We start from the raw sequence: 288,358 nt of genomic DNA, 5'->3' as shown, positions 1-288,358 counted from the left end.
TAAGCATATGCCTAGGAGAGGAATTGCTGGGTCATGATGTTAACTCTGTGTTTACACCTTTTTGGGGAACCGCAGAATCGTTGCACCATTTTACCTTCCTACCAGCAGTGTATGAGACTTCTAGTTTTCCCACATCCTCAGCAACACTTGTTATTGTCTGCCTTTTTGGTTTTAGTCATCCTAGTGGGTGTGAAGTGGTGTCTCATTATAGTTTTGATTTGCATTTCACTACCTGGCCAATGATGTTGACCATTTTTGCCCATTTTTAAGTTTTTTTTTAAAAATTATTATTGTTTAATTTAAAGAGTTCTGGATACAGGTCCTTTATCAGATATATGATTTGCAAATATTTTCTCCCCTCCTGTGGGTTGTCTTTTCACTTTCTTGACAGTATCCTTTGAAGCACAAAAGTTTTAAATTTTGATGAAGTTCAGTTTACCTAATTTTTCTTCTGTTGCTTGGGTTTTGGGCTTCATATTGAGTTATTTTTAATATAATCTGAGTTACAGAAAAATTTAAGAAGCAGTTGTCCTTAAGGTCTGGTGGATAGCAGTATTTGATGAAACTTTAAAAGAAAATCATTTCTATTTCATTTCAATTAAGGCATTCAGTCAAGCTAGGCTTTAAGTGAAAATGAAGCTTTAAAAAATACTTTTGAGTCTGCCAACCCCTGCCCAAATTGCAGATTCAAGAGCAAAATAAATTATTTTGGTTGCTTTAAAAAATACACATTTGACATTAAAAAAAGCAGTATGAATTTGCAACCAAATCAGGACTTTGAAGACTGAACTCGGGATTGATTATTCGAGGTTTTCTTGCAGACTTTCATGTTAACCTGTGAGCTTTTACATGGTGTCATCACGGTGTGCACGTTCTTCAAGTTCATCACTTAACAATGTATTTCTACAGACCCGAGTCTCCATGTCTCCTCAAGGGCGGCAGACGATCCCCAATTATGCATTTAGGTCATTTCCATTTGCCCCACTGGGAAAGTCCTTCCTTCCTTCCTTCCTTTCCCTCCCTTCCTTTCTTTCAAGATGGTTTTAGAATGGTATGGGTATGTATTTTTTGGTAGAGTCTAGAAAACTGACAACTCAGGGAAAAGTCTGGGCATTTTTGTCATGGTATAATACATTTCCATTAATTGAATCTTTTTAGAGAGCTTGTTTCATTATAAAAATGAAATTGCCATGGGACTTCCCTGGTGGTGCAGTGGATAGGACTCCGTGCTCCCAATGCAGGGGGCCCAGGTTTGATCCCTGGTCAGGGAACTAGATCCCACATGCATGCCGCAATTAAGAGTTCGCGTGCCACAACTAAGGAGCCCGCGTGCCGCAACGAAGGAGCCCACGTGCTGCAACCAAGACCGCACGCATGCAAATAACTATTTAAAAAAATGAAATTGCCATGATAGGCATGCTGATTTCAGTATTGTCTCTGCACATAGAGGTATGTTTAGGGTGTGCTAGGAGCGCAGGGGAAGGGCTTCACGGGGAGACGAGGTCTAGCTGCATCTCCAAGGGTGAGCAGGAGTTCGCCGCCCACCAGAGAGCAGGAGGAAGGGTTTGTAGTGAATATCCTACTGCAGTCTCAAGTACGAGGCCCAACCACCGCAGTTTTCAACCCCAGAGCTCGCTGATACCATTGGTATTGACAGTTGAGAGGGATCCATCGCAGCTCTACCCGAGGCCTCCCTCCTGCCCTCGCCACAGTCTGCTCTTGATCGCAGCCAGCTACCTTTCTGGACTCCGCATCTGTTCAGGTTGTGGGCTGCAGAAGCCATTTCAGGGCTCCGCTCACTCCGAGGGTGTCAGCAGAAATCCTTCCGTGGCTGCTGAGGCCCTGCCCCTCCAGTCCCGTCGTCACAGCTTGCTCCGCTCTCCGCGGCTCCAGGTGTTTGGCCCACCCTGGGCTCTCCCAGGACGTGGGGGGTGCCTTGGCAGGGCCTTCGAACCACTGGTCCCGCTTCCTGGTTCTGGCCCCTCCCCCTTCTCACAGGTTCCTCCTCCTGCTGCTGAGCTTTGTCGGTGGTCAGACCAAATCCCCCAGCAGTGGACTCAGCCTTTGGGGAGGCTGGTCCTAAGGACAGCGTGTGCCTGACATGGTCATGGAGACGCTGCTTTTGAACAGCCCACGCTGGAGACTGGTGCATAGTCTCGCGCTAACGCAGGTGAACACTGCCGGTGGTCCTCTGGCCTTGGAAGTTACCACTTTCTTTAACTGAGCGGCAGGTGAAGTAGCTCTCTGTGTTACAGGATCGTGTTGGATGAAAATGTAATTCCCTTGATAGCTGGAATCACGCAGCTCCGTGAGATGCTCACACCTGGGGCCTGGTCTGACCTAGGGAGCCGCAGGGGCAGAATCCCTGCACTGTTTAAGCTGTTGTTTGGGTTTTGGTTGGGTGTTGTACTCTATAGCACGTACCTCTCATCTGTAAGACTTGCATCAGTTGTAACACAAGAGGGTTTGTGCCCGGATTGTCAGCTCCCCCAACTACTAGCCCCACCTGCCAGGGCCTGAGTGTGGCCTGCATCCTGAGTGCCTGGGCCGGGGAGGCACGCACTGAGGACTCCTGCAGAACTGCTTTCCCACCTGCTCCACGCGCTTCTGGGAGGCGCCGCAGGGTTCTGCAGATGTGTGATTGCAATTGCATTTAAAACATGTTCAAACTGTGGAAACTCTAATAGAACTCAGATGTGCTTTATCTATGTGTCAGTGGATTGAATACTAGTAGTTCTGTCAGATTAACTTGTTTTTGTGCAGGTCTCGAAATAAAGCAAGCAAGTGGAAGACGCTTGCCATTGCTACCCCTTCTTTTCATTGTACGTACGAGAGTAACAGGAGAACCCTCTGAAATAAATGCAAAGGCAGCCGAGACTGCCGCGCCTGTGGGTTAACTACTGCGCTTTGGAGTCGGTCGCATTCCGATCTCACTCCCCCCGTGCCCCCCCCACTAGCTGTGTGAGCTCAAGCAAGGACCGTAACGTCTCTGAGTCAGTCTTCATCCATAGGGTAGGGATAATGAGAGGCTTGTGAGGAGTGAACACAGTGAAGCAGAGTCAGTGGCTTGCAGGGCTCAGTCAGTGTTAGCGTGGTGATGGTGGTGATTTTATCCTTAACCCCCAAATATCAAGATTCTGAAGGGTAGCATTTTTTTCATCGATTGAATTTATAAGTTGAAGGCTGCTTTATGTAAGTCCCACAAAAATGCCCTTTGCTTTTAAAAAAGGGAGGGACAGGGGTTTGGAACTGTGGGTTTAGACCGAAAGAGGCTAGTACTTCAGCACAGCTCTGCCTACTCGGCACAGGAAACCTTCACCCTGAATTTGGTCTGTAGGACTGGGATCCTTTGGCTTCCTAATGTCTGCCTGCATTGCCCTCTCGTTTGTTCTGCCTATGACTCTTCTGAAATTTGACTGAAGAAATGGCCATAAAAGAAATCTACCTAGTTTCTGTAAAACTCCCAGTAAAGACTTCTTCATGCGTCCATTCCACAGAAACTCCCTGCACTCCTATAATGAGCCTGGCACAGTGGTGAACCGCTTTCCCTGTTGTCCATGTCCAAGTGGATCTCCCCGACAGCCCTAGAGGTAGGTACTGCTGTCACCAGAGTCCCCAGAGCTGCGGGATGTCAAATAGCTTGTCCACAAGTCTGTGCTCTTGGCCTTTGGCACAGGGAACCAGTTCTCCTTTCTGACGGTGGGCCTCCATTCGCTCACAAAGTTTCCTGTCTGCCTTGGCTGCCCAGAAAGAAGCTTCACGAAATTCTGCACTGCCTTTAGTCTTTGCCTGACGTTTCCTGTGTCACATTGGGTGCCTCTCCCTTGAGTGGTCCTTCTTTTTTCCTTCTTTGTGTTAGCTTTATTCTGTGGAATATGGTTGTTCTGAACCACTCAAAATTTGGGCAGATTTTGAATAATTTATATTTTACATTTCATCTTAACCAAATTTTACAGCTGTCTAAATGGGATACTTAGAAAGGTAGGATGGGTGGGGGCAGGTGAAAAACTTGTTGGAAAACAACAATGGTTAAAGTATAGTATTTGATTCTAGGGCTATTTTTAGGCTGAGAAAGGTCATGGGCAGCTTTCAGGTGTAGTTTTCCTTTTAAATTAAGAATCTAGCTACTAATGGAAGTCAGACATTTCTTTTGCATTTTAATTCTTGTGTTTACTCTTAAAGTTATGAAAACAGATTGAATGTACATTGCTAAGGTGTGCTTTATGATTTTTTCTTTGCAGATGATGATGTTTGAACTGAACAATTAAGGTAAGATTATGGCTTATGTGACATGCTTTTCTTATGCATATTTCTTTGTAGGGTTTAGCTGATTGCTAAAGTCATGTTTTAGCTTGGGTGAAGAATATTGCCTTTGGGCAGTCCTTCTAAACTGGAGTATAAAAGGCCTTCATATTACATTTTAAGGTAAGTTTTGAAAAGAACGTATCAGGATACCTTTATTCATTCAGCTTATACTAAAGAAGTTTCAAAGCATTTTACTGTTTTCAGAGAAGAAAAAGGGAACATTTTTAATGTTCATAAACTCATTATGTTAATGTAGAGATTGCATGAAGCTAGCTTTTGTTAGATGTCAGTGGGAAATAAGATAGTTTGTATAATTATCTATATCACCATGCATGTTTATATTCAATGCTGCAGTTAGACTCGGAGAGCTGTTTGTGTCTGCATTAGTTGTTTGAGCAAATGCCAACGTACCCCCAAATAGGATATCTGGGAGGCCCCAAACTATAGATGAGAAATGTAAAAAATTGTACCCTATTTCCTGGTGTGTGGGTCTAGCATATCCCAAATTTGTTTGCTCAGAATAAGGGCACAAACTAGGAAATCCCACATTATTATGAAAAAAGAAAAGAACTATGGAAGTGTCCTGATAGAGTTAATGAATTACAAATCTCAAGGAATTTCTAAGACTTAATTTGGTAGATGTATGTAACCACACATCTGGGTGGAGGTTGTCAGATTGCACAGTCTGGTTTATAATTTGATGTACAGATCCTAACAAGTTGATGCTGTACAATGAAACTTTGTGTCCAGTGAGGCAGTTAGAGACTTATTAAAATCCTGAGATAAATGATAGACTAGAATTCAACACATCTGTTACACCCTTGTAACACAATGTGGAACGTCTGTGTTTATGTATCTTCAAAATCATGGGAAAGGAACAATCTTGGGATGGGGGGCTGCTGGGGGAGGTTCCCAGTGTGGGGGATGACTGTGCTGAGCGGTTCTGAGGGCCCCGTGGTTAGTTCGTGAAGCGGGGCTGGGTTCGCCAGCAGAGCGAGCAGCACGTGTCGGGACGAAGGCAAGGGCGAGCGTGAGGGCTGAGCCTGTGGATCTGAGTTTCACTTCCCTGTAACAGTGCGTTTCTGAATGGCTGATGCCAGGAATGGGGAGCAGGGTCAGGTGTCTTGCCTTAGAAGTTGGCCTTAGAACTGAATCTCTGGAGAAGCACTGAAGAATGTTAAGGAGGGAGCATTAGATGCTTTCCTTATGTCAGAATAGTTGGTGTGCTGTTTTGGTTTTGCTACTCTTTTTTTCTAAGTTGAAGTCGTGTAATCAAGATTCCAAAGAATTAAACAAAGGAACCGATTTAGTGCACTGTTACTATGTCAGGAAATTAAAGGGCTTGAGATAGTTTGAGTTTCCTCCCTAACATTAATTTAGCCGGGGCATTGGGCAGAGCCATCCACTGAAGTCGAAAAGTCTCCAAGTAGTACGCACTTTAACTGCCTCACACTTTTGTTGGCCAGTTTAAATTGTATTAATTATAGTAGTAATTACTGTAGTAATTTAAAAACACCAATAAGAGTTAGGGACGAGTTGCCACATATTTATAAGAATAGTGTGTAGCATGTAGTAGGAAATGCAGAATTCTTGCACGTTATGGGAATTGTTCAGTTACATTATACTGGGTCATACTTGCATATAACCAGGCGATTGCCAGATAATGTTTGTTTACTGCAGTGATTTTGCAAATTCATCCTAGTCAATACAACAATTATTGTTCATGCCTTTATTACCTTCCCATTGAGGGATTCACAATATCTACTTTCATGTGAAAGTTAATTACCAATTTTGCTCTAGGGCTGTGCTGTCCAATACAGCTGTTGGCTCTTTAAATGTGACTATTCAAATTAGTGAAAATAATATAAAATATTATTTTATATAAATTCATTTATATATATGTATATAATTATATAAAATATAATTTTATATAAATTCATTTTCATTTTATATAAATTCATTTCCTAGCTCCCACTAGCCACTTGTGGGTAGTGGCTGACAGTCCAGATGGAGGACATCTCCATCATTGCAGAAAATTCTGTTAGTGCTACTCTAAAGGTTGTCTTCCTTTACAAATATCTTAAAAGCCATTTAATACTGAAATATTTACAGTTTAAATGATATAATTTGATTCAGAATAATTGGGCAGAAGGAGAATGGGACGCTGTGGAGGAAACAAGATTTGCTGTAAGTTGATAATTGGTGAAGCTAGGTTTAGGGTCTGTGAGGTGTCATCATATTATTCTCATTATTCAGAAATTGTGTATGTTTGAAAATTTTCATAATAAAGAATTAAAACAGAAGCCTTAAATAGGAACAGTGCTCCCACCAGCCTACAAAAGGGCGTCTGAATCTCCGTACCCCCCCAGCCCCCCCCAGGGGACTGGTGGTGGGGAGGGGGAGTTAGTCCTGCCCCAGGGCTTCCCCTAAAGGGTACGCATGGTACCACAATTTTGTTTAATGTTCATTTTATTCCCCCTCGAAACACACGAGTAACAGCCCAGGCTCACATTTGTTCAGAAGAGTTGGAGCTGCCCAAATGAATCTTGTGGGTAGAATGTGCTAGGTTATAATATTATATCAAAAATTCGAGTGGTGCTGACATTAATGTTAGCCAACTCAAAATAGTGTTCCTAATGAAAAGAATAGAGTCCTTTACTCGGTGGTTGGCTTCGGTCTGTTCACAGCCAGATCAGTCAGTTCTGTCTCTGGTTTCCTGCTTACCAGCTCCTATGGTGATGGCGCTGGGAGAGAGAAAGAGGGGGTTGTCTAGAAACCCGCTGGCCTGAGAGGAAAGCCATCAGTGAACACTGTCACCATGCCACCAGAGGGCTGTTTGCAGTTGCTACAGAAACGTGCCCACTTCGGTGTCCTACTGCATCTCTAACAGATGGTGGCAGGTCTTATTGTGAGCCAAGAGGAACGGTTGAGAGGACAGTCTTTGGGGTCAGACTTGGCCTTGAGTGCTAGCCTCAGTCAACGGTGGCCCGAAGAAGGGGAAGAATGAGCCCTCAGCAGCTGTCAGAGAGAGTGACGGTCAGGTGGTGCCTGGCACGAGGTGGAGGGCTCAGTAGGTGACATCTCTTGCCGTCCGGTATTCCCTGTGCAGAAAGGAATTGGGGCTCTGTGTTTTATTTCCCTTAGACACTGACATTCATAGAGGCATGTAGAACCATGTACAGGTCTAAAGGAATGTAATGGTACCCTTTTATTTTACAGGGTTCCGAAATCAGAGATCTTGAGATTAAAAATGGCAGGAAAATCATCGCTTTTTAAAGTAATTCTCCTTGGAGATGGTGGAGTTGGGAAGAGTTCTCTAATGAACAGATATGTGACTAATAAGTTTGATGCCCAACTCTTCCATACAATAGGTGTGGAATTTTTAAATAAAGATTTGGAGGTGGATGGACATTTTGTTACCATGCAGATTTGGGACACCGCCGGTCAAGAGCGGTTCAGAAGCCTGAGGACGCCATTTTACAGAGGTTCTGACTGTTGCCTGCTTACATTTAGCGTCGATGATTCTCAAAGCTTCCAGAATTTGAGTAACTGGAAGAAAGAATTCATATATTATGCGGATGTGAAAGAGCCCGAAAGTTTTCCTTTTGTGATTTTGGGTAACAAGGTTGACATCAGCGAGCGGCAGGTGTCTGCAGAAGAAGCTCAAGCCTGGTGCAGGGACAACGGCGACTATCCTTACTTTGAAACAAGTGCAAAAGATGCCACGAATGTTGCAGCGGCCTTTGAGGAAGCAGTTCGAAGAGTGCTTGCTACCGAGGATAGGTCAGATCACTTGATTCAGACAGACACGGTCAGTCTGCACCGAAAGCCCAAGCCCAGCTCATCTTGCTGTTGAAGTTCGAGAGGTTGCCCTTGCGATCTAACCAGGTCACACACATGCACAGATAAGCACAGGGTGGAGACAAGAATTCGTGTTTGCAGCAATGGATCGTGTACTCATAAAATTAAACTAACCATATTGCTGCCTTGTTAGTGGGTGGGAGAAGGGACACATCCACTCACAGGAGAATCTCTTTACTCAGTAATGGCACCTTACCTTTATAAGTTGTAACGGTTGTCTAATAATGTTTAATTTAAATATGTATGTCACAGAGCTAATAAATGAGATGACCAAGACTTTATAATTAAAACAAAACACTTGAGTATTCTAGAAGTTACTGTTTTTTCCCCGGGAAAATGGAGAACTACTTTTTCTATGTGTATATTTTTATGTAATTAGCACTCTGTTCCTGGTTCAGGGAAAACATGTCCTAAAGCAATAATGTTAGATATTAAAGATTAAAATCCAGTGCATTTGCCGTGTAGTCATGTGATTTGAGGATGTGTTCATTCGGTTTAGAATTATGTGCGTGTTCGCTTTTTCATTCTACGTATCAGGATTGATCTCACTTGTAATCACTTGTCGTTTGTGTGCCCCCCTCAACCCCCAACACAGAAGCCGGCTTTATCACTCTTGGAGGAGGTACTGCTTCTGGATTGTACTGTGTGTGCGGGTAAATGAAGACATCTTTATTTGGTCATGTATTTATTCTGTGTCTTCTACGTCACTGAGCTTTGTTTAGTGATTTGGTCTCAAGGAGATTTTTCGTCATTCTGCTGCAATGAGCAGCCTTATTGATAGAGCAAGTTGTGGTCTTTCATGGGTAAAGTGCACCCACTGCGCCATTCATGGCGATCCCATCCCGCAGAGGCACACCAATGCCAGGCGCACGTGTTAGAGAGGACAGGACCCTTGGCTGTGGAGCGGTGGGTTATCAAGCGACAAGCTTTGGGGGGGCTGTCCTGTGCGGGGGAGTACATTTCGGAACAGCTAGGTTGGGAGATTTCTCTCCCTGGCCCCGCTCCTTGGAACCACTTGACACAGAACGCCAATACAGTAAGCTCAGCTTTTGAAAATCTAATTTCCTAACACAACAGATTTGGCTCTAAGTAAAACATTTTCACATTTTAAATCTGGGGAAATTAAATCTCCTTATAGTCTCAGGTTAGAGAGAGCTGTAGTTTTTATTATTTATAATCAATTCCGCCCCGCCCCACCAAACTATAATCCTCCATTCAGAAAACAAAATAGGAATCCACCATTAAGAAACGAGTGTGTATTATATATTCCCTTTGTTTTTTTCTCTAGGGGCCATGCTTTGTTATTTTAAATCATGTGTACTCATTGTTTTGTGACTTGCCCTTTTCTCTCAATCTGTCTGGGTATATGTCCATTATATAGTAGATCTACCTCATTTATCTGCTGCATGGATGTCTAACAGTTTATTCAAACCGTTCTCTGCTGATAGCTAGCTAGCAGTAGTATATTAAAGTTTCCCACACCTTGCTCACCAATGGATGTTAGGAGTACTTTTTTTATCATTTGAATAGATGATAGAGTCACACGGTTGAACATTATAAGGCACAAGGGACAAATATCTACCCTTGCCACCGAGTTCCTGCACGTGGAGGCAGCCGTGTGTCAGTTTCTTGGGTATCCGTCTAGATTTTTAGTATGTAAGGGAAGCATATTGTGTTAGTTCACTACTGCTGCCATAACATGCATACCCGGTGATTTAAACAATAGGGATTTCTTTTCTCACAGTTGTGGAGGCTAGAGGTCCAAGATCAAGGTGTTGATAGGTTTAGTTTTTCCTGAGTCCTCTCTCCATGGCTCGCAGGGGATCTTACACACACACACACACACACACACACACACACAGACACACACACACAGACACACAGACACACACACACACACACCGTCTCTCTCTCTGTGTCCAGATTTCCTCCTCTTATAAGAACACCAGTGAGACTGGATTAAGGGACCACCCTAATGGGCTCAATTGAACTCACATTAACTCCTTAAACTCCTTAAAGGGCCTGTCTCCAAATACAGTTACGTTCTGAGGGACTGGAGGCTAGGTCTGTTGATTATGAATTTTGGGTGGGGGGGGACACAGTTCAGCTCATTACACGTCTGTGTGTGTGTGTGTGTAGGTATTTACAAAATGTATAATTTTGATACTTGTGTAGATTTAACTAGTACCTTAGTGGTTTTTCTAAACTTTGAAGCATCTTTTCAATAACCTCTTTTTCAGCTAAATATTCAGGGATTAGATTAGTTGGCATTCCAGAGGTCTAGAGCTGGGCAGCGAAAAAGGATCAAAGGACCGAATCCTCGTGTGTGTAGACAGGCTGACGGAAGGGAGAGTAATGGAGCTTCACAGCGTGACTTAAAGGGACCCAGTGAACAGAGGCTGACCAAACCCAGTACTGAAATGGGACGAGAGGAGGAGGAACAGGACCTGACTGACTAGCTTCCTCCTTCACAGCAACGACAACTCGTTCACCTGACGGAGGAGCTCTTCAGACAGCAGCAGAAGGTAGCTGAAAATCTGAATCTTTTAAGACAGTAACACGGGCTTTGCCTGGCTGGTGTTACTTACACAAAGATGAGAACTAGGGAAAAAGTGAGAGCTGGGGAGCAAAGCAGGCGACTGCGGTGGCGGCAAGAGGGGCGGAGCAGCTGCGGAGCAGGCGGGAGGGAAGGACTGCGGAGCGCGCTGTCCCGTTCAGGGCCGGGCCCCAGTGTTAGGGGCCGGCGACTGCCGCCGTGATGACAGGTGCTTTCGTGCTGTCTGCGCATGTAAAGCCTTGGAGACAGTTCAGGGTTAAGAAAAAGGCAAACTACTGAACTTGGGAGGATGGACAGATGTACACTTGCCAGTCGATGTAGCAATTACAATGTGCCGCGTGGAAGATGGAAAAGTGCACATTCCTCAGTGAATTACTGCTTTTGTGACCTTCTTCCCCCTTGGGGAAAACTCCCTAGTTGAAGTTAAAACATCCTAGATGGTCCTCATGTTAAAACCTGGCGTTTTACATTTCTATAAAACCTTGTGTAAGCTTTCACTTCAATAGCATGACCCTGTGATGCCAGTTCCATCCACAGTGCCAGCGGCTTGTGGGGCAAGGAAGCGTTAGGTAGAAAAGAGGATCTTTGTAGTCAGTGGATTCTGAGAAGTTACCACCGTGGACTGTCAACCAGGAAGTGCTGTCGTGACCATAAAATGAAAGGACACGGGTGTAGCAGGGTGGAGGAGAGACCAAAGGTCTCTACATACATGGAGAACGTGGGCACCACCAAAGCATCCTAGGCAATGGAAGAGGACCAAACCCGATTTGTGCATTCTATTTGGATCACTTCGGGAGTGCTAACGTAGATTACAGGTTTAATACTGACTTGCGTGTGCTCAGTGGAGCCTGATGCCCTGGGTGCTACTGATGTCCCCCAGTTGGTCTTGTGTTCCAGAGCTTTAAGTGACGGTCACCTACTACCAGATCTGAGTTTTGCCGGCTCTTTTGCCGTTTTTTTGTTTTGTTTTGTTTTGTTTTTTGCGGTACGCGGGCCTCCCACTGTTGGGGCCTCTCCCGTTGCGGAGCACAGGCTCCGGACGCGCAGGCCCAGTGGCCATGGCTCACGGGCCCAGCCGCTCCGCGGCATGTGGGATCTTCCCGGACCGGGGCACGAACCCATGTCCCCTGCATCGGCAGGCGGACTCTCAACCACTGCGCCACCAGGGAAGCCCTTCTTTTGCTTTTTTAATGGTCAGCGCCTGGTTTTCCCCTTGTACCAGCCCTGGTTCCATCCTTTGGGCTGTCCTATCCGTGTGCCCACAGGCTTTCCCAGCACGGCCCTCCTTTGAGGTCCTACCCACTCCTACGCTCATCACTGAATCTGCCTTCATGCTCCTTCAGAGGCAGTCATACGTGAAATCTGACACTTAACTACACTGATCTACTCCCATGGGGCCTGTGTTATTCGTTCCCATCTCACCATCACAAGCCTGGTGCCAAGGCTGTTTGCAGGGCACTGCTGTTGTGTGGCTGAGCTGGGATCCAAACCATCTGCATGCTACAGCCTCCTGAAGCACCACGCCACTACTCCTCACTGGAGCATTGCCACCCTCTGCACTACATGCTCATTGAGGGCAGAGCAAACTGTATACAGTAAGTACATGTGTGGGTCTCTCCAATTAGAATGGCGGACATCACTCCTGGATTTCTAGCTGAGTATCTCTTATTCTGCTCCGGCACCTAAGTTTGAGGCGATTTGAATCCTGTAAAATGAGTTGCAATATATGTTAATATGCAGACTTTCATTAGGGGAAACAGGACTAAAATGGTAGTAGTAGTGGTGGGGTGAGTAGCACTTAAAAAATTCAATATTGGGACTCCCCTGGCGGTCCAGTGGTTAGGGCTCGGCGTTTTCACTGCCCGGGCCCGTGTTTGATCCCTGGTCAGGGAACTAAGATCCTGCAAGCCGCGCGGGGTGGCCAAAAAAAAAAGAATAAAAAAAATCGATATTAAACTTTCATAATCTTGGACAAACATCTTTATTTAGGAAATCAAATAAATATGGTAAAAAATTATGCTAGCAACTTCACGCAAAGATACAGGACCAAACTTAGAATTACTTGCTCAGGTTATTCAGAATGGAACAAAATTCTTCAGGTGCTCACTATTAGCACAGAAAATAACGCGGTTATATTACTTGCTTTTCAATGGACATTTACTGGTTTACTGTAAGATCCCACGCTCTTACAGTACAAAAGAGAGGCCACTCCTGCCCCCTCCGGTATACAGCCTAAGTGGCCAAGATGGCCAAGAGCGCAAGTGTTAATGTGATGCAAGCTTTTCTTTGTTTACAATTCTAAAACTGCCTTACAGCTGTTTACTAGTACAGCTATCAACGGGTTCACTTAATCTTTAGTTTACTGTCTGAGGGAAAGGAAACATAAGAACATAACCTGTCACTTTGGTCCTAGCCTCCCACTTGACAAACATGGATCCAGGATTCTAGGATTACAGCAGGATCACTGTTCCCAGTCTCCGACAGGGGCAGACCTGTGGCACTTGGCACTGCAAAGCTGTCTGCTCTGGCTTCTTGGCTTCTTAGTGTACATATACTACTTCTGTGTATACTACCTATACCTTTTCATAACATCTCTAGATGTATAGATGAACCCATGTATGTGCTATCAACTTCATTCCCTACTGCAGAAGCTTTTGGGTTTAAATCTGCCTCTACCAAATCTTGACCATGACATTCGGTTCAGGATTGTTACAACAAGATCAAGCTAACTGAATAAGGAAAGTCAAAAGCTTATTCTCAATTTTTAAAATAAAAATACTTCAAGCTTACTGATAAAGAGCTCTTCATAAATAACACTGTTCACAAGCAAATAACAATCTGTTGATAATCATAAGAAACTGAATATGCTATTTTTAAATATAAAAGCAATTTCATTAGGTTTAGATAAATTGAGACTACAACTAAAATTTTTCCATGCTGTTTAATCAAGTTACTTACAATGTACACATTCCTGAGTACACCCCATTGTAGTGACACTGTTTACTTCTGAATTTTTTGCATTCAGCTTAAAAGGTGTTTCTTCCCAAGAAACTGAACTTTTCTGTCAAATGCGCTTGATCGAATAGGAGAATTGGGTTCATAAAATGGATTCATTGCAAACTAGAAGAGAAGAAAGTATTAAGGTGAGCTTGTCAAAGTAAAAAGGCTGACATCATTAAGTCTCTAAAAGGAAAATCTTTTAAAGTTTTAAATTAAGTCATTAAAGACATTCAAAGCAAAAGTCTGAAGACCACATTTTTAAGTTTTAATGAAGATGTTCCACTGTTAAATATTAACAGCCCCTTAAGGAAATTTCTGTCTTGGTGTTTAAGGGAAGTACCTGTGGCAAAACCCATGGTGGCACGTATGGTAAGTGCTGCCTGTGTGAGCAAAACCAACTCCCGGGATCCACCGTGTGTGTGAAATACAACTAGATTCAACGTTCATTATCAAGATGTGGATTCATCCGGTAGGCCCTTTGGCTATATGAAACACACTAAAAATCTGATATGCTCAGAGTGGAGGAAGAGTTATACCACACTGCTTTTAAAAGTTACTCTTGTGCGGTAGTTTTTAACAATCAGGTTTTTAATACTCTCCTTTAACACAAGGTAAGCGATCAGTTTCTCAGATAATGTAATGAGTATATCATAATATGTGTGAGGGAAAATTAGTACTGGATGGAATCACAAATGAGGAAAGGAGTTACCAACTTTTACACCTTAATCACTTGATGTTGTCCATCTTGATAAGATGGCTAAATATTCTTATTTGGTACTTCTGACTAGGAATATTGATTGTTAACTGTGCTGATATGCAAAAAATCTTGTCCAAATAGAGAATGTTTAAATTATTAAGAATATACTGTCAGCACTGCAGTTTAACCACTCATATCTTATTACTATTTCATTTTTTCCAAATGAGTATCAAGAAACGCGTGTGGCCCCTTTCTCCTTGAGTGACTTTGATAATACATGAATCACTTCCTGTTTATGATCTACATTCATTGCACTGTAACTTGTTAAGTAGATGGAAAACATTTTACATTAAAATTATGAAGCAACTTCCCTTATACAGACTGCTTCTGTCTCTCGCTTTAGGGTTCCCTCATAAAATCAACTATATGCACCAAAAGGGGGAGAATGAAACCGATTTAAAAATAACTACAAGTTGTTGTCCTGCATACGTGTTAAGCTGGTGGTAAAGACCTGCCTGGTGAGGGAGCTGTCGGAATGGTCCTGCTGGAGGAGAGCTCTGCTGAGAGGAGAGCTGTGCGGTCTAAGGGGGCTGCCTCAACAGGCCAGTGTCCTGCCAAAGTTGGAATCTCTTTTATAACCAGAGTTTACAAGGTACAGAACATACCATACCTTTATATATAAATCATAGACATCAGTAAAGAAGTTCTTTATCCCGTCTTCTTGCCTGATGTCATGCAGCATAATAAATCTCATATGTGAAATAATTAAGGTATAATCTTTAGAAATGAAAACTGAAAAGCGATCAGTCACAATATTCTTCAAATGAGTCACATGCAGTGTATTTTGCGATGGAAAAGGTGAATCCGTAAACTGGGTTCAAAGTTAGGTTAGTTTTATCTTGAAGAGAACATAATCTTTTTAAGTTAGAAAATAACTACAAAATAAAATCACCATTGATATGGTTCAGATAAACCTTAACTTTATATATGAAACTTGGTTTTAAAATTATCTGTTAAACAAAAGGTGTTCTTTCCCCCTAAAAAAAATAAAAGCCCCGTAAGTGGCAATGTTTACCTAATATTTTGCAGTCCACAGACTCAGAACCTGGCATCTAGGTCCCATGTTGGTCTAGTCTGTTACCCCAACCCTGTGTTAGAGCACTTTATTAAACAGGTAAGGATATGACCCGCAGTGACGAATGCTGAAACAAACCACTCATTGAACTTGTCCACCGTCTTCAAGTACATGTTGTTTGACAGCCACATGTTCTCATCTACGAGGTCGAGAGCCGCGTGAGCTATGAACTGGTTCAGATGGCGGTGATCGTCCTAGGTGGCAGCGAGCAGCACCAGATTAACATTTCCTTACAGCGCCAAGACAGCCAGACTTCACTCTGCAAACACTAGACACAGCTCTCTGGGGTGCGGGGGGAAGCTTTCTGCTTTTACTTCGATTATTGTCATGAGACAGAGGTCTTCAGTGCTTTCACATTATTTTCTATTTTCTAATCTGGTATCGAAAACTCAATAAATAGAAACAGCCAATTAGTAATTGAAATGTGTCCAAGAAACTATATTTTTAAAATTTTGCAAGAAGGAAGTTACCAAGTTCTGTAACCATTTAAGCATGTGAAAAAAGGATATACTACATTAAAAGAAAAAAGTAGATCCTGCTTTTTTGTTTGTTTTTCTCCCCCTCCCCATTCCTCCCCTCCCCTCAGCTCAGATCCTGCTTTCAAGAAGCTCGCATCTTTTTAGAGGAGGAAGACAGGAAAAAAACAAGGTAGGCTGGGGCTAAACAGGTGGTGAGTACAGGCCTCGGGTGGGGCTGGGGGTAGGAGACGGGGCTTCGTGTGCGGTGACACCCGGTGAGCAGTGGAGACAGCCTGGCACAGGCCGTCTTGAGGTACAGGGAGCTCACGTGGCAGGGCACCCGGGAGTGGCAGGCGGCCAGGCTCAGCCCCAGCTGCGTACAGTCCCTTGTGCCGACAGCGCCAGGTGGTCCTGTCAAAGCCGCGGGTGTTCTTTTCATGGACTGTAAAGGCCTAACTGAAGAAGGAGGGGCTGTCCCAGCAAAATGTGCAGAAGGAATTCATAACCTGGAATGCAGTCTCACTCCTGTGGAATTCTTACTTTCAAAATGCATTTTTCAAAGAACACCTCTGTTACAGGTTGAATTTGTGTCCCCTCCCCCAATCCCTATGTTGCAGTCCTAACCCTCGGTACCTTAGAATGTGGCCGTATTTGGAAAGAGGGTCATTGCAGATGTAATTAGTTACCATGAGGTCATGCTACGGTTGAATGGGTCCCTAATACAATGACTGATGTATTTATAAAAGGGGGGGATCTGGAGACAGTCGCACACCCAGGGAGATTGGCATGTGAGGACTGCAGTTCTCCTGCCACAAGCCGAGAACTGCCGGAAGCTGGGAGAAAGGCCTGGAACAGACCTTCCCTAGCGCCTCTGGACGGGCATGGCCCTGCTGACAGCTTGATCTCAGACTCAGGCCTCCCCAACTGAGACAAGACGTTTCTGTTCTAAGGCACACCGTTTCTGGTACTCTGTGACACCGGCCCTGGGAAACGAACATAAATAACTTCCTTGCTGAGGAGGCTGTTCCCGTGACTGGGCGGCCATGTTGCCCTGGAATCCCTCGCGTAGGTAAAGCATGTTTATACTTCACTCACGGCACCGTGACGAAGCTAATTTAATCCTCAGGGAAATGGATGTGTTTTGTCTGGCTCACAGTAGTGTCTTCCTTTACACTGATGATCAATCTTGAGACATTAGAAGAAAACTGTAGAAATGGTTTACGAAGGTAAGCGGTAGCAGGAGAAAGATCAAGTCACGTGACGCTAGTTTTACACGCACTGTTTTGCCTACCGCGAGGCCGCTGGAGTGAGAGAAACTGCCAGTAGCCGTATACCTAGGCTGCAGGGATGCCTCACATTCAAGTTTTAACGAGCAATGTGCTCATGTGAATGTGGGAAAATAATGTAGCAACACCTGCTAGGATAATACCTTGGATTTCTATCATACTTAGTGGCAAGATCTGAATAGTTGAAAAGCGTCTTGCACTGGACATTACACGTCACAACTAATTTCAAACATCAGTTCCTGTCTTAAGGGACTTTCAAGCCTATTTTTGGAGGTTGGGAGAAACATAGCATAACCTGTCGGCAATTTATTTGGAATGTGCACTTGTACAGGGAGATGGAAGGCACCAGCTATGCTCATCCCAAGACTCTATGGCTCTGTTTACTCTCAGTGGCAACATGTTCCTGAAGCTTGTTTTTCGGGAACCACTCTTGACAGCAAGAAGGTTGGGTGGCGTCACGGGAGAGGAGAGCACGAGGGCACCACGCGGCCAGTGGGTGCCACGTGGGGGTCGCCGAAAAAGGCCGCCGTCTCAGGGGCAGTAGAAGGACGTGTAAGTCGGGGTCTCTTTTAACCCTCCTGGGGTAGTGGATCTAGCATGTATGTCCTGCTGAAAAAGGTGATTCACGGGGACAGAAGGGACTTCCCTGGCATTTCAGGGCAGCACCACCTGCTCCTGCAGAGCCACTGCAGGTGAGCTATGTTTCTATGTGCTCAAGGAGCCACCTTCACAGGAGGTGAAAGAGGGAACTGATGACCAGGGAGAGGAGACCCAGGGCATCTGCTAGTGCGTGCTATGTGTGTGCTGAATTAGAGCACGAACAAACAATTCAGAGGATGCTCCTGGCTGGCTTCTATCAACCTGTGGGACTGCAGAGCAAGCCTCATTTGTGCTGGGTTTGTAGTTACCTCATCTGTCCAGATCTCTTGCAGTTCTAAAATCACATCACACCATTATCGTTACAACAACAGAACAATTGTTATGGAATTTGTTAACGTTCCATACGCACTTTGGATTCTGCTTTTCCAGCTGGCAAAAACTCCATTTCAAAAACTGGATTATCATGGTGACCAACAATGACAAAGTAGAAGCTTCCAGACATTGTCTTCAATATATAGCTCCTAGTTAAATGAAAATAACACATATTTTTAGTACTCAATACTGAAAACCAAAAACCAGGAACTGGTTTTTGCCGAACTCCATTTTTTTTTTTTTAACTTAAACCTGAATTGCAGAGGAGGTGGCCCCTAAGCTCGGCATGCTTTCCAGTATGCCACCATAGATACATGGCTTTTGGATGATACAAATTCTTTATCTGTGATATGTCCTGGAGAATCCACTACTACATTTTCATAGGGAAACTGGAAGACCTCTAATATGAAATCATAAGAACAACATTCTCATGATCTGAAAGTGTGGAACATTTAGGGTAAGCTGGCTTAAACTTGGACTAGATCAGTCAGCATTGGCACTAACACCTGGGTGCTGATGAGGAAATAACTGACTTGCCTTAGAAATTTTCAGGAAGGATGCTTCCAAAGAAGCTAAGAACCACTCTAGCGCGTGTCCTTTACAGAAAGGAGAGCTCCTAGAGCGGTCAGCTACAGACTGTGTGGTACTTGTATTCCTACCTGAAGGGTCTATGCTATGAATGTAACTCTGCACATAAAAGAGCCTGTTATATGCCTCTTCAAACACCATTTATGAGAGAGGAAGAAACAGTTTTGTACTCTAGAAGAGATGGAAGAAGTCATAATCCAAAAGGAAGACATTCTGAGTCATTAAGAGGTCTTGGAACGAGGATTAATAGGTTTGCTACAGGAATAAAACAGAGAAAGGGGGGGTGGGGGAGAAATCAGTGATTCTGGGGCATTTAGCACAATCGAAATCTGGATGGATGGACGGACAGATGGGCGGATGCATTTATGTATGCATTTTTCATACAAGATCTTTGGAATCAGACCAAGCTAGGTTCACGTCTAGCTCTAGCGACATGAGCGCAGGCACGTGGAGACGTGGGGCCTAGGAAGGCCCCCTCATGGGGCGGGGATCTGCTTCACTGGGAGCGTACGGTAAGGTGTGTCTGAACCCAGGGCCCATCGAGCCTCACTGGGACTTCCATGCGACGACATCCGAAGACTTCGGAAATGTATTTCCTGATGAGTACAACATTTTGTAGAGGAAATCACGGCACGGCTAGCCCCTTTCACTCTGGAATTGGAAGCCCGTGACTGGAAGAAAAGGAAGATAGGAGACCTGTGGCATGATGAAGTGAGTCAGATTTAAAAGGTTATTTGGGGCAGCGGTTGGCACACTACGGCCTGCAGGCCCTATCTGGCCTGGTCCGTCCTCTTACTACCGTCTAAGGCTGCTCTTGCCCTACAATGGCAGCATGGGGTGGTCGCCACAGAAACCATCTGGCCCTTTACAGAAAGAGGGGAAAGATGAGAAAAAGACCCAAACAGTAAAACTGGACAACAAAGACGGGCAGGAATGATACAAAAACTCTGCAAAACTAGGAGAATTGGCAGTAATTCTCAAGCACAAGTGAGGGGAAGAGGGATGGGAGCCTGAAATTTTAACCAAGTAAACAATGACATCATTCATTCTTGCCGGAATAGGTTTCATAGCTGGAGTTTGCCAAGGGAAGGGCTTACTTTCTTCAGCACAAACATTTAAGCAGCAGCAGGGGAAAAAAAATACTGTAAGGAAGATGCTTCTCCCCCTGCACACATTTAGAAGCAGCAAGAGACAATGTATGTATAAGGAAGATTACCCTCCTCCCCGCCTTCCCCCAAACCCACTCAACCCTATACGGAGACCTGGGTCTGGGAGACAAGCACATCCTAAGAACAGCGTGAGGATAAACAGAAAGGCAACTGCAGGAAATACCGCATAAACGGTCGATCACAAACTGCTCAGCTACGCAGAACCAGAGCTGCCAATCGTGTGATTTCACACACAGCTGAAGAAGGTATGCAGCTCTCGATTCCATTCTGACAAGGAAAAGCTGAAAGGTGTAGTGGAAGAAAAGGAAGCCGCAGGAGAACATAACCGTTTTGTCTCAGGAAGGGAATGTCCACAGTCATTTAATACTTGGGGCTTCTCTGCCTAGGTAGTGAGCAGAGGTGAGACACGCTCTAGAATTCCGTGCTGTCTGATAAGGGAACTTTCCGCGAGGATGGAGATGATCTACACCTGCTCAATTTTTCCATCACCTAAAATAGGGGCCCTTCAAGTGTCTCCAAGGGCTTGAGGTTATGGAGGCAGTCACACAGAGCTTGGCAATAGATTAAACTGGGGAGCTGCGGGACGAATCTAGCATGTTTCCAAAATGTCTGGCTGAGGTGATCAAGCAGAATATCAAGATGATGAACCTATTCACTGAGAACAGAAATAAGAAAGAGAGGAAAGAGGGATGGAAATGAACAGGTCAGTTTTGAACGTGTGGTGGTAGCCAGAATAGCTCCCCCGAGCCCCACCAAGATGTCCACATCCTAATCTCGGAAACCTGTGAATGTTAACGTATTCAATACATGGCAAAGGGCATTAAGGCTGCAGATGGAACTAAGGCTGCTCATCAGCTGATCTTCAGATAGGGCGAGAATCCTGGGCTACTCAGGTGGGCCCAATGTAATTACAAGGGCCTTTAAAAGTGGAAGAGGGCAGGCCCAGAGCATAGTCAGGGGGAAGCGTGGCTGTGGAAGGATCGCCACGGAGCTACAACGTTGCTGGCTTTGAAGATGGAGGAGGGCGTCATGCGCCGAGGAATGCGAGCAGCCTCTAGAAGCTGGAAAGGACAAAGAAACAGATTCTTTTTTTTTTTTTGCGGTACGCGGGCCTCTCACTGTTGCGGCGTCTCCCGTTGCGGAGCACAGGCTCTGGATGCGCAGGCTCAGCGGTCATGGCTCACGGGCCCAGCCGCTCCGCGGCATGTGGGATCCTCCCGGACCGGGGCACGAGCCCACGCCCCCTGCATCGGCAGGAAGACTCTCAACCACTGCGCCACCAGGGAAGCCCAAGAAACAGATTCTTCCCGAGAGCCTCCAGAGGGGATTTCAGCCCAGTGAGACCCATGTTGGACGTGTATGCTACAGAACTGTAAGATGGTAAATTTGTGTCGTTTTAAGCCAGTAAATCTGTGGTAATGTGTTATGGGCACAGTAGGAAACTAACACGTCAAAGTGAAAAAACCTGCAGGTATAAGAAAAAAGGAAATACTCCCGTAAGTGTCAGCAATAAAGGTAGAAGGTGCATTCTATAGAGACTGGGGACAAAATGAGTTTATTTTCCATGGGACGCGGGTTTCAGAGCCCTATGGCAAGCGGGGGGGAGGGCGGGCCATGGTGCATCGAGGAGAAGCCCCTGGGAGCAGTAGGGGGATGAGAGTATGGAAGAGAACAGCGGCTGGGGCTGGGTTTTTCCAGCAAGTATCCCCTACAGCTAACACAGCCTTTCCGCCCCCCTTGCCGAAAGGACCTGTGAGGAGGGGGCCGTCGCTTGGGCAGAGTGTGTGTGGGGCGCGAGGGACGGTGCTGGAATATAGGAGAGGGAATGCAGGAAAGAGAGGCGTTGTGGGGATTAACTCTCCTCAACAAGGACGAGAACCTTCTGAAAGTTCCAGTGCTGAGGCCCTCGGGGCCTGACTGATGAATGCTGTGTCTGGGTTGATGACCAGCACGTTTGTGAGAAGTTGCCATAGTTGTTAAAGTACCAATGAAGAAATCCTCCTTTATAAGGGCAGGACTTGTTGGCTGAAGGGAGGGGAGCCAGGACTCCCATTTGTGGTGAAAACAGCTGTCTGTGGTGGCTAGAGTGTCTTGAGCTGCTTTTGAGAGAGGTAACTAAAGAAATGCAGAAGGAGCTCTGGATTTCCCTGAAAAGACCGTGTACAGGATGTAAGAAGGAGGGCACTAACTAGTAATGAACATAAAAATGGGACCAGAAACCTGTGAGGCTAGCATCAGAAGGGCAAAAGCCCAAAACAAGCTGAAATGTGTGGAAGGCTTTCAGGCTACCACAAGGAAAAGCAAGGGAGAAAGGTCAATTAGTTGAGGCACCTGGTACATAAATAACACGGGACACAGGTGTGCTGAACTTGGGTTTTCTCAAAGAATGATTTCACACGGCAAGTGTGGAAGCAGTTAGGTTAGGCAGGCTGTGAACCCCAAGACATATGTTAAAGAAACAGTTGGGTTGACAGCTGACGGTGTAACTACTGGTCAGTGACGTTTGAGAAATCACAGGAACAGAAAAGAGCCAGTAACTGTCATTCCAACTCTGAGAAACAAAGAGGCTTGCCTCCTGGTCTGAGTACTTCCGAAGAGATTAAAACACCAACAGAAATAGGTATTAAATGCCTGTCGTCAGTCAGACACCATGCTGGGGGCTTTTATGACAAACTAAGTCATTTAATGTGAATCCCTAGACAAAAAGAGTGGGTTACGACTCACTCACTTGTTCTAGGAGAACAAGTTATGTCAGACCTACACTCGCTGTTGAGGAAGGGAAATACGGAGACGGTGAGTCACTTTCTGAAGTCCTGTAGTTATCTACCTAAGAGACCTGTAGCCTGGATGACAGCCTGTGGTACCCCCAGAGCCACAGCAGTGCTGGGGCCCGGGAAGTGCTCGTTCTCTGCTGAAGGAGGGACGGTGCAGGGCTGACTGGAATGTCAAAGTGCTCCACATCAGTCGACAGCATGGGGTCTCTAGGGAGCCTTTGAGGTTGACCTTAACCTAGTCCAGCCCAAGGTTTGCATCAGTAACTGAGATGAAGCCAATTTACCACACCCAAAGATAACAAGTTAAGGGCACCTAATTTATTAGAAGGCTAAAGTTAGGATTCCAAAGATCTCCACGGCTAGGAGAAATAGGTGACGTGAACAGGATGGAATCTAAAAGGATTTGAAATAAAGTCCCGTACTTGGGCTTAAATCAACCGCACGACAATAGGATGCGGGAAACCTAGTATAAGAGCAGCTAGCTCATCTATGAGAACCGGTTTTCATTTATTGCCAGCTAAATCGCAGGTGGCAATCTGATACAGTGGCCGAAAAAGCGAATGCAATTCTAGGCTGCATTAAGAGAAGATGATATCCTCATCACTAATAATACTATCTCTGCGGGACATGCTCAGTTCTGGGAATCACATTTTAAAATCATTAACTCTGAACTGTGTGTGCTGGGAGGAGGGAGGCATCTAGGCTAGGGAATGCTCTGGAAACAAGACAAAAGCTACTGAAGGAACTGAGGATGTTTAAACCGGGGGCGGGGGGAGACGTTTTTTGCGGGGACAGTGGGCTATGGTGCAGTCTTTAAATACGATGCTGTCTAATGGGAAGGGATTTGACTAGGGATGGCAAATGGGTTTTTTCCCATGAGCCCATTCTAATCAACTAGCAGTGAAGGCCAGGAACTGGTGCTGAGAAAGATTCTGAGACTAACGGTGGTCCGGGGGAAAGGCTGCTGTGATCAGTTACCCGCATCTGCTACGGGTTTGGGAGAGGGCAGTGCCTATGGGAGCGCCAAGTATTTGCTAGCTCTGAACTAGACAGACTTACTCCAAACTGTTACAGAGGCCAAGCCTAGGGCTGCTCCTTTGAGGTTACATGGAAAGACATTTGGGTCAATATAATTGAGAACTTTGTAATAATTAAAGAACTATCAGACTGCCTTGTGAAGTGACTCACCACCCCCCCACCCCGATCACTAGAAGTGTGATAAGGGGAAGCTGGAAGACCACTAGTAGTGCCAGAGTGGGAGGATGAACCCAATGAACTTAGAAGGCCCCTCCGAGACAACTCATGGATGCCAGTTCCAAAACCACCCATTTTTACAGCAAACCTCTTTACAGCCTCTATAGGGAAACTTCTGGAAAACTTCCCTATGCTCCCAACAGCAGTGGCTTCACTAGTTCCACAGACCTGGAGCTGGAAGACTAACCTAGTGTGGCACAAGACATGTCCACTGCAATAAGCAGGATGAATACCGTTGATCTCTAATAGGGTTATTTTTCCTATTAATATTAAAAGCAATTCCTCTACCTCACCATAAGTGAGGTTATGCTGGCTTTTGGACATTTAATCTAAATCTATTCAATTTGGGCACCAAAGGTTGGGGGTAAGAGGGTCTTCGGGCACAGATGTTTCTATTTAACAGTACTTGCAACATATTAACATTGTCTTAGAACATTTTTCATCATCTCACTATTTGCTCAAAAGCCTTAATGTTTCTCATCTACAGGGATCAAGTACCAGTATCAAAAATGTATCCCATGTTGCTCTGTAGAGCTTTTCTCAGCCTCATTGCTCTACCTTGGCTACAGTGGACTGGTATACTTTTTTTCTCCCCAACTGATCGTGTCCACTCCAGATTTATTTCTCTCTCCATGCCTGGAATACTCTCCCTGATTCCATGTGTAAACCTCACCCGTCTTTCAAAGCCCACCCAAATTCCTCCTTCTCCAAGTATTTCCGAACACCAACCTACACGCTCTCTACCTCTTATGGAAGCCCTGTCACTCTTGATGCCTCTTAAATTCTCTAAGTCTTTCACCGCCAGGGGTGAAAATTCATTGTACTCATCAGTGCTGTTCACAAAACCATCACTGGCCCAATTTTGTCCTCATGGGGCTTAGATACCTTATACCCACAGCATGGGACTCTGGAGCCAGGCCAGATGCCTCACTGCTCTTGAAAGGGTCCTGATTTTTTTTATTAACTTTTCAGAGATGTGCCCACTCATGTCCATCTCCAACCACTTTTTCTAAAATCTTTACCCAGTCTACAATGCATCTTAGCTCTTAGTCAATTCTCTGGCTGTAATGTTTTCATTATTGCTTCTCGAGAGACTGGTTCCTTTCCTTTCTAATTAGATTTAAGTATATGGGGGACCCGGCTCACCTATCTTCACAGCACGTACAACGATGGGTACTCAAAGTTTACCTCACTGGTTTTCAACCACGGGTAATTTTGCCTCCCAGAGTACACATGGCAGTGTCCGGAGACATTCACGGTTCTCCGAACCGGGGGCAGGGGAGTGCAGGTGCTACTGGCATCTATTGGGTAGAAACCAGGGATGCTTGCTCAACATCCTGCAGTACACAGGACAGCCCCACAACGGAGCATTTTCCGGCTCCAAACGGCAATAATGCCGCGGTCAAAAACCCGGGGTGAGCTGAATGACCCAGTGAAAGGTACAAGAAGCAAAGCCCCCGAGCAGGTGGACGTTTGCAGGTTGAATCGCGCTGTGGACTGGCCCGGTGGGTTGTGAAGAGCTCAGCCGGCCCCGGGGCAGAGGGGAGAGACAGGGCCAACACTCGCATCCCGTGGGGCCGCGGACATCCCCCAGAGTCCCGGAGCGCCAGCCCCCCACTCGCTCCATTCCCTACCTGCGGCGAGACGCCGGGAACGGAAACGCCCAGTCAGTTCCCGCGGCCGAGACCCGCGTTCCGCAGCTTCCGTAGGGACTCCTCAAGCAGCCCTCGCGAGACTCTGCCGTTGCGCTCTCGCGATAGTGGGCAGAGCTTCCAGTCGCAGCGCGGCGGCGCAGCTCCGGGCTTGCGCTGTAATGCTCCAGAGTAGGGCGGCTGGGCTCGGAGGACCTCGGGGAGGGGTGGACTCAGGTCAGAGCGGTTCGAACTCCGGCTAGTGCCGCGCCTTCTCTGGCCTTCTGTCTCCTGTCTCAGCCTTCCAGGCGCCAGTGAGAGTTCCGCGTGGGCCACAACCACGCCCACCTGTCAGAACCGCGGAGAAAGGAAGTGCGTGTCTCTGCCTGAGTTCTTAGTTCGGAGTTCTGCTTGTTCCTCCCGTTTTTCTGGAACAGCGGCAGGGCTCTCCGGCCAGGGATTCCCTTAGGCCTGGGCTTGCACCCCGGTCTCGGGGTCCAACTCCGGGCACAGTGGGGAGGGCTCGAGAGGAAGCTGACACCTGATATCTCAGGTAGATACATCTGCCCCCTCCTCGGGGCGGGCGGAAGTGAATCCTTTGTTTCCGTTAAACCGCCTTTGGCTTCCTTGGAGGCCACCGATCCGTCTTCAGAAATTCACGTCCCTCTGCCCGCCAGCTAACCCGTAACCGTTTTATCTTCTAGTCCACCATGCTCCCCAAATCTGACGTGTTGAGTCAAGATGAACTGCGCAAAAAGCTGTACCAGACGTTTAAGGATCGGGGTATACTGGACTCACTGAAGGTATCACTTTTAGGCATATCTCTTACATAAATTTTACAAGGGTAACCTGTAACAGGTAGTCCACATGTAAAGACATCCATGTCTTGGGTTTTAAAAATAGCATGATACACAGATTGTATTGGTGAATTACACTGCTCTGTTCCTGTGTAATTGTTAAATCGTAAAACAAACACATTTTAGTAAGGTTAGTAAGTGGTTTTGTAATACTCATATTTGAACAGAGGATATTGTCACCATATAGAAAACATTAAGGGACTGCTTACTGTAGGAAAGTTGGGGGAATGAGGAATTTCTTCTTTAAAAAATATTGAAATGTATAAATACTTGAGCAGCAAATATTTCTTAGTACACTTTCATGTATGAATTAACAGCAAGGAGTAGGATTAGCTGAAATGTGTTTTCATTACTGTATACATTTCAAAAGACCATTTTACACTTAAAATGGGAAAATTAAGGACTTTTTTTCTTGTCTCCTCCATTGTTTTTGTAACTTAAAAATACTTCAGACTCATCCGAAAAATACTTCAGACTCATCTGAAATATAGAAAAGCATACAAGAGAAGTCATCTCTAATACAAGTACTAATTGGCATAATGTTGTGTGTATTTGTGTATCCTCTTTAGTATTATATGGTGAGCATTTTCCTGTGTCCTTAAATGTGTCTTGAAATCCTCATTTTCATTGGCACCAGGCTCATCTTTGGATCTTTGGACATATGGGTAATTTATGCAGCATTCCCCTGTTATTGAACATTTAGGTTATACCCAGGTTTACACATTCCTTCAATTGCATCTCTCACTTTTTGCCTAGGATAGATGAAGTGGTATTAATGAATCAAAGGGCGTGAACATTTGTAAGGTTCTTGGTGTACACGTCTTGTTTTAGAAAGGTTGTAATACAACTGACCCTTGAACAACACGGGTTTGAACTGCTCAGGTCCACTTATTTGTGGACTTTTTTCAATAAATACCTAGTATAATACTACACTGTCTGTGGTTGGTTGAATCTGCTGATGCAAAACTGGCGATATGGAGGGAGCTCCTAACCCCCGGTGGTTCGAGGGTCAACTTCAGTTTATATTCCACCAGCAGTTTGAGAATGCACGTCTCTCTCCAGTAGTATGATCGTGACGTGTTTTAAACCAATCTAAGACTGAGAAACTCTATTTTAACATCCTTTCTTTTATCAGTGAGGTTGCATATATTTTCTGGCCATTTGTATGCTTTCCATGGATTGGTGCTTCATGTTCCCCTTGTCCGTTTTTTTCCCCTAGGGTGCTAGTGTTTTCTTATTGATACAAGTCCTTTTAATGGAAACTTAATCTTTTTTTCTATTTTTGTGACAATACTATCTGTCTTCAATTTTAATTTGGCTCTAAAAATACTGAAGTTACATTTTTATGTGGTCAGGTCTATTGTTTACTTTTTTTGTGCTGATTATTCTCAGTCATTTTCCACTGGCAATGAATATTCACTTTTTTTAAGTTTTTAAAAAGGCTGTTTTTTTTTTTTTTTTTACAGTTAATTCCTTAACCCACCTGAAATTAATTGTACATCACGCATTAGTCCACTTTCTTAGGCGGAATGGTTCTTGCCTCTGGGCATGGTGTTTGTTCTCTTACTGTCCTTTGGGTTTGGTTTGGTAGGGTTTTACTTCATGTCTATAGTCCAGTTGATAATGACCTATCATTATCCATTTGGAGCTATTCTTGTTAGGCTTTGGTATCAGGATTATTGCTAGCCTTGTTCATTTTACAGCTGCAGCCTATCCTAAGGAGAAATACTGTTTCTTGTTTGCAGCTGGCCATTCCGTTTGTTATTCTAGCGTGATCAATGGCAGGGGGGATTTTGGCAGGGGAGATTTTTACTTTCTCAGTCTGAACTAATTTACTTTGTCAGTTTAATGACCTGAGTGAGTTCTAATTTTTACAGTTGAAGTTTTGAGTGGCCTAATTCACTTTCTCTTTGGGTGTTTGGAAAGAATTTGTATTTATGATTAAGTACAGAGTCATATGGGTATCTGGTAAATGAAGTTTATGAAAAATCTTCTTTTTCCTTATTTTGAGTCTACTCTGTCAATTGCTGAGAGATGTGCTGAGGGTTCTGGGTCCCTAAGTCTTGTCTCTCCTACTTCCCCTTCCCCCACAATAATTGGCCTTCTTTCTTTCTTTCTCTTTTTCTTTTTTTTTTGAGCAGAGAAAGGTTTATTGCAGGGCCAAGCAAGGAAAACAGGTGGCTCATGCTCAAACCCGAACTCCCCTATGGTTTTTTGGGGAGAGGTTTTCATAGGCACAATTTGGGGTGAGGGCTCTGTCCTTATTTCTGTCTTAGGGACGTTGCAAGCTTTAATTCTGAATAGATTTCCCTCTTGGCACTGGCTGCTGGAAAGCCCCCGGCCAGTTTTTGGATTCCTTCCAGCAAGTGCTAGATGGCATGCTTTTTGGGCGTGTCAAGATGGAAATTCATCTGTAATGTCATTCCACTGTTTGCTACTCTTCCTTTTACCCTGCTTAAATCCCTCATTTAGTTCTTAGCCATTTCAATACTTGTTTGCAAGACACCCTAAATCCTTTTGTTAATTAAGATGAATCTAAGTATATTTCTTCATTACTATGTTACAAATTTAATTAAACCACTAAAGTTTACTGGTGGAGGAGGCTTTAGTTTTCTCTTTTCAGTTACTTAACTGTATCAGATGAGGCGAAGCATATATATTCTGTTTAGTGTAAATGTGTTTTTTTACTATAGGATTTTATTTTATTTTTATTTTTGAATTTTTGAATCTTAGTTTTTTATACAGCAGGTTCTTATTAGTCATCTGTTTTATCCATATTAGTGTATCCATGTCAATCCCAATCTCCCAGTTCATCCCACCACCACCCCACCCCCTGCCACTTTCCCCCCTTGGTGTCCATATGTTTTTTCTCTACATCTGTGTCTATTTCTGCCCTGCAAACCAGTTCATCTGTATCATTTTTCTAGGTTCCACATATATGCGTTAATATACGATATTTGTTTTTCTCTTTCTGACTTGCTTCACTCTGTATGACAGTCTCTAGATACATCCACGTCTCTACAGATGACCCAGTTTCGTTCCTTTTTATGACTGAGTAATATTCCATTGTATATATGTGCCACATCTTCTTTATCCTTTCATCTGTTGATGGGCATTTAGGTTGCTTCCATGACCTGGCTATTGTAAATAGTGCTGCAGTGAACATTGGGGTGCATGTGTCTTTTTTGAATTATGGTTTTCTCTGGGTATATGCCCAGTACTATAGGATTTTAGATACACATATAAGTTCTGTTCTGTACTGCTAATATAGAACTATATATAGAACTAATATATTTTCTTTAGCTAAAGGATAGAAGAAAGAGATGTAACGAGAACTTCATTTGTTTCTTGTTTGTATTCTATTAATAACAATTCCTTAGATGTTATTTACTGCTGAACCCCATGAATCTAGGCAGTGTACTCTTAAGCTCCGCCCAATTGTATGTTTCAGATTATGTGCAAAATAAATTAGAACAAATATCCAGCAGTCTGATTAGGGGATTTTTTTTAAAAACCAAAATGAATAATAACAGTGGTATTGTAACTTTGAGAAAATTAGCCACCTTGAGCCTAAATTCCTCATTTATAAAATAGGGGAAAATTATTATATTTCATAACATATAGAATTGTAAGTAGTCCACGTGAAAGTGAATCTTAATAAGCCTTTTTTGGGTTTACTGATTTTTCTCTTGTGTATACTATTTCCCTTTTGGGAACCTAATTTTATTTTGATCAATATACTTGAATATATTTAACCCAGTATTATTTTCGTATCCTCCAACAATTTGCAGAGAGGTGAGGAAGTAGCAGAGTTTTCTCCTGTATTTGGTACCCCAGTGAAAAGTTGCTGAACTGGGCTCGTAGGGAAGTGAAGTTAGTCTCACCATGTTCCGGCTCACCACCAGCTCACTAGGAAGCTGGTGAAAGCAAGCTACTCTTTCTAGAACCCACTGGGCTGCTTGTCTCACAGGGTAAGACAGAGTGTCCAGGGGAAGGTTCCTAACTTGTGGCCATGGATTTAGAACCATTCTGGAAACTAAAGGAAGGATTCTAATTCATGTGACAAGTCTGTGTCCCGCCAGTGGAAAAAATCCTGCTGAAAATTTTTTTCCCCTCTTGTTTCATTTTGTATTTGATCTAGACGCAACTCCGAAACCAGCTAATTCACGAACTGATGCACCCTGTACTGAGTGGCGAAGTGCAGTCCCTGTCCATCTCAGTGGAAGGGAGCTCCCTCTTAATAGGAGCTTCCAACTCTCTAGTGGCAGATCACTTACAGAGATGTGGCTATGAATGTTCACTTTCTGTCTTCTTTCCCGAAAGTGGTTTGGCAAAAGAAAAGGTAACATCTTTGCTTTTCTCTGAATTTTCTGTTAACAGCTTCTCCCTCAGATAATAGCTAAGTGCTCCTTGGCTAGCTGGGTCCCTTTCTTGTTTATCTTTGAAATTACATCATGTGTTTGTTATAATGTGACCAAGGAGTATGAAATCTGACATTGTTACCAATTCCTTGGTATCTTAATTTGTCTTTATAAAATTGTAATGTTTTGGAGCTAGAAGTGATCTGACACTCCATGTAGTCTGAGGACACAAAACTGCCATTTGTGTTGAATGTCTGTTGTGAGGCTGGCACTGCTGGTCACTCTGCAGGTGGTACATGTATTACAGATGAGGATCCAGAGTCTGGAGAGGTGGGGTGATTTGCTCAAGGTCACATGATTTGGAAGTGGCAATGCAGGGCAGTAAATCTAGATCTACAGTGTGCCGTCTTCAGTATGCTACAGTCTCTTCAGATATTTGTCGTCTTTGTGATGACATAAGAGAAGTGAGGGATAAGTAACTTTTGAACACCTGTGGAGTTCTTAAATATTAGAACACCTTTTACCACTTTCCTAATTATTGTAACTATCTTTCCACCAACCACTGAACATACTAGTCACACTTGGTTATTTTAAAGGCAGATACAGCAAACTTTCCCTATTTTTTTTAATAGACGTAATTTTTTAGAGCAGTTTCGGTTCACAGCGAAAATGTGCAGAAAGGGAGATTGCCCATCTGCTCCCTAATCCCACATGGGCAGGCCTCCCCTGCTCTCAACATTTTTTTTTTTTTTTTTTTTTTGCGGTACACAGGCCTCTCACTGTTGTGGCCTCTCCCGTTGCAGAGCACAGGCTCTGGACGCGCAGGCTCAACGGCCGTGGCTCACGGGCCCAGCCGCTCAGTGGCATGTGGGATCTTCCCAGACTGGGGCACGAACCCGTGTCCCCTGCATCGGCAGGCAGACTCTCAACCACTGCGCCACCAGGGAAGCCCAACATTTTTTACTCTACATTTTTACGTTCAGTGAACCTACATTGGCACATCATTATCACCTGAAGTCCATAGTTTACATTAGGGTTGAGTCTTGGGGTTGTGCCTATGTTTTTACTCTTTATCTTGGCCATAATTGTCCAGAAGTGTGGTATTCAGCTGTTTTAAGAGAACAGCAGTGTTATTATTGGAAAAACTTAAAATTTAAATATGCTGTATTTATTCATTAACAATCAGATTTTACCAGCATTAGGAATTCTTTGTTGATCCTTCTAACTTTCTAATTACATTTCACAATTTTGCTTCTAGAATGAATAATGTGTCAATTATATTGTTATAGCAGTGATTATCTAGTTCCCACACTTAAAGGTTTCTATACGCTAAAATACTGTGCAGAATATTCTTTAATGGAAAACTAATTGTAGATGGTATCAATGTTCTCAGAGTAGACACAGCATGTATTTCTATAGTATGTATTGTTTACTAAGAATACTCAAACTCTTTGACCACATGTATATGTAAAATAGTTTTAAACATTTTGTAGTTGTAAAGATAGTACAAACTTAGTTTATTTACATTTTGAAGCAATAGTAATTTAAAAATGTCATTGCAATTGAAAGACCCTGGAATGCACTCATATATTCATTGGTGCCTCAGATGTTTGAGTGTTTCTTATCTGTAAGACATTAACCATTTCTGTTTTTTCTGTTAGGCACATCATTTTTGCTGTGAATTATTTGGAGGTTAATTACGTGATCAAAAGAAAAATTTTATCCTTTTGACTTCAGCGTTTATTGTAACTTAATATAAGAAAGCTTACGTGTTACATTATTAGCATAGTTATAATCTTATTTAGTCTGAACCATGATTTTTAGTCTTAAATTGGGATGTTTCTGAATATATCACTTACACATTGATGTTAAAATCTGTGTACTTTTTTTTTTTAAGGTATTTACTATGCAGGATCTATTACAACTCATTAAAATCAACCCTGAATCCAGTCTCTATAAATCACTGGTAGGATTGTTTCGTTTTTATAACCTGCTTTGGTTTGTTAATAATACCTGAATAGTTGAATAAAGGTAAAATATTTTCTTTTAACAGATTTCAGGATTTGATAAAGAAAACCATAAAGGTAGGAGCCTTCATCTTTGTAGAGAATAGGAACATTTTTGTTATGTATTGTTTTGTATAAAAGTATGAAACTAATAATTTTCAGGTGGAAGAATAGGGAATTTGAATTGAATCATTTGACTTTTTTCCTTGCTGACAATACCTTTTTAAATAGAACAATTCATCTGTTTTACAAATGTGGATCCTTTCCCCAAAATTTTAACATTTTAAAATCGCTATTACTCAAATGAGAAAACTAGAGACAGCATCAAGAGCCCTACGAATGGACTGAAAGCTGGTCTTTGTAGAGATACCCACTGTTTGGAACATTTGCAAAACAAAAACAAATAACATTTAGGCCACTATCTTTGTATCCTAGATAGGCCCCTAAGTACAATATATAGAGTATTGTATTAATATTGGCTTAAAGAATGAAATATCTGTTCAGTAATGTGCTTGTTTTTGTTGTTTATATAGGCCTGATAAATTGCATTAATATTGGCCTTGATAATAACCTTCAAAGAGTCCATAACTACTCTGAGATAATAGACAATGTATATATTGGTCTCTGCCCCCAGTTCCTGGTACACAGCTCCCAAAATCCTTGTAATTTCCTAAGTGATAAGAACACAAGGAGCATATCTTGTTCTAGTATTGGTCTTTGACCTCCATTCTTGACACAGGTCTCCTGAAACCCTTGTAATTTCCTGGGTGACAGGAGTGTCTTGTGTTCAAATGAGCCAACACTACGTGGGTCCCTGGATGGCTCCTGGGTGAGGGCTGGTCACTGGAAAGACCAAGCCATGATTAGAAGCTTGAGGTTTTCAGCTTTGCTCCCCATTCTATTGAAGGGAGGAGGACTGAAAATGAATAATCAGTCATTTTTGTGAATAATCGATCATGAATGTGTGATGAAGCCTCCATAAATCCCCAAAGTATGGGGTTCAGAGAGCTTCCAGGTTGGTGAACACATGGAGGTGCTAAGAGATTGGCACACCTGGAGACGGCATAGAAGCTCTGGGCTCCTTCCCACATGTACCTCGCCCTGTGTGTCTCTTCTATTTAGCTGTTCAACTATGTCCTTTATCATATCCCTTTTTTTATATATAAGTGTATTTATTTTATTTATTTATTTTTGGCTGCATTGGGTCTTCGCTGCTGCACGTGGGCTTTCTCTAGTTGCGGTGAGCGGGGGCTACTCTTTGTTGCAGTGCACGGGCTTCTCGTTGTGGTGGCTTCTCATTGCGGAGCACGGGCTCTAGGCATGCGGGCTTCAGTAGTTGTGGCACATGGACTCAGTAGTTGTGGCTCACGGGCTCTAGAGCACAGGCTCAGTAGTTGTGGCACACGGGCTTAGTTGCTCCGCGGCATGTGGGATCTTTCTGGACCAGGGCTTGAACCCATGTCCCCTGCATTGGCAGGTGGATTCTCAACCACTGCGCCACCAGGGAAGCCGCTTATCATATCCTTGAATAAACTGGTAAACGTAAGAAAGTGTTTCCCTGAGTTTTTTGAGCTGTTCTGGTACGTTAATGAAGCCCAAGGAGGAGGTTGTGGGAACCTCCTACGTATAGCCAGTTGCTCAGAAGCACAGGTGACAACGTGGGCATGTGACTGGCACCTGAAGAATGTATAGGTATGGTGGCAGGGGGTGGTCGGTGTGGGACTGAGGCCCTTAACCCATGGGGTCGGATGCTGCCTCCAGGTGGACAGTGTCAGAATAGAGTTCAAGTGTAGGCCATCCATCCGGTGTCGCAGAGAATGGCTTGGTGTGAGGAAAAGCCCCACACACTGGGTGACTAGGAGAGTCGGAAGTAAGTGTTGTGAAGTGTTCTGTATAAAAGTCAAGGGGCTCACAGGGAGGGGAGAGATGGGAGGGAAGAGGTGGTTTTTTCCGTACACAGAAGGAGGGAAGCTGAGGGTTTTTTCCTTTACAACTGCTGTGGGTGACAGGCCACAGGCTGGACTTGATGACGGACTTGGTAGTATGAACATACACGTTACAGGCAAGTTACCAGCTTACTTGTTACTTAGATCTTTTCCAAAAAATCTGTAACATCATGTAATGGCCTTTTTGTGTTAGTGTGCTCCTTGATTTTGTCTGTTGCCAGAATTGCTACCATCCCTGCTGGGACATTAATTCAGGACTTGCCATTTGGCAGACACTTGAGTACCTACTTGCTGCCAGTCATTATTCTGTGACTTAACTGCCTGGTCTCCTGGGAGTAATGTAAGTAGAGGATAAGTAAATTGGATCAAAAGACATTCTGTTTTTATTTTACTGTATTATTGAAGTATAGTTGACCTACAATGTTGTTAATTTCTGCTGTACAGCTAAGTGATTCCGTTATACATACATGTACATTCTTTTTCATATTCTTTTCCGTTACGGTTTATCACAGGATATTGGATATAGTTCCCTGTGCTCTATAGTAGGACCTTGTTGTTTTCCATCCAATGTATAATATTTGGATCACAAGACATTCTAGATCACCTGCAAAGTAGGTCATCCTTACTGAAGTTGAGGATGCTATGTGATCCTAGGTTGTAGATTCTATGGCCGTGCTGTTTAGTGTAACTCTGAGATGGGAATGTCTGTATGTGTGTTGCCTGATACGGTAGCCGCTAGCCACATGGGGCTATTGAGCATTTGAAATGTGGGTAGTGTGACTGAGGAACTGAGATTTTAATTTAAGTAGCTACACGTGACTAGTGGCTGTCACGTTGGACAGCACAGTTCTAAGTAAATAGCTGCTGTCTGTAGTGTAACTATTTCAGAAAGGAATTTAGAGCTTGAAGGTATATTAAGAAATAATTCATTTATTTATAGGTATTTATACTATTAAAAATAGCTTTTCACCTTTAAGCACTCTTTAAATCTTTCTAGTTCAGAAAGACATCTGGCTAACATTTCTTACCAGGTTTGCCCAGCATCCTAGTAAAATTTCTGAAACTCAGAAAAACTGAGTTGCAGACATGTCATGCATCCTAATGACATAATTTGGATAGAATTCTTGGCTAACAGTAAAGCAGCTACTTTTAAAATGAAATGATTTAGAAACTGGTGGCTCCCCATTAAGAGACTGAGACCATCAGAAAACATGTAAGAAGATGTTTTGTACCTAACTGTTGTGTATTCCCTGACAGAGATCTTTGGTCTTACCTTACTGTGTCTATACTTTGAGGGTGCTGATCTGTTACATGGTTACAGTACTTTTCCCCTAGATTCCACTCACACATCCTTCCCACCCCTAATTTTTCCTTTCAAAGATAATGATACCCAGAAAATAGCTGGCCAGAGGATTTGGGCACTGGCTCTTTTCTTTCTGGAAGTTAAAATCCTTGCCTGTGATTGGCAAAAGAATAGATAGATATAGATAGATCAGTGGGAAAGAATAGAGAGCCCAGAAATAGGTCTACACAAACATAGTCAACTAGCCTTTAACACAGGCAATTCAATGGAGGACATATAGTCTTGTCAACAAGTGGTGCTGGAACAGTTGGACATTCATATGCACAGATATGAACCTGGACGCAGACCTTACACAAAAATTAACTGAAAACGAATCATATATCTAAATGTAAAACACAAAACTATAAAACTTCTGGAAGAAAACATAGAAAATCTTTGTGACCTGCTGTTTGGCGATGAGATATAATACCAAAAGCATGATACATGAAAGAAAAAATAGACCAGTTAGACTTTATTAAAATTTAAAAACGTCTGCTCTATGAAAGAGTGAAAAGACAAATTACAGACTGGGAGAGGGTATTGGCAAAAGACATCCAATAAAGGACTTGCATCAAAAATACACAAAGAACTCTGAAAACTCAACACTAAAGGGACAAGTCAGTTAAAAAATGGGCAAAGGATCTGAACAGATAGCTCTCCAAAGAAGATATACAGGTGGCAAATAAGCATGAAAAGATGCTGCATGTTATTTGTTAGAGACATGCAAATTAAAACAAAAATGAGATAACATGGCCAAAATCCAGAACACCTTCAGCACTAAATGCTGGTAAGGATGTGAAGCGATATGAACTGTCACTCATTGCTGGTGGGAATACAAAATGGTACAGCCACCTGGGGAGATAGCTTGGTGGTTTCTTTTTTTTTAAAATAAATTTATTTATTTTTGGCTGCATTGGGTCTTCGTTGCTGCGCGTGGGCTTTCTCTAGTTGCAGTGAGCGGGGGCCACTCTTCGTTGAGGTGCGCGGGCTTCTCACTGCGGTGGCTTCTCTTGTTGCGGAGCACGGACTCTAGGCGCGCAGGCTTCAGCAGTTGCGACACACAGGCTCAGTAGTTGTGGCTCGTGGGCTTAGTTGCTCCGCGGCATGTGGGATCCTCCCAGACCAGGGCTCGAACCCATGTCCCCTGCATTGGCGGGCAGATTCTTAACCACTGTGCCACCAGGGAAGCCCAGTTTGGTGGTTTCTTACAAAACTAAACATACTCTTACCCTACAATCCAACAGTCATTGTCTTAGGTATGTACCCAAGTGACTTGACAGCTTAAGTCCACACAGACACCTGCACGTGAATGTTTGTAGCAACTTTATTCATAATTGTCAGAAATTGGGAACAACCAAGATGTTATTTGGTAGCTGAACGGATAAACAAGCTGTGGTACTTCCAGACAGGGAAATACTATTCAGCAAAGAGGAATGAGCTACCAAGCCATGCAAAGAGATGAATGAGTCGCAAATGTGTACTGTTAATGTAAGAAGCCTGCCTGAAAAGGCTACGTGCTATGTGATTCCGTTTATGTGACATTCTGGAAAAGGCGAAGCTATAGTGATAGTAAACACATCAGTGGTTGCTAGGGGTTTGGAGGGAAGGGGTAGGAGGTTGAAGAGGTGAAGCACAGGATTTTTTTTAGGGTGGTGAAAGTATTCTTCCGATACCTGTAATGGTATGATACATGGCACCAGACATTTGCCTAAAACCTGTAGAACTTTACAAAGAACAAGCCTTCATGTATGCAAATTTAGGAGGTCAGGTGATGTCAGGATGGGATGCGGACTGTGACAAAACAATCTAACTGTAGTAACCTCACTGAAGGGGGTGGGGATAAAATATGCTGAGCTATCTAACTTGGGAAAGGAATGAAGACTAAGACAAAAGACAGAAGCAACTGTACATAAGCTGTGTATTCAAGGTGAGAGTTATTTCTCATGGGAGTGCTGGTTAACAGTTCTGAAACCATGATACACGTATGCTGGAATTGAACAATTAAGTAAGTGGATAGAAGATGGCGGGAGCCAGGTGTTCACTGCTGGAGCGGGACTTTACAGATAAACAAGGGGAGGAGACTGGGATGATCCATACGGTAATGGCTTAGTTGGAGACATTAGTATGAACTCATGTTTAGCTTAATATAGATACAGATGATACATAGAGATATTTATAGATATGTTTGTGTACACAGGTTAGTGTACGTTCATATTTCCTTGCTGTCTCGGCTGAGGGGCTGGAAGCAGTGACACCCCAGTTGTAATGAGCACACCTCGAGCCCAGTTTGCAGTACTAAGATTCGGTTTCTAATACCATTCCATAATAATAGGAACCAGGGCTCCTTGGAGCAGTGGTTGATTGCAGGAGTGGAACAGAGACTATACAAGATGAGCTTGGAGCCCCTTACAGTGCTAGAACCTAAGGAAGTGCTTAAGACAAAAACCCATGATGAAAGTGCTCCCAGAGGCCAAAGCTGGAACAATTGGAGCAACAAAATAAAAGAGTGGGTTTTATCAGTGAGTTGTAGAATTACACGTGAATTATAATTACCAAGGTATAAAACAGGAGTCTATACGGATATAAATAAATGACTGGATAAAGGAGGAGACTAGACGTATCCTTCTTGGGTGAGGGTGTGGAGGGGAGAGAGGGGAAGTGGAACTAATTAGGGGCCTGCGGAAAGCACTGCAGAACTGGGAAAAGGCACCAGCGTTAGAAATGCTGAGGTGGAAGAGCACACCGCCAAAGATGACCTCCTGCAGGATCTTGAAGATTTCTGTCAAACGTTGACCTTTGTCCATAGAGGGAGCCAAGATCTGCCCTCAGCATGACAGCAGGAAGGGGTGAGGTGAGAACAGGCTGATAGGAAATGGTCAGAAGAAGAGGGTGGACGAGACAGAAGAGTTGCAAGGCAATGAATATGAAAGAACAGAGTTTATATCTACAGTGGGGAAGTAAAAGAGAGTGTGTTGTATGATATCACTTATAGGTTCATTTGTGTCATACTTTAGATTCCACATATCTATGAAACAGACTCACAGACATAGGGAACAGACTTGTGGTGGCCAAGGGAGAGAGGGGATGGGAGAGGGATGGAGTGGGAGGCTGGGGTGAGCAGATGTGAGCTATTATATATGGAGTGGATAAATAACAAGGCCCTACTGTACAGCACTATATTCAGTATCCTATGATAAACCATAATGGAAAAGAATATGAAAAAGTGTATATATGTATAACTGAATCACTTTGCTGTATAGCAGAAATTAACACAACATTGTCAATCAACTATACTTCAATTTAAGGAAACAGTATATTGTATCTTCAGTAGAAAAGAAAAATAAGCCCTTAACTTGGCTGATGCAGAAGTCCATTCATCTCTTCCAAGAAAGTGAAAACTTCTAAAATTTATACTCATGACTTAAAAAAAAAAAGTTTCAGGGAATTTCCTGGCAGTCCAGTGGTTAGGACTCTGTGCTTCCACTCCCAGGGCCCTGGGTTTGATCCCTGGTCTGGGAACTAACATCTCACAAGCTGCACGGCGTGGCCAAAAAGAAAAACAAATTTTGAACTATTCAGAAGGGTATGAAGTTAAAGAAGAGTAGGAATTTCTGTTCATATTCTCTAATTTCACTTTTTGCTGATAACTAGAATGAAGAGTGTCTTGTTTATCCTACCAGAAGTTAGTTCACAGGTGTCAAAGTCTATATGTAATCAAAACATACACTCATACATGGAATCATATTATAGATACTGTTGGGCAATTTGCTTTCTTTATCCACCAATATATCTTTCTCTAGCCGTGTACTTGGACTAATTCTTTTTTAGAATGTATTTAATTAACCCCCTGTTGATGGAGATTTTATTGTTTCATCGCTTGGTTTTTGCCATTAGAAGCATGCAGTGTGCAGTGCTACACCCTTTTGGGAAAGTATAGCTGTGTAAATTCAGAGAGGTGGAATGACTAGGTGAAAGGGCACTTGCATTTTGAATATCCATAAACACTGACAGATTTCCCTCCCAAGTGAAAGAGCACGCCTGCTTCCCCGCTCCCTTGCTGACACTTAGAGCGCTAAGATTAAAATTTTGGTAATACGTTTATCGGGAAAATACGATCTTTCTGTTGTAGTGTTAATTTGCATTTATTTATAATTTTGTTCATGTTTATTCAACATTGAAAATTTTTTCTGTGAACTTTGTCCATGTCTTGCCCTATTTTTCTGTTTTCTTACTGATTTGTTAAAAACTCTTTGATGTTTATGAAGATTAGTTCTCTGTCTCTGTATTATGCCAAATAGCTGTTTCCAGTGTATCACTTGTCTTTTGACTTTGCTATTTCACGCCACATATAAGTTCTTAATTTGTACGTTTGATGAATATTTCTCCTTATTGCTTGTAGGTTTCTGTATCATGCTTGGAAACGCCTTTCCTCAGAAATTATTCTTAAAATATACATGATGTAAAAAAGATAATGTTATAAAACCAAGATTGCATAAACAGTGATTGAGCAACAGTTGAATGAAAGAAAGTTGTAAAACGAAACTATACACGTTGTGTCGTTTAGGTTTTCTCATGGAGTTTCTGAAAGAATTGGCAGAATATCATCAGGCTAAAGAGAGTTGCAGTATGGGAACTCAGACAAGTTCAACATTTCCCGTCAAAGACTCCCTTGGTAATTATGGTCTTCCATAGTTTCACTTCTTCCGTTTTCTCTTTTGAATGAAGGAGATGACCTGATGTACCGTATTATGTATTTGTTGCTTGACTGGGAGGGATGCAGGCTGCTGCCGGTAGGGGCGCCCATTTTTTCTGGGATCACTGCTGGGAGGGACCAGGAACTGCTCTCCAGGGCTGCTCCTCCCTTCATGGCCGCCAAGGCTATGCTTTCCAAATCTCGTGGGGATCCAAAGGCCCACTTCCTTGTCTGTTGGGTTGAACCTCTCTTGACTGGGAGGTTCTTCCCTGTGTCTCATCTAACTTTATAGCCACTAAAGTGAGAAGATCTTAGACTATTTGCATTGCAGAGAACTAGAGAAGTGAGTGGGCCATCCCTTCATTTTATAAGTTGAGAAAACTGAAGTCACCAGAGGAAGAGCAACTTGGCAATGCCGAGTCTCGGTCAGAACTGATATGAGTCCAAGTTTTCTGGTCAGTGATCCAGAGCCTTTTCTGCTGTGCAGGCTTTCTGTAATACCATCCTGCCCTTGAGTTGTGTGCTCAGGAGAGAAGGGAAACAGCTGGCTAATAGGATATGGTTAATCGATTTCTTGGCCCTTCCTTACTCTTAAACTGCACTAGTGCCTTTAACTTGTAAAAACATAAGTTCGTAACTTGTAAAGACCATATTGTATGACTGTGCCTTTCATTTATTTAGGTGTAGGTTTTATTCCATTAGAAACATAGAACATGCTTATTCTACAGCAGTTCTGTTCAATAATATGAGCCACATGTGTAATAAAAATTTTCTAGTAGCCAAAGTAGAAAAGGTAAGAAGAAACAGGTGAAATTTGTTTTGGTAATATATTTTATATAACTTCGTATGTCTAAGATATTATTCCAATAGGAAATCAATATGAAAAATATTAATGAGGTATTTTACGTTTATTTTTTTGTACTCGGTCCTTGATATCTGGTGTGTCTTTTACACTTAGAGTACATCTCATTTTGAACTGGTCACATTCCATGTACTCAGTATGGCCAAATGTGGCTAGCGGCCTGCATTGGACAGTCCAGAGCATTTGGAAAATCCAGAAAAGTAGATGGAAATTGTTGCCGACGAGAGACATACCGCCAATATTTTAATCTGCTTCTGCCAGCCTTTTCTTCCTATGCCTGCTTTTTGGTGGTATTGGTGTTACACATGATTGAGATTGTATGCGAGGGCCAGGTTTGCAGTGTGCTACGTGGTTGGTTTCAAATCCACAGTTGGTTTGAGGGCTGCAGGTCTGCCGGAAAGAGTGCCAGAATGCGAGGCAGTCATAGACCTGGCTTTAGCCCCGCTGACGCCATTATAGAGTTGCTTAGCCCTCTGGACGTCACTTCAACTGTATGGGCGTCTGTTTCCTCTTCTGTGGAGAGGAGGAGTTGAAACACATGATCTTTGATTCATCTTAAGGTCAGTGTTTTGAAAGTGAGTCAGCTTTAACCAAAGTCCAATGAAGAGCTCTCTCCCATGGCATTTAGACACTAGAAAGAGATGCCCGTGTTTTCTGACTTGAACTGTACTTTTTTTCTTTTCCCCTGACATTTTATGATGAGGATTCTCAGACATTCAGAAAAGTTGACACAGTTTTACAGCACACACTTGTATACCTCAAGTCTGCCATGAAATTTGCATTATACTTGCTTGATCACTTACCTGTCCATCCATTAAGTTCTCTCACTTTTTTGATGCATTACCAAGTAAATTGCAGACATCCTTACACTTTCCCTTAAGTACACTCTTTGTGTTTGAACAGAGCTCTGGCCTCTTGCTCACCTGCCCACGTTTCTCTAACCTTTCCTGTGTTGTTTTTTGATAGCTGAGAAGCTTCAGCTTATTGACGACGAGTTTGCAGGTGCTTACCCTCAGCATCCAAAGTTAGAATCTTTAGAAATCAAGTTAAACGAATATAAGAGAGAAATTGAACAGCAGCTACGGGCAGAAATGAGTCAAAAGGTAAGATTTATCATGTTATAACCGAGGGTGATGTTTTTGCTTGTCTTTTAATGTCTTCATCTTAGGTATATGGGGAAATAACTAGAATCTTTACTAATGAATGTGATACTATACTGTTGTGCATGTTATTTCTCTTTCCAGATGATGTCATTTCTTTATGACTTTTGAACGCACCCTATAAGTACAGTGAATGAGATGAAACAAAGACGAATTAAAACTAAATATATCTAGACAGCATTAACGTTAAACCTAACAGTGAAGAGAGAATGTTACTGTTTCTTTAGTATAGTTATTGGCATTTACAATTATTTGTCATCAATTGGCAGTTGAAGTATTTTAAAGATACTGAAATAGCGAAAATTAAAACGGAAGAGAAAAGAAAGTGTGAGAAGGAGTTAGCTGAGTTGCGGAATGGATTTGAGAGAGCTTGTCAAGCAAAATCTGAAGCCCTGATTTCTCAGCAAAAGATGACCCTTAAGAGAATTCAAAAGCACCAGGAGGTAATATTCTAAAATCATTTACCGGGTGGCTATTTCCGGGCCGTTTCCCAAGTAGGGACTGGGGTCAATAACACAAGTAGAAGCATGGGGCTTGGAAAGGATGTGCAGACACCCTTCCTCTGAGATGGCTGGAGGGAAAGGACCGGGGACGGGACCATCCATGCTGGCAGTGGGAGAAACTCGTACCAGAGAGGCGGCAGATTTGAGGCTTCGGTAGCAGCCTGGGGGAGAGGATCAGAGGTGTGGAATGGCTGCTTGCAGTAAAGGAAGTGCAGCCCTGGGAAGCAGATGGGGCTGCCTGAGCTATGTTGAGGCCCCAGCCGAGGTGGGCAGCCTGGAATGGCAGTAGACCAAATCCAGTGCTTACAGGCGATGGCTCTGGTGCAGCTCTCAGGACGATGTGTAGTGTTGGTGAGGGCAGAAGGATAGAGGTGCTTGGGGAGAGGAGCTCGAGAGCACCGAGTTTCTTTGGCTTTGGAAAGGCAGCCCGTTCCGTGGAAGACGTGGGGGTTGGGTGGGGTGAGGAAGGCAGCCCAAGAGGAGGCTAATATAGGGCAGCAGGGAGGGTGACGGGGCCGTCTGGAAGACATCGAGAAGCAGGTCTGAGGATTCCTATGGGTGGAAGAAGGACGGGCCAAGAGGACAGAGTTGCAGGTGGAAGTTTCAGGTCAAGTCTGGAAACAAAGCACAGTGTGCTGCCATGGGGGCAGAGGTGAGGTCCCCGGAGTGGAGGCGTCCAGGGCTGCCGGGGTCATCCATGTGGCCATTTGATCTTGTCCCCCAGGAAGGTGGCTGGACGGGAGGTGGAGAGGTTGCCAAGTGGCGGGAGGGCGTGTCGAGAGGGATTGGATCCATTGCTTTGGGAAAAACAGGTTCCTTTGCCAAGGGCATGTCTTAGACCAGGCTGGATCTGAGGCCTTGTTTCCTATGGACAGCAGGAGCTTCTATCAGGAAGTTCTGTTAAAAGTAGCAGGCTTCCTCCCAGCGTCCACCCTTGCTTAGAGCTTCTCAATAAGACCCAGTTATTTAATGGTAATTGTACCCCCTCTACAAGTTGTATATAGCAGTTCTGGGAATTGGGCTTGCTTAGCTATAAAATAAATGTTGGAGGCACAGGTGTTTGAGAAGCTTGGATTATGTTTATACTAACAGCGTCATCTTCAAGATAGGTGATTGACTAAGTCAGAAAGAAAGACAAATAGCATATGATATCACTCATATGAGGAATCTAAAATATGACACAAATGAACCTATCTATGAAACAGAAACAAAATCAGGGACATAGAGAATAGATTGGTGGTCCCCGAGGGGGATGGGGGAGGGGGGATGGAGTGGGAGTTTGGGATTAGCAGAGGCAAACTATTACAGAATGGATAAACAACAAGGTCCTGCTCTAGAGCACAGGGAACTGTATTCATTATCCCTGTGATAAAGCATAATGGAAAAGAATATGAAAAAGAATATGTATTTGTATGACTGAGTCACTTTGCTGTACAGCGAAATTAACACAGCATTGTAAATCAACTATACGTCAATAAAATTAAAAGATAGATGACTGACTAGATCAGATCAACCAGTTAACAGACTCAAACCCTCGTTTAGTCACCTGATTCTCTGAAGGCACTAGAGAAGGTTGCCATCCTTATGAAGAGCACCGTGGCTTTATTCCACCACCTGGAATGCCTCTCCCCTTCTCTGCCTGATAAAAGCATCCAGTCCTTCAAAATCCAGCCGGAATGTCACGTCCTCATGACGCCTTTCCTGACCCCCACTGATGGAGTCCTTTGGGCTTTGTTCGTGCTGTCGAGTGTTGATGTACTTTGGTTGTGAAATCATCACACCGTAGTGTGACTGTTGGTTTGTCTCTCTCTCCCTGACTAAACTGTGAGTCTTTTAAAGGTTGGGGACTGTCCTATATCTGTCCATCATTGTGTATCCAGCTCCCAGTGTGCCCTTGGACATGTGACAGGTGTTCAGGAAACCCTTGCTGAGGGAACACATACATGGAAGTGTGGCCATTCATTCAGGACATCAGGCGAGCTTGCTGACTGAGCCAGAATGACCTCTGAATTGAAACTTTCAGACAGCGATGGAACTATGGGGATTCTTTTAAGATTTATTGCTGAATACGCATTTGTTTCATTTTTTCTTGCTGAAGAACTTAGCGAAATTTTGTAAGTGTCTGAGAGATGTTAATTATGTAATAAAATAACAAGACAAGGGATGTTAGGAATATAGGGTAATGTGGCTTAACAGCCCTCCTTAACAGGAGGAGGGAATAAATTTTTGTGGAAAAAAAGGCAGAACATATACCTCGCATTGGAACCTCTTGAAAGTGAAATTGTTCCTCTAAGTGTCCGTACTTTGCTTTCTGGAATTTAGGAAACAGGGTATTAGTTCAAATCTCTTTTGTTTTCTTTAGCTTGCTTGCTAAAAATTAATACTTTCCTCTACAGGATGAAACAAAAGAAATATATACTCAAAGGCAGCTTCTCCTAAAAGATATGGATTTTCTGAGAGACAGAGAAGCTGAGCTGAAGCAAAGAATTGAAGCTTTTGAATTGTAAGTAATGTGTATTCATTTTGGACATTCAGAATGAATGAAATGCAAAAAAGAACTACTAAAATGTCTACATAGTCTAATGTTAGCTGTAAAATAGAGTTCTTGGTTGTAAAGGTGATAGCACCTAACTTTCAAAAGGCACAAGTTAAGAGAAACAGGGACGAGGGTTTCACTTTTGAAATATTAGACACTGGGAAGAAAGCAGAAGGAGACACCATCGTCAGGCTTCAGTGAGACCAGACAAATGATACGCAGAAGCGAATAACGCTTTAACAGATCATACGTTTCGCATTTATGTTCAACCATTCAAATCTCAGTTTCATGTGCGTGTAGTAACTGAATTCCAGAGAGTCAGACCTGCCACACTGACCTGCTCTGCTGGCGAAAAAGGGAAATACGGTGGCTCTGAGTTGACTTGTACTAGGTGAAAGTATTTCTTGTGATGTGTGTGTTGCTTTTTCCAAGTGCTCACCAACGTTTCATTCTTCACTTCTTACCTGGGATTCATAGCAAGCTCAGCAGTTTTATAGTTTATGGAGTAAGCCTTCTTTCCCATTTGGTGTGTGCCATTAATTGGCACTCACAGATCCAGGAGCCTTCTTTCATTAAAGGATTTGTCTTCATCTTCATTGATGTGGTTTTCTCATTTATATAAGCTCGGTTTGTTTGATTTCTTCTCTCTGCCAACCTTACTCTCTTTCTGGCAACACCGAAGAGGTAAATTGATCATAAGAGAGAGAAGGAACACAATTTGGGTAGAGATAGTTCATGATTATGTAATCACTTATTTACCTCCGCTTCCCCTCCTCCTTCTCCCTTCTAAGCATAGTATATAAGCTAAATAAATGTACTGGTTTACTGCTCCTTTGTGGACAGATTAACCAGCAGAGGGAGCAAACACACAGAGCTTTTATCCTTTGCTTGGAATAGTCTGGGTTCCCTAGCACTTCTCATTATGGCTTGATCTAAGTCCCTGTGAACCCAGTTCCTTGGCTCTGGAATTGATCTTGTGCTTGATTTCAGGTCTCACCAGGAAGATCATTCCTTTCTTCGGTGTTGGGACTTTCTGATTGATCCATCGATCTTTTGCTCTCTTTTCAGTATTTACTTTTCCGTATTGAATTAGTAGCCTGTGAAATGCCAGAATGAATCTTCTGTCTTTAATAGCTATGGGCTAGTCAATTAAATCTTACAGTTAGAAACACTATTATAGAAGAAACAAGCACTTAAGTGCGCTAGCTGAAGTTTGGTTTGTAGCTTTGTAACAAAAAACATCATTCTTTCACCCCTGAATTGATTATGGCTACTTTCCACTTATGACCTTTTTTTTTTTTTTTTTTAAGTCCGAACCATCTCCTGTGAGAAACCACTTTGGTTTTGGCACTTTCCCACTCCCGCCAGCCAGATGCCACCGTAGAGCTCCATTTGCTAGTTCAGATCCATCGTCACTAGGTCAGCTCATTATAAAAGAGGTGGGAGACTTCTGGCTCTTCGTTCGCATTTACTCCCCACAGCCGTGACAGGCACAGAACAGTTGAGTCTGTGGAGCTAGAAACACATGGTATCTTTTTCCCCTAAATTCTTCAAGTATTAAAGTTTGCTGATTTGCCTTATCTGTTTTTGCTAATTTCAGGGCCCAGAAGCTACAAGAAGAAAAAAACAGAAGCATGACTGACGGGCTTAGGAGGCGGGAGCTGAATATAAAGCGTATTGAGGAGGCCTATGACCAAAAGCTCGAGAATGAACTTCTAAAGTAATTCTTTGGCATCTTTAAAAAAAGTATCATGTTTGAATTAAGTTGATGGAAACACAGCAACACTAGTGAACTAGATAAGACTAATATTTTATGGCAAAATCCAGTATTTAAAAAAAATACGTGTTTTCATTGGCAGTCAAGCCTTTCCCATGAGTATTTGAGTTAAGATGGTTTTAAAAAGATACAGTACAGAGAATAGCATCCTCTGTTCACTCTTGTCTCTCCTCTGGTATTTATTGAGGGCCTGTGATTTGCTTGAATTTCTTAGGGCACCTTGTAACTTGCTGAAAAGCTATAAAATGGGAATTATCGTCACTTTTATCTTTTCCTCTACCCCACTCATAGTGCCATTAAGATGGGGATGTCTAATAATTTATGAATTATTCTGCTTATTGGTTAAAGTATTTGTCGATCTGTATTCCTTCAAGATTCTGCAAAGCCGGAATCGAAAGAAACTAGAATTAACTATATAAAGGAAAAAATGATAGAGGAAAAGGAAAATACGGACAACTCTGATACTATGGCTTTGCTCTAGTCTGAGTTTTGCTGTGTTCGGGTGAATAGTCTGAGTTTTGCTGTGTTCTGGTGAATAGTATCTTAGTGCAGAGCCATTAAGCCCATATATGGTAACTTTTCTCTCCAGTGCTCAGCAGCTCTGGGTATTTCTTAATCATCGGCCTCTCTACTGCTTTGTCCATAATTTGGCATTGATAGTCCATTATGTAGTACCTTCAAAGGTTTTTTGAGGTTTTTCTTTAAAATAATTCTAATAAAAAATATAGCACTTCTCCGTGTATCAGTTTTGACATGATATAGATTTTATCCTCATATTTTACGTCCGCTCCTCTAGTACAGCAGTAAGCTCTGAAGAATCTGTAGTTGTTAAACTTCCAGGAATAAATCAATAAAAATGTGTATGTTAGCTTGACATAGCCATGGAGTAGGGAACTGTTAGGTATTGATGTCTTTGTCTGGCCGTGGGTGTCCTCAGTATGACTTTGGCAATTGTTGGGTTTCGGAGGATATTCACCACAGGAGTGCTTCTTTCCTTTCTCTCATCTCTGAACCAGAAAGTCAGCTGGTAATAGCTGGTGGAGATAGTAAAATTCCATGAAAACGTGCCTTTCGGTATCGCCAATCCGTATATAATTCTGTTGGCAGTGGCTCTCAGTACTGTGCTCAGTTCCTGAGGGGGAAAGTTCTTATCCTGCTTGGGGGTGGGGAGGCAGGATAGGTGGATTGGAAGCGACTGGCTTGTTATCCTTTGGGATTTAAAGTCTGTTGTGTACAGTGTAAAAGTAACTAAATTTACTTTCTTGCGTCAGCGGACACCAACTGAGAAACAGTGCCCTCTGTAACCTCAATAACATGACCCTTCATTTTGTGCTTGAGTTTACAGGATTGCAGCAGGATTTTACTGGACCTTTTATAGCCAGGATTCGGATCCCTGGCCTTAGTACTGAGTGACCTTGAAGTTCATGCATTGTCCTGTTCAGTGCCCTTCGGTGCCCTGGTGCCATAGATAAGCTCAGGTACTGATAGCAGTCTGTCTAGGAAGGTGACCAGGAACTCATTTTCCATCCTTCTATTTCTCAGGTATCAACTTGAACTGAAGGAGGACTGCATCGCTAGAACTAATAGATTGATTGAAGGTAAGAGGAAGAATAAAGGTGACCCTTGGTGGGAAAAAAAGCTGTACTTCTCAGTTTCGATGGAGGTTATCAGCTTCCTAAGTTGGGTCTGTTCTGTAATCCAAAATATATGTACCTTCCACTTCATTGTTGCTATAAACTGACACATTTTTTGTCCTTTTAATTTTACAAAATGAAAAAAATAATCACCGTCTTTCACTGTGTTTTTGCAAACCTTCATGTTTAACCTTTTGTATATTCTCAAAGATCAGTAATTTATCGGTAGAATTTTATTCAATTTTATTTCAGTATATTTTGATGAATAAATCTGTGATGGCAGGAAGGCGGCAGCAACTTATTTCCCTCGGTTAATATTACTCTAAGCCATGAGAGATTTCATTTTTTACTTTGGGAAAATTTTAACTTCTCTGTCCTCTGTGACCTGGTTTCTTATTTCTCTTACTTCTAATATATATTTATGCTTCATGATATTTAAACTTGACATATAACCTCCTAAACTCATATGTATTACCCCAAGACTAGGAAAGTTGGGTAATTTTTCGATCTTTCAGACATTTTACATTTCAGTATATTTCTAGGAACCAACCTGTAACAAGGACTTTTGGTGGGCATTTCAAATGGATTCTTGGGAGTGAACCAGGGCTGGGTGCTTGATACCCATCAGAAGGTCACCCAGTGTGTATGGCTGCTCCTTTGCTGAGACTAATACCTCTTGAGGAATTAGTACCGTCCTGTAGTCAGCATGTGATTTTTTTTTTTTTTTTTTTGCGGAACGTGGGCCTCTCACTGTTGTGGCCTCCCCCATTGCGGAGCACAGGCTCCGGACGCGCAGGCTCAGTGGCCATGGCTCACGGGCCCAGCCGCTCCGCGGCATGTGGGTTCTTCCCGGACCGGGGCACGAACCCGTGTCCCCTGCATCGGCAGGCGGACTCTCAACCACTGCGCCACCAGGGAAGCCCAGCATGTGATTTTTTTGATGATATATGTATAGAGTCTTGTGTTAGATGAAGTGAAAATGACAAAATAATAACTACAAATAACTACAGTCTTACAGAGCAGTCTTTGTCTTAAGGAAGTTCAGAGCCGTCGGCATGAGGGCCCCGCACTATCTGCTATTTTACGTGTGTGTGTGTGTGTGTGTGTGTGTGTGTGTGTGTGTTTTACCATGCAACGCAGCTTGCTGGATCTTACTTCCCCAACCAAGGATCAAACCCGCACCCTCGGCAGTAAAAACGTAGAGTCCTGACCTCTGGGCTGCCAGGGAATTCCCTCTGCTATTTTAGATGATGAAATAATGGTCATTAGATCTGACATACTGGCTATAAATGATTAAATGAGTTTTGTATTCACTGGGAAAACTTTATGATGTTTAGTTGGTTGGCTCTGTCTTTCAGAAAAAGCTCTGCATTTCCAAGAGGAGTTTGCAACTCTTAATTTTAAAAAGGAAGAACTGGATCGTTCTGTAAATCGTGTGAAAGAACTTGAGGTAATTGTTAAGCCTATTGGTTTTTTTGAAATAGTTATTCGACAACACAGGAAATTTTAACTTCAGTCATACATAATTTATCTCGAGTTATCCTCTTGGTATGTTTGGACTGTTTATTATATGACTCAGAGGGTGACGGTTGAACTTAATTCAGTAGTTACTTATTTCAATCCTAGTCTCCTAGAGAAGCATAGAAAGAGCATGTCGTTTGCGGCCCAGAGTCGTCCTTGAATCCTTTGTGTCTCCCTCACTGCTTGTGTGCCTCTGGGCAAGATCTGTGACCTCAGATCCTTTCTCCGAAAACTCTGGGGTATTGCCCACATCCCATGGTTGATGAGGGACTTCAGTGAGCTGGTTTACTGTGCCTGGCCCATAGCAGGTGGCTGGTGTATACTATTATCTACTCAGCCTCTTCTCCCTTCGCCTCAGCAACAGGTGAAAATTCGTATCACTACATCAGGATCTCACAAATTAAAGCAAAATGAGAGGCATTTTTCACATGATACTGTTACTTTTTTTCTGTCCATGTGTGTGCTTGCTATCCAAAGGACAGGACTGGAACTTCAGGAACTTAAAATATGTCCTGTATATAAAATTTATTTTTGCAACTATGATGACTTGTTTGAGAACTTTATAGGCTCCGGTCTCCAAACGAGCTATATTAGACTAAGAAAAGGAAAGCACCTCACAGCATGTTATTGGTATCGGTCTTACCTTTTCATATTAAAAAATAGACATATTATTAACTCTGTGATGGCTTTTTGGTCCTTAGTTGCATCTGGAAAATGGGGTGATAATCCGAAAGACTTGCTTTGTAGGACAGGGTTCTGCATAAATTGAGTTGGATGAACTTGCCCCATCCCCAGCTCCAGGGCAGAAGTTGTAGTTAGGGTTGTCTTGTTGAAGAAAACGACACTTCAGTCAAGTGACCGAAATTAAATTATGCTGCCCAGCTGAGAGCAGCCCACCAGCATCTACCTGTGCAGTCCTGTAAAGTCACTGTTCAAGTACAAGTTTTCCTTTTCCAATTCTAGCTTGAGTTGGAGTCCGTCAGAGCTCAGTGTTTTTCATTAACAAAGCAAAACCATATGCTGAGCAAGAAGGTTAAAGAGATGAGCAACTATTCACTACTGAAAGAAGGGAACCTGGAGCTTGAGGCGCAAAATAAACTACTTAAACGACAACTGGAAGACGTGAAAAGTGAAAACTTGAATCTCCTAAACCGTAAGTCTTTTTTTTTTTCTGATTTGCCTGTGTTTGTAATGCATGTTACGTTCATATTAGGAAACTCCTCTAAGCGAGGCTTCAATTGGGAAGATTTTATAAAGTTAAGATTCTGAGATTGAAATTCCTTTCTTTTTGCTTGCTATTCCATAATTTGTAGCGTAAGAAGAAACATTTTTTTAAATTTAATGTTTATTTTTTATTAGAATATAGTTGATTTACAATGTGTAGTTGATTTACAGTGTTTTGTTAGTTTCAGGTATACAGCAAAGGGATTCAGTTATATGTATACACATATCCATTCTTTTTCAGATTTTTTTTCCCGTATAGCTTATTACAGATCATTGAGCAGAGTTCCCTATGCTATACAGTGTGTCCTTGTTGATTATCTATTTTACATATGGTAGTGTGCGTATGTTAATCCCAAACTCCTAATTTTATCCCTCCCCCCGACTTTCCCCTTTGATAAGTTTGTTTTCGAACTCTGTCTGTTTCTGTTTTGTAAATAAGTTCATTTGTATCGTTTTTTTTAGATTCCACATATAAGTGACATCATAAGATATTTGTCTTTTCTGTCTGACTTATTCCACTTAGTTATGATATTCCCTAGTTGCATCCATGTTGTTGCAAATGGCATTATTTTGTTCTTTTTATGTCTGAGTAATATTCCATTGTATATATGTAACACATCTTCTTTATCCATTCCTCTGTTGATGGACATTTCAGTCACTTCCATGTCTTGGCTACTGTAAATAGTGCTGCAGTGAACACTGAGGTGCATATATCTTTTGGATTTATGGTTTTCTCTGGATGTATGCCCAGGAGTGTGGTTGCTGGATCATATGGTAGTTTTGTTTTTAGTTTTTGAAGGAACCTCCACACTGTTCTCCATAGTGGTTGAACCAATTTACATTCCCACCAACAGTGTAGGCGGGTTCCCTTTTCTCCACACACTCTCTAGCATTGATTGTTTATAGACAGTTTTTTTAAAGGAATTTTTTCTTTTTTTTTTTAAACTTATTATTTATTTTATTTTTGGCTGAGTTGGGTCTTTGTTGCTCCACGTGGGCTTTCTTTAGTTGCAGAGAGCGGGGGCTCCTCTTCATTGTGGTGCACAGGCTTCTCATTGCAGTGGCTTCTCTTGTTGTGGATCATGGCCTCTAGGTGTGCGGGCTTCAGTAGTTGTGGCTCGTGGGTTCTAGAGCACAGACTCAGTAGTTGTGGCACGTGGGCTTAGTTGCTCCGCAGCATGTGGGCTCTTCCCGGACCAGGGCTCGAACCCGTGTCCCCTGCATTGGCAGGCGGATTCTTAACCACCGCGCCACCAGGGAAGCCCTGTTTATAGACATTTTGATGATGGCCATTATGACTGGTGTGAGGTGATATCTCATTGTAGTTTTGATTTGCATTTCTCTAAAAACTAGCAAAGTTGAGCATCTTTTCATGTGCCTGTTGGCCATCTGTATGTCTTTGGAGAAGTGTCTATTTAAATATTTTTCCCATTTTTTGATTGGGTTGTTTGAGCTGCACAAGCTGTTTGTATATGTTGGAGATTAATCCCTTGTCGGTTGCTTCATTCGCAAACGTTTTCTCCCATTCTGTGGGTTGTCTTTTCATTTTGTTTATGGTTTCCTTTGCTGTGCAAAACCTTTTAAGTTTAATTAGGTCCCATTTGTTTTTTCTGTTTTTTTTAATTTTCATTACTGTAGGAGGTGGATCCAAAAAGATACTACTGCAGTTTATGTCAGAGTGTTCTGCCTATGTTTTTCTCTAAGAGTTTTATAATATCTGGCCTTACATTTAGGTCTTCAATCCATTTTGAGTTTATTTTTGTGTACGGTGTTAGAGAATGTTTTAATCTCATTCGTTTACATGTAACTGTCCACTTTTCCCAGCACCACTTGGTGAAAAGACTGTCTTTTCTCCATTGTATATTCTTGTTCCTTTGTTGTAGATTAATTGACCATAGGGTCATGGGTTTATTTCTGGGCTTTCCTGTTCATTGAGCTATATTTCTGTTTTTGTGCCAGTACCATACTGTTTTGATTATTGTAGCTTTGTAGTATAGTCTGAAGTCAGGGAGTCTGACTGCTCCAGTTCCGTTTTTCTTTTTCTTTCTTTTTTTTTTTAAATTTTTTTAGTTTAATTAAGTTATTTATTTGGCTGCGTTTGGTCTTCGTTGCAGTGAGCGGGCTTTCTCTAATTGTGGCGAGTGGGGGCTACTCTTTGTTGTGATGCATGGGCTTCTCATTGTGGTGGCTTCTCTTGTTGTGGAGCACGGACTCTAGGCGCACAGGTTTCGGTAGTTGTGGCTCGTGGGCTCTAGAGTGCAGGCTCAGTAGTTGTGGCACATAGGCTTAGTTGCTCCGCGGCATGTGGGATTTTCCTGGAGCAGGGCTTGAACCTGTGTCCCCTGCATTGGCAGGCGGATTCTTAACCACTGCACCACCAGGGAAGTCCCTTCAGTTGCGTTTTTCTTGCTCAGGTTTGCTTTGGCTATTCGGGGTCTTTTGTATTTCTGTACAAATGAAAATTTTTTTTCTTCTAGTTCTGTGAAAAATGCCATTGGTAATTTGATAGGGATTGCATTGAATCTGTAGATTTCCTTGGGTAGTATAGTCATTTTGACAATATTGATTCTTCCAATCCAAAAACATGGTATATCTTTCCATCTGTTTATGTCATCTTCAGTTTCTTTTATCAGCATCTTATAGTTTTCAGAGTACAGGTCCTTTGCCTCCTTAGGTAGGTTTATTCCTAGGTATTTTATTCTTTTTGATGTAATGGTAAATGGGATTGTTTCAGTAAAGGTGCACCTTTACTGAATTCATGGTTGAGCTCTAGTAAGTTTTCTGGTAGCATCTTAAGGATTTTCTACGTCTAGTATCATGTCATCTGCAAACAGTGACAGTTTTACTTCTTTTCCAGTTTGGATTCCTTTTATATCTTTCTCTTCTCTGATAGTTTTGGAAGTCCTATGCACAGCAATGTTGTTTCAAAGTGGTGAGAGTGCATATCCTTGTCTTGTTCCTGATCTAAGAGGTAATGCTTTCAGCTTTTCACTGTTCAGTATGATGTTAGCTGTGGGTTTGTCATAGATGGCCTTTATTATGTTGAGGTAGGTTCCCTCTATACCCACTTTCTGTAGAGTTTTTATCATAAATGGGTGTTGAATTTTGTCAAAAGCTTTCTCTACATCTATTGAGATGATCATATAGTATTTGTTCGTCACTGATCGATTTATGGATATTGAAAAATCCTTGCAACCCTGAGATAAATCCCACTTGATCGTGGTGTATGGTCCATTTAATGTATTGTTGGATTGATTCAGTTTGCTAGTATTTTGTTGAGGATTTTCGCATCTATGCTCATCAGTGATATTGGCCTGTACTTTTCTTGTGGTATCCTTGTCTGGTTTTGGTGTGAGGGTGATGATGGCCTCATGAAATGAGTTTGCGAGTGTTCCTTCTGCAGTTTTTTGGAATAGTCTCAGAATGATAGGTGTGTTAACTCTTCTCTAAATGTTTCATAGAATTTGCCTGTGAAGCCATCTAGTCCTGGATTTTGTTTGTTGTTAGTTTTTGTGTGTGTGTGTGTCTTATTTTTTATTGAAGTATAGTTGAATTACAATGTTGCATTAATTACTGCTGTATAGCAAAGTGACTCAATTCTAGATATATATACATTCTTTTTAGTATTCCTTTCCATCATGGTTCATCACAGGATATTGAATATAGTTCCCTGTGCTATACAGTAGGATCTTGTCGTTTATCCATTCTATATATACCAGTTTGCATCTGCTAATCCCAAAGTCCCACTCCTACCCTCTCCCACCCCCCCTCACCCCCTTGGCAACCACCAGTCTATTCTCTATGTCCCTGATTTTGTTCCTCTTTCATAGATAAGTGTCATATTTCATTTTATTTTTTACTTCTTTCAAGTCACTTAACCTTTTATTTTAGTTTTTTTAATTAATTTTTGGGCTTCACTGGTGGTGCAGTGGTTGAGAGTCCGCCTGCCGATGCAGGGGACATGGGTTCGTGCCCCAGTCCAGGAAGATCCCACATGCCGTGGAGCGGCTGGGCCCGTGAGCCATGGCCGCTGAGCCTGTGCGTCTGGAGCCTGCACGTCCGGAGCCTGTGTTCCACAACGGGAGAGGCCACAACAGTGAGAGGCCCGCGTACCGCAAAAACAAACAAACAAAATTTTTATTGGAGTATAGTTGCTTTACATGTCATATTTTATATTGCACATATAAGTGATATCATATGGTATTTGTTTTTCTCTTTCAGACTTACTTCACTTAGTATGATAATCTCTAGTTGCATCTGTGTTGTTGCAAATGGCATTATTTCGTTCTTTTTCATGGCTGAGTAATATTCCATTGTATATATGTACCACATCATCTCTTATCCATTCATCTCTTGATGGATATTTAGGTTGTTTCCATGTCTTGGCTATTGTGAATAGTGCTGCTATGAACATAAGGGTGCATGTATCTTTTTTAATTAGAGTTTTCTCCAGATATATGCCCAGGAGTGGGATTGCTGGATCATATGGTAATTCTATTTTTAGTTTTCTGAGAAACCTCCATACTGTTTTCCACAGTGGCTGCACCGACTTACATTCCCACCAACAGTGTAGGAGGGTTCCGTTTTCTCCACATCCTCTCCAGCAATTTGTCATTTGTAGACTTTTTAATAATGGCCATTCTGACCACTGTGCGATGGTACCTCATTGTGGTTTTGATTTGCATTTCTCTAATAGTCAGCCATATTGAGCATCTTTTCATGTGCCTATTGGCCCCCTCTATTTATTTTTTGGAGAAATGTCTACTTCAGTCTTCTGCCAATTTTTCGGTTCCATTGTTTGTTCTTTTGTTGTCGAGCTGTGTGAGCTGTTTGTATATTTTGGAAATTAAGCCCTTGACAGTCGCATCATTTGCAAATATTTTCTCCCATTCTGTACGTTGTCTTTTTGTTTTGTTTACAGTTTCCTTTGCTGTGCAGAAGCTTGTAAGTTTGATTAGGTCCCATTTGTTTATTTTTGCTTTTATTTCTATTGCCTTGGGAGACTGACCTAAGAAAACGTTGGTACGATTTATGTCAGAATGTTTTGCCCCTGTTGTCTTCTAGACATTTTATGGTGTCATAGCCTATGTTTAAGTCTTTAAGCCATTTTGAGTTTATTTTTGTGTATGGTGAGAGGTCGTGTTGTAACTTCATTGATTTACATGCAGCTGTCCAACTTCCCCAACACCAGTTGCTGAAGAGTCTGTCTTTTTTCCGTTGTATATTCTTGCCTCCTCTGGCGAAGATTAATTGACCATAGGTGTGTGGGTTTATTTTGGGGCTCTCTGTTCTGTTCCATTGATCCATATGTTTGTTTTTGTGCCAATGCCATGCTGTTTTGATTACTGTAGCTTTGTAGTATTGTCTGAAGTTTGGGATGGTTATGCTCTTCAAGTCTTTTAATCACAGTTTCAATTTCAATACTTGTGATTGGTCTGTTCTTACTTTCTATTTCTTCCTGGTTCAGTCTTGGAAGATTTCACCTTTCTAAGAATTTGTCTATTTATTCTAGTTGTCCATTTTATTGGTAGATAGTTGGTTGTAGTAGTCTCTTATGATCCTTTGTATTTCTGTGGTGTCAGTTGTAACTTCTTTTTTGTTTCTAATTTTATTGATTTGAGCCCTCCCTTTTTTTCTTGATGAGTCTGGCTAAAAGTTTATCAATTTTCTTTATCTTTTCAAAGAACCGTCCTTCAGTTTCATTGATCTCTTCTATTGTTTCCTTCATCTCTCTTTCATTTATTTCTGCTCTCATCTTTATGATTTCTTTCCTTCTACTAACTTTGTGTTTTGTTTGTTCTTTCTCTAGTGGCTTTAGGTGTAAGTAACCTTAGGTTGTTTGAGATTTTTCTTGTTTCTTGAGGTAAGATTGTATTGCTATAAACTTCCCTCTTAGAACTCCTTTTGTTGCATCTCATAACTTTTGGATTGTCATGTTTTCGTTTTCATTTGTCTCTAGGTATTTTTTGATTTCCTCTTTGATTTCTTCAGTGATCCATTGGTTGTTTAGTAACATATTGTTTAGCCTCCATGTGTTTGTGTTTTTTCGTTGTTTTGTTGTAGTCGATTTTTAATCTCATAGTGTTGTGGTAGGAGAAGATGCTTGATATGATTTCACTTTTCTTAAATTTACTGAGGCTTGCTTTGTGACCAAGCATGTGGTCTATCCTGGAGAATGTTCCATGTGCACTTGAGAAAAATGTGTACTCTGCTGCTTTCAGATGGAACGTTCTATAAATATCAGTTAAATCCATCTGGTCTCATGTGTCACATAAGGCCTGTGTTTCCTTATTGATCTTCTGCCTGTATGATCCGTCCATTGATGAAAGTGGGGTGTTAAAGTCCCCCACTACTACTGTGTTACTGTCGATTTCTCCTTTTATGGCTGTGAGCATTTGCCTTCTATATTGCTCCTGTGTTGGGTGCATAAATACTTAAAATTGTTATATCTTCTTCTTGGATTGATCCCTTGATCATTATGTACTGTCCTTTTTTGTCTCTTGTAATAGTCTTTATTTTACAGTCTATATTGTCTGATATGACTATTGCTACTCCAGCTTTCTTTTGATTTCCATTTGCATGGAATACATTTTACCATCCCCTCACTTTCAGTCTGTATGTGTCCCTAGATCTGAAGTGGGGTTCTTGTAGACAGCATATATACAGGTCTTGTGTTTGTATCCATTCAGCCGGTCTATCTTTTGGTTGGAGCATTTAATCCATTTACATTTAAGGTAATTACTGATATGTACTTACTGACGTTTTGTTAATTGTTTTGGCTTTGTTTTTGAAGGTCTTTTTTCTTCCCTTCCTCTTTTGTTCTCTTGTGACTTGATGTCTGTCTTTAGTGTTGTGTTTGGATTGCTTGTTCTTTTTTGTATGTGTATCTATTGTACATCTTTGGTTTGTGGTTCCCATGAGGTTTTGATATAGCAGTCTGTATATGTACAAGATTGCTTTAAGTTGCTGGTCTCTTAATTTCCAGTGCATTTCCAATATCCTGCATTTGTATTCTCCTCTTCCCATGATTGCTGGTTTTGATAACATATTTGTGTGGGGGTGATTTCCTACCTTTGTTTTATGTTTGCCTTTACCGATGAGCTTTCCCATTCATAATTTTCTGGATTCTAGTTGTGGCCTTTTCTGCCTAGAGAAGTTCCTTTAGGATTTGTTGTAAAAGCTGGTTTGGTGATGCTGAATTCTCTTAGCTTTTGCTTGTCTGTAAAGCTTTTGATTTCTCCATTGAATCTGAATGAGAGCCTTGCTGGGTAGAGTATTCTTGGTTGTAGGTTTTTCTCCTTCATCACTTTAAATATATCTTGCCATTTCCTTCTGGCCTGCAGAGTTTCTGCTGAAAAATCAGTTGATAACCTTATGGGAATTTCCTTGTATGTTATTTGTTTCTTTTCTCTGTTCTTTGTAATATTTTATCTTTGTCTTAATTTTTTGGTCAGTTTCATTAATATGTGTCTTGGCGTGTTCCTCCTTGGGTTTATCCTGTATGGTGCTCTCTGAGCCTCCTGGACTTGAGTGTTTCCTTTCCCATGTTAGGGAAGCTTTTGGCTGTTAGCTCTTCAAATATTTTCTCAGCCCCTTTCTCTCTCCTCTCCTTCTGGGACCCCTTTAATGCCAATGTTGTGGATTTAATGTTGTCCTAGAAGTCTCTTAGACTGGCCTCATTTCTTTTCATTCTTCTGTCTTTATTCTGTTCCTCGGCAGTGATTTCCACCAATTTGTTTTCCAGCTCACTTACTCGTTCTACTGCCCCATTTATTCTGCTATTGATTCCTTCTAGTGTGTTTTTCATTTCAGTTATTGTATTGTTCATCTCTGTTCATTAAAGCTTCTAACTCTTTATTAAACATTTCTTGTATCCTCTTGGTCTGTGTCTCCATTGTTTTTCTTCTTGGTCTTGGATCATCTTTACTATCATTACTCTGAAATCTTTTTCAGGTAGGTTGCGTATCTCCGCTTCACTTAGTTGTTCTTCTGGGGTTTTATCTTGTTCCTTAGTCTGGAAGATATTTCTCCACTGTCTGGTATTGTCTCACTTGCTGTGTTTTTGTGGTCTCCATTCCTCAGGCCGTAGGATTATAATTCTTCTTGGTTCCGGTGTCTGTCCCCTGGTGGGTGAGGTTGGTCCAGGGGCTTGTGCAGGCTTTCTGGTGGGAGGAACTGGTGCCTGCACACTGGTGGGTGGAGCTGTGTCATGTCCCCCTGGTGGGCAGGGCCATGTCAAGGGGTATGTTTATAGGTGGCTCTTGGCTCAGGACAACTTTAGACAGCCTGTCTCCTGATGGGTGGGGCTGTGTTCCTACCCTGTTCATTGTTTGGCCTGAGGCGTCCCAGGACTGGAGCCTGCAGGCTGTTGGGTGGGGCTGATCATTGGTGCCAAAATGGAGACACCCCCCCCACCCCCACCCCCGGGAGAGCTCACGCCCAAGAGTTTTCCTTTGGGCCCCACGGTGAGCCACAGCCGACCCCCGACTCTGCCAGAGACCCTACAGTACCCGCAGGTAGGTCTGGCCCAGGCTCTTACGAAGTCAGTGCTTTGCCCTGGGTCCCAGTGCACATGAAACCTTGTGTGTGGCCTCCAAGAGGGCCATCTGTTTTCCTCAGTCCTGAGGAGCTCCTGCACTCGAGCCCTGCTGGCCTTCAAAGCCAAATGCTCTGGGGGGCTCCTCCTCCTGATGCCAGGCCCCCAGGCTGGGGAGCCTGACGTGGGGCTCCAGACTCACTCATGTGGGAGAACCTCTGTGATAGAATTACTTTCCAGTTTGTGGATCGCCCACCTGGAAGGTATGGGATTTGATCATAATGCAAAAGTGAACTTCCTAATGTCTCACTGTGGCTTCTTCTTGGTCTTTGGATGTAGAATATCTTTTTTGGAAGGTTCAAGTCTTTTTTGTCAGTGGTTGTTTAGCAGTTAGTTGTGATTTTGGTGTTTTCATAAGGGGAGGTGAGCTGAAGTCCTTTTACTCCACCATCTTGTCTCTCCCGCCAGTCCTGAAGAAACATTTTAAAACTGTCCGAATTTGCCCCTCCAGATGGTACCGGGCTTCCCTTGCCCTCTGACTGCTGGTCAGGTGTGCCGAGTGCCCGCAAGCACTGGGAGGGAGGGAGGAGAGAGGTCAAGGTTGTTTGCCCTCCTGCCACCTCCATATACAGCGTCCCTGGGCTGGCCCTGCGCCTTTCAGCCATGCAAGGTCCGAGTGTTTGTGGGATGGCCTCTCTAGCATTCTGCAGCAGCTCGCTCTCTCCAGTTCTGGGAGGTCCTGCCTCCCCGGCCCTCTAGGCCCAAGGGCTACAAACAGCATGGCTCTGCTAGTAGCCTAGGGAACTATGCCATCCTTTGTGGCTACGGACCCAGCCTAAGTCAGTCTGTATTGAAGGGTTCTCCGATGACCTGAATTGGGCATGCCGTCTGTTTTCTGCCTGGACCCTGAGAGCCCCTGACAGATGCACAGATAGAATTGGACCTCAGGGCAGTCATTGACAGGTTTTGGTAGAGCACTCCTTATCTGCCTCTGTAGGGAGAAGAGGCGGGCTTTCAACTTAATTTGAGGATTTGAAAGAATTGTATTACATGGAGAAGGATGTGAGAATAGTAAAATTTGCATTTATGTGCATTAAATTATTTTGTTTTGAAATTTGTGAGTCAGAATTGCCTGTAGTCCATTTGATAGAATTAATACAATATTGTATGCATACAAAAAAAAGAAGAACAATTTGAAACTTGTTTGGCTGCTTTTAAAAGTCAAGCGACGGAAGTCAGAAAGAGAAAGACATATAATATTGCTTATGTGAAATCTAGAAAAATGGTACAGATGTGACCTTATTTGCAAAGCAGAAATAGAGACACAGATGTAGAAAACAAACTTATGATTACCAAGGGGGAAAGGGGGTGTGGGATGAATTGGGAGATTGGGATTGACATATATACACTACTATGTATAAAATAGGTAACTAATGAGAACTGACTGTATAGCACAGGGAACTCAGTGCTCTGTAGTGACCTAAATGGGAAGGAAATCTAAAAAAGAGTGGGTATATGTATAACTGACTCACTTCGTTGTACAGCAGAAACTAATACAACATTGTAAAGCAGCTGTACCCCAATTTAAAAAAAAATAGGTAAACAATAAGGACTACTGTATACCACAGGAAAGAATACTCAATATCTTGTGATAACCTATAATGAAAAAGGATCTGAAAAAGAATATATAGGGCTTCCCTGGTGGCGCAGTGGTTGAGGGTCCACCTGCTGATGCAGGGGACGCGGGTTCGTGACCCGGTCCGGGAGGGTCCCACATGCCGTGGAGCGGTTGGGCCCGTGAGCCGTGGCCGCTGGGCCTGCGCGTCCGGAGCCTGTGCTCCGCAACGGGAGAGGCCACAACAGTGAGAGGCCCCCGTACCGCAAAAAACGAAAAAAAAAAAAGAATATATATTATGTATATGTATAACTTAGTCACTTTGGTGTACACTTGGAACTAGCACAACATTGTAAATTAACTAAACTTAAATTAAAAAAAAAAGTCAAGGGCTTCCCTGGTGGCGCAGTGGTTGAGAGTCCGCCTGCCGATGCAGGGGACACGGGTTCGTGCCCTGGTCCAGGAAGATCCCACATGCCGCGGAGCGGCTGGGCCCGTGAGCCATGGCCGCTGAGCCTGCGCATGCGGAGTCTGTGCTCCACAACGGGAGAGGCCACAGCAGTGAGAGGCCCGCGTACCGCAAAAAAAAAAAAAAAAAAAAAAAAGTCAAGCGAAATGAAAACACTTCAGGTTGGTAACGACCAGGCTCTTCTACTTTCTTAGGCATAGCTCAGCCATCTCCTAAACTGCTGATTTTTCAGAAAGAATTACAGAAAGCAGAAAATGCTATCACCTCGGAGCATAAGGAGTTTGCAACCCAGAAACAAGCTCTGCAACAACAACTACAAAGTGAAGTGAGTATTTCTCCTTGAGCACCCAGGGATCAGGCCAGTCCACTGCATAGACGTGTGAACTTGGCACATGCCACACTGGTGTGAGTGGGATTTATTTTAACATCAGATATCCCTTAAGGTGCTAAAGGGTGTCCTTTCTCCTCTGAGAGAAACTGTCCAGTGGTCATGTGACTCTATATTCATAATAGTCACAAAATCCAGAGGCAAGCAAACTCACACACAAAATTTTCCAAGTCCTGATGGTGCCCACAGTGGAAGTGTCTCGATGCTCACCCTGTGACTTGGAAATACTGCTGCCCTCTCTCTGGTGTCTTCCCATGCCCTGGAGTAGCTGCTCTGACGTGCATGTAAGAAGAAATGGAAACTTGCATCATCGGTCGTCATTTTAAAGGGACCCTGTGGTTTACGGGTATAAAGCTGCTCAGAATTGGCAAAACAAAAAGAGAGAATAAGCCCAATGAGAGAATTGTTCCCTTTGAAGTGAGCTGTGATTTGTTTTATGTTGATTTTTTTTTCTTCTCTAATTCTCTGCAGATTGAGCACTGTGCCCAGCTGAAGGCCCGGATATTAGAATACGATGCTTCTGTCAAGAGGTTAACTGTGCAGGTTACCGATTTAAAATTGCAACTGAAACAAACTCAGATAGGTTAGAGACATTTTTAACCTGTGTGTGTGTGTGTGTGTGTGTGTGTGTGTGTGTGTGTGTGTGTGTATGTGTGTGTGTGTGTAAAACTTCTGACATTTGTGGAAATGTAATAATTGTTACTCATTGAATTTTCAGTAATTCTCATAGTAGAGGTAAAGCCATAGAGCCGTGGGCCATCTTAGAAGTCAAACTCCCTGTCCATTTCACGGATACCAGCCAGGTCATCAGCTGAAGTGACTTGCTTTCACAGGTGCCCCATGCTTGGGGGAGCCTCATGCCCCAGATAGGAAAGGTGTGGTAGTGATGCAGAGGCCCCCAAATTCTTCCTGGACCTAGGTTTTCCTGTTTTATTTGCTACCCTGATAATAAGAGCAGTCTACTCTTCAGTGGTTTTATATACTCCTTGCCAGGTGTATATACCTGTGGGAGAAGCAGAGTGCCCTGGCAAAAAGAGGGCTGCCGCTGGAATCAGAAAATTTGTTTTGTACCCCAATTTTGAAGTTAGTTGTTTGGCCTTGGACATGTTGCTTTTAACTTCCTTGGGCCTCAGTTGCCCCCTTTGTAATGAGGATAATAATACCTTCTGTGCCATGGAGGACGAAGGGGAAAGGTGATTGGCTCCAGTACAGTGCCTGGGGCATATGAAACACTGGGGAGATGGCCAGTGCTACCATCTGATTACTATGTCTTCCTGTGGATGCGTGACATCTGCCCCTCCTCCTTCATAACAAGTGTTCCGAGGCTGAGACACTTCCTTTAGCTGCTTCCAAGCTCAGTGGAAGTTCCTGAGTGTTCGTGATTTTGAGCCTTCTTCAGTTCCTTCTTCCCACTTAGGCCCTTGGCCCCTTCTCCCCACGCCACTTTTATTGTGGTCTCTTTACTCATCTCTACTCTTTCCCGTTCCTCATTTTCTCTCCACAATTCTGCCTTTGCCAAACTGCCCACAGCTGAAGCCTGTACCAAGCTCCTGTCATTAGAAATAGTTTAATGAGGTTGGAAGCTTCTGGAACATGGGCATCACAAGCATCTGTCCCGTGGCATCATCAAGGTGGCTTTGCAGGAGAGGAGTGATCACATTTACTGGCTTTGCATTAGGCCAGCACAGTGGCTCGATGCCTCGCTAACTGGGGGATTCAGCCGCAGTCCCCCATCCGTGGCATGGGAGCCGTGAGAGTTCTGGGCCCACAGTGGTGTCCTGACCGCATGTCCTCCTTATCTGAGACTCAGGCCGTATGCAGTGGATTTTGCCGCAGCCCTGGGAGTTCGGGGGCAGCATCCTGTAGTGCGACGCGTTCATTATTTTGAAGTCAAATGTGTGAACATTCATGCTGGGTGAAATAATTAAAGATTATAAATGGGTTTATATCAGCTCAGGTCAGATTTTTCAACCACATGAGTTCAAGTCTGGTTAGGCTTTGTCCCCTAATACATTGTAAATACCTTTTCAGTTCTCAAAGCTTTTAGATTTCAAGGTCGTGCATAATGGATTGTGAAATAATAACATGCGTTACGAATGAAGGCATATGAAGCAGTAGCTGGTACACATGAGCTCTCAAGTAAATGTTAATAATTACTGTTATGACCGTGCTTTCACAAACTATTTTATTTTTTTATTTTTATTTATTGAAGTATAGTTGATTAACAATGTTAATTTCTGCTGTACAGCAGACTGATTCAGTTACACGTATATATATATTCTTTTTGATACTCTTTTCCATTATGGTTTATCATAGGATACTGAATATAGTTTCCTGTGCTATACAGTAGGACCTTGTTGTTTATCCATTCTATATATAATAGCTTACATCTGCTAACCCCAACCTCCCATTCCATCCCTCCCCCAACCCCCTCCCTCTTGGCAACCACAAGTCTGTTCTCTTTGTCCATGAGTCTTTCTGTTTCGTAAATGTGACACAATTGAACACATCTTAGATTCCACATGTGGTATCACATGGTATTTGTTTTCTCTTTCTGACTTACTTCACTTGGTGTGATATTCTCTGGTTGCATCCATGTTGCTGCAAGTGGCATTATTGTCTTCTTTTTTTTTTTTTACAGCTGAGTGATATTCCATTGTGTGTGTGTGTGTGTGTGTGTGTACCACATCTTCTTTATCCATCCATCTGTTGATGGACATTTAGGTTTCCATGTCTTAGTTCTTGTAAATAGTGCTGCTATGAACTTATGGGTGCATATATCTTTTTGGATTAGAGTTTTGTCTGTATACGTGCCCAGGAGTGGGATTGCTGGATCATATGGTAATTCTATTTTTACTTTACTGAGGAACCTCCATACTGTTTTCCATAATGGCTGTACCAATATACATTCCCACCAACAGTGTAGGAGGGTTCCCTTTTCTCCACACCCTCTCCAGCATTTGTTATTTGTAGATTTTTTAATGATGGCTATTCTGACTGGTGTGTGGTGGTACCTCATTGTAGTTTTGATTTGAATTTCTCTAATGATTAGAGATGTTGAGTGTCTTTTCATGTGCCTATTGGCCATTTGTATTTCTTCTTTGGAGAAATGTCTACATAGGTCTTCTGACAATTTTTTGATTCCGTTGTTTGTTTTTTTGTTGTTGAACTGTATGAGCTCTGTGTATATTTTGGAAATTAAGCCCTTGTTGGTCACATCGTTATCAAATATTTTCTCCCGTTCTGTGGGTTGGCTTTTGTTTCATGGTTTCCTTTGCTGTGCAGAAGCTTGTAAGTTTGATTAGGTTCTGTTTGTTTATTTTTGCTCTTATTTCTATTGCCTTGGGAGACTGACCTAAGAAAACATTGGTACGATTTATGTCAGAGAATGGTTTGCCTGTGTTCTCTTCTACATATTTTATGGTGTCATGTCTTATGTTTAAGTCTTTAAGCCATTTTGAGTTTATTTTTGTGTATCGTGAGAGGGTGTGTTCTGACTTCATTGATTTATATGTAGCTGTCCAACTTTCCCAACACCACTTGCTGAAGAGTCTGTCCTTTTTCCATTGTATAAGTATATTCTTGCCTTTTTTGTTGAAGATTAATTGACCATAGGTGTGTGAGTTTATTTCTGGGCTCTTTATTCTGTTCCATTGATCCATATGTCTGTTTTTGTCCCAATACCATGCCGTTTTGATTACTGTAGCTTTGTAGTATTGTCTGAAGTCTGGGAGGGTAATGCCTCCTGCTTTGTGTTTTTGCCTTAGGATTGCTTTGGCAATTCTGGGTCTTTTATGGTTCTATATAAATTTTAGGATTATTTGTTCTAGTTCTGTGAAAAATGTCATGGGTCGTTTGATAGGGATCGCATTAAATCTGTAGATTGCTTTGGGTAGTATGGCCATTTTAACAACATTCTTCCAATCCAAGAGCATGGGCTATCATTTCTATTTCTTTGAGTCATCTTCAGTTTCCTTTACTAATGTTTCATAATTCTCAGCGTATAAGTCTTCCACCTCCTTGGTCAGGTTCATTCCTAAGTATTTTATTTTTTGAGGTGTGATTTTGAAAGGTATTGTTTTTTTACATTCCCTTCTGTTATTTCTTTGTTAGTGTAAAGAAATGCAACAGATTTCTGTATGTTAATCTTGTATCCTGCTACCTTGCTGAATTCGTTTATCGGTTCTGGTAGTTTTTGTGTGGCGTCTTTAGGGTTTTCTGTATATGGTATCATGTCACCTGCATATAGTGACCATTTTACCTCTTCCCTTTCAATTTGGATACCTTTTATTTCTTTGTCTTGTCTGATTGCTGTGGCTAGGACTTTCAGTACTATGTTGAATAGAAGGGGTGAGGGTGGGCATCCTTGAGTTGTTCCAGATTTTAGCAGGAAGGCTTTCAGCTTTTCACTGTTGAGTATTACATTGGCTGTGGGTTTGTCATAAGTAGCTTTTATTATGTTGAGACATGCTCCCTCTATACCCACTTTGGTGAGAGTTCTTATCATGAATGGATGTTGAATTTTGTCAGATGCTTTTTCTGCATCTATTGAGATGACCATGTGGTTTTTGTCTTTTCTTTTGTTGATATGGTATATCACATTGATTGATTTGCATATGTTGAACCATCCTTGTGAAGTTGGGATGAATCCCACTTGGTCGTGGTGTATGATCTTTGTATGTGTTGTTGGATTCGGTTTGCTAATAGTTTGTTGAGGATTTTTGAATCTATAGTCATCAGAGATATTGGCCTGAAGTTTTCTTTTTTGGCGGTGTCTTTGTCTGGTTTTGGTATCAGGGTGATGGTGGCTTCATAGAATGTGTTTGGGAGTGTTTCCTCCTCCTCAAATTTTTGGAAGAGTCTGAGAAGGATCAGTATAAGTTCTTTTTTGTATGTTTGGTAGAATTTGGGTGTGAAGCCATCTGGTCCTGGGCTTCTGTTTGTAGGGAGTTTGTTGACTACAGATTCTCTTTCACTTCTAATATCCGTCTGTTGAAATTCTTTATTTCTTCTTGATTCCATTTTGGTGGGCTATATGTTTCTAGAAAGTTGTCCAGTTCTTCTAGGTTGTCAAATTTGTTAGCATATAATTGTTCATAGTATTCCCTTAGGGTTTTTTGTATTTCTGTGGTATTGGTCGTTATATCTCCTTTTTCCTTTCTTTATTTTGTTTCGTTGGGTTCTCTGTCTTCTTGGTGAGCCTGGCCAGAGGTTTGTCAATCTTGTTTACCCTTTCATAGAACCAGTTCTTGGTTTTATTGGCCTTTTCTATTTTTTTAATCTCTATTTTCTCTCTCATCTTTATTATTCCTTCCTTCTGGTGACTTTAGGTTTTGTTTGTTCTTCTTTTTCTAATTTTTTTAAGTGGTAGGTTAGGTTTTTTGTTTGACACTTTTCTCATTTTTTTTGTTTTTTTGTTTTTTTTGAGGAAGGCCTGTATCACTATGAACTTCCCTCTAAGAACTGCTTTTGCTATGTCCCATAGATTTTTTATGGTTCTGTTTTCATTGTCATTTGTCTCGAGGTATTTTTTAATTTCCTCTTTGATTTCATCACTGATCCATTGCTTTTTTTTTTTTTTTTGGCGGTATGTGAGCCTCTCACTGTTGTGGCCTCTCCCGTTTGCGGAGCACAGGCTCCGGACGCGCAGGCCCAGTGGCCATGGCTCACGGGCCCAGCCGCTCCACAGCACATGGGGTCCTGCCAGACCGGGGCACGAACCCGCGTCCCCTGCATTGGCAGGCGGACTCTCAACCACTGCGCCACCAGGGAAGCCCGATCCGTTGCTTTTTTAGTAGCATGTTGTTTAGTCTCCATGTAATCGTTTTTTCTCATTTCTTTTTCTGTGGTTGATTTCTAGTTTCATGCCACTGTAGTCAGAAAAGATGCTTGAGATAATCTCTGTACTCTTAAATTTGTTGAGGCTTTTTTTGTGCCCTAGTATGTGGTCAATCCTAGAGAATGTTCCATGTGCACTTGTGAAGCATGTGTATTCTGGTTTTCTTTTTGTTTTGTTTTGCATGTAGTGTTCTGAAACTATCAGTTAAGTCTAACTGTAGTGTTGTTTAGTATCTCTGTTGCCTTACTGATTTTTTTTTTTTTTTTTTTTTTTGTCTACAAGATCCATCCATTGATGTGAGTGGGATGTTTAAGTTTCCTACTATTATTCTTGTCAGTTTCTCCCTTATGTCTGTTAGTATTTGTTTTATGTATTTGGGTCCTCCTGTATTAGGTGCATATATGTTGATGTCTGTAAAATCCTCTTCTTGTATTGATCCTTTTATCATTGTATAGTGTCCTCCTTTATCTTTCTTTATGGCCTTTGTTTTAAAGTCTATTTTGTCTGATGTGAGTATTGCAACCCCTGCTTTCTTGTCATTTCCGTTTGAATGAAATATCTTTTTACATACCCTCACTTTCAATCTATGTGTGTCCTTTGCCCTAAAGTGGGTCTCTTGTAGTCAGCCTATTGTAGGCTCTTGTTTTCTTTTTAATCCAATCTGCCACTTTGTGTCTTTTGATTGGAGCATTCAGTCTGTTTACACTTAAGATGATTATTGATAGATACGTATTTATTGCAGTTTTAAGCCTTGTTTTCCCATTGATTTTATATTTGTCCATTTGTTTTTGTTTTTCCTTGGGTGGTTTGATGATTTTCTTTTGTATTATGCTTACGTTCTCTTGTTTTTGTTTTTTTGTGAATCTGTTGTATGTTTTTGATTTGTGGTTACCCTGTTTTCAAGTATATTAACCCCATTCTGTATCTACTTGCCTTAGACTGGTAGCCATATAGCCTGAAACGCATTCTAGGAAATGAAAAAATAATCTACGTTTTCTTAATCTCCTCCCCCACATTTTAAGATTTTGATGTCCCCTTTTACATCTTTATATTCATTCTTTTGCTGTTCATTGTGGTTATCGTCATTTCACAGAAATTTTTTGATTCTTTTTTAATCTGTGTACTGGCTTATTTAGTCGATTTGCTTTTTCCTCTTTTCTATTTAGAGAAGACCTTTCAATGTTTCCTTTAGGATAGGTTTAGTGTTGCTGTATTCTTTTAGTTTTCACTTGTCTGAGAAATTCTTAATCTCTCCTTGTATTCTAAATGATAATTTTGCTGGGTAGAGTATCCTAGGTTGCAGATTTTTCCCTTTCAGGACTTTGAATCAATCCCTCGCCACTCCCTTCTGGCCTGCAGTGTTTGTGTAAAGAAGTCAGCTGATAGCTTTATGGGGGTTCCCTTGTAATTAACTCCTTGTTTTTCTCTTGCTGCTGTTAGCATCTTCTCTTTAACTTTTACCATTTTTATTATAATATGTCTTGCTATAGGTCTCTTTGGGTTTACATTGTTTGGGACCCTCTGTGCCTCCTGCACTTGGATATCTGTTTACTTCTTGAGGTTTGAGAAGTTTTCAGCCATAGTTTCTTCAAATACATTTTCGATCCCCTTTTCTCTTTCTTCCACTTCTGGAATCCCTATTATGCATAGATTGGCACACTTTATATTGTCCCATAGTTCTCTTATATTGGTTTCATTTTTTTTTTCATTTTGCTTTCTGTCTGCTGTCCTGATTGGGTGATTTCCATTATTCTATCTTCCAGATGATTTATTCGTTCTTCTGCATTATTTGTTTTGTTGTGGCCATGCTGCACAGCTTGCGGGATCTTAGTTTCCTGACCAGGGATTGAACCTGCACCCTCGGCAGTGAAAGCGCAGAGTCCTAACCACTGGACCACCAGGGAATTGCCTGTTCTTTTGCATTATTCATTCTACTATTCTTTGCCTTTAGTTCAGTTTTCGTCTCGGCAAATGAGTTTTCTAATTTTTCTTGGTTCCTCTTTATAGTTTCTAGTTCCTTTTTACAGTATTCTGCATTTTTGTTGATATCCTTTCTTAATTCCTTCAGTATTTTCCTCATCTCCTTTTTGAAATTGGTGTCTAATAAACTGAAGAGATCTGTTTCATTGTTTGTTCTTTTAGGGGAATTTTCTTGGTCTTTTAACTGGGAGTGGTTCCTCTGCTTCTTCATTTTACTTATATTTCTCTTATTCTGTGAGTTTAGGAGAATCAGTTATCTACTGTGGTCTTAGAGGGCTATTTATATGTGGCATCATCCCTGTGTAGCGTCTGTGGATTTCATATTTTTTGGCATGAGAGCCGTTTTTAGTATGGATGCCTGTCGCCTCTTTCCTCAACGTGTGCTGGTCGTTATCCCCTTGATCGAGGGGGTGTGCAGACGCGGCAGCTGCTGCCCAGTCCTGGAGTTCTCGGCAGCGGTGGGGTCTCGTGCACCCCTGGAGCACACAGTGGGAGCAGAGGCAGCTTGCAACTGCTCCTGGGGCCTGGGAAGGCAGCTGTGGTGGCTTGCAACCACTCCTGGAGTCTGGGAGGGCAGTGGTGGTGGCAGTGGTGGTGGAGACTGCTCCTGTAGCTCCTGTAGGTGGTGTCCTGCTGCCTTAGAGCGTGCACAGCGAAAAAGGCTGCAGTGGTGGGCCCCACCCCTCCCCTCCCCTCGCTCACCCCCCAAACAGTGGCACCTGGCTTCCTCTGCCTACACCCTCAGGTGTGGTTGCATCAGACTTCAGCTCCTTCAGGCTGTTTCCACGCAGCCCACCCCAGTCCTCTCCCTGGGTCTGATCTCTGAAGCGTGAGCTTCAGCACCCAGCCCCGGCCCACACTGGCGGACGCGCATCTCAGGCTGGGGAGTACAGGGCGGTGGCACAGACCTTTTGTGCAGGTCTCTCTCCATCCTAGCTGCTGCAGACTGGTTGCTGCGTTCTCCTCCAAAGCTCTGTGTCTGTCCCGGCTGATCTCCATGCCGATGAAGGGACTTCCTGGGGTGCAGGAACCTGGCCTCTTTAACAGCTCCCTCCCAGGGTGCAGGTCCTGTCCTGATTCCTTTCTCACTTTTTCTTTTGTTTCTTTTTTCTTTTGTCCTACCTGGTTGCATGGAGATTTTCTTGCTCTTTCAGATGTCTGAGGTCTTCTGCTAGCGTTCCGTAGATATTCTGTGAGAATCATTACACATGTAGATATATTTTTGATGTATTTATGGGAGGAGGTGAGCTCCATGTCCTGCTCTTCCGCCATCTTGATTGCTCCCTCCACAAACTGTTTAATGTGCCAGTTTGCCCTTATTACTTTGATTTTTCAGAAAAGAAATTCTCAGTAAATTTTAATTTGATTCTCCACCTTTTCCCTTCCTGTCTCACACTGTCTGTCTGTTTGTAACCCGTAGCTCTGGAGAATGAACTGTACCGCAACACGAAGCAGTCTTTGTTACATCACTCCATCAGTGGGTTAATGAGTGGCAAGGAGGGACCTTGTGATGACGACATAAGCGGGGATTTCTTGAAAAATCCTCTGAGACAAGATGAACTGATGGCGGGCCCAGTTATACCACAGATCCCCAGTTACCCAAATGCCAGCACGGAGAGTAGTTCCCCCGATTCCGACCTTGAGTTTGTAGCCAATACCATGGCAAGGGTGAGAGAGCTGGAGCAAGAGGCCGAGCGCTTGGAAAAAGCTTTCCAAAACTACCATCGAAGGGTCAGTCGGTGCCCCGCCAAGAGCCCATCGGCAAACAGGAGCCTGCCCACCCTGCATCTGCTGAGAGCTCTCAAGAACGTCCCTGCAGGTGCTCCTGAGAGGTGTGTGTTTGCAGAGAACAGAGTTGCCTCTCAGCAGCCTCTGTTGAATGCGCATAGAGGGGATGAGAGTGAGGTATCTGACATGCCAGGCAGCACAGCCTCAAGGTCACACAAGGATACGGCCTCCAGACGCCTCTCCTCCACTCCCGTCCCCAAAGCAAGGAGAAGCCTTGATAGTGAGATGTACCTGGAAGGTAAGCTACTGCCACGGGTTGGGGATGCTCTGGATGTGGGTGGGTTGGTCCTCATCGGCCCAGGATGAGGACCGCAGGAGCGCAGCCAGCGCAGCAGCAGGTCGTGGGAGCCGGGCCCAGGAGAGCCCTGCCTTTGAACCGCGGGCTCCTGGGGAACCATGGCGTCTGCCCTGAGCCGCAGTTGTTGTGGGAGGCCGTGGGACAGAGCGTCAAGTGCCAGCGTATTGCTCGGCACGGAAAGGTGCTCAGAGACTGGCACTGGCTTTGCCTTGGCTGCCGGTTACTTTCATGTGTTTTCTTGTTACCGCTGCAGTTTCATTCAGGTGCCTGAATTGTCAGTTCTGTGGATCATTTACACAACTCCACTGTTTGCAAGGATGATAGAATTCATTTTCAAAGTAATAGAATTCTTTAGAAACCACACTGCTGTCTTCTCCCCACAATCTGTAACATGCTCACCCTGGTTCCTCCTGCCTTGTAGGTCTGGGCCAGTCCCCGGCCACTGTCCCCTGTCCCGACAGAACGCCACAGCCTTCACCTGCCGAGTCCAGGTACAGCCTCTCTGTGCACTCACTCTCCAGCCCTGCGGAGCCGAAGCCCGGGTATGTACCGCCTTCTGCCCAGCCTCTGCCAAGGCTGGTTGCTGCCTATGATCTCCGTCATGGCGTGTTTGGTCTTTTAGGTGATATTAAAGACTACGTGGCAGTATAGAATTTGCAGTCAGATTGTGAGATGTGTGATCTTTGGGAATCATCTGCATTACTTGGGGGGAAAAAGACTCCTTTTAGCAAATGAGTAATTTTTACTCGTTTGCTAAACTTGATGTATAAAATATATACTATGGATGGGCTTCCCTGGTGGCACAGTGGTTGAGAGTCTGCCTGCCGATGCAAGGGACGTGGGTTCGTGCCCCGGTCCGGGAAGAGCCCACATGCCGTGGAGCCATGGCCGCTGAGCCTGCGCGTCCGGAGCCTGTGCTCCGCAACGGGAGGGGCCAAAACAGTGAGAGGCCCGTGTACCGCAAGAAAAAGAAAGAAGAATATGTACTATGGTATTAATAAGCATTTGCATAGTTCCATGAATAGACTTGGTTTATAAAGATAAAACAGATGTACAGACTCTGCAAAAGCAAATAAATTCAGTGTAAACTTAAAATAGTTTCATACATCATTAAAAGTCACAGATATTTAGGCATTTAAATATAAGCAAATAAGTTTCCACTTTGTAAATCATTGAAATAAATTCGAAAGTGGTAGTGGGTCCTAGGATATGATGGCTGAAGCAGGATGCGGTGGGTGTGTTGAGAAGCTCGGGGGAGGGAGGGGCAGGCTGGGATTCGAGTCACATGGGGGACTCCTGCCTGTGCCCAGTCCCCATGGCAGGAGATTCTGACTCCTTTGTTCTGGGCTCAGGCCTAGGCATCTATGTGTTGATGCAGTTCTACTGTACAGAGTTGAAAACTGCCACATGTGCCTGTCCTGGTCCTCAAGTATGTAATATTTTTTATATCACTCCTTCTGTGCTAAAGCCAAGAGGAGAGGCAGGACACACATGGGCCGAGGTAGGGCACTGTGGTGTGTTGCATCTTTAGCTGGCTCATGCTAAAGGTGTGCACAGTTTTTCAAAAACTTGTCAAAAATTTTTTGTAGTTCTTTTTAAAAAAAAAAATTCCTTCTAGGAACAGCCTTGAGAGTGCAACGTTATTCTTTGTTAACAGTGGTAGTACCTACCTCACAGCATGAGGTGGTCTGGAGGAGTGGCTGAGTTAAAGTATATTAACTGTTTGGAATGATGCCTGGTGCGTGGAGAGCGCCCAGTGCACCATAGCTCTTATTCTCTATGAGTGCACGAAAAATTAATTATCTAAAGCATTTTCTTGAGTCACAAAAGGCTTTTTCATCACCCTGTGCTCTTGTGTCTTATATTATTAAAGCTTCACATTCTTGAATTTTATTCTTCCCATCCAGTCTTTATCAAAGAGAAACAGAACTTCAAGACAAAAGTGAATTTTCAAATCTGGACAAGCTAGCTTTTAAGGATCATGAGGAATTTGAACCGTCTTTTGAATGTAAGTTTAAATATTAATACTTGTTTTTATAAGTTCAAAATGTAGAAAGTTTAGTTTTGGCAAAACATACCCATTGTTATAAAAAATAAAGCAGTTACAAATTAGGACACTCATTTTATGATAAAACCACACATACAGATACAGTGCCTCGTTTTTGTATCAGAAAGATTTTCAGGTTCTGAGTTCCATTTTTTAAAAATTTCAGGATAACTAATTGCAAAGTCGGAGCTAAGCCCATAAGTGAATCCTTAATTTATGAAGTTTAGGATTGCCTCAGGTTTAAAATAAGTGACTTCTTAAAATTTGCTTTTTTTTCCTCTTTTATGGAATGTGAAAAAGTTGTTGTTATTTTTTTTTTTTTGAATTATACTGATTCCATCAATTGCCTCAGATTGAGAAAACCCTTTCTTAGTTAGAGAATGGAGGTAAAAGAGTATTAGCTTAAGGGCTTCCCTGGTGGCGCAGTGGTTGAGAGTCCGCCTGCCAATGCAGGGGACACAGGTTCTGCCCCAGTCCGGGAAGATCCCACATGCCACGGAGCGGCTGGGCCCGTGAGCCATGGCCGCTGAGCCTGCGCGTCCGGAGCCTGTGCTCCGCAACGGGAGAGGCCACAACAGTGAGAGGCCCGCATACCGCAAAAAAAAAAAAAAAAAATTAGCTTAAGAGTCTAGAAACTGGTGTCCTGACTTTGGCCCTGCCTTATACTGAAGCAGGAGGCTCCGAGGTAGAACAGTCTAAAATAAGGATGTAGAGTCAACCAGCTCTGAGGTTCTTTCCGTCTTGGCAAGTCTTGGTTTTTTTTTGGTTATAGAAGCTTTGTTCATGTTAGCCAGAAACTTGAAACAACCCAGGTATCCTTCAATTAGTGAACGGTTAAACAGATGATGGCAAATCTATACGGTGAACTACCACTCAGCAATTAGTGAAACAGACTGTTGATACATGCAACAGTTTGCATGGATCTGCACGGAATTAGCTTAGTGAGAAAAATCAATCCTAAGATTACATACTATAGTAACTGGTTTATGTAGCATTCTTTTTTTATTGAAGTACAGTTGATGTACAATATTATAGAAGTTACTATGTACAATATAGTGGCTCAGAATTTTTAGAGGTTATACTCCGTTTATAGTTATTATGGAGTATTGGCTCTCTTCCCTGTGTTATATCGGGAAGTCTTTTTTTTTTCTTATTGGAGTATAGTTGATTTACAATGTGGAGCTAATTTCTGCTGTACAGCAAAGTGACTCAATTATATGCATATATACATTTTTTTAATATTCTTTTCCATTATGGTTTATCCCAGGAGATTGGATATAGTTTCCTGTACTCTACAGTAGGACCTTGTTGTTTATTCATTCTAAATGTAATAGTTTGCATCTACTAACCCCAGACTTCTAGTCCATCCCTCTCCCTCCCCCCTTCCCCCTTGGCAACCACAAGTCTGTTCTCTATGTCTGTGAGTCTGTTCCTGTTTCATAGATAGGTTCCTTTGTGCCATATTTTAGATTCCCCATTCAAGTGATATCATATGGACTTTGTCTTTCTCTTTCTGACGTACTTAGTATGATAATCTCTAGATCCGTCTGTGTTGATGCAGATGGCATCATTTTGTTCCTTGTTATGGCTGAGTGGTATTCCATTGTATATATGCACCACATCTTCTTTATCCATTCATCTGGCGATGGACATTTAGGTTGTTTCCTTGTCTTGGCTATTGTGAATAGTGCTGCTATGAACATAGGGGTGCATATATCTTTCTCGATTCGAGTTTTGTCTGGGTATATGCCCAGGAGTGGGATTGCTGGACCATATGATAATTCTATGTTTAGTTTTCTAAGGAACTGCTATACTGTTTTCCATAGTGGCTGCAACAACTTACATTCCCACCAACAGTGTAGGAGAGTTCTCTTTTCTCCACACCATCTCCAGCATTTATTATTTGTAGACTTTTTAACGATGGCCATTCTGAGTGGTGTGAGATGGTACCTCATTGTAGTTTTGATTTGCATTTCTCTGATAATTAGTGATGTTGAGCATCTTTTCTTTTTTTAATAAATTATCCCAATATGTGATTCATTAATATTTAACTTATAATTTACAGAATACTTTGATTTACATATTATTTGGTCTACCTGATTCTGTCCTTACTCTACTAAAATATGTTCTCAACAAAATAGAGTGTTAAAACACAGTCAAATAATGATATATCACTCCTCTTCTCAAAACCCTATACTGGCTTCTCAAGTATCCCACTCAGATTAAAAGTCCAGGTCCTTATGCTGAGGTTACCATTTCTCTCTGTGGTATTCACTGTCCCCGCACATCTTCCCTTTTTGCTTATAAAGGGGTCTCAAATTATCACCATTAGTATTACCCATTCAGTTCAGGGCCATTAAAACCAATTAAGTCATGGGACTTCCCTGGCAGTCCAGTGGTTAAGAGTCTGTGCTTCCAATGCAGGGGGCACAGGTTCCATCCCTGGTTGGGGAACTAAGATCCCACATGCTGTGGCCAAAATAAATAAATAAATAAAACCAATTAAGTCAGGTGATCTGGAACATGCACTCTGGCCCTCTTGATCTAGTTCCCTTTACTTCTCAGATTTCAGCTCACTTTCCCGGCTCATTCAGTTTAGGCACCCAGGCTTCCTGGCTCTTTTCCCAACACTGTACCCTTTTTATATATTGTCACATTCAATTTGCTAAAGTTTTGTTAAGAATCTTTGCATCTAGAGCATCTTTTCTTTACTGGCCATCTGTATGTCTTCCTTGGAGAAATGTCCATTAAAGTCTTCAGCCCATTTTTTGATTGTGTTGTTTGTTCTTTTGTTGTCGAGTTGTAGGAGCTGTTTGTATATTTTGGAGATTAAGCCCTTGTTAGTCGCATCACTTGCAAATATTTTCTCCCATTCTGAGGGTTGTCTTTTCATCTTGTTTATGGTTTCCTTTGATGTGCAAAAGCTTAAAAGTTTGATTAGGTCTCATTTGTTTATTTTTGTTTTTATTTCTATTGCCTTGGGAGACTGACCTAAAAAACATTGTTACAATTTATGTCAGAAAATGTTTTCCCTAGGATTTTTCCTAGGATTTTTATGGTGTCATGTCTTATGTTTAAATCTTTAACCCATTTTGAGTTTATTTTTGTGTATGGTGAGATGGTGTGTTCTAAATTCATTAATTTACATGCAGCTGTCCAACTTTCCCAACACCACTTGCTGAAGAGACCGTCTTTTTCCCATTGTATATTCTTTCCTTCTTTGTCGAAGATTGACCGTAAGTGTATGGGTTTGTTTCTGGGCTCTGTTCCGTTTCATTGATCCATATGTCTATTTTTGTGCCAGTACTATGCTGTTTTGATTACTGTAGCTTTGTAGTACTGTCTGAAGTCTCGGAGGGAAATGCCTCCTGCCTTGTTTTTTTGCCTCAGGATTGCTTTGGCAATTCTGGGTCTTTTATGGTTCAATGTAAATTTTAGAATTATTTGTTCTAGTTCTGTGAAAAATGTCATGGGTCATTTGATAGGGATCACATTAAAGCTGTAGGTTGCTTTGGGTAATATGGCCATTTTAACAACATTGTTCCAATCCAAGAGCATGGGATATCTTCCTATTTCTTTGAATCCTCTTTAATTTCCTTATTTATGTTTTGTAGTTCTCAGTGTATAAGTCTTTCACTTCCTTGGTCATGTTTATTCCTCGGTTTTTTTGTTTTTTGGGTTCTGGTGCTATTTTAAAAGGTATTGTTTTTTTACATTCCCGTTCTGTTATTTCATTGTTAGTGTAAAGAAAGGCAACAGATTTCCAAATGTTAATCTTGTTTCCTACTACTTAGCTGAATTCATTTATTAGATCTAGTAGTTTTTGTGTGGAGTCCTTAGGGTGTTCTATATATTGAATATAGTGTCATGTCATCTGCATATAGTGACCATTTTACCTCTTCCCTTCCAATTTGGATATCTTTTATTTCTTTGTCTTGTCTGATTGCTGTGGCTAGGACTTTCAGTACTATGTTGAATAGAAGAGGTGAGAGTGGGCATCCTTGAGTTCTAGATTTTAGCAGAAAGGCTTTCAGCTTTTGGGTGTTACATTGGGTATTACATTGGCTGTGGGTTTGTCATAGATAGCTTTTATTATGTTGAGAGATGCTCCCTCTATACCCACTTTGGTGAGAGTTTTTATCATGAATGGATGTTGAATTTTGTCAGATGCTTTTTCTGCATCTATTGAGATGACCATGTGGTTTTTGTCTTTTCTTTTGTTGATGTGGTATATCACATTGATTGATTTGCATATGTTGAACCATCCTTGTGAAGTTGGGATGAATCCCACTTGGTCGTGGTGTATGATCTTTTTTATGCGTTGTTGGGTTTGGTTTGCTAATAGTTTGTTGAGGATTTTTGCATCTGCATGCATCAAAGATATTGGCCTGTAATTTTCCTTCTTGGTGGTGTCTTTGTCTGGTTTGTCCCTGGTGTCAGGGTGATGGTGGCTTCATAGAATGTCTGGGAGTGTTCCCTCCTCAAGTTTTTGGAAGAGTTTGAGAAGAATCAGTGTAAGTTCATCTTTGTATGTTTGGTAGAATTTGGGTGTGAAGCCATCTGGTCCTGGACTTCTGTTTGTAGGAAGTTTTTTGACTATGGATTCTATTTCACTTCTAGTGATCGGTCTGTTCAAATTATTTATTGCTTCTTGATTCCATTTTGGTGGGCTGCATGTTTCTAGAAAGTTGTCCGTTTCTTCTACATTGTTGAATTTGGTGGCATATAATTGTTCATAGTATTGTCTTACGGTTTTTTGTATTTCTGAAGTATCAGTTGAGATTTCTCCTTTTTCATTTTTTTATTTTGTTTATTTGGATTGTCTCTCTTCTCTTCTTGGTGAGCCTGGCCAGAGGTTTGTTCATTTTGTTTACCCTTTCAAAGCACCAGCTCTTGTTTTTACTGATTTTTTTCTATTGTTTTTTAAATCTCTATTTTATTCATTTCCTCCCTGATCTTTATTATTTCCTTCCTTCCGCTGACTTTCAGTTTTGTTTGTTCTTTTTCTAATTCTTTGAGGTGGCATATTAGGTTATTTGAGATTTTGTTTGTTTGTTTGTTTTGAGGAAAGCCTGTATCGCTATGCACTTCCCTCTAAGAACTGCTTTTGCTGTGTCCCATAGATTTTGTATGGTTGTGTTTTCATTGCCATTGGTCTCAAGGTATTTTTAATTTTTCTTTTTTTAAAAAAATATTTGTTTATTAATTTATTTGGTTGTGCCAAGTCTTGGTTGTGGCACGTGGCATCTTTGTCACCATGTGTGGGATCTTCGTTGCAGCATGTGGGATCTTTAGTTGCGGCACACGGGATCTAGTTCCCTGACCAGGGATCGAACCCAGGCCCCCTGCATTGGGCATGCAGAGTCTTAACCACTTGACCACCAGGCAAGTCCCTAATTTTCTTTTTGAATTCCTCATTGACCCATTGGTTTTTTAGTAACATGTTGTTTAGTCTCTGTGTAATCGTTTTTTTCTCATTTCTTTTTCTGTGCTTGATTTCTGGTTTCATGCTGTTGTGGTCAGAGAAGAAATATGCTTGAAATAATTTCTGTATGCTTAAATTTGTTGAGGTTAGTTTTGTGCCCTAGTATGTGATCAGTCTTAGAGAATGGTCCATGTGCACTTGAAAAGAATGCATATTCTGTTCTTTTTCTTGGATATAATGTCCTGAAAATATCAATTCTAACCTCTCTACTGTATCATTTAGGACCTCTGTTGCCTTATTGATCTTGTCCAGAAGATCTGTCCATTGATGTTAGTGTGTGTTAAAATCTCCTACTACTATTGTATTCCCATCAGTTTCTCCCTTTATGTCTGTTAGTATTTGTTTTATGTATTTGGGTGCCTCCTATATTACGTGCATATATGTTGATGCGTGTAAAAGCCTCTTCTTGTATTGATCCTTTTACCATTATATAGTGTCCTTCTTTATGTTTCTTTATGATCTTTGTTTTAAAGTCTATTTTGTCTGTTATGAGTATTGCAACTGCTGCATTCTTGTCATTTCCGTTTGCATGATATCTCTTTCCATCCCCTCACTCTCCATCTATGTGTGTCCTTTGCGCTAAGGTGGGTCTCTTGTAGGCAGCATATTGTAGGCTCTTGTTTTTTAATCCAGTCTGCCACTGTGGTTGTTTTTTTTAATTAATTAATTTATTTGGTAGTGCTGGGTCTTAGTTGCAGCACATTGGCTCCTTAGTTGCGGCAGGTGGGCTTCTTAGTTGCAGCATGCCTGTGGGATCTAGTTCCCTGACCAGGGATTGAACCTGGGCCCCCTGCATTGGGAGCACGGAGTCTTAACCACTGCGCCACCAGGGAAGTCCTGTGTATTTTTATTGGAGCGTTCAGTCCATTGACATTTAAGGTACTTATTGATACATATGTATTTATTGCCATTTTAAATCTTGTTTTCCAGTTGATTCTATGTTTCTTCTTTGTTCCTTTTTGTGGTTTGAGGATTTCCCTTTATGCTTGTGTTTTCTTTCTGGTTTTTGTGAATCTATTGTATGTTTTTGACTTGCAGTTGCCCTGTTTTTCAAGTATGTGAACCCCTTCCTGTATCTGCTTGTTTTAGACTGATAGTCATATAGGCCCAAACACATTCTTAAAAAAGTCTACATTTTCTTACTTTCCTTCCCCACCTTTTATGGTTTTGATGTCCTTTTTTTTTACGTCTTCATGTTTATCCTTTTGCTGTTCCTTGTTTTATTGTCGCTTTCACAAATTGGTTTTTGATTTTTTCTTTTTGATCTATATATACTGGCTAATTTAAGTGATTTACTTTCCAATAGTGATTTCGTCCTTCCTGTATCTTTTTGTTTCTTTTCTATTTAGAGAAGACCTTTCAATATTTCTTTTCAGATAGGTTTAGTATTGCTGTTTTCTTTTTGTTTTTGCTTGTCTGAGAAATTCTTTATTTCTCCTCCTCTTCTAAATGATAATCTTGCTGGGTAGAGTATTCTAGGTTACAGATTTTCCCATTTCAAGACTTTGAATATATTTTGCCACTCACTTCTGGCCTGCAGCATTTCTTTAGAAAAATTAGCTGATAGCCTTATGGGAGGGTTCCCTTTTAATTAATCTTTGTTTTAAGTTTTTTTAATCTTAATTATCTTTTAATCTTTTAATTAATCTTTTAATCTTTGTTTTTCTTTTGCTGCCTTTAGAATTCTCTCTTTAACTTTTGCCATGTTTATTATAATATGTCTTGGTATAGGTCTACTTTGCGTTTACCTTATTTGGAACTCTCTGTGCTTCCTTATCTAGATATCTGTTTCTTTAGGCTTGGCAAGTTTTCAGCCATAGTTTCTTCAAATACATTTTTTATCCCCTTTTTTCTTTCTTCTCCTTCTGGAATCCCCATTGTGGGTAGATTGACCTGCTTTATATTATCCCATTGGTCTCTTACATTGCTTTGTTTTTTCATTTGGTTTTCTGTCTGCTGTTTTGATTGTGTAATTTCCATTATTCTGTCTTCCAGGTCACTTATTGTTTCTTCATTATTCATTCTGGTATTCATTGCCTTTAGCTCCCCTTTAGTATTGGCAAATGAATTTTCTAATTTTTCTTAGCTCCTCCTTATAGTTTCTAGTTCCTTTTTATAGTTATCCACATTTCTGTTGATAGCCTTCCTTAATTCCTTCAGTAGTTTCTTTTCTTTCTTTTTTTTTTTTTTAACTCAGTGTCTGTTAGACTGAAGAGGTCTGTTTCACTGTTTGTTCCTTCAGGGGAATTCTCTTGGTCTTTTACCTGGGAGTGGTTCCTCTGCTTCTGCATTTTACTTATATTTCTCTTACTCTGTGAATTTAGGAGAAACAGTTATCTACTGTGGTCTTGGAGCACTATTTATATGCAAAAGCTTCCCTGCATAGCTTGTGTGAGTTTAGTATTCTTTTTGCGTGAGGGCCGTTTTTGGTTTGGATGTTTACCGTCTCTTTCCTCAGTGTGTGCTGGTTGTTATCCCTGTGATAGGGGCTGTGCAGGTGTGCGGCCAAAACATCCTCCCAGGAGGGCAGGGGCAGTGATTGGTGCCCGGTTGTGGGATCCTCAGCAGTGGCAGTGGTTGCACCCGCCCCCAGAGCTTGTGTAAGTGGTGCCCTGCCACCTGAGAGTGCGCATGGAGAAGCTCCTATGGTGGTCCCGCTCCTTTCCTTGCGAGTCCCCCAACAACGGCGCCTTGCCTATCTGGCCGTCCCAGGCTTCTTCCCATACTCCCCCAGTTATGACACACCACACCCGAGCGCCCTCAGGCTATCTCCCCGGTTCTGACCTCTGAAGCCTGAGCCTCAGCACCTAGCCCCCAACCACCCCAGCAGGCTGAGGGGTGCCGGGTGGCAGCACCAGCCATCTGTGCAGGTCTCTGTTTCCCCACCAGTGAGGGGACTTGCCAGGGTGCGGAAACCTTTCCTTTTTTGCAGTTCCTTCCCACGGGCGCAGGTTTTGTCCCGATTCCTTTCTCTCTTTTTTTTTTTCTTTTTTCTTTTATCCTACCCACTCACCTGGCGTTTTCCTCACCCTTTTGGAAGTCTGAGGTTCTCTGCCAGTGTTCAGTCGATGTTTTGTGAGAATCGTTCCACGTGTAGATGTATTTTTGATGTATTTGTGGGAGAAGGTGAGCTCCATGTCCTACTCCTCCACCATCTTGATCCAATCCCCCAGGAAGTCTTTATATTTGTATATTAACCTATTGTTTGCCTTGTGAGCTTCATCCTCAAGTCCGAGTGTATAGTATTTTGAATAGGTAAACGAAAGGGCTTAGTATGTTTTACCAAATCTTTGTAACCAACTTCATTAACTTTGTTAAATCATTGATATTTAAATAGAATTCAAATGATTATCTGCCAAGCCAGGTGAATTCTTCTGTCACTGGATTGATTTTCCTACTGGGTAACAAATTGAATTTGTAAATGAATCTCCTAAGAATGCTTTGAGAAACAGATACATTGGCAAGTGGCTAGGCTGACTTCCTAGAATCCTGTAAGGAAAGAGCTGGCCCAGTTGCTTTGTCTGAAACTTAAATGCTCAGCAAGGAGTTATCCCCACCCTCCCTTCTCTTGCTGCTGCTGTGAAGGACTCATGGGGGACTCGTTTGCACCTCATGTAGATGCAGGGAACGTACCAAGGCAGTTTGAGATGGACGGCCTCCATCCTGCTGGCAACGTGCCTCATGTGGACGGTGCTGCAGCCACTGTGCCTGCCAGACGTGTCTCTTATCAGTACCCAAGTAAGTTTTTCTTTAACTAATGAGATATGTTAATAATAATAATTAATATTATTTTTCTTTCTGTCTCTTTGCTTCCTTCATGCCTTAAAAAATTAGGAAAGTTAACCCTTTATATTTCAGTCTTCAGAAAAGCTGATGATATTGGAGGAAAAGTGATCATCAGACTTAACTTGTCTGGCCCACTTTGTCTCTCCCTCTCCCTTCTCCAGACTCCCCCCTTCCCTTAGCAGCCTGTGGAGGGGGAGATGGGAGCTTTGGTTCGGGGCTTGGCCAATAGCCAGGTCCTTTTCTCCTTGGAGCAAAGTGCTGAAGCCTTATACTGGCAATTCCTCAAGTAAAACCACCTACTAGTCGTTTGCAAATTCCGAGAACATCATCCCCCAAACCTACGTAAAGCCTCTTGTAAGCAGTTTGTTTGAAGTCACAGTACTCAGGAATATGTGAGTTGCTGACAGAAGCAAGAGTTTTTTGAGAGGGTTGATTTTGCTGATTCCCACGTAAATCATTCTGGAAAGCACTCTTTCAGGGCAGCTTGATCAAGAGCTTTTTCTGTGCTGGGCACTTTCATGGAGGCTGGGAATTCAGCAGTGAACCAGCCCAAGTCCCTGCTTCACAGAGCTTCTAGTGAAAGGGTAGGATGGTCAGCAAGCCATCACCAAGGACCTCCAGTCGGATGGGTACTGAGTAGGGATGGTGGCCACCTGAGAGCGGACCTGATGGGCAGCCGTCTGGCAGAGATGGGAATAAAAATAATAGAATAGGGCTTCCCTGGTGGCACAGTGGTTGAGAGTCCGCCTGCCGATGCAGGGGACACGGATTCGTGCCCCGGTCCGCGAAGATCCCACATGCCGCAGAGCGGCTGGGCCCATGAGCCATGGCCGCTGAGCCTGCGCGTCCCGAGCCTATGCTCCGCAACAGGAGAGGCCACAGCAGTGAGAGGCCCACGTACCGCAAAAAAAAAAAAATAATAATAGAATAAGGAAAACCAACTGAGTAGATAGGTGTTCTGCCTCTGAGATGGAATGGAGATTATAATAATGGCTTTTTAAATGATTATTAAGTAGTGTGGCCGCATTTTGATCATTGAGAAATTCTCTGCTGTTCATGTGACCTCTGCATCTGGGCCCAAAGAGAAATGAAAAGGCTGAAATTTGGTATCTTTGAGGTGCCCAGTGGAAAAGCTTCTTTTTTTTTTTTTTTTTAAACTCTTAATCCAAAGAGGTTTTTGTCCAAGAGGTTTTTGTATGCCACTCTGCAGCCACAAAGTATACCCCACGGCAAAGAAGGAGGCCTTTTTTCTTCCTTCTTTAACTTTTTAAATTGGCACCAAACAGCATTCCTATCTGAGGTCCCTGTTCCATGTGAGAAAGCGATACCATTTGGGAGTGACCCTTCTCCCCCAGCAAGGAGGCAGAAGGTTGCATTTCTGCCTGTGGAAATGACCAGCTGCCGCCTCTGGTGTTCAAGTTCATGGCCAGGATCAAGGGACAGAGAAGGCTGTTACCTCTCTCCTATTAGGAAAGCTAGCTCAGTTCTGTTGGTGATGTAGAACAGGGCATGGCAAAGAGGTTCAAAGTCCTCTGGTGTGAATCTATGAGTTTGTCTGTTTCTCAGCATTGTTTAGGGGGGAAGAAATGAGGTTGTAGACTGGAGCTGGTGGAGAAAGGTCAGCATAATCATCAGCAGGATTGGAATTTAATTAAACCTGTGAGGCACAGGGACTTGTGCTGTGGGCTATAGGGAGTCAACACATAATTAAAGCATGGGCCTCGCCTGGAAGGAATAGAAGTAGTAAAAAGATACACAGGGTTTGGGGCAAGGCAGGCACGAAATACCGTGTGAATATGGCGCTGGAGAGGCTCCCTGTCCCTGTGGGGACACATAGGTGCGCTTGGGTTGGGGCTCGCGGGGTAGGTAGGGTTTTGTGGGAGGGGTGGCGGGGGAGGGAGCGTGTCGGGTCGGGGAGCCCGCGGACGCGAGGGTGGGAGCAGGCAAGAGCAGCTGGAGTCGGGGATTGGTGAGTGTGCTGGCGCGGGGATAGGGTGTTTCAGGTGCAGGAGTGGTGGTGATGGGGAGGAAGTCAGTGCAGAAAGAAAAAGGCAGGGTGTCGGGGCCTAGGCTGCCGTGGGTGTGGACCCTGCCAGAGCAGAGACGACACACAGCAAATCCTGGCCTTCAGGGAGTGACTGGTGCTAACGAAGCGGGGTTGTTTGAAGGCCGAGCGACTGGTGTTGGGGAGAGCGTAGACTCCGGTAGTGGAGCTGTGCAGGAGCTGGTGGTAAGGACCCTCACCACAGCAGTGGGAGCCGGAGGCAGAAGCCATAAGCCCTGGTGGCTTGCTGGGCAGAGCGTAGGAAGAGCGCAGTGAAAGGGACAGGAATGCAACTGGCAGGGAACTGCCCCGCTGACAGCACGGATGTGAGGCCTGGGAGAGAGATCAGGATGAGAGAGAATGTGTGGGGATGACCAGGACGGAGGTGCTAACCAAAACCCCGGGGAGGGATCAGCCCGGAGGAAGTGGGGTGACGGCAAGGTGGCCCAAGCGGGGAAGCGGGGAGGGTGGTGGTTTTGTCGTGCTCCGGGCTCAGGAGACTCGAGTGCCTCTGTGGGAGTGGGTGGCGGGTGGGGAGTGACAAAAGTGCTGTGGAAGTAAATGGGGACAAATGTGTGTGCATCAGAATCCTAAGGATGGGGCGGGCTTGGAAACCAATGCAGAGGCAGAAATGCAGGGCTTGCCTTGGCAAGGATGGAGGAAGGAGGAGATGGGGGCGGAGGGGAGGACAGTGGATGTCGTGGTGCTGAGGATGACCTGGGCTCATCTCAGTGAGGTGAGAGGTGGGCGGCGCTCGCTCCCGGGAGTGGGTCTGGAGCCTCGAAGGCCGTGAGTGGGGAGCAGTTGCTCAAAGTAGGTGCACAGAGGCGGCCGAGAATCACGCGGTCTCCCTGGGGCTTGGCAAGGCCCCTGCCAAAGCCGATCCCAAGTTTGTTTGAAAAGTCTGCTGCTGGAAGCTGTTGATTCTTTATTTTCTGTCTCGTTAGGTGTAGATCAGAAACCACTTGGAGAACAGGAGGAAGAAGAAACAATATGGGAACAACAAGCAAAGGAACGAAGTCAGGGAGAAGAGCAGAGGCAGAGCAGGTGGCAAGAAGCTCTGGAAAGGGAACGGCAAGAAGTAGAAAAGCTGGATCAGGAAAGGGTGAGGATGCGCAGTGAGTTCTCTGTCCTAGCCGCTTCGTGGCCCCCTGCAGCAAGTGCCCTGCTCTTGGGAGGGTGAGTCCTTCGTGTGTCCTGAAGTCCTAGGAGCGGCAGATAAGTGAACAAGCCACTGGTGGCCTCCGACCCTCTTCTTTGCTGGAGAGCACTGAGGACGGCTGCGGGGCGTGCAGGCCTCGTGCCTTTCCTGGTTCAGGGTAGCATGGCCAGCCCCATTCATGTGCATCCTCATCTGGTCCTGAAAACAGGCTCGGAAACGAGGAGGACCTTGTTTTGCTGTTGATCTTCTCGTTGCAAATGAGGTTGAAAGAAGAGACTCGCAGGGTTGGCTAGCTGGGACTCAAGGAACCCCAGGGAGGTGGCTTCCGGGGCACCCCTGCCCTCCGCGTTTGGTGCTCTTCTGGCCCTGGTTCTGGTCCCAGATGGGTGACTCGGGCCACTTCGCCTGCCTGCTGAGGCTTATGTGAACTAATCCTCCGTGTGAGGGGTCCTTGGCCTCCTGGTTAATGTGGTCTACAGCACAGGACAGTTGAGGCAGATTCATCCTTTCCTTCATTGAGATGACAGGTTTTTATCCCCCTTTGATAGTAGCAATGACTTCAGTTAAAAAAAGAAACAGTTCTCTGGCATGCAGGTTGTACTTAAAGGATCAGGATTATATTACTGTGCATTTTTCAACCCTTAGAAGTTTTAAAAGATGTCATTGTATATTTCTTATTTTGGCCCTCACCTGTTTCAGAGGCTAATTGAAGAATCGTTGAAGATGGAAATGGAAAAAGAATTCGAAATGAGCATTCAGGAAACGAAAGACAAATCTAAATCTGTCTGTAGTGAAAATCCTTTAGAGAAGTACATGAAGATCCTCCAATGGGGTCAAGACCGGGATACCACAGATAAGGTGCCGATGCTGTGGACGGGCGTCTGTGGGTGCGGGTGCCGAGGGCTTCTGTGGTTTACTTGAAACCTGGGGGATTAGGATCTGCCTTCTCCACTGGGGACAAAGGTAAAAGCATAGATAGTCCAGAGTTCACATGGAGCCTCAGTACACTCCTGACAAAATGTCATCCCTTTTGCTTGGGTAAAAGATTGAAGAGATTTTGATTTGTCAAAGTTTGTGAAAGTTGGGATGTCTCTATTATTTTAAGAACAAGAAATAAATGTAATGAAAGCCCTATGAACAAATACTGAACGCATTAGCCCTAAGACAGTAATATTTGATGTAAGTCTAAAGTACTATGGGTGTTGAGAATGCCTTCCAGGTAGTTTATTCTGATGTGCTTGCTAAATGTCAAGTTTAAAAGTCACTGCTTTTTTAGACGCTTAAATTACATATATATTTCAAAAGTAGTTCTTAGAGAAATCATAAAGTGTTTAATAAAATGAATCCACATCTAATTGCAAAATTCTTCTCCCCGCCCCTTTGTGTCAGAGTTCAAAAAAGGTGGTCATAGAGGACTCACAAGTGGACACACTGCCATCTAGTGACAAAGATGAAAGGTATGGCGTCCCCTACGTTGTGTTCTTGTGCAAACCATTATCATATTGCTGCTTTTGTCAGCCAGGGAAAGGTTCAGATATCTGAGTTTGCCTTTAAGAAACTGAATCAGTCAAAATGACTGACTTAAAAAAAAAAAATCGATTGCATTTTGTAACCTGTGAAATTGCTACTGATGCAGATCGTAAGCAAGGGCAGAAATCCCACAGGGAAGGAAAGAGAGCATGACAGAGATCCCTGAATAAACTTAACAAGAATTTAACAAATTTTTAAATTTTTTGTCTTTCCCTAATTTAGTTTGACAGGCTTTTCTCACGAGGAACCAGATGACACTTGGTAACCGTGTTCTTGCTGTGCAGCTGCTTACTCAGATACTGTAACTAAAGGCCTATGATTTCTCTGTGATAAGACGAAATGCTCAATAAAAAATCATGTGTGATCCAGTGTGATTTTTTTTTTTTCATAATTCTGTTTGGTACTATAGTGTATAAATGAAAAATAAGTGACATCTGTGGGGCGGGGGGATGAATTGGGAGATTGGGATTGACATATATATACTAATATGTATAAAATAGATAACTAATAAGACACTGCTGTATAAAAAATAAAATACAGTTCAAAAAAAACACAAAGGGACACCTCTTCAGCATGTCTCATTCTTAGGCCCTTCATTACACTGAAATGAGCTGCTAATTTTTTTTTTTGCATTTTTGTCTTAGGTTATGTCTACTTGAAAACTTACCTTATTGGTCAAGTTCTAGGCCTGCATTTTGGAAGTTTCATCTGTGTTCCTTCCTCTCCAGAGTCGGGCTACCAGCTGTCAAACAGAAGGCCGTCTTCCCTGACACTCTTGTTTGTGATTTGTCCCTGAACATAGAGACACGGGTTTTTCTATTCTAGGCTCTAGAAATAGTATTATATCACCTCTGGTCTTTTACTTTTGACATCTTTTTCTTGAGAATCAACACAAACCCTTCTGAAATGGTGATAAAAGAGAAGGTAACATTTATCGAGCACTTGCTGTGTGCCAGGTATAGTTTTAAACCTTTATAGGTATTAACTCATTTAGTGCTTGTATCAGCCATACAAAGTGTAGGTACTGTGAGTGTCCACATTTTACAGATCAGGAAACGCGAGGCACAGTGAGGTTAGTGACTTGGCCAAGGTCTCATGGCCATCAGGTCACAGAGCCCAGATGTATACCCAGGTGTCGAGACCAGTACTGCCTCTGACCTGGGCTGTTCTGGAGCTGGTCTGGTGGAAGACATCCTGGGACTTGCAGTGGGTCACCCATCAGATGTCCCTCTCCAGAATGACCTTTAGAAACCACACATCGCCCAAATCTAGGAAACTGCAATCAAATGCAGCACCAGCATAACTTCCACAAAGGGAAGAGGGGACTCATTTGCTCGCCCTCCCCTTCATCTTTGTACCCGTGCAGCTCTCAGCCCAGCGTCTGGCTTGCACGTGGGAGTGTCTCGGAAAAGTTCTTTAATGACACTGCCGGTATAGTCACCAAAAAGTGCACACAGAACTCCTCTGAGGGTGCCTGGCCTTAGGGGTTTTCCAGGACGTGAGACTTTCAGTGCTAACAGGTGGTCACCCAGCATCTAGCACAGGCAGGGCTGGGCTGGTCTGTCTGCTCAGTAAAACCCTAGAGGATTCCTTTCCCTTTATGTATACAGACTGGGCTCAATTGTTGTTGCCGGTGAAACTTGTTTGGCCTTTAAGTTCCATGACAAAGCGGGAAGGAGATTTGCGGATAGTTATTATTCCTTAGGCTTCTAAGGAATTTTTCATTTAAGTATACCTTTGAAAATAATGTGAAGAAATTAGTTGTCCAGGCATCGTTCATTATTACACTTTGCCCATCATACACAGAGCCTCATCACCACCAAGAACTTGGCATCTTCTCTTTCAACAGCACCTCAGGTAACTTTCTTTTTCCCTTCCAGCTTTGAGATATAATGGATGTATGACATTGTGTGAGTTTAAGCTATAGAACATGTTGATTTGATATACTTGTATTGCAAACTGATAAACACCAGAGCATTAACACCTGCATCATGCCACATAATTACCACTTGGTGACAACATTTAAGATCTACTCTTAGCAACTTTCAAGTAGATAGTACAGTATGAACTATAATCATCCTGCTGTACATTAGATCCCCTGAACTGACTCATCTTCCAACTGCAAGTTTGTGCTCTTAGACCAACATCTCCTCTTCCCCACCCCCAGCCCTTGGCAACCACCATTTTTGTCTGTTTCTACGAGTTCAGCTTTTTTAGATTCCACGTATAAGTGAGATCATACAGACCTTGTCTTTGTCTACCTTGTGTCACTTAACATAATGCCCTTAAGTTCCAGCCACGTTCGTGCAAATGGCAGAATTTCCTTTTTTCTGATGGTTGAATAATATTCCACTGTGGTTATGTATACCACATTTTCTTTATTCATTCATCCTTTGATGGACGCTCGGGTCCTTTCCTATCTTGGCTATTGTGAATAATGCTGCAGTGAGCATAGCTATGCAGATATCTCTTCAAGATTGTGTTTTCATTTCCTTTAAATACCCAGAAGTGGAATTGCTAGATCATATGGTAGTTCCATTTTTAATTTTTTGAGGAAACTCCATAGTGTTTTCATAGTGGCTGTACCAATTTACATTCCTACCAGCGGTGCACAAGGGTCCTCTTTTTTCCACATCGTCAACACTTGTTATCGCTTATCTTTTTGATGATAGCTATTTAAGTATGTACAAGGTGATATCTCATTGTAGTTTGGATTTGCATTGCCCTGATGATTAGTTAAGTTGAGCACCTTTTCATGTACCTGTTAGCCACTCGTATGTTGTCTCTGGAGAAATTGTCCATTTAGTTCCTCTGCCCATTTTTTAATTGAATGGCTTGGGTTTTTTTTTTGCTATTGAGTTGTATGAGTTCTTTATATATTTTGGATATTATTCCTTTATCAGAAACATGGTTTGCAAATATTTTCTCCCATTCTGTAGATTACCTTTTCATTTTGTTGATTATTTCCTTTGCTGTGCAGAAGCTTTTTAATTAATGTAGTCTCACTTGTTTGATTGGATACAAAAAGCAAAAATAAAGAAAATCATCATCAAGACCAATGTTTACCCCCTATGGTTTCAGGTCTTACATTCAAGTCTTTAATCCATTTGGAGTTGATTTTTGTGTATGGTGTAATGGGGTCAAGTTTCATTCTTTTGCACTCACCTATACAATTTTCCCAACACCACTTATTGATGAGGCTATTTTTTCCCTCTTATATAGTCTTGGCTCCTTTGTTAGAAATCAATTGACCATATATACATGGGTTTATTTCTGGGCTCTGTATTCGGTTCCATTGATCTATATGTCTGTTTTTATGCAAATAGCACACTGTTTTGATTACTATAGCTTTGTTGTATAGCTTGAGGTCAGGAAGAATGATGCTTCCAACTGTGTTTTTTCTTAAAATTGCTTTACCTATATGGGGTTTCATTTTATTTTGTGGTGTAATTTACAGTTACTAACTCTAGCATTGTTTTTTCTATTTCTGTGAAAAATGCCTTTTGAATTTTCATAGGGATTGCATTAAATCCGTAGATTGCTTTGGGGAGAATGGACACTTTAACAATATTCTTCCAGTGCATGAGCATGAAATATCTTTCCATTTATTTGTATTGTCTTCAGTTTCTTTCATCAGCGTCCTACAGTTTTCAGTGTACAGATCTTTGATCTCCTTGGTTAAATTTATTTCTAAGTGTTTTACTCTTCTTTTTAAATTTATTTACTATACAGCAGGTTCTTATTAGTTATCTGTTTTATACATATTAGTGTATATATGTGAATCCCAATCTCCCAATTCATCCCACCACCAACAACCCCCCCGCCCCCCCACTTTCCCCCCTTGGGTCCATACATTTGTTCTCTACATCTTTGTCTCTATTTCTGCCTTGCAAACTGGTTCATCTGTACCATTTCTCTAGATTCCACATATATGTGTTAATATACGGAATTTGTTTTTCTTTTTCTGACTTACTTCACTCTGTATGACGGTCTCTAGGTGCATCTCTGTCTCTACAAATGACCCAATTTCGTTCCTTTCTATGGCTGAGTAATATTCCATTGTATATATATATACCACATCCTCTTAATCCATTCGTCTTTCCATGGGCATTTAGGTTGGTTCCATGACCTGGCTATTGTAAATAGTGCTGCACTGAACACTGGGGTTGCATGTGTCTTTTTGAATTATGGTTTTCTCTGGGTATATGCCCAGTAGTGGGATTGCTGGGTCATATGGGAATTCTGTTTTTAGTATTTTAAGGAACCTCCATACTGTTCTCCATACTGGCTGTATCAATTTACATTCCCACCAACAGTGCAAGAGGGTTCCCTTTTCTCCACACCCTCTCCAGCATTTATTGTTTGTAGATATTTTAATGATGGCCATTCTGACCGGTGTGAGGTGATACCTCATTGTAGTTTTGATTTGCATTTCTCTAATAATTAGTGATGTTGGGCATCTTTTCATGTGCCTCTTGGCCATCTGTATGTGTTCTTTGGAGAAATGTCTATTTAGGTCTTCTGCCCATTTTTGGATTGGGTTGTTTGTTTTTTTAATACTGAGCTGCATGAGCTTGTTTTACTCTTTTTAATGGAATTGTAAATGGTATGTTCGCTTAATTTCTCTTTCTGATATTTCATCGTTAATATTCATTGCCTAATTGCTTTGGCTAGGTCTTCAAGTACTATGTTGAATAAAGTGGCGAGAGTACACATCCTTGTCTTGTTGCTGATCTTAGAGGAACAGCTTTCAGCTTCTCACTGTTGAGAATGAAGGTACACCTGTGGGCTTGTCTCTCATATGTAGCTTTTATCATGTTGTGGCACATTCCCTCTATACTCAGTTTGTCGAGAGTTTTTTTTATCATGAAAGGATGTGGAATTGTGTCATCTAATGTGACAGTCATGTTGTTTTTATCCTTCATTTTGTTAAGGAAGTATTTTGCATTGATTGACCTGCCCATGTTGAACCATCCTTGCATCCCTAGACTAAATCTCATTTGATCATGGTGTGTGATCTTTTTAAGGTCCTCTTGAATTCTGTTTGCTAATGTTTTGTTGAGGATTTTTGTTTTTTTGTTCATCAAGCGTATTGACCTGTAATTTTCTTATAGTATCTTTGTCTGATTTGTGTCTTGGGTTAATGCTAGACTTACAAAATGAGTTTGGAAGTGTTCCCTTCTCTTCTGTTTTTTAGAGGAATTTGAGAAGAATTGGAGTTAACTCTTGAAATGTTTAGTAGAATTCACCAGTGAATCCGTCTGATCTTTTTTTTGTTGGGAGATTTCTGATTACTGATTCAGTCTCCTTACTAGTAACTGGTATCTCCAAATTTTCTATTTCTTCATGATTCAGTCTTGGAAGGTTGTATTTTTCTAGGAATTTATCCATTTCTGCTAGGTTGTCCAGTCTGTTGGCATTTAATTGTTCACTGCCACCTCTTATGATCCTGTGTATTTGTGTGGTATCAGTTGAAATGTCTCCTCTTTCATTTATAATTCTGAGTCCTCTCTCTCTCTTTTTTTTTTTTTTTTGGCTAATCTAGCTAAAGGCTTGTCAGTTCTGTTTTTAAAAAACCAGTTCTTGGGGCTTCCCTGGTGGCGCAGTGGTTGAGAATCTGCCTGCTAATGCAGGAGACACGGGTTCGAGCCCTGGTCTGGGAAGATCCCACATGCCGCGGAGCAACTAGGCCTGTGAGCCACAACTACTGAGCCTGCGCGTCTGGAGCCTGTGCTCCGCAACAAGAGAGGCCGCGATAGTGAGAGGCCCGTGCACCGCGATGAAGAGTGGCCCCCACTTGCCACAACTAGAGAAAGCCCTCGCACAGAAATGAAGACCCAACACAGCTGAAAGTAAATAAATTAATTAAAAAAAAAAAAGTAAAGGAGTCAATTTCAAAAAAAAAAACAGTTCTTAGTTTCATTGGTCTTTTCTATTGTCTTTTTAGTCTCTATTTCATTTATTTGCACTCTGATCTTTATTATCTTCCTTTTGCTAACTTTGGGCTTAGTTCTTTTTCTAGTTCCTTGAGGTGTGTTAAGTTAGGTTGGGTATTTGACATCTTTCTTGTTTCTTAATGTAGACGTTTATTGCTCTGAACTGCCCTACTAGAATTGCTTTTGCTGCATCCCATAAGTTTTGGTATATTGTGTTTCCATTTTCATTTGTCTCAAGAAGCTTTTTGATTTCTCTTTATTTTTCAACCCATTTGTTGTTCAGGAGCATGTTTAATTTTCATATATTTTTGAATTTTCCAGTTTTCTTTTCATAATCCATTTTTAGTGTCATACCATCGTAGTCGGAAAAGATGCTTGGTATATGATTTCAGTCCTCGTAAATTGGTTAAGACTTGTGTTGTGGCCTAACATATGATCTGTTCTAGAGACTGTTCCACATATGCTTGAGAAGAATGTGTATTTTGCCCCTGTTGGATGGAATGTTCTCTAAATGTCTATTAAGTCCATTTGGTCCAGTGTTTCCTTACTGACTTTCTGTCTGGATTATGTATCCATTGTTGAAAGTGGGGTATTGAAGCCCCCTATTGTCATTGTATTGCGATCTAATTCTCCCTTCAGGTCTGTGTGTGTGTGTATATATATGTGTGTGTGTATATATATGTATGTATATAGTTAATATATATATAATACATGTTTTTTGGCTGCACCATGCGGCTTATGGGATCTTAGGACCCCAACCAGGGATGGAACCTGGGCCTTCAGCAGTGAAAGCACCACGTCCTAACCAATGGACCACCAGGGAATTCCCTAGTCTGTTGATATTTGCTTTATATATTTAGGTGCTCTTATGTTGGGTACATAAATATTTACAAATGTTATATTCTTTTGGTGAACTGACCTCTATATCATTACATAATGACCTTCTTTGTCTATTGTTACAGTCTTTGGCTTTGTCTACTTTGTCCAATAAAAGTGTAGCTACTTCTGCTTTCCTTTGGCTTCTATTTGCATGGAATTTTTTTTTTCCCTCCCTTCACTTTTTTTTTTTCTTTCAGTATTTATTTATTTGGCTGCGCCAGGTCTTAGTTGCAGCACACAGGATCTTCGTTGTGGCACGTGGGATCTTTAGTTGCAGCATATGGGATCTAGTTCCCTGACCAGGGATCGAACCTGGGTCCCCTGCTTTGAGAGCGTGGAGTCTTAACCACTGGACCACGAGGGAAGTCCCTCCCTCCCTTCATTTTAAAAAAATTTTTTTCAGGGCTTCCCTGGTGGCGCAGTGGTTGAGAGTCTGCCTGCCGATGCAGGGGACACGGGTTCTTGTCCCGGTCCGGGAAGATCCCACATGTCGCGCAGCGGCTAGGCCTGTGAGCCATGGCCGCTGAGCCTGCGCGTCCAGAGCCTGTGCTTCGCAACAGGAGAGGCCACTACAGTGAGAGGCCCACGTACCACAAAAAAATAAATAAAAATGTTCAGTATTACTGCATTTTTTTTGGTCTCGTTTATGGATGTTCCTTTGTTGCGGCCGCAGCGAGGGGAGAAAAGGGAAACTTTCTTCATGCATGCACAAAGGGTGTGCTATTGACTGAAGATGATGGCAAAAAATTTCTCAATGTGCTTGCACTGGCTGAGGCTGGCCTACGGTAAAACTTGGAAACGAATTCCAGTCCCCAGAACCAGCCAAGCATGGGCCAGGACGCATGTTGGGGAGGGAGGAATGTGTCCCCTCCCTGGCAGACCCTGCCAAGGGACATTGGAAAAATATATTTCTAGGGCGCTAGTCCACAGTCTGCGGCCCTGAGTGGAGAAATGTGCACCGTGAGGATGCAGTCTGGCCATGAGCATCTGCCCTGCCATCCCAATGCGTCCTGCTCACTCAACTGCTGGTTGTCTCTTCCCTTTACTTTCAATCTGGTTTGTCCTTAAAGCTAAAGTGAGTCTCTTTTGGGCAGCATATTTATGGGTCATGGTTTTTTTTTATCTATTCAGCCACTGTGTCTTTTTTTTTTTAATTGAAGTAGAGTTAATTTACAATGTTGTGTTAGTGTACAGAAAAGTGATTCATTTCACTGTGTTTTTTAATCTGAGAATTGAGTCTGTTTACATTTAAAGTAATTATGGATAGGTATGGACTTTTGCCATTTTATTGTTTTCTGATTGTTTTGTAATTCCTTTGTTTTTTCTCTCTTGTTTTCTTCCTTTGTGATTTGATGATTTTCTGTAGCGTTATGCTTAGATTTATTTATCTTTTGTGTATCTGTTATAGGTTTTTGCTTTGTGGTTACCCTGGGAATTACATAAAACATCTTATATTTATAACAGTCTATTTTAAGCTGATAACCTAATTTTGAACATATACAAAAGCTCTACATTTATACCCTCCCTCCATTTTGGTTTTGATGTCACAATTTATCTTTCTTACATCGTGTATCCATTAACAAATTATTGTATAGTTGTTTTCAGTCCTTTTGGCTTTTAAGCTTAATGCTAGAGTTACAAGTGATTTACCCACCACTATAACAACGTAAGAGTATTTTGAATTTAACAATATATTTACCTTTAGCAGTGAGTTGTATATCAATACTTTGATATGTTTTCCCATCACTAATTAGCATCTTTCCATTTTAGCTTGAAGAACTTCCTTTAACATTTCTTGTAAGACTGCTCTGGTGGTGATGAACTCCCTTCAGCCTTTGCTTGTCTGGAAAACTCTCTCTCCTTCAGTTGTGAAGCACAGCTTTGCTGGGTATAGTATCCTTGAATGGAAATTTTTCTCTTTGAGCAGTTTGAATATGTCATTTCATTCTCTGGCCTGCACAGTTGCTGCTGATAATCTTATGGGTATTCCCTTATCTGTAACAAGTTGTTTTTCTCTTGCTGTTTTTCAGATTCTTTTCTTGTCTTTAGCTTTTGACAATTCAAAATTAATGTGTCTCTGTGTATGTCTCTTTGGATTCATCTTTTTTTGAACTCTCTGGACTTTGCGGATCTGGATGTTTCTTTCCCCATGTTAGGGAAGTTTTCAGCCATTATTTCTTTCAGTAAACGTCCTGCCCCTCTCTCATCTCCGTCATTGACCTCTATAATGTGTACAATTGACTCACTTGATGGTGTCCTGTAAGTCCCTTAAGTTATCTTCATTCTTTTTCATTCTTTTTTCTATTTGCTCCTCTGACTGGATAAATGCCAGTGACCTGTCTCCAAGTTTGCTTACCCTTTGGTTTAATCTAGTCTGCTGTTGAAGCCCTCTGTTGAATTTTTGTTATTGTATTCTTCAGCTATGTGATGTGTTTGGTGCTTTTAGGTATTTTCTTTGTTGAAATTCTCACTTTGTTCATGCATTGTTCTCCTGACCTCGGTGAGCATCCGTATGACTGTTACTTTGAACTCTCAGGTAAGTCACTTATTTCCATTTCATTAAGGTCTATTTCTGGAGTTTTATTTTGTTCTTTTGTTTGGAACATAGTCCATTGTTTCTTCATTTTCCTCGACTGTCTGTGCTGGCTTCTGTGCATTAGATAAAACAGCCACCTCTCCCAGGCTTGACAGAGTGGTCTCATGCAGGAGATGAACTTTGTTGATCAGCCCAGCCCAAGCTTTTGGTTGCATCTCAAACCTTTGTAATAGTCCAAGCTGCCTTCTTTGTTCTTGGTGCTTCTTGGTAGTTGAGGGTGTGTTAAGACTGGTCAGTTTCCCAATGGGGAGGATCACAGTCAGCACCTAGATGCAGGTTGATTGGAAGCTGAACCGTCAGATGGCAGCTGGGGAAGTGTGTAGTTAGGCCCTTTCCTGGCGTAAACTGGGAGATATAGGGGTTTTTGCCTGCTCCCTCTGCACTTGGCCTGGGTGTATAGCTGTAGGGGGTGCTCCTGTGCCTGTTAAGAACTGTTGCTTTGTTTGCTACAGTCCTGTAGGACTTGTGAATGCAAGCCCTATTGGGCATCAGAGCCAGACAAACTGGGTATCTGTCCCTCGGGCGGCAGCTGCTGAAGCTGGAGCACAGATGTGTGTATCAGCTCCTTCCTGGGAGATACTGGTGATTTGGAGCAGGCTAGAGGCAGTAGGTGGAGGAGGTATCCAGTGGATTTCTTGGTCTCTGGGGAGCATGGCTGTCAGCCCCTAGATGTGTGCTAAATTAGAAGCCTGGCTGTCAGGCAACAGCTTTTAATACCTGCAAATAGACCCCTTTTAGGGAAAGAGTAGGAGTTGGTGAGTCCTCTAGAGCTGACTAAGAACTCTCAGTTATAGTCTTGTGGGTTTCTTGGACGTAAGTCCCAAAACTAGGTGTTTGGCGCGCGGGGGGGGTGCATTTCTTAGGTGGAAGTCTTAAAAGTTGGGCTGCTGGGGTGCTAGATATGGGGTCCAAACCCTTTGCTCTTCAGGGAGAACTTTGGAGTTGGGAGTGCCCACCTGAGTGTATGGTCGTGTGCCAGAGTTAGGGTTTATGGTGAGAGTATGTCTGAGCCTTTCCTGTCCGTTTCGATGTGGGTATTTTCTTGTTTGCTAGATGTGTAAGAGTAGCTCAGCTAGTTTTTTTTCTTTCTTTCAGAAAAACTTGCTCTGTGTGCGGTGGTATATTCGGTGTGTCCATGGGAGGAGGGGGAGTTCAGCAGCCTCCTAGGTCATTGTCTTAGACCTAAACCCTCAGATAACTTTTTTTTAATCATTATTATTATTTATTTTTTTTTTTTTTTTGCGGTATGCGGGCCTCTCACTGTTGTGGCCTCTCCCGTTGCAGAGCACAGGCTCCGGATGCGCAGGCTCAGCGGCCATGGCCCACGGGCCCAGCCGCTCTGCGGCACGTGCGATCTTCCCGGACCGGGGGCATGAACCCGTGTTCACTGCATTGGCAGGCGGACTCTCAACCACTGCGCCACCAGGGGAGCCCTTTTTTAAATGTATTTATTTTTGGCTGCACTGGGTCTTTGTTACTGCCAGCAGGCTTTCTCTAGTTGCGGCCAGCGGGGGCTACTCTTCATTGTGGTGCGCGGGCTTCTCATTGTGGTGGCTTCTCTTGTTGCAGAGCATGGGCTCTAGGAGCACGGGCTTCAGTAGTTGTGGCTCACGGGCTCTAGAACGCAGGCTCAGTAGTTGTGGCTCACGGGCTTAGTTGCTCCGCGCCATGTGGGATCTTCCCAGACCAGGGCTCGAACGTGTGTCCCCTGCATCGGCAGGCGGATTCTTAACCACTGCACCACCAGGGAAGCCCTTCTCAGATAAGTTTTTAACACTTTCTAGTATTACTCACTTTTCCCCCCAGCTTATATTTTCATAGGCCTCGTCTAAATAATGTATTCTTTCAGTTTTCTAGCTTGGGGTTTGGTAGCTTCATTTTGTTTTTCTGTCAGTCAACTTAAATTCTAAGTAGTAGTTTGGTTTTTTAATTTTTATTGGAGTATAGTTTATTTACAATGCTGTTTCAGATATACAGCGAAGTGAATCAGTTATACATATACATATATCCACTGGTTTTTCTTTTTCTTTTTCTTTTTCTTTTAGATTCTTTTCCCATATAGGCCATTACAGAGTATTGAGTAGAGTTCCCTGTGCTGTACAGTAGGTCCTTATTAGTTACCTATTTTCTGTACAGTAGTGTGTATATGTTAATCCCAAGCTCCTAATTTATCCCTCCCCCCAGCCTTTCCCCTTAGAAAACAAACTTACAGTTACCAATGTCTGTGAGTGTACTTCTGTTTTGTAAATAAGTTCATTGGTACCTTTTTTTAGATTTCACATATAAGCCTAAGTAGTCATCTTAACACTCCATATGAGGTTAGAGTCTGTTTAAAGAAAAGTAAGTCATCTCTATGTAGCATTTCAGACGGCTGTATCATCTCGGGAAGCCTGTGAATACAGCTTTTGAAATGTGAGCCACTCCCCTGCAGGCTGCCTGCTGCTGCCTCCGCAAGACCCCCTGAACGGAGTCTGTTTAAGTCTTTCCCAGGTAGGTACAATAAAGTTTAAATATCAAAACGGGAAGGTTGAGGGGCAGTTTAGAAAAAGAATGTTCTTTGCCAAACCTGACTGACCTCTATTTGTATTTTTCTTTCCTTAAAACTTTCTGTAGTTTTACTCATCCTAATACGCATTTTGAAAAGTTACCTTAAATCTGTAATTTTTCACAAACTCCCAATAACAAATTAGCCCTGCACTAGCTGGCAAAAGCTGCCACCATTTAGGAAAAGGTAAGTAATAACAAAGCGGATCGCCTCTTTTAAATCCTAGTACGGGCAGGCCTCGTTTTATTGCGCTTTGCTTTATCGCGTGTCACAGATACTATGATTTTTACAAATTGATGGTCTGTGGCAACCCTGTGTCGAGCAAGTCTATCGGTGCTTATTTTCCAGTGGGCATCTGCTCACATTGTCTTTGTGTCACATTTTGTTAAGTCTAACAATATTTCAAACCGTCCACTAGCAAAAAGATTACCACTTGCTGAAGTCTCAGATGATGGATAGCATTTTTGGCAATGAAGTCTCTTTTAATTAAGGTATGTATATTGTTTTTTTAGACCTAACGTTACTGCACATGCTACTAGACTACACAGTATAGTGTAAACATAACTTTTATATGCACTGGGAAACCAAAAATTTCATGTTACTCTGTGATAGTCGCCGTATTGCAGTGGTCTGGAACTGAACCCAGAGTGTCTGAGGTTAGCTTGGATTAGGACTATAATAGTATTAGAAAGCCCTAAAAGGATTTTTTTCAAAACTTCTAGTGTGGAAACTTCGGTCATCACTCTTTAATGGACTTAAAGTATTTTGCTTGTTGGTGTTTACATGAGTAGGTCCCTCCTGTATAATTCTGACTTGATTTTCATTTCTTAAACATCAAGTTGCACAAGGTCTAACTAGAGCAATGGAAAAGTCTCTACTTCACCCTCCCGGAGTTGCTATATTTTGTGGCAGGATTGCTGTCAGTAATTAAGATAGTGCATGTGGTCTTCTGTAACTTCATAACCGCACACAATGCTCCATAAACAGAAGGTATTAAGCAGTGTGACCAACAGCGTACTGCTTGGGCTCCTGCTGGCTCTCCTGCTGAGCGTGAATCAAGGGCGATGACCGGAGGCAGCACCTCAGTTAGAAACGTCAGTGTGTCAATAGTGACAAAAGCCGGTCGTTACTAAGAAAGGTCAGCTGTACAAAGTCCAAATGTATAATCATGCTGACAGATAAGAGATGATAAAATGAAATACTAAGTAACAAATTTAGCTCTGTTGCTTTAGCGAATGGCTGTTTGCTGTAAATAGTTGTTCTCTCAGTAGTTTTTTAATTGAAGTACAGTTGATCTACAGTGCTGTGTTTCAGGTATACAGCAAATTGATTTAGTTGTACATATCTATGTATATCTACTCTTCCTCAGACTCTTTGCCCTTACAGTTTATTACAAAACAGTGAGTATAGTTCCCTGTGCTGTACACAGGAGGACCCTGCTGTGGAGTAGACGTCTAGATCTTGGGTTTGTAAAACAAACAGCCAATGGGACATGGACCTTTATGAAGGTTCCTCATTGTTTCCACTTTCCCCAAACTTAAAGCTTTGTGTTAATCCCATAACCAAGTATGAAGCTAGTCAGAAAAATTATATACTAAAGCGTGAGTGGCACTTGATGTAAAATACAGCCCCGTGGGTTACGGTGGTTTCTCAAATTGCTCTTGCTTTAAAAGAGGTTTCCGTCAGAAATGAAACATGCAGCAGTTAGAAACTTGATCTCCATACAAATGTGGAGTCTTGACTACGCACACTGTTTAAAAATGACACCATACCGAGGACAGAGAAGGACACTATTTATGTATGGTAAAAAGGCAAGTGAGTGAAGCTATAATTTTTATTTCATTTCTCTTAATACATCCACAGCTATTGCCACCTAAATAGATCTTTAAAATAAGCATACACAAGTACTGACTATTATCTACAAATATTTATTGTAACACTTGAACTACAGGAAGCCCTTGGCACTGATAGAAAATATTGATTCACTGTTAGGTTACAAAAATTTATACATAGCAAAATTTAATGCTCTTTACATAAAAAATATTAGACTACTTAAACAAAACTTTCAAAAATTCCTGGTAATGGCTACCAGAATTAGAAAAGTAAAATTAGGCTTTAGACACTGCCTCTTCTAGAACACTGGACTCAAAACAGCACCTCCACTGCTGGAAAAAATATTTAAGTCTGTCATGCAACAGGAAAACAAAACACCAAGCTATTCTGGAACAACTGTTCTACACAGAAGAGAATGTCTCCCAATTAAAAAAAAAAAAAAAAAAGTCAAGATCCCAATAGGCATTTTTTTAGGCATTAACAACACCAACGAAAAGAATCCAAATGAACTATTATACTTGATGTTCAATTTTAATAGCATCTGATAAAGGTATGCTTCCTCTCATTTTAACACATTTCTGCACATGGATACGTTTTAAAATCCAGGAAACAGCCAAACCACAAGTTAATTCTTAACATGAATATACAAAGTTAACCCTATATTATGCAGCCCCCTTTGAAAAGCACTAATGCACCCAACAGTTATATGTATCATTTCCTAAAGAACAACACAAAGTTTACCATCACTAATACTCGATACCTATAGTCACTTAATGTTCTGAAACACAATGATTTAGAAGGCAAGTTTCTTTCGAAGATGGCTTAAAACTCAAGCAGTTGGGTTTTTTTGTTGTTGTTTTTGTGGGGGGTTTTTGGGGGTTTTTTTTTGCTGAACACTGAACTTTATTATTCCAGGAAACTAAGATTTAGATAAGAAAAAGTGAAATAAATACCAACCCTAATTGAAATTACTTCAGTATTCAAGTGTATAAAAAAAGTAGGTGGTGTGCGGTCTGTTGGTCATTCGGTTTTAGCTATGTAGTTGGTATGAAACTGTAAACTCACTATTCAGACCACGTAAAAACGGTTTTGAGTGGTGGTCATTTTAATAAGGTAACACTTCTCCATGAAGAAAAACACTTGTGGAACAAAATTCTATGAAGGATTTGGGGTTGCCTGTTGTTCTTAGAAATTTAAAGCAAATACTCATTAAGGCAGAGCTGACATTTCTCAAGAATGATGACAACTGGGTCACTTTATTAAAATGAAATCTATTATAAAATTGATTCTGGGAAGTTGATTCTGGAAAGTTTGTCAGTTGAAATCCGGCTTCCTCCACGCTCGGTGTAGCAGAATTATTATAGTGGGCTCATCTTAACATTCTTGGGGAAAAAAGGATTTCTGATTGGATCAGGAAATTAATACGTCCTGCGGGTGCGGAGGTCAGCTCTTTTTTTAAAAAAGGTCAATTGTAAGGATCACTTTATCTTTGAGCCCCAGCTTCATAAATGTCAGCTGTCTGTCAGAAATGGAACTTCACATCAATTCCACTTTATCTCCTATTTTAGATACATTTATCTATTTGAGAACGGATGGTCACACCCCCTGACGCTGGTATGGCATGGTCCCTATCAAGATAGATAGGGGTATGATGTATTCTCACAGCCTGTCTTGGTAGGATCGTGAACAGGCCACAGATTTTCAAACGGATGATGAACGCTCATTTTGTCAAAGTGTTGCCTTTTAAAATGGCTCCCATGAAACCTCCAATATCTGTTCTAAAGAAAAAGATTTACCTACTGGAAGGTTTTCCTAGAAATACATCCCAGCAGCTTGAGACAGACAGTGAAGTGTTTGTTTGGACTTCTACGTGAGTTTGTTTGGTGGGGTACACATCTGTACTGCAGAGCAGCTGTCTGTCTGATGATTTGTCAGCTGTAAATTCGTCGGCTGAGACCCTCTGGCAAACATTTATGTGTAAGAATTGAGTTGTTCTTTTGACCGAGACTGGATATCTTGCAGTTCCTGTTCTTCCTTTGCTTTGATATCCTGGTAAGCCTGCATTTTGCTTGCATCCTTTAAGTAAGCCCAGTTAGAAGACAGTATCATGAGGAAGTGGATCTGGAAAAGAAGGGTGAGCATGATGGCTAGTGAGCATGTGAGAAGGCAAAGCGAGCTGCGAGGTAGATTAGACGCTCTGTACTGGAAAAAGGGAGAGGTGGTTATTCCGTATTAATACTCCTTCTGCTATCAATCAGAGGCATCGGAGACTGAGCGCATGCTCTGCTAAGACGCTTCATAGTAAGAGGCTGAGGAAAAGTTAGTACACACACACACATAATGAACTTGGAAAAAATGGCCAAAGAAGTTACTGTTAAGAAAAGGCAAAAGTGAAATACGACAGGGCGCTTTTTACCATTTTGAGGGTAACTTTAAGGTAGAAATTCAGAAACACGCTGTGGGGTTATTTAGAATCAGTGTTGTGCAAAGATCTAGCTTTCCTATCTATCCGTGGATAGAAATAATTCCCCCAAAGGCCTGAAAGTGTGAACAATGTTTATTTTGAGTAAATAATATAAAACTACATCTTTAACATGTAAAAATGAAGTGAATGTCAATACCAGAATTAAGAACTAGAAGCCCAGCATGCAGTCTCTGTGTTAACACATTTTTGGTAGTGCAACTACAGTTTTCACTTTATAACTGCCATGATTTCATTTCACAAAACGTCAAAATCTTTATTATCATTCTTTACAGTTGATGTGGCAAACACTTCTTTCCCGCTTATTTTCCTCATCTTTCCTGCAACACCTACATCTCAAGTTCCTTATATTATATACAAGTTCCTTCTCGCCATATTTGAGACTTTCCGATCCAAGCAAAATTACTCTCCCCATTATAAGCTCTTACGTGCAGTTTGAGAAGTGGCTATGAGGCATCAGTTACTACTCACCCAAAGCCAACACTTTGAGGTTATCAATTCTGGGGGCTCTGAAAGGAATGATGGTGTTGTGTAAAAATAAAACTACATATAAATCGTCTTTTTAGAGATAACAAATAAGCCGACGAAAACTTGAAGAAAAACAGCTTACTTGAGGGGCATTTATTGGGTAGTGAGCCCTGTAATCATAAAGAAAATGTTGTACTCAAATTTAGAATAATGTTGTAATCAAATTTAGACTGTAAAGTATTTTCCAGACAGAGTCTGACAAGACCAAATCCCCATGAAAACGGTTCTCCTCCACTGCATCTTCAGCACTTGTTTTCATCACTGAAATTGGTTATCAGACAAGCAAAAATAAAGGAAAATGCAGGTATTCCAAAGTTTTAATACTTAGAGATACTACTGCTCAAAGTAGTTTCGGTTCAGTTTTTCAGTGGCTGCTCACCAATGTCAGTACATAACTGAATCCTTTCCAAAAGGTGGAAATAGCCAGATCTCATTATTTTGTAGTTCATGGACGGTAAGTCATTTCATTAATCTACCATGCACAATGAGTTGACTAAAGCGATTTACAAATTACTAGAACAAAACTGCAGAAACCTAGGCTCTGCTTTAGTCTGGGGGTCAGTGATACTTCATGCTACTGCGTATAGCTCTCTAAAGCTCCTTATTGGCCTTATGCAATTTAGAACTTAGTGCAGCAATCTTCCCGACTCTTAAACTTCAAAACCGCATAGTTATATGTAGTAGCCATCATGTAGATCAGCTGGTGGAAGAGAACAGAACAGGACAGTAAGATACAGGCAATAAAGGCCGGCGCCCTGACGCTTCTAAGCTCGGGTGGGGATGAGTGCCAGCTCAGAGCCTACGGCGTGCTGCTTTTTTCCCAGTTATAATCGTAAGAGGAGATTTTTCATAGCTGGCACACACACACGTTCCTATTTGGCATTTCACGTGTAAGTAAGTCCTCTGCTCTCCCGTCAGTACGTTTATGAAAAAGACTGGATGTATTTTAAAAATAACAGAGCTGGGTGAGCAGCATGAGAAAGATGAGGGTAAGAGCCCTGTTTGCCCTCGTTCTTTCCCACGCTGCCCACTCAGCAGCTGTTAGTCCTCTGCCTGCCTGTTGCTCAGTGAAGAGAACAGGTCACCCCAGTGATGTAGCCGGTGGTTCTTTCCCTGGCTGGAAGGGGAAGGGATGACGTCAAGGTTGGAAAAACTGGGAAGGACTCATTTCCGAGCACATGAGATTTCCCCTCTTCTCTACGAGTCTTAGATTTCTCGACACCACAAACCCAGCCCTCCCAAATGTTATACACACACACAAACACACAAACATACATACACCTGTGTGGTTGCACCCTCCCTATGTGTGAATTTGCCTTGGTGCTGAAATTTCTCTGTAACTCCCAGGTCAGGACTCAGGGCACTGCCACGGCCATTCGGACATGCAGAGTGGGGGAAAAGCTGAGGCAAGCAAGGCGCCACTCTGCCTTCTTGTGGCAACTCTCGGGCTGTAAACAACCAGCGTCCTTTTCATCATCTATTTAGTGCCACGGAGTTTGCATTTCTGTGATTTCACTCTTTACACATTCCCTCACCGGCAAGCTGCAGGGCTGGCTAGGGTCCCTAAGCACAGGAAGGCGGCGAGGGGCCTTACGGAGAAAACACGTGTGTTAAACTTCGTTCAGGTTTGAGTTACAGTGCTGTTCAGGAGTCGGCAATATATACTCAGTAAGATGTCTTTCTTTAAACAGAAGCAAACTGATTCTTGCCACAGAATCCAAATTGCATCACCCACCATGGATGCCTAGACCACCACCTCGTACTTCCTGCAGTCTAGACATGGGGTAAGTCTACACAGGGGAAACTGAACCAAGGTCGAGTCCCAGGCTTGTTGGCTGGAAGGGAAATCTGTTATTAGAGTGAGTGCAGGGAAGCAGGGGACTGCACTAGGCCCGTCCTGGGGCCAGTACTCACCAAGGCAATGACGGTGGCACCAGCTCCCGCACAGGCCACGATGAACAGGTGATAGGACATGTAGAACTAGGAAAACAGGGCACCAACGTTAGCATTTTATGTGGAAGGAAATGGCCTCCCCCGATCCGGGCGCAGCTCCCTCTTTCTCCTCTAGGGCTGTTTTGTGAAGGCTGGGCACGTGCTGGAATCACCTGCGGGGCTTTCCAAACTTCCTGCGGCCCAGGCTGGACCCCAGACCCGTTACAGCGGAGAAGCTGGGGGCTGGGCCCCGGCGTCAGGCTATGATACTGCGCCGGCGTGCCTGCAGTCTGATCCTGGACATACACGCAGAGCAGCCAGGTCGGCGGGCCCTGCCGGTCTCAGTCGCTCGCGGCTTCCAAAAGCATGTCAGGATTCTCTTGAGTATGCAAGCTTCCACGAATGCATTTGAGAATCTGCTTTTATAAACAGTTATAAACCACTGCCTAAAGACTATTCTAGGGCAGAGAGATTTTAAACCATAGTATGTCAGGATTTATTGCCAATTAAGGATGAACAAGAAACAGGAGCAACTCCGTCTGGAAACGTGAGACGAAGTGCCAATGTATAAAAATGTGCTTGTATACAACAAATTCAGGGCAGTCTTCTCTGAAAATTTACCTTGGTTCTGTGACAAGAGTCCTACTTTGAAACACTATCTGAAGGTGAAAGAGGAGAATCTACATATGTATTCAGATTTGCAGGACTGGGCTCACTCTCGAATTATTGCCAAAAGAGAAAGCTCTCTGATGGCGCAGGCTCCCCCGTCAGTGGGCTGGGCCATGGACCAGGGCCATTTTCTACGTCAAAACGGGAGGCAGAGAGCCCTCTTCTCGCTCTTTGTCCCTAGGAGAACCCCTTCGCTCAGCCTCTCTTGCCCAGTGGTCACCTAGGAGCCCGCTGAGGGGGCGGGGTTTACCTCATTGGTGTTGCAGATGTTCTCCAGGGCCGAGCCACATATTCTTCCTGGGAAAGCATTCCAAGGAATGATACCTGAGAAGCGAATCCCAAGAGAAGCTTAGTGATTAGTGCAAAGTCCAGCGCCCCTGCTCTCAGCGGGCCCCACCACTTTCAGTGGCAGTTACAACACAATGACCGGCTGAGTTCTTCAACAACTGATGTACCTGCTCCCTGTAGAACAAGCTTTTGGGAATAAAAAGTCCTATTTGGACAACAGGGCAAGAGCAAAGTCAACTAACTAGTCCATAGGAGAATCAGACAATTTTTTCCCCTACGAATTCTGCTTTGATTAGTTGAGCTGACAGTCCTGAACTCTAGTTCAACAGCCGCAGGACAACCCCCCTCACAGGCATTTCCTCCTCCTGAAGCCAAACCAACACATCTCCCCCTGAATTTCATGGTCTGCGGCCTCACCCCTCAAGCTTGATGTCAGTGGTCCACCCCAAGATCCGTTCTGAAACTGGGAGGCTGTGCTCAGAAAGGTTCACGGCCATTCGACAGAGTAATTATGTTCTAGAGTTTGGGTTTCCATTTTGTATGTGTGTCTTTGCTTTTCTATTCATTTTTGTTGTGTTTTACAAGTATCTCGGAAATGCTTCTGGATTGAAGCTCCAATTGGAAACTTGGAAAACCACTGTCCTTCCGCACAGAGAGCGCAGCCCGTGGTGTCTCTCACTGGACCCAGCTCACCTCTGCAGGCACCTCGTCCACTCGGCGGCTGCTGCTGCCCTTTCTGCCGTTAATGCCTAGGTGTGTGCTTAAATATGACATGGGTCAAGTTCTCCTTCGCCCAGGCGATAATAAGGAGGGAGGATTTTAACAAAACACTACTTATTCCTTCCGTCTTTGCTATGGAGCAACAGTAAGTCTTTCTGCTTCAGAGGAATGGGAAACGAAACCACTGGTTTCAAATCTAGAACATTTTTAAAAAATGATGACCAAACATTTGTAGTGAATACTTAAGAAGACGGAAATGATATATGCATCTAGATATTCACTTACAAATACTTTAGCAATCAACTTTAGGATGGACTGAAAACAGAGACTAAAGAACAGTGTGGGTGAGCCTTTGGCTCTATGAGAAGAGATTAGTCCGATGGGCAATTTTAGGTGAGTTTCGTATTATGGTTCAAGGTAAGATGCTGAGGAGAAGCCAGATAGGAAAAGTAAGAAGCAGAAAAGCTCTGAAAGAACAATGATTTCCTCTTCAGTTCTAATGAAAAGCTCTTCTTTTCCTCCTAGTTGTTTCTGCCAAGAACAGGATTTCCTACCATCCTGGCCAGAAGCACTACTGAAACTGCCTTCTCTCCCTCAGCAGGGAAGTCGGGTCTACAGTGATGGACAGGAGGCGCCCTGGCCCCTTCTGTGGCCTGCTTAGCTGCCGAGGGTAAGGATCCCACTCATTAGAAAATATGTGTGAACAGGTTTTTTCCAACAGCTGGCTTTGATAGAGTACCTTCTGATGACTTCAAAATACACCTGGATTTTATGTTTTGCTTTTCAATGTTAAAGCAATATGGTCATTTAAAAAAGACCTGATTTAAAGAGGTGAAGGTGCAGAGTAACTGGATTATACAATGCATGCAATGTTCTGGATGGAAAACTGGATGGTACAAAACCGAAAAGAAGTTGAAGGAAAAATATATACTCTTTTTAGAGTGGATATCCGCACGTCTTTTTTGATTGAACTGCATTATAGAAAGTTTCTTTTACTGTACCCTGAACTAGCAAATATAACAATTTTGAATGACCCTTTAGAGCCTAACTGATGTTTCCATCCAGAAAATGGAGCACATTGAGGGAAAGAGTGGAGCACATTGAGGGAAAGAGTATAATAACCTCTTCCAATAGAAGGGATGAAACCCATCTGGATGCTTAGACGCCCATGTAAATAACTAAGGCCCAGACACATGCACAAGAGGATACCAACGAATCGAGGAGACGAAAAGGAAGTACCGTATTGCCGGATGTCCACACAGATCTGCTCCACCCCGGCTGTCCCGTTGGTCTGGGGGGACTTGATGACTTCACAGGTTGACCATATGTTGTAGAACATAAACACGGGCACTGCAGAGAAGCCAAACACACCCAGCCAGGCCACTCCCAGCACATAGGTGAGGAAGACGAACTAGGCCGAAAAGGAGGAGGAGAAAGAATCGTCACCGACCAGGGCAAAGCACATCCCCCGGGAGGAGTGATGACGCATTTCCTGGCCGATACCGAACCTGTAGGACGCGGTCAGAGCACCGCCTGGACCACGGCAGTGACAAGGGAAGTCTTGGAACTTTGCGGGTCCCTCTTTTAGCAAGGACGTGAGTGGCCACGAGAGGATCTCCCTTGTGCAAGGTCACAGAGCTAGTTGGTGACAGGGCCTCCTCCAGGCACTCCTCCTAAACACCACTGGCTGGAGGCTTTCACAGGCCACTGAATTATAACTCCGTACCAGTTTCCTAAATTCCCTTTCTTTTACATAATGGATGGGCCGTAGAACAGCCATTGCTACAGGAAGCCCTTTCCCCAAAGGAACTTGGCTAGTTTCATGATCTTGTGAAATTACTAAAAAGCACTAGATGCTTGCACCTTCACTACGTTTACAATAGCCGTGATCACAAGCTTCGTGCACAGTGGACCTAATAAAATGCTCATTTCCCTCTAGTTTTGTTCTGTTGTGTTTTTCAGCTTTAAGATCCACAGCAGCGATGGCCGCGGGAAGAGGCTTCATCGTGCTGGCCCACATGCTGCCACGGGCGATTTCACCAGGCACAGGATCGTACGGCTTTCCTTTCTTCCTGACCTGCTTGGACTACTGCTTTTCAGAGAGCTTTGAAAAGGCTGTTTCAAAAACGCTGTGCGTCTGGTATTTTCAGAACGCGCACCCACCCGGGCACCCCAACGCCGGGCAGCGTCCTCAGCTCGCCCCCTCCTCGCACGCTCAACTCCCGTACAGCAGACCCAGAGCCCGCTTCGCCTCTGTGCCCCCTTCTGTGCTCTCACTCCCCACGAGCCCGGAGTCTCACGATCGATGCCCTCTTGCTCACCTTCCTCCAGTTGCTGCCTCTGTGCATGGTCCCGTCACAGCCTACCTGTCTTTCGATGTCATTCCCAGCCCGGCAGCCCACGCCTTTCCTGATCTGGCCGCGGTCTGCTCTCCGCAGCAGCATCCCTTCCCTCCTCTGGGCTCCAGCCTCCCCTGCCAGCCAGGCCGCAGCGCCTCTGCTCCGGGCTGCTCTGCTCAGGCTGGGTCCTCCCCCTCCACGCCGGGTGCCGCTGCCGCCCTCCCTGGCCACCCCCCGGCCCTGGGCCCACAGCTCTACTGCTGCTCGCGGGAACGAGCGCACACTCTCCCAGCCCCTTCCTACCTGGGCTCCCGTCTGGGCCCAAAGAAGTACCTACACTCTCTGTGCCTCCCTTAAGGAGGATTTTTAGGAACACCGGGCACTCCGTGTCTTTTAAGACAGGCTCTGCGTCCTTACCTCGTGACAGCAGAGAGCTCAGTCGGTGCCCCCCCTGGGAGCCGCGGCCCCGCAGCGAGGGTGCGTATCTTCCTTCCTTCCTGCCTTCCTTAGCCAGCCTGGGCGTTCTGCCTCTGTGGGAGCACGTCTCTCTCAACTCCCCAAGTGTTTTCGTCACATCCGACCACTTGCTCAAATGCCAGCCAGCTTGCTCGGCCCAGGCTATTACGAGCTGCACTTCAACGCGCCCCAAATCAAACTCCACGAATGCCCCTTTCCCACCTCTCCCTCCACCCCGGACTTTCCTTCTGTGAAACGGCACTTTCTAATCCTGCCTCTTAACGAGCCCCTTTTAGGCTCTGTCCTCCTCTAGACCAGAGGTCAGCAAACAAACAGTGCCTGCAAAAGGCCCGAGAGGGGACGGGTCAGGCTCCGCAGGCCACGTGCGGTCACAGACACTCCTCAGCGCTGCCGTTACAGCATGACTGCGGCCGCAGACGCCGTGTCAACGAAGGGGTGTGGCGGGGTGCCAAAAAGTCTATTATGGACATCAAACCTAGAATGGCATAGAATTTCGTGTGTCCTAAGATACTATTCCTTCGTTTTTTTCCCCAGCTCATAGGTGGATAAAAACAGGTGGCGGACCGGCTCTGGAGCCGGCTTAACCCCCCTCTTTAGGCTCTAAACCTCTGGAGGACAGTCCCCAGCGAGGTGCTTAGTAGGAAGCATGCTTGGTCAGCACTGCCAGAGGGACTGGGACCATTCATCATAGTATGGGTGAGTCTTCGTGGCCACAATCCATATTCGAAGATAAATGAAGGAGAGCAGTGAGACGATAGGAAAACTATCTCCTTTCATAGTGGGGACTTTATCTTTGAAAAATCTTCAATACCCTTGTTATCTGGACGTTGATAAGAGAAATGCTTGATTTCATCCTACCAGCCATAGATTTTAATTTCTCCTCAATAATATGTTGAGGGTTTTTTCATATTCCTCACTCTAAGTTGGAACGGACACTCCTCCTGTCATGGACTCTGCACGTACTCTGTTAGCTTTTACCAAATACAAAGAAACACGTGGAGGTGTGGCTCTGGCTGGGTATCAGTCATCAGAGATTCGTACTCACCATCCCACTGATGCACCGGCCACAGGCGGTTGTTTTAAACTCCCCGTGCAGCTCTTTCACTGCGCTCGTGGTGTAGAAGCCTTCTGCCAACAGAATGATCCCGTACAAGAAGAAAAAGGATGCAATTCCATAGATGACATACTGCATCAGTTGTATTCTAGGAAAAGAAGAAGGTCCAAGTGGTTAACAGACGTTTTTGGCCTCTGGAGGGGGGCCATGAGGGTGACATCACTTGCCCCGCTGATGGCTTCGGTGGGCTCATGGGGCGTTGCAGGTGGGCATCCCTGCCCAGCCCACCGCAACCTGAGCCTTTCTTCCAAGGTGAGCAACCTTCCCAGACAAGGGAGAAGTTTCCTTTGCACAGGGGCCCAGTTGGAATCTTTCAATACTTACGAGATTACTTATAAATGCAGACGTTGACGAGTTAAAGTCACTCATCCAAGGAAACACACACAGCCAGGATTTCAACGCTGGTTCAGTGGACGACGTGTTCCTTCCACCATATCAAAATGCCTCCCAACCAGGCCTAGTGCTTAACGTTATTCTGATAAACCCCCTAAGTAAGCACTGAGGGCTGCTTTAAGGAGTAACGTGGGCAAACGCTTTCTGCACAGACATTCTCATGTCATAAGTGATACTATATCCAGTAGATACAAAAAGTTAATTCACATCTAATTTTGTCCTATGAAAGCCAACAGCGATGCAGCTGACAACCTTTGGCTGCCCAGTGGAACTACCTGGTGAGCTTTAGAGACAACAGGTACCTGCGTCCTCTCCCCAGAGATCATGACTTAATTAGTCTGGGGTGAAACATGGACATGGGGATTTTTTTTAAAGATTGCTGGAAGTTTGAGAGCCACTCATCGAGATCACCAGCTAATTAAACTAACACACCTTTCCCAGGCTCAGTCACGGTGAATATCTCTTGGTCTTTTTTGTACACATTTGGCACTCAGCGAGTCCACTGTCCTGCTCAATCCTCCTTATAGCCTCCCCCACTGCCGCTCATTTCTTTGGAATCATTTCCTGAACAGATAAAAGAATAAAGTTCCCTAAGGACTCTTCCCAGAGGATCCCGTTATTGTTCCATAAAAATTCACTCGTGCCTTTTTCAAAAGTCTGGTAGAAAAGTTTCTTCCAGTCACAAGATATCTAAAGACTGTCAAACCCTGGTAGTCAAGGAAGGAAAAAGAAAACACCGAAGGGCAAGGGGAAAATATACGAAGGAAAAAATTCATTGCTGTCACGCATGCACGGTTAGAGAATCCATGCATGGGAGTTGTTGTGACTCCACTGAGAATGAGTCCAGAAAGGGAAGGCTGAGGCTGAACCCCTACAAACAACGCCCCCTCTTCTGAACTGGAGGATAACCGGGGAGTTTTCTTCTGCTTGAATGAATGTCCAAGTCCTGGTCCTGTAGACTTAGAGTTGGGCTAAGTCCTCCCCAGGGTTCCCGTCATTCCAGGGCTGGCCGTTTTCTGTGACAACACTGGAGGGCGACTGTTACTTGGGAACCACGGTAACTCTCTTGGTGGGAGGATTGGCACCATTGCCATCGTCGCCCTCGGCCACTGTGTGCAGAGTGTCCTATGTGTGCACCCTGGTGAGATCCCACCCCAGGTCCCGAACACCCACTGCACTCTTGGCCCTTTCTTTTTCCTTCTCTCCCGGACCTTTTCCCATCTGCCTCCAGGGAGCGTGAATGAAAAGCATCCGTTTTCTCCCAGGTGAGCACACTGCAGTCTTCCTGAAACCCTCCTGGGGTGGTGGCACTTTAAATACGTCTTCAAAGGAAGCAGGTACTTACACCTCGCTCAGCAGGGCATGGTCACTGGTGTTGGTGGAGAAGTGTTGCTCAAGGATCGCCACGGTGCCCGCGAGAGCCACGTGCCCACAGCCGCAGAACAAGGCGACCCCGGAGAAGCAGAGGATGGTGGCCACGAGGGAGGCGTAGGGGACTCCTCCCAGACACTTGATGCAGCATTCGAAGCAGCCTGGACCCACAGGAGAGAAAATGCCGCTGTTAAGGGCAAAACTCCTGACTTCGTGAAGACCACCCATTAACAGAGAAGGCTCGACTTATCCATCTTCCCGCGCATGCTTTATGGACAACAGCTCAACGTCCCAAGGACCAGAGGGGGAGCTGCCGACATCTCACATTCTGTGGGTGAGGACTCGGGGGCTCCAAGAGGACATATGTAGCTTAATTTGCTCGGGGTGAGTGGCACAGCAGCCAACTGACGAATAGTTATGGAGTGAGGCACAATTCTACAAGTTTTTGTCTGACCCGGGGTCAGGTTAGGGGCCCCCCTGCTCAAGGAGCAGCAGTCATCCCACTCGCAATGTCAAAAGAACTGCAGTGAGGCTGCGGTTCTATGAAGAAAAGCGACCGTCAAGTTGCCCCCAACCTCAGCCTTCTGGGGTTTCGGGTACCTATTTCTCTCTTTTGCAGCAGCCAATGGCTTTCCCCGAGCCTTTGACCTCCTGGGCAACCAGAAGAGTCAAATACAGTAATGACACTATTGCTGTGGTCAGAAAAATATCAAGGGAATCATTTTGGAAAGGTGGTGGGCATGTTGGTCCCTAAAAGCACCAAGTCACCCAGATCCGCTCAAGTGGGTCCACTCAAGTTTCATGTCAATATCAGAAAAATTAGCTCAACTTTTAAATAAAAATGTTGCCCCGGGCCAGGCAGCACAAGCAGTTTAATCACAGTCCTCCCCCACCCCTCCTCGGCTTCCACCTGCCGCCCTCCAACAGAAACGTTCAGCGTAAGAAAGAACCGCGAACTGGTGGGTGACGACATTTAAGTACCTGAAGAGGGAAAAGGAACACGGGGGGGGGGGGGGGGGCGGGGAGACAAAATGAGCATCCATGAAGTGAAATGAAGGAGAGAGCCACAGTTCACGCTCCATTCTCGAGAGGAATAAGAGTTTCATTCATTTTTAAAATCAACTTTGACTTGAGATGTCCATAAAGACCTCCCCGGGGGCAGTCAGGTGACATTTTCAGTTCGGAGACAGTTACGTTTCAGTAGAGCAGTGCTGGCCTCGGGATAATGTCGGTACCTCTCGTGACCTCCCATCCCTGTTTACATTATCCAGACCCTTAAGTAAATGGCTTGTTGGGGAAATGGAACTCTGAACGCATTACGATGTTAAACAGTAATCAAGAGCAGTTCATGACTTCAGGGCAAGCACATTAAGGCGGCTAAATTTCTTTCACCCCAACGGCCTTTACAGTACACAGGGAATGACTACCACAGCGAGAAACACGGGAGCTAAGCTTTTCCATTTTGATGAGCATCCCATTCTAAAACTAGCATTTGCTTAAACCCACCCCAAGCGGTGACTATACACTCACTACCCAATCTCTCTTCAGTTCATTGGAAAATAAAAAGGTCGGGCCCTCATAAGAAAGTGTGCTGCCTTTCATTTCAAAAGATGACCAGCTGTTTTCATGAAGACCAACCTCCCTGAAATGGACTGATGAAACTGCCTAAGATGGGACCCAGCACACAATACAGTTCAAGTTCACTAGCAAGTCAGTACCTTAAAGAGCTTTGGACACTTGAGATTTGCGAACGAGGATGACGGAGGTCAATCTTATTTTGTCCTATGACCTTCTAGGGGCTGAGGTGAAGCGAGAGGAATGCAACTAAAAGTCCAAATGCTCTCCAGGCTCCCAAATCGAGAGGAACTAAAATCGCTGGCCTCGATGTATTCCATTATATAAGAGGGAAAACAGACCTCTTTTCTCTTGTATTGTATCATTCCCCACCTCCCCCATTCTCAGCCTCCACGATGAAGTTAGGAACAAGATGAACGCCTGCTTCCCTAGCTAACAAAGTTATATCTGGGGGGCTTCCCTGGTGGCGCAGTGGTTGAGAGTCCGCCTGCCGATGCAGGGGACACGGGTTCGTGCCCCGGTCCGGGAAGATCCCACATGCCACGGAGCGGCTGGGCCCATGAGCCGTGGCCGCTGAGCCTGTGTGTCTGGAGCCTGTGCTCCGCAACGGGAGAGGCCACAATAGTGAGAGGCCTGCGTACCGCAAAAAAAAAAAAAGTTATATCTGGTCCTTATTGGATAGAGAAGTATGGCCTTGAGAGTGTGCTGTCCAATATGGTGGCCACTAGGCACATGTGGCTATTTAAATTATTCAAAATAAAATCAAAACTTCAGTTCCTCCATTGCATAAGCCATGTTTCACATGCTCAGCAGCCACCTGGGCTGGTGGCGACCATGTTGGACCGAACAGATACAGGACATTCCATCACTACAGAACACAGCTGTGGAAGATCAATTTTGACTTGCCACAAATTCACTTTTCTGTGACATGAGCTAGGTTCTGAGTTTTACTTTGGATTTCACTCACTCAGGACTTTGTGAAGATCCACAGGGTGCTAAGCACTGTGCTTGGCACTGGGAATACAAACATAAAATAAAACGCCTCCTCTGCCTTCAAGGAGATCAGTTTAATGCTGCAGGCAGACGAGTAACAGAATTTCTATAGCACAGCGTGATGAGCGCCAAGATAGAGGCTGCTGGAGAGCCAGTGGATGGTGGGGGGCGGGGAGTGAAAAGAGAGAGACGGAAGGACAGGAGGAAATAGAATTCAAATTGGAGAGGGGTCCGGAAAGGCTTCCTACAGAAAAACCTAGGCTGCAGAATACGTAAACAGCTGACATGGGGACATTGGTATATAATCTGATAAAATTTGAAGAAATCTGAAGATTTCTGTTGTATATTATTTTAATAAGCCCACATCCTGTCTCACCATCTGGAGTTAGGGCTAGGTGTTACAGCAGCGTAACGCACTTGCCCTTTAACAATAGAACTCATCCTTCCAAATCCCCAGCTGCCACTTCAAAACAGTCTTTCATCCAAAGGCTTAGAGCATTCTGCTTCTTTCAAAGGAAATATCACAGCTGTTCCCTGGCTCAGAAAGACAAGTGGGGTTAGAAGAATGATGCGGTTCAGTCCCAAATTCACCACTAGATCAAGGCTAAAGTTTCCCTCCAGTGTATCTCTCTCGTGGACTCCGTATACCCCATGCTGTGGGTCTAGTTTTAGAACAGCAGGGGAAACCAAGGACTCGAGAATTTGGGGGACCACTTCAGTGAATCATACTCTCTTAGCAGAAGCCCATGCTCTTAAGTTTTCAGCGGATGATTTTATTTGTGAACATACAACTCTGGCTCCTGTAGAACAGAAGTCACCATATTGGTCATCGTCGTTCCACATGCACAGATAAAACTCTTACAGACCCTGCTGGCCACCGTGAGCAGAAGCTGGGTGAAATTTATAGGAAATAACCTGGGAAAAATGTATAGGAAATAATACAGCTGGAGGCAGAGCTTATTCTAGCATGGTTGACCAGTTACCCACACGGCTAAAATTGCATGTGTGGTGGATATTCAAGCATCTGTAAATGGATCACTCCCCACTGTACCTTCTATGTCAATCTAGAAGCCATCTCTCCCCACAGCATGTAACATAACTGAACACTGGGCGATTTGGTCGTATGCCATACACTTAACCCAGAGGAACCAAAGGTGCTGCAAAAAGTTAGCAAGAAAAACCTAAATATGTTTCTAAAATATGCTATCAATACTGTTAGGATCCTCACATTAACAGCATTTCTGACCCGAAAAACGTGCAGGTATGTGTGCGGCAGAGGTGGCGGTGGAGGCTGACGGTGTGTTCAGGCTGGCCTCACAGGAGTACCACCTGCACAGGCCCATGGGGCCTTGTGCCTAGTATAATACTCAGATACTGCCGTCTGGGCATGCTTAATAATTTCTCAACAAGGGTATCCGCATTTTCATTTTTGCACTGGGCCTACGAACTATGGAGCCAGTCCTGGGTGTACTTATGTGGGAGGAGGCAGGAGGGGTTCTTCCTACTTTATATGGCCACAGTAGTATTGTTTCATTTCACAGTGTTAGACAGAAATACAACCCAGAAGGGCAGACATTGCCTTGCCTACCATATCATCCTGAGTACAGCAACCATCATACTATATCAAGGGACTGGCATGTGCTAGAATTACTGATTTCCCCTTTACTCTGAGAGGGAATAGAAATTACCTGCTGTACTACCAATAGCAGAGTCAACACTCCAAGTTCCCCTAAACCAGGGGTCGGCGAACTACAGCCTGTATTTTTGTAAATAAAGTTTTATTGGAACACAGCTCACACCCCCTTCATTTACAAATCGCCTGTGGCTATTTCTCCTCTACGATGGCAGAGTTGGGCAGCTGTGACAGAGGGCACGTGGCTTACAAAGCCTGAAACATTTACTATTTACAGAAGAAGTTTGCAGACCCCTATCTGGAAGCACTGACATTCAGAGTGTGGTCCCAGGACCAGGAGCATCAGAGTCGCCTATGAACGTGGTAAAAATGCAGATTCTCGGGTCCCACCCTAGAACAACTCAATCAGAAAATCAGGGGGTGGGGGGGTGGGGGTAGAGCCGGTCATCTGTGCTTTCGGTGATTCTCACGTAGGCTCCAATCTGAGAACCACTGTCCTAAAGAATCATGCCAGCTCTACACTGTGGCAGCCCCGCCTGATATCTTTACCAGCCAAACTGTGCGACAGTAAACACCTAATGCCATGAAACGATTCCTGGCTTCTGGCCAAGATGGAGTATCAGGGACCTTATTTATCCTCCTGCCTGAAACCACAACCGAACTGAACAAAACCTATGAAACAATGGTCTTCAAGGTATTAGACATCAGGGTGTGAAGAAGCACCCGTGGCTAATGAGTCAATTATTAAATTCTCAACAGAACGGACGAATCAACATGACGTCACCTGTAACGCACTTCGAAGAAGCAGTCGGCACGGGGTCCCCTGAAGGTGCAGCCCAGCTCTCATTTGAACAGGAGAAGCTCTGCCCCAAAATCTTGCTGTTATCATTATCTTGGGTACTGGGGTCTCTTATTAAAGGCCCGCTTGAATGGAAGCTGTCAGTTAAGCAGAGTAACAGATACGGGTGAGGATGAGAGTGCTGGGAGGAAGGGAGCAGCTGTCCATTCACCCATTCATTCCATTAGTGAACATTCAATGCTCACCGAGGTGTCTCTGAGGTCCCGGGTACTGGGCTGGACGCTGGGGACTCGATGGCGAGCTACCATAGGCGTGGTCTACGTGCTAATGGAGTTTATAGCCTATGGGGGAAACAGACACTATCCACATGGTTTTGGGCTCAGAAGTGCTAGGAGAGGAAACCATGAGGATTTACCGAGGCTTCTGGACAGTGACCAGGAACAGCCTCCGCAGCTTAGATCTGAAGGATGGATTGGAGCTGATTAGGTAAAAGGAGAGAGGGCTGGGTTACGGAGGGTGTGCTGGGAAAGAGGAACAGTGCGAACAAAAGCTCTATGGTGGAAAAGAGCAGGGCGCTTTCCCGGGCATAAAAGATGCCAGAACACAGAGAGTACACGGTGAGGGTGGGGCAAGGAAGGCAGGAGAGGGTTTATTGGAGCTAGAAGCACTGAGGGCTTTCCAGGCCTCCTGAAGGATTCTGGACTTTATCCGCAGCATCATGGGAAGCCACTGAACATTTTTAACCCCAGGGGACAGACCGGGGTTGTAGAAGATCCTCCTGGCGGATGTGACGGGAACAAAGCAGCCGTGGATAAGGGGAGGAGCTTGCTGCAATGCTTCAGGCAAAAGAGGGCAGGCGCTTGGACCAGGGCAAAAGCAGCGGAAGTGGAAGAAAGGGATGGGTCTGAGAGAGGTTTGAGATGTCAAGTGGGCACAACTTGGTGTGGACTCAAAGGGGTTGGGGATGGCTGGTGAGAACCAAGGATCACTCCTCCATTTCTGCACGTGGAACCCGATGGATGTTGTGCTGTTCCCTGAGCTGGGCTTGACCCAGGACGGCTAGGCTTTGAGGACAAAGATGTTGAGTTCAGTTTTAGACATGCTGAGTTTGAGGTGACCGGATGCCATCTTAAGGGGGGCGCTTCTGGTAGGCGATCGGATACGTGGGTCTGTAGCTCAGAAGAGCTGACGCAGGATGCTGTCAGCTTCTGGACCGCAGTGAACGCTTTCAGAGGTCAAGGAGAGACATGAGGGGACCATTTAGCAGCTGAAAGTACTTGAAAGCCTTTGCTTTGCCAAGTGTGGTCCTTGGACGAGCTGCGTGAGGTTCAGCAGGGAGCTTGGGGGAAATGCGGAATCTTGGACCCCACCCCAGACCAACCAAATCAGAATGTGCATCTGAACAAGCCCTCAGTTGTGTGCCTGAAAGTTTGAGAAGCCCAGGCCAGCCACCAGTCCCAGGTGCAGCATCCTGAGTCCCTTTGAAGTGCCTGCTTTTGTGTCAACTGTGTTTGGTGTTTTCTCCCGAAGAGGTGGCCTGCTGGGCTTGGCCGTAACTCCAGACACTTGCAAATCAAATGGCAAGTTCCAGGGACCGCAATGAAGAAAAACACAATGTTACAAGCTGTTCAGCCATCTTGAAAAGAGTGCAACTACAGTGTTTTTTCTGAGCCAAGCAGGCACGGTTAACCTCCGATTTTTCACATCAAAGATGCTTTAGTGCCTTACCGCAGAAGGTCTGAGAACACAGACCTATCACACCCCACCCCCATGCAGACAAAGGTCCTGGATCTCTGCTTCGGGCTGTCCCCAGCATGAGAAGTCACAGGCCAGGGTGACTGGTATGGTGCCGAGTATCAGCAGAGCGCCACGCTGTGAAATGTTGATGCCAGCTACGGAAGATCGATGCTTTTCTTGGATATTCCTATAAATCCACAGGCTGAGCTTTCCCGAGCTTCAAACCAGCAATGACAACGTTGGTGAACATAAACCAGAAAAGGCAAGGAAAGCATTTTTTGGATGAGTGCGAACTACTTGTGGGGGGGAAAAAAAACACTGCTAGGCCTTCTAGCACATAGTATTTACTAATATTCTCAGTACCTCTCACCAACACCGCCTCCCGCCCCGCCCCCCACCCCCCAGCAACTCTGTTAGGTTAATAAAGTCTTCGGCCTTCATTTGGCCGGTCTCTGAGGCTAAAGAGAATTTTCCGTTTTGATTTGCACTAAAACTCCAGTGTGCGTTAGCCTAAGATAGTTTAAATATAAACCACACAGTAGGGAGAATAAATAGGCCTCAATGCCTCTTCCTCTCAATGGCCATTTTGTCTCTGGCATCACTAGAACCTTCTGTGCAGAACAACAGAATAAAACATGTTTTGTCCTCGGGCTTGCGGATGGCTGTTGCCATGGCTGTGAGTTCATAACGGCCCAGTGATTTGCCCCAAGTTGTCTGTGATCCTGGCTGCAGCTTTAATGCTGGCTCAGGAGGAAGACCGGCAGCAACAAGGGCTCAGATTCTTACCCAGGGAATGAATCTCTCTCTCTCTCTCTCTCTCTCACTCACTCACTCACTCACACACACACACACAACACACACAGACCTCTACACGTGGCCTTCCTTGCTGCTTTACTGATTCCTAACGGTCCACCAAATTCAAAAAGAAAAGGAGAAGTAACCAAGGTTTGCAACTTTCAAACAACCAGCAGGAAAACGGAGGCAGAGAGAATCCTTACTTAAGAGACATAAAAGCGGATGTCAGGGGACCCAGACCCCCCTGACTCAGAGTTGGCTCAAGCAGCGGTTCTCAATAGGGGGCGACGGTGCCCCCCCAGGGGACATCGAGCAACGTCTGGAGATATTTTGGGTCGTCACGACTGGCGGAGGGGGCGCTACCGGCTCTAGTGGGTGGAGTCCAGGGGTGCCGCTCAGCATCCTACAGGGCACAGGACAGCCCCTCAACAGCTATACAACCCCAATGTCAACAGCACGGAGGCAGAGGATTCTTGAGACAGCACAAACACGCATGCTCTGCAATGTTCACATCACTGGTTTCCAAGTGGGGACGATTTTGCCCTCCAGGGGACGTGTGGAGACATTTCAAGTCATCGCAACGGGGCGGACGCTACTGGCAGGTAGTGGGTAGAAGCCAGGGATGCTGCTAAACATCCCGCAGTGTACAGGACGGTCCCCGCCCCGAACACAACAAACAACAAAGAACGATGAGAAACCTCGCTCTCAGGCTATCATGTACAATTTCGGTCTGAGACACCAGTGTGACTGCCAAATTCTACAATTAAAAAAAAAATAAAAGAGCTTAAAATAAACCTTACTTTGCTTACAAAATATTACAGAGCAGAAGTTCTCAAACTTTTGCTGCCCAACAGCATTATCTGGAGTGCACTGGAAAGCCCTGACGTCCGCACTTCACTCCAGACTAATGAATCAGAATTTCTCGGGGCAGGGCTCAAGAACTAGTGGTTTTCCTTAAAAAAAAAAAAAAAAAAAAGCTCCCCAGGTGATTTCAAGCTGGAGAACAAGTGTTCTACTGCAGGCGTCAGCCAACTGTGGCCCATGGGCCAGACTCAGCTCTCCATATGGCCTGCGAACACAGAGCGCTTTTTTATATTTCGAAATGATTTTTTAAAAAAACAAAACTCAAAGAATAATACTACTTCGTGACACAAGTATATGGAATTCAAATTTCTGTGTCCATAAATAAAGTTTTACTGGAACACAGCCGAACTCATTCCTTTATGTACCGTGTGTGGCTATTTTCAACCTGCAAAGGCACAGCTGAGTAGTTGCCAGATATGTACCATTTGGCCTTTTACAGGAAAAGTCTGCAGCTCCCCCTTCAAGAGCACTCGTTCTCCAACTTTCATGTGCATATAAATTCCCTGGGGATCCCGTTAAAATACAGAAGACTGTGCCTCTGCATTTCTCACCTGCTCCCAGGGGACCCTATTCTGGAGGTCCATCGGCTGGTCGCTGAAGCACAAGGGCAGAAAAGAGGGGCCCTCCAAGAGGGGTCTGTGCAGCCCTGGGAGACCCTGAGACTCATTCAGGAGGTGTGGGAGGCCAAAACTGTCTTTATAATTGCACTAGAAGATATTGACTTTTTTCACTGTGTTGACGTTTGCACAGTAAAACTGCGGATGGCTTAGTGCGAATCAGGCAGTGGCACCAAAGTATTAATCAGCAGTGCATTGCTCACCACCACACACTCATAGGAAAAAAACCAAAAGGAACAGTTTCACTTAGAAATGTCCTTGATGCAGTAAAAAAATCATCAACTTTAATAAATCTAAACCCCCGTTTTGAAGGTTCTGTGCAATGAGAAGAGAAGGACACATACAGGACTGCTGCATACCAGAGCACAATGAAAAAGTTCACGTGCGACTGAGTTACGAGCTGAACTAGTACCTTGTTTTTCGGTGGACCGCCATTTCTTCTTTAAAGAACGACTAACAAGCTGTAGTTACTAAGACTTGGGAAGTCCCGGGTGGTGCAGTGGTTAAGACTCCGAGCTCCCAATGCAGGGGGCTGAGGTTCGATCCCTGATCAAGGAACTAGATCCCACCTGCATGCCGCAACTAAGAGTTTGCATGTCATAACTAAGGAGCCCGCCTGCCACAACTAAGAGCCGGTGCAACCAAATAAAACAAATAAAGTATTTTTTTAAATACTTGGGAAGAAGACAGACACACAGCCAACAGGCATATGAAAAGATGCTCAACATCACTAATCATCAGGGAAATGTAAATCAAAGCCACAATGAGATATCACCTTGCACCTGCCAGAATGGCTATTATCCAAAAGACAACAAATAACAAGTGTTGGCATTAAAGATGTGGAGAAAAGGGAACCCTTGTGTACCGTTGGTGGGAATGTAAACTGGTGCAGCCACTATGGAAAACAGTTTTCATGTTCTCCGTCTAAACACCCAGGAGTAAAATAGCTTTGGTCATACTGGTAATTCTACTCTTAATTTTTTCAAGAATCTCCACACTAATTTGAAAAGATATATGCACCTCTGTGTTCACTGCAGCATTATTTGTAATAGCCAAGACATGGAAACAACCTAAGTGCCCACTGATGGATGAATGGATAAAGATGATACAAGAACTACCATATGATGCAGCAATCCCACTCCTAGGCATATATCTGGAGAAAACTGTAATTTGAAAATATACATGCACCCCAACGTTCACTGAAGCACTATTTACGTCACCCAAGACATGGAAGCCACCGAAATGTCCATCAACAGACAAATACAAAAAGGAGGTGTGGTACATATATACAATGGAATATTACTCAGCCGCAAAAAAAAGAATGAAATAATGCCACTTGCAGCAACGTGGACTGATCTAGAGATGATCATACCAAGTAAAATAAGTCAGACAGAGAAAGACAAATATCATATGACATCACTTCTATGTAGAATCTTAAAAAATGATACAAATGAGCTTATTTACAAAACAGAAACAGACTCACAGATTTCAAAACCAAAATTATGGTTACCAAAGGGGAAACGTGGAGGGGAGGGATAAGTAGGAGCTCAGGATTAACATATACACACTACTATATATAAAATAGATAACTAGGGCTTCCCTGGCAACACAGTGGTTAAGAATCCACCTGCCAATGCAGGGGACATGGGCTCGAGCCCTGGTACGGGACAATCCCACATGCGGCCGAGCAACTAAGCCCATGCGCCACAACTACTGAGCCTCTGCTCTAGAGCCCGTGAGCCACAACTACTGAGTCCGTGTGCCACAACTACTGAAGCCTGCGTGCCTAGAGCCCATGCTCCGCAACAAGAGAAGTCACCGCAATGAGAAGCCCGCGCACCGCAACAAAGAGTAGCCCCCGCTCGCCGCAACTAGAGAAAGCCTGCGCGCAGCAACAAAGACCCAATGCAGCCAAAAATAAATAAATAAAATAAAATAAAATAGATAACTAATAAGGACCTACTGTATAGTACAGGGAACTCTACTCAATATTCTGTAATGACCTATATGGGAAAAGAATCTGAAAAAGAATGAATACCTGTATAACTGAATCACTTCGCTTCACACCTGAAACTAATACAGCATTGTAAATCAACTACAATAAAAAATTTTTTAAAGATAATATATATCTTATGTGTATATACATACATACATACATACACACACACACACACACACAAAATGGAATACTATGCAGCCATAAGAACGAACGAAATCTTGCCACTTGCAACAACATGGATGGACCTTGAGGGCATTAGGGTAAATGAGGTAAGTCAGGCAGAGAAAGACAAATACCATATGATTTCACTCACATGTGGAATCTAAAAAAAACAGAAAACAACTCATAAACACAGAGAACAGATTAGTAGTTACCAGAGAGGAAGGGGGTTGGGGGTTGGGTGAAATGGGTGAAGGGGGTCAGCTGTCTGGCAATGGACCACAACTAGATTTGTGGTGGTGATCACTCTGCAGTGTATACAGATGTTGAATTATAATGCTGTACCTGAAACACTGCACGTGCGCGCGCGCGCACACACACACACACACACACACACACACAGACTTGGGTATCTGGCAGAAATTTTCTCAAAAATGACGTAAATGAGCTTGTTACTTCAAAGAAAACAAGTGATAGTATCCGTTGTCAATCAGTTTCGGAAAACTTGCACCTGTGACACTGAAAAGTCCCAGCTTCCCAGTACTTAAAAGACTTCTTGATGAAATCGCTGGTGCTATTAATGAATTTGACTTTTGGGATATGGTATAATGAACAATGTGTCAATACTTGGAAGATCTGCACCACCCAGAGAACCAGTATTTTCCAAAGGACCAATGTGGGATGTTACAAAACCGTTCTCGAATACAGATCCAATCAAAGTGCAAGGCAGAGCAACAGATTTTAATGGAACAGAGTAGAAGAAGTTCACTAATATAGTTTCCGATTCCACATTACTAATAATCTCTAAGAAACCATCATTTGTTGGATTTGGGTGTATTATCAAGGAAGAGCTCCACAAATATATGAAAAGGCCGTTAACCACTGTGCCACCAGGGAAGTCTTAGTAACTATAGCTTGTTAGTCGTTCTTTACAGAAAAAATGGCGGTCCACCAAAAAACAAGGAGCTAGTTCAGCTCGTAACTCAACCGCATATGAACTTTTCTTTGTGCTCTGGCATGCCTCTGAATGAATGTAGAGGCACACGTAAGGATCCAGCTGTCTAATATTAAGCCAGATATTAAGGAGATTCGCAAAAATGTAAAAGAGTGCTACTCTTCTCACTCAAGTTTTACTTTGTTTGCGAAAAGACTTATCTTTCCCAAACATTATTTATGTTAACATGTAATGGGTTTATTATTGTCATTTTAAACAAATAAGTTCATTATTTTTTAAAGGATAACATATAGTCTATTTCTGAGATCAAATAATAGATAAGATATAAAAAATAAATTATACAACTTTTAAAACTTCTATGATGAAAACGTTATTACTTAAGTAATAATAAATTTCTCAGTTCTAATTTCTAATACAAAAAATATTTAGAGCTATAACCCACAGGAGCAAAAGCTTTTTGGGGTCTTCAATTATTTTTAAGAGGGTAAAGGGAGTTAACAACCCAAAGTCTGTAAACCACTGGCGTACACCATTAAGAAGGTATCATGGGGACTTCCCTGGTGGTCCAGTGGTTAAGACTTCACCTTCCAATGCAGGGGGTGCGGATTCGATCCCTGGTCGGGGAGTTAAGATCCCACGCGCCTCGTGGCCAAAAAACCGAAACATAAAACAGATGTAATATTGTAACAAATTTAATAAAGACTTAAAAAAAAAAAAAAGAAGGTATCATGAAGTCAGTGGACAGGGGGGCTTCCTGTTAAAGACCTAACTGAGGAATCACTTAAATGATAGATAGGTTGCTTCTCAGTTCTCCCTTGACCTTCCTAGTCGCTGACATAAAAGTCTAACTATATAATGCCAAGAACGCTGAAACTATTTTTAATGATATAAAGAGAATTGCTTTTCAGGAGATCCTTCCAAAAGTTTGTCCTAAAATCTGTGAAATCAGAAATTTTCACTTTTGTGGTACGTTGTGAAAATCTTAAAATAGATGAGCCTCTCACGTTTGCAATATGGCTTGGGCAGTAGAAAATAAGCAATTATAAAAGGAAAGTTATGTTCACATGGTGAGAATAAACAAAGACAAGAAAAAGACACTTGTTAGTCTCTTCCTTCGCCTTTTGTGGGAACTGACTTTAGTTTTCCTAAAGACCGTGTGTGTGCTATTAGCCTAGTTAAGTGGGGAGCAAAGAACCAGGGAAACGGATAGTGAGTAGGGGAAGCTAGCTCTAAATCCGAACGGCAGAGATTTTAAGAGCACAAAGATCTGTAGGGTGTTCAGGAAATCTGAGACCTCTCTGCAGTATTAAGCTTTCGCAGCACTCAACCTCCTTGACCATCTGGGCGACAGTGTCTATGCGCTGCTGGATTCCACTGGATTCAGTTGAGTGTCGATTGAACTGCTGCTATGTGCAAGGCACTGTGCTGGGGGCTGCAGGGGTTTGGTTTGCCCTCCCGGCCTTGACACTTTGGAGTGGGGTGAGGGACACAAACACATCAGAGATCACTACAGTAGAATGAAGAGAGAGTTGACTTAGGGACACAGGGAGTGAGGTAGGGACAGATCTCCTGGGCTTAGCGTGGGGGAGCTTAGGAAACGGTGTGTGGGTGGCAGTGGTGTAGACAGGCCTTAAAGAACAGAAGGATCTCATGGTTAGGACACACTGACAAGCATGAGCGAAGGAGAACGGGACCGATGTGGTGAGCGGCACGTGGGGAGAGCTGAGGGCGTGGCCAAGTTTATCAAGGGGACCGGGACAGCATCAGGAGAGAAGCTGGAGAGGCTGGTGGGCCCCTCCTGTGGGGAGGCCTCTGAGGCAACCTGAAGCCTCATGGGCTTCATTTTGCAGGCAGTGGGGAGAGAGGGAAGGTTTGTGAGCAAGCCAGTGACGTGATCTGAGGTGTGCTTTTAAGAGACTAATCTGGCACTAGTGAGTAGGCTGGACTGGAGTGGGTGCAAACTAAACTCTTCCACTGTAGGTGGTAGCAGAATGGGTCTTTCTGAGTTGTATTCAAGGGGGGCAGGGCGTTTTCAGTGGAGGCAGGAAGGGGGAAAAGCAGACGAAGCTTGGAGCTGTGAAGCAGTCAGTGTCACACAACATTTTATGGGAATGGCTTGGCAAGAAAAGATGAGAGAATATATGTGAACGAATCTTCCTAAGGGCCATTCCAGAAAATGTCAACTAACCCAGAGAGCCAGAAGGCAAATCAGTGGTTGCTTGGAGAGGGAGGGCTTATAAAGGGACCCAGGGAAGCTTTGGGATTGACGGACATGTCATCATCCTGCTTGTGGTGCTGGTTTCATGGGCACATACATATGTCAAAACTTATCAAACAGGCCACTTTAAGTATACGCAGCTTACACATACCAATTACACCTCGAAAAAGTTTTTTTTTAAAAAAAAGACCTGCTTCTTTTTCTTTTCACCTTTTCTTTTTAAGATCTGCTTCTTAAGTTTGATTTTTACAAAAGATGCTAGTAATGTTAAAAGGTTACGAGTCCCCTTTGGAAACTAAGAATTGGCAGCAAAAGGCAGGAGCCACATCAACCTGGCTGGGGTGGGCTGGGGGGACGTATCCTGTGGCTACAGAACCTGTGGGCTCCCCCCACTTGGTGACAGGAAAGTGAGGGGGCTACTGTCATTAAGGAGAGAAGACAGTGCTCTAAGGAGGCACATGACGCATTTCCATTTTGAAATGTTTATACAGCTTGCAGCAGGCGGCCTTCTAAGACACCCCCGATGATCCTCACCCCCTGATATTCATACCCTTGTGTAATTCCCTCCCCCTGAGTGTGGGCTGAACTTGCTGACTAGCTTCCCCGATAAGGTTTCAAAAGACTGACTTCTGGGCTTCCCTGGTGGCGCAGCGGTTGAGAGTCCGCCTGCCGATGAGGGGGATACGGGTTCGTGCCCCGGTCTGGGAAGATCCCACGTGCCGCGGAGCGGCTGGGCCCATGAGCCATGGCCGCTGAGCCTGTGCGTCCGGAGCTTGTGCTCCGCAACGGGAGAGGCCACAACAGTGACAGGCCCACGTACCGCAAAAAAAAAAAAAAAAAAAAAGAAATGACCCCCAATATTGCCCTTAACAAGATATAAATGATCTTTTACATATCACAGAAAATAAAACTTGCTAAAGTACAATGAATGGTATAATAGACGAAAACAGCTCCACGGCATCCATTTAACAGGTATATTAAGGGAACACTCAAAGAGGGACCTGAAGGAGGGGCTGAGCTTCCAGAAAGAGCCAAGAGACCCTCTGAAGAAGGGCTGAGCTTTAGTCTAAAGCCTGTGAACAACAAGTACCCCAGGGAGCAAGGATCTGGAGCCTGAAGAGAAGAAGGTGAGGGATCTCGGAGGGAGAAGATTTTAGGAGACTGAGTGACTAGCAAAATTTTTAGGTCTTGCCTACCATAAGTAGACTGGATGTGCAACGTGTGCTAAGGATGCAATTACTCTAAGTCAGGGGTTGGCTTTTTTTTTTTAATGGAAAGGGCCAGACAGTAACTATCTTTGGCTTTGCAGAGCATATGGCTGCAACCACTGAATTCTGCTGTTCTCGCACGAAAGCAGCCACAGACAATCTGTAAATGAATGGGCGTAGCTGGTTCTAATAAAACTTTATTCACAAAACCACGGTGGGTGGCATCACCAGCCTGGTCTAAGCCAAGTCCTCACAGGAATCTCCGTAATCTCCACGTGTCACCACTGGGAAAGAGCACATGAACGTAAACCAGGTTGTCTTAAGACCACGGAAAGGCTCGTCTTCATCCCATTGCCTCTCCTACTGGCTTGACATTTCACCACTAGAGTTATTCCTCAGGGTGAAAGCACTGTCCACGGAAGTTCCCAGATAAAACGCAAGCGTGATGCTCTTCAGAGGAAGCCTCGTCCCACTTAAATGACTCAGACACCCAGAGCTGTTTCCTAGTACACAAGCCATTTTATGTAAGCTTTTGACAGATATGGAAACACATGGGTGTGAGTGAACAGGGACCCCCGAAAGGACACAGCCTGGGGGAGGCGGGAAGACTCTAGCCTCTAGCAGCAGACTTCAGCTGCTTCCCAATGTCTCCAGTTAGCTCTAAGGGTGGCGAAAGTGTTCAAGACAAAATTAATTTTAATTAACCCAAAATGAAAACATACAACACAAGGGGCATCATAAAGGAAACAAGGATCAGATGTCACTATTTCTAAAAGACTGCGAATCGCTGCTTTGAATAATCCAAGTCAGTGTCCCTAAAACCAGACGCTGCACCTGAGAGAAAGCTCCAGACTTATACTCAATACTGATCCATCTGCTTTTCATCTCTGCTTTCTCTGTCTGCCTACTCTGAGCTGAGGAACAGACACAAGACCAAAAGGCAAAGGGAGTTCTATATATCACAGACACAGTCGCAGCCACTGCTACATAATCGAGTGCTAATCATATACCAACAGCACAGCTGAGAAAAAGTTGAACATTTGTAAATGAAAAATTATATGTATACGGCTGACATAATAGCCTTTGGTAAATAAGATACAAAACAGTTACCTGCTCTATAGGGGCACATGTTTTTGGTGAAAACTGCAGGTAATTTGAAAATGAAATAATTAATCCACAGCAGAAAACAAAATGCAAAGAACTCTTAAAAAACTCAGAAACATTATATCGATAGCATTAACCTGAGCTAGAATATGCTTGCACTGTGTCCATTGTTCACCTCCATTTAACCTGAAACACCTTGAATCACTGGAAGCCATCAGACAGACTGGGTGCCTCCCCCCGCCAGAGCTGTGCAAACCAAGAGAGCTTCTCCAACCAGACTCTGGGGAAAAGCCACCCCGCCCGAGAGCCCACACGACACCGTCAGACCACTGGGTACAGTCCTCATGCAACCAGCAACAGAGCCCAAAGACGCACATGAAGAGATTAAGCGTTCCCCACCATGAAATACATTTCAAGTATTTGCAGAAAAGGCCTCAAATGTAGTGGCCTTACAACCTTAGGTTAGGGCAGAGTGACATGAAAGAATAACAAATCCAACAGCATTTCCCAGGACTCACATATCCCAGGTGTCACTCTATAAAGTGGATCCACAACAGAGAAGTCCCAGGCTCAGGGGCCAGAGAGAGAAAGGCTGGGGATCTCTGGGGGCCCGCCTTCTCAGGTCACACCTGGGCAGATACATGGAGCCCAACAGGGTGACTTGATTCACAGCAGTGGACAGGCAGGAAATGCTTGCTTGCCCCTCACGGCGGCTCGGGAATCCATGCTTGGCCATGGAAATCCCAACACGTGGGCTTCCTGCTAAACTCTCAGCTAAACACCAACATTCCCCGTGCTCCCCCCACACTCTCCATTCTAGCCCATATGTGACAGGGTGGTCTCTTTGGACTTCTGGAATTATCTACAGTCATCTTAACCCAAGCATCAGAGCCATTTGGATTTGGAAGATGGCCAGAAGGGGAGCTGGTGGAAGGGGGTGATTTTTCTACTCCTTACCTGGCAGATTGAATGCCGAACTACATACAGATTCACCAGTGTCTGAATAGTCATTCTTGGTCCCTTAGCTTATAGCCATATTAAGTGACAGCATCTTGCATGTCACTGGATTATATTCAAGAAGGTGACGAGGGGGACTTCCCTGGTGGTCCAGTGGTAAAGAATCTGCCTTCCAATGCAGGGGACACGGGTTCGATCCCTGGTTGGGGAACTAAGATCCCACATGCCACGGGGCAAGTAAGCCCGCGTGCCTCAACTAGAGCCCACGTGCCGCAAACTACAGAGCCCACGCGCCCCGGAGCCTGCGCGCCACAGCTATAGAAGAGAAAACCCACCCGCCACTACTAGAGAGAAGCCCACGCAACACATGAAGAGCCCGCGTGCCGCAACGAAATATCCTGCATGCCGCAACTAAGACCTGACGCGGCCAAAAATAAATTAAATAAATAATAAACAAATCTTTAAAAAAGAGAAAAAAGAACTTCTCCCAGCTCCTGTCAACTACTTTCTCCTCGTTCTCTCCACAAGAAAACAAGCTGTCCCCCGCTTTCGCTGCCCCTCCCCACTCTCCTCCACCAAGATTTTAAACAAAGGAATCAGAGAAAGCACATATTCAGGCAAGTAGATAAGAGAATCAGAGGTCACTGGCCTTTCAAACTAACCAGGACTCAGTGCCTTGACGACTGGCAATTCTTATACCCGCCTCCTCATAAACAGAGAGGGAAAGGAGAATGGACACCTTAAGCAATTCTCCGTCTTTTCTAAATATAGAGATTTCTAAATTCACTTCTTCGATTCCTTCCTGTCTTCTCCCTTCTTGCTTTTGCACCTGCCTCTAAATTAGTGCCTCCCAAACTGTGCCCAGGAAACATCTGGAAATCTTGTCCAAATGCAGATTCGGATTCAGCAGGCCTGGGGCGGGGCCTGAGACTCTGCATTTGGCTGAAGCTTCCAGACGATGCTGATTCTGCTGGTCCACAGACCACACTTGGAACAGAGGATCGAAATTCTCTCAGGTGACACTCTTGAGTGAAGCCTGTGTAACACAACCCACAGTAGCTTGAAGCACACGTGAAGCATAATATTCCGTCGAGGGCAGCTGTAGCCATAACAGCTCCTTCTTTCCTGAGTGCCACTGTCTCAGGCCACCATCTCAGGCCTAGGTCCCCAAGGCAGCGTCACATGGGGTTGCCCTTGTGGCCACCCATCCTTTGATTGCCTGGAGGCCTAGAGAAGATGGGGATGTTACCTGGTCAAAGAAATTAAACAATGAAAAAAGAAGAAAGAAGAAACAGATGGTGAAGGATTAACTAACCAAGTGCTAAAAATGTAATTCTAGGGAGAAGTTACACCCAAGAAGGAAAATGGGAAACGATCAAGGCAAAGCAAACTGGAAGCACCTTGACTTCTCCAACGGGGAATAAGTAGGTTGAGGGGGGGGAAAAAAAAAAAAAAGCAAGACACAAGAGCCATATGGAATCCTCTATTTTTTCCCTCACACCATCTGGTTTGGGATCTAAGCACAGAATGGCAACTGCACTGATGGAGGGGCAGGCAAAATCTCCAGGCAACTAGGAAAGTGACCCCGTGGCTGCGTTCGCTCCCCTCACTCCGGGGCCCGCGATGGCCTCTTCACACCATCCCACGCGAGGCCTCTGCCCCGGCTCCAGACACACATGGCCGCAGTGCGTGTGCCACACGGGCACGTCTTCCCCCAGTGATGTCCCCCCCGCACACACACGGTTACCACCACAGGCGCACGGAGACCATTTCAGGATCTGGCAAGATGATGCTAGAGATCAAGTTCAGTGATTTTGTTTCTCCCCCCTCCAAAGAGAACCTGCTCGTTCGTGGAATTCTCACCTGAAATATCACCAGCAACGTGAGAACTGTTAGAGTCCTACGATCACTCATCATACCATTCCAGAATTCCGAAAGCTCTGAAAATTAAGGGTTTTTTTTTTTTGGTAGGGGGAGGGGGGTCGAGCTCATCTGGCAGCAAAACCTGCTCTGCACTGAACTTCCTTGACGCCCAAACGTAACTCCAGCCCTCCAGAAAGATCCACGTGTTGGACTTGGGGGATGCACCCAGACCTGACTGGGGACGTGGCGCCGCACACGTGGAGTGTGTGCCACGTCACTTTTCAAAAACCTCAACTCTTCTGAATTCTTAAATAAATTTGGCCCCAAAGGTTTCAGAGAGGAAATTGGAGGCTTGTATTTATTCTTCTCAGCTGCCACTGCTGCTTAGAGTGCCCATACTGACCTTTACGCTTTACCACCCAAATCCAGGAAAGATGCTTCGTTTTTTTCTCGATTTCTAACTGGGCTGGTGTCTTCCGACACATTCTTAAAAGGAAGACCTTTCTCTTTCTGGCAGTACTTTCGGATAATTTGGGGACCTTCTTGTCATGTTAGCAAGTACTGTTCATTCTCTGTCTCTCTGCCATTGAATTGTGCCCGTTTAATTTTGCTTTGGCGGGGGGAGCGTTTTAAAAATTGCTTTGTTGGGCTTCTCTGGCGGCGCAGTGGTTGAGAGTCTGCCTGCCGGTGCAGGGGACACGGGCTCGAGCCCTGGTCTGGGAGGATCCCACATGCCGTGGAGCAACTGGGCCCGTGAGCCACAACTGCTGAGCCTGCGCGTCTGGAGCTTGTGCTCCGCAACAAGAGAGACCACGATAGTGAGAGGCCCGCGCACCGCGATGAAGAGTGGCCCCCGCTCACCGCAACTGGAGAAAGCCCTTGCACAGAAACGAAGACCCAACACAGCCAATCAATCAACAGAAATGCTGTAGAATTATTTTTAAAAATTGCTTTGTTGAGCTAAGTTTACATAGAAAATTCACCTGTTCTAAGCGTGCAATCCAGTGGTTTTGAGTCCATTTACAGAGTGGTGCAACCATCACCACGATCTAATTTTAAAACCTCTTCTACCCCAGCCTCTGGCAAACACTCAGCTATTTTCTGTCTCTCTGGATTTGCCAATTCTGGACATTTCTAATGGAACACCTACGGTATTTGGTCTCGTGTGTCAGCTTTTACTCAGCATCCTGTTTCTGAGATCCATCCATGTCGCAGTGTGTATCATGCGTACTTCATTCCCTTCCATTGCTGCACAGTATTCCACTGTATGGATACATGTCTAATGGTAATTTTTTTTTTTTTTTTGGCAGTACGCGGGCCTCTCCCGTTGCGGAGCACAGGATCCGGACGCGCAGGCTCAGTGGCCATGGCTCACGGGCCCAGCCGCTCCGCGGCATGTGGGATCTTCCCGGACCGGGGAACGAACCCGTGTCCCCTGCATCGGCAGGCGGACTCTCAACAACTGCGCCACCAGGGAAGCCCCCTAATGGTAACTTTTAAAACTCAAGATTCCAGAACCTTCCATCCTTCGAAGGATCCAAGAGAACAAATGTCTGATGGCATTTCTTGCTCACCTCTTCTAACTGGCACTACACAGGCACACACAGGGCTGGCGCCTAGTAGCCAGAGGTTGAGGGAAGGAATCCGTCACTCAAGGTGTAGAACTAATTCCAAAGTCAGATTTCATGTTAATTAACCTGAAGCCACAATTTAGGTTTTAAAGAAAAGATTTAAATGAATTACAGGTGGTCTGACTTTGTAACTCAACGTGTGTCTTACGTTGTACCTCAGGGCCGCTCTTTCTAGACTTGCAGGGTCTATGTGGTCATTTCTGATTTATTCCTGCAGCAGTAAGCAAACATTTGGGAGGAATGCCGCTATGGGTTCACAGAGAATTACAGCGGAACTTGAAGCCTGTTGTGTTTCTCTGACCCACCACCATCCCTTTATATTCACATTTTAAGTAACTTGAAACCACCGAATTTTAGCTCACTGAGCTGAGTATGAGGATGCTTTGTGCGGACTTCGAGGATGTGGAGGGTGGCTGTGCACATCGCTCAGCCTTCTCCCCTTCCGGGTCCCCAGATGGGCTGATGCACAGTTCACCCCGACCCAACACTTAGACGTTCCGAGAGACCGGCGCTCCTCCTGAGCAAGGAGACTGGAAAGCGGACCCTGTGGACCTACCTGACGGGATGGCGTACCCAGGTATCTGCTCGTCATTTCATGGGCTCTGAGTTTTCCTTCTCAAAGGCAACGGACTGATGTGAGATCAGAGCGTTGCAGAGCAGTGTGGCCAGAAAGACATGTGGGGACACTGACAGCACCCTCAGAGCCCAGGCGCCTCAAATGTCCTGGCTCAGTTCTTGGTCCCATGATGGGCATGTGTGACGCCCCCCCCCAACCCATTATTGGTTCAGATATTAGAAATTTCGTGCTTAGCCCCAAGGCATACCTCACTGTACACTGCTCCTTTTGAGAAGAGGTGAGGGGGAGGAAACAGGGAGGAGGGAGAAGAGAGAGGTGAAAGATGGGGTGGAATGGAAAGGAGGGGAGAAAAAGAAAGAGGATGAAAAAAAAATCTCAAGGGGCTAATTCCACCCCTACCCCTGTGAACAAATTAACGCATCAAGCAAAACAGAAAACAACACCAAACCGAAAGAGCTATCACAAATCATATTAAAGATAACAGTTGACTTGCTGTGCGAATTCACCCCGAGGCTGTATTTACCTGGACTGCTCAAGAGGCTAGCCCTGTCCCCCAGGGTTGGCACGGGACGGTACTGGTGGTTCTTTGAGCCTGGGTACATCCAGTGGTACCTGCCAATTTCCATTTCAGCTCTGCTGTTCACTGCCAATTTCAGGTGGCAAAGAGTCAGTGTCTCTATCTCCAGCAAAGATTCTACATCAGCATTTTAATTTATTCTTTTACCATATAGTTCAAGGAAACGGGGAGCTCACAAAATATGCCACTGAATTGCAACCTTTCAGTATCACCTTATCAACTCAGCATAATACACGGAGAACGTTAGTCTCCTCCTCCATTTTTCAATTTAAATTGACAAAAATCACCAATATTGTCTTTTCTTTCTGTATTTTCTCCATCTCCCCCCAAGTCCCGCCCCTTAGAATGATCATTTTGGGCAGACACTATTTACAAGGAAAATCTGGCTTCTCACCATCGTATGTGTCTTTCTGTTTCTTTCACTTTCAGACCCACAGAGCATCATCATTATTGTAGCTACACAAGCGAGGGTGAATCCAGGCTTGCTCTGACGGCGCCTAGTTCCAGCCTGCAAAGTATGGCCAATGACCCCATGGTCTGCTGAACCTTGGATGAAAACTCCTGTCCTTCCACTGACATCTGCAATATTCTGTCCCTTCATCTTACCTAAGCTCAGGACTTCAGTCTAGAATGTTCCAGATTAAATCCTGTTCCAATGATCTCCCAGTGTCTTTATAGAGAAACGGCTGCTGGTCTTGGGCCTGAAACACTGCTTCCTCCCACATGAGGTGACAAGGGGCCTCCTGGAGACTCAGGCCCTTATCTGGTAATCTGACTATATTTCTTACTTCTTAGGGGATTGGAGAGAAAAATATCTATCAACTTGCCTGACACAGAATCAGATGCTGGTAACTCTTAGTTGAATTACAACCTTGAAATCCCTAAGAGACCATAAGGTCACTCTGGCCAGTTTATAGGTGAGAATCCCATCAAACCTAATGACGGGTTACGTCCTCTTGGGTGCCACAAATATTTAAGGATTAAAAAAATGGTGCTGACACTGATGTGGGTAACTATTCCATCAGAAGAGCAGGTTATAATGCCCTGGGCACCTCAGACCACTGAGGCTAAGGACTAAGCAAACTGCCATGTTGTGAGGCAAAAAGGCTACTGCCCTGACTGGGTCCACTGAAAACCTCACCAGCTGTTACGAAAACCCATCTCTGCTCTCCACAATCTCTGAAAACTCTCGAGGTATTTCCACTTGGGAAGTGGAGACCTACGTTTCTAGGTGGCGTTTCAGGGCAAACCTTTTTGGCTTCAAGGTAAAGTAAAACTGTCTTTTAGAGACATTGAAAAGACAGTTAAAGACTTTTAATGACATTTGAAAGGGGAAAAAACGATGCGAGGACAAGAGCAGAACTGCACAATAAAAGTATTTTTACTGCTGCTGGTTTTGTCTTTAATGAACATGATGACGCCTCTAATTTACAGCGTGCTCACCGCGTGCTGGTCACCAAGCGAAGCACGTTGCACTCGTTACCTCAGGATCTTGTTTTTTTACACGAAGTCTGAAGGTTTTTGTTCTTTTTTCTATGTGTAACATAGGCAAAATTATCTAAGTCAATACATTTTTAAGGACTGTCACCTGTTCTGATTCTTTCCACCGCCAGTCACCTTAGTACCTCCAATGTTTGAGTCATGATCACGACAGCCCTTTCAAAAAGAATCTTTGCTCAATCTACAGTTGTCACGTCAGTCAGTCCACAATTTCTTTAGTTGGGCTTCTCTGATCTCTCATGGAACACTGGACACACTTCAAAATTCCCCACTGGTAATCGTGGGGATCCAATTTCCTGAAGCAATTTATTTTAGGACCCTGTTTAGGGTCAGAGGAGATGGATCTGCCTGGTTCTGAATTTCAGACGCCCTCTAATCATGCATTAAGTTCACATCAGATTCCCTCGTGAGCGATCACACCTTAGAACAGCTGGGATACGCCGATACCTACAAACGAAGACGGGCAACGGAAAGGTAAGTCCCTTGCCCGCGATCATGCAGCCAGGGGCCTGTGCACTTGCTGTAATTTTCTACTCTTCCGCTGAGGTCTCTTTGGAGGTGAGCTGTGCTTCTCTGCCTTGTAAAGACATTTGTCAGGTCGCAAGCTCCTGAGGTTACTTCAGGGTTCTTAAAAGTTCTGAACTCTCAGCCTTTCCTGGATTCAGATTTTGGGTGACTCTCTCTCATACATGGGTTGCGCTACATTCCCCGAAAGCGGAGAAACCCAGTGGGGCTGGTGGAAAGAACCAGAAGGAGGTCAAGTGGCCTCATGGTATGAGCTGATTTCCTCTTGGTGAGTGGCTGTAAGCCCTCCGTGTCGACCTCAAGCAAGAGGATTCCAAGGAACTCGATCATTTCTATCTGAAAAATTTTCATCCTCCTTGCAAAAAAGTTCTCCCTCCAAGCCCAACACACAGTTGGTGCCCAGTCAACGTCTGCTGCATAAATATTTGGTTGAATGCAGGGGAACATCCTGGGAGCCTGTGGATCAAGCAATGGGCCTCTAGGTCCCCCACCACCCTGACTGCACCCCAGCCAGGCCATGCAATTCAGGGGATCTTTGCACAGGATTCATCCATTCTCTGCCCGTGTCTCTTCACGTAGGCAATCAGGCACAGGCTGCTTGGCAATGACGATGAAAAATCATGGAATGCCCAACGCTAATGTGTTTCCTGAGAAAAACAGGACAGCCAAGCCCGAGACGTGGAGATGGGATCCGCAAGTGGGTGGATGCTTTCCACTTCTACTGGGAAGGCCTTTGGACAACAATTAATCTTTAGATATGAAGGGAAGGAAAATCATGTCTATTTTATATTTCTGAGCCAGACTTAAATAAAGACATTAAATAGCAAATTATAAAATTTCAAAGAGCACAGTATATGTTTCGTTTAAAAGGGCAGGGTCCCGACGCTTAAAAGGGAGTCACGTGAGTGCAAGGAGAAGCCTCAGCTCCTGAGCAACTGTCAAGAAATGGGAAAATGTACAGACCTAGGAAGATCCTGGCTTATGCCCTTCAGAGGGAAGCCTGCAAACGTTCCCCTTAGAGAGGAGAAGGGAGAGGTGGGCAGGAGACTGACTGGTATTCGGGAAGAAGCACAGAAGACTGTGACATCTCAGATGCTACTCATGGATGGGGCTGAGGTGAACGGTGGTGACTGATGGCGAGACACACAACTGGGTGGGCATCGCCAAAGTAGGTATGACAAACAACGGGGACTTGAGGAAAAGAAATCAAAATAATGCTGTGTACACTTTTCCCTCCATTTACTCAGATGACGTAATTTAGGGACGAGGCTGAATAACTAGACTGCAGACTGGTATGCTCTCGGCCATCTAGGAAATGATCACTGGAAGCAACTAAATGACGAAGACTGAGCTTCCTAGAAAGACTATACTCACTGGGCCAGGTCTCTGAAAGCTACGTCAATCCTCCTCCATTTTTAGCTAGTACTTAAAATATTAAAGGAAGCTATAACACCACTATAGGATATAGCAGAGGTCGGCCGATGACAGCCACCTGGTTTTGTAAATAAAGTTTGATTGCAATACAGCCACACCCATTTGTTTATCCTCTATCTGTGGCTGTTTCATGCTACCCTGGTAGCTTTTTTTTTATTATTATTCTTATTAGTCATCCATTTAATACACATCAGTGTACCCATGTCAATCCCAATCTCCCAATACATCACACCACCACCACCCGCCCCGCTTTCCCCCCTCGGTGTCCACATGTTTGTTCTCTACGTCTGTGTCTCTATTTCTGCCTTGCAAACCGGTTCATCTGTACCATTTTTCTAGGTTCCACATACATGCGTTAATATACGATATTTGTTTTCCTCTTTCTGACTTACTTCACTCTGTATGACAGTCTCTAGATCCATCCACGTCGCTACAAATGACCCAGTTTCGTTCCTTTGAGTAGTTACAACAGACTGTGTGGCCCACAGAGCCTAAATATTTACTCTTGGGCCCTTTACAGATCAAGTATGCTGACCCATGATATCAAAGATAGCTCGTAAGGCTTGAATATACAAAAAAGGTAATGCAATTCATCAAATCCTACAAAACAGGAAAGTATTTTACTTTCTCTTATCACATATTCTCTGGGCTAAGGGTCCAAATCCTCCTCTTGGGCATCATCAATTCTCCTCTTGCCACCAATCAGCAAGATGATACTCCACAGAATGGTCCCTAAGATGAGTTAGCACCCTTCTGCTCCTATGACGTGAGCTGAGAGGACAGAGGAAGGATGATGTTTCAGAGAGGAACATTATTAAATGAATAAATAAATGAACAAATGAATACACAAGCAGGTACATTTGTGAAGCTGGGATTGTAGCCTCCCTCTCTTAACAGCCACCTTCTTCCTCTGTCCCACAGCCATCCTTATTTCTGGCCAACCGTCTCACATGGAGGTACACTGGGTCCCAAGGAGAAAAAAGCAAGGGAGTATCTCAGAACAGTCCAATTTTTCACCAGGCCCAGTGAGGGGAAACTTACGTCATGGGGACACTGGCTATGTCACATGTTCTCAGATACAGCAAGGCTGTAAGTCACGTTATGAAGATTATTAAGTTGGCGTGTACTTCCAAATAAGAGAGAAACACAATTTTTAACGTTACAATCTGAATTCAAGATTTCCACTCAATTTCAAGGAAGGCAAAGCTACATTTCCGGAAATGAGTCCGAATTCTTTGTCTAATGAATGAGTGAGGCCGAGTGTTTAAAAGGATGCTAATGGAAACTATAATACCAAAGGAGGAGAGGTATCAACTGGCTTGCTGAGATCTTCTCCACATTTAAATTTTCTAAAAAAAAAAAAAGCGAGCTGTATCATACCTACCACATATGTCCAGCACCATCTGGCCGGCCCCGCTTTTCTCTACAGCCTTATCCCCAGACACCCTCTCTTCAAATGTCCTCCCTGGCAGATTCTCATAGGAAAACACTGCATCTACAACCTTCTCCATACCATAAGTATGTAGTCAAATCAGAAAACGTCAGTAAAAATCTCAACATCAAATAATTCATAAATCAGCAGGAAGAGTGTAACATGTTAAATGTGTCCCTCTGGGTTTTTAGCCTATAGATCATATATTCTAGAGGAGTGCTTTCCTTCCTAAACAACAATGACAAAAAGGAGGGCCAAAAGTGTACACCTTTTGCTACATTAAAAAAAACAAAACAAAAAAACCCCAAACACCTAAGACATAAAAAGATTTAAATGGATGTGTTCATTTTTTAATCAGGTCAACCATTTGAATTCATTTCTTACTTTGACTATGTCCTGCAACTTATTTTAAACTACACATTATTTCTGATTTTCTACATTTTTCTTTTTATGTGCTTAGAAATTTAATTTGATACCTGGAGTTCTGAAATTTATTTGAGCAATGATTCAGAGGAGCTAAACTAGCCTGACAATTGTTTCCGTAGATTCCAATTTCCTACATATAATAAAAATAATTTTCTTAACAGATACTTAGGGTTTTTTCCATCCGATAGAGCAAGTGATCCAACTGTTTTTCTGCCCCTACATTACACCCTCCCAGCGACTCTCGATGCACTGGTTTTCACAAATGAATTGACATCAAGTAATACTCGACAGGAATAGAAACCTCACTCTCATCTCTTTATTACTGAGTCCCGTGATCCAGTTGCTTTCATTCTGTCTTATTCATTTCCTCCACTTATTTCATTTCAGTTAATATGCTCACTCAATTCTCGACACTTTGATTTAATTTAATGCTTCCAATTTAAAAACTGTCTTTTGTAATAATTTGGCATTTCTTACATCCGTCTGAGAAAACCTTCTTGCTTTCTGTAAAAATTCCTGAATAACTGCTAAATTACTTCTTGTGAATTTCGATCATCCAGTAGGGTTCGGTGACAAAAGCTATGAGGCTGTTTGAAGAAACAGCTCTCTTTGTCCTGCTGCAACTCCTGGGAAGTGACACCAGCTGGAAAAGTTGAGGTCAGCTTATAAAGAAAGCTAAGTTTAATTTGTATTCTTAGTAAACACTATAATAATTATCTGAAGCCATTAATCTACAAGCTACTGGGTATTAGCCACTGGGTAATAACAGTCCAAATTCAGAGACAAGTACTGCCCCTACCACCGACTATGACAACAAATGGGAAAGGAAGAATGGGGGGGGGGGGGCTAAAATACATGTGCGTTAAAACTCTGTGGGAAGTGACAAAATGTAGAGGATTCAATTTAGCAAATTAAATCCCTTGCTGAAAGGCTTAAAAGAAAAAAAGGAATAAAAAACCCCACAGATTCACCCACTCAAGAATTATATAATGCATTCTCTGTGTCAAATTTGTACATGTTAACGTCAATGAAGTAAACACTGATTTTATAAATTTAAAATTAAATCTAAAGGAATCCTGGAGTGGCAAGCAGCTACAAACATGTTTATCATTTTATGCCTCTGTGTGTGCCTTGCATGACAACGGGCGAACCAACGGGGCAAACTACAAATGTGATACTCATGTGAGCTCTGACCCCGCGTAGCTGGCAGATGAACTTGTTCGTCTAGCCGAAGCTTAGTAAACAGGCTACCCTCCAGATCAACATTTCTGGTGGGTCACGGGGCGATCACAACCCCTGCTGCTGTGGTCAAAATCCATCCCCTGGCCCGTATTCTTACTCAAGCATGTATTATACATGTGACGGTATCGTGCAGTAACTTGGTACTTTTGAATTACTTAACAAACAGCTAGTGTTTATCCATTTCGTAATTTTTAAAGTTCCTCCAGGAATTATCTTCTGCTTCTAATTTTGTTTCTGAAACCACAGCTAATGAGTTTTCATATAGAGATTGCCAGGGATGTAGTGACAGCCTGTAGATTTCCGTATTAAATAATAAATACTTAACTAACATAAAATAATAGCACTCCGTAAGAATAAATGATGGTGAGAACCGCAATCGCGTAGTAAGGATTTTACATTGATTTTCTGTCCCTTTCTTGCTTTTGGAGAGAAAAATGAAAGGTATGTCTTTTGCGGAGACCAAAGTGGTTTTTATCTGCCGCTGGCAAACACCATATTAATAAAAAGTGTGTTCTAAGCATCTGTTTTAGGGAAAAATGGCTACAACTGTGATTGGCTTCCTCACAACAATGCTATTATCCCATGATTATATCCCCCAAGCTTTGTCTCTAATCGTCACGGAAACGAGCCTTTAAACTTTTATCTCAGTTCCTCAACTTTATAAATATTCCCAAGTGTTTCTCTTACTGCTATTTGGTCATTCACGTAAATGAAAAAATATATACATACAAGAAAAGGCAGGGGGTTTTGGGGGAGCTGGTTTTTGTTGTTACTGTTTGGGGGGCGGTAGGTTTGACGCAGGGATTAAGCTCAACAACTACCAATTTTAGAAATCTAAGCGCTATGGACTTAATGCCACTGAATTATTCACCTAAAAATGGCTAAAATGGCACATTTTATGATCTGTATATTTTATCATACTTTAAAAAGCAATTCATTTAAAAAGTGAAACTGCTCTGTTTAGGAGAGAACGTTATGCAGGGATCGCCCTACCCAAGCACGCTGGTACGGTGAGATTCGTGAAATTGCCGTTTTTGTAGGTGTAAAATGGTTGACTATCAGCAATTTCAGACCTACATATTCTTATATAAAACATACCTGCACCTCTATCAGGGAGAAGGACTATTGTTTAGTGACGGTCAGTGGATGTCAGGGTCACGAGAAATAACCCTAGCACGGGTAGCGTTTGATATAAAAGCCACTGCAGGCACAGAATACGTTCTTGTGCCTTTACAGCAGTCTGTAACTTTGGGTGAGGGAGATAAATTACAATGCAGTGAGATGCTCTTAACCTCACACGGGCTGAGCTGATTCCACCGGGTGGCAAACCTGAATCGCTCATTATCTAGGAAAAGACAGATTAATTTTAGCTTCTATTTTCTGCCACCTTCTTACCGCAAAACACTTTATTTCTCCCCGCAAAAACCATTCCGTATGTCAAGATCAGGATGTTTTCTAAGATGCCCTTTGAGGAACAGGACCTGTGTGGATTTTCCTCCCACAAATGTCCAAGTCATAGATAGCAGACACCCCACCCCGCACCTCCCCGCCAACGCCTTCCATCAGCACTAGCGGACAGAGCTGACGTTCCCTCTCTCTCAAGCTCCAACTGTAAATGGTTATTACATATCAGAGTCAGATACACGGAAATGGCAATCGTATTAAATACGAAAATTAGAGAAGGTCCAAAATCACTACCGCATCAGCGGAACCGAAGCGTATTTAATACGCGTGCCCCTCCAGTTGCCCCTTGGCATTAGCAGAAAGCAATGCATCCCATGTCCCTGGGATATAACATGCAGAACCTAGGACCTCAGTTAGGACTCATTATGGTAATTAAAACAGTTTCCCCAATCTAGCTACCCAAGGTGACAGATTGCGGACCTCCTTCTGTGCAATACCGCTTTCGGGAGAAGGGTTTGGACCAGGAGGGGACTGAAGAGAGGCTGCTCTATTCACTTAACATCAGCCTCCAGGAGGAAAACCACCGTGAAAGCAGACCAGGCCATCCGGATGGTTTCAGAGGCTATTTTACACGAGACGCAAACCGGGCTACCCCTTTTGAAGCCCCCAGTGAAAAGATTTAAACAGGCTATTGTCAGAACCCTGGGTACCTTTTCTCTCTTGGCTTTGTTCAGTATTTTCCTCGGCTGCAGTTTCCATGGCTGGCTTCGTACCATCCACCAAAAATGCTTTGCCCGCTCCCCCCAATACACACTTCTCCCCTCCTCTTCCTTTTCTTTTGGGCCCCCCTCCGGCTCTTATTTACACCCGCGTGATTGAGAGCTTCTGTTCTTCACTACAGAAGATTACAGTCCCTTCCAAGATGCAGAAGTCTCGTCGGCGTCAATCCCCCTCTCTGCCTACTGGTCCAGAAAGATAACTGCCAGGCAGCCGTACGTCACGGAGAATCCGGTTATAAAACCGCCACCGCCTGCCCCGCCGGTGCCGAGTCCCGATGCGGCTCCCGGGGGGCCCGCGCCCCGACCGACAGGGCTGCGCCTCTGGCTGGCCTACGCGTGCGCTCCGGCTCCCTCCTTCCTCCTCGCCAGCTGCACCCGATGAATGCTAATTAATTCTCCCAGGAAAGAATAGACTTGTGACATCACAGCAGGGGCTGTGCAGCGGAGGGGAGAGAGCCCCCTCCCACCACGTGACTCAGCGATCGGCCGGTATGCGTTCTAGCAGAAAGCGTGTCTTCGCACAAGCAAACTCTTTCTTGCCCCTGGGACCCCTTGGCGGGGCATCACCGTTTGTTTTATTTCATTTACCCCTGACCCTGGCAGGATCTAGTCAAAGGACATGCCCAGGGTCTCCATTTTCCTTTTCTTTCTTTAACATGTGTCTTTCCGTAAGAAGACAAATATCATACGGTATGACTTATATGTGGAATCTAAAAAATGATACAAATAAATGATTTACAAAACAGAAGGAGACTCACAGAGGTAGAAAACAAACTAATGCTTATCAAAGGGGAGAGGGGAGGGATAAATTAGAAGTTTGGGATTAACATATACACACTACCACATACAAAACAGATAACCCATAAGGCCCTAGTGTATAGCACATGGAACTATACTCAGTATCTTGTAATAACCTATAATGGAAAAGAATCTGAAAAAGAATAGATATGCGTATATATGTATAACTGAATCACTGTGCTGTACACCTGAAACTAACAACGCTGTAAATCAACTATACTTCAATTTTTAAAAATGTGTCTTTCACACAACCTCTAGCGAGCTAGCTAGGCTGACTATTAAAGAGGGAAGAAAATGGACATAAAGAGAAAGGACCCAAACATAGATTTAACAACAGCAATGTAGCAATTCAGCAACAGAACCTGTTTCCTGGTCTACAGCTAACGTATGCGACAGTAAGAGAAACTTCAGCTCAAGCGCAATTCAAACAAAAGTACCCATCCCTATTTAAAAATAATCATAATATGCTTATTTTTAAATAATAATGAGTTACCAAAACAATATTATTAAAATATTAATAATACTTTGGTGACTCCTTAGAATGAAAAATCAAAACAGAGTGCTTTTTCTCATTGGATGTGGTTATTTCTATACGGAACTTTATTCCGTAGAACCCCGAGGCCAAAGGCTGCTCTCAAGAGCGTTCTAAATGCTCAGCAGAAAGCCTGTTGTAACAACGATACTGACTGCTGCTTTCACAAGTCTTCTTGCATCCCCAGATACTGCTGGACCAACGTTCCCAGCCCATCTAAGCATATAAGCTTTTATCGTGGATATAAGCCATGTTTCCAAGCATCGTTAATTTCTGCACCATTTTTAAAGCATTTGTTTGACCCACTTAGCTTCACTGTCCCTACTTAAAAGATTTATAGAAACTCAGTATAATACCCTCAAGGTCCATCCATGGAGGCTAAGTGAAATAGGTCAGACTGAGAAAGACAAATACCACTTGATTTCACTTATATGTGGAATCTAAAAAACAAACCAAACAAAATAAACAAAACCCAGACTCACAGATACAGAGAAGAGATTGGTGGTTGCCAGAGGCGAGGGGGATGAGGGGGGCGAAATGGGTGAAGGACGTTAAGAAGTACAAACTTCAGTTATAACGTAACAATAAGTAAGTCACGGGGATGTAATGTACAGCATGGGAAATACAGTCAATAATATTGTATTAACTTTGTAAGGTGACAGACCTTAACTAGGCTTATTGTGGTGACCATTTTGCAATGTATACAAACACTGAATCACTATGTTGTACACCTGAGACTAACATAATATTGTATGTCAATTATACCTCAATAAAAAAATTTCTAGAAACTCAAGTCAAATACAGGGATGACCACTGATAAGCACAGGGTGAAGGGTTCCTGATTCAGAACAGTCCACTAATTGTTTGGGTTGGACACCCATCTTAGAAGCAAACATAAAAACAGGTCAGACGCCACCCACTCTTAAAAAATCCTCTCCCGGGCTTCCCTGGTGGCGCAGTGGTTGAGAGTCCGCCTGCCGATGCGGGGGACACGAGTTCGTGCCCCGGTCCGGGAAGATGCCACATGCCGCGGAGCGGCTGGGCCCGTGAGCCATGGCCGCTGAGCCTGCGCGTCCGGAGCCTGTGCTCCGCAACGGGAGAGGCCACAACAGTGAGAGGCCCGCGTACCGCAAAAAACAAAACAAAACAGAACAAAATCCTCTCCCAAGTTTTGAGGGTCTGTTGCTCAACACTTAAAAAAAAAAATGTATAAGAGCCTGAATCAAAATCCTCTAACAACCTGATCTGTTAATGCATTAGTTTGAGATAATCCCCGAAAGTCTTCTACATTCAATACCTCTGGCCCTGCTGAACCTGAAAAGATTTTGAAAACCAGTTCAGCCTTTTCCAATATTTTCTTTTCATTTTACATCTCATTTTCCACTATAAGCATCATCCTAGGCGACCACGCCCACAATCAACTATCCCCTTAAAATATGGCCCCAGCCAACTTTATTGTCTCACCGTGAGGGGATTGAGAAGCAGGGCAGCCTACGATTTCAAACTTGCAAAAAGAGATGCAGATCTGACGTAACTAACCTGCAAAGGAAAACCTGATGATATGTCCAAACAGGATGGTCTTCAAACATTTTTGCAAAGACGGCTTAGATACATTCAGACAGGAAGATGCCAATTGTTGTTTTGTGACAGGATTGTTCTCCCTCAGTAGTTCAAGTGAGAATTAATACCAAAACAAAATTCAGTTCAACACAAAAGAGAACAATTATGATTAGCTACGTTATCGGGTTTTATTTAAAAAGTGTAATCATTCCATCAAAAGCAAAATCATTCAATTATAGAACTGGCAGAATAGAATAATTTGGGGGCGCTATTAATTAAGAATAGCGTTTTACAATGTTGGTGGAAGTGGGCAGGCAGAATATGAAAGACATTCTAAATTTAAGGGCAACTCTAGTTCTATATGAGTCATGGAAATCACAACCGCTGGACAAAATATTCACAAATTCTCCAGTTGATACTCTGATCTCCTTTTCACCTTGAAAAACTATAAATAGACTTTTCGTCACTTTTGCCTTATTCACAACTTTATCGTTTTCTTTTCATTAGACAATGAGTAAGCAGCCTCAAAACCTCACTGGTGTTTATGACAAATGATGTGAATCAGAAAAAACATGACAGAAAAATTGTTAACAGCCAGAAAGAAAGCAGAGTATACACTGACAAGATTTCTAAGGTGTGCATCCATTTTTGACCAGAAAAACTGACTATGTAGAATAAATAGGATGGGCAATGTCTTCCAGAGCTGAAAATTATTCTTTGAGCCCACGCTTTAAGGCAGTCTGGTTGAAGGTACGAATACTTCTGAAAGCCAAAACAGGAATAACAAATACTGACACAAACTGGATATATTAGATTGAACCATACAAGAATGCTGATATTGACTAGAAGAACGGTAGTTTTCAATGGTTCAACCAGGTAACCCGTGGGCTAACGGGACACAGAGAACCCTTCTAAACCAGGGGAATCGAATCTGGTACGAGCACTATGGTATCCCAACAAAGGAGAGGAGGGGAAGGGGAAGAGGATTCGGAGAAGCTTCCCAGAACAGAGTTGGCTACCTCAGCACGGTTAGAAACCTGCCGGGTAGGCGAGCGAAACAGTAAGGGCAGGGGAGGGGAGGGAAGGGAAAGATTATTCCCGGAAAAAGTGAAAAGCATACAAAAGGAAAAAGGGTCTTGTCAAAGTGTTGGGGAGATGACTTTCTTGACAGAGGGGCCAGAGCATACGGTGTACGTGGCAGGAGTGGGGTTGGATGGGGGAGGGAAGTGAAGGGAGATGGCTGAGCCAGTAGGTTGGGAACCAGGGAGGTTGAACACCCCACTAATCCTGGAGGCTGGCAAACTCATTCGAAGTCTCCTTAAAGAGTACAAGCAAGAGAAGGGAAGAGTCTGAACGAGGGCATGAGGACGAAGGGAGGATCCGGATGACGTGTGATTGGATACCTGCGCATGGAGTGGAAAAGAAGGGTGAAGGGCAGTGTGGAGTCTCTAGCCTGGGTGAGTGAGGGCTGGTCAGGCTGTGAACCAATGGGGAAACCAAACAGGAGGAAGACGTTTGGTACGAGAGCTGAGCCTGTACGGTTTCAGGGGTCCCAGGACGTCCTGCGGGAGCTGTCTAGGAGGCATTCGGGAACATAGCTCCATTGGAGAGGGGTTGACCAGAGACGAGGATCTGGGAGCCTTTGGGGCAGAGGTAGGAGAAGTGGACCCCAACAGCTTGAACCACACTGAAGGCCAAAACACAGACGAGGACCAGATGACGGGGTTTTCAACTGGTTTTGATGAAAAAAAAAAGGGGGGGGGCAAGTTTCTCCTTCTTCCTGTGTGCGCAAGGCATACATCGGGAGACAAGGCAGCTGATCCACTGACAATGTGCTTCCTGAAAAATTATCACATGCCGTGGGGAGCTGAGACTGCTCGTTAAGAGTGGCGCACCATCAGCGGCTCTCCCTGGAGGGCTCCCAATGAACTCATTCACCGAGCGCGGACCAGCCAACGCGAACAAAGGCGGGTCTTCCGAGCCCCTCTGTTAGCTGTTCAACTGTTGCTACGGGGATGCCACTCATGTCTCTGGAGCAATGCCTTCTCTGTTAGCTAGAGACCCCAGGGGCTAGGGTATTCTCTTACCCAGAGGGAGCTCGTGGCTCAGCCTCAAAGCTGGGTGAATCGGGAGCGCTCCGTGAGGGATTTTCTCTACATCATGGCCAAAACCCCAACTCACGTCGTCTCCCCAGCTCTTCTCCTTTTCCTGGAAGGCAGAGCCCAAAGCCCACCTACTTTAGGACGCCTCCTTGGTTAAATCTACCCACTTCCTCTTCCTCCCACTCTTCCCTTCGAACCATCCCTCTCTGTTATAAAGGCAAGCTCTTCGAATGGCAGCTGTTTCCATTGGAAAGACACGTAACCTGCCTTTACCTGCCTCCCCACACACGTGGGAAGGAAGCCAGATATTTTCAAATTCAAGGTTAAATCACAAGACATCTGGGCTTTGAAAATTCTCAACAGAAGGTGGCAAATTATGGGATGAGCCTGTCAGGGTAGGGAGAAAGAGGATGGGAGCCCTTTAAACCTGAGAACTCCAGGGGCATTAAGGAGACCTTATTCTTGTCCAGAGGCTACTTGGGCTGGCTTCTGGCCCTCAACATGCAGGAGTCGCTGTCACCTCTCCCTGATGGGAGTCCATGTGGGGATGAATGGGTTTCTATCTGTTGGGCTGCTGGGTAAAGGTGTTGGATCACAATCCCACTCCTGGGCATATACCTGGAGAAAACCTTAATTCGAAAATACACACGCACCCCAATGTTCACTGCAGCACTATTTACAATAGCCAAGACATGGAAGCAACCTAGACGTCCACTGACAGAGGAATGGATAAAGAAGATATGGCACATATATACAATGGAATATTACTCAGCCATAAAAAAGAATGAAATAATGCCACTTGCAGCAACACAGATGGACCTAGAGATTATCATACTAAATAAGTCAGAGAAAGATAAATACCATATGATATCACTTATATGTGGAGTCTAAAAAACAATACACTTATTTACAATAATGAACTTATTTACAAAACAGAAACAGACCCACAGACGTAGAAAACACACTTATGGTTACCAAAGGGGAAAGAGGGGAGGAGGGATAAATTAGGATCTTGGGATTGACAGATAAACACTGCTGTATATAAAATAGATAATCAACAAGGACCTACTGTATAGCACAGGGAACTCAATATTCTATAATAACCTATATGGAAAAAGAATCTGAAAAAGAATAGATATGTATATGTATAACTGAATCACTCTGCTGTACACCTGAAACTAACACAACATGGTACATCAACTATTCTCCAATATAAAATAAAAATCAAAGGAAAAACAAGGTGCCATTTCAGGCAGACATATAGACTCCCACGTCCATCTTGGGGAACCAAACCCCTCCTGGCCCACCTCCAACAGTGCCCACTTTATATTGGTCCGGGCAATGGAAAGAATGAACAGCCCCAGGGGTGGGTGATATTTTCCCAATCTTTGTATACGTTCCTCTGCAATGATCACCAAGTCGTCATACAAAGACTGTAAGCGCCAGCTACCAGGGATACTTGGCCAGTTCCCTATAAGAGCTACAGCGAAAGAGCTGGCTAGACATGGAAAGCAGGGAGCAGACCCAGGGCCGTGTCCAGGGGCCCCACCACACCCCCCTCCCCACGCCACTGGAGATGTGACAGTAGCTCAGGCGGGGTAGAGAGAGGCCACAACTCAAGGAATGAGGGTCTCCTGTGTACCAACACTGCTGCAGGAACTTTAACCCATGCTCTTTCATTCTGCCATTCATGAGGGCACTGAGAGGAAGAATAACCACCCCTCTTGCCTGCACAAAGGAACCAAGACCACAGGGAGCCAAAGGGACTTGGCCAAGCTGGTCAGAGGCCGAGCTGAGCACTGACTCAGCCCACTGGATGCCAAACCTGGGAACTCAAGAGTCAGGCAGCCACGACAGAGTCTAGGTGATCAGGTGCGTCAACTCAGAGAATCTGGGTCACCACCAAAGACTCACTCAGGATGGCCAAAAACACAGGGCTCCGTACATGCCCAGCTGAGGAAGGCTCTCACGTCTGTGTCCTTGCCCACCACCCCTGCTAGGCCAGCTCCACCAGAGACCAACCTTGTGATACCACGTGACCTTTCTCAGCTTTGTCATCTGTTGAAAGGGCTCGTAGAGGACTGTCTTCATCAGGCTATCGTTAGGGTGGTGAAATCCTGCACACAGAGCCTCAGGACAGTTGTGTCCTACGTAGCACTCATGAAGGGCTAGTATTTCTGCCTTGTAAGGTCTCCACGCTCACACCACCATCATACAGGTCCAAGGGGGAGGAAGAGAGAGGAAGGAATAGCTGGTGATCCTCCATCCTTCCAGATCCTTCCCTGTCCCTGAGGAGTTCACTTTTGTGCCCCTGTCTGGCCTGAATGGACTTCTAAGGACACTCCTTACCTCCACATCCACCCCAAACCCCCTGCGCAGGTATGGCTTGGATACAATGCCTGTGAATAAGCTGCGAACAAATCAATGGCACTGAGACGAACAAGGCAATGGCATTAAAAAAGATGTACCTCCAAGGGCGCTCTTTAGCAAACTGTCCAAACTGGTTTCTGGAATCTACACGATGTTGCTAATACCTGGGTACTCAAGACCAAACTAGATTTGCCTCTGATGCTTATTTAAAAAAAAAAAAAAAAAAATCACATAGAGCCCCGCCCTCAGAAGGGCCTCAAGCTTGGTTTCACATGCTGCCGTCAGTATCTTGAAGTTCTTAATAACTTGAACTTTGAACTTCTGTTCTGCAAGTGAGAGCCAATGAGACAGGAGAGCATCCGTGTGAGCAGGGGGGCTATGCGCTCCTTGCCCCTATTTGCATACAGCGTTCGCAATGCCCCATGCACAGAACGCCCGCGGGCCCATGAGGCACGGGAAGAGTCGACCTGAGTACAAGGTGAGGATGTTCTGTCTACCACTGAGCGAGCACTGGCTCTGTCCCTTGCCGGTCATGGTGACTTGGACAACGCACGCCTGAGCCTCCGTTTCCTCATCTACAAGACGACTGGATAAGATGCTTTGCGAAGCCTGTCCTGGCCCGAACGCCCACCGAGCCTAAAGTGACCAGTTTGGCAGCGTGGTTATAAGAAACAAAAGACATCAGGTAAGGAGCCCTGCAACTCTCACCTCCATCACTCTTCCTATTGACCTAAGTCGTTCTCTTACTGTGCAGGTCGAGTCATTTTTCACCTGCTCTAACGGACGTGTCAACACCCTGCGATGGATTCCACTGGGCTCCCGGCATTCTTTGGAGCAAGAGGCCAACGACTCTTTCTTTGGAAGGACGTGGTGCAATTCAGTTTTTCTCAGCTTTGCTCTGACTAACCTGTGTCCTGTAGCCTCTCAAAGCAGTTACACGAAACTTATCTTCATACTGCTGGCAGCACAAAGAAAAAGGAAACCAGCAAAACCATTACAAAAATCTTTTATAATTAAATCTAGACCCTGTTAACCACTGGGAAATGTATTTGGGAAGCAAAATGGATAAAACTTAGTGCTTTCCAGTAGAATATACAAACACTGAAGGTCATGTTCTAATGTCTGGGGTTTTTCCAAACAGAAATCTGGTAGAAAGTTTTAACTGAAGATTGGTTAAGATCTCTTCATGAATCGGGGATTATAATTTTTAGTACAACTGAAACATACATTTGCTTACTTTATACAATTAAAAACTAGGCTACTGAAAGGCTAGGATGGGAGGACTATGGTATTTGTCAGCCCTCGAACTGCCAGTGTGGGCTGAGGTAATCCGGTCGAGCACATCGCTGTCACCTTCCGCTCCTACCGTCAACGTGACCTTCCTGAAACCAGCTACTCAGATGAAGGACAATGAAATCCCAGACAGGCAGTCTCACACCGAGTGGTTCTGATAAACACACCAAAGTCTGAAAGCCACTGATTTACGGAAGAGTATGATTATCCAACATGTTAGCTTGACAATATTTCCGATTTGCCACTACCTAGTTTGACAGAGTATGCGAAATTTACTTTCTGATGTTACAATGCCTATTCTTACTAGTTCAGGGAAACACGCAGGATTCGTAGATACATAATTCAAGAGCCCTCAGATTAAAGTCCACAAAAACATCAGTGCCTTAGTGGATCAGCGGCGGGGTGGTCCAGGGTTGGTATAAAATATGAATTGCGGGCTTCCCTGGTGGTGCAGTGGTTGGGAGTCCACCTGCCGATGCGGGGGACTCGGGTTTGTGCCCCGGTCTGGGAGGATCCCACGTGCCGCAAAGCGGCTGGGTCCGTGAGCCATGGCCGCTGAGCCTGCGCGTCCGGAGCCTGTGCTCCGCATCGGGGGAGGCCACAGCGGTGAGAGGCCCGCGTACCGCCAAAAAAAAAATATATGAATTGCACGAAAACGCGAGCTATGTCATTTAGTCTACTGCTGATGAGAACCTACACTAAAAGAGACCAAAAACCACATACTTTATATTCACATTTATTCAAGTGCAATATTTCATTCAATTGCCTCTTCTGTTTCTATTCTGAGACAGAAATGAGGAGAAGTGAGATGAAGTCATTTAAGGCCCTTTACTGCACTAAAATAATTCATGGGCTTCGCAAGTTGGAAACCATTGGGATAACTTGAAATAACCATCCCTGCCAGGTCAGACATAAAGGATCCTAGAGCAGAGAAAAAGCAGCCCACACAGAGTACATCTTAGCGATCTCACTGAAATCTATCAATACTACTAGACGTCACTAAATCACATGCGATGACTTCTTACTGGGGAATCTACAGACTCAGAGCATCTCAGAGGAAAAGGTAAAATCTGAGGAACAACCTCTATGTGGTCTCTGACGCCAGGCAAAGGACAGGGGCCATGAGGCCAACCACCTGCTGGGGAGGTAGGCACAGCCAGACCTGTGACTTGAGTTGTGTTCACCGTGACTAAATGGGAAAGCTGACGATTTTGCTGGAACGTAAAGGTTTGTCTCCAATCCCCAACAATGTACAGCAGGATCCTGAAAGGGGGTGGCTGCATGCCTGCTAGAGATAATCACTGTGAAACCAGAGACGCTGGGAATTGAGACAAAAACTGTACTAAATTTTGAAGGCAGACAAAATAGAATTCTCTCTGATCACCGAAAAATCTCGAGATTTTTCAAGAGATGACTCAGGAACACTCTTAACAGGAAACTGTGCTTTCTAGAAGCCGGCCTAGAGGAACAAGTAATACCAAATGAACCTTTCTTTTTTTTTAATTTAAATACGTAATTTGTGTGTTTAACATGTTTAAACAACAGTAAGTTAGGAAAAAACCTGCTTTCTCCCATGAACATTTTACGAATCAATTTTAGTCAAACTCTGTTCCTGCATCTTCAACTTTATTCATTCAACCAATCAGCATCCTTGTCGCCCCAACAGCACCATTTGGAGTCATGTGTCAGCTTCCCAGAGCCCGTTGCCTTTGCTTCCTTCCGAGCTGACACCCAGCTCTTCTGAAAAATCTGTGGATGATGGTGAGATGCGCCCAGCAGACGACAAGTACCCACCGACAGAATTCACCACTTCAGACGGGTCGGGCAGTTAAGGGTTTCTTCTGAATGGTGGCTTCATTATTTTTACATCAATGGCATTCTGTACTGCTAAAAGGAATCTATTTTCTTTAAGCTAGGAAGAGTAGAGCAGGTGACTATCATCTTCTACGCTGCCCTCATGAGCCATTTGATAAAACCCTTCCTGTATTTTGGGGGATAAGATAGTGGAAGGCTGGCAACACGCCAGTACGCTTTAAAACACTACGCTCGGGCTTCCCTGGTGGCGCAGTGGTTGAGAGTCCGCCTGCCAATGCAGGGGGCACGGGTTCGTGCCCCGGTCCGGGAAGATCCCACATGCCTCATGGGCCCGTGAGCCATGGTCGCTGAGCGTGCGCGTCCAGAGCCTGTGCTCCGCAGCAGGAGAGGCCAGAGCGGTGAGAGGCCCGCGTACCACAAAAAAAAAAAAAAAAAAAAAAACACTACGCTCATTCTGCACTTTCAATCAACAAAATTTAAGGTCACTTAATCATACACTCAAGCGGAATCAGAATGGGCTAATGTGCTTTCGTTCAAAGTGGTTACTGAATGATAGATGCCAAATCAGAGAGGAAGGTTTCCAGGGCTGTGCCATTGGGCTTTGTCCTTGGTCTGGGCCGTGGACACGGCAATGTCACCAAGGGCCCTGAGAGAGCAGGCCACTTACCCTCATTTTACCACCAAGGCACTCAAGAAGGCGGCACAGGAGTCAAACAACCGAGAATTTCTTTACAGAAACTACAAGGAGAATTCATTGGATAGTGGACAATTTTGCTCAATTCTTGTCTAATTTTCTGGCCCTGCTCAAGATAAACATTACGTGCACACAGAATTCTAAAGCAGGAGGAAAATTTTAAAACTGTGTAGCTCTTCTCTCCCTTTTCCAGTGTGCAATCAGGAAAGACAGGACTAAACACTCGGATCTCTTGACTCACAGCCAAACATGCTCTTGTTTTCACGTGACGCTCAGTTATCCAAGTAAATATTCTGTTAGGATGAGGCCCAAATGCCAGATCTGCAATGCACACACTAGACGGAGATAATTCTTCCTAAAATATACATTATACCTTTGCAAAAACATGTTCACGTACCTTACAAGATACCTTTGAAGAGTAAATCATATTGGGCCAAGACAGAGTGTAAGAGAGGAGACAACATAAATCTTTGGAAATCAATGCTGTTAATGTCAATTTATCTTTTTAATGAAAAGCCACTGATACACCATGCCATTGGATTAAGTATCTAATGCATGCCGTGGGCTTTGCACAAGAGCTAGGAATACTCAATAAAAAGTAACTGTTATGATGAATAGGTAAGACTGGAGTGGGGGTTGAAATGCTTTTGCACGAAGGCAGTAAAGCTCCAACATGGAGCTTGTCAAGCAGCCCTGGCCAGAGCGTAATGGATGGATAATGGTCACCTGCTCTACCCGCTCTCGGAGGATTCTGGGTAATTCCCAGCTCCCAAGCTGAGATCCCACTCAGGAAAGCAGATCAAAGTGCAAGGGAGTGACAGCGGTATATGACAGAATAGATGATACATTTATAAAAAGAAAAAGGAAATCAGTGGACATCTCCCTGCTTGATCATTAATAACAAATTGGAACTTCTCACCAATACTTGGAGCACACGAGTGTGACATGTTCCCCAGCTGAGAATGGATGCTTCAAGGGAATACGAAATGCCACTAAAGCACTTAAAATGAGAAAGCATTAAAAAGAATCCAAGCTCTTGTTGTTCAACTGCCAAAGGAGAAATGCCCACTAATGTTTGCAACAGCAGAAAAATAAGCACATTCTTGATTTCGGCTAATTCTTCAAATCCCCAAACGAAATATGAGTTTGCAGTTTTGTGTTTTTTTTAGTGCCTGATCCTAGGGGTTTGCATATAGAGGATAAATTGAACATGGCACTGTGAAACTGAAATGTATTTAGAAAATTTAAACATTTTTCGTTCTAATTGGCCATCCTGATAATTAGCTTGCTTAAAATGTCAAAAATCTTATTTGAGGGATTGGCTGTGTGACTTTTTCTGCTGCTCTGTCAGTCTCACAGGTAAGAGTGACAGGTAATTTTTCACGTTCCGTGCCAAACAGTTGATCAGTCAATATGTTAATTATCCAATGTATTTACTCCTTTTAAAAAAGTAATTTGAGATTCACTTTGTTATACAGCAGAAACTAACACATTGTAAAGCAATTATACTCCAATAAAGACGTTAAAATAAAATAAAAAGTGATTTGATTATTTTTCACTAATTACTGCTAATCCCAGTGGAAGTATTCAAAGGAAATGAGATATGGATTTCAAACTCTTTAACCCCATGCTTGTTTTCATACATTCTGTGCAGGTAAAGACAAAAATGATTTCACAGCTTAAATTATTACCGCTAAAAATGATTAGTTTTTTTTTATCACTGTGAATAAAAAGCAGTAAACCTTTGCCTGAAGTGGTAACTTCTGAACTTTGCAGCCAGAACATGCCATTCCCTTCTCTTCGCCCTCCTCTTCCTCATTCATCAAAAATCCAGACACCTCGTTATTTCTCCATTAAAAACGTATTAAGGCTCCTAGTGGGAAATACACAGAAGGTGACAAAGGCCCATTCTTTCCTGTTTAAATACCTGCAATTTAATGTTAACAACACCTAAAACCAATGCTAAAACTTTTCGCTCAGTAACTCATTTGTTCACTTAGCACACATTCCTCACGCGCCTGGGATTATGCCAGGCGTTGTGGCTTCTCATTCGAGGAGCAAGAAAGCTCTTGGGAGCAGAGGGACACACATTCACTTAGGATTCAGCAAATTTTTACCTATCCCCCCCTACACTCTCGAGGGGGCGCTGTCATGGCAGCTGGAATCACAGGGCATCTACCTGGGCGTAGGCTCCACGACTGATTCATTCCCCGGCGCAGGCCCAGCATCTGGTCCAGGGCAACTGTTATGAACGTTGCTGACTGGCCACCAAGAGGTATCTGGTCCTTGGCCACCCCAAACTCACACAGCCCACAAGCCACGGGAGGCTGTAGGGGAGCCCCGGGGCAAGGACACTGATCTTGGTGGGCTGGGGGAATGGGTGGCAAGGAAGGCTTCATAGAAGAAGCAGCATCTGATTGGGTACCTGAGGGGTAAGGACCAGAGGTCTCCTCTCTTTAGGAATTTCACAGAGTTTCTTTGGGAGTCCTAGACCCCACTGTAAAAACTAGGAGTTTAAGAGTTTCTCCACCTCGACCTGGGAAGCAAGTTACTCAACTCCTCTGGGTCTCAGATCCTCACCTGTAGAGCTAGCCCCATCCTATACCCGCCTTAAAGGGACTGGGAAGACGAAAGAGAATGCAGCCAAGTGGCGAGAACAGTTCCTGGCTACAATATTAAGCATTAAATATAGTTAGTTTAGATTGAAGCTAATTGTTTACACGAGCCTGCCTATTTATTTATTTAGGCTGCGCCAGGTCTTAGTTGCTGCACTCAGGAACTTTTTTAGTTGCAGTGCGTGGGCTTCTTAGTTGCTGCATGCTGACTCTTACTTGCGGCATGCAGGTGGGATCTAGTTCCCCCACCAGGGATCGAACCTGCGCCCCCTGCACTGGAAGCGCGGAGTCTTAACCGCTGGACTCCTACACGTGCCTTTTTAAAAGCCGTCATCATATGACACTTTACCTGTGTCGTAGCTCCACGATGTACAGTCCGCCAGAACCACGGAGAACTCGACAAGCGTTCCGCGCATCACTGAGTTTCAAATCAGGGGCAAGAAATCTGGCTTCCAGGGTTTGCTTAGCTCTCAGTTTCATTCAACCTTTACATGCTTATAGTGAACTGGCTAAGCTCACGATCACTGCTAGTTGTGAAAAATGCTCAGCAAGACACATACTAGCTTCAGCTCCTGGGGATGCGAACCACGCCGCAGCTCACAGGCGTGCCAAAGCTGACTCGGAAGCGCATGCAAGATGTTACTCAGAATAACGTGGCTCTTAAACACTGATCTTATGCGACCTGTTGAAGTTAAAAAAATGTACAAAGGAAACATGTTAAACCATTGCTTTGTGATCTGTGCGCGTTTGAATGAGACCAGTCTTGGACTTGTGACCAGTAAAAGCCACTAAAAAAGGTGGCTGATCTGCTTCTTCACTATGAGAGCCTTAGCCTACTATGACTTTAATCAGAAAAAAAGATTAATGGAAGCTGTTTATAGGCTGTGATTTTAACGTTAAAGCGTGCTCACCAGACCAGCGAACAGAACCCACAAAAGGGAAGACTCCCCCCCTTAATTTAACGAGAAAGCAAATGTACAGTCTCGTTAATTTAATACATGTGTGCATCCAGGTACCTGAGCTACTTCTTTGTAGGGGTGAATGAATGAATTCCAACTCTCGTTTCTATCCAATGAAGCTCCGTGGCTGTGAGTAACTTCCCATTTTTACAACACAAAGATTTCTCATGTTTTAGCTTTTCAAACTTTATCCGGAAGAGAAACAAAGATGCAATGCTTAATTTTTTTAAAAAAAGTACATTTAGAGACCACTGCAATAAGGACATCCTATATATTCGTTTCCCACCTAAAGCATACAACCATCCATATCTACTAAGTACTCAAAGCAAACCTAGAATTCAATTAACACTCGTTTCCTGGCTTCGAACGGCGGTATTAAAACCATAGGACTATATGGATAGAATACACTACAGGTATAAATGACAAGTGTATGAACTGCCTCCAATGAGTCATGTGAAATTTCAATCTGGAAGCACTTTTGCAACCAAATGGCTGCTTGGTAACGCCTGTGTTATTCTTCAGTTATAAAATTCACACGTTTAAAAAACTAGCTGCGCTAAAATGTGTCCACAAGGAATTAAACCAATGCACTTCCCTGCCTAAAAATCAGCCAGTCGGAGTAAAAGGAAAATATGTTTTTCCTTTTGTGGAAGGAACCATTGCACATCCGGATACTGTCATCTCATTGTACAGAGATCCTGGCTCACTCTGCCACGTAAAAAAATCAAAGTTCAATGCCTCGAACTTGAGCCACACAACTAGTGATCCAAGGGGAAAGCCCAGTGAGTAAATGAAGACTCAACAAAAATGAACACAACCCAAATGGTATTACACCGTGCAGACGGGCTATGGGGGCCCATCTAGATCACGCTTCCATCACAGCCTTGGCATAGTAAAGTTTTTGCTGCCATTTCAAAACACTGATTTTTTTTTTTTCTTGGCTAGGTGTGTCTAGGAGGTGGAAGGTTCCCCCCTCCCTCCAGTCCCTTGCATTTCATAATTTTCAGCACACCGCCTCCCTGGGGGGGGGGGGGCGGGCTACTGTGCCCAGTGGGACCCACTCAGCTCACTCAGCTCGGGGGCCCGCACACCCCAGGGGCGTCACGGGCGCCTGGAGTGGCCCCTTTCTCTGGGCACAGTAAGAGCCCTGCTGCCTCCCCCTCTCTTTATCATCAGTCATATCTCACCTATGACAGGCTCAAAAAAGACTCGGAGGGGAAGTGTGCCTCAAATTAGCATACTTCTCCCCTCCACACAATAGACGCTTTTAAGCTGCCGCTTTTAAAAAGCAGCTGAGAGAGGGGAGGAGGGGAAAAGCCAGGCTGTTCTTAGCAACAGTAGCTAAATGTAATGATGTACCTCCCTCAAAGAGGCTGGTGTGCTTTTCCATTTTCTTAAAGTGAGCCTCTCCGAGGGCCTCAAAACTTAATATAAAATATTTACTGGGCCACTGAGTAATCCACATCTGCCCTCTTACTAAATTACAATTAAACTCTTTGATCAAAACATAATAATTATCCCGAAATTCTTCCTCCAAGCTGGCTATGGAGCGTGACATCGCCCTTTCTCTCAGAGAAACTGACGACATGAAGAGATCTGGTTATTGTAAATACTTATTAAGGGGGAATCCTCCAAGGGAACACCCTTGCCGTGTTTATTTATACGTTTCCAATCACCACTAATAAAAAGAAGAAAAAAGACTGAAAGGCATCGTGGATGCTCCGACTGCCCTAGACTTGACGAGGCCCATCACTTCACATCACTTGACCTCGGAGGCTGTCCCTGTCACCTTTGTCTTGGCTAACGGAGACTCTTAAAACTGCAACAGGCGCTACGGCCAACCAGACTGGAACGTTTGAAAGGTCATAAAAACATCAATCTAGCAAATCTCTAAGCGGCTGGCAAAAGAAATGCTGAGTGTTCCGTGCCACTGAACAGTAATTCTCCAAAAGACAGAGTCTCGTCTCAACTCGAGGCGGGAGAAATGAAGATTTCTCTGGCTCAGAATGAACTTTGCAATGGCTCTGAGCCCTTTAATAGTTAACCCAGCACCATCAGGGATAACTTGAAATGACTCCCTCCCGCAAACTCCACTTCCTTCCCTAGGGCCAGGTGGGTGGTTTTCAAGGTCCCCCGGGGAGCCTCGGAGGGTTAGAGCTCTCCCCAGGGTCAGGATGGAGCCAGGCGCCAGCTTGGGCTAAGCCTGGCTCATGGGGAGGCCCTCCTGCCAAAAATGACATCGGGGGCCACCTGCTTTGCCTCCCAACCATGCCCCACAGAGCTATGGTAAGTCTCTGGCCTTTATCAGATGCCTAAACGTTGCTCCCGCCTTCAGGTCTGTGTCCCTCACACTGGGACCAAAGTGCGTCTGTGAGCATGCGATCCAGTCCCCAGTCACTGATCCTGAGTCAGCCCGTCTCTCTGTTTTCTCTAACTGGACCCCCAAAACCCTCAGCTCCCAGCTCCACCTTGCTTTCTCATGTACAGCACAGGCCCCAGCCCCTTTTTCTCTGTTAAGTGATGCTTCTCTGGCCTGGAGGGTTTCTCAGTTTGGCCCTTTCCTAATACCAGGTCTTCAAGGCCGACTTAAAAACCAGTGTTCAAAACAATAGCTTAATTCTCTGTAATCGGAATCTATAGACCCAATGCAGTCAAGTCAAAATCCTGGCAAGCCTTTTGGTGGCTATCAACGAGCAGATTCTAGAGTTCTTATGGAAAGGCAAAGAAATGAGGACAGCCAGAGTCATTCTGAAAAAGAAGACCAAAGTCAGAGGACTCGCAGTACCCAATTTCAAGACTTACTATAAAGCGACGTCAATCAATGCAATGTGCTTTTGACAAAAGAGCAAACACATGGGTCAGTGGAACCGAACACAGAGCCCAGAAATAGACCCGCACACATATAGTCAACTGACTTCTGCCAAAGTTAACTTGACTGAGAAAGGCTATTCTTTTCAACAAATGGTGCTGGAATAATCGGATGTCCATAGGCCAAAACGTGAGCTTACACACACACCTTAAAAAAAAAAATTAACTCAAAATGGATCATACGCCAAAATGTACAACTATAAAACTCGTAGAGGAAAATATAGGAGAAAATCTGCATGATTTGGGGTTTGGTGATGTGTGTTTAGAGACAGCACTGAAAGCACAATCCACGAATGAGAAAAGTGCCAAGGTAGACTTCAAAATGAGAGCTTAAGAAAGCAGGTCAGACTTGCTTTAAAAGTTTTTCCAGACATTTGCTCCATCAGAGCTAATGCGTTTACGGGAAATACCTCCTTCTGGAGGACACCACCGCAGGGTGGGAGTCCTGTCCGCCGTGGGGACTATGCGGCTGAGCATCATGCCACCCGCCCCTCAGGCCCGGCCCTGGCACCCTCCTCTGTGACCCCCAGTGACCTGAGCTGCCCTGCTCTCTGAAGCCCTAGCACTTCCTCTCCCACTGTGGGCTATGCTAGTGCTTTAAGCGTGATCTCCCTGCCTGGCCCAGGACTCTGGGGGCTGGTGCTATGTCTGAAACCTCCTGGTGGCCCCCCCTCCCCCAGGTCCTCACTCGGTGCCTGATACCTAGTAGGCACACAATAAATATTTTTTAAAAAAACCCACAACACTGACAAACATTCAGACAAACAACGGCCACTATGGAGAACAGTATGAAGGTTCCTTAAAAAACTAAAAATAGAGCTTCTATGATCCAGCAATCCCACTCCTGGGCACATACCCTGATTAAACCATAATTCAAAAAGATTTAAAAAAAGATATATGCACCCCAATGTTCACTGCAGAACTATTTACAATAGCCAGGACATGGAAGCAGCCTAAATGTCCGTCGACAGATGAATGGATACAGAAGAAGTGGTACGTGTATGCAATGGAATACTACTCAGCCATAAAAAAGAATGAAATAACGCCATTTGCAGCAACATGGATGGACCTAGAGATGATCATACTAAGTGAAGTAAGACAGAGGACAAATACCATATGATATAACATATAGGTGGAATCTGAAATATGATACAAATGAACTTATTGACAAAACAGAAACAGACTCACACAGACATAGAGAACAAACCAAAGGGGAAAGGTGGGGGGGGCGGAAATTAGGAGTTTGGGATTAACAGATACACACTACTGTATACAAAATAGATAAACAAGGACCTACTGTATAGCACAGGGAACTCTACTCAACATCTTGTGATAACCTATAATGGAAAAGAATCTAGAAGAGAACAGATATATGTATTTGTATAACTGAATCACTGTGCTGTACAGCTGAAACTAATGTAACATTGTAAATCAACTGTAATTTTAAAAAATTCTTTTGATAAAATAAAAAATAAAAACCCACAACACTGACAAACATTCAGCCCAACATTGCTGGGCTCCTACTTCTGGTCAGACACTGCAGAGACACCTGCCCACGTAAGAAGGAATCCCTTCTCCCCCGGAGGGCACTCTCCTATTCTATATATGACCTGACTATGAACGTTTCCGAGCCTCGGTTGGATGCCCAGTCTCTTTCTCATGGGGTCAGCCTTTCTAATAGATTCAAATGCTTTCTGTAGGTTGAAACCCTTCCATTCTAAATTTTAGGCCATCATTTCTTTTCTAAGCACCAGGGGCTCATTTACAACACACAGCACACGTACGTGTATATATGGATATACGTTCACATGTATGTACATATATACACAGATGAAGAGAAGGATGAAGTTCTGGTGGGGATGGGGACGATGAATTCAACTTAGAATATTTTAGATTTAGAAGGCTGTAACATACTTAAGTGAAAGCATGCAGATGTATAATGTGTGTGTGTGTACTGTATACGTGCACACGTAATATATTCATCTATGTGTGCTTGAACACACATACACACATGCACTCACAAACACCTCACATATAGACATGCATACACATGTACGTATGTATATATGTATACACATATAAGCATACATTGTGCACAAATGCAGGTATATACATGCATGCACAGGACACACCCGCAAACACGTGGTGTGTGCGCACATACATGTGTCCCATGTACACACAATACATGTTTACACATACACATATTTTCACTTAAATATTTCACATCCTTCTAAACTCAAAATATGCTAAGTTGAATTCATCTTGTCCACCCCCATCTGATGCCACCCCCTCATTCTTCCCAATGCTCTCCTTCCTGTCATCAGCAAGCATCACCCCATTTCAACAACTTAAAATCTTTAGGCATTCAGAATTCCAGCTCCTCCATTTACCAGCTAAGTCACTTTGGGAAGTATTTAACTTCTACCTCTCTGTACATCCATGTCTACACATCTATAAAATGGTCATACTATATTCCCACTTCACTGTATTGTTTGGGACAGTCACTCAAATTCCATAAAATCCTTCTACATGCAATACACACACACATACTCTCTTCTCTCTCTAAAATACATATAAGTTGGCTATGACTTCTCCACACTGGGTTAGTTACCAGGTGTGTGTGTGTGTGTGTGTGTGTGTGTGCGCGCGCGCGCGTGTGTGTGTGCGCGCGCGTGCGCGTGTAGTTCAAATCGCCCCGTTATCCAATCTCTCCCGGCCTCTGGCTTGGATGGTAACCATGGCTATCCAGCTGGTTACCCACCTCCACAATCTCCCATCTCAAGTCCCAGATCAAGGTTTATTGGTCCGAAATGAACAACTTCCATCGAGCGGTTCCCACAATCTACAAGAGAACCCCTGCCTACTAGATTAGATTGGCTCTCACAGACCCACGTGGATCACCCTCCTGGAAACCAAATCATCCGTGCTCAGCCTCCAGGATCCTCTTGGTTCCCCCCACGTGTCCCTTCTTGCCTCTGCTTCTCGGGCCACTTTCCTCCTCACATTTCCCTCTCCTCATGCACTTGTTCTAATTCTATTCATTTGCAAGGTGTAACTCAAGAGCTGTAGCTTGTGGGGAACCCTCCCCATGATTCGGTTCTCACTATGTCTCACGTCTATGTCCCCCTCGTTGACCACATGATGACATTCTTTTTCTCCTAAGTGTCCGTCTGCTTTCGTCCACAAAGGCTTTGACCTCTGATGGGACAGAGACCACACACATTACTTCTCTGGTGCCACGCCAAAGCACCTAGCCCAGGTTGAGAAAAACATGGTCACGTTTTATGAGAACCTAATTTTTCAAATAATAATTACTAGGATATTGGCAATGCTTATGTCCAGTGGCTTTTAAAACAAGAGTATCATTTTTCTGTCTCAAAGAAATAAAAATGGACCACCTCTTTTAAAAATTGGTAAGTAGGGGCTTTCGTGGTGGCGCAGCGGTTGAGAGTCCGCCTGCCGATGCAGGGGACACGGGTTCGTGCCCCGGTCCGGGAAGATCCCACATGCCGCGGAGCGGCTGGGCCCGTGAGCCATGGCCGCTGAGCCTGCGCGTCCGGAGCCTGTGCTCCGCGACGGGAGAGGCCACAACAGTGAGAGGCCCTCGTACCGCAAAAAAAAAAAAAAAAAAAAATTGGTAAGTAAACAGCCCTTCACTACCAGAGAGGGAACACTTGGCAAAGTATATTATTAAGTGTAAATTTACATATCGAATATATTACATTGGTAGGGCTCAATCTGTAGAAACACCAAGTGGTTTTCATTTTCCACCTACAGTTTGTGCAGCCCAGGGGCTCAAAATGACCTCGATGTTGAACAGCACGCACATCCATCTGCCAGCAGTAATTGTTTTATTGACCTGATTAAAGAACAACTATTTCCATGGACAAAGAGATCTATCCAAACACATCAGCCTGAGGCACACAATGGCAGTAATTAGAGATGCATATTTCCCTAATTAAAATATGAATCAATGGGCAGAACATAAATTGATGGATTACTAACATTTACTCAACATACTTCTTTCACTGGTTAAAATGTATGATTAGGCCAAAATCCATGTTTAAAAAAACAGCTTAATTGGAGATATTGCCATACCACATAATTCACCCATATGAAAGTATGCAATTCAATAGCTTTTAGTTTATTCCTCTCTTTCCATTTGTTTCAATTCTATGGCTGCCGCTGTCATCACGATCTAATTTTGAAAATTTTGGTCACCCCTAAAAGAAACTCTGATCCCACTGGCAGTCAGTCCCCTTTCCTCTCAGCCCTACCCCATCCGCCAACTCTGGCTCTAAGCAATCTCTAATCTACTTTTCCTATCTATACATTTGCCTGTTCTGGACTTAGATATATGGTCCTTTGTAATTGGCTTCTTCCTTTCTTTTTATGGAAGTATAGTTAATTTAGAATGTTGTGTTAGTTTCAGGTATACAGCCAAGTAATTCAGAGTGTGTGTGTGTGTGTGTGTGTGTGTGTGTGTGTGTGTAAAATATATTCTTTTTCAGGTTCTCTTCCCTTATAGGTTATTACAAAATATTGAGTATAGTTCCCTGTGCTATACAGTAGGTCCTTGTTGGTTACCTATTTTATATATAGTAGTGTGTATATGTTAATCCTAAATGCCTAATTTATCCCTCCCCCTGTTTGTTTTCTATGTCTGTGAGTCTGTTTCTGTTTTGTAAGTAAGTCCATTTGTATCATTTTTTTAAAGATTCCACATATAAGCAATATCATATGATATTTATCTTTGTCTGGCTTACTTCACTTAGTATGATAACCTCTAGGTCCATCCATGTTGCTGCAAATGACATTATTTCATTCTTTTTTATGGCTGAGTAATATTCCATTGTGTGTGTGTGTGTATACACACACACACACATATACACCACATCTTCTTTATCCATTCATCTGTCCATGGACAGTTAGGTTGCTTTCATATCTTGGCTACTGTACTGTGAATAGTGCTGCAGCGAACATTGGGGTGCATGTATCGTTTTGAATTATAGGGCATATATCCGGAGAAAACGGTAACTGGCTTCTTTCACTTAGCATGTTTTCAGGGGGTCATCCATGTTGTAGTATGTATCAGTATTTCATTGTTTAATTGAGGAATAATATTCAACGATATGATATGCACATTTTGTTGATCCGTTCATCAACTTATGGACATTTGGGTTGTTTCTACTTTTTGGCTATTATACATAACGCTGCTATGAACTTCATGTACGAGTTTTTGTGTGGACGTAAATTTTCATTTCTCTGGGGTATACACCTAAGAGTGGAACTGCTGGGTCATATGGTAACTCCACATTTAACCATTTGAGGGACTGCGAGACTGTTTTCCAAAGAAGCAGCACCATTTTACACCTCTACCTGCAATATGCGAAGGTTTCATCGTTTCCACGTCCTCACCAATACTTGCTACTGTCTTTTTTTTTTTTTTTTTTTTTGCGGTACGCGGGCCTCTCACTGGTGTGGCCTCTCCCGTTGCGGAGCACAGGCTCCGGACGCGCAGGCTCAGCGGCCATGGCTCACGGGCCCAGCCGCTCCGCGGCATGTGGGATCTTCCCGGACCGGGGCACGAACCCGCGTCCCCTGCGTCGGCAGGCGGACTCTCAAATCACTGCGCCACCAGGGAAGCCCCACTACTGTCTTTTTTACTTCAGCCATCCTAGTGGGTGTGAAGTGGTACCTCATTGTGGTTTCGATTTGCATTTCCCCAATGACAAGTGATGTTCAACATCTTACCATGAGTTTATTGTCCATTTATCTTTTTTGGAGAAATCACTATTAAATCCTTTGTCTATTTTTATTTGGGGTTGCCTTTTTATTATTGAATTGTAAGACTTTTAAAAAAATATATTCTAGATATGAGTTCCTTAGATATAGAATTTTCAAATATTTTCTCCCATTCTGTCAGTTATCTTGGCATTTTCTTGATGGTATCCTCCATAGCACAAAAGTTTGAAATTTTGATAAAGTACAATTTATCCAGTTTTTCTTTTATTGCTCATACTTTTGGTGTTCCACCTAAGAAACCAAGGTCATGAAGTTTTACTCGCACATTTTCTAGTTTTTTCACTTTAACTTTTACATTTAGCCTATGATCCATTTTGAGTTAATGTTTGTGAATGATGTGAAGTAGGGGTCCAACTTCATTCTTTTGCATGTGGATATCCAGTGGTCTCAGTACCATTTGTTGAAAAGACTATTCTTTCCACATTTAATTATCTTGGTACCTATCTTAGTCCATCCAGGCTGCTATAATAAACTGGTTGGTTTAAACAACAAAAATTTGTTTCTCACAGTTCTGGAGGCTAGGAAGACCAACCTCAAGGTGCCAGCAGATTCTATGGCTAGTGAGGTTCCATTTTCTGGTTCATGGATGGCCAACTCCTCCCTGTGTCCCCATAAAGTGGAAGAGGTGAGGGAACTTTCTGGGGATTCTTTCATAAGGGCACTAATCCCATTCATGAGGGCTCCACCCTTATGACCTAATCACCTTCCAAAGGCCCCACCTCCAAATAGCATCACATTAGGGATTAGGTTTCAACATATGAATGAGGGGGAGGGGCCGGCACAAACATTCAGTCTATAGCAGTACCCTTGTTGAAAATCAATTGACCACAAGTGTAAGGATTACTTCTGGACTCTCAATTCAATTCTCTGATCTTTATGTCTATTCTTATGCCAGTACCACACTGCCTTGATTTAGCTTTGTAGTTTTGGCTATTTGGGGATTCCCAAATTCATTCATTCATTTATTTATGGCTGCGTTGGGTCTTCATTGCTGCGTGCAGGCTTTCTCTAGTTGCATTGAGCAGGGGCTTCTCTTCATTGTGGTGCAGGGCTTTCTCATTGTGGTGGCTTCTCTTGTTGCGGAGCATGGGCTCTAGGTGAGCAGGCTTCAGTAGTTGTGGCAGGCGGGCTCAGTAGTTGTGCCTCGCAGGCTCTAGAGTGCAGGCTCAATAGTTGTGGCGCACGGACTTAGCTGCTCCGTGGCATGTGGGATCTTCCCGGATCAGGGATCGAAGCCCTGTCCCCTGTACTGGCAGGTGGATTCTTAACCACTGAGCCACCGGGGAAGTCCCTATATTCCATTTGTATAGAATCCTATTTTGACACAAAAGTTATTTATATTAAAAGTGACTGGAAAACCCTCATTTCACACTGGACTGATGTTCATTAGATGGCAAAAACTTTTAGTGCCTTAATCTTCTGACAGTTAAAAGGTGCTCTGATTACGTATATATCCTATGAAAGTCAAACACTCCATTTAAGAATTTCATCAACTTAGTAGAGTCAGAATTATTTGAGCAAACAGCATAAACATTATGATTCCAGCTGGATACAGTAAGATGACCACCAAGCCTTGGGCACAAAGAGACTCAGAGCCCAAGGAACTGAAGAATGTCATTCTCCAGGTCAATGCTGGGATCTGGAAGGAGCTTCAAACTCAGGTAAGAAAAAATATTTCATGGTGTGGTCCAGGGTGTTTTCCACTTGTCTACAGCTACAGGTGGTCTTCCCCCACACCCAGAATCTACCAAGAGATTTCAACATAGTGGCTGAGCTCTCTGTGGTTTAGAGCTCTCTTAACCATTCTTTACCACTGACTATCCTCTGAACAAAAATCAGCAAACAAAAGAGACAACTCATTGTCTTTATTATAAAGTCTGACCAAGAAAGCTGGGCTACATCTTGCCTTACTTACTGGGGTATCTTCTAAAATTTGCCAGAATGTTTTCGTTCCTACAGTGCAAATTTAAGCAGTTGAAAAGCTTCCAGCTCTTTCAGTATTTATTTAGGACAGACTGCCATTTTCCATCTCACAGAATTTCTGTGCATCTGTATGAAATGGCCTTCGATCCCACCTATTCCAACAACCTGTTCCAAGAACAAAAGGCTTCACACACACACACAGTAGATTTGATTTTTCCGTGTGAGAGGAAACTAAGAGTAAAAATCCTCTCTCCTCCAATATATATTTCTTGTATTTATATTCGACTAAAAGTTAGCTTTCAGCTTACCACTAGTTATGTATTTCTAAATCAAGTTTTAGGGTTTTGTTTAGCATTCCACCGTTCCTCTGGGATGCTTTAGCTTCTTAAGACTAAGGACAGCCAGCAACCTTGCAAGGAAACTTTCATTGTCAGGTGTTGAATTTTCAGTTCCCTGTTTTGTAAGGGTGACACATCCACACAGAACCCGGGACAACCTCCAAATCAATGGCTCTCGTCATGGGTTTTCTCGGAGATGTCCCCCTCTCTGTGTAGGAGGTTGTGTCCTTCTGAAGATTCCTCCCATGCCTCAAATGGGCACCATGTCTAAAGTGGTAGCTTCTTTGCCTTGGAGAGAACGGGTCAGGGGTGTTATTCCCCAGAGAAGAACACCAACAACCCTGCCCTCCACCGTCCATTCCCTTCTCCCTTCCTCAGTTTCCATCTTTCCCTTCCTCTGCCAGTTGGCTGCCTCTCCGTAACATCAAAACCTCTGGTCTTGCCACCTGAGCCCTGTTGCTTTTCCACACCTGCATTTCCTCCATGGAATTCTGAATTTCCACACATCTCTCTATGGCATCTCCCAGTCACCCCCAGAATTTCTAGACTCATTCGTCTAATTCTGATCTGTGTTCCTGGGCACTACTCTCATGACCCTTGAACCAAAAAACACTCTTGCAACATCCACGGCTCAGAAAAAGTCTGTCTTACACTCACTGGAGGCTCACATTCCTGTTTTCTTGTTCCATATAATGAAAGGTAAAGAAACCGACTCTGACCAACTAGAGAAAATCCGGACTTCTTCCCTCTCCTCACCACCCTTTTTTTCCTTTAATTTTTTATATTGGAGTATAGTTGATTTACAATGTTGCGTTAGTTTCAGCTATACAGCAAAGTGATTCAGATATATATATTCTTTTCCCATATAATTACAAGATATCGAGTATAGTTCCCTGTGCTATACAGTAGGTCCTTGTTGGTTATCTCTTTTATATATAGTACTGTGTATATGTTACTCCCAAATTCCTGATTTATCCCGCCACCCATTTTTTTTCTTAAACTAACTTTTTCGTCTTTAACTAACCATCTTTCCTAGTACTGACTCACACTTTTTAAGGCAAATGTCAGTACTGTGGTGGGTCGCCACCACACACAGTAATCGCTCATTTCTTGGCCTCATCACACGCACGTACAATAAGGTGAGCGTTTTCTCTGAACGACACCAGTGAGACGACCACTAATGGATAAAGACGGGCAGATGGCCTGGCTGCTCTGTCAATATGTCTATTTGCACTGAGCGTTTCTGCCCAGGATTTGTCATGTTTCCATATTTTAAATATATAAACATGGTACTCTAAATCCCAAATCCCCAAATCGGTAATAATATAAAGATGAGACCTTGTGAAATAATCTGAGATGAGCGAAAATACCACCTTATGTGTCTGCAAACATTCTTACACACAACTTCCTGCCCAACTTTTGAGTGTTGAACAGAGAAATCTGGCAGAAAATCAGTTAAGAGAGCAGTAAGGCAATTTTAAAAAATCCAAACAATTTTTAATATAATTAAGTATTCAGAGACCAAATTTTAACATTTACCAATGAGTTTCTCTCTCCAAGTCTACTTTAAACAAATAAGGATTCTTGTTCTTTATGGACTCACTGTATTACTTCTAAATGCAAGGCATAAACATCCCATCTGAACTCCAACGCAACACTGGCCCCACCTCTATTTTTGCACTTTGAATACATGAATTACGATTCTATTCAGCCTCCCTTCTTGCCATCACTCAGGCCCTCACAACATCCATTTCTTTACAGAAAATGAAAGTGTTTGCTAATCCATTAGCCTCTCAGCTGTAAGTGGATTAATGCTGGTGCCTTAGAAAATGGCTCCTATATATCACATCAGGTGAATCATTACAATATTGGACTTTATAATAAAGCCAAAAAGGCCCTTCAAAGTAGAGCTTTAACACTTGCTTAATACCAAGGTTCTTTTTCAAGCAATTTTACGAATACTGTGATTTAAATATTAATTGGCTTCTAAAATTTCTGTTATCTCTTCAATCATACTTGTTTCAAGACACAGAAGGTGAAGTACAGAATTAACACCTACGTTTTCTTTCTACATTCTAAGGTCTGAAACCACATGAATATTCTACGGCCATTACAAAGATACTAAGGGACCTATCTGACAAAACTAAATGTGAGAATGAAACATCACTTCACTTTCCCACAACTAGAATAGCCATAATCAGAAAGATAATAACAAGTGTTGGTGAGGCTAAGGAGAAACCGGAACCCTCATACACTGCCTGCTGCCAAGAATATAAATGGTGCAGCCACTCTGGGCAACAATATGGACGTATCTCAAAAAGTTAAACAGCATTATCCATATGACAACTCTACTGCAAAGTATACACCCAAGAAAAACTCATACATGAAAGTTCATAGCAGCATCAGTTATAATCGCTAAAAATTACAAACAGCCCAAGTGTCCATCAACTGGTAAATAGATAAAGAAAACGTGGCCCGTCTATACAGTGGAATACTATTTGGCAATAAAAACAAAGTAATGATACATGCTTCAACCTGTATGAACCTCAAGAACATTATGTTCAGTGAAAAAAGCCAGACATAAAAGAATACATATTATTCACTCCATTTATATAAAATGTTCAGGAAAGGGCAACAGAAAGTTGATTAGTGGTTCCCCAGGGAAGCTGGGACTGGGGATGGGAACAGGGATTAATTGTAAATAAGGTCAAGGGATCTTCTGGGGTGATGGAAATGTTCTAAAATTCGACGGTAGTGGTGGCCATACAACTTGGCAAATTTACTAAGAGTCATTTAATTGTCTTTAAAACTGGTGAATTTGATGGTGTGCAGGGCTTCCCTGGTGGCGCAGCGGTTGAGAGTCCGCCTGCCGATGCAGGGGACACGGGTTCGAGCCCCGGTCCGGGGAGATCCCACATGCCGTGGAGCGGCTGGGCCCGTGAGCCATGGCCGCTGGGCCTGTGCGTCCGGAGCCTGTGCTCCGCAACGGGAGAGGCCACAACAGTGAGAGCCCCGCGTACCACACACACACACAAGAAAAACTGGTGAACTTGATGGTGTGCAAATTATACAATCCAGTTGTTTAAAAAATAGATGTGGGAGAAATAGTCAGGAAGCAGGTACAGCTATTCAGGTCAGAGATGATCATGGCCTGGACCAGGTAGGAATGAAATTAAGAAGAAGGCAGACTCATCAAAAGAAGCTGAGAAGACAGATCAGGACTTCCACGATGCCTGTCCTCACCCACTCTGGCATTCTGTGAACTCATACAGCATCCACACTTGGTCCCATTCATTTTGACACAATCACACACTGCTTTACAGCATCAGGTGACTGTTTCGTGAATACCGTCACTGCCTGGAGGCCAGATGTGTACATGGGCACACCATAAGTACTCACCAAAAAATGACCAGCGCAACAATTGAACATAATCAGCCTCAGGCTGAACATCACTGATTTTTCTGGATTACATTAACAATCATCATTACATTAAGAAAATAAAACTAAAGGGAATTCCCTGGCGGTCCAGTGGTTAGGACTCGCTGCTTTTGCTGCAGGGGACACGGGTTCGATCCCTGGTCGGGGAACTAAGATCCCGCAAGCCAGATGGCACGGCCAAAAAAAAAAAAACACCAGACAATACAACTAGAAATTACCTTCACAGAGGAATTCCTAAAGTCATCACCACACTAGTACAGTAAATATTTGAGGCTTTGTCAGCCATGTGGTCTCTGTTCCACCTACTCCACTCTGCCCTCGTAGCACAAAAACAGCCGTAAACAACAGGGAAAAGAATGGGCGCGGCTTGGGGCCAAATTATTTTTTTAATTTACAGAAACTGGGGCTAACTTGTGGGCCATAATCGAAGTAAGCAAAGGGAAAAGCAAATTTGAAGAATGTAAAATGTTCCTTCTTTTCACTTCTAATAGCACGACTTTGACCTACCTCATCTATGCTGCCTCCTGTCGGCCCTTTCCAGTTTCCAATTAATTTGAAAACGTTAGTACTTTTTTTAGTAATTTTTTTAGTAATTTACTGTCCCATATCTTGTTTTTCATTTAATACACACAAGAAATCTTTCTACATATCCACGTACAACTTCCTCATCCTTTTTTCTAGCTGCATAGTATTTCCTAGTGTGAGCCCCCTGGAGATTTAGCCGGCCCTCTGCAGGCAGAAGATGGTTGTTGACCTTTGGCTATTACAAGTCAGTCCTGAGGGAAGAAGAGAAGGAAAAACTGGTCCGTCCGTGGTTTTGTCCAGGTAGGTGTAGAGCTACAGCCTACATTTCCAGAAGTGAGATTCTGGGTCAAGGGGTCAATGAATTTCTGATTTTGATAGACTGATATCATGTCCTCAGAAAGGGTTGGTCCACGTTTGCACTCCCACCAGAAGCACATGGGAGTGCCTTCTACCCTAATTTTCATTAGAAAAAAGCAGAAAAACTGCTTTAAATAGTCACTGAGGTTTCTGTGCCCCCAAGACCACACCTATGTTCAGAGGTTCACTAGAAGGACTCAGGCCTCAGCAGCCAGCTGTACTCACGGTTACAATTTATTACAGCCACACAGACCGTAAGGGAACGAGACACACATGGCATCTGGAGAAATCCACACGCAGGCGTCCTTACTCTCTCTCTATCCCATGAAGGGTCACACGGGGCGTTCTCTGCCCTCGGTGACAAAAATACGACAGGTATGAGATGCTTCTGCCAGGGCAGCTATTAGAAAGACTCCGGCTGGCCACAAAGGCACCTTGGGCCTGGGCAGAGTGAAACCCCAGGCTCCGGGAAGGCAAGTGGGTGTTAAGCAGAAGCCATCTGTTTGGACAGTCTAGGCGCCCTGATCCAGCCTCATCACTTAGGGCCAAGTTTCGCATCCACGTAGGGAACTGTTCACCAGCCCAGCTCCCAGACACCAGCCAAGGGCCAAGCTCGCAAGCAGGCCTCGTTAAGGAGAGCAGTATCAGGCCCACTATGTTAACTCCTTTCTGCACCATCTCACAGGCTGCGACGCTCTCAGGTAAGCTAACAGCTAGCTTGAAACTCTCCGGCCAATGGCCGGAAGTGGATGTGGCTACTGGCGTACTCTGGCTCAGAGGGACGAGTTCTGATTGTTCGGCTGCTTGCCCTGAGCCACTTCCCATCATGTGAACCCCGATGCAGCACTCCAGTCGCTGCTGCTGGAAAATGTGCCCGGCATGACAAAACTGTCTCCTAACAAACTTACTCTTTATGGCAAGCTGCTTCTCTGAAAAAAATGACCCCATTCTTTCATTCTATAGAAATACAAAGAGCCAAAAAGGAACTGAGGGCTGGTGCTGGCTTCATAGATTTTCATGAAAGGAACACTGTACTAGCTCAGGAAGCAAGCGACTACGGAATGAATTTCCTTTGGTTTACAACTGCTGAGATTGAAATATACAGATTCCTTAACAGGAGATCGCTCTCTGTAGCGTGTATTTTCTAATGATTCTATGAAAGCACACATTCTCTAATGCAGTCTACCTGCATACCTTTAAAATAAATCCTAAAACTAAACTCTTCAGAGCTTAACAGTAGAAAGGCTCGTAAGAGGTTCCCCGCTAAACCTTCTAACAGTCCCACTTTAATGTTAATCTTTAACTGAAATGTAATCTACACAAATAAAATGCAGAAATGAGACACATACACCTCACTCCATTTTTACAAAATGGATATACCCGTGCAACCAGATGCCAGATTTTTAAAACTATATCTACTAGCACCCGAGACCCCATCCTTCCTGTGCCCCTACCACCCCTCTCAAAGCTAGCCACTACCCTGACTTTTAACACCACCGATACGTTTGCTCAGTTTTGAGTTTTACATAAATGGAAATACATGGAATGTTCTCTACTGTTTGCCTTCTTTCATTTTACGTCTTGCTTCTGGGATTCATCTCCGTCGCTGTGCACTGTACTAGTTTACTTATTCTCACTGCTGTATCGAAATCCACTGCACGAATATGCCACAGTTTATTTATCCCGTCTACTGTTGAAGGACATTTGGATTGTTTCTAGTTTGGGGCTATTATGAAAAGCTCAGAGTGTTCGTTTTCCAAATGCTGGTAAAAATTATTTTAATTGATGAATAATAGGCATACATCAGGTACACAGATCCTAAGCATATAACTTGATGGATTTTACACACGCGCACACACACACCTTTGTAACCAAACCCAAGGGCAAGGCATACAATACTTCCATCACCCTGAAGGCTCCCTGAGATTGCCTCAATTTTAAATCACTTCAAAGAGACGAGCGACCGACCACCCATCTTTTAACCCACTGCGCATGCTCCACTGAGGTAGTGCAGTGAATATGATCCAGCAGTGAGTTCGACTCCAGGCTCTGTCATTTGCCTGTGACCTTGCAAACGTCACTCCTGGCCTCTGTTTCATCATCTGCAAATGAGGAGATGGAGCTACTTGGATCCCAGGGCCCCGCGCAGCTACAAAAGTCTACACATCAAATAAAACCACAGCCTTCCCTGCCTGTCCCTCGTTCCTGAACCCCAATTCTCTTTGCTCTTTCATCCTGGAGTTGGCTCGGTCAAGATGAGGAAGAGTTAATCAGCATTCCCCACTGACTAACTCTCGAGGTGCTTCCATATCACCATCACACCATGCCTCAGCCTTCTTTTCCTCAGCTGGAATAATTACAGCTCTTTGATTCTTCCCATACTGGCTCTTCTCTAAGTCTTTGTGGCTCGCTTTGGAACGTTTTCTAATTCTCCACATGCCTCCAGAAACTAAAGAGCCCCAACAGGATATGATATTTTAGGAAGGCTGACCAAACTGATGGAGGAGACGGAAGCCTGGACCATGAATACGGCCTCCAGAGCCTTCCTCTTCAGTGTGAGCTGGGACTGCAAAGGTTCAAGCTCGTCCCCAGACACCCCTGAATCAGAATCTGCATTTTCACGGAATATCCAGGTGATCCTATGTACAGTGAAGTTTGGAAAGCAAAGGATGCTCTAGTTAAAAGTAAATCAGGGGGGCTTCTCTGGTGGCGCAGTGGTTGAGAGTCCGCCTGCCGATGCAGGGGACACGGGTTCGTGCCCCGGTCCGGGAAGATCCCACATGCCGCGGAGCGGCTGGGCCCGTGAGCCATGGCCGCTGAGCCTGCGCGTCCGGAGCCTGCGCTCCGCAACGGGAGAGGCCACAACAGTGAGAGGCCCGCGTACCGCAAAAAAAAAAAAAAAAAAAAAGTAAATCCGAACTCACCTAGTGCACTGTGGTAACTTAAATGGGAGGGAAGTCCAAAAGGGAGGGGATATCTGTATGTGTATGGCTGATACATTTTGTTGTGCAGTGGAGGCTAACACAACGTTGACTGTAAAGCAGCCATACTCCAATAAAATTAACTTAAAAAAATAAATATAGTCATCCCTTGGAAAAAAATTTTAAAAAAATAAAAGTAAATCTGGAGAAGTGATGATTTACTGGTTAAGTGTTCAGAGAATCATGCTTTGTATTCAAGTTAGACCGAGGATCACTCTAAATTTTAAATGGTTGTTCCGACTGCCTTTTTAGCATAAAAAGATGGCAGTCCATTAAAATCATGATCTATCTTCATAAAAACAATAGAAGTCATGAATGTTAGTTGGCACGGTGCAAATAAAGACATCTGCACAGATATTCAAGAAAAGTGTAGGTAACCCTTCCCCAAAAGGTCAGAAAATTAAGGTACATCCGTGTTTACTAAATAATTAGCCTCTATTTTGTAAACCATAGAAATCACAATTCTCAGATCAGTGGATCAGAAGAACAAGAATGCTTCTGAACTCTTGTAATCTGTATTTTGATTTAGGATCATACAGTGCATTGTGAAAGGCTTTACTTAGAATATTTATGAATGTAACATATGTTAATGAAATTGAATGGTTTTTAACACGGTTAAAAAAAAGTAAATCTTGAGAAGAGATGATTTACTGGTTTCTACCGCTTCTATAACACATGACCAACCAACTTCAGGGCTTAAAACAATACAAATTCTTCTCTTACGGCTCTAGAGGCCAGAAGTCCCAAATCAGTTTTATGGGCTTGAGTCACGGTGTTGGAAGGGCTGCTTCCTTTTGAAGGCTCTAAGGGGACAACTTCCTGGTTTTCTTCAGCTTTTGTTCTAGTTTAACATGATTCTGCCATTATCGTCCCCCCCGCAAAACTGTAACCTGGGAGCATTTACAATAATTAGTGAGGGGCTTTGGTGCTTGGGTTTTTCTCCTTTTCTGGGGAATTGGGTGAACTGTTGAGTACTAATGAAATTCGGAGACTTCTAGCAGTGGTTGAACCAGGCACAGTGTGGGCAGACGCATTGAGCTTCCCACTGTGCTGCAGTACGAGCCTCCCCGCTGTTATGTTGACCATAGTTTTAATGTGAAGTTCACTAGTTGTAAAGACAATTAAATGACCAGGACCACTGTGATCACATTGGGCCACCTGAATAATCTCCCCATCTCAACATCCTTAATTATGTCTGCAAAGTCTCTTTTGCCATATAAGGTTCCGGGGAGTATGACCTTGGCGTGGGAGGTTGGAGGCAGCGGGCATTATTCAGCCTACCGCTGATGAGGAGAAAGAGGAATGGGATAGCGTAAGGCAGTAATTATTAGCCAGCATCGCTTATCAATGATCATTTATATGGGTAAAAGAATCTGAGGCAAAGAAGTCAAACAAAAATATAGAAAATTTCCATGCAGTATATAACTTTGCGTCTTAACATGCAGCAATAAAGGACCCATGGTTTTAAGTCCATAAAGTCTGCACTTTACTTGCTCGTAGAATCACGGCATCTTAGACTCGGAAGAGACCTTGATAGTGGAACGCTTCCGTATACTACGAAGAAAACTGAGGTATTGGCAGACTAGTGCCCTCCAACAGCAGAGACGAGAATCTGACCCACGTTTTACACAACCCAAAGCTACCTTTTTATAATATTTTAAGAAAGGCTGTGGTTTGTTTTACCGACCAGAATCTAACTGATCTCTTGCTAACTGCATGTTATCTAAAAACTGAAACCGACTAAATTCATTAGTTCAATCAGCACAGCAGCAGGCGCTAGGATACACAAAGACACAAAATTCCTGGCTCTTCCTGGAGTTCACACTACTGGGGAGACAAAACAAGTAAGCAAGGTTTGATGTTGTAAGCACACAGTATGAGCAATACTGTGATAAGGATACATTCATGGTTTCGTTCATCCACCACACTGACTGCCTTCCATGTGCCAGAAACCTAAAAAGTACCAGGAGGCACAGAGAGCGAAGGACCCGACCGGCACCGCATGCATTGACAATTCCAGTGCTGTGTGTACCTCAAAGAAGTTGTTGAAGCAAGGGGGAGCCCCCTTTCTTGAAGGTGTGAAAACACCCCATTGTGCGGAAGAAGTGATTACACCTGTGCTTGTGAAAAGGCATGCCACTGCTTCAGCTCTCTAGGAAACTACACAAAAATCATCCTCCGCTTCCTCTTTCAGCATTAAATATTTGTGCCTCTTCATCCCCCTTAAGAATAATTTTCTTTCTTCTTTGTTCTTTCAACACCTTCCCATCCACCTCTCATCCTTCTGCGTGCTCCCGTCTCTCAAGTTCATGATTATTTAAGATTACCATCAGTGGTATGCTGGTACACGGGTAACACCAGGGGGTAGGGGGCACCTGGATCTGTATACCATTTGTCCTTGTCCCCAGTGTAAATAGTCCCGCCACGGCCAACCTTAAGCTACCAATGTGATGTGGCTGAACTCGCAGCTGGGAGGAGACACTCGTCACTGTGGCAAGAACCAGCCAGCCAGGCCACCGGGCGATCGGGAACCCCACCCCTGATCCCCGCAACCAGATCTGTGAAGCTGACAGACCTCAGAGTCAATCTGGGTCTTCCCGGCACGCTCCAGTCCGACCAGTTTGAAGTATATATGGTGACCTGCACGCCTCTCTTCCAATTATTTCCAGCATAGTCTATCCAACCCTTTCAAGTCTTATCTCTGGCAGGGACCCTCCTTGGCTACTGCAATCTCCACTCAACTCTCTCCCCTCTTTCCGATCCGCCCCAATACTTATCTGCACCTCACACCTTGAATTCTATTTGCTCATGGGATTTCTTGATGGTTTCGTGTGCGTGAACTGTCTGGAACCTCCCTACAATTTGGGTAAGAATAAAGACTCGCATCTGTCCCTGTGGCATCATTCCTTGTCTCTTTCACGACAGACAGGCATATGGTAAGCACTCAACAGCATCTGCTTTATTTCTCCTTGGAAATAATCTAAACAGTTCCCCAGACTGGATCTGTGTTCAAACCCATTCACCCCAGTTTTAAAATACAAGAAAATTTAGTATCATGTAGCCTTACAATTTGCGGCAAGTGTGCTTTTTAGCTTTAAGATATAACTTACATATGTTAAACTTCACCTATTTTTTATGTGTGCAGTTTGATGAAATTTACTAATTGTATGCAGTTGTGTAATGACCACAATCAAGACACAGACGGTTCCTCCACCTTGCAGAGCTTCCTGCTACCTTTCTGCAGCTGATCTTCTCCAACCACTGGCAACCACGGATCTACTTTTTGTTGCTACAGTTTGGCTTTTCCAGACTATCCCATAAATGAAATCATACAGTATGTTTGCATTTGTCTCTTTTCACTTTGTTTGAGACTCTTCCCTATTGTTGTGTGTACCCACAGGTCTGTCCTTTTGGTTGCTAAGTAGTGTCCCGTAGTATGGATATACCACTGTTTGTTTGTTTGTTTGTTTGTTTAATCCATTTACCAGCTGAAACAACATTTGCGTTGTTTCCAGTTTGGGACTATTGTGAATAATGCCGCTATGAGCATTCATGTGTAAGTCTTTGTGTAAGCAGCTTCTTTTCACAGCTAATTTATTTACCTCTTTGAGTTTTTTTATATAGCAGGCATAATTATAGATGTATTATGCCTACCATCTCATTTAATGGTAACATCAACCCCAAGGGATGGGTACTTATAGTTTATCTTCAAAAAACAATGAAGTAAGTTGCACACATTCACACAGCTAGGAAGTGGAGGAGCCAGAATTTGAATGAGGTCATAGTGCACAGATGAGTTAATACATATAAAGTTCTTAGAAAAGTAAGCATTCAATAAATGTTAGCTATTATAACTACACTCTTGGCCACATATGATTCTACTACCCACAGAGTATTCAATAGTGTTTCAACTAAATCTGTACAGCTACTGAAATAAATGTATGCCTGTCAGCTGCATCATCCCTGTCATTGCCTCACTCCTTTCCTTCCCCATCCTCCATCCCAGTCCCAGATTTAAAAAGAAGTCCATGTTTCATCACCTCAGCAAATGATATTACATCATAGCAACAACTTAAACATCATTCAGTGCTAACACGCGCTAAGACAAATAGTTCACAGCGAGTTGAAAGAAAAGCTCTGAGTTGCCCGGCTGATTTTTATATAGGAAGGAATTTTAGAAGACTAGAGAATCCTCACTAGAGTTTTTCTCTTTCATCATCGACCTCCTTCTTTTTCCTCCCCTTAGTTATTTCAGTTTTATGGATTTTAAGAACAGAGCACAAAAATGTCTCATAAACTTTGGTGGGAAAAGCAAAATATAACTGTCATTTGAAATATACAGGAATCTTACAACACTCTGGTACAGTGAAAGATTTACTATAAAACATGGCTCCTGGGTGGAGTCCAACCAAGGCAAAGCACTTGTTACAAGTTCAGAAGAAGCTTTTTAAATAAAAAAGACAGTCACATAAGATAAGCTCTGCTGAAAACCCTGTAGGGAGGTTTCCCAGTATCTTTGCTCCTGATGTGGTAATTATCCTCTCTCATCCTTTCCATGCTGTCAAGGAGCCATTTCGGCAACTGTAAAATTATTCCCTTGTGAATAGGAGACCATTAACACAGTCAAACCCTGAACATATTTATGTCTGCTTTTAAATAAGGAGGTATTTTTTTCATACTCTTTGTTAAAAATAATTCAGACAAAAATTCAACTGTTGATCATTTTTTCTAATACTATTTTGGCTCTCAACACTTTGGCAGTCACACTGATATGTTCTGGTATTGAAACAGTCAATAATGAACAGTGGGCTTTCAAATTGACTCTCAGGACTCAATATTGTATTTAAATAAGAAAAACCTGTTTTGGGCTCTTGGTCTTCTATTCAACTAATTTGTTAATTGCAAAAGTGACCGAGACAGATCCAATTAACAAAAGTAATATATGCAGGACTTCCCTGGTGGCGCAGTGGTTAAGAATCTGCCTGCCAATGCAGGGGACACAGGTTCAATCCCTGGTCCGGGAAGATTCCACATGCTGCAGAGCAACTAAGCCCATGCGCCACAACTACTGAAGCCGGCACACCCTAGAGCCCAAGCGCCTTAACTACTGAGCCCACATGCCGCAACTACTAAAACCTGTGCGCCTAGAGCCCATGCTCTGCAACAAGAGAAGCCACCGCAATGAGAAGCCCACGCACTGCAATGAAGAGTAGCCCCTGCTCACTGCAACTAGAGAAAGCCCGCGCATAGCAACGAAGACCCAACACAGCCAAAATAAATAAATAGATAATTAAAAAAAATTTTTTTAAAAATATATGCAGATGGTAACAAAACTCAAAACAAATAAGGGTATATAGTAAATCCCTCAACATGGGTTTCATGGAAGCTATGAATCCCTGCAAAACTACAGGCAAACTCTACATACATTTGTAGAGACACTTTCTAGGGGGAGGGAATTTGTAAGTTTTCAACAGATTCTTAGGTGGTCTAGGACCCAGGAATGGTAAGAACCAATAGACTGGTTCATCTGGCTTAGGACAGCTCGGTGGGCTTGAATCTTAGGGTAAAAGAGGTGTGTGTAGTGGGGAGAGGGGCAGAGTCACGGACTCAGTTCTCAAGCCAGCAGATAAGGCAAAAATGCCACCAAGTTAAAATCATAAAGTCTACCAAGTGGGTCTTGGTCCTTGGAAGTGCAAAAGCCAAAAGGAAACTTTTGTTTGCCTTCGGCTGTGGCCTCCCTTTCCTGGGGGCGGGGTAGTCAAGATCCAGGCGGAATGAGGGGGGAGACAACGAGGGAAAACCCTGGCACTTCTCCCTCCTCTGCTGAGGTCACATGCCATCACGGGAGAGGTCACTGTACTTCTCACAGGACCCGCTGCAGTCAGTGACTGTTTCTTCTCATGAAGACAGCAGAGGCCTCAGCAATCTTGGCTTCTGCGACTTCTTAGAAATCCTCCCCCGGTTTCTGCTTTAAATCCCCAACACCATGTTCCTAACATTAAATGCTGACTGCAACACAGCAGGCAGGTACAACAGAAATAATAGGAAGTGGGGCTTCCCTGGTGGCGCAGTGGTTAAGAATCCACCTGCCAATGCAGGGGACACGGGTTCGAGCCCTGGTCTGGGAAGATGCCACAGGCCGCGGAGCAACTAAGCCCGTGCGCCACAACTACTGAGCCCACGTGCCACAACTCCTGAAGCCCGTGCACCTAGAGCCCGTGCTCCACAAGAGAAGCCACCGCAATGAGAAGCCCGCGCACCGCAACGAAGAGAAGCCCCCACTTGCCGCAACTAGAGAAAGCTCGTGCACAGCAACGAAGACCCAACGCAGCCAAAAATAAATAAAAATTGATTAAAAAAAGAAATAATATGAAGCAATAATAATAAATAAAAGTACATTTTAGAGCTTTTGGAAAATACCCAATGAGCCAAGTATTATGACTGTTCTCCCCAAAGAGCTGTCTCTTTCGCTTCTGACTTCAATTGTGAAAATAAGTTTAAAAGTTGGTATAACCATAGAAAGCCATATAGCCTTGAAGTCATCTCCCCTCTCCCACACCCTCAAGCCCACCAATACTTTGCATCTCGGATAGGCAGCAAAGCAGAACCTTCAGGAACAGTATCCTTCTCAGTTCTGCTGGGATGACAAGGGATCTTGCACATTTTGACACATTACATAGAGTTTCACCAAACCATCCTCCAGGGGCAATCTTTGAAAAATAAACAGCAAAAGATTTAGAAAATTTTACACCGTCTCAGAACGTCTCATTCCTGGAAAAGAACAAATGGCCTAGCCACATGCTACATCCACTTGAAATTCAAGTTTAATGCACCCCATTCTGCTCGCTCATGCCACAGTAACTCTCTCCACCTCCTACGAAAGTGGTAGATTACAGTCCCACAATGCACAGAGGCTTCAAAAATAGACAGTCAGACTCAGTGGAAACTTTGTTTGAAGACACCAGGGATTCAGCCCCAGAGAAAACCACAAAAGCTGTAACACCACAAGCAAAACTAAGCTCGTAGCAGTTATTCAGGCGCCAAACGGTCAATTGTGCGACCTCTTTCCACGCTGGCCGCTACCCAGGGCTCATTATGAGAAAGGTTGTTCTCTCTCGCTCCCAAATGAATGCAGCTTTTGAACGGACTTTTCTAGTTACATCTGGTCCCAGCGCCGATGGATTATTTTAACCATCATCGCCTAATGGGAAACTCACTCACTTTCTTCCCAGAGAAAGAGCTGCCTTGTATAATTATAGTGGTTTTCAAAACGCCAGGATGTGTGGGGTTTTGAAAAGGAAAGAGAGAGCCTTTGGCAAAACAACACAGAAATAATTTCCCTCTGGTCCATCCTTGTTCCTTTTCTTAAGTTTGCTGTGAAATGGTGAGAGAAACCAGAAAGAAAGACTCAACGTTGCCGTATCATCTTTTGGATCATATGTGATAACCAAATCAATATTTTTCCCAAAGCAATTCTTTCTGGTACCTCGTTTCATTATATTCAGAATTGATAACGAGTAACAGCAGCATGTGGCCCATTTATTTCTGGAAAGCAGTGAGAGGTCAGTGGAGGCCAGAGAAAAAGTTGCCAACATTGTATCAATAAAGTTACGTTTAAAAGGCCACCTGGTGCTCGACTCTCCACTCTCATAGTAAAAGGAACAGTGGCAAGTCAGCAAGAGACTTCACAACTCTGAAAGAAATCGATGTTGACCCTTAACCTTCGGCCCAACTCTCCAAGGACATGCCCGGTAACGTAAATAGATCACTGAAGCCGATCTGCGGAGCATCTTATTCAGCAAAAAAGCAGAGGAGCTGATAAATTCTGAATCACCTTCTCTGGCAATGCTGCCAACTCCCTCCTGTAGAAGGCAGACAGGGGGAGGAGGCGGGGAGGGGGCTGCTATACTAGACCGAATGCCAACCCCCTTGGGAGCTAAGTGGGTGAAGCGAAGGGAATCTTGGGAGAAAGTGGCTATGTCGTCGCACATTGAGGGGCGGCACACGGGGCACAGTGAAGGGAAGGGTTCCGGCCTTCAGGTTTTCCAAAGGTGCAGAAAATGGCCAATTTGATTCCAGGGTCAAAAGTTTCCAAAGGAAGACGGTTTTAGAGGACTGGGACAATCTCAGAACTGATATTCTGGTAATATACTCGTCAACTAGCCCCAAAAGAAGTGAAAGAGGAACAGGGGAATTGGAAGGGTTTATGGGAATCCCCGTCCCCACGCAGTGTCTATGAAAGACAGAGAGAAGGGCCTGTATTAAAGGATGAACAAGAACTTTGGAGGAGAAAGTCAGAAAGGTGAGCTCCAGAGCATCTAAGTGCAGGTGATGAAATACAGCAAAGGTCACGTGGTGAAAAGGCCAGGAGGTGGCTGCTTTGCTACGAAGAGCAGAAAAAGGAAAAGTCACTCAACCCTACATGTCACCAGATCTAAGTTCAATTCTGTTTCCTCAAGTGAATTCTAAGCAATTCTTCAGAATTCCTAAAAGGCAGCTAGTAAAGTCACCGGCTTACCAGGGGGTTGTAAAGATCAAACGCACACGAGGGCACTTTGTAAACGACGAAGCGGGTCATGACATCATGATGAAAAAGAGCAAAGAGGTCATGGGCTAAATCCGTGGGCTGATGTTTCCGTTCCAACAGGTACAAGAAAAACCTGATTGTCTCCTCAACTGCATTTTGCTGCTGACGTCTTGGCCAAGAACAATGACCTTCAGCCAGGACAGAGTAAGCAAAACTCCTAGGAAGAGAGAACTGAAGACCCAAATCAATTAGTAGAAGATATTCTAAAGGAATTTAAGCATTACAGTGAAGACAAATTACATGCCAGGTACTTGGAGACCTGGAGAAAAAAATAGCTAAACCCTCCTCTGTAATACCAACGGAGTCGAGGAAAGGCACTGGTAATTTTCCAAAGAGAAAAAGAAGACATATGGCTTTAAAACCATGGGTTGCTGAATTTGATATACATCCTACTGAAGAGTCTAGAAGAGGTTATTAAAGAATGTCTTGTGCACACTTAGGAGAGGATGCAGTGATGATCAGATGTAAGAAGATTAGCCTCTCTTCCTGTTTTTTTCGAAGGTAATTAAATTATTAGGCTGAGGAAATCTTCCAGACGCAAACTATGTGGATATAGCAAGGCACTTGGTAAAGGTCTTTCAGACTGCCGTCGTTCACGAGAAAATGTGGAAGAATCGACCTTTAGTGACGTTGACTTCCCACACACCGCAGGCTGTGTCCAGCCGTGGGGATGAAGCACTGAGCTGCCAGGAAGCGTCCAGTGACCGGAGTGGTGTGGGGCTGGCCCTTCTGCTATGAGCACTCTCATCCGCGGCTCACCAAAGTCACTGACACCCACTCGGTTAAGTCTGTAGGTGATAGGAAACTAGGAAGTGAGGCCAACCCACTCCCTTTTGTCACGATGACAAAAATCATCGGATGCCAAAAGGAACTTGACAAAACGAGAATCTGAAAAGGTTAAGTGTCATGGGAGACAAATGTCACATCCTAAACTTAGGTCTTAGGAACCAAATCCATGATTGCAAGAGGGGGGTGAGAGGAGGTGGCTGTGGGCCAAGCTCGTGCATCAGCGACACATAAAAAGGGACTGAAGGGGTTAGGTGAGATAAACATCAACTTGAGCCCAATAATACGTTCACCCAAAAAGGCCAATGAGAGCTTATACGCTGAATGACCAAAAGAGTGAAAGCAAGATGGGATCTGTTGTTTGGGGTGCAGTTCTGGGTAGCTATAAGGAGTCCAGTAAGTGGGTGGAAGGGCTGGTGGCAAGATTAGAAATTATGCTCCCAAGTATCAAGCACAGCGCCCCATTCTGAACTCTTAGATTCTGTGAAATGTCTCCATTTCGAATCTAGGTATGAAATCAGATTACTGAGGAAGATTCAAGTTGGGCACCGAATTTTCCAGAAAGTGAAAAGTTCTCCATAGACACTGAAATAGAGTGAGGGTGTGTGAGTGTGTGCGTGTGTGTGTAGGTCCTCCTAGAAAAAGAGTTATTTAAATGATGGGAGGAAATGCTTTGTATTAAAAATAACTTTTAGAGAACAGTCCCTGACAACTGCTGGATTTCAAAAATAAAAAGTCAACACCTCAGCAAAAAGTTGACAGTTTACTCAGTTTCTGAGTTTGGAAGGTAATCTCCACAAGTGAATTGAAATCAGATCCAAAACCAGTCTTGGGCTTTTCTTGCATTTCCTTATTTCCCCTAACTTTGGCGAATGGAACGCGAATTAGATATGTAAATCAGCTCTCACTAAAGTGAAATACAGGGTCTTAGTCACCTCTTCTTAGATAAAACTGTCTATTGTTGGTTATTAACCAGCCTACATATAAAAGAATAACTTTTAAAATGTGATGGTTGCATAAGAGTTTTTCTTTACCCCTTGGGTCAAATGAGGGGAAATTCCATGGCACAGAATAAAATGTATGCTGTTTCCACAGAAAAGATTCTGTTTCCACAAAATTTGGCAAGAGCGTTGTTGGACAACTAATATCTCTCTTTTCTCACACTTATTCAATAAAGTGATTCATTGTGAAGCTCCCTGAAGTGGTGGCTACTGATTTGGACATAACATGAACCACACTTTTTTCCTTTCTGGGATCCTGGGGTCATTGCTTGCCTCGATTCAAAAGACGTTTCCAAGTGGTTAATGTAAGTAAACAATACTGCATGGGATGCTTTGCAGAAGATGTAAACACTTTATCCCAAGAGTTATCTCCTGGAGCAACAGATGCATAGAAGGTGGGAGGGTCAGGGGAAATTCTACTGTAGGCTTTGACCGAAAGCCATCAGGGTAATCTCCAAAAGATACTAGGTGTCCATCCACTGATGAATGGGTACACTGAATGGGATACACATCCACACAGCAGAGTATTACTGGGCCATAAAAAGGAATGAAGTACTGATACATGCTACGACATGGGTGAACCTCGAAAACATTATGCTAAATGAAAGAAGCAAGACCCAAAAGATCACATATGGTGCCGTTTAAAATACTGATAAATGTCCAGAATAGGACACGAACAGAAAATAACCTATAGAGACAGAAAGCAGATTAGCTTGGTTGCTTAGGGCCAGGGGAGTGAGTTGGGGATGAAGTCAAGTGACAGCTAATGGGTATACTTTTTTTTTTTTAGGGGGACAAAAATGTTCTAAAATTAGATTGTGGGGATGGCTGCACAACTCTGAATATTCTAAAACACTGTGAATTGTACACTTTAAATAGGTGAACTGTACGGTATGTGAAGTATATATCACTAACGCTATTAAAAAAAAAAAACATTAGGGAGCAGTGATGAAAATGAGAAGCCATCACTGTGTCATCTGCGGTTATCCAGTCGGGTCTCTACGTTGAATTAACTATCTCCCCTTGGGCTTCTTTACTCTCCCTTCCAGCACACCCTGTTCAGTGACATTGCAATTACTTTCTAGCCTTTCATTTATAATTTATTTTTAACCACACTTTTTGGCAGGGCACTGGGATAACTTTAAGCCAAAATACTGCAGAGAGGTTCCACGTAGCCTTCACCCAGCGTCTCCTTATGTTAACGACTTATATAACTACAGAACATTTATCAAAACTAAAAAAAACTAACCTCGATACAGTGTGATTAACTAAAGTACAGAACTTTGGGGGATTCTGTCAGTTTTCCCACTAATACTCTTTTTCGGTTCCAGGATCTCACACTGCATTTAGTTGTCACGTCTCCTCGGTCGTCCTCCATCTGTGACAGTTCCTCAGTCTTTCTCTGTTCTCCATGACCTTGACTCTTTTGAAGAGTAGTGGTCATGCGTTTTGTAGAATGTCCCTCAGTTTGATTTGTCTGAGGTTATGCATTACTGGGAAGGAAACCAGAGAAATCAGTGTAACGCATCCCTCCACCGTCTGCCAAGTGCCAGAGAGAACGTGAGGCTCTAGGGCAGCGATGCGCACTCCTGTCTGCAAAGCAAGATGGTCTGTGAAGCCTTTTAGATGCGCGCACACACATTCCTGGGCCCAGCCCCTCGAGATTCGGAGCCCGTAGGTCTGAGAGAGGCTTCCCAGGAGATCCTGGCAGTGGCCTGGATGAAGAGGAAGACAGAAATAGGATGGTGGCCCTACTTTGGAGGAGCTCTCAGTCTACGAGGAAGAAGAGGACACAGACGAGTCATCAAGTGATGACAGCCATTCTAACGAGGTCCTGAGGGCCGTGGGAGCACAGAAAACGGAGTCCCAGCACTGCTTCTGGGAGGGTCTGATTCCCTGGACCTGACTATTAAACAGCACTGATCTCTGTACTTACTTCTTTTAAAACTGTACGATGAACCTATGTGTGCAAAGAAAATTTCCCAGGCCTGTGTGTTTTTCAGAAAAGCCATGCTGTCTAGAACACTCCTTTGCAGAAAGGGAACTCCTTGACAACAGTGAGGCCAAGTCTGCTTGGCACCTTCCAAATCGCTTTAAAGAAGTTAGAGCTGCTCCAACCTCTGGTGGGATCAGGAGCTTTGGGGGAGAACGTGGGCAGGGAGTCCTTATCAGGGAACTGCCAGAGGCCACCTAACGCACCCTCACTGGTTCCTTCGATTTTTTCTTTTTTTAATTAATTAATTTATTTATTTATTTTTGGTTGCGTTGGGTCTTCGTTGCTGTGCGCGGGTTTTCTCTAGTTGCGGCGAGCGGGGGCGACTCCTTGTTGCGGTGCGCGGGCTTCTCGTTGCAGCGGCTTCTCTTGTTGCGGAGCACGAGCTCCAGGCACACGGGCTTCAGTAGTTGTGGCACGCGGGCTTCAGTAGTTGGTGGCTCACGGGCTCTAGAGCGCAGGCTCAGTAGTTGTGGCACGCAGGCTCAGTAGTTGTGGCTCATGGGCTCTAGAGCATAGGTTCAGTAGTTGTGGCACGTGGACTCAGTAGTTGTGGCTCGCAGGCTCTACAGCGCAGGCTCAGTAGTTGTGGCGCACGGGCTTAGTTGCTCCGCAGCATGTGGTATCTTCCCAGACCAGAGCTTGAACCCATCCCCTGCCTTGGCAGGCGGATTCTTAACCACTGCACCACCAGGGAAGTCCTCCTTCGATTTTCTTAACGCTCAACCTTTTACGAAGTCTTGTTTGAGTGGCTAGCTTACTCCCTGAGCTCCTGACGGAACTGGTTTGGGGCGGGGCCTGGGCATCTGGAAGATTTTTAACCCTTCCCAGGGGTGGCTAATGTGAGCCGGGGCTGAGAATCACTGGGATAGACTCGAGCCTGGCTTCTCAAAATGTGGTCCTCGGACTGGCAGCGTCGGTTTCACCCGGGGGCCTGTGAGAAATGCAGAAACTCACGTCTTGTCACGGACCCACTGAAGCAGAGTCCCAGGTGGTCTGTCTGCACGGTAAAGTTTGCGAGGTATTGAGAGCTGCTCTGTACCACAGAGATCCACATGGCTGTTGAAATTAATTACTATGAAATAAAAATTAAGTCAGTTCCTCAGTTGCACGAGCCCCATTGCAAGTGCTCAGCCACAAATGATTCATGGCTACCATATTAGGCAGCACAGACCTAGAACATTTCCATCATGGCAGAAAGTTCTGTTGGACAACACTGGGCTAGAGTGTTGAATCAGCAGTAGCCCTTGGCATCCTAGGGAGGGTCCATGTCAAGGAACGGAGGTGGAGGCTGCTGGGTCCAGCTGTTCCTCCAGGTGTGGCAGTCCCCCCTCATCCTTGGAAAACAGGTTTCCTTCTAGATATAATTAATCAAGATGGAGAAAGCCAAGGTGGGGCAGCCTCTGGGCAAGACAACGAGGAATCTAATTTTGATCTGTGGAATTCCATATGCCTGTGGGACATTCTACTAGAAGAGAGGCCCTGGGGAGGAGGGTTGAGTACATGACCATATACCACTTTTGAGAGTGACGGGAGACATTGCCAATACTGACTCCAAGACAACAGGCATGAATTGGGACTCTGTAGGCCAACCAGGATATATGGCCACTGAGGGTGACGGTGCAAGAGAGGACAGGGCTGGAACTGTAAGCGTGAGAGTTACCAACATACCGATGGAAGAACACGGTGCGGATGGGATGACCCAGCTGCGTCCGCAGAACAAGGGAAGGAGACAATCAAGCAGAGACCGCCCGCATTAAGGGGGCGGGCAAAGCAGGAGGACCCTCAGAGAGGGCTGAAATCAGCGACCGGAGACAGGACTAAGAGTCAGGAGCGGGGAGGATCCCAGAAGTCAACAGAGGGAGGAAGTTCAAAGGGGAGGCAAGGAAGGAGAGGCAGTAACAACTGAACATGATCTTGGAGGAGGTACACAGCAAGGCTGGGACTAGGTGGGCCAAGAGAGCCCCAACCCAGAGCGTACACGACCCCCTAAACATTTTGCACCCTGGGCACCTCTCCTGCTGCACCCTAGAGTCCCAGCACTGGTGAAGGGGTGGGACTCTTCTGAAATGCGTGGAAGAGTGCTGACGCAGAGAAATGTGGAGGTAGGGAAGCAAGAAACAGGGTGTGCGCTCTGCTCGGCGGAATTAGGGTTTGGAGGTTTGGCAGAGGAAGAAAACCTATGGCCTGATTCCTATTCCTAAGGGGAACAGGGCAGGGGATTTGGAGTAAATTTGGAGTAGCCCTGAGGGCTCGGCGACTAGCAGGCACGTTCCCTGCTTTCCATTTGAAAATCATGACGTTAAAGAAGCGAAATGCTTTGCCCCCCAGGAGTGAGGTGTCGCTCAGACTCAAGCATGGAGCTTCCAACAGTGGTACCAAGTGGCCTGAGTCCCAGCGCTCAGGCTCAAAATGGGCTCCATCACTTACCAGTTGGGTAAACTTAGGACATGGGTGTATCGTCTCCATGTCTCTGTTTCCTGATGCTTAAAAAATGGATAACAGGGTTTCCCTTTGGGGTGATGAAAACGTTTTGGAACTACATAGAGCTGGTGGTCGTTCAACACTGTGAATATACTAAATGCCATTGGATTGAATGGTTAATGTTATGTGAATTTCATCTCACTTTTTTAAAAAAGGGCTGACTACTGACTTCATAGGGTGGTCCTGGGGTGAAATGGGTCAGGCAAGCCACATTAAGCAATGACAACACAGTCTGCCACACAGTAAGCCCTCCAATGAGACTGATCACGATGATATCATCGTCCAGCTGCTTCATTCCATCTAAGTGCCATGAAAACGCGCTTCAGGGATCTAGACCACTCAAGTGTCTGTTTTTCCCTAATGAGTGATAAAAACCCAAACATTTAGAGTTAAAAATGCATTTCCTCTTAGAAATGTATCCAAGTATCCAGTCCTCCACATTTTCCATCATCGAAATAGCAAGTTGCCACTTCATTACGCTGTATTTCGTCTTTTAAAAATTAAATACAGCATATGGGCTTCCCTGGTGGCGCAGTGGTTGGGAGTCCGTCTGCCGATGCAGGGGACGCGGGTTCGTGCCCCGGTCCGGGAAGATCCCACATGCCGCGGAGTGGCTGAACCTGTGAGCCATGGCCGCTGGGCCTGCGCGTCCGGAGCCTGTGCTCCGCAACGGGAGAGGCCACAACAGTGAGAGGCTCGCGTACCACACAAAAAAAAAAAAATTAAATACAGCATAAAAAAAAAAAAAAGACTGGCCTCCTTTAAATAAGAAAAAGCACTGTGTCATCTTTTTTTACCCTGAGCAGCACCACCAGAGAATACTTAATAGTATATATTGTGCAAAAAGACACATTTCAAATCGAGCTGCCAGTGATTTACAATGGATATATTAATACTATTTTTATCCAAAAAGAATGGGATTAAGAAAGACATTATGAGGCAGTCAAAAGCCTTGTTTCAACAGTTTGTAAACAGATGCAAATAAAGATTGAAGCTCCCATCTAAGAATAAATCAGAAAATTTCATAAACAAAAGCCGACATTTCTCTGGGGCTCAAGGGAAAAAAAATTACCAAAAAAAGAGAATGGATGTTAGGGGAAATTAATACAATCAATGGCCTGTCCCTTGGCCATTAGATTTAACAGATATTCATCAAGCATCGAGTATACACAACACATTCTGGAAGGTGCTGGGGGACACAAGAACTGGTGGGCAACTTTGAATGCTGGAGGCTCATGGGTAATTCCTGCAAGGCTGGGGTAGGAGGTGGTGACAGTGGTCCAGCCTCAGAAATGACAATGTATGGCACAGGGCAAGAGCTTATGCGCTGTTGAAAAATTAACTTATACACTGTTGTAGACTGAATTGTGTCCCAACAAAAATATATGCTCAGGTCCTAACCTCCAGTACCTGTGAATGTGACCTCACTCAGAAATAAGGGTCTTTGCAAATGAAATCAAGTCAACATGAGGTCATACTTGATTAGGGTGGGCCCTAACCTAATGACTGGTATTCTTCTAAATAGTGGGACATTTGGACACAGAGGAGAGATACAGGGAAAATGTGAAGGGAGAGGCGGAAACTGCAATGATGCTTCCACGAGCCAAGGAGTGCCAGGGATTGTGGGCAACACCAGAAAGTAGGACAGAGGCATGAAACAGATTCTCCCTCAGGGCCTTCAGTAGGAACCAACACTGCTGATACCTTGGTTTTAGACTTCTAGACCATGGAACTGTGAGAGAATGAAGTTCTGTTGTTTAAGCCACCCTGTTCGTTGTACTTTGTTACGGCGGCCCTAGGAAACGAATTTAAGTGCTCATGCTGCGCATACCTTCTTCAGGCACAGACTCTATAGTCAGACATTTTGACCTTGCCACACAAGAGTTGCATGGCCTTGAGCCAGGGGCTAGATCTCTCCGTGCCTCAGTTTCCCTGTTTTCAAGTGGGGATAATAATAGGATCCGCCTCACATGGTTGTCAGGAAGAGTAAATGAGATCAAAGTCGTGAAGGCAGTATGAATGCTTTTATCGTTATTCTGGAATTGAAAATTTTTACCCTACATGTATAACAACCCCCTTTCCCTCTCTGGCCTACTTTTTAATTCTCGGACATTTTAGTATTTCAAACATGGTAGAATCTACGATGCCTCTATTTCAATGAAAACCTGAGCTTCACGAACAACAGAATCAAATCTATTTTTGCCATCTCCAGTTGTTACTAGAATAGCCCAACAATAGAAAGGCAAAAATAGTAACAAGTGCCTTTGAGCGCAGAGAACATGTGTCCATCTCCGCCCTTGAGACGCTGCAGTTGGGTGCTGGTAGAGGGACACACATCCTCGAAGCCGAAAGAAATAGGGCAGAGGCAAACGAAGATACGAAAAGACAAAAGTAAAGTTTCTTGAGGCAGAGCTGAATGAGAGGCCTTTGTGGGACACACGAGTCAGCAGAAGCTGCAGGGAACCACCAGGAAAAGAAATCGCAGTGGAGGCGAGTCCTAACATGGGTTTGAAAGAGAATGGACATATATGGCGGAGGAGGACTGGCGTGCACAGAAGGCCATGGGCAGTTCCTCAGTACGCGAAACATCAAATTACCGTATGACCCAGCAACTCCACTCCTACATATACAGCCCCCCAAAATAAAAACAGGTGTTCAAACAAAAACTTACACACACATGTTCATGGCAGCACTCTTCCCGAGAGCCAAAAGGTGGAAATAACCTAAATGTCCATCAACCGATCAATGGATAAACCAAATATACAACGGAACAGCATCCACCCATAAAAAGGAACAAAGTACTGATACACGCGACAGCGTGCATGAACACTGAAAACACGCCAAGTGAAAGAAGGCAGATACAAAAGGCCACATGTTGTATGAGTCCATTTAAATGAAGTATTCCAAATAGGCAAATTCAGAGACAGAAAGCAAATTCATGGTTGCCAGGAGCTGAGGGGAGACGGAGACGGAGAGCGGGGAGAGAGTTTTTTGGGGGGTGATGGAAATGTTCTAGAACTAGACAGTGGTGATGTTTGCACAACATTATGAATGTATTACTCGCCACTGAATTGCATACTTTAAAATGGCTAGATGGAAACTTTTACGTTACATATATTTTTAACCATAAAATAAAAATAAATTAAATGAAAGGAAGAAAAAGAAGGAAAGATTCCACAAGAACAACAACGAAGAGCCATGCTGAGTGTGACAGGGTGATGTGTTGTGTGGAAATAAGAGAACCAATGGTAATTCATTTGTCACCGAGATGGGATGAACTTGGTACAACACCTAAGGCAATTTTTCAATATCCAAGATCAGAAGAAAAGCCATATGCAACATCCTCGAAGCTCTACACAGTTTGAACCTACAGGCTAGGTCCTCCACTACTTCTGGATCACTCATAAGGGTATTAATACATCTGTAGGTCACTGATAAATTGTTATTGGCTGGTTAGTCATCAGGGGACGCACACGGGTGAACAGACAAGGTGTCTACATCTTCGTCTTCAAAATTTTAAGTCTCACTTGTTCAAAATTTCTACCTGCAAATGTTCTCTGAGGAATGCCCACAGGTCCTGTGTTCCCAGCATAACTGGTCACCCAGGAGTGGTACCCAAAACCCTAAGTAGATCCTGTCACAGGGAACTTGAAGCTGTTTCTCAGAAACATTAGGGAACGAGATACCAGCAGCGTGCAGGGCAGATGGTGGGATGGATCCAGCCAGATGGTCAAGGGTGGTCTGGAACAATCTACCGCTTGTGACGATGGCCTGCTGCTGACTCTGGAGGCATAAGGAACCTTCTGCAAGCCTGTGCAAGTTCCTCATAGCACATCCATCTATCAACGCTGGGGACAGCGGACAAGAGAATGGCTGTTTCTCAGGGGAACCCAGCCTCCGTTACAGAGTGCCGCATGGCCGACTTGAGTGGGCGTGTTGTCCAGCAACGTCCGAGATGACATCATGCACATACCGTGATGCTGTGTCACCCCCTCTCCAGTGCCTGGAATAATGGGCAAGCCACTGGGGTAATGTGCGATCACCATCTCAACTCCCGAGCTGGGGGGCGAGTCCGGGTTTCCTATGAGTACACGGGCAAGACCATTTTCTGGGTCACCCAATTTCCAGCTGTGTCTCAGGGCCACTGCAAGGCCTGGGTCATAGGGCAGCAGAGGACACTTCCCCGGCCATATCCTCCCACCAAGCAGCCCCGTGCTGCACCCACACAGCTGAAGATCCACTGGCAAATGCATACCGGCTAGGACTGTACATGATCATATAGGCTTTCTGCCCAAGTAAGTAATGCTTTCCATCTAGAAGGGGGGTGTGTCCTTTAGAAGTTGAAGAGCGGGTTGTGATATGGAACAGAACAAACGTAACAAGATCAACATTCTTTAAAAGGTAAATGATGTCCCACCAAAGAGCAACCAGAGCATGTGAACTTGACAGGGATGTTGAGGTAGAGCACTTCCTTAGGGCGCCTGATGAAGCATGAGTTATATAAACAGAGAAGAGTTCGGGAGCGTGAGGGCTGTTATCGTTAAAGCTCCAAGCATCCAAGTTATTTCTCCCGTGCGGTACTAAGAAACAGATAATTGTTTCAGAAACTATATTTCTGGCCACCTGGGTCCTTTGATTCACTTGATTGTATATAATATTTTAAAAATCATTTCACCATATTTGCTTCATCTCTTTTTTCTAAAGACATTTCACAACTGAATATTTCAGTATGTACATGCCCCCAATGCACATTTTCCTACATAACCACAATACTATTATCACCCCTACACAAGTTTAACAACAGCTGCTTAATATCGTGTGAGACCTGTACACATTCAAATTTTGCTAACTGTCCCCTCCCAAATGTCATTCACAGTTGGTTTGACCCGACCAGGATTTGACAAGAGCCTGGATATGAGACAGAAGCAAATCTAGAAAGCAGAGAGAGAGAGAGAAAAAAAAAAATCAAAATTATACCTTACTAAAGCTGATTTTTTAAAAAAACTCAAATGAAGCACACACGCTTTTGTGGATTTTTTTCTAGCCAGGGTTTAAAGCAGAGGGGAAAATAGGCACAGATTATTCGGGGCAGGAAAGGTTGTTCCCTCCCCCCTTCCATTTACAAATGCTCGGATTATCCCTCAAGCTCCCTAACAGCAGGGGGCCGGGGTGGGCGGGGCACGGAACCAGCCGCCAATGGGGGTGTCAGGGATGAGAAGGAAGCATTTAAGTAATTTTTAAAAGAACCAATGTAGAGACTTTGGGAATACACACACAAAAAAAAGTGCTGGGAGATTTCAGACACTCACAAAAGGTCACCAGCATTTACTGAAGAGCAGCTCTGTGTCAGATATTTTCACAAATATCTCATTTAATTCTCAAGGAGATCCCTCAGGAATTTCTTACTACCCTCATTACACAGATCAAGAAATTGAGGCTGTAAGGAAGTTCAGTGGCCTGCTGTATAGGCGGAACCATGGCTCCCCACCACTACCACCACCCAAAGATGTCCCCATCCTAATTAAGGTTGTTAATCAGCGACCTGAAAATAGGGGGAGTAGTTTGGATGATCAGGTGGGCTCAGTGTAATCACAGGCTCCTTAAATGTGGAGGAGGGAAGCAAGAGAGGTCACTCCCAGACCCCATTAAAGCCATTGCTGGCTTTGAGAATGGAAGATGGCCACAAGACAAGGAATGGGGGCAGCTTCTAGAAAACGGAAAGGTCAAAGAAATGGGTTTCCCCCTAGAGCCTCTAGAAAGGAACATGGCCCTGGTGATCCCCTGGCTGTAGCCCACTGAGATCCCCGCTGGACTTCTGACAAAGAGGTAGATGGACTTTTTATAGTGTACTTAAGCTAAAACAGTCAGCTGCTTTCCTTAAGCAGTGCTTTGGTCTGAATGTCTGTCCCGCACAAATTCATATGCTGAAATCCTAACCCCCGAGGTGATGGTATTAGGAGATGGGGCCTTTGGAAGGTGCTTAAGTCATGAGGGTGGAGTCCTCATGAATGGGATTAGTACCCTTATAAAGAGGCTCCGAAGAGATCCCTCCCCCTTTCACCATGCGAGGACACAGCAAGAAGACAGCCCTCTAGGAACCAGGAAGTGGGCCCTCACTAGACACCAAACCTGCTGGCACCTTGATCTTGGAATTTCCAGCCTCCAGAACTGTGAGAAATTAATTTCTGCTATCTATCGCTAACTGAATACCACTGAATGACCCAGTCCACACCACAGGCAGCAGAGGAAGCAAGTCAAGTGCTACATGAATTCCTGCTCCACAAAGCAGTGAGACAGAAGAAAGTGGCATCAGTATAAGCCAGCCTATGGTATTGTGTTATAGCAGCCCCAACGGACTAAGAGAAGCAGATAATTTATAACCAAGTATAAGATTCATGTACAAACAGGTTGGCTGCTGGCAGGGTGCACCCAGGGATTAAAAACTCATAGAGGGAAGCTGTAGTGTAGACAGTCCACCCGTAGGCAATTGAGAATCCGGTTTTTAAAGTCAAACACAGTGCTGCTGGTTGCTCCCAGTAGGAACTTTTTATCAGGACCGCCAGAGGCTTCTACCAATTTACACCGTAAAATTCAGCTCAGGGAGGACGTAATTACATCAGTTCTACAACTCTGAAAATTCTGATAAGCAGCCCGCTCAGAAACCTTGTCCATATTACCCCCATGCAGTAGCATGCAACGAGAAAGACCTAAATAAAACACGAATAGCCTAAAACACGAAGAGCTGGATTCAAACCCTTGGATCCAAAAGCTACCCAAATGCTCAAGATGGACTTTAAAAGATTACCCTGAAAGGAATGGGGCTCTGCTCCTCAGGCACTTGACAATATTCATTCCGGGCAACCAGCTCTATCAGCAAGAAGCAGTGGTTCCCTCGATTTTGACTGGAGAGCTTGGTAAAACACTGCTGGGCCCTTCCAGAGTGTCTGATTCAACAGATCTGCTGGGACGGGGGTCCGGGAATTTGCATTTCCAGCAAGTTCCCCGGTGATGGTTATGGTGATGATGATGCCGGTCTGGGAACCACACTTTGAAAACCACTAGTATAAATCCATCATCCCTACCAAAAAACGAGTTTCACTTTGGGGGGAATCAAAACCAGCCTCTTGTTTACCCAGAACAGAGTCCGGCCATTTGAATGGCTAGTGGCAAGGGTTTCTTTTCCCTCCCTTGCAAAGCACACAAAAGACCTCTGCTGACACACCCACTGATTCTCCTAGGAATATGCCAGCATGTACCTGGTCACGCCCTATTCTGAAGGGCAGACCACGTTAGGGTAAAGGCCTCACCACACACCTTTTACAGGCAGAAAATGATACTTTTCGGAACCCAGGGCTGGCAGATGAGGTAGCTGCAGGGGAGCCGGCTGTGCTCAGTCAGGGATGGAGAGCTGGGCCTGATCTCTGAAATGCTCTTGTCCACTTCCCTGCTCGTCTGCTACTGCCTGTTGCCCTTCACAGAACTGCCAGATGCCGAGAGCAGGCCTCTTGTTCGCCTCCATGACCACGATGTTCCCAACAACACAAGCTCTAACTGGAATGCAGAAAACACTCAGTAAATAGTTATCGAATGAACAGATAAGCCGGTCCAAAGTGAGACATGGGGTAACAGAACAACTTTTCAATGAGGATGATGATCACGTAAGAGCTGATGCTATGACAGCACTATTCACAATAGCCAAGACATGGAAGCAACCTAAATGTCCATCGCCAGAAGAATGGATAAAAAAGGTGTGGTACATATATACAATGGAATACTACTCAGCCATCAAAAAGAATGAAATCATGCCACCTGCAGCAACATGGATGGACCTAGAGATGATCATACTGAGTGAAGTCAGTCAGACGGAGAAAGACAAATACCATATGATACTGCTTATGTGTGGAATCTAAAATATGACTGAAATGAATCTATGAAACAGAAACAGACTCACGGACATAGACAGCAGACTTGTGGTTCCCAAGAGGGAGGGCGGGTGGGAGAGGGATGGAGTGGGAGTTTGGGATTAGCAGATGCAAACTAGTATATACAGGATGGATAAACAACGTCCTACTGTATAACACAGGGAACTATATCCCATATCCTGTGATGAACCATAATGGAAAAGAATATGAAAAAGAATATATATAACCGAATCACTTTGCTGTACAGCAGAAATTAACACAACATTGTAAACCAACTATACTTCAATAAAATAATTTTTAAAAAAAGAGCTAATGCTATGATACAATAGCTCACCGCTTAGGACAAAGTCCTTTAGGTCTATTAGCTTATTTAATCCTCACAAACCTAGGAGCTGGTTACTACTACTAACTAGCCTGAGCCTTCAGGTGACGAAACCTAGGCCTGAAAAGGAATTTGCCCAAGATCAGAAAGCCATCAAGTGAGATTCGAACCCAGGCACTGTAGCTACAGAGATCATGCTCTGAACACTGAAGTGCAATCCATCTGCCTTCCAATGTCACCGGAACCTGTCATTTTCACAAGTGCAAACTGAAAGAAGATGCCTTTCCAGTTCTCACAGAAACATTTCATTTTATTTTATTTTTTTTGTCGCGCCGCTCGGCATGCAGGATCTTAGTGCCCCGACCAGGGATCGAACCCACAGCCCCTGCAGTGGAAGCCTGGAGTCTTAACCACTGGACCACCAGGTAAGTCCCCAGAAACATTTCAGACATTAGTTGTCTCCCACCATGGTCTTCAGATGAAAACAAAGATTTATGGGCAGAGTGGTTTAGCTCCTAAGGCCAACTGTTTAAGTTTTCTATCACATTTCTTCTCCAAGAGTTCCTTTTTTCAGTGTGCAAGTCACCTTTCTAAATCAGGGCCAGAATCTTGGTTAGTTATCCATCTCTCACTATCTGGACTTAGGAATGAAGATGGAGAGCTGTGTTATCCAATACAGTAGCCACTGGCCACATGTCACCATTGAGAAGGTTGGAAACTGTAAAATTCACACGAGACTTCAAAAAGACCTAGTGTGAAAAATAATGTAAACTATCTCAACTTTTTATATTGGTTACACGTTGAAATAACATTTTGGATATATTGGGTTAAATAAAAAATGTTATTATTTTTTCACCTGTTTATCCTTTCAAATAATTTGTAATAGCCTGTCAAAAATGACATAGTGGTTCACATTAGAGTAGTTTTCCATGTTGGAAATGCACATTTTCTTTTTTTTATATATAAACAGTTGATTTTACATTACTCAGTTTTCCTGACTCATGGCTACAATTTTGGAAAGAAAGACACTGTATCTATTTGCGTTTGTCTGTATGATTATGTATGTTTTTTAGAATAGTTTTCCATCCATGTTGGAAATGCATATTTTCTTAATCAGGTTTTTTTCTAGAAACAAATATCAGAGTCCTCTAGATTCTAAATGTCACAAGGATTCACCAGGCCTCCTTCAACTTAGCCGAATGCACAAAACTAACAAATCTGACGTTCTACACTTTATTCTCCTATTTCAAGAGCAGTGCATTTAGTGACCATATAGCAATTCTGCCTTGTTCTGAAATAGATGGAAATGTTTATAAGGTCCTATCAACCAATAATGCAAAACTCCCTCAAGATTCCGTAGATCTCACCTCGTCTTTCTTTACTCGCGTTAGAAGATTCTGGAAACACGGTGTAAGACGAAATAACAAGCATTCTCCATTTTCTTAACACATTTTCCCTTGAGAGCTACAAAATGATGCAGCAGGACATTTAGTGGTCCGAGTGTTCCCACAGATGTTAGATAACTGAGCCTGGGTTCCTGTCCAAGGATCCAAATCAGAGACAGAGGCGTGTAAATAAATGTGACAGATGGAAATATACGACCTCCAGCCTACACAAGTATTTAAAATAGGACAGGAGGATCCATGTAGTAGATGGACCCAGAGGAGGCCACACCAGAGCATTTGGCCTGCCCCAAGATTTATATGAGGGGAAACAGGAACCTAAGGGAAGGGAAGGGCTAGGAAAACAACATTTGTTGTGTATCCACATGCATTTTGCTTCAGGAGAAATCCAGTAACCTGTTAGTACCTGAGTCTTGTTCCTAAACTCTGCATTCCCAGCCAGGGCATTTTTGTTTTTAGTATTTTAAATAAAAACCCATTTTAATCCACACTAACCCATGAAACAAATCTCACACACGCTAAGAAAAACAATTAGCTAGACAGGTAAATAAACATACACACCAAAAGAACTGCCTTCCACAGAACTGTCATTAAGGCCAACGAGAGAAGTTAGTCCTATCCACGCATCGGACTCCGATAAATATTAAATGTCTATGACAAAAAGAATCATCTAAGACTGTGACAGGAATATTTGCTCCTTCACTGACTGGGTCCTTGGCCAGTTCTGCCGCCACCTTTAATATTTGCATAGGTGGGCGGTAGCTTCCTTAGGTATCTTTTCAAACGCAATTACCCACAGTGAACAGTGTAGTGTGAACGACCCCTGTGGTTCCTTCTCACTAGTGAACTTCACTGGGTCAGTTTGTTCGAACACCCAACTGAAGAAACTAAAGGCCAGGGCATTTTTTAAAAAACCATTCTGCACCCCTTTTCTAGCAAATTCTATAAACTGTGCATAAGTAAACTATTAAGTACAGATACACGGAGGACTGGTTTAATATAAGACATACAGACATCATATGGAAAACAAAATTTCTCTGTACCTTTATTTCAACCAGAACATATTAGCAAGCACTAAATAGTTATCTTGTGCCCCCCTAAGAGGAATTCTTAGCTGTTCAAGTAGATGTCCAGTAAGTGTCAGCTAAATACCCCCAGTATTTGCCCCCAATAAGTTTCACCCCAGCAAACAGAGGCTACCTCCAGAAGTATCCCCTACAGTTTTACAGTAGTGGAGGGGGGCGCCGTGAAGCTTTGGTTGGGAAGTTAGCAGGCAAGGACTCTAGAAGTGGACCTGCCCCCTACCCCCATCCAGGAGTCCTTTGCTATTTCTAACCCCTCCTCAGCAAGATCTCCAGAGGAAGGTCGAGGGATGCATGAATGGGGGCGGGCGTCATCCCCTCCCCCCCCAAAGTGCTTATAACCCTACATCTGTGTAAACAAACCCCAGTGCCAGGGTCAGTCGCTGGAGACCAGAGCAATGGATGGAGCGGTGGACGTGCAGTGAGGTAAATCTAACAGCGATGAGCGAGCAGGGGAGGACAGTATGCCTGGCAGAGGACCCCGGCTTGCCTTATACGGAAAAGCCATGGCATGTTTTACGTTTGAATTTTGAGAAGTTTTTCTTTCTCACCCCCTCATGGCTTCCAACTATCATCATCATGGACCCAAGTGAAAAGCCGGCCTCTCTTTTTAAAAGCGAAAACATGCACAACAAAAAAACCCCAAATATCCGAAGAGCACAAAAACTTAGGCTGTATGCTTTGGCGATGCACTTGTAATTTGTTCAATTAGCAACAGAAATGCCACTTTGACCTTGCTATCTACCCGTTTTCTGTCGAGTCTACAACGAACAAGCATAAAACCCACTGTTTTTCTGGTTATGCGCTGCAAAAAGATTTCACCAAATTAGCATTCTACTTCTGCGCTGATGCAAATTTATCCAAATTTTAAGCTAATGAATTAGGAAGCAAAATCTCGTCCTTAAGTTTCGTGTTTAATCAATGATTAATTTAACCCAATGCCTTTAGGAACTCAAGTGATACCTTCGTAGGCTACACCACATTTTTCTCCAGTGAAATCGTCACACATTCCCCCCTAAATACCGCATTCCTTCACCTTTGTGTGTATAGTACTGCATGGATCAGGATATGGCCGCTTCACTTGAGCACGTGAAAAATGCCTCCGCACATACACAGTATTTGTAAGTTCCCAGCCCTGTTGGCATCACAGGGCATGGGAGGGATAGAGTCCGTAGATAATCCAGGCCTCTGTACTCAAATCTCGAGACGTTTCCTCTCTTAGCCCACATGGAGAGAGGCCATGACACCCTAAGCAGCCACCCTTCTGCTGACGTCACTTCTCCAGCTCTCAGCGTGACCAGCAACATCAGACCAGAGAGAATGCCGCCTTCTGGGTCCCACCTCTCTCTATCCTAAGCCACTGCTGAATCAGAGATGATAGCAAAATACAGAAACCTTATCCTTAATGGCTGATGCGTGAACTCGGGTACTGAGCCACACATGCTCCCTCTCAGTGGCCCTCATCTTCCAACTACATGAACTGCAGTCCTGTCCATGCAATTGTGACCACTGACACATGCTTTATGTTTCCACTGCAAGTAACAAACAAGGAGATCAAGCTCAGAGGATGACCACCCAAGTGGAAAGAGTTAATCAAGTTCATCACTTTGAGTTGCTCCTTCAGGACGGCGTTGGGGCCACCTTGGAGGGAGACACAGGTAAGGATGCTGGAGTGAAGTGTGAACTTCCTCATCCCAGTCTGAGTACACCGGAATCACCAGCGGCGGGAGGGCTACCTCTCTCTACAGGAAAGGCTCAGAGGCCCACGCGTCGGTTTCCATCACAGACCCGCCATCCACACGATCGCCCAGCCTTCCTGCCCTTCTTCTCGAAGCCCTGGGTGGAAAAACAGTGATTTGCAGTGTGGGGAGAGGAGGACGGTGGGCTGAGGCGGCGATCTCCAGCTTGGCTGCACGTGAGAATCACCTGGGGAAATCGTCACAGTCCCCTCCCTCCCGCCCCCACCCCCGCCAGGCTGAACCCTCGAACAATTATATCTGAATCCCTGCAGACGGACGCCAGAGAGCAGTAGCTTGTAAAGCTCCCCAGCTGATTCCAACGCACGGCAAAGTCTGAGAACCAGTGGTACGTGGGGCGTATTAGAAGTCAGGATTTTTTGCTTCCCCAACAAACACATCTCCACCCTTAAAATTCATGCACTACGAAGCCAACGCTCCTAGTGGCAGAGGTTTAGATTCTACAGGTGGGTTGGGGACAGAAATACAGACGGAGAACTGCTGAATTCGATCATCCCTAAGCCCCCCGTCAGCAGCCGAGGTCTCACTGTCTGTGATTCTAGTAGCATCTCACATCCTATATGGAAGGCGGCAGAGCTTTGCAACATTTCTCCACGTGGCCGCGGGTTACTGGGAAGTCCGCTTTCATGCAGAAGGCCATCTGGTTACAAGCTTGGTCCTGACCCAAAAAAAACCCTTTCAATTATTAACCGATCTTCCAAAGCACATACAAAACTCCGGAAAGTAAAATTAATTATCTTCAATCGTCTTTCACCCGAAGCCTCAGAAGACACAAACGCACACAATTCTGCCTCTTTCGCCCTGGTACGTGAAATCAGGAGTTGCACTGGCCACATGGTTTCTAGCGGAGCCAACACTCTGTTCTATATCCTTTGTTCGGCAGCCCTGCACACACTGAAGCATTATGTATGCTCTGGCCCTCAGCGAGGGCAAACAGGAAACACATTCTTTTCTCTGGAAGAGAAAGATGGAACTTTCTCCCTTTTCTTTTTCTTCAACACGGGGCAAGATGATTTGAAAAGTGCACTCATTTGGTTTTTCAACTGCCCCCCTCCGTCCCCAGCACCGACCTTTTTTCCCCCGTTTTGGTTGGTGGTGGTTTTAAAAACCAAGACTAAAAATGAAGTAGAAACACTGTGGTTTTGGCCTTTCGTTTCCCGAGCCAATTATCTAAAATCACAACTGATGGAGGTGGTAAGGACACCTCTTTCTCTGTAAGATATTTCTGCAGTTTAGACCTCGCTCTGGCCTCCAAAAACACACAGCACCTTCCTTCACCCTGCAGTCAACAGCCCTCCAGGCCAACTAGAATAATGGGACATGAACAAGAAAGGAACTTACAAACCCCCTCTGAGGCTTCGACAAACACAGAAAAAGGCAGCTTCTTTTTGCAGGTCTGGGGCGGGGCCTGAAGTTCTGGAATTCCAACAAGGTTCCCGAGGTGCTGTTGATGCCGCTGGTCTCAGGACCACATTTTGAAAAGCAAGGACCTATTTGGTGGTTCTCGACCTCGGGGCGCGCTGACGCCCCCACCCTGACATAGATCAATGGAACCTGAGCCCATGGGGCGGGGCCTTGGCATGAATAATTAAACCACTCCAAGTGATTCTAATCTAAGCCAATTCGTAGAGAAGAACATCAGAAAAACAGTGCTCAGTCGCAAACTCTCCATCTTACAACTCCTCCAGTAGCAGAGGCTAGAAGACAGAAGATGCTAAGTCTGAATGTACGGATAACAGCCAGTTCCCGTTCCCAGGGAGGTGAACATATATACCATAGTAAATCCATCCATCTAACGAGAATTTGTGGAATGCCTACTAAATCCCAGGAAAACCCTGCTGGGCATTTGGGGTACCGTGCAGAGCACAACAGACGTGGTCCTTACCCTCGCCAGGCGGACAGTTTACTGGGCAAGGGCATTATTCAAATAATCACCCCAATCCCTGTGATTTTAAGCCACCATAAGTGCTAGGAAGAAAGTACTGAGTGTAACAAGAACGTGGAGCGGAGTGCTAGTTTCACGTGAGAACCGGGCAAACATACGGTTTATTGTCGAATCAGTGATCACAGAAGCACGGAATTGTAAAAAAAAAAAAAAAAAAAAAACTGTGGTAATATATGCATAACACAAACTTCACAATTCAGTGGGATTAAATACATCCACGGTGTTAAGCAACCATCACTAGCATCCATTTCCAGCACTTGTGCAGCACCAGAAACAGAAACTCTGTAACTATTAAACAATAATTCCCCATTTCACTCTCCCAATCGTAGAATTTTTTTTTTTTTTAACTGAAAGGGACTTTGGAAGCTTGTACTTCCACAGCCTGATTTTCTACAGGAGGAAAACTGACTTTGCAGTTCAGAATATTGGCCACAGTAAAATGTGGTAAAATAGAAAAGCTCTTAGGGGCTTCCCTGGTGGCGCAATGGTTGGGAGTCCGCCTGCCGGTGCAGGGGACACGGGTTCGTGCCCTGGTCCGGGAAGATCCCACATGCCGCGGAGCGGCTGGGCCCGTGAGCCATGGCCGCTGAACCTGCGCGTCCGGAGCCTGTGCTCCGCCACGGGAGAGGCCACAACAGTGAGAGGCCCGCATTCCGCAAAACAAAACAAAACAAAAAATAGAAAAGCTCTTAGCTACATGCTCTTAGTAGTCGCTGGACAGAGATGGGCTTAACTTGCCAGCCCGTTGAGGGCAGGAAAATTATACCAGCTTTCTCTACCCGACACCATCGCTATTTGGGCTGAATCATTCTTGTGTGGGCACCGTCCTTGTGCACTGTAGGATGTGTAGAAGCATCCCTGGCCTCTACCTGCTTGACGCCGGTAGCATCCTCTCCAGCTGTGGCAAACAAACACAGACACTGCCAGGTGTCTCCTGGGGGGCACCAGTGCCTGGTGGAGAACCAGTGAGCTAGAAGGATGCTGTCTTCAAGTACTACCTTTTCAAGGGCTGAAGAACGGGGTTCAGTCTCACTCGGGACCCAAAAAGAAGACGTATTCTCCCTTCCAAGAGGACAAACCCACTTCCACCATGTGCAAAGCCGCATCTCCCCACCACAGTACATATGAAAAACACCTGGGAGTTTTTTTTTTTAATCCCAGGCTGCATACCCCAAACCAGTTAAGCCAGAATCTCTGGGGGCAGGCTTTGGGCATAAGTAGGTTTTTTTAAAATTTATTTTGTTGAAGTATAGCTGATTTACAATGTTGTGTTAATTTCTGCTGTACAGTAAAGTGACTCAGCTATACATATATATATCTTTTTCAGATTCTTTTCCATTATGATTTATCACAGGATATTGAATATAGTTCCCCGTGCTCTCCAGTAGGACCTTGTTGTTGTTTTTTTAATTTACTTTATTGACATCAGTAGAGGTCCTAGCACTTGCTGCTCAAGCGAGGCAGTGCGGAGGACCACCGGTATCACCTGGGAGGTCCTGAGACATGCAGAGCTTCCGGCCTCACCACAGCCCTGCTGAATGGGAACCCGCATCACCACTAGATCCCCCATCCCGTGACTTCACATTCAACTTTGAAAAACGCTGCTCTGGACTTCATGAAGCACAGTACCCTGCCTTGTGAGCAGTCATGCTACTCCTTCTTTCCCAGCTGCACAGAGCAATTCAGATTAAATCCCCTAAAAAAATAAATAAAAAGGGGAAAAAAACCCCAACCTTGCAAGTGGTAATTTTGAAAGAGCTGCTTCTCAATTTCCCTCCTCCAAGCCCAAGAGGCCACACTTTCGGGGGTGGAAACGCCAAGGGAGAAGTGGGGCATGTTTGCCATTGTTTGAGCTTAGAGTCGCCCAGAGGGGGCTGGACACACTGCTATGCGTTCCGTGGGTGCTTAATAAACATGTGTTGGCTGGCTGACCAGCCCAGATGTGAGAACAAAGTGTGTCCCCGAGTTGGGGTAAATGGACCGACGTAACCATTTCTTGCGATTTAGGGCGAGCAGTCCCAAGTCGGCTTGACTCTGGGTTTTGGAAAGCAGTGGGGCTGCAGGCACGGAGGCGAGGGAGTGACTGCAACAGTAAGAGGCCAAGCAAGAGGCTGCCGAGAGCACAGAATGCATTACTGTACTCAGGGCATGAAATAAACAGAAGAAAAGTATGCCAATCACCGCCTAATGAATTCGCTCTGGCTGCCGAAGTAGGAGCCCCAGAACAATGAACAATCCGAGCGGCCTCTGTTTCCACAATGCAGCCTTGTCAATGTCCACGGGCAGAAAATTTTGCCTACCACGCACGGGGCATTTTTCTTTCTGGGCTGTGCTCTTGATCTGGGCAGCGAATTGTATACCTAGGAAACATTTCATTCCAGGGCCAGGAAAATGAACATTTGAACTGCCTGTCCTGCAGAGTCCTTGCGTATGACAGGATTTCTTTTTCTGGAAACCATTTTCTGAAGTAGAAGCGAGGGCTCAAAACGGCAGTGGCTGTCTGGTGAGCTGAAAAGAGTTTCGAGAATCTGCTTGCCAACTAAACCGCCTCCTGGGCACAGCCTGGCCGTCATCAGTCTGCCTTTGAGCCTTCAGTCATTATTTGTCAACTAACTTGACAAGTCATGTCAGTATCCTCCATGAAAAAGTTCTGGCAAGTACTAAAAAAGAGCATGATAATACAAGGCACGCCTGTGCGCCACAACTACTGAGCCTGTGCTCTGGAGCCCACGAGCCACAACTACTGAAATCATCCATTTCTGTTACCAGGTGGCCTGCCCAAGTTGTCCCTAAACTAGCACTTTTTTTTTTTTTTTTGCAGTACGCGGGCCCCTCACCGCTGCGGCCTGTCCCGTTGCGGAGCACAGGCTCCGGACGCGCAGGCTCAGCGGCCATAGCTCACGGGCCCAGCCGCTCCACGGCACGTGGGATCCTCCCAGACCGGGGCACGAACCCGTGTCACCTGCATCGGCAGGCGGACTCTCAACCACTGCACCACCAGGGAAGCCCCCCTAAACTAGCATTTTGAGAAGTCCAGGAATGCTGACTTACTCAGACAAAAACTGGGGTCTTTACTAATGTCTACCTGGTACACACAGGAAAAATTTTCAGTCTGGTTCCCTCTCTGTAAAGCTCCTTCCAAACAACAAAATCTTCCCTTCTTCAATCAAACATTCAAACATGCCTGAGTCAAAGACGGCGTGTTCATTTGCCTCCGCTTGAGAGCTCAGCCTCCTGAGCTGAATGCTGGATTTTAGGATGGGGCCTATACCATGTGACTTCTAGAGAGAAAAACAGCTCAAATGATACCTGGGATGCTACAACTGTGGTGAGCAAACTGTTCGTGAAACACGCAAAGGCATCATTTATATGCCTTCCAATACCTTTTTCCTTCGCAGTTCAAGTACGGAGCTTTGGTCCATTCAATTTTCATGAAGCCAACAGCCATCTACGGTAACCTCCCACCCTCCCTCCCCACGCGGTTCTCAAACACACTTGAGGTGCCAGCAGGTTCCATGGGGTACCGACTGGTTCCACAAAGAAACTGAGGCCTCTTTCCCGAGGACTCGATCCAAAATAAATGGCCTCGTATGTAGCACACAAGCTTTAGGAAGTAATCACATTGACTCTTTTTTCCCAACAGTCCCCCCTCCAATTTTTATTGATATACCTCTATTACTTCGAAATAAAAGCTCATATATTCCTAATACATGTAAATTTAGGTAAAAGTACTAGATGTATAGTAAATATAAGTTTAATTTCGTTGTTTTTAAATAAACATAGAGGTGTCAGTATTCTCTTCCTGTGCCCTGTGAAGTGCCTCGTACATCCTGCTGTGGCGAACATGGCTCTGTTCCCCCACTTTCTACTCAAGAGTGTCCCACTAGGTAAAGATAATTTAAGGCAATGAGAGAAAGACAAAATATGAATCTGCTGTTCTCTGATTGGTGTCGTGACAATTTAGTTGTGTTTTTTATTTATTTATTTATTTTTGGCTGCGTTGGGTCTTTGTTGCTGCACGTGGGCTTTCTCTAGCTGCAGCGAGCGGGGGCTACTCTTCATTGCGGTGTGCAGGCTTCTCAATGCGGTGGCTTCTCTTGTTGTGGATCATGGGCTCTAGGCTCGCGGGCTTCAGTAGTTGTGGCTTGTGGGCTTCAGTAGTTGTGGCTCGTGGGCTCCAGACCACAGGCTCAGTAGTTGTGGCGCACGGGCTTAGATGCTCCGCGGCATGTGGGATCTTCCCGGACCAGGGCTCGAACCCGTGTCCCCTGCACTGGCAGGTGGATTCTTAACCACTGTGCCACCAGGGAAGCCCGACATTTTAGTGTTAACCTTAAATGCATTTCTGAGAGTTTCCTTTCCTTTATAGAATGTTCTGGTATGGAATTCCTGTTCCATTTTCCTTGCAGCACTTGCTGTACTGTGGGGTAACTCATTATTAACAAGAGGGTAAGCATATACCCGGAGAAAACGTTAATTCAAAAAGACAGTGTTCATAGCAGCACTATTCACAATAGCCAACACATGGAAGCAATGTAAGTGTCCATCGACAGATGAATGGATAAAGAAGATGTGGTATATAGATATATGTATCTATATACTATATCTTCCCTACCATATCAATGTTCCACTGTATATATATACAAAATGGAATATTACACAGCCATAAAAAAGAATGAAATAATGCCATCTGCAGCAACATGGATGGACCTAGAGATTATCATACTAAGTGAAGTGAGACAGAGAAAGACAAATATCATATGACATCACTTATACGTGGAATCTAAAAAATGATACAAATGAACTTATTTACAAAACAAATACTCACAGACACAGAAAACAAACTTACGGTTACCAAAGGAGAAAGTGGGTGAGAAGGGTTAAATTGGGACTTTAGGATTAGCAGATATATACTACTACATATAAAAAAAAAAAGAGAAACAACAAGGACCTACTGTATAGCACAGGGAACTATATTCAGGGAACTGCAATAACCTATAATGGAAAAGAATATGAAAAAGAATATATGTATAACTGAATCACTTTGCTGTACACCTGAAACTGACTTTGTAAATCAACTTTGTAAATTGACTATACCGCAATAAAAAATAAATAACAACAACAGGGTAAGAGGGTGACACTCATCACTCCGTTTGGTCTCACAGCTAAGGCAGCAAGCCAAAGATAGGCTTAAGGATAGAACTTCTATGAGCTCAAAAAGATGCACCAACTTTTCCAATTATGGAGAAGGGAGTTCCAAGAATGGTCTTCTACAATAGGAAACATGCTTAGTCTTCCAGCCTAAGTACAGAATGAAACAACCAGGGAATGTGCACGTAACCACGCGTCCATTAGACCAGGGTTTATTAAGCACCTTATCATGTATCAGCCTTGGTGCCAAATTTAATAAGTCACAATCACTGCCCTCAAAGTGCTTACAGGCTCATGAGGGAAACTGACATGTACACAAATAATGGTAATACCATGTGATCCCATGGGTAAGAGAGGCATAGCCTATGCAGAACACCACCACAAAGGAGAGAATAATGAAACTGCCTATAGAGAGGGAAAGAAAAGGGTTCTGGGAGGAACACTGAAGCAAGAGTAGGGGTTAGGCAGACAAGGTGAGGAAGAATATGCAAAGGTGGAGCATTATGAAAGATTATGGCGACTTTAGGGGGGCATGAACGAGTTGCCATGATGGCAGTAAACAGTATACATGGGAATACGTTAGGAAGTGTGACCAGAAATATAGATATAAGCCAACAAAGACTTGTAAAAACTGTATCTCTATCCTTTGTATCAATGATCAAATCCATTTCTGAGACTTTTTTTTTTTTTTTTTTTTTTTGCGGTACTTGGGCCTCTCACTGTTGTGGCCTCTCCCGTTGCAGAGCACAGGCTCCAGACACGCAGGCGCAGCGGCCGTGGCTCACGGGCCCAGCCGCTCCGCGGCATGTGGGATCTTCCCGGACCGGGGCACGAACCCACGTCCCCTGCATCGGCAGGTGGACTCTCAACCACTGCGCCACCAGGGAAGCCCCATTTCTGAGACTTTTAACAAAATTCCCAGGGTGGCCAGGGGAATGAAATAATCCCCCAAATCACTCGAGTTTAAGGTTGAACACCGTAAACCCTGTAAGAGGAAACCGAAAGTTCCTGTGGGCTCCGAGTGAGGTGGTGGGAATGCTGTAGAGATCGCTTCTCCCTTTAGTAGCCAGAATTTAAACTCGGGGGGGTGGTTTTTTGCCGGAGGCCCCCTACCCTGTTACCTCCCGTGGCTAAACTCCTGACGGACACTGGGGGGCAGAGCGGGCTTGCCTGCGATGTTTCCTAAGTAGAGGCACCATTTTAGAAGTCACTCTTTGTTAGGAGATCTGGGGAAGATTTTTGCAGGGGAGGTTAAGTGCAGCTGATGCATGGTGAGCCATCTGGCGTAACTGCAGGGTTTTGCTCGTAGGACAGAAGCTTTGAACAGCTCAAGGCTGGACACGACAATGATGCCTTCCTGTAGCCCTGTTCTGAGTCAGCATTTAGCCAATTTATTCTCAAGCATCGACCAGATCTCCACAAGCAATTTTAACTATTGTGACTTCACTTGGAAGGTCATCGAACTAAACTTCAAACAAGCATATTCTGGATCATTTTAATCAGGAATCAGCAAACGCTTTTGGTAAAGAGCCAGAGAGTAAATATTTTAAGCTCTGTGGGCCACACGCAGTCGGTCGCCATGACTCAACTTTGTCACTGTCGCACAAAAACAGCCAGGGATAATACGAAAAGGAAGGGGTGTGGCCATGTTGCAATAAACATTTATTTATGGACACAAATTTGATTTCATGTAATTTGCACCTATCATGAAAGATTATTCTTTTGATTTTTCTTTCCACCATTTTCGAAATATAAAAATCCTTCTTAACCTGTGAGCCACTCAAAAACCGGTGGCAGTCCAGATTTGGTCCACAGGTCATCATTTGCCAACCTCTGATCTAGGCACCCATTTTATAACCAGGTTTCATCCCCAAATTACGTATTGGCAGTTGTGTTTATTATGAATTCTATCGAGTTAAAGATTTTTACTACAAATGAATCATTTCTTATACATGGTCTTGAGGATACTCAAGATCTCATGTCTAATAATTCCATCTGAGTTTCTCAAAGGACCAGCTCTTCCTTCTAGCTGAAATTGAGCTACCAGCTAGAGTGAGACAGCATTCCTTCTTTCAAATACTGGCTTCTGACCAACACATTACTGGAGGTGATGACAATTTATATAATGTCCTAGCCTAAACGTCACTCCTTTTCCCTGCTCTGTATCTGACGACCAGTACTAATGAAAAGCAACGGTCACGTGTGACTGAATGGCCAAAGAGGCCAGCAGAGAAAGAAGCAAATCAGGAATCACAAAGTGCTCTGTCCTGGGTTACTGGTCCCCAGAGGGCCAAAGGTTTTTAATATTCCACAAGTAAGGGCTCATACCCCAGAGGTCACCTACTAGCTGGTGTCTTTACCCATGCACTGAAGGTCCCCACGTCAGTGAAGAGAAGCCTTCCAGAGAGCTGGCTTATTTCCTCCACGGCAGTAACTAAGCACCGTCCATGTCCACCTTTGTCATTAGGATGCTGTGCAAGGGAGGAGAGGTGGCCTTCTCTGCGGGGAGTTTGTACCGCTGACAGAGATCTGTCTCCTCTTCTCCCAGAGGGTCTTCAAGAGGCCTGGAGATTTGGAGTAATAGGCTGCAACTCTGCAGGGCGGCCCATCTCTCCACGCCCTCAGAGACCTTGTAGGGAAGAACCTGCTGGTGCTAGGCCTGGATCCTCCCCAGGGCTAAGCGAAGCTGGTTCCAAGAGCAACGGTGAGTCACTGTCACTGGGGGAAGGGTTCCCTCTCCAGGACATCTCAGGGAACACTCCCTGTTTCCACAGGGCATAGGGGAGAAAGAAAGCAAAGCCTGGCCACTCTGATCCCCTCCAGGTGACCCCAAACATCTCGCCCCCCTAGCCTTTAAGCAAGCCCACAGATTAAATGAACGTGCATCACAGCCCCCGTACGAATGACACAGAACTCTTCCTCTCCAAACTAAAACCTCAACTCTTACATCAAAAGAGTTGGAAAAACCTATGCTGTGTCACTGTAGTAAATCTAAACAAAATGCTGTGAAATCTGGCTAATCGGACGAGCTAGACAGCAGAAGCTTATCACACAATTGCCACCCAAACTCGATCCCTGTGTGAGTTTGTATAAGGCAGTTCTTTTCACCCGTGGATCTTAGAGTGTATTTCATTTGACTTATGGTCAGAGATGAATATTCCTATTCAGCATACTCATCCTAAGATAGTTGAACCACATGCTGAGGGGTTTTTGGTAACTTTTTGTTACCAACTAAATCATAGCTTCATACATTCATTTGCCAGTGATTATTCATGCTGAACAAAAATTCACAAAACCACGTAAGAAATAATACAGCAGATCAAACAGTTGGTTAGAAACGCAATATTGGGTTCTTTCCTCGATGGGAACTGGCTATGGAATCACTTTCCAGTTTATATCTTGCGTCTGTGACAAAAAGGTCTGCTGCTTTCAATCTACTGGAAGGAAATAACATATAAATTCGCTAAAACGTGGAGCTTTGTATCAACAGAGAGCCAGAGCAGGCCTCCCATATGCTCCCCGGCTCTTATCCTCTCTGACAACAGCTCAGCCCCCGGGAGATACAGATGACAATAATGAGTTGCAGTTACTGTTTTCCCTGAAATGTTACAACATCATTTTGGTGAGAAATGGGCTCTTCCTTACTTGCCATGCAAATATTTTCTTTGGGGGGTTTTTCTCATAATGGGAGCGATCTTAATTTGAGAGTGTCTGCTGGGGCATCTCGGCTGACGTTCTGCTTTCATTACAGCTTCTAAATATACCCACATAATCGCAACAGCCTGGGGTGCGGGGGTCAATAAGCTCCTTAACACCTTCCTGCTATGATCCTGCCCCACAGTAAGGCACCAACAATGGCCACAATTAACCTGAAAATCTAATTTCCACTGAACATAATAAAAATCTGGTCCTTTTTTTTTTTTCACTTAGAGTTGTTTTAAGATTTCTCAACTTGTGTTGAAACACGCTGCTTTCATTTCCCTAGAGGGGAATAATATTTCTTTGGCAAAATTCTTAGGTCAAGCTCATGTGTATTTTGGAATGGGCCAAAAGCTGGAAAAAAAGAACAGCTATCATCTGGAAGGGAAAATCCATCAGGGACAAACCTTTCTGGAAAGTGACTAGCATGGAACAGGATTTCCTGGACTGTACAATGAGGACTGCTAGTACCCTGGGATGTTACTAAGTATTCCATAGCTAAATAGCTTTGAAAAATGATAATTTGTATCTCCATCATGGAAATTAGTAACACACTTTAGAATATTAGCAGCAAAGCAACCATTTTAAAAAGCTCAGTGTGGACTTCCCTGGTGGCGCAGTGGTTGAGAGTCCGCCTGCCGATGCAGGGGACACGGGTTCGTGCCCCAGTCCGGGAAGATCCCACATACTGCGGAGCAGCAGGGCCCGTGAGCCATGGCCACTGAGCCTGCGCGTCCGGAGCCTGTGCTCCACGACGGGAGAGGCCACAGCAGTGAGAGGCCCATGTACCGCAAAAAAAAAAAAAAAAAAAAAAGCTCAGTGTTCCAGACATTTCTAGGACCTCAAAATCCCCATTTTCCCCCAAGGAATTTCTATCAGTATCTTGAGATACTGGTGTCTGGTTGATAGGATAGTAATGTTGGGATACAATAAGGGTTTTTTTGAATCTTAAATATGGTGCTTATGAACAACAATTAAAAATATATACAGCTAGAAGATAGGTAGTTCATCATTTTAAAAACTAAGTGAGAGAAATGAGACCTTGTATGGCTGGAAAATAACAGAACCAACCACCGTGACTCACGCACTGTGAAGTTTCAGGTGCCACCCCCGTATGAAAGGTGTTACTAGTGTGAAACCGTATCCTGTACACAGAGGAAAAACACAGCGGACAGAGCCAGCTAATCGGAAAATACAAATTATACCTAGATATTACCCCTCGTGCTTCTCAAAGTTTTATTTTTAAATATCAGAATTAAAATACATTACTAAGTAATATTAGACTGAACCACATGAGATTACCAGTTCTGTAGGCAGGAAATGGCCCCATGTCGGCAGTTTCATGTGCTTTATTACACTGAGAAAGGTGAAGAGAGGGTTGACTAGCGTTTTAAAAATTAAACAACAGAAATTGTGATGATTCAGATAATTAATCTGATTTTACCAGTGGGAACAAAAAATAAGGAACATCTATTCCAGATGACAGAGTCAACTGCTCAGCAGACATGGGTTTTTTGTTTGTTTGTTTGTTTGTTTTGCGGTACGCGGGCCTCTCACTGCTGTGGCCTCTCCCGTTGCGGAGCACAGGCTCCGGACGCGCAGACCCAGCGGCCTATGGCTCACGGGCCCAGCCGCTCCACGGCATGTGGGATCTTCCCGGACCGGGGCACGAACCCATCTCCCCTGCATCAGCAGACAGTCGACTCTCAACCACTGTACCACCAGGGCAGCCCCAGACATGGTTTTATTGTAGGAAAAGTCTGGATTTTGTCTAAAGTATATGTAACACACAGGCTCAATGATCCTTGACCAACAGCTGAGCTCAGTCTACAAAATTTCACTGGTCTTGGGATTTTTTAGAATTGTGCATTTTAGATGCTTCTCTCCTTCAGGGTTAACAAGTTTTAAAATCATCTTAAAGTAACCCAACAAATCTTTTCTCCCTTCTGTGAATGGATCGGCATGACTCAGTTGACATTAGGTGACTATCATGTTATCTTCCAAGAAAGACTGCAGTTAGAATAAACTTACAGATCTCTCTCAGGAGCAAACTGCCTAATATTAAGGTTCTTTTAACCCAAATGGAAAATTACACTCGACAGAAGAGAATTTTCAAACAAGCCATCCTCAGAGAAGCTACTTTTATCTCTTGCTGTTGTTGTTTCAAATGATTCAAATATAAATGGATTATATAACTACACTGAAAAATCCAGATGTTCCCACACATACATCCCACGAAACAACACTGGTTTGTGAATCAGCATACCTAGACCTATGCATCAATCTGTATTTGTCACTCTCTTGAAGGGAAAATCTTCCACAGTGAATTATTTCTATTGTTAAAAAAGCATCTTCAATCTGTGGGTCATAACACTGCACCACTTTCCTACCCAGCTGCAAGTCGTATTCAAGAATCCAAAGGAATGTTCCAAGTTTGTTCCAAAAATGTCCAGATGGGCTCACTCGCATACCACTCCAGTAAACCCTGCCGGCCAGGCGTGCGCAGCCTGATCAACCCACTCCATTCACACTCCACGAGGTGCAGGCATGCTCATCCTTCCTCCAGCAGGGGCCCCTGCTACATGCACATGTAGATCTCCCTGCAGACCTCATGATTACAAAAGTGTTTTCCTTTTAATCTACTTAACTGTGTTTCTTTATATTACCATTAATTTACTTTCCCATTGAAATTGATTAGCGACACCTATTACTGTCAATTGCAGAGCTTGGCCACCACAGAGGAGTTGGTGCTACCAAAGTGGGTTAATATTACTCTTGTGAAGGAGGAGAGGGGGCTACCTGTATTAGTCTGTGTCACCTTACTGGGGGCAAGTGTGCGATTTCCTTTAGGCAAGGGTTTCCATTTCAGCACTAATGACATGTGGGGCCGGATCATTCTTTGCGAAGGGAGCTATCCTGTGCACTGTAGGATGTTGGGCAGCATCCCTGGCCTCTACCCACTAGGTGCCAGTAGTGCCCCCTAGATAGGCAGCCAAAAATGTCTGTAGACATTGACAAATGGCCCCTCGAGAGCAAATCGCCCCTGGTTCAGAAGCACCGCTTTAGACTTTCTGCAATTCTGAGAATAGTCTGAGGACCCCTTGTAACCGTCTTCATGTTCTCTTAGGATTTCGCCCTGGATCAGTGGCATCTGCAGCATCTGGGAGCTTGTTGGAAATGCAGACTCTCAGGCCCCACCCCCTTCCTGCTGAATCAGAATCTGCACTTTAACAAGACCCACCGGGGATTCTCCTGCACACTGAAGTCTGAAAAAGACCAACTCTTCAATATGTTGGGTTGGAATCTATCATTTAGTATGTTATAAAGAAGATGATTCATTAACTAAAGGTGCTAAATATAGGCTGACAAGCCAGAATCATTTATTATTCAACAGCTGATTTCTTCCCATTTGTTTCTGACTAGATAGGTGCTCTTTTTTTTTTTAATACAGAGACACCGAGAGGGGTGGGAATCAGGCGCTCACTCTTACACCCCACTTTCTCATAGGGACCAGCCTTTGTTAGTCATCCAGCTGTACTTCCTTCCAGGCTCATTCACATGAAGCCAGGCAACACAGTCCCAACAAGAGTCCTCAACCGCCACCAACTTAAGGATACCATTCTCACGTAGTATGATATTAATTTTCAAAGCAGATCTATTTAAGATAATTGAAGATCTGGGATGTGCATTTTCAACAGGGGCAGTATCACCCCCAATAAGATGAAAATGAGTTCTTGAGGGGCAAAATAAAACTACTCTTTTTACATATAAAGCACAAATAACCATAAAAGCACACAGTACATAAACATATATACAGTATATCTGTGGTATTAAGATTTCACAGGGAGGCAATCAGGAAAAAAATGTCTACAAAGTCTTTTTGCGGGGGAAAAAAAATCTCCAAAAAGTAGTAATAAAGAGGTTGAGAAACACTGATTTAAAAAAATGATCTCTTCAAAAGACAAAGTCTTCTAAGACCCCGACGTAGTCTTGGGTAAAACTCACTAGTACTGTGTCGTGTCAGTAGACAGAAACACGCAAGTTGGAATGGGAAAGATGATGAACAGAGAGTGGGAACCGTCTGGGGTCCACGATGCTACAGAGAGAGGGGCTGCGCCTCAGCCCTGAGTCCCAGCCCGGTCACCTTCATGCTGTAGGAATTGCCCCTCTCCCTCCAAGCCTCAACTCCCGACTACCCGCGTACGTTGTCATGAGGATGAGATGCAGTGATTATTGAAGGCGCCCAACACGATCTGGCCTAAGGTAACTTTTAGTGGAATGTTAACTTTCTTTTTTTTTTTCTTTCTTGGCCGTGCTGCGCAGCATGCAGGATCTTAGTTCCCTGACCAGGGATCGAATCCACGCCCCCTGCAGTGTAAGTGCTGAGTCTTAACAACTGGACTGCCAGAGAAGTCCCCCTCTTTTCCTCTTAAACATCCTCTCCAGCTGTAAGATTTTTTTTTTCCTGCGGTACGCGGGCCTCTTACTGTTGTGGCCTCTCCCCTGCGGAGCACTGACTCCGGACGCACAGGCTCAGCAACCATGGCTCACGGGCCCAGCCGCTCCGCGGCATGTGGCATCTTCCCGGACCGGGGCACGAACCCGTGTCCCCTGCATCGGCAGGCGGACTCTCAACCACTGTGCCACCAGGGAAGCCCGATTTTTTAAAAAATATAGTTGTTAGTAGTTACAACTACTAGTATATAGTAGTTACAACTACCATACTAGTAGTATAGTACTTACAATACTGCGTTAGTTTCAGATGTACAACAAAGTGATTCAGTTAAGAGCCCTACTCTCTAATACCGTAGGTTGGAATCTATAGCATATATATCTGTATATATATTCTTTTTTCGATTATTTTCCATCATAGGTTATTACAAGATACTGAATATAATTCCTTGTGCTATACAGTAAAACCCTGCTGTTTATTCTATGTAAGGGTTTTTAAAATGTCATTAATTTCGGGTTTTTTGGTAAATGAATGTAATCCTTGTTTGGATTCTGAATAAATCATAAATAGAACTTTAGTATATCCTATAATGGAGTATTTTCACCGCCCAGATAATGTAGTCAACAGGCCGAAGTCAGATGGAAGGTTTAGGGCTATAATGCCACACAGGTGGTCCTAAAAATCATCCTTCTTTGCAAAAATGCACAACAACAAAAAAAAACAGGTCTTATGGGAGAAAATGAGGTTCAAGACATGATACTCAAAAACTTCATCAGTGCCACATATATAAAAAAGATAGAAACCTACTAAAAATGGTAACATCATTTTATACATGTGAAATGATTAAGAAGTACATAACTATCAATATTTTACTTCACCTTGAATAAAGACCTGAAGTGTGCCTGCAGGGTGGGCGGCAGAGGGGCTGCAGCTTATGAGTTACTGTGAAGAGGGCGACCTGAAATTGGGGGGCAGCGGGTGTTGCCACCCAGGTTTGGGGGGATGCGGCTCCTAACGTACCGGGTGAGCTGGGCCAGCTTGGAGACGCACGAAGTGTGAGTGCTGGTGTGCTCTGTGTGTTCCGACTCTGCTCAGCTCAGTTGGGTCTCTGCTTTCACCCAATGTTTCACGAGGAGCAAATGGCACATAAGCAAATGTGAAATTCCCATTATGCGTACGCGGTTCCCTACTATATCAATCCCACTGGAACACATTTATGGTTTCGAAACAGAGCTACAATTGAACTGACTGTATTCCCCAGACTGCTTAATTTCTTCCCCTTGGATGTTCTACAAAAAGAAAGGCTCCTTTTCCTGAAGAATGTTTTCATTCAGAATCAGATCCATCAGCTAGAGTCTTAAACCTCCAGACACATCCAGCCATTTTCCTGTACGCCAGTGCTTCAAAGGAACAGCATTTCACACCATTCCTGAGTCGCCACAGAGTTCAAGAATTCACAAAAGTGACACAACATGCTGAACCTGAGAGGCAGCTGTGAAGAGGATTCTAGATTACAGAGAGGGGTCTATATGCAAAGCCCTGTCTGTATGACCTGCAACATCCCTTCACCTCTCTGAGCCCCGTTATCAAATCTCTGAACTCAGGTTGCTTCGAGGATGAGATGAGATAACGTATCTTGAAATTACCTGGGCCAGTGCTTGAAAAGTATCAGTTGAATGTAAATCTGGACACAGACCGACCGATCATCGTGAAGAAAGCACAACCTTATCCTTCTACAAAGTAAGGAGCACCGTATCCGAAACATCCTTTATTTCACTGCCTTGGCATAAAATGGTCATTGAGGTAGCTATAAAAATGCAGAGAGAATAGAAAATAAACATGTGAAACACTAAGGCAGTTTACAGGCACAGGAAGGCGTGGACCTCTACCAGCCCAGAGAGAATTGCATTTCCTCCCTCAGGGTTTCATTAGCTTTGGTCTCCTCGGATTCTTGCCTTACAGTCTGGAACGTCCCACTTCCTCATCTAAAAAAGAAGCTCCAGTCTCCTGAGTCTACACAAATTATTCTTGCTCAATCCATTCCTCCTGTCGGTAGCATTTTTGAAGGAACTCCCGAGTCATATGATGTGGTTTCCCTCTTCCCCTAGACCTGCCAGGAAGCAAGAGCTCTTGTTCCTGAAGTCCAGCCAGCCAGCCAAGGTCATGCTGCCAAATCCCAAGATTTCTGCTTGTTTTGGGGACTCTGCGTTCAAATCCGCTTCTACAGAGAACATGCACGTGAACCTGAAGACAGACCCAGACCGCAAGAACGGGGCTGTGAACTCGGTGAATTTTCCTTCCTGTTACTCTCTGCTTGACCCGGTCCTGAAACTTAGACCCCAGGGAGTTTTCCCAACCAAGAAAGAGACGCTTTGAAGGCCAAAGTCGGCCTGCTGGTTTTCTCTCATTACACATTAATTAAATGACCTCCGATCTTAAGTTTTACTTTTAAAAGAGAACTGTTTAGCACCACATAGAAGCAAAGGTGACAATACAAGGTTACACTAGAAATGTAAACTTCTGGTATCAAGACGCATCATTTGTTGGTCTGAGTTCAGAATTCCTATACAATCTTTGGGCTATTAGTGGATGGAAAAATTAGGAGATTGTATAACAGGAGTCCAAGTGGGTGGTTTCCATATTCAGTCCACCGTCAGTGAAGCAGAATCTCCTTTAATGCATATCCTTGGCAGTAGAAATACAAATAGGATCCTATTTACTAAGGTCTTTATTCCTACCTGACAATGAGTGCCTTCAAACACAAGTGGGAAATACTCCAGGCTTAAATTCAGGAATGTACCCTCTCACTTAATTTGTTATTAAAGGGATTCCATAAAGGTGGATTGAATTTATTGCACATTTATGCTGATTATCTCGATCATTTCAGCCACTCTGAGCTAGAGACAGTATGCTTCCCCCCAAGTCCTAATGGAAATGGCTTGCCCGTAAAGTGATTTCTCAGAACTGCCTCATCTACTCCTCGGGGAGGGTATTAGCCAACTTCAACAAGGTCACTTAAGCACAGAGGCTAAGCGGCTTGCCTAAGATCACGAGACACAGTGGAAGTCACAGTGCTAACACCCAGGCCTCTGGCCCTTGTCAGGCACGCCTTCTACTCGGGCACAACAAGCCCCACTGAAGGAGCTGCCGAAAGGCCAGCAGAAAATCACTAAGGAAACCAGAAGGAGGAGGTCAGGCTTCTGTCCCAATGACAGTGACTGGTGCCCTCCAAACACTAGAGCTGCAGTACCAAGGGGTGAACTGCAGGGGGCCCACTTGAGCCAATCCCACAGAGAAGGTACTGAAGTTCAGGCTCCATCAAGATGGAAGAGGACTCAAGTAAGGGCATTCCATTGGCTATTAAAGGGTATGTTGATAATGACTCCGCCAGGTGATCGTGAAACCATCCCAGGGTTCTCCGGGGCTGGGCAGTGGGTCCTAGAAATGACCACAACCAGACACGATGTCAGGGTCAAAGCTTTATATGTAATCATAAAATACGTAATTATATATACTTATATGTGTACTCTATTAATGCTGCCAAAGGTATAGTACACAATTTCAAAGTCGTGACAAGTATAACGATATTTGGAGATTCTTGCAACAACTGTAATGAGATATGGATACAGGCAGACCCCGCAGATATGGCGGGTTCCGTTCCAGACCACCGCGTTAAAGCAAACACTGCCATAAAACATCACACAGTTTTTGGCTTTCCAGTGCATATAAAAGTTCTGTTTATACAATACCAGTCTATTAAGTGTGCAGTGATAGCGTTATGCCTAAAAAAAAAGTACACACCTTAATTATAAAAAATGCTACCAGTGCACTTGCTCGACACAGGGCTGCCACAAACCTTCAATTTGTAAGAACCACAATACCTGTGAAGCGCAACTAAGTGAAGTGCAGTAAAACACGGTGTGCCCATATATCCGTGATTCCCATTCATGGCAAAGTCACAGGTCTGCAAAAGTGTTGCCCACATTCATACGAGAGCAAATGCTCAGTTTCTGTTGGACGTTAGTGAATAGAGGGGTGTATCTTTTTCCTATCCCAGTTCCTCCTGAGTTCTCTCCCCAGGAGCCCTTGAGAAGCCCTTGCTCTAGACCAGGGGTCAGCAAGCTATAGCACAAAGGCCAAATCCGGCCTGCTGCCTGTTCTGAGACAGTTTTGAGTTTTACCGGCACATGGCCACACCCACATTTAGGGGCCCTCTGGTGCTGCCCCTGCCCTGCAACAGCACACATGGGTAGTTGTGACAGATACTGACTACCTGGCTCTTTACAGAAAGAGCTTCCTGACCCCTGTGTTAGACAGACTCAGAGAGCTGGGGATTCTCTAAACCTCTGGGACCATCTGGGGCTCAGCCCTGACACTCTGGGGGTGGCAGATCCCAAGCAGGCCCTCAAGGCCCGGCCACATCCATCCTCTGGGCCTCCTGAAGTCTCTGAACCTCGAGACAAGATGTTTGCCCCTGGGCCTGAGAGACACTGAGGCCAGGGCAGGCTTCGTGCTGTCGGGGCCCGCTTCTGCCTTCATGAAAAATCAAATTCTGTGACGCGCTCCAAGGACGTGCTATGGCCTTCATAGACCACATCGTCCTGTACTCAAACGCGGCTCTGTTCAGACTTTTAGCTCTTTACAGTTTCTTAGACTAGGTAGCTGACGTGGAATACTTCCTAATACTACGATAAAATCGCCTTTCGGAGTGGGCCCCCTTGTAAAATGCAAGAACTCGCCCATGGGACTAAGAAATGCAATGATAAACGTATTGCATATGCATAAGCCATCTGGACAACATGGAAATGAGCGTCTCCACGAAAGCCTTTTCTAGTCCAGCGAGCCACTCTGCCTCTTTGATGTCTCCCCGGGTCGATTTTTCAGAGCAGCCATATATGCATTTTGTGATAACAAGAGCACCCCACAAAATGGATCAAAGTGCCACCCCACTGCCTGCCTTCCCAGTTTGCCCAGCTTTATACCACGTGTTATTCTCCTGTTATAATACTTGTTATTCTCCTGTTACAAGCTTCAAAACCTCTATGTGATCTCGGATATGAGAAGATTTAGCCTGAGACAGCCACGTCTTTCATTTGTGAAACAGTGGGGATATGACAAAACAAAACAAACTTCCAAATTCATCTCGAGGCTGAATATTAAGCGATGGTTCAGAACTTTAAAATGAAGGGCCAGGCTGATTGAAGAGTCCCTGGTCTCATGTCAATTTCATTTCCGCACCAATCTACCAGCTTCCTCCACGGACTTCATTTCATTGCTCCCCAAATAAAGAAGAAGGATAAACCTTCCAAACTTGAGGGCTATCAAATGTTAAGTGAGGACTTCCTCTTTTGATAACTGGAGCAGCTGCCGTGGCAGAACTGTTTTTCTTCACCCCCTTTCACTGGGGTTTCTCTCCAGCAGCTGCTTTTGTTTCTTGTTCATGTGCCCCCTCCCACTTCCCCACCCCTAACCAGTGACAAAGTTGGGGTCTGGGGGGAGGATGCTGAAATACAAAGCGGCGCTTGTTAAAAATTTGAGTAAATCTGGGCTAATAGCCAAATTTAATTCTAAAGACCCATTTTGGAGTCTCAGGACTAAAATGGGCCCTAGTATAGGCCTGGCTGGTTCTGGGACACCATGTCCCTATCGTGGGGAAAGGGGCGGGTAAGAGATTGATTCTACTGGCCACCATGTTTGGAAGATTTGATACATATTAAAAATAAACCATTTCTCACAGAGCTAAGCAATGAAGAGATTTTTAGTTTGAAACAATTTACGATTAGATGAAATTTTAAACTCAGTGGCTGTACACAGAATTCTGATACTTTCCACACTACACCTAACTAGACCTTACCTTCTTACAAACAGAGCAAATCTAGCATTTTTTTTTTAAAGAAATGTCCAGCCTAATGACCTTCACATTTTAGGATTAAATCCACTGGAAATATCTAGTACTTCAGAAAACAGAGTAGCTGCTGAGAAAGAAATTCACCACTCCGGTTCATAAACTCCTGTCAATGATCAGATTACTTTCCAAACTGATTCCAAAGAACAATAAGCTAATCTCAGGATATCATTCTTTTGTTAGCAAGTGATGTGGTAATTATGGGAAAAAGTGCTCTTCTGTGTTTTACAGCCATCCCCAGAAAGATTCTGGAAAGATGGTCATAAAAAGATCACTAACTTGAGAACGATCCGACTGCACTTAAACTTACGGGGATACATGCACAAAAGAGGCTGTATGCTCTTTCTGCTTCTACGTCTCCTATTAGTTCTACAGCCCAACTGCAGATTAATTAGGACATAAAGCTAATTGTTTACCCTTTTGTGCGCTGTCAGCTCTTAAGAGGCCACACGAACCCTGTGTGGGATAAAATCACAGATAGCAGCTAACGTTTACTGGGCACTTATCGTGTCCAGACGCAGTGCCTGGCACAGGTCTTACATCTTCTCATTTCCTCTTCACGACAAGCCAGAGAAGGTTTGATGGGAGTGGAGACTGGCTCGTAGAAGCTAAATAACTTTCTAGCGAGGGGCAATACCAGGATTCAGATCCACATTTGTCTGCCTTTAACAACGACTCAACAGCTTAAATTTAAAGTTAGATTCAAATCCAGGTTTGTCTAACTTTCGAATGGACTATCAAATATTGCACTTGATTTTTAAAGACAGCAGAAAAAAACTGCTTCAAAGAACACCTATTAAAGTTCATGTACTTCATTTCCAGAGGACTCTCCCGAGTCTCGATTTACAGCCTATTCGTTTTTACTTTACACATACTTGTAACAGCTTATCTGCTTTATCAATCGACTTGGGGCAGAACTCTGCAAATGGTGAGAAGCCAGCGCTGAGAGTACAAATGAGATTAAAAGGAGAAATGATGAGACTTAACACGTAAAACATCCAAAGTACACCAGTTTGAAACCACTTAATGCTTGACCGTAACTCCTCCCATCTCATTCTTACACTGAAACATGGCACAGGAGTAGCATCCATTACCAAAGATACTTACAATAGATCAAAAGCCACAGATGCCCCCTTAACCAGATGATCAGGGTTAATATCACTAGGAATGAGACCTATGGACATCATGTATCCCCTGATACGATATCCTGCCGTGGGCACGTCAGACATTCTGTGGCATTCTTGCCCCAAACGCATAACCTCAATCTCATCATGAGATATCAGACAGATCTCAATTGAGGGACACATGACAAAATCCCTGACCAGTACTCTTCAACAGAGCAGAGGTCCAGACCGAGAAGGAAAGACCGACAACTGTCACAGATTGGAGATCACGAAGGAGATGTGACAACTAAACGCTACGTGGGATCCTCAACTGCATCGTAAAACAGAAAAATTACATTAGAGGAGAAACTGGTGAAATCCAAATAAAGGTTGTAATTTCCGTAACAGTACTGCACCAATGGTCACTTCCTGGTTTTGAGAATCATACGTCATTAACGTTGGGGGAGGCTTGGTGAAGGATATACAGAAACTATGTACTGTTCTTACAACTATATCTAAAATGATTGCAAAATAAACAAAAAGTTTAAATCGATTCAATTTTGTTCCCCACACATATGGAAATAACTATCTTAGAAATCTCCGCCCCAGAAATATTTACAACGAAAACATTTTGGTTCTTTATGAACGGGGCCAACTTCCCGCTGACAGAACAGAGTTGGCACACAAATGTATACTGAAAAATGAATAAATACTTCATGCCCACTTAACAAGGCAGTACTTACTACCTTAGCAATAACTTTCTTTTTTTAATTGATTTTATTCAAGTATAGGTGATTTACAATGTGTTAAAACCATAACTTTTTAAAATAAGCTTTTTATTTTAGGACAGTTTCAGATTTACAGAATTATTGTAAAGGTAGTAGAGAGAGCTCCCATATACCCCGCACTCAGTCCCCCCTGTTCTTGATATCCCACATTAGTATGGGGCATCCGTCACAATTAATAACAAGCCCCCTGGATACTTCTATTCACGCAGCGGCTGACCCTGCAGGCTCCGGGGGCAAGGCTCACCACGTGGATGAGAAAACTTGCAGGTCATCGCGTGTTTACCTAGCAGCCTGTACTCACAGGCTCCGTAAATCATCACCTTGAATTCTCACAACCACAGAATTTGGCAGGTGCCTTTTGTTAGTCCCACTAAATGGAGGAGGAGATTGAAGCCCAGCAAAGCGCAGGGACGTGCTGGAGATCGCCCAGGAGATGGGGGAGCCGGGACAAAAACACAGGACTGGTTTCCAAGTGCGCACTCCTGACCACTGAGGCTGTCAGTCAGCCCAACCCTCGCGGCAGCCGTGTACCTAAGCTTCCCGGAGCCTATACGTTGCCACGTGGTTTTATTTAAAGTAACTGAAAGGCCTTCTATTTCCTCCTCTCGGATTTCTCCCTGGATTCACCCATCCTGCCCCGACCTGTCGATGATGCCTTTGGCACCTGTCACCTAACAGGTCCTCTCTCTCCTTCCAGCTTAACTGCACGTCCGTAGGGCTGATCGGCGTGCTTTGTCCTGACTCCTACCACTGAGAACAATGAAGACCTGGACAGGACTCTGTGGAAATCCACCAGCTACCTCCATCCAGGGCGGTGTGGCTCCATTAAACAGCCATGTCTGGGCCACATTTCAAAAGGTGTCCCCTCCATCTCACCAGGTAGAGGCTGGCCCGGTGGGTCGCAACCCTGGTGGCACATTAGAATCACCTGGGGACTTTAAAAAGTCCCTACGCCCAGGCAGCACCTCAGACCAATCACATCAGAATCTCTAGGGGTGGAGCCAGGCATGAGCATTTTGAAAGCTCCTCCCGGTGACTGGAGTGCAGCTGGGATGAGAACCGCTGGGTTACTGCCCATCTCCCTTTTATCCGCAAGGAGACGGCGGAGCGGGGGGTGGTTACTGCGTCAAACACAGTTTGGACTCCGACTTCCGGATCTCAGCATTAACCTCCTCTTTCGGTCAAACCGCCTACTGATTAAGGCTGTGGCACCCTGTGGGGCGTGGCGACACCTTTCCAAATAGAATACTGGTCCGAGGGATTTACTTCACTCCACAATCTAAGGAATTGGAGAGAGATGCACGTAAATAGCACTGAAAGACTGTCTGCTCTAGCACTTCTCAGCATTGACATCAAGCTCATTAATTTCTTTTGCGAAGAACCAATTATACAGCTGAAATATCAAAGAACAAACTTTGAGCCTGCCATTCTAAGTTGTAAGTAATTTATTCCCCAAAGGGGCTTAATTTATGCAGGACAACATAGGCATTAAGAAGCTACAACGTGGTACATTTATACTGATGCACAACACGGTGCAAAGAGGTTTAAAAAATAGAAAACACCAGCAAACTGAAAATATCATTTGCAACAAGACCTTTTGATAGCACCTTATACCTTTCAATAGATGAAATAAGTGATAATAGTAATAATAACAGCTTAAACACCGAGTATTTTCCACGGGCCGGGTATATGTTTCGTATATGTATATGAAACCATTTATCAATCATACCAAATACATACTTCACTGTCCCTGTTTTTCAGTAGAAAATCAAGGCCCAGAGAAGTCTACTTGCAGGTAACTGGTATTTCAACTCAGCAGTCTGACTCCAAAGGCCACTCTCTAGACCATAAAATGACACTGTTACATCTGATCCTCAAGTTAGCATTATAACATACAAAAGTATACAGAAGTAGTGGTTGAGGTATTGACACGTCCACTGAGGCCTAGAATGCTTCAGAGGTAAGATCACAGAGCTCTTAAGGGCTCACATTAGAACAGAATCACCTCTTGACTTCCATTCCCAGCCTCCTCCTTGCTTTACCATAAAGAGTTCTTTCCTAGGTGCCGATCCATAGATCAGCGGTGCCCGAGAGAATATTCTATGATTATGGAAATACACTGGGTCTGTGTTGTCCAATATGGTGGCCTCTAGCCACATGTGACTGCGGAGCATTTAAAATGTGGCTGGTGTGTCTAAAGGACTGAATTTAATTTCAACTAATTGAAACCGAAATAGCTAGTGACTATCATATTGGAAACACAGCTAGACGGGCCATGAAAGGTCTGTCATCGTCGCCTTTTACAATTACTTTTCAAACCAAATGCACTTCCAGGCTCTGTTTCCACGTTCATTTAACAGCTCATCAGTGCATCTCAAGCTCGATTGAAATAAAAGACCACCAAGGGATTTAAACAAACTTGATCTCCATTATCTCACTGGGTATGTGCCCGGACAAACCACCACAGCAAGCTCGGCTATAAATTGCAATACGTGATTCACAAAATGGAGTAAAGTTAAGGAAAATATTTCCTGAAGAAACGCCATCGCACATTTCTTTGCATGCTGAGGATGTAGTTTGTTTCCCAAGAGCTGGAACTCCACTGACTGGGAGCCAATCGCCTGGCCTACCTGAAATAATGCCACAAACTGTGGCATTTAAGACATTATCACCCCAAGTCCTTCCCCAGACACCAACCACATAGGGTGTTCATTATTTCCTCTATCCTCTCACCGTTTTCTTTCCACAGCTGAGAAAAGCGAGGCCAAGACAAAGGTGAACAATCTCACCAAACAATCACAGGCTTAATTGAGAGTAAATCCAAGAATCAAATCCAAAATGTTGGCTTCCTACTTCTCAAGCTGAATTCTGGAAAGCACTGCTTTCCATTAAAGAAAACAGGACAGTTTTTCTGTAGTTTCTCTGTTGCTGTATGCTCCACTGCTGAAAAATCTCTCTAGTTCAGAGAGCAAAGTAGTGCTGTACCGATAAAAGATTTATTTAACGGTTGTCACTGTTTAAAGCAGTCTACACACAATGCTTTATTAGCATCTAAAATCCAGTTGCAGAAACCTACTTGGAGGATTGTCTGAAGCCTGTACATAGAACAATTAAGTAAGAGACTAGGGACCAAGATGTTTTTGTTGCAATCTTTTTGACAGACATAAAAGGAAGAAGGTCGGTATTATTGCAAATTTGGAAAAAAATTAGAATGATCTAAATGAAATGGGGGGGATAATGTAAAGGCAAAAGGGAAAACTGAAGTGACCCAATGAAAGTAATAGTTGGGGTGTTTACCTTAGGGAATTTAGCCAGAATTCCCGAAATGGTCACTTCATGTTATACATGCCACTAAGATAATCATCATACCCTATAGCTGACCCAGTTTGGGCTATTTCAAAATGACTCCCCGTATGGTTACTTTAAGAGGAAAACTTCAAATTTCTAACCTATTTGTTTCCACATCTCGGCCTGAAGAAAACTCCATGTGGGAAGGGGGAAAAAAAAAAAAAATCACTGAATCCATTTTATAATACCAGCGGGAGGAAAATATAGTATAGTCGGCCCTCCGCATCCATGGGTTCCATATCGGAGGATTCAACCACACTCGACTGAAAATATTCAGGAAAAAAAAGTCCGGAAAGTTTCAAAAAGCAAAACTTGAATCTGCTGCCCGTAGGCCATTATTTACATAGCATTTCCATTGTATTAGTTATTGTAAGTAATCTAGAGATGATTTGAAAGTATATGGGAAGATGTGCTTGGGTTACATGCAAATACTAGCCCCTTTATAAGGGACTTGGGCAGCTACAGATTTTTTTGTATCCGTGGGGTGTTCTGGAACCAGTCCCCCGTGGATACAAGGGACGGCTGTATATACCTTAGTTCCGTTTTATTCAGGTGAAAAGTACTAAATATTTACAATAAAAAGTTTGCAAGGCTGAAAGACAATTCAGCTACATCCCAGACCTTTCAGGTTTTTTTAGACTATTACACCTCATCTAGAGGTAGGGTTCTGCCTCCGTACTGAATGTAACTTCCAATTAGCGTAACTTTACATATAAAAAGTATGTAAATTCCTCAATTTACACCAGCCAAAATGTGAATCAAAAGAAGGAGTGAGCCAGCCTGGGAATATATTGTTCAAATGTTAATAAACACTTCAGTGTCTTCTTGTTCTATCTTGCTTACAGTCTTCATTTGGGGACATTTCACAAAGCAAGGGAATTTATATTCAAAATGTGTTAACACTATCAGCTACTTCAAAAACTTTTCCTTTTCTCCATCATGGATTTAGTAAGAGTTATAAGCTACATGGATTTTTTTTTTTAAGTTTTACATTTGTAATGTTAACATGGAACATGGATTGCAAGCATTTCATTATTGTGAAAGAAAAATCAAATTATTCCAACATTTGAGATTTTTTTAAATCTGAAGGTTTACATTGTATATTTTCACCAACTTTACTTCTCTTTTTAAAATGTAAGTGTAGCAGACACCACTTCCTTTTTTTTCTAATATCTATGCCCGCTTCTTCTACAGTAATAATATTTTTAGCTAGCTGCCCAGCTAAAGATTACATTTCCCAGAATCACTTGCAGTTAGGTGTGATCATAGCACCAAGTTCTGGCCATCGGGATGTGAGGAGTGACATGTGCAACTTCCAAAGAATGGCCTTTAAAAGAAGGATTTGCCTAACCTTTTCTTTTTCCTTCTAGCAGGAATGTGAAGGTGATGGCAGGAGCTGCAGCAGCTGTCTTGAACCATGAAATGGAAGCCAAGTCATGAGTAGGACAGAATAAGAGACTGAGTCCAAGTCTCTGACTTTTTTTTTGGAGGACAGCCACCATACCATCTGGCATTTTTACATCAGAGGGGTGGAAACTTCTGGCATGCTGAACTTATTATTAACATTTTGGGGAGGGTTCATTATAGTAAACCTATATCCCAGCTAATTTGTATGATGACAAAGTAATGAAATTATCTGTTTTGTTCTATTAAAGAATAATTAATACAGAGCCAGAAATAAACCCACATACTTATGGTCAATTAATCTATGATGAAGGAGGCAAGAATACACAATGGAGAAAAGACAGTCTCTTCAATAAGTGGTGTTGGGAAAACTGGACAGCTACATGTAAAAATGAAATTAGAACATTCTCTAACATCATACACAAAAATAAACTCAAAATGGGTTAAAGACCTACATGTAAGATGGGAAACCATAAAACTCCTAGAGGGAAACATAGGCAGAACACTCTTTCGCATAAATCATAACAATATTTTTTTGGCTCTGTCTCCTGAAACAAAGGAAATAAAAGCAAAAATAAACAAATGGGACCTAATTAAACTCAAAAGCTTTTGCACAGAAAAGGAAACCACTGACAAAACGAAAGGACAACCTACCGAATGGGAGAAAATATTTGCAAATGATATGACCGATAAGGGGTTAACATCCAAAATATATAAACAGCTCATACAACTCAACATTAAAAAAAAAAAAAAACTGATTAAAAAATGGGCAGGGCTTCCCTGGTGGCGCAGTGGCTGAGAGTCCGCCTGCCGATGAAGGGGACGCGGGTTCGTGCCCCAGTCCGGGAAGATCCCACATGCCGCGGAGCGGCCGAGCCCGTGAGCCATGGCCACTAAGCCTGCGCGTCCGGAGCCTGTGCTCCGCAACGGGAGAGGCCACAACAGTGAAAGGCCCGTGTACCGCAAAAAAAAAAAAAAAAAAAAAAAAAAAAGGGCAGAAGACCTGAATAGACATTTCTCCAAAGAGGACATGCAGATGGCCAACAGGCACGTGAAAAGATGCTCAGCCTCGGTAAGTATCAGGGAAATCAAAATCACAATGGGGTATCACCTCACACTTGTCAGAATGACTACCATCAAAAAGAACACAAATAACAAATGTTATCGAGGGTGTGGAGGAAAGGGAAGCCTCCTACACTGTTGGTGGGAATGTAAATTGGTGCAGCCACTGTGGAGAACAGTATGGAGGTTTCTCAAAAAACTAAAAATAGAACTACCATATGATCTGGCAATTCCACTCCTGGGTATATATCCAAAACAACCAAAAATGCTAATTCAAAAAGATACACGCACCCCAATGTTCATAGCAGCATCATATACAATTGCTAAGATATGGAAGCAACCTAAGTATCTATCGACAGATGAATGGATTAAAAAGATGTGGGGTGTGTGTGTGTGTCCGTGTATAATGTAATACTACTCAGCCATAAAAAAGGGTGAAATATTGCCATTTGCAACAACATGGATGGATTTGGAGGGTATTGTGCTAAATGAAATAAGTCAGACAGAGAAAGACAAATACTGTGTATCACTTATATATGGAATCTAAAGAATAAAACAAACTAGTAAGTATAACAAAAAGGAAAAAGATTCACAGACATAGAGAACAAACTAGAGTTACCACTGGGGAGAGGGAAGGGGGGAAGGACAATATAAAGTAGGGGAATAAGAGGTACAAACTATTTTTATGTTTAAAATAAGCTACAAGGATATATTATACAACACAGGGAATACAGCCAATATTTTATAATAACTGTAAATGGAGTACAACCTTTAAAAATTGTGAATCACTATTGTACACCTGTAACTTATATAATATTGTACATCAACTATACTTCAACAAAATAATAATTACTAAAGTGTACATATAAAGAACTGTTCTTCCAAGCCACCTGGCATCCAATGATGCTGCTGAATTATCTCCAGAGAAGATAAACAATTTACATTATTTTACTGGGTCTCCAAATGGCAGTCCTCAAGTTGGTCACTCCCCTTACTCATTGGATCTGCCCCAATCAACTGTGACCACTTCCCCAAAATCTAACCCACCATCAAAAGTGTGCCACCGTTGAGACCATTAAAACAAATGAGCTCCAGGTTTCCCTATCCCTTTCCTGTGCTGGCAGAAGAAAATAGGTGGGAGAAATGGCATTCTCCACATCCCTCCATGCCCACCACCAGTTCAACGTTCCCTGTGGTTTTAAGCACCAACAGCCAACAAACCAACCATACCATTAAATGATATTGACTGCACCACCTCCAACAGGAAGAGGTAAGGAACAGAGATGGAGCCAGAGTGCGTGCGTTCAAATACTGGCCTTGCCACTTCCTGGCTCTGGGACCTCAGTGGTCATATCTGTGAAATGGTGAGCATTACACTGGTTGATGCAGGTAAAGCACTTAGATCACTGCCCACACATAGTAAGGACTCAGTAAAGGTTTCATATATGTCTCATATACATAGGTACATATATGTGCATATACATATATTTGCATGTAATAGATATGTATGTTACACACGTGTATATACACGCATGTCTGTCTACAGGTGCGTATGTTACATTTAACATATATTCATTTTATGAGTCTATGTATGTATATATGTATCTGTATATCTCCATTTCTTGACTGATATACATCTACGTTGTGATTTTTTTTGAAAACCAAGCAGATTCATAAAAACAAAGTGCCCTTCTGTTCCAAGTCCAAAACCTTGTCAAAGCTTAACCTCCTGCATTTGTAATATACCTAATAATTAAGTGCATCTGCCTCTTACATGTCCCCTAATGGGCTCGGAAAGGCCCAGCAGGGTTTTCAGCTGCTGTGGACCAACCTCAGGGGCGGGAGGCAGCTGTGGGTACAGAGCAGACAAGGCGTCCAAGGCAGCCGTCTCTAGACCTGCCTCACGAGGCTTTGACTATATTTTTATTTTCTCAGTGACCAAGGGCGCTGATTTGAGCCATCAGAGAAAAAAAAAAAGATGCTAATACAGAAAGACAAACACACTCTGCCGAAGAAAGATTTCCGCGCAGGCAGGAATGGACGAAAGGGATGCTCACAAGTGAAGCAGTACTCTTTCCCACATTGCCCCCAAGGCACTGGAATGGATATTTACGAAAGGGGGAGGGCCGCATGGGCAGCGACATGTTTATATCGCCCACGTGGATACAGAATGCACCGATGCATCTGCATCAATTGTTACTCCCCACTTCCCCAGGACCTGAAATGTTCCGAAGCCTCGTCATTGGCAAAACAGTCAACTGGAGAGACTCTGAGCGGTCAACAGCTGCCACAAAGCCCACTCCACAAAGGATCCACAAAGGAACCAAAAGCTCCCAGGCACCCACTCCAGGCTGTCGCCTGCAAAATAATGCAGCTTTCTGTGCTGCTAAAGTTAGTTTACAAAGAACACATATTTGTTTATTAATTCGTGTGTGTGTTTTAAGGAGGTTCCATCTTCAAAAAATAAATAAAATCAGGTAGCCGACTGGCTATCATGGGACCTCTGTGACAGCAGAAGGGAGAGAGCAATCGACTGAAATATTCCAATCCAGTGTCGTAGAGACTCAAGCGAAAAGTGGGCACGCGGCCTCAACAACAGGCAGCCGACTGAAGACACCCCGTATACTGCCCAAGTACAATTCAGCCCTGAGTCCCTCAAGTCTCTCGACATGATGTTAAGATTGTTTCACTCAGGTAAACGTGGCAAGGACGTATGTAAGCCATTCTGCAATATTCAAATTTTTAGTGGTGGAAATTGAAAGTATCTTTAGTGCTTTATAGTAATAACCTCTGGCATTTCTCCCAACAACTCCTGTGATCAAGTCATTCGCTGAAATGCCAGTCAAACGAGGAGTGACTCACTGGACGTGAGCAAGTTACTTGCAGAGATTTTTACGGCAATCACACTGTAGATATTTTTAAACCAAGTAAGCACAGCCTGCCATTTTAAGTACAAAGTCACCATGGCAACGATAACATAGACCCTATCTCCTCTACCCTCAAAATAAGTTGTCACAGGTAACAAAATTATAGAAATAATTAAATGAAGCATTCCATTTAAGACTAAACTATTTAAGAGATTAGAATTCGTCAGCCATTCAAGCAACACCTTAATTAATGTTCAGGTTCCTGTGATGGTGTCACCAGGCTTCTAAAGAAAGAAGCATCATGTAACAGTGATGTTTCATTATGTCATTACAGTTACTGACATCACTGATGGTTTATCTGGTAACGCAACTTGTGGTTTCGATCGGCTTTATGACCAACCATCTCTATTTCTCTCCTAATTGCATTAAACTATCAGTGATGATTTGCTACATTCAGAAAATGCCCTTCGGCGAAGGTCTGAGTGTGCCGAGCTGAATATGTTTCAGCCGGATGTCCACTTGCAAAAGCAGCAACATTCAGATGTAACAAAATCTGAAATCTGTTCATACTGTCATTACAATAGCCAGTTACTTTGTGAAAGAAGAGAGAAATGTCCCCTATATGGTAATATACGTGGTAGGCACGCAGAGCAGAATTGGCACCGTCCCTATCATCAGAAGAAAATCCTTTTCTGAATACATTTCTGTTGTTCTCTTTTCATCTTATCATAATTTCTCTGCTCACAGGTCCATCTCTCCCACCAGACTGCAGACTCCTCCTCAAAGGCCAAGGACTCTCTTATTCACCACCATAGTTCTTGCAGTTAGAGCTGCCCTTGGGCAATGAAAGTGTGCAATGAAATTTGGGAAGCTGGCTGGTCAAAGAAGCTATGTCTCACGTGATGCCTCTGACGAGGCCAACAAAAGCAGTCGCATCACAGCAAAGAACCACCGTGGACGTTCAGAGCTTGGGCTCAGCTGGACCAATCTCCTTCCTTCCCAGGCAGCATGGCATCTGACTGTGACAATGACCAAACGGTAGCCCTTCTCTGTAACATTATAGAGACGTTTCCTCATGAGAATGGAAGCACACACAACTCCCAGTTACCTGGGCAGATGAGCTACAGTGGGGCAAATCTTTCTTTCCTCCCTTGATTTACTTACTTGGAGAAGCCGTCTCAACGCTTCAATTTCGGGGAAGGGCCAAGAGAGGCCAAACCTTTTATCACAGAGATTTCAAATAATAGTACACCAGTATGGCGGACAGCACAAACGGGGATCAGGCCAATGGACTGGAGGCGGGGGCGGAAGGCAGGAAGGAGAGAGTTTCTTCATTGGCCAACATGTGGCTCTAGGGTTTCTGTTCGATAATATTTTCATGATGAAACACCTGCTTCCAAATACAAGGATAAGGACTATAATAAACAGGGTTCGGATGGCTTGCTGTTTCATATTAGGATAAATTCTCAATGCTAGGAAACTAAGATAGAGATTTCCCCATTGTTCACTTCATCCTCAAAGAGCAATTTTATATTTCAAGTAATGTTCGGGAATGCTGAGCAGGGAAAAATTACAAAAGAATAAGACTTTCCAACAACCTGTGGAGAAGCCTCAGTATGAGGAATTATACTGGACTTTTCTCATGAACATATCAAAGGTGCACGGGTTGCAAACGCACAGTAAGAGATATAAATATGTCTAGGAATAACTCAACTGTATGGACATAAAAACCTGACCCTTACCTGGAAATGACCACATTTTTAGCAGTTTCAGCTAAAAATATGGAGGACAAACGTTCCTACAAATATCAGCTATTGTGAATTTGCTGCGCCAATATTAAACCACCGAGAAGCATTCATTAAATTTAAGTGAAATAACGGACCAAACATAACTCAAGAGCTTCATACATCTCCTGCTTAACAATTACCCAGACAGGTGTATCACACACCTAAAGGGAACGCAGCACACAAATCCACATTTACAGGGTAGATAAACTGGGGGACAATTCTTTGCTTTGCCGAATGAGCTGCTGAAGGACGGCAGTATTTGGTTTTTAGGTGTCTGTGAGGGAAACCCCAGGTTTGGGGCTGAGACACTTAAAGCCACAGTCCACGGAAGACTCATCAGAATGAGGTTTTAGTTGCATCTGCAAAGTTTCAGAGAAAAAATAAACGGGCACTTTTTTTCTCACTGCAATTCCAGGCTAGAAAAAGTCCCTTGGGAGGAAATATTTAGGCCACTACCTTCTTTTTAGCTTCCTGGGCTATATTAGACTGAACCATATGAAAATGCCATACTGTATGCCCCCAAATGGCCAAATATTTTCCATTTCAAGTGTCTCAACTTAGTATCTTCACCAAGGTTGGGGAAATACGCTACTTAACCCGGCCACTGTACTGTTCATTAGCAGCTCTTAGAAGAAAATAAAATGGTTAAATCTACTGCTGGAAACTGAATGGTGAATGAAAAACTAATTGTTCACTGCAATGTTCCATGCTGTCTTCTTTTGTTACAGGAATATTTGCAAGTTTGCTAGACAGAGGCTGAAATAATAAACAAAACCGTTCAGGCAAAAAGAATTTTCTGAAGCTGATTATGATTTGGTTTTAGATCATACACACTATCATTGTTTGTTTCCTTCTTATCATAAAGAAGGCCTTGGGCTTCCCTGGTAGCGCAGTGGTTGAGAGTCCGCCTGCTGATGCAGGGGACGCGGGTTCGTGCCCCGGTCCGGGAAGACCCCACATGCCGCGGAGCGGCTGGGCCCGTGAGCCATGGCCGCTGAGCCTGCGCGTCCGGAGCCTGTGCTCTGCAACGGGAGAGGCCACGACAGTGAGAGGCCCGCGTACCGGAAAAAAAAAGTAACAAGAACTTAACTTTCATGTCTAAATATAGACTTCAATTTTTAAAAATTTTTAAAATATTTTTTATTGAAGTATAGTTGATTTACAATGTTGTGTTAGTTTCTGCTGTACAGCAAAGTGATTCAGTTACACATATATATTCTTTTTTTAATATTCTTGTCCATTATGGTTTCTTACAGGATACTGAATGGTTCTCTGTGCTATACAGTAGGACCTTGTGGTGTATCTGTTTTATACACAGTAATTAGTATCTGCTAACCCGAAACTCCTAATTTATCCCTCCCCCACCCCCTTTCCCCTTTGGTAACCATAAGTTTGTTTTCTATTAGACTTCAATTTTAAATTCCAGAGTTTCTACAATGAGAGACCACTCAAAGACAAAAACATGTAACAAAAAGAAGTGAATTTTAAGAACGGATTCTTATGACTGGGGCGTTTCAGGATTACTCAAATCTAAACGTATGAAAGTCTGTGTGTGCATCGCGGGGGCAGGGGAGAGGGTTGGCAGGGGATGGTGTCCTGGGACAGCAGGCATGTGTGGAAATTGTCCAGTCTCGTTCTGGCCATCATCATCATTAATAGTAAGGGGGTAACTGCACTCTATTAAAAACTGCATTTCCAAAGATGTGTTCTAGGAGAATTTACATTTGTGATTTCTGTTGCCTCCAAATAAATAAATAAAAGTTTGAGGCCTTGTGGAGGACTAAGAATATTTCTGTCAAGTGATGGGTAACAGCCACACATGTAATCTCATTTGACAGCTGAATAAATCGCTTTCTGGAATAAATCAAGCTTGCACCCCAGCCTGATGTTGGTCTCCTCTCAGCAGGGTGAGCAGCTACGTAAAAACATTCCAGGAAAAGTTTTCCATTAAAGCACTTTGGGAAACCAGGTAATCTTGGATCGACCAAGCAAAGTTCATTTTCATGAGTGACACGGCCAAACGTGGAAGTGACACTCCTACAGAAGAGGCGTGGTTAAATCACTCTAGGGTAACCTTAGCTGCATCGCCGTAAGATATGAGTAGAAGCCTGGCTTGCTTTCTTTCTCTTTCAACTGAGAGTTTGCATCTTGAATGTAAACTTGGTCTTTGCAGTGGAGCAAATAGGGCCATATTTTTCTTTTAGGAGAAATCTGCATTTTAACATATTGAGGGTTATATTTTCTTAACTTATTATAATATATCAAGGGTTGGTTTAAGTAAGAGTACCTCACTTCACTTCTTATGACCAGGCTGGTAGATGATAATTCAGAATCAGCTTTCCCTACAGCCTCTATTAATGTGAACCATTTTGTACATTCAGATGCAATTTGCCACAGGTCTGTGGAAGGAAAACATGACATTCCATGGAATTAGTTCTGACCCGGACTGATTTACTTTTTCTCTTTAGAAAAGCCATAGAAAACTATGAGGGACCTTCACTAGATTTTTTTTTTTTTAAGGTGTGCAAAAACATTACTGGGGGATGAAAAAGAAGATCTGATTGTGTGAAAAGATGCACCATGTATGCAAATGGACGGTTCAATACAGTGAACACACTATCATGAAAATTATTCTATAAATTCACTGTAATCCCACTCAAAATCCTAACAGGGACGTTTGTGGAACATCAAAGGCTGATTCCAAAATCACAAAACGAAGAATATCTCTGACACTTTGAAAGAAGAACAAGAGGAGAAAACTTCCAGGAGATATCCCAGCTTATTTTAAATCTATACTAATTACGACAGCACAATCTTAGCAGATGGATGGCAAAATAGAGAAAGAGAACAGAATGGAGTCCAGAGATGTATGCATAGGTACAGTAGAGAAATGTAATACACAAGAGATCATATATAAAAATCAGTGGGGAAAGGAGGAAATATTAAGTATGTGGTGGTTTCTGTATAGGAAATGTAAAATATAAATAGATTTCTACGTCATACTATACCAAAAAACTAAAATCCCAATGGAATAAAGACTGAAAACTGAAAAGCATAGGTTTTCTTCTTTTTTTTATGCAACACTTTTTTAAAATTGAAGTATAGCTGATTTACAGTGTTGTGTTAGTTTCAGGTGTACAGCACAGTGATTCAGTTATATATATATATGTATCTGTATGTGTGTGTGTGTGTGTGTGTGTATATATTCTTTTTCAGATTCTTTTCCCTTATAGGTTACTACAAAATTTTGAGTATAGTTCCCTGTGCTATACAGTAGGTCTCTGAAAAGCATGCTTTAAAAGAGAATATATAGAAGAACATCTTCATGACCTTGGAGATAGGAACAATTTTAAAACAAGGCTACAATAAAAGGCACAAATCATACACGAATAAAGGAAAAGACTGATAATTAGAGCTTTATTATAATAAAAAATATTCAGCACAACAAAAGATGTGCTCAACAAAATTAAAAGATAAACCACAGAGAGAAAGATGATACTGACAACACATTTAACTAAGGGTTATTATCTAGAATGTATAAAGAATTGCTACAAATCAATAGAAAAAAATAAATAAGGATATAAATGAAAGAGAAAACCCAAATGGCCAATAACCTACCAAAAAGTTTCAACCTCTCCAGGGAAATTCATATAAAAAACAATGAAATACCACTTCATACCTATCAGGTTCTTGAAAAAATTAAAAACGGTGAGAACACCAGATGCTGGAGAAGATTTGGAGAAACTAGAATGCTCAGACACTCCTGGGGGGAGTGTAAGTTGTCACCACGACTTGGGAAGCAGTGGTGACACTACACAATTTAAAGCCAGCTCCGCGTGATGACAAAGCATTCATTCTGCTATGTAACCGAGCAGGACCCTATGGGGCCTTCCTGGGACAGACCCCTCCCCCCAAGTCCTCTGCTTTGGCTCCTCTCGGAAGTAACCTAGATAACGGTACCTGATGTACATTTCCTGAGTTATTTTACAGATGTGTAAACCCCCCACTAAAAGAAAGACGTTAACTGTTTGATGCCCATGAGCACATAGCCCCCAGGCCTCCTGTAGCCTAAGGACCGGTAATATTAACCCCTGTGACACCGCCCTGTTCCCTCATCATCAGTCAGAGAACTGTGCGAGAGCTGATCACATACCCTGGGACTCCCCTCCCTCACCTTGCCTTTTAAAAATGCTTCACTGAAACCCACTGGAGAGTTCGGGTCTTTTGAGCTCTAGCTGTCCCAGACTCCTTGCCTGCTGCTCTGCAATAAATGCTGCACTTTCCTTCACCACAACCCAGGGCCAGTAGATTGGCTTTATCGTGCGCCGGCGAGAGGACCCAAGTTTGCTTCGGTAACAACTATATCATGACTTCAGTCAGTAAGATAACAAAAATCCTCATTGAAGGAATGAAGGCAGATTATTACTAAATCCCAACAATGCAAGAAGAAAAGGTAATTTAGCAAAAACAGTTTTGTATCTATTTCTAAGAGTTTTCAGGAGGATAACCAGAAATCATCCCAGGCCTTCAACCCTTTTTCCAAACCTGCACTACACCTGGAACACCCACTTAACTAACAGTTCACTAACTACTGTTAATTCAGACAATTCCTAAAACTCTATCTTCTTCAAGAAACTGGGAGGAGGTCTTAACATCTGTTACATCCTTACACCCTGAAGCCAGAAATTATTCGTAATGATCGTATCCTGAACAAATACACATCAACAACTTCCTCTTTATTCACAAACCCTCATGATGTATTTTTCCATTTCCGAGGTGGCTAGTGAGGGTACCTTATCTTTATAATCCCGTCATCTGTAAGCTTTTTCATGTACCCATCTCATCTCCCATCAATTATTTTCAAAGTCCTCACACCTGCTGTGTCAATGTTTTGTTTTGTTTTGTTTTTGCGGTACGCGGGCCTCTCACCGCTGTGGCCCCTCCCGTTGCGGAGCACAGGCTCCGGACGCGCAGGCTCACTGGCCATGGCTCACGGGCCCAGCCGCTCCGCGGCATGTGGGATCTTCCCGGACCGGGGCACGAACCCGCGTCCCCTGCATCGGCAGGCGGACTCTCAACCAATGCGCCACCAGGGAAGCCCCCTGTGTCAATGTTTTCTACTTAAAACAGAGGGTAGGAACCAGTGGTTGATGTATTCCCTAGCACAGCTCTACACATGAAGGCATTTAATAAATGCTTTTAACCATAATGATTTAGAAACAGGTCTATTTTCCAGACAGAAAACATCACTGAGTTTTTAAATAATGTTATTCATGTTGATCAAAAGCTGCCAGACCTAAGAGTTCATCCTGTATGATTCCATTTATATAAAGAGCACAAACTGGCCAAAGTATGCTGGCAGAAATTAGGAATGATTACCCTTGCTTGCGGCTACCTGAAGTGCAGCTTGCAGGGGATTTCTGAGGGGCTGGTAATATTCTGCTTCTTAATTTATATACTGGTTAAGTTTGCAAACATTTATCAAGCTGTATGCTTACGATCTGCCCACTTTTTATGTGTATATTATACTTCAATACCGAAAGTGATTTTTATAATATTTGTGCCTCTTGCAAAACATCTAAAATTATCTGTGACAAAATATCATTATATAATAGAGCTCAAAACAGTTTTTGGTAATCCAGGGCAGTGGCTTTGCAAAATGACAGTAATTCGTGGAGTGAAAACTCATCTCTTTAATGTTCTGAATTCTGCTTTACTTAACTGTGGATACTGTCAGACTATTCCACAGGAGAAAACTAAAAAGAAAATGTAACATAGACAGCTGCATCAAATAAGGTCATCCTAAGGGTGTGAGTTTCTTTGCTAATTACATCTCCATTCTTCGCTCATTGTGTGAAGGAACAGACGCCTGAATTTAAGCTGCCATTTTAAAAGCCTCCATTTAAACATTCTTTTCAGGGAGTCGTGAAACACCACAGTCCGAAACCTAAAAGGGTGACCTGATACACAAAATAGCAGATTTTGTAGCCTGCTTCTGACTTTCACTTCCAAGGTTCCTGCTCTTTGTACACTAGAACTATTTTGCAAGGGTGCTCAGATCCCTCAGAAAACACCAATTTAACGTCTCCATCTGAGGGCAGGGAGATCAATGGCTGTTCAAAAAGGATCTCTGTGAGCAAGAAGGGGGAAATCAGTCCCTTTAACTCCTGCGTTTCTCAAACACACGGAAAAATGTAAAGAAGTCATTACTACAGACCCTAAGGATGAAACAGAGTGTTCAGGAGGTTGCCTTAAAGGTTTAATCTGGGCAGATTTGATTATAGCTAAGGAGATGAATTCTAAATTTGGAAAGGCCATCAAGGTAATTAAGGATGTTAAGAAACGTGACTAGATCCTTGAGATCTTTCTACTTAATGAAGAGAACAAAGGATAATGAAACCAACTTTAGCAAGCAAAACGAACTTCACATAGATTCAGTTCTTTCAGAGATAAAGCATCCTGAACATCAGAACAATTTACCAAGGAAAGCCAGACACTCTGTGTTTGCTCTCACTGTTGAGATGGTTTAGGTACCATTTTACGCCAAAGAGTGAATTAGGTGGTCTGCAAGGCTCCCCACTATATCTCCAGATTCTCTGATGATGTTGAAAAAAGGTTTAAAAAAAAAAAAAAAAACTTCCTTTAACTTGAAAAATCAAGTATCCCTTTCGGAAGGATAACATCTTTTGAACCAGAGATTTTTCTATTCTGTAGGTGTGTTTTCAACGATGCCATTACTCAGATTTTATAATATTGTGAAACACAAAAGGTTTTCAATTCCTCTTACTTGAAAGCAGTGGCTCTCACTATGGGGTGATTTTGCCCCCCAGGAGTTGTTATTTGGCAACGCCTGGAGACAGTTTTGGTTGTCACAACTTGGGGAGCGTTACTGGCATGTAGTGGGTAGAGGCCAGGAATGCTGCTAAATGTCCTACACTGCACAGGACAGTCCCTCACAACAAAGAATCGTCCAGCTCAAAATGTCAAAAGTGCTGAGGCTGAGAAACACTGAGCTAAAAGTACACTTGAAAGGGAAGGAAACAAGACTTCTTTTGTCTCAGTATCTGTCTCCAGTTGCTCCGAAGAGGAAAACAGAATTTAACAGTCCTACACAAAACAAACACACAAGCAGATACTAAGCAATAACTCTCATGCAAGATCGTTTACAACAGATCTTGTCAAACCAAGTTCAAATACACGAGTTATAGAGCCATTAAGAGTAAAATTCAAAAGATCAAGTTTAGATACTTTGTCCTTCAGCAGATTCTGTTTTTAACCAAGCAATTTTTACTTCTAGACAGTAAAATCCTATTTTTTGATTACAAGAAAAGTACTCCTTTTTAATTAAGTGATCAGCTCATCTATCAGATGTAGGTATCAGATGTAATATCAACCTACTAAAATAAATTTTAAAATAAATGACCAAGACTGATCAAGAAAAATAAACAGAATACAAATTACCTACATCACTAGGAATGAACAGGGGAACATCACTACAGATCCTACAGACAACAGGATTAGGTAGATAATACAAAAATATTATGAACAACTTTATATCAATAGAGCTAATAACTTAGATAAAATGAAGAAGTCCTTGAAAAACACAACTTATCAAAACTGAAACAAAGAGAAACAGGAAATCTGAACAGTACTCTCTCTGTTAAAGAAATATAATTCATCGTTTAAAACATTTCCACAAAGAAAACTCCAGACCCAGATAGCTTCACTGGTGAATTCTTTCAAATATTTAAGGAAGAAATAATGACACTTTCAAAATAATCAAATGTATAAACAGGCAAGAACTGGGTTTCCTTTCAATGCCTAAGCCCTCTGGAGTCGCACCAAAGAGACTCTTTCCATCCCCAAAAGGCTCACACTTCCTTCCTTCTCCATTTTATCTTTTGAAAGGGAGGAGGCAATAGATTATAAATATTCTTGCAAAATGCACCTATGTGTGCCCATGTGTAATCAATTAAAGCATTACTCTTCATCCAGTCTTCCAGTGCCCCTCCCCCCATCTTTTTTTTTTTTTTCCTTTCCTACTTTTCCCCACACCCAGTCTCTGCTATGGCCAGGCCAGTCTCTTCAGGATCCCACCAGTAAACCTTGCTCACTCCTACCTCTCTTCCACGCGTACCCTAATCCTTTCCACCCTTCTCAACACAACTCAAATACAAGTCTCCCCCAGAAGCTTCCTACAAGCTACCCGAGTCTGGGTTTCTTTTATCTCCTTGGGTAGATTGTCACTTCTCTCCAGCTGTCACTTCCCTGCTTAAAATCCCTTTGTGATTCTCTGTGACCAACAGGGTAACGATCAAATTCTTTCCTAGCTTTTCACTATCTGGCCTGGCCTCTCCTCTAGCCTCAGGTCTCCCCACTCGCCCACGTTCAGGCCATGTCCACCACCTCAACTTACCCATGCAGGGGTCTCTGCCACACCTCCTGCTCTTGCACATCTGTAGCCAGGGCCTGGGATGTCCTCTCCCGGACACTGACTCTTGTCATCCCATTCATCCTTCAAGACTCAGATCAAGGATAACCACCCTCCCCAGAAAATCCCTCTCAGAAATACCACCCCACCCTTTTTTTCTCCCTCAGACAGAGGAAATTATTCGACAGGACCTTGTACTTCTATTATAACTGTTTATCTGCATCTGCAAAATAACTGCGGTGATCTGAGGACAGGACTGGGTTTTGTTTTTTTATTTTTGCTTCAAGACTTAGCACAGTACCTCGCTCATCTGAGTAGGGCTCTGAACACTTGTTGAGTGAGCAGATGTCTTATATTCCCAAAAGCCTTCAGGGTGATGGCCATGTGACAGGAACTCAAACACTCAGAGACTGGTACATGCTTGTTGCGTGGCACTGTGGTAGGTATTCATTTAACCCAATTACACAAGCTGAGAATGAAAACTCAAGACCGTTGTTGCCTTTCAATCCTCAGGGCAATAATGAATTTCACTGAAACAAAATGTTTCACTCCAAGCTTTTTTGCACTTCAAAAATCTGACAAGGAAGTACTTGTCACCAGAGAAAAATATTTTATAACATTAAAAGAAAAAAGCTAAAGGCAAAATTCAGTAATGAAATAACATTCACACTGTTCTTTAAATTGTTTCTGTGTCTGTATATGCCTACAGCAATCAATTTACTTTTTTTAAAAATAAAATTACTTATTTTTGACTGCACTGGGTCTTCGTTGCCGCACACGGGCTTTTCTCTAGTTGCAGCGAGCGGGGTCTACTCTTCATTGTGGTGCGCGGGCTTCTCATTGCAGTGGCTTCTCGTTGCGGAGCGCACGCTCTAGGCACACAGGCTTCAGCAGTTGTGGCGCACGGGCTTAGCTGCTCCGCGGCATGTGGGATCTTCCCAGACCAGGGATTGAACCCGTGTCCCCTGCATTGGCAGGCGGATTCTTAACCACTGCACCACCAGGGAAGTCCCCAATTTACTTCTAAAGTGACTTCAAGCTCTGAAATTCTGTTACTCTGTGCAAATCTGTGCTCAACGTATTAATGTTATTAAAGAATAATTAATGTCATTTGCCCTATTTAATTTAGTCTAGTTTATCAGTTTGCCATACATAATTTTATATACTTTGAAATCTGTACATTTATAATGTAGACAAACCTTAATAAAATGCATTTTATATGATAAAACCCTTATCCCTTCAACAAATATTTGTGGAGTAGCTACAATACGTCAATTATTTGAATGAACACTGGGATAAAACAACGGGTAAAGCAATCTTTGTTCTTGACAAATTTGACATTTGAACAGAAAAGCCATATTATAAACACTAACAAGCTAGCTAATAGTAACCAGAAAAATCATGTTGAAGTTATTAAATGGGTGACATTGGCTGAAGATACAGTAAGAGCTCTCTTACCAATGTTCACCTAATGGACCCACCCAATTACCCCATACTCTCTATTCTTTTTGTAAACCATGATGACCATCGCCCACAGAACTTGGTTTCTAGGCTATTCTCCAAGACATCTATGTACTACTTCATCCACCAGCTGAACTGTGTACCTCAGAAGAGTCTATTTACTCTCAAATCTGTTTACGCCAGTTGTACTTGTTACTAGAATTATGAAATTTAATTAGGTGCTACACAAACTAATAAAATGAGTGCCAAAAGAAAGAGTTTTTACTTCTCTGAAAACCAAGTTGAATGGCTTTGAAATGCCTTAAAAGATGAGTCACTTGGAAAAACAGTCGCTAGAATAAGTATGGGCAATTTTAAAGGTTTAAGGGGAGTGGGGTTGGTGACCTAAAAGGATGCTGCAGAGATTGGCTCTCACTCTAAAAGCATCGAACTGGAAATCAAAAGCCATTGAATTCTGGCTGTGATTTATACACAACGAAGACTTTGAGGGCTCACACTCAAAGACCTTGACTTTCCAACAAAATTCCGGTGAATTAATGTTTAAAATTAAATGAAATGTGTAAGACACATATATGGTCTTTTAATGATTCACCACTTTGGCATTTTCAATAAACCATCTAACTGGTTGACCTCGGATGCAGCAGATAAGGATGTCCTCTAAGAACCCCTTAGAGGGGTCAAGTGGTTTGGGCAAGTGTTTTGCTGGAGCAAAAAAATAATTTCCAAGTAATTAATTACTTCCTGTTTGTCACAAACAGTACTCTGTGCTATTGGACTAGAGGTTTATTCAAAATTTCAGTCCACATCCCAAGACTTGAAGGGCGCTCTCTCCTGGACCCGAAGGTGGGCTGTTACTAGGTCTTAACACTCCGAGGGAGGGAGGCTAGCCCATTCTGGGACTACTTCCTGCCCAGCTATTCCTTAAGGTACCATTCCTTCGTCTCCAGCTGCATCTGAATTCCTGAGCAAACTTCCAGAAGCAAATGTTGTATGTGTGGGTCCTCAGTGTACGTGCTTCCTTCTGACTCTGGCCTCTGAAGATGGCCTGGGCCCTGTGTGCAGAATCAAGAAAGGCTCTCCAGTGGCATGGACTTACACATACTACCAAAATAGACAGCTAGTGGGAAGCAGCCGCATAGCACAGGGAGATCAGCTCGGTGCTCTGTGACCGCCTGGAGGGGTGGGATAGGGACGCTGGGAGGGAGACGCCAGAGGGAGGAGATATGCGGATATATGTATATGTATAGCTGATTCACTTCGTTATAAAGCAGAAACTAACACACCATTGTAAAGCAACTGTACTCCAATAAAGATGTTAAAAATATATATAAAAAATTTAAAAAAAGAACGGCTCTCTGGAGCGGTCAGCTCTAAAAAGAGGGCAGGAAAAGTCAAAGCTGGAGGCCCTAAAGAGGGTGAACACTTCCTCCACCAGTCTCCTTGGAGGAGGGCCAGCTGTCCTATTGGCGGGCACGTCAAGATGCCAGCATTCAACGCAACTACCAGTGATGCCTGTGATGCTGGCTTCATGAAAACAAAGTGTTTAAATAATTAGGGAGCTGTTTTCTCATGTTTTTCAAGCCTAACATGACCCTCTCATTTCTTTTTTCTAAATTACATCCTTTTAGATCTGTAAGGGCCCAAAGAAATGATTTCATCAAACCCTTTTATTGTGCAGTAAACCGAGCTTAAGAAGACAAAATGATTTACCCAAAATCACATGGTAAGTTCATGGAATTGCTGGGCCAGGCACCCGGGCCTCGGACTTGGTCTGCTTTCCCTCTATTTCCTGGCCCTGGGGACCGCCAGCACCAGCGCCACCCAAGCGCTTGCTAGACCCCACCCAGGCCCAGAGTACCAGACACTGCTTTCTGCAGAAGATCACCAGATGACTTGTATGCACGTTACAGTTAAAGAACTGCTCTCAACCAGTTTTTTTTAATGCTATTTAGTGAAATGATTGACTGTGTTTAAATTCATAATCCTCATAAAAACTTCCCTATCACAACCACGGATCAAAACAACTATTTAGCTGTTTTGCTGTATCTGATCATTTCACATATAATTTTCATTTAAAATTACAGGCAACTAAGGAAACAAACTCGGCACTTCTCTCTGGATACACGATCCATATCAAAGCTGGGTGGATAGTCTACAAATGCCTCTTAAGAGGTTACTGCAGGGAATCCAATTAGTTGGTATGTCTCCAGGCTGATGAAGTAACGGACTCAAAATTCTATTAGGCAACCTGAGTTCCCATCAGAGTAACAGTGACAGAGACAGAGAGACAGAGACAGAGACAGAGAGAGAGAGAGAGACAGACAGACAGACAGAGACAGAGAGAGAGACAGAGAGAGCGAGCAAGCGCGCGCGAGTGCAAGCTCGGGGCAAGTGGGAGCACACACGTGCACAATGGGCAAATGTGGAACTCTTCAGCCAGTGAAATCATTAGCTTCAACTGATTCATTTAGGTGTTGTACAGCATACAAAAAGTACATCGACATCTTCCCATTGTGCAAAACAACCAACGGCACTGAATAGTCAAACACACTTCAAACATCAATTGGCTCATTGCATTTACATGAAATGTCCAGAATAGACAAGTGCATAGAGACGGAAAGTAGATTAGTGGTTGCTAGGGGTTGGGGGGTGGGGAGAACGGGGAGGGACTTCTAATGGGTACAGGGTTTCTTTTTGGGGTGATGACAATGATAGCTAGTGGCAGTGGTTGCACAACTCGAATATACTAAAAAATCACTGACTTTGCGCACTTAAATGTGTGAATTACATGGTATGTGAATTCTATCTCAACAAAGCCATAAAAAAAAGTCAACTGGCTCAACAATTTTTGAAAAACATGTTTTCTTTTAAGATGCATTGAAAGATAAATCTGCATGCACCACCACTGCTCATTATTTTCTTTGTCAACTTAAAGATTTTGAATACCTTAAAATTTGAGTCCAAAGGGACTTTTATCAGTTATTTCCACAAACCTCACCCATTTTACCAGTAAATTAACTGATACCACATTAAGGAAGTGACTTGTATAAGAACCAAAGTCCCCGCCAGTGGACAAATGGTCAGAGTTTTCCCAGCGTTAAATCATTTCAATTACAACATTCATCAGGGTATGTTCGATTCATCAGGGTATGTTCGGTAATTAAATACATCTGGAAAAATAAAACCAGTTCACGGCCCTGTGGTGTATTTACTAAGAACCTACCAAAGGAAATCAGTATGTTTCCCTTCTGACGTGAGGGGACCTTTTGTGTTTTTTTTAATGTAAAAACTAAGAACTAAAGCCAAGGAGACTGCCAGAACCAGTGAGGTATGCACAAATTAACATAAATTGGTAATTGAAGTGTAGAAGCGATAATTGTCTCAGACACAAGGTACTTCCTTGAGAACAGGCCTCTGGTTTGGGCATTTGCTTCATGAGTACCGCATGGAACTTCCACACCTACTTAAAAATAAAGCCCGCCCCAATGAAGACCAGGGTATTGAGAAAGCCGTTCCCAAGAAGGTCCCCAAGTGGTAATTCGACGCTCAATTTCTAACCCGAACGAATCCGAATGCCTAGCTTTAATAAACAAAAAACAGCAACAAAAAAAACCCCAGAGTTAACTTATTTCAGGAAAATTAGTTAATGCTTTCCTCAAGCCTGCACTTCTGTGTAACTTCAACATGTCTGTGCCAAGCACTGCCCAAACAGTTACAGGCTGTGACCACTCAGTGCGGGCATTAAGTAGGAACCAGAGATACAGGTCATGCAATTCTGCCCTTTCTAGAAGGATCTTAACCTATCTCATACCTAACTTTTTGGTAAGAAATTGTCCTGTTGGATTTGGGGGGCCTTATTTCCTTTCTGATTTTGATCACCTAGTAAATTTTTAAAAACAAACCAAAAAAAAAAAAAGGTTTAACTCTAAAATTCTTTGAGCTTTCTTTTAAATGCGAAATAATGTGCCCTCCTTACTAACCCTCACCGAAATGTTAATCGATACAAAATTACCACCTACACAATCAATAGCACAGGGAATGTAGGAGGCGGGTAGGGGGCCGGGGGCTCCGCAAGGAATTCCCGAGCCCTCCCCAGGGGCCGCAATGGTTAAACGCACTGACTCCCTCATTAGGAATACTTCCGAGGGGCTCCTGAGTCTTGTAGCTTTTGTGGCGCTTGTGGCTGGAGTCTGTCTGCCACTAGAGAAGGATAACAGAGCAGGGAAAGAAAACCCTTTCCCAGGCACATTTCCAGGGGTGCAGCGGAAAAAGCTTGATTTCCAACGCACTCTTTACGAGTTTTCCGAGCGATACAGCGTCCCCATTTAACGACACGTTGCTGACAGCAGGATTTCGGGGGTATCAGGAGGTGACAGACAGAATCCTACAGCCGCCTGTTATCTGCCCCGGGCCAGGTGGGAGGTTTTCAACCCCCAGAGCTCGGCTTTTTCACCCTGAGTAGTCGATCCCCCAACTGCATCGAAACCCGCGGGGCACATCGTCTCCACCTGCTCCCAGGTCATTATTTTGATAGTTGAAACGGGAGACAAAGAGGCTCACCCTCAGTCCCATCCTGTCCCTCTCCCTCCCACCTTCCTGGTCTCAAGGGTCATGGTTCCCAAACGAGCTCTCGGAAGACCCCAGGGTTGGGGAACTAGGCGTTGGCTTCAGGTGGGTTTAAGGCGAACAGGACCCCGGCACGGTGGGACCGGATCGGACTCGGAGCTCGGACGACAGGAGGGCGTCCCGGGAAAAGGGCAAGAAGCTACTCTCTCCCAACCCCTGAAAATAAAACCGGAGCCGCAGCCCGGGACGCTCCGTCCGCGCCCTGGGCTCCCCCTCCCGGGGTTCCCTCTCTTCCTCTCCCGCGAGCCGCACGCCCTCGGGCGCAGCCGAGCGCCGCCGGGGTGGGGACGCCCCCGAGATAGGGCGGGGACGCGCACCTGGGCGTTCGGGACACCTGCGCCGCGCCCCTCCCACCTGCGCACCCCACCCTCCCACCCGGGCCGGGTCGCGGAGGTGCCCGCAGGAGGCCCCACCTGAGCGGGGGCGGGGCGGGGGCGCGAGGCCGTGGCCGTGTTAGTGGCGGTGGCGCGGGGCCAGCGCGTTGGCTTACCCATGGCTGGAGACGGGCGGGAGGCGCGGGCTGCGGGCGCTCGGGCTCCCCGGGGACGGGCAGAGCCGGTGGCACAAGTTTGCAGGTCCGGCGGGCACGTGCGCGGGCGGGCGGGCTGCGCTGGGCTGCCGGGCTGGCTGCTGGTCCTCGCTCCGGGCCGGGGTGGGAGCGCGGCGCGGCTCCGCCTGCACTGGGGGCCGGCCGCGCCGAGAGGGGCCCTGACGTCAGCGCCGGGGGCTTTGTGCGCCCGCAGCCGGGGCCCCAACCGGGCAGCGCGCGCGCCGAGGCGGCGGCGAAGCTTGCGGCTTCCTCTGGGACCCCCGAGCGAGGGCCAAGGGGCGCGGAAACCGGAAAAGCCAGCGGGGGGATGGGGAGAGAGGGGAGCGGGCTGCCAGGATCTCGGAGGCGCCGATCCGCGTCCCAGAAGAGAACTATTACAGCTGGAGGGGCCTTTGCCGTCCTAGTCATCACCCATTGTGCAGATAAAGAAACCGAGACCGGAGGCACTGCTCCAAGGACTCCCTGTGTTTGAGCAGCCTTGACCCAACCCACAGTCCCGGAACCTTTTGTTCACGCGGGGGCTACTTAATTCGGTGGGTCTCCACCCTGGTTGTACATTAGAATCAGCTGGGGAGCTTTTGAAACCCGATTTCATCTGGGCCTCAGCGGGCGGGATCGAGGCATTCGTGCCCCAGAAGGTGCCCAGGTGATTCCAATGTGCGGCCAAGGTCGTCAACACTGACTTGTGGGTAACAAATGGCTTAGAAGGGCACAGACGGCACTCTCCCATCTGGGGTGGTGACAGATTTGGTGGTGTCCATAATCCGCCTGCTTGATCCCTGGAAGCCCACCCCTGGCAGGCTCCGGGAGACTCTGCAGACCCGGCCAAAGCACCCCTTCTCCTGCGGCTGAGGCCTCCTGCTTGAGCCTGTAAGTGAATTAATGGTTTAACAGTGTCCAGGTCTTAAATTCCTTCTGTCTCCTTAGACAAGAATTTTCCTGTCTCCAAAGGTATTAGCAAAGCTGTGAGATCCCTGCAGTTTTACTCTGGTTAATGCTTTTCTGAGACATTTCTGAGCCCAACCTCCCCCCCCCCATAGTTTAATGTTGTGCTTTTTCATTGTTCTGAAAATACATAGTGTTACTTGAACAGAGGGTTACATAAACAGTAACAGTAGATAGTACACTTAAGGGACATTTAAGCCAGAAGAAGGAGGCTTTAGGACTGAGAAAGGGTGCAGCAGGCAAACATTTCATCTAATGAAATTTATTGGATTAGGAAAGATTTTATCAAGGCAAAGCTCTAGAAATCCTAATAATATTTTGCAGTAAAGGACAGAGATTTGTGCTAGGCAGATCACTGGCTCATTTTCACAATCCCACGGGGAACACTCATTCCTAACCAATCTTCATGCAGTAATAAAACAGCAGGGAGCTCACAGGTTTAACTTTTTGTCCTCCTGTTACAGAAAAGTAATCCATTTGAAAGAGGCCTGAAAGCACCTGCATGCAGGAATCCAACTGCAGTTGACAATAACTGGGATCACCTGCAAGAGGGTGACGGCCACGAGGAGTTCATTTAAGTCCTGGTTTAGGGAACAGCGTTCGGTTTGGTTCGTTCCTACATCTTGGGAGGCTCCTAGGAGACAGTGAAAACAACAGAACGGGACTTGGGCGCACAATCTGAAATAGTCTTTTGGCAAGATATGACCTCCCTCAGCCACTCTGGAAGCAAGAACTCTAAGATTGTGTGCACTGAGATGAAAGTAAACCCTTTGGTCCACTTTCCGTCATTCCCTAGAAGTCTTGAATTTTTTTTTTTAACCAAAGAAAAGAAATAACAGCTGTCCAAATACTGGAGCCAGTCACAATGGGATACTGTGATTGAAAACCAAGTTATAGCCATTGTGTACACACTGTCAAAGGAAAGCCACATTTTAATAGAAACTTTTACTCACTTTGGAAATGTCATGGACCGGTTTCAACAAGCAGTTGTCCCTAAAACCCTTAAGAAAAACAAAACAGCAGTTGGGAAATTAGCAAGGCTACTACTGACCTGGTGCAGAAGAGAGCTAATGTACATATTTGACTATCAGTCTAAGAAGTGCTATTTTAAAATAATAACCAATTTTTCTCATATAACTAAAACCTTTAAAAATTAAAGCAAGACTACGTTGCGAGTGGACGAGTAAATTGGTAGAGCCTTTCTGAAAAGATATTTGGCAGGATGTATCAACAGACTTAAAAATATTCATAGCCTCTGGCCTAATAATCTGCTTCTGGGACTCTCTCCTGAGTAAATAATGACTGTTTCAGTCAAAATTAACGTAAAAAGATGTTTAGCACAGAGCAAGATGTAATAGCAGATCAAACAATAAAAACAAGAAAGGAAGCAACAACTGTTCGATAGAAGGTACGCCGTTGCATAAATTATCATTGATCTAGCTCCCTGGTTCTCAGCTGTGGATGACTTTGCCCCCCTGGAGATACTTAGCAATGTCTGGAGACAGTTTTAGTTGTTACACCTGGGGAGGGGGTGCTACTGGCATGTGGTCGGTGTTGGTCACGGATGCCGCTAAACACCCTACCATGCTCAGGACAGCCCTCGCCACAACAAAGAACGATCCAGCCCCAAATGTCAGAAAACAGTGACATATACCCACTACTGTATATAAAATAAATAACTAATAAGGACCTACTGCATAGCACAGGGAACTCTACTCAATACTCTGTAATGTCCTATATGGGAAAAGAATCTAAAAAAGAGTGGATAGGGGCTTCCCTGGTGCTCCAGTGGTTAAGACACCATGCTCCCAATGCAGGGGGCCCAGTTTCCATCCCTGGTCAGGGAACTAGATCCCGCATGCCGCAACTAAAGAACTAAGACCTGGTGCAGCCAAATAAATAAATAATAAACTAAACTAGAGTGGATATATGTATAACTGATTCACTTTGCTGTACAGCAGAAGCTAACACAACATTGTAAATCAGCTCTACTCCAATAAAAAAATTTAAAAAAAAATAGTGCTGAGGTTGAGAAACCCTGCTGTTTCTATATGGTCAGATATCATGCAGCCATGTTTGCAAAGAATTATGTGGGAAAGTGCTCGAGATCGTTTTATTATTTTTAAAGCAGAGTAAAAAGCTGAATGTGCAATATAATCCTAGTCGTATTCATATGTACATATATATATATGTACTGGAAAAGACTGAAAGAAAATACACTAGGGTAGAGATTACTACTTATTCACCAAACATCTATCATCTATCTGGCCACACAGCTGGACTACATTTCCCAGACTTCTTAGCAGTTAGGTGCTAAGTGATTGAGTTCTAGCCAGTGAAGTCAGAAGTGATGTCCACCACTTCCAGGCCTTAGCCACAGAATCTCCAGAGCATGTGCTTCTACATGCCTTCCCCTCCTCTCAGCTGAAACGTGACATTGACACCCAGGGTGCCTTCGAAAACCACAGGCGAAGATGGAATTGCCTCTGCCAGCCTGGGTGACTGAATGACTCTGTGCAGCAGGGGCTCACTCCTCCCCAATATACACTGACAGCCCAGAACTGACCTGGACACTTATGTGAACCAGAAATAAACTGCTGTGATGTTTGAACCATTATGTATTCAGGGGCCTATTTGTTATAGCAGTGGCCCTACCCTTACTAATATATTAATATATTAACATATACCAAAATACTGACAGGGTTTATCTCTGGGATTAATGGAGTTTTTAGTTATATTTTAATACCCTTTTGTGTTTTCCCAGACTTCTACAAAGAGCAATATTACTTTTATAATCGGGGGGAAAAGTATATAGCTGTATCTTACTCCACAGTAGAGACAGTCTCCTATTAATTTTAGACTATCAATGAAATCGTATTTCCAACTGATTTTATTCAATTTGAGCTCTTACTGACCCTCAATGCCTCGTCTAGGAGTACAACTAATTACAAACTGTAAGGACACATTTTGTCTGCCCTAATCTTCTGGGGGGCATTTAATCACATGTGTGCACATCACTGCTTCCTGTTTCATAATTTCTCATGAGGCTTGTCTCTCCAGCAAAAGTCTCCTTAATGGGCAGAATCTTCCTTGACGTTTGATTCTTAAAATCTCCTCTCAGCTTCTTGCTTCTCTAGTTACTTTCTCAGCACATCAGGCATAATTTCTAGCCTTTCTAGCCTTTTCTCCTGTCACTCAGAAAGACAGCTGCTTTCTCAAACTAATAGGAAGTCCATGAATTGGTTTTCAACTTTTATAGTCACCTTATGACAAAGCAAAAAAAAAAAAAAGACTGAGTTCTGTTTGCAGAACTAAATGAAAATGTTAGCAAACCTTGACAATGTTTGACTATGCCAATGAAAGCATAGATGACACAAAGGGGGGCATGGGAGAATATGAATGAAAAAGCAGCACTATTGATATCCTCAGCTGCTCAAGCGGGGATCAGAGGATACAGTCAAACTTCGATGGAGAAAGAAATAGAGATTTGTGAGGAGGGATGATGTAACTGACGTAGATCCTCATCATTCACGTCAAGGAGTCAGTAGGTATTGTCTAAAGTTGATAAATCAAGAAAGAGAATTCAGCACATTATCAAGATCAGAGCCATTGGTTCCCAACCCCATCAGATCTGATGTCATTTATAAAAGAACATTTATAATGCCCCTTTGGCACTCCACAAATGAAATCCAAATGAAAGAAAAGATCAATACAACACCTCGATTATAATATAAAGAAGAACTGAAAGTAATTTAAAATGAATAGTGTTTTCTCGATGTGTAAACACTCAACCGGAAGACGGAATGAAGTCATCCGATGAGCAACTGAGTTGTAGAATCCCCATGAGTGGGACAGCTAAGACGCCAGCCCTACAGAGATGTATAGTATTGGTCATCCACATACCAAGGGTGGTCTTGCCATCAGTGTCGTGACATTCCAAAATGGCGAACAACTTGGTAAGGTTTCAAGCGAAACAAAGTGCAGTCTTCCCTCAATTGACACGGCAATTGCAGTCCTGAAAAAAAAAATCTACATTTCTTAAAACCACCCCAAAGTATCTTGTGTTTATACATCAGATGGACTTATTTCTTAGGTGCTGATAACTAGAAGCAGATTTTTCAGCTATATAAATGTCCAGAGGACATTAAAAAATTGATGAAGAAATGGGGACACGTCCTCATTGTACAAGGCTCTCCTGTGCCTTGCACGCCCGTCAGCCCATCCTGAACCCAGTAAATACCAGTAGCGCCCCCTCCCCATCACAGTGACAACCCCAAATGCCCACACCAGTATCCAAACTGTCTCACCTCCCTGCATCTAGATTGCGGAAGCACCTCCAGAGGAACTCAAACAAGAAAGAGTTAAGAGAGATTGCTTCTTGGAGCGAGGCCATCAGTTTGGAGAGGAGGGCCGTGAGGCTGTTTTTCATCAAGCCCTACTATTCTGTTTAATTGTTATCACAGGTATGTTATGTATTATTTATAGATAGATATAAATATATATAATTAAGTAAAGCACCTATGTCTACTGGGTGTTTAGTTCTATGATTTCTGGGCTCCTGAGACCTTATTTCCAGACATACCCATGTGTAAAATGGGTATATTCATGGTCCCTACCTCATATAGTTGTTGTAGGGATTAAAGGAGGCTCAATAAATGGTAGGTATTGATGCAGACGTTGTTGCTGGTGAAGTTAGCATTGTTATCTCTGCCTTTTACCCTGGGGAGGCTGATGGGTCCCTGAGGTAGCCAGAAAGCAGCTTTAAGGCGCGGGCATTCCGAGATCCTGCAGTGCCAAAAGGGATTGGAAGTATTGGTCCAATTTTTTTCCTTATTTTCTCTTAGGCAGGCAGGGGAACCCTCAGTTGGCTCCACATCTGTGCTAGAGGGTGGAGGGACGTTACTGATTTCCATTCTTCTATTACGCTGTGTTTTATTTGGATGTTTATTTACTAATTGGTGAGGGATGGGGGTCAGGTGGCCTTGAGTAGTAAGCAAATGTAGCCCAATGTAGCAAGAAGCAACAGGAAATTAACAAAAATTAACTTTCCTATGTAGTTGGACAGTTCATCATTTCATGAGGGAAAAAATGAGCTTAAATGCACATCTTTTAAGACTCCAAATGCCCCCAAAGACTAAAGATCACTCAGAACCTTGAGTGTGACTCTAGATGGTTTTCTGACTGCCCTACGTGTGATCAGCCATCCTGAGAGCAGGCAGGTTGAATGGAAGAAGGGCAGACAAGAAGTACAGTGAAAAGCATAGCACTCTAAAGGCAGGGACCCTCAGCACCCAGCCTGGGGGCAGCAGGGGCGGGGCTGGGGGGCCTTTTGCAGCCCGCGAGGAAGACCCACAAGGAAAAGCTGCCCAGATCTTGGAGACAAAGCTGAGATAAAGATAAAAGCACTCCCAGGATGTTCAACTTTGCCTTCCCCGCCTACATTTTACCACACTCAACTTTGGGATGGAAGAGAAGATGTGATATTTGCCTGCCTGATTTTTTTTTTTTTTTTCCGGTACGCGGGCCTCTCACTGCTGTGGCCTCTCCCGTTGCGGAGCACAGGCTCCGGACACGCAGGCTCAGCGGCCATGGCTCACGGGCCCAGCCGCTCCGCGGCATGTGGGATCTTCCCGGACCGGGGCACGAACCCGCGTCCCCTGCATCAGCAGGCGGACTCTCAACCACTGCGCCACCAGGGGAGCCGTGCCTGCCTGATTTTTAAGGGGCTAATCACCCCCAGGGTGGGAGAAAACAGAGCCTGTGTGACTCTTCCAGTGGGTCTTCTGGTCACCTGCAGGTGACAGACGGAGGGGTCCCAGCTCTCTGTGCCCCTGGTCCTCTCCCGAGGTCCTCTTCCTCAGCACCCAGGGCAAGGCCCCGAGATTCCCTCTCACACTTTCCTGGTTATCTATGGTGTCCTGACCTTTCCTCAGTTTTCCTTTGATGAAGAAACGGAAAAAAAAGAAAAAAGAAAAAAAAAAGAAACGGGGTCTTAGAGATATTAGGTCATGTGTCCCAGGTCGCACACTGAGTACACGGCAAATCCGTCCCCTCCACGTCGTTACCATCCATAGAAAATGTTCCTGGATTGTCAGATTGCTGGTCTGGGCTACGAGGAACAAGTGCAAGACCTCAGCAGGGCTCCCTTCTGGGGCCTTCTTTCAGAATCAGTCTCCAATTCAGCTGTGGCTTAGAGAATGGGGGAAACGGCTACACCCTGCCGTGTGTCTTATGGAGTCGCAGCTGAACGTGATGAAGATGCAGGTAGAACAGAAAAATAGCAGCATCCCAGGGGGCCCTGGATTTCCAAGCTGGCTGAAAACAGATCCTGCCTTTAATACACAGTTCACTCCCTTCTGTCCTTTTATGAGGCAGAGCGAAAGGCAGGTGGTTTTCCTTTGGCTTGTACTGAGCAGTTCGATCCATAAACCTGGGTTATGTCCACCTCTGTCTTTCACAGGACACTCTGCTTTCGGACTGTGGCTGAGCTCCCCACACATATGAATCAAGATCAGAGTTCACAGGGTGGCATCAGCGAACACCAAAGAATATAGCTAATCTGATAGCATGTCCTTGCTTTTGCAGACGAAATTTAAAATGCAACAATGTACCCAGCTCAAAATTGTTTAACTAGCCTATCATTTTCATTAGCTGACAATGATTTCTCTGAACCATCCCGCACTTCCCACTTGCCTGGTAACAACATTTTGGGTAGCCTCTTGGAAAACATAATGTTGCTTTGGGCTAGAATTTTCCTCTCTCTCCTCCTGACTGATTCTTGTAAATGTGTCATAGAATCTCTAAGTTAAAGGGAATTTTATAAGTCCGTCAGTCTAGTCATCCACATTCAGGAATCCCTTGTGCCCTGTCTGTGGCTGTCAGCCCTTCAGGTATATTTCAATACTTCTCAGGACAGGAAGCTCACTACTATTATTTCTCAACAAATGTGACTGTTAAAATGTTTTCCACTCCAAGTTACTGTGTGCCTCTCAACCTCCATCGCCTATCCGTGAGAGAGGCTCTTTTCATTCCAAGTTGGGTCCCGCTCCTTTCACTGTTCTGCATCACAAAAGTTTGAAAAATCTCTCGCCATCCTGGTTGTCCTATGGGTGACATTCTCTAGTTTTGCAAAGTTCCTCTTCAAGTAGTGGGCTCTGAGTAACATGTACATCTCCAGCTGCTTAGGTTGGAACTGTTTCTTCTCGAGTTGAAAACATTCTAAGTAACAGGCATTTTGTTTGTTGAGGTAAAATACACACAACATCAAATTAACCATTTTAAAGTGGAGAGTTCACTGGTATTTAGTACATTACCAATGTGGTGCAAATATCACTATCTAGCTCCAAAACATTTTCTCCAGCCCAAAGGGAAACTCTGCGCTCATTATGCAGTCACTCCCCATCCCCCTAGGTAACCACTCATCTACTTTCTGTCTCTCGGGATTTGTCTATTCTGAACATTTCATTATAAATGGAATCATACAGTAGGTGGCCTTTGTACCTTGGCTTCTTTCTCTTAGCATGAGGTTGTAGCACGTTCCAGTATTTCATTCCTTTTTTAAATAGCTGATTAATATTCTATTGTATGAATAGAATATCCACTGTAGAGACAGAATATCCAAAAATATCCCTTGTCTGGATAGACCACAATTTGTTTATCCATTCATCCATCCGTCATTTGAGTTGCTTCCACCTTTTGGCTATTGTGAATAATCTTGCTATAAACACTGGTGTGCAAGTATCTGCTCTAGTCCTTGCTTTAAATTCTTTTGGGTGTATATACCAAGTAGAATTGCTGGGTCATGTGGGAATTCCATGTTTAACTTTCTGAGGAACCACAATAGTGTCTTCCATAGCAGCCGTACCATTTGACATTCCCGACACCAGTGTCTGAGGGATCCAATTTCTCTGCATCCTTGCCAATACTTATTTTCCATTAAAACTTTTTAAAATTTAATTGAATTTTTAAAAATTATAACTGTCCTACTGGGAATGAAGTGGTATTCTAAGAAATCTAGTTTATAAGACTTCCTTGACATGGCCTCTGAGGCCCTGTCTAGGCCCACCCTAATCTCCCACTGCATGCCCCCATTCTCCCTCTCCAGCCTCACTGCTCTCACAGGCCCTCCCTCCCAATGCAGGGCCTTTGCACATGCTGTTTCCGCAGCCTCTTTGCCTGGCTACAGCCCACTCACCATTTGGCTCAAAAGCTGAGCATCACCTCCTCAAGGAAGCCCTCTCTGATCTCCCCAATCGGTCAAATGCCCCAAATGACAGTCTCATGGCACCATCCACCTCCCCTTCCTAGGACCTACTACAGTTGCAATTTACTCTGGATTATATGAATATATTTTTCTCCTCTGTTGGGCCATGACTACAGCGGGAGTAAATTAAATGTGCTGATTAATGAATGAAAAACTTTTTGAGGAACCTTGGGAGACTTTGAACTTACGGCTAACTAAAGTCTGGAAGTCTTTTGAACATAAAGTTTTAAAACTCATGTCCCATCTCCTCCTTCCCAGGACACTATTCCAACAATGTCTCTCCTGCATCATCAATATCTCCCTTTGACCCAGATCATTCCCGCTGGTTCACACACATGTTCTAGCCACTGCCTTATTTTTTTGCTCCCCTTCTTAGCAAGACCTCTTGGGAGAGCCGTCCATACTTGCCTGTACTTCCTCACTTCTCACTGTCTGAAGCCTGCTCTGATAAGCCTTGTGTCCCCATCATCCTGCTGAAACTGTTCTTGTCAAGGACACACATCATTGCCACTCTTCCAGTGGATGCCTCCATTCTCCTGGAAACATGTTATCTCAGCTTCCATGAAGCCACACGTTTCTGGTTTTCTTTCTCCTTCACTGCATGCAACTTCTCGGTCTCCTTTGTTAGTACTGAAAATTATCTTGTCATGATTATGTTTATTTCTTATTTTCAGTTTTACCCTGTAGATTGGATACTCCAGGTGGCCAGGAACCGTGTTTATCTTGACCACCGCTTAACCTCCATGCATAGAACGTATCAGATGCTCAAATTTTTATTAAATGAATGAATATCTTCTCCATTTGAACTTATATAATTTTGATCCTGAGGATCTTTAAAATTCTTCTTTGTATAAAAAATATTATGACATCTTATATGTATCGTTCTGAGTTTTGATTCTTCTACCTAATATATTAGCTACCCCAACTAGTTTTGGTGAACACTCTCTCTCAATTTCCTCCATCTTGGGGATAAAAATACTGATTCTGGCACTCTTTCTTCCTTCAGGTTGACCTCGACTCATTGATCAGTATTCTCTGAGCATGACTGTTTTCAGCCAGCAGGGTAATCCTTGATTGTGTTGACACCCAGCACACGTTTCTCTATGTTGTCCACAAGGAAATAACAAGTTCTGTTGTGGAAAAAGGCCATTATGAGTTTTGCACACACAAAGTTCTAGGTTGAGTCAGTTGGGGCAGACATCTGTTAATAAGGTGATTTCCAAAATGCAATGTGAACAAGGCCCATTTAAATCCCAGAAAGAGGACTTCCCTGGTGGCACAGTGGTTAAGAATCCACCTGCCAATGCAGTGGACACGGGTTCGAGCCCTGGTCTGGGAAGATCCCACATGCCGTGGAGCAACTAAGCCCGTGTGCCACAACTACTGAGCCTGTGCTCTAGAGCCCACGAGCCACAACTACTGAGCTCACGTGCCACAACTACTGAGCCCACGCACCTAGAGCCCGTGCTCTGCAACAAGTGAAGCCACCGCAATGGGAAGCCCGTGCACTGCAACCAAGAGTAGGCCCTCTCGCCGCAACTAGAGAAAGCCCGCGTGCAGCAACAAAGACTCAACGCAGCCAAAAAAATAAATAAATAAATTTATTTTTAAAAAATCCCAGAAGGAGAAGTAGCAATTATGCAGACCCTGCATATTTCAATGACCACAAACTGCCTCAGGGGGAAGGAACCAGTTCTCGTGCCATACTGACATCAAGGTCAAGGGTACCCACAGTGCAACTGTTTCTGCTCCTCTCATGAGCCCAAACAGTATGTTTTCAGGGCTCTCCTTCTCTCCTCTCCTGGGAATGGCTAGCCCTCTGCTTCAGCTTTTCCTGAAATCCAAAGACGGTGTGGAACATGTCCCTATTCGCCCATCTAGAAGCTTTATCCAGGAAAGCAATGAAGTTGGAAGTGGCGGGGAAAGCGGGGGGCGGGGGGGCAGTAACTACCATGCCGTAATACATGCTGGTTGTCTATGACCATTTCTTTTTTTTTTTTTTTTTTTTTTTGCGGTACGCGGGCCTCTCACTGCTGTGGTCTCTCTCGTTGCGGAGCACAGGCTCCGGACGCGCAGGCTCAGCGGCCATGGCTCACGGGCCCAGCCGCTCCGCGGCATGTGGGATCCTCCCGGACCGGGGCACGAACCCGTGTCCCCTGCCTCGGCAGGCGGACTCTCAACCACTGCGCCACCAGGGAAGCCCTATGACCATTTCTTTTAAAAATGATCAGAGATCCTAATTATAGAAACTGGAGAAAATATTTGCAAACGATGCAACTGACAAGAGATTAATCTCCAAAATATTCAAGCAGCTCACGGAGCTCAATATCAAAAAGCAAACAACCCAATCAAAAAATGGGCAGAAGAGCTAAATAGACATTTCTCCAAAGAAGATATACAGATGACCAACAGGCATATGAAAAGATGGTCAACATTGCTAATTATTAGAGAAATGCAAATCAAAACTGCAATGAGGTATCAGCTCCCACTGGTCAGAATGGCCATCATCAAAAAGTCTACAAACAATAAATGCTGGAGAGGGTGTGGAGAAAAGGGAACCTTCTTGCACTCTTGGTGGTAATGTAAATTGATACAGTCACTATGGAGAACAGTATGGAAGTTCCTTAAAAAACGAAACATAGAGCTACCATGTGACCCAGGAATCCCACCGTTGGGCATATTTCCAGAGAAAACCATAATTCAAAAGGATAATGCACCCCAACATTCATTGCAGCACTGTATTTACAAGAAATGAAAGCAACCTAAATGTCCATCCACAGATGAATGGATAAAGAAGATGTGGTACATATATACAATGGAATACTACTCGGGCGTAAAAAAGAATAATGCCATTTGCACAACATGGATGGGCCTAGAGATCATCATACTAAGTGTAACTCTACATTTGTAGATGCACTGTCCATGTTGCCAAATATTCCCCCAATGGATTCATGAAATAGAGGTAGGCAGGGTAAGCATTATCAAATTTCTGCAGAAGAGATCATTGAGAATGGGACTGCTGGAGCACCTCAGCCAGGCATATAAGACTTGTGGATGATTAGAAGCAGAACTTGTTGACTGGAGCACATGATGACTCCTTGGCAATTTCCTCTTCCACCTACCACTATCAGCTTCCGGGTAGAAGCGTGACACTGTAACTAGGCGACCTGCTGTTTTCTTTGGAACAAGTGACCTAACTCCTTTGAAACTGTTTCCTCATGCTTGAGAGGCAGATAGGAATACTACTGGCCCATGCTACCTTGTGTGGAACTCTTTTTTTTTTAATATTTATTTATTTATTTGGCTGCGCTGGGTCTTAGTTGCAGCACGCGGGATCTTCGTTGCCGAGTGCAGGATCTTCCTTGCGGAATGTGGGCTCTTAGGTGTGGCACGCATGTGGGATCTAGTTCCCTGACCAGGGATCGAACCCGGGCCCCCTGCATTGGGGGCGTGGAGTCTGAACCACTGGACCACCAGGGAAGTCCCAACCTTGTGGAATTCTGAGGAGGCTCATCAGAAAGTATTTGAAAACACATGGTTTAAGATAAAGCACTGCCTCCAGGCTTATATTTTTCTTGTTTTTGTCATGATTGGTCAAGTCAATCTCTCTCTCTCTCTCTCTCTCTCTCTCTCTCTCTCTTTATTCAAGATGGAGACTCCTGCTTCAATCCAGTTTCATCTTCTGGTGCATCTTCACGTGACCCAAAGGGTCTGTGATTATATCTACAAAGCCCTGAAGAGACCAGGGATGTAAACTGACAGGCTCGAAATCAGGACTCATGATAAAGGAACAGGAGGTGTTCATTCCCAGCTCACCTGCAGATGCTCTAAAGACCAGCTGGACTCTTCCGGCTCTTCTCTGTGTCCCCGATACTTCACTGATGTTTGTTGAATGAAGTAATGAGTGAATGAAGAAATATAAAGAGCAGACACACCTGGGATCAAACCTCACCCTGGGCCTTTATTAGCTGAGCCTCAGTTTCCCAATCTGCAAATGGAAGACGATCCACTCCTTGCAGGGTTGGGAGGAGAATTTCAATCAGCTGCTTGGTATCCTTCTCTTTTTTACATTCAATTTACCCTCAGTTTCCCTTTTCACAATGGTATCTGCTTTACATTTTGTTCTTTCTTTTCAATTTTTGCTCCTTGTCAAAGGCAGAAACAAACTAGGAGGTAGATATTCTGCCTTCTCTCTGCCATCAGATCTGCCCCAAACCGGACTTCTCTCCAGTCTGTCCCTTCTTTGTCTAGTCAGGAGTTGAAAAATACCCTTTGTGCTTTGTGGGTCACAAATAAAAGCAGAGCGCACACAAGGCTAAAATATTAGCATATCAGTCCACCTACATAATGTCCTTTTTTTTTTAACAAGGCAATCAAAAACCTTAATTCGAATTCTAAAAACTGTTACATTTCCTTTGATTTCTTAAAATGCCACTGAATTTGAGATAAAGAATCAAAATCCTTTAGCAGAATTACATTGAAGTCTCTCTTTATCTCCAAACAGGTCACATTTGGGGAGCAATTTCCCAATATGTAAAATGAATAATGATGGCTTTAGAATAATCATAATTACCTCCCCGAAAGAGAACTTCATCTCAGTTAATTTTTTTTCTTTGTATAGTCAAATGACTGATTCTGAAGCAATTATACAGCAATGCATTCTTTTTTACAACTGAATAGCACGCCCATTAGCCCTCATAGTTCCCTGTGTTTGCCTGCCCTGCTGGCATTTGAAAACAGTGGTTTTGTGATTTAAACCTATCAAGCAAAATGCCATCGAGGAGCCAATTTGCTAATCGACCTTTCAGTGTGTATGTCTCTGTGCCACAGCAAAGGGCCAGGAAAAAAATATGTAGGCGTGGGCTGTTGAGGTACGATTAATCCTCTCTCTGCATTTGGTTTCCACTTTGTTAAGGAGTCTGCTGTGGGAGCAGATTGGCCGTTTTAAAAAGCCAGCCTCCTTTTCCCCTCCACAGCAGCTGTGCACACGGTTTCTTTGCCTCCCCTGGGTCTGTCTTTGGGGCCAGGTCCTTGGAGATGCATCTCCCCACCTCTTCCTGGTGCCTGTTGCATTGTCTCACCTCTCTGCTGGTCCAGTGGAGCCCGGCTCCCTCCTTGGAGAAGTTAAATGTCACACCTTAGTAAGAAGGGCAAGTGGTGACGGGGTGCTGGTGAAAACATGCACAGCTGAGAGATGAGACCTGGTGATTCAGCCGACAGCATGGGTTTGAAGTCAAGTAGACTTGGGTACAAATCCAGTTCATTAAAGCTGCGGGGACTTCAGATGAGTGACAACCCACTTTGAGTGGCCTTCCTCCCCCGCAGAATGGGAGGGGAATCATGCCTCTCCTGGAAGATTTGTTGTGAAGATGCAGTGAGTTAACGCACTTAGAGAGCGTAGTGCACAGCCTCGCTTTCAGTAAGTGCTCCATAAACACTGACTACATCTCCACAGCAGCCGGAGTGGCCCTGGGCGGACCCAGCGCAGGTGAATCCTGCCTCATCTTCACTCCTTATGCCTGGCATCTTCAGAAGGCTTTGTTTATTGGTGCACTTTAGTTTGTGTGTGGGGGTGTGTTTGTGTGGAACAAGGACACCTTCCTGCTGGACAGCGCCCTCCCACTTCTGCCCCGTGTACATGGAGATTATGTAGGGATGGGTACAAGTGTACGCACTTCCACGTATATCGACAACTCTTCCCTTTTGTTAGCATCCAATGGTGTTTCTCTTGGTTGTCTCATTTCGTTAAGCATTTATCACAAGTAGCAGCGATTTATTTCTAGAGCGAAGTTCTAAAGCCAGCATTAATTTCAATTTTCTTTTGGAGAGCTTTGTCTCTCTTCTAGGTCAAACCATCCAGCAGCTTACGGCTGCCCACAGTGGGGGAAGGGAGCAGGCATGTCCTTGCATGTAGAAAGGCGCATTTGAGATGGGGGATGAGTGCCCTGATGCAGCCTGGTGGCTTTGACAGAAGCCACTGGCTGCACAGACCAGCTCTCCCACGCCCACCCTGTCCTTGGCTCGGACCACATGGCAGTTGTCTGCATTGCTGCTCCCACATCTTACTCATTATCACTGACTGTTCTCAATCTGTCTTTTTCTGATTTTCCTTTTCTTATTCCTCTACCTCCTCAATTTTTTTTTTTTTTTTTTTTTACTTCCATTTGCTCCCCTGATTCCCACCAGTCCCAGGCTGATGACATGCTTCGCTTGGCAAGTTTCCCCGTCTCCTGCCACGCTCCCTCCATGCCAACCAGGCCAATACTGCAGAGAGAGCTGGGCGGCCCTCTCAGGCTCGTCGGTGGGATGGAGCCTGCGGTAGCGTTGCCACGGGTTGACTCTTCCAAGCCCTTTCTGCTTTTCTGGGGGATGAGTCTAAGTGATGGTGTGTGTCCAGTGGTCCTGAGGAGAGGCAGTCCATGCTCTGCGTGAACATCTCCTCTGCGTAGCCAGTGGGCAAAGCCCTGGTGGCCCCAGCGACCAATCTGATGGTCATTCGTGTTAACCGACTCAGGACAGTGAGTGATGCCATGAATTGATGAATTAGTACGTACAAGGGGGCCGCAAAGTCTTTCTCTGCCCCTGACCTGCTAGACAGGAAGGAGTTCCCACTCTCGGGGCCACTTAGGGTAAGTCTGTGCCTGAGTGAGACTGGCAGCCACTCGGTACAATCATCTGCGGATTCTTGTGGAAGGGTAGGCTCCTGACCTCCTGAATCAGAAGTTATCTGCCAGGGAATATGGATCTTAACAAGTTTCTTGAGCCCCTGCTACTCAGACAGCGGACCTGGAATTTAGCAACATCGGCCTCATCAGGGAGCTTGTTAGAAACGCAAATTCACAGCTTCATCCTGGACCTCACGGATCAGACACTTCGGAGGCAGAGCCTGGGGCTCTCGGTGATCTGATGCCTGCGAATGATAGGCTGGGTAAGGTCGTGTGCTAGTTTCCTCTTGCTGCTGTCACAAATCATCACAAGCTTAGTGGCTTAAAATGACACAAATCTATTGTCTTACAGTTCTGGAGCTTAGAAGTCTGAAATCAGTTTCACTGAGATAAAGTCAAGGGGCTGGCAAGGCTGCGTTCATTCTAGAGGCTCCAGGAGAGAATCCACTTCCTTGCCTGTTTCGGCTTCTCATGGCTGCCTGTCCATTTCTTGGCTTGTGGCCCCTTCCTCCTTCGTCAGTCTATCACTCCAGCCTCTGCTTCTGATATCACGTCACCTCTCTCCCATCTTCCTGCCTCCCTTTTATAAGAACCCTTGTGATTACATTGAGCCCACCAGGATAATCCAGGATAATCCCCCAGCTCAAGACAATTTAATCACGTCTGCAAAGTCCCTTTTGCCATATAAGGTAACATTCATAGCTTCCCAAGGATTAGGTTGTGGACATATTGGGGAGGGGCATTATTCAGCCTTCCACAGGCATATCTAACGAAGTCCTTGTCAATGTGTAATTGTTACCTGACAACCAGTGCACCAGTGTTTATGGTCCTATTACGCTTACGCATCCTATTAACCCATGCAGTTCCAGAGGCGAGTGAGGGCACTCCCTGAGGGTCCCGTTGAATAAGTGCTTCACTGTCTGGGCACTTCACATGGCTTGTCCTGTTGATTCCTCAGGCAATCCCGTGAGCCGGAAGGGTTGTTAGATCATTCCTATTACACGGTCACTTGAGGAAATCGGTTGAGGATACCAGGGCACTGGGCACATAAATGACTCACCCACACTCACAGAGCTGACACAAGATGAGGGCCGTGTGAGGCAGCCATTCTCACTAAAGCCACGTAGGGGATGACTTTGCTGTGGTCCATGGATGGAGCCTTTTTATTCCAATCGGAACAGTGCTTCTCACATTGTAGTGTACATCAGAATCACCTGGAGGCCTTGTGAAAACATAGGCTTCTGATTCAGCCGGTCTGGGGTGGGGTCCATGAATCTGTATTCTCATAAGCTGTAAATGCTGTTTACAATAGCCAAGACATGGAAGCATCCTAAGTGTCCATCAACAGACGAATGGAGAAAGAAGATGCGGCATGTATATAATATGGAATATTACTCAGACATGAAAAAGAGCGAAATAATGCCGTTTGCAGCAACATGGATGGACCTAGAGATGATCATACTGAGTGAAGTAAGTCAGACAGAGAAAGACAAATATCATATGATATCACTTATATGTGGAATCTATACAAATGAACTTATTTACAAAACAGAAACGGACTCACAGACTTCAAAAACAAACATGGTTACCAAAGGGGGAAGGTGGGGGAGGGATAAATTGGGAGATTGGGATTGACATGTACACACTACTATATATATAATAGATAATCAATAAGGACCTACTGTGTAGTGCAGGGAACTCTCCTAAATACTCTGTAATAATATACACGGGAAAAGAATCCAAACAAGAATAGATACATGTATATGTATAACTGAATCAAGATGCTGTACACATGAAACTAACACAACATTGTTAATCAACTATACTCCAATATAAAAGAAAAATTAAAAGAAAAAAAAGCAGAGCTCTCTCCGGCTGGTGAGAGAAAAGGAAGGTGGAGAGACTGGAGGCCTGAGAAGAACTCACCTTGCCATTGCTGGCTGGAAGATGGTGGAGGCCAGGTGAGAATGAACGTGGGCCGCCTTACAACGCTGAGACAGAGGCTCCCGGCTGACACCCAACGAGGAATGGGAACCTCCGTCCTAAATCCACAAGAACTGAATTCAGCCAACAACCAATGAATGAACTTCAAAGCATGTTCTTCCCCAGAGCCTCCAAAAAGGAATGTAGGCCTGCCAATGTTTTTTTTTTTTTTAATTAATTTATTTTTGGCTATGCTGCGTCTTTGTAGCTACGTGGGCTTTCTCTAGCTGCGGCGAGTGGGGGCTACTCTTCGTTGTGGTGTGCGGGCTTCTCATTGCAGTGGCTTCTCTTGTTGCAGAGCACGGGCTCTAGGCGCGCAGGCTTCAGTAGTTGCGGCACGTGGGCTCAGTAGTTGTGGCTCGCGGGCTCTAGAGTGTAGGCTCGGTAGTTGTGGCGCACGGGCTTAGTTGCTCCGCGGCACGTGGGATCTTCCCGGACCAGGGCCGAACCCGTGTCCCCTGCATCGGCAGGCGGATTCTTATCCACTGCGCCACCAGGGAAGGCCCTGCCAATGTTTTGATTTCAGCCAGTCAGATCCTGGCCAGAGGATCCTGGACTCCTGACCTACAGAAACTATGAGATAACACAATTGCATTGTTTTAAGCCACTAAGTTTATGGTCATTAGTTATGTAGCAATAGAAAACTGACACGGAATACTCACAGGAACCAACAAAACACCACTCTCTGGTTGATAACTTTGACTATGGCTAACTCTGCATGTCAATAAAGCTACTAATAGAAAGGAAAAAACTCAACAAGGTGCAAGTAGCTGTGGGCTGTGAATAGACCACTGTGATAACATGCACAATGGCCAGCCCCAAAGATGTCCACAGTCTCATCCCCAGAGCCTGTGACTATGTTGACAGCAGGGTCAGAGTCAGACAAAGGAGACGTGCGGACAGAAGCAGAGGTGGGAGTGATGCTCTTAGACAAGGCAGGAAGGATGCGCCCCTGAAGCCTTTAGAAGGAACGCAGCACCTTGACTTTAGACTTCTGACCTCCAGACTGTAAGAGAATAAACTCGTGTAGTTTTAAGCCACTGCATTCATGGTACTTTGTTACGGTAGTGACAGGAAACTAGTACAACCGCTCTGCGAACAGCGTGGCAATTCCACAAGCAGCATACAAAGGCCATGAGCAACCTGAGGGATGCTGAGAAGAAAAGCCTCTCCACATTTTAGTGTCGGAGACAGACTTCAGAAAGTTCAGGTGAGTTATTGCCTGATGAAAGCCCTTGGGAGAGAGGGAGGAAGTACGGTATATTTCACAGAAAAGGGCTCCTGACTCTTGATTGCTTTATTCTGTGAAAACCAATAGCTAAGTGGCAATGTGTAGAAAGGGAAGGAATCACTGATTGGTTCCAGGGATACGTGAGCTGAACTCAAGTCACTTAACAGGGACAATAAAGAGGCCATTCTATTCACTCTAAGTATTCTCACCAAAATTTTTTTAAATTTAAATGTGGTGAAGTATGTAATGATATAGAAAACTGACATATCCTCAAGCTTATGTACTTGAATAACAGCATCTTTGGGAGAAAAGAAAACCCTAGGGGAAGTTTGGCTACGTGGCTCTCCGTGGTACCAATTTATAGGAACCTCTTCCTGACTTTAACAATCTTCAATCCGTGTTTTTGTCTGCTTTTGGTTTTGACTTTTAGCCAGTCTCTCTCAAGAAACTCTTAGACCCTTTGCCACTCAAAGTGTGGTGCACAGACCACCAGCATCAGCATCACGTGCAAGCTTGTTAGAAATGCAGAGCCTCAGACCCAGCCCAGACCTGTTGACTGAGATCCCACATTTGAACAAGATCTCGTGTGATCTGCACGCAACAGAAGATACAGGCAGTAGACCATAGTCATAATTCTTTTCTATAAGGAAAAAGCACCATTTTAATTCTTGTAATGATTAAAAAACTTTTAATTATTTTATCTTAAAAGTATTAAAAGCTCATTTCGGAAAAATGGGGAAAAAGAAAAAACCACCTGCTCTCCCAACATCCTAATGTCACTGCTATTTTTATCTGTGTACATTTCCACACACATACATTGTATCTCCACATCACACTCTTCATTCTTTTTTTAAAAAATCTTATTTACTTACTTATTTATTTTTGGTTGCATTGGGTCTTCGTTGCTGTGCACGGGCTTTCTCTAGTTGCGTCGAGCGGTGGCTACGCTTCGTTGCAGTGCACAGGCATCTCATCGTGGTGTCTTCTCTCGTTGCGGAGCTCGGGTTCTAGGCGCGTGGGCTCAGTAGTTGTGGCACACGGGCTTAATTGCTCCGCGGCATGTGGGATCTTCCGGGACCAGGGTTCGAACCCGTATCCCCTGCATTGGCAGGCGGATTCTTAACCACTGTGCCACCAGGGAAGCCCCCGACACTCTTCATTCTTTTGAAAGGTTTTTTTCACTGATCACAGTCTGAAAACCACAATTTTACCACCATTACTTCAATGGCTTTATGAGAGTGGAATGATTTATTTCACCATTCCCCAATTTGGGGCAATTTTTCACTAATCTAAGGAATATTGTGATAAACGTCTTTGTGCACATATATAGCTTTTGTCTAAATTGAAGATTATTTCTTTAGAGTGGATTTCCAAAAGTGGAATTAATGGGTCCTTGGTAATAAACACGTCAAAAAAAGCACACTTTAAGAAATCAGCAGTACATTGTTTGAGTGTTTGAGTGTGTGTGTGTGTGCGTGTGTGCGTGTGTAAACCAGGAACTTGTTTGGGGAGCACAGAAATGTAATCTTTTTCATCTAGACTCTGCAACAGAGTGATAATATCTCACCTCTGTCTCTTGAACAACTTGGCCTGGGTTCAGCCTGTGAAAATGATTCTGGCTCTAGGCGATGCCTGGTGACACTGCTGTGAGGAACCACTCGCTCCCAACCTGGGATTCTTGTTTTCTAAGACAGCGTCCTCGGCTGTCAGCGTTATTCCACAACAAAGTGGGTTATAAGGTGTGCTTGCCCCATTGATCGTTTACGCCAACAGGACTGGTCCATGGAAATAGATGGGTACCATTTTTAACTGTTTTGATGGATCATATTAGAAAGTAGCAGTGGTTAAGTCATCATCATTTGATTTTTGTCCCTTCATTTTTTTTAAATTGACGTATAGTTGATTTACAATGTTGTGTTAGTTTCCGGTGTACAGCACAGTGATTCAGTTATGCATATATATCTTTTTCAGATTCTTTTCCCTTATAGGTTATTACAAAACACTGAGTATACTTCCCTGTGCTATACAGTAGGTCCTTGTTGGTTATCTATTTTATATATGTCCCTTCATTTTTCACACCTGTCAGAAAGCAAAAGTGGGACAAAGATTTGGGTTTTTTCTGGTGCCCCCTTTTTTATTTTTGTTTTTTGCAGTATGCGGGCCTCTCACTGTTGTGGCCTCTCCCGTTGCAGAGCACAGGCTCCGGACGCGCAGGCTCAGCGGCCATGGCTCACGGGCCCAGCTGCTCCGCGGCATGTGGGATCTTCCCGGACCGGGGCACGAACCCGTGTCCCCTGCATCGGCAGGTGGACTCTCAACCACTGCACCACCAGGGAAGCCCTGGTGCCCCCTTTTTTAAAGTGTACAGTTTCAATAGTTTTAAATAACAACCATCACCACAATCAATTTTATAACATTTGCATCACCTCTAAAAAATCCCTGGACCAAACAGCAGTCACTTCCAATTGTCCCTCAAGCCTCCCCCATCTTCATCCCCCAGACAATCACTAATGGACTTTTTGTCTCTAGAGAGTAACCTATTCTGGATATTTCTTAAAAATTGAATCATACAATATGTGACCTTTTGTGACTGGTTTCTTTCACTTAGCATAATGTTTTTAAGGTTCATCCATGTGTTAGCATGTGTCAGATTTCATTCTTTTTATGGCTGAATAATATTTCAGTGTATAGAGAGACCGGCTTTGTTTATCCATTCATCCGTGGGTGGACATTTGGGTTGTTTCCAGTTTTGGGCTATTATGAGCAATGCTGCTATGAACATCCATGTGTAAGTTTCTGTGCAGACGTATGTCTGCATTTCTCTTGGGTAGATATCCAGGAGTACAATTGCTGGGTGGTATGGTAACTCTTTGTTTAACTTTTTGAGGAACTGCCAGACTGTTTTCCAAAGCAGCTGCACTATTTTCCCACCGGCAGTGTATGAGGGTTCCATTTTCCCCCCCATCTTCACCAACACTTGTTACTGTCTGTCTTTTATATTACAGCCATCCTAGTAGGTGCGAAGTAGTACTTGACTGTGATTTTGGTTTGCACTTCCCTCACGGTTAATGGTGTTGAACCTCTTTCATTATTTATTAGCCATTTGTCTACCTTCTTTGAAGAAATGTCTCTTCACATCCTATGATGTCTATGATGTCACATCTTCTGTCTATTATTATTTCCCTCCTATTCTGTGGGTTGTCTTCACTGGTACACGTTTTTTAGTCTACACATAAAAGAAGCTATAGCATTTAGAAATTTGCTTTTGTTTTTCTTTCAACCATAAATTTCTGGTGTGCACGCACACATGTGTGTGCGTGTGTGTGTTAAATCCAGACATTAAGCAGCATTTTAAAATGGAGTCCCAGAGCAGAAGAAGACCTGTCTGACCTGTTTGTCTGATTAGGACGGTCTGATTCTTACAGTGAGTGAAACGGAAGCAACACCACAAATGAGAATTTATTTTCTCCCTCCTGTGCCCCCTTAGCCTTCCTACCTAAACACAGCTCTCCAGAAATGGAGGAATGGCAAAAAGAAGTAATAAATCCTCCACATTTTAGCAGGATCATCTTGCAAACAACAACGTAATACCCCAAATGGGAGGATGAGTCCATCAACTGAGCCTGGTGAAATCTACTGCAGAATAAGTTCTTAATGGAAAAAAAATAATAAAATGTGTCAGGAAATTAGTCCCACATTGACAGGAAATAGGAATGTTCCATGTGTTGGACAAATGGTCCTTTCTGAAGAAAAGTGCCGATGTTTTTTTTTTACTAATGACACATGTATGAAGGTTGATTTAAAATGATAGCTGAGCATCTGAAGAAGAGTGCAGATGCTGTCCCCCAAAGGCCCTTGCCATATAACAGAGCAGTGTCAGGAGAGAGATGGATCTAGAAGGCCCTTCCCCTTCTTCCCTGTCTGCACACATCCCTGCCACCCAACCCTCAAGTACGGTCAAGTCTCACCTCTCTCCTGCATCCTCCCCAGACCCTCATCAGCCTACATACATGGCCTTGCTCTAACCCTAACCCTAACCGCCTCCACAGCATCCTGGCCTCCCACACAACTCTGGACTTAACTCTCTGCTTCCTCAGACTGTTTTCTCTGTTAACACTTGTCTCCCCATCTCCCTGCAAGTTCCTAAGGCCTGAAGCTGTCGTTCCTTATACACAAAGGAGGACATCTGTAAGTGTTTGTTAAACTGAGTTACATTATGGTCCGGAAGAGGAGGCAATGCCGCTGGGTCAGCTCAAAGCATCTCATATGGTTGCGTGTGGCCACGGCTGGCAGGGCTGCTGGCAGAGGAGGGGAACAGCAGGCCCGGGGGCCGCTGCTTCTGTCGCCTCACTACTTGGCTCTTCCTATCTGCCTCTTCCCTTCCTGTGCCTCTGCTTTCCATTTGTGTCTTTTCTTATTTTTTTTTAATTCGCTATCCTTCCCACTTAATGATAAGAAGAAAAATGACAGTCACAGAACTCAAAGAATAGCAAAAGGGAGAAAGGCCCGAATTATTGGTTTGGTTCCTTTTCATCTTTTCTTTCTTTTGTCTTTTCTTCTTTTCGTTTTGTAAAATTTGGCCAAGTGAGGTTTGGAAAATTTGTATCTACTTAGAACTGTAGATGGTAGATTTTTGCACATATGAATGCCTAGTTCATAATGAAGGGATGTTTGAGAAATGTTATTATTATTATCACAATTAGCAATGTCTGCAAATCTATATAGGGCTCTGTTTAACTTAGGCTGATTCAATAGTCTAAAATCTCAGAATTAAATTCACTATCAGACAAAAGGAAACCAATGCGTTGCTCTGTCTGACAGTTTTCCTAACACTCATCAGGGCAGAGTTTCCTAAAACGCTACAGACTCCTACCCTGCAAAAATGCTGGCTTCATTTCTGGCAGACGATGAAAACCAAAATCCAACTCAAAAACAGAAATTGGGAGCCATAAGGCTGGTGTGATATCAAATCCAGAAATGAGTGTGGATATCAAGGAGTCTCCACTGGCACTCTTGTGGTTTAGCCCTGGCTCACGGGGCTTTGAGTCCGGCCATCCGGTGTTATCAACAGCCGTGTTATCTATGTTATCTCTTGGGGGAAATGGCATGTTTCAGAATTAGCAAGAAATGATGCTGTAGGGCTTCCCTGGTGGCGCAGTGGTTGAGAATCTGCCTGCCGATGCAGGGGACACGGGTTCGAGCCCTGGTCTGGGAAGATCCCACATGCCACGGAGCAACTAGGCCCGTGAGCCACAACTACTGAGCCTGTGCATCTGGAGCCTGTGCTCCGCAACAAGAGAGGCTGCAACAGTGAGAGGCCCGCGCACCGCGATGAAGAGTGGCCCCCGCTTGCCGCAACTAGAGAAAGCCCTCACACAGAAACGAAGATCCAACACAGACAAAAAATAAATTAATTAATTTAAAAAAAAGCTTAAAAAAAAAAAAAGAAATGATGCTGTAGCAAAAGGTTCCATGAAATGTATCTATTTCATGAAATGTATGAAATGTATCAGTGTGAGAATCTGCTGATTTTACAGAGGGCAAGTGGGGGAAAGGAACATCATGGCCCTGAGAAATCCTCATTATCTTGCTTTGAGAACCTTCCAATGAAAATAGAAATAGGGCTTCCTTCCAGCAGAAGCCTTACAATTAGCTTCTTCCATTTTCATAGAGTGGAAACAGCATTCTCTTAGAACTTTTTTTTTTTTTAGCATAAAAGTCTTGGTTATACGATGTAACAATGATAAAAGAAACAACAGGGGGGAAAAAATGGACCCAAGACGCTGAGATAAAAGGCATGGCACAATTTTTCTATTTGATGTTTTCTGAAAAGTATCATGATCTGACCGGCTTTTTACTTCTTTTCATCCTCATGATGGTTGAGGCCCTGATTGTAGCAATCAAAGTCGAGTGGAGTAACAGTTGAATCAGCTCCCGGGATAACGCAGCTCTAGGAGAACTGTGGAGCTCAGAGCTTTCAAAGTAATCTGCATCAGAATCAGGCGGACGTGCTGGTTGTCAGGGAGATGATCGGTGTGGGGATGCTGTGACTCCTGGCCAGGGAGGCACCCATGTTATTTCAGTCTTGACTCTTGTGTTCTTGTGTGTCATACCTTACAGCTCTAAGAAGGCCAGTGGAAGAAACCTCAGGGCTTGTCTGTCTCTAGATTAACAATTTCTGATGCTGCAAAGAAGCCAATCAGGGGGCTTCAGTGGCTTATTGAAATTCTGAGGAGCTGGAGGGCATCTCTTCTATACTCACTGATCTTCAGCCAGATGGCCATCTCGCTGTGAAAGGCAGTGAGCGTCAGGAAACAGGAACCCAGCCATCCGGGAACTTACAATCAGAGGTTGGCTTTTGAAAAAGTACCTCGACTGACTCACCTCATGCAAGGATGATCTTATGTAAAGAGCGCTTTCGTGTCACTGACACCGAGACACCTCAGTCCAAGAGTCACAGCTCTTTAGGATCCTGGGACTCGTAATAAAAAAGCAGGAACTGCCTGGTTCAGAGCACCTTAGGATGGTTATTGGCTCTGTGGCATCAATCACATGGGAGTCAGATGGTATTGCACTGGGTCCATACCCGATTCCGAGAGTGAAACTTTACGAAGGTTTGGCAAATCCCGGTATGGGAGTGTTTTCTCCAGGTTTCTTCTGTCCCCTCCCATTAACGAGGCCACCGGCATAACACAAGCTGAAGTAGGAAAGGGAACCCAATGGCTTGTCCCCTCCTTTCACAGTCCGTGATTCACCCCACGATGGCCTGGGTTTTAAAGATCTCAGGATGCTTCAATGTGAACCGTCAGGATCTGAATTCTTACCCAGCTGGCTGAAAAGCAGCAGAGTCACTCCAAACCAATTTATTGGATAAATATAAGAAAGAGGGAGAGAGCAAGGGAACAAGAGAGTGAGAACGTGGGAGAGAGCAAGACACTCTATGCAGATGTCCAGGAAGCCCCGTGTGTTCAGCCTTGAGGTTTAATTAGTCAGATCCGTCACCTCAACCCCAGACACGTCAGAGCAGCGGTTCTCAGCCTGGCTGCACATTAGAACCCCCCCGGGGAGCTTTTAAAAAAGTACAGATGCCCAAGGCCTACCACAGACTAATGAAATCTGAATCTCTGGGGCTGGTTCACAGACATCAGTATTTATTAGATTTCCCATTGCTATAGAATCAGCAGACAACTGAGAACCACTGAATTCGATTTCTGGTAGAGGATTTTGGAGGACCAGGTTGAAAAAGCCCCGCTCTTCTGAGTAGACTCCAATTCTATTGAGATATAAAACCTTGGCATGAGCAGTATCAGGCTCAGTGACCTCAACTTCTTTTTTTTTTTGGATTTTATTTATTTATTTATTTATTATTTGGTTGCACCAGGTCTTAGCTGCAGCAGGCGGGCTCCTTAGTTGCGGCATGCGGGCTCCTTAATTGTGGCATGCGAACTGTTAGTTGCAGCATGCATGTGGGATCTAGTTCCCTGACCAGGGATTGAACCCGGGCCTCCCGCGTTGGGAGCGCGGAGTCTCAACCACTGTGCCACCAGGGAAGTCCCGACCTCAACTTCTTGCTCTTCTCAACATTTTGCATTACCAAGAGAATTACTGGTTCTACGTATGCATGAACACATTTAAGTATATAGTATATAGTCATGTATCTGTGCAAAGAGATTGGTTTATCACTATGTTTCTAGAACCAAAGCACATAATGGCTTCATCTCTATCACAGAGGCATTTGCCTCCTTTTGTGACATGGGCCCTTGAAAACTCATCCTTTCCTTTATTCAGGGAACATGTGTTAAGACTGTCCTGGGTGCTGAAGTAGGTCCACAGAAGATAAGAAAACATGGTAAGCCCGTGGAGCCCAGCCAGGCTGTGGGGGACTAGGGCATAGTCGCATCCAATGAGATGGTGTAACGAGGTGTCCTGGGTGCAAATGGAGGTTTGGGACTAGACGACGGCAACAGGGAAGTGCTAGAAGAGATGACTTTCCTGAGACTTGAGGGCTGAGGAGTAGCTTGTCTGGCAGCTCAGGGTGGAGATGGAATAGCAAGATGGGGGTAGGGTAGGCTCAGAGGCAGGAAAGAAAGAAATCACTCCCTGGGCCTCCATCTTGCCCTCATCTCTAATATACCATTAAGAAACAAGATAAAACAGGGGTGTATAATCCTGTTTCCTCCTCACACAGGAGGTCTGGACACATCACATGGGTGAGTGAGACACAATCCTTACTCTTTAGGAAATTTCAGCCTCATCGGGGGCTCAGAACGATGACCTGGATCACCATGCTTTCCTTTTTGAATGGATTTCCCCAAAAGCAGATTGTTGAATCTGCTATAATTGAATACAAGACAAACCCAGCGAGAGGAATTAAAGCACCTCATTATATATAAGTTTCCAAAACAGAGTGCCTGAGACTTCAACATGGTAATAACACCCTATGGTTGTATATCACTTTGCCATTTATTAGCATTTTTTTAATATAGTAAGTAAACTTTATTTGTTCTTCTGAGATGACACTGCCAACAGTCACAGATTTGCATACGATACAGTTATGTGTTGACTATTTACAATTTACGGTTATTAGCGTATTTGATCTTCATAAAAGCTTTGTGAGGTAGACGAGACAAGACAGGCAATATTATTCCCACTTGACCCAAAGGGCCAAGTGATGGACCTGGAGTAAGGAAGTAATGAATTGTTCTAGAACTCACACCGTCCTACTCATTATCTCATCTCTACATATTTCTTTCCTTCTGGCTGAATACCAATTTGTCACAAATGTCTCCATGTCATACCATCTAGAAAGCAGAGGAGGCTAGTCCTGGAATAACTCAATTTGAGGAGCGTGTGTTAAATTTAATTCCTAGTCCCCAATTTAGTCTCTTAGCAACCACATATATTTAGTGATGACTACTTCTCTGCCTATAAAGCACACCCCACACGCACTTGGTTTCATATGTACTCCTCGAGCTGGATCATAATTTAACTGCAGCTTTGGTCTAAAAACGCTAATGATTCTTTCATACTCAGAATCTGATTTTTCACCCTCTCTGCTATGCATATGATGTGTGAAATTCTGACACTTTCTCCTTAAAGACTTCTTTTTTCTTTAAGAGGATGATGCTAACAAAGGATATTTTTTTCCTTAAAGGTTGTTTATGGCTTTAGTAAACCTATGGGAATTTATACAGGTACAACCCTTTCGAGGAACGGTTTGACAATGGGTATCGAAAACCTAAAATACATTCTCTGTTTGACTTGCTAGTTTTTCCTCTGGAATCTGTCTTAGGGAAAGCAAATCTAAAACGCAGATCAAATTTTCTGCATAAAAATTTTCACTGATACATTATTTAGTGGACTGGTTGAGTTCAATTTTAGACAGCTATAAAATAGAATATTATGCTTCCATTAGAATAAATAATTCTTTTAGTGGTAAAATACTTATTATATTAGGTTAAGAGATCAAGTGGAACACGAATGCATGTGCGTATTACGAACCTAGCTACGTAAAACCACGTAGATGCGATGGAGACACGCCAAAATGTCAAGAGGAGCTGTATCTGGGAAGTAGCATATAGGTAAATTTTTTCTCCCATGTATATTTTTCTGCTTTTCTCAACTCTTCTGCAATGAGTATGTGTGATTCTTATAAATCAGAAAGAAATGGGCGTTTCAAGACTCTGTTTCTGTGCTGAATATAAGTTCACAAATATCTACTGTGAATATCAGCTCTAAGGATATGTTTCCGGGAGTGAAGCGAGGAGTAATGGAATCGTTCTGGCACTGGCCTCCTTGCTTCGACCCTTGATTCCCTACAGCCTGTTCTCCACACCGCAGCCAGAGGGATGCTCTTAAAATCAGAGAGCAAATTTCACTCTTCAACTCAATGTTCTCCAGTGGTTTCCCACCTCATTAAGGTGGGGTCTTTAGCAGAGCTGACAAAGCCCCGTGGCATCTGCTGCCTCCTTACTACCCACGCTCCCTCTCTCCAGCCACTCAGGCCTCCGCCCTGTCCTTGCCTCAGGGCCTTTGCACTGGCTTTTCCCCTGCTTGGAAGGCTCTTCTCTCAGACATTCTCATCTCAGACATCCACCCTGCATTCCTGATCCCTCCTACTAGATACCATTTTTGCTTTTAACAGGACATATCATCTGTTAACACACTACACGCTCCACTTATTCATCATGGGCCTTAACCTGTAATTGGCAGGTCAGGAGATTGAACTCTCTAGCACACTAATACTGCGACAATGTGCAAATCTGGGGCGGGGAGCAGAGAGATGAGCACATTGTGTATCTGGCCTAACATTTGTCTATTTGTGTATTTATTACAACTGGACATGAAAAGATCCATCATACAGGTCACCGTATATGACTTAGGTCTCTACTAATTCTGTTTGTCATTGTCGAATACATTACCAACATGGCCCTAATAGAAAGATATACTTTATTTCATTAAAATTTATAGTTAGTTGTTTTTTGAATGGATAGTATATTCACATGGCTCAATAGTCCAAAGATAGAAAGGGGGATACAGTGAAAAACTTCATTTATGTCCCTATCTTCCAATTATTTAGTGCCCTTCCCTAGAGACAACTACTGTTAGCAGTTTCTTATGTATTCTTTTAGAGATATTTTATCCTTAGCAAAGCAGATTCATACATAATATACACTTTCCTTTTTAACCCAAATGGTAGCATACTATACACACCACTCCATACCTTGCTTTTATTCTTAGTATATCTAGGCGATCATTCTGAATTAGTACATAAAGAGTCTCCTATTCTTTTCAAAGTGGCATATTATTCCACTGTGTACATGCATCAAAATATACTTAGCCAGTCCCATATTGGTGGATGGCTGAATGTCTGCACTGTTTCCAGTCTTTTGCCATCATAAACAACGCTTGTACATGAGTCATTTTGTACATGCGATTGTATCTGTAGAATACGTTCCCTGAAGCACACCAATTTGTCACCCTGTGCATGGATAATATTGCCACATATCTTTGGATATGAGGACACAGGGTTATAAAGATATTATCCTCCATAAATTAATGTAGTATTTCAAAGTGAGCCCAACCAAAATACTCAGAGCATCAAGTCAGCTCAGGATGCCCCTTTGCTCCATCTGCCCCAGTGGCTCCCTGCCTTGCCCAGAGAAACAGCCCAAATCTTTTCATTTGCCCACAAGGCCCTCCTTGATCATGCCCTGTTACTCCTCTGGCCTCATCTCCTTCTCATTCTCTCATTCACTTTGTTCCAGGCATACTGGCTGCCGACTTCAGGGCCTTTGTACACGTTGCTCCTACGCATCTGCATGGTTTGTTCCTTCACTTCAACCGCCATGTGCTCAATGAGCCCTGCCCTGCCCACCTGGTTTTGCACTCTCCCCACTTCCTATCTTCCTTCTTTATCTTGTCTCTGTCCAACTCATTTACCACACTTTGACCCTGTTTGTATTTGACTAATTGGTCTCTCTCTCTCTCACAGCTAGAATGGAAGCATAATGTGGGCAGAGATTTTCCCTGTTCTCGTTCACTGCTGCATCCCCAGTGCTTAGATCACAGCCTGACCCATAGTGAGTGCTCATTCAACATTTATTGGTTTAAATAAACATGTGAGAATGGCTAGGAGAACTCTGGTGGGGGGAATGATTAACGGGTAAAAGGTGTTATTAGCTTACTAAATAGTAAAACGCTATAAAGCAACAATAATGAAAACAGTTTGGTCTCTGGATGAAGAACAGATTGAGCAGAAGAACAGAACAGAGTTCAGAAACAGATCTAAATCCATATGAAAATTTAAAATATAATGAAAGTCACATATGAAATCAAAATAAGAAAAAAATATCGATTACTCAAGAATAGTAATACCTGTCTAGTCACTTGGACAAAATAAGATGAAACCTCTATGTCTCTTACATCAGATGGACCAAAGATATACACGTAAAAAATAAATCACAAAAAATCCAACACTAAAATTGGGGGGAATTAATTTGTAATCATGGGGACAGCCTTTCTATGCAAGACACAAAATTAAGATATGTAAGAAAGGATTAATATATTTCACTAAAAATAACAAAACCCCTGCAGGAAAAATTGCCAAAAACAGAGTAAAAAGACAACACATACTATTGAAAATTTTGCAAGCTATATGACTTACGACTAATTTCCTAAAGTTACAAAAAGCTCTTATAAATCAATAAGAAAAAGGTAAAGACACTAACAGAAAAATGAGACAGGACATGAATCAGCAGTTCTCAGAACAAGAAATCCCAATGGCCAATAAATAGTGACAAAATGCTTACTTTCATTTACGACTTTAAAAATGCAAATTCAAATATCAAGAAAATACATTTTTTCAATATCAGATGGGCAAAGATCCAGCAATTTGCTAATAGTTGCTACAGGCAAGGAAGAGAAGTCCGTGCTCTCACCCACTGTTGGGGAGGGTAATTTCAAGCGACCTCTTTGCAGAGCACTTTGGCAACTTCTGTGAAAATTAAAGCTAGACATGCTCTTTGATCCAGCACTTCCACATCTAGGAATCTGTACTATAGAGACAAGTGAAAAAAGATGTATATTCAAGGATATACACTGTAGCACTGTTTGCATTAAAAAAATAAAAATCTAATTGTCCAATAAGGAAACACTGATTAAATAAACTATTCTGCATCCATACAATGGAATACTCTATAGCCATTCAATAAATGACCTGGGATCTTATATGCAATTATGTGATGTAAGATATAGTAAATGCAAACAACATGTGTAGTGTATTTCCATTTGTAATAGAATATATATCCGTATATATTATTGTACATGTATAAAAAACTTTCTGGAAAGATCCATAATGTTACTTCTGGGTAGTGGGAGTTGGGTCTATCTTGGGGGAGAGAAAACTTTGCCTCTCATTTTATAGCCCCTTTCTGGTCCTCATTTCTTACAATGTGCATGTGTTACATGTATTATAACAATAAAAAAAAAGCAGTTAAATTACACTCTAAAAATTGTCCTAATTGTAGAGCACTGAAGTTCAACTATGGAAGACAGTTTACTCCTCACTCATATTATCTTTGTTAGTAATAACAAAAAGAGCTTTGCAGAGGCTGGAAGCTGGAATCAAAAGAGAATCCATGAAATAAAGATCAAAGTCCACGAGGTCATATGAGGATATCTTCATCTCCCAACTAAAGTAACATCCCCACTTTCCAATCAAAAGACATAGAGGGACTTCCCTGGTGGTGCAGTGGTTAAGAATCTGCCTGCCAATGCGGGGGACATGGGTTGGAGCCCTGGTCTGGGAAGATCCCACATGCTGCGGAGCAGCTAAGTCCGTGCGCCACAACTACTGGCCTGCGCTCTAGAGCCTGTGAGCCACAACTACTAAGCCAGCGCACCTACAGCCCTTGCTCCGCAACAAGAGAAGCCACCACAATGAGAAGCCCGTGCACTGCAACGAAGAGTGGCCCCTGCTCGCTGCAACTAGAGAAAGCCCGCACGCAGCAACGAAGACCCAATGCAGCCAAAAATTAAAAAAAAAAAAAAAAAGACATAAATGATTAGCCCCAAGCATACTGTAGACTGTGACAGCCAGGTTTGCATTCTCAATCTATTACTACAGGGTGACCTAGGAAAGTTATTTAATCCCTCTCCATCTATAAGCTATATATAGCTTATCGTTATTAAGCTATATATGAGGCAAACCCTAAATAACAGTGGTTTAAAAGAGAGTATTTTTCCCTCTCACAAAAGGTAATTCCAAAAAAAATTAATAATTCCAGAGTTGTGCACTGCAGGGCTGGCATGGCGGCTCCATGATCATCAGGGACCTAAGCCCTTGCACCTTCCTGCTCCATCCTCCTAGCAAGTGGCTTCCATCTCAAGGTTACCTCGTGATTTACGGTGGCACCTGGAGCTCCTGCCATCATGCTAGAATTCCAAATAGCAGGAAGGTGTAAGAAAGAAAGGTCAAAAAGTGTAACTCTTGATTGATTTAGCTTTCTTTAAGCAGCCTCACAAGAAGTCCCACATAACACTTCTGCTTAGCTCTTACTGGCCAAAACATGGTCACATGACCACACCTAGCTGCAAGGAAGACTGGGAAATGTGGTCTTTTAGTTGATCATAGTTTTACCCTGAAGGAATCCAGTGTTCTATTATTCAGGAAAAAGGGGAGAACAGATATTAGGTGATA

The 288,358-nt window shown here is 43.8% G+C and overlaps 5 protein-coding genes and 1 long non-coding RNA gene across 22 annotated transcripts in view; 3 read left to right on the top strand and 3 right to left on the bottom strand.

The window, feature by feature from the left end:
• The window catches only part of RAB9A (RAB9A, member RAS oncogene family), a 52,500-nt gene extending 43,870 nt beyond the window's left edge, over positions 1-8,630 (top strand). For 7 of the 10 annotated variants that reach the window (XM_060292516.1, XM_060292515.1, XM_060292517.1 and 4 more), the window contains 3 exons: positions 3,498-3,590; positions 4,242-4,269; positions 7,525-8,630. In XM_060292516.1, coding sequence (XP_060148499.1) covers positions 7,556-8,161 — 606 coding nt within the window. In that variant the 5' untranslated portion in view covers positions 3,498-3,590; positions 4,242-4,269; positions 7,525-7,555 and the 3' untranslated portion in view covers positions 8,162-8,630. Of the gene's footprint in view, positions 1-3,497; positions 3,591-4,241; positions 4,270-4,320; positions 4,426-7,524 lie in introns of all 10 variants that reach the window. The other 3 variants (XM_060292519.1, XM_030848148.3, XM_060292518.2) reach the window with 1 other exon arrangement.
• Positions 8,631-12,686: 4,056 nt separating this feature from the next.
• Positions 12,687-25,849, bottom strand: TRAPPC2 (trafficking protein particle complex subunit 2). Its single transcript, XM_060292575.2, has 5 exons — positions 25,691-25,849; positions 18,309-18,420; positions 15,606-15,749; positions 15,091-15,177; positions 12,687-13,843 (listed from the first exon to the last, which is right to left on the bottom strand). The coding sequence occupies exons 2-5, from the start codon at positions 18,399-18,401 to the stop codon at positions 13,745-13,747; spliced, it is 423 nt and encodes a 140-aa protein (XP_060148558.1). The 5' UTR covers positions 18,402-18,420; positions 25,691-25,849; the 3' UTR covers positions 12,687-13,744.
• On the top strand, positions 25,821-89,431 carry OFD1 (OFD1 centriole and centriolar satellite protein). 4 transcript variants are annotated; one of them, XM_030848140.2, is made up of 23 exons: positions 25,821-25,924; positions 26,392-26,490; positions 30,686-30,886; positions 32,803-32,871; positions 32,959-32,989; positions 40,764-40,871; positions 42,721-42,857; positions 43,184-43,357; positions 45,814-45,920; positions 47,554-47,673; positions 49,273-49,328; positions 50,723-50,814; positions 51,849-52,038; positions 62,924-63,054; positions 63,589-63,700; positions 72,357-72,962; positions 73,444-73,564; positions 74,930-75,030; positions 84,173-84,292; positions 87,332-87,489; positions 88,246-88,404; positions 88,936-89,003; positions 89,299-89,431. In XM_030848140.2, exons 2-23 carry the CDS (start codon positions 26,398-26,400, stop codon positions 89,339-89,341), a joined length of 2,997 nt encoding a protein of 998 aa, XP_030704000.1. In that variant the 5' UTR covers positions 25,821-25,924; positions 26,392-26,397; the 3' UTR covers positions 89,342-89,431. The 4 variants fall into 4 exon arrangements, with proteins under 4 accessions (XP_030704000.1, XP_030703998.1, XP_030703999.1 ...); XM_030848138.3 differs by having other exon boundaries at positions 25,831-26,059; XM_030848139.3 differs by having other exon boundaries at positions 25,831-26,240.
• Positions 89,432-102,669: 13,238 nt separating this feature from the next.
• Positions 102,670-116,163, top strand: LOC138842526 (uncharacterized). 2 transcript variants are annotated; one of them, XM_070044752.1, is made up of 4 exons: positions 102,670-107,659; positions 109,350-109,517; positions 110,010-110,154; positions 111,447-116,163. In XM_070044752.1, exon 4 carries the CDS (start codon positions 111,467-111,469, stop codon positions 112,178-112,180), a length of 714 nt encoding a protein of 237 aa, XP_069900853.1. In that variant the 5' UTR covers positions 102,670-107,659; positions 109,350-109,517; positions 110,010-110,154; positions 111,447-111,466; the 3' UTR covers positions 112,181-116,163. The 2 variants fall into 2 exon arrangements, with proteins under 2 accessions (XP_069900853.1, XP_069900854.1); XM_070044753.1 differs by lacking the exon at positions 102,670-107,659 and having other exon boundaries at positions 108,672-109,517.
• On the bottom strand, positions 102,853-255,445 carry GPM6B (glycoprotein M6B). 4 transcript variants are annotated; one of them, XM_060293029.1, is made up of 8 exons: positions 146,113-146,556; positions 137,386-137,505; positions 115,153-115,339; positions 113,346-113,502; positions 110,724-110,895; positions 108,727-108,800; positions 107,790-107,855; positions 102,853-104,986 (listed from the first exon to the last, which is right to left on the bottom strand). In XM_060293029.1, exons 1-8 carry the CDS (start codon positions 146,159-146,161, stop codon positions 104,837-104,839), a joined length of 975 nt encoding a protein of 324 aa, XP_060149012.1. In that variant the 5' UTR covers positions 146,162-146,556; the 3' UTR covers positions 102,853-104,836. The 4 variants fall into 4 exon arrangements, with proteins under 4 accessions (XP_060149012.1, XP_030703987.1, XP_030703983.1 ...); XM_060293030.1 differs by lacking the exon at positions 102,853-104,986 and adding an exon at positions 105,405-106,575 and having other exon boundaries at positions 146,113-146,555; XM_030848127.2 differs by lacking the exons at positions 137,386-137,505; positions 146,113-146,556 and adding an exon at positions 255,012-255,445.
• A 3,819-nt stretch (positions 255,446-259,264) lies between these two features.
• LOC132594601 (uncharacterized) lies at positions 259,265-273,068 on the bottom strand. The gene is made up of 3 exons (XR_009560794.1): positions 272,871-273,068; positions 259,920-260,031; positions 259,265-259,571 (listed from the first exon to the last, which is right to left on the bottom strand). It is a non-coding gene; the product is annotated as an uncharacterized lncRNA (long non-coding RNA).
• Between the last annotated feature and the right edge of the window lie 15,290 nt (positions 273,069-288,358).

Source organism: Globicephala melas, chromosome X (genome assembly GCF_963455315.2).
Source record: "Globicephala melas chromosome X, mGloMel1.2, whole genome shotgun sequence".
NCBI classification, from domain to species: Eukaryota; Metazoa; Chordata; class Mammalia; order Artiodactyla; family Delphinidae; genus Globicephala; species Globicephala melas.
The sequence above is the reverse complement of the archived record's forward strand: the minus strand, read 5'-3'. Positions and strand labels throughout refer to the sequence as shown.

Bases quoted from the DNA above. Each gene is read 5' to 3' on its own strand.
- TRAPPC2 (XM_060292575.2), bottom strand. From the start codon at position 18,401: ATGTCTGGAAGCTTCTACTTTGTCATTGTTGGTCACCATGATAATCCA. The intron at 15,178-15,605 runs CATATCCTTACC...TTAATTATTTCA, and splicing joins CAGCATTCGTCACTGCGGGT to CATATGAGATTTATTATGCT. The intron at 13,844-15,090 runs GTATGGTATGTT...CTTCTCTTCTAG, and splicing joins TCTATGATTTATATATAAAG to TTTGCAATGAATCCATTTTA.
- OFD1 (XM_030848140.2), top strand. From the start codon at position 26,398: ATGCTCCCCAAATCTGACGTGTTGAGTCAAGATGAACTGCGCAAAAAG. The intron at 43,358-45,813 runs GTAATATTCTAA...TTTCCTCTACAG, and splicing joins GAATTCAAAAGCACCAGGAG to GATGAAACAAAAGAAATATA. The intron at 73,565-74,929 runs GTATGTACCGCC...CTTCCCATCCAG, and splicing joins CCTGCGGAGCCGAAGCCCGG to TCTTTATCAAAGAGAAACAG.
- LOC138842526 (XM_070044752.1), top strand. From the start codon at position 111,467: ATGGCCGCGGGAAGAGGCTTCATCGTGCTGGCCCACATGCTGCCACGG.
- GPM6B (XM_060293029.1), bottom strand. From the start codon at position 146,161: ATGGAAACTGCAGCCGAGGAAAATACTGAACAAAGCCAAGAGAGAAAA. The intron at 113,503-115,152 runs GTAAGTACCTGC...TTCTTTTCCTAG, and splicing joins CATGCCCTGCTGAGCGAGGT to AATACAACTGATGCAGTATG. The intron at 104,987-107,789 runs GTGAGTACTGGC...CTTCTTTTCCAG, and splicing joins GTGCCACCGTCATTGCCTTG to ATCCACTTCCTCATGATACT.